At 40.7% G+C, this 255438-nt stretch overlaps 3 protein-coding genes across 6 annotated transcripts; 2 read left to right on the top strand and 1 right to left on the bottom strand.

The window, feature by feature from the left end:
• Positions 1-12802: 12802 nt before the first annotated feature.
• LOC118830310 (inositol 1,4,5-trisphosphate receptor interacting protein) lies at positions 12803-41241 on the bottom strand. Of its 2 annotated transcripts, XM_036737243.1 has the most exons (3): positions 40982-41192; positions 26396-26506; positions 12803-17080 (listed from the first exon to the last, which is right to left on the bottom strand). In XM_036737243.1, the coding sequence occupies exon 3, from the start codon at positions 17065-17067 to the stop codon at positions 15415-15417; it is 1653 nt and encodes a 550-aa protein (XP_036593138.1). In that variant the 5' UTR covers positions 17068-17080; positions 26396-26506; positions 40982-41192; the 3' UTR covers positions 12803-15414. The 2 variants fall into 2 exon arrangements, with proteins under 2 accessions (XP_036593138.1, XP_036593139.1); XM_036737244.1 differs by lacking the exon at positions 26396-26506 and having other exon boundaries at positions 40982-41241.
• An 8410-nt stretch (positions 41242-49651) lies between these two features.
• CFAP58 (cilia and flagella associated protein 58) lies at positions 49652-186623 on the top strand. Of its 3 annotated transcripts, none has more exons than XM_036736436.1 (18): positions 49652-49810; positions 78855-79136; positions 81160-81308; positions 85290-85446; positions 86106-86300; positions 88253-88390; positions 90791-90950; positions 92145-92227; positions 99704-99895; positions 109840-110001; positions 111326-111472; positions 116036-116176; positions 116455-116678; positions 122495-122606; positions 128872-128976; positions 178952-179071; positions 182231-182364; positions 185898-186623. In XM_036736436.1, the coding sequence occupies exons 1-18, from the start codon at positions 49808-49810 to the stop codon at positions 186007-186009; spliced, it is 2616 nt and encodes an 871-aa protein (XP_036592331.1). In that variant the 5' UTR covers positions 49652-49807; the 3' UTR covers positions 186010-186623. The 3 variants fall into 3 exon arrangements, with proteins under 3 accessions (XP_036592331.1, XP_036592329.1, XP_036592330.1); XM_036736434.1 differs by lacking the exon at positions 49652-49810 and adding an exon at positions 69104-69327 and having other exon boundaries at positions 185898-186462; XM_036736435.1 differs by lacking the exon at positions 49652-49810 and adding an exon at positions 71139-71291 and having other exon boundaries at positions 185898-186462.
• On the top strand, positions 157261-158293 carry MACROD1 (mono-ADP ribosylhydrolase 1). Its single transcript, XM_036736437.1, has one exon. It carries the CDS (start codon positions 157375-157377, stop codon positions 158107-158109), a length of 735 nt encoding a protein of 244 aa, XP_036592332.1. The 5' UTR covers positions 157261-157374; the 3' UTR covers positions 158110-158293.
• Positions 186624-255438: the final 68815 nt, after the last annotated feature.

Genomic DNA, 255438 nt, shown 5'->3' with positions numbered 1-255438 from the left:
ACTTCATTTTTGTCTCTTTTTAATCATTATTTATTTATTTAGCATTTTTAGTTTTCAGCATTAATTTTCACAAGACTTTGAATTACAAATTTTCTCCCCATTTCTACCCTCCCCCCCACTCCAAGATGGCATATATTCTGACTGCCCCATTCCCCAGTCAACCCTCCCTTCTGTCACCCCACTCCCTCCCATCCCCTTTTCCCTTCCTTTCTTGTAGGGCGAGTATATCTTATTTCCTAGTTGCATGCAAAAACTTTTTTTTGAACATCTGCTTTTAAAACTTTGAGTCCCAAATTCTCTCCCCTCTTCTTTCCCCACTCCCCCTCCCTAAAAAGGCAAGCAATTCAACATAGGCCATATGCGTATCATTATGCAAAACCCTTCCACAATGCTAATGTTGTGAAAGACTATATTTTGCTCCTTCCTATCCTATCCCCCTTTATCCAATTTTCTCCCTTGACCCTGTCCCTTTTTAAATGTGTTTGGTTTTGATTACCTCCTCCCCCATCTGCCCTCCCTTCTATCGTTCCCCCTTTTTTATCTCCTTCCTCCTTTCCTGTAGGGTAAGATACCCAATTGAGTGTGTATGTTATTCCCTCCTCAGGTCAATTCTGATGAGAGTGAGATTCACTCGTTCCCCCTCACCTGCTCCCTCTTCCCTTCCTACAGAACTGCTTATTCTTGCCACTTTTATGTGAGATAATTTACCCCATTCTCTCTCTCCCTTTCTCTCTCTCTCAATATATTCCTCTCATCTCTTAATTTGATTTTATTTTTTTTTAGATATAATCCCTTCATATTCAACTCACCCTGTGCCCTCTATATATATGTGTGTATGTGTGTGTGTGTGTGTGTGTGTGTGTGTGTGTGTGTGTATTCCCTTCAGCTACCCTAATACTGAGGTCTCATGAATTACACATATCTTGCCATGTAGGAATGTAAACAAAACAGTTCAACTTTAGTAAGTCCCTTATGATTTCTCTTTCTTGATTACCTTTTCATGCTTCTCCTGATTCTTGTGTTTGAAAGTCAAGTTTTCTATTCAGCTCTGGTCTTTTCACTGAGAAAACTTGAAAGTCCTCTATTTCATTGAAAATCCATATTTTGCCTTGGGACATTATACTCAGTTTTTCTGGGTAGGTGATTCTTGGTTTTAATCCTAGCTCCATTGACTTCTGGAATATCATATTCCAAGCCCTTCAATCCCTTAATGTAGAAGCTGCTAGATCTTGTGTTATCCTGGTTGTGTTTCCACAATACTCAAATTATTTCTTTCTGGCTGCTTGCAGTATTTCCTCCTTGATCTGGGAGCTCTGGAATTTGGCGACAATATTCCTAGGAGTTTTCTTTTGGGGATCTTTTTTAGGAGGCGATCGGTGCATTCTTTCAATTTCTATTTTACCCTCTGGCTCCAGAATATCAGGACAGTTCTCCTTGATAATTTCTTGAAAGATGATATCTAGGCTCTTTTTTTGATCGTGGCTTTCAGGTAGTCCAATAATTTTCAAATTATCTCTCCTGGATCTATTTTCCAGGTCAGTGGTTTTTCCAATGAGATATTTCACATTGTCTTCCATTTTTTCATTCCTTTGGTTCTGTTTTATAATATCTTGATTTCTCATCGAGTCACTAGCTTCCACTTGCTCCAGTCTAATTTTTAAGGTAGTATTTTCTTCAGTGGTCTTTTGGATCTCCTTTTCCATTTAGCTAATTCTGCCTTTCAAGGCATTCTTCTCCTCATTGGCTTTTTGGAGCCCTTTTGCCATTTGAGTTAGTCTGTTTTTAGGGTGTCATTTTCTTCAGTATTTTTTGGGTCTCCTTTAGCAAGTCATTGACTTGTTTTTCATGGTTTTCTCGCATCACTCTCATCTCTCTTCCCAATTTTTCCTCTACTTCTCTAACTTGCTTTTCCAAATCCTTTTTGAGCTCTTCCATGGCCTGAGACTAGTTCATGTTTTTCTTGGAGGCTTTTGATGTAGGCTCTTTGACTTTGTTGACTTCTTCTGGCTGTGTATTTATGTCTTCTTTGTCAACAAAGAATCTGAGTTTGTTTTTGCTGCCTGGCCATGTTCCCAGCCAACTTACTTGACCCTTGAGTTTTTTGTTGGGGTATGACTGCTTGTAGAGTATAGAGTACTTTGTCCCAAGCTTGAGGGGCTACGCTGTTGTTTTCAGAGCTATTTGTACACAGCAAGCTCTGCCACACCAGCACTCCTCCTCCCTCAAGAACCACCAATCTGGACCTTGGCTCAGATCTGAGCAGGCTCTGTACTCCTGCTCTGATCTGCCACTTAATTCCTCCCACCAGGTGGGCCTGGGGCCAGAAGCAACTGCAGCTGTAGTTCTGTAGCTGCACCACCTCCACTGCCCCGGGGGCAGTGGCCGAAAAGCAAACTCCTTTCACTCTGTTCCCGCAGTTTTTTCCCACTACCCCTCTCTGTTGTCTTTGGTGTTTGTGGGTTGAGAAGTCTGGTAACTGCCACAGCTCCCTGATTCAGGGTGCTATGGCCTGTTCTGCCTGGCTCCCGGTGTGGTTGGTCCAGGCACAGCCCACACTGGGCTCTGCTCCACTCCACTCCCAGATCTGTGCGATAGACCTTACCCAGCAACCATCCAGGCTGTCCTGGGCTGGAGCCTTGCTTCCCTCTGCTATTTTGTGGGTTCTACAACTCTAGAGTTCAGAGCCATTTTTATAGGTTTTCGGAGGGACCTGGTGGGGAGCTCATGCAAGTCCCTGCTTTCCAGCCGCCATCTTGGCTCCACCCCCAAGGGAAGAACATTTCAACCCCTCTTCCTCTCGTGAACTTCACCTCCAGGGAATCTATGTAGTCCTCTGGATTTATAGAAATACTTTGTGGTTGAGACCACCCCCCAGGAAAAAGGTGGAGGGGGATAGCAAGGAAGCAAGAGAATTTGGGTCAGTTGCAAGAGAATGAACTCCTCCTGCCCCTCCCCTAACCCAATAGCTCAGTGCCAATGCAGAACAAGTTTTGCATCTGGTCCTTTATGTCATGGTTCTGTCCCTCACTGTTTCTTGTCTCTGGCTCATGGTTTTTCTAGGACTACTACTCTGAGCCCAGGAGGCTTGGTCTAGAAATTTGTCTAAGAACTCTTTCATTGCCGTACAATGTAGAAGCCCTGGAGGAGCCTGGCCAAGGTTACAAACCTCCAGGAACAAGAATTAGGGAGTTATCTTGCTATTCACAGAGACTTAAACTCTTCCCAGGAGATGCCTGTACCTATGTAAAACCCATCCAGAGAGCCATGTGGCCCCAGAGATAGCAATAGATTGAAACAAATGAATGAATTGCTGAATGGTCATCATGCTAAGAGTTTAGACTACAAGTACAAAAGTAAATATTGTCCTGATTCTAGGAGGTTATATTCTAATAGGAAGAGACAGCACATATAAAGGAACTGTAGCCAGAAAGGTATTGGATTTGGGAAGTTACAGGAAAGTGAGGGGAATAGGTTGACACAGTCTTTCCTGTAGCATTGATGGTATTTGATGATGGGAGCATGGTGGAGTATATAGGAGAGTCAGCTGGCAAGGATATGGACTGGGTATGAAGTGAAGGATGGTTGGAGGCCACCTAGCTATAGCAGGCTGTGTGAGCTATTCCACTAATCAAGAAAATGGAGAGGTTTTGTTGTGAACTAGCAAAGGTTTGTGGACAATACAAAGATCCTGTTAAGCTTCCCAGAGAGTAAAGGACAAGTTACTGGAAAATGACAAGTTCCTGAAACAAACGGAGAAGATTCATCACCAAATAGGATCCAAGGCCAAGGAGCAGCAAGAGATAGAATCATTATATGGCGGAAGGAACCCAGTACTGTGAGTTATATGGACTGTGCAGGTATAGGAAAAGATCTAAATTATAACAGTACTTACCTCTTTTGAGGGGGCCTCAACCACAAGGCAAGACAGTAAGTTTAGAAGACTGTAGGTCTCTGGGAAAGAGCTATCACTAGAGGGAAAGAGGTCAACCTCTAGTGCTTTCTTCTTGAATGTAAATTCTGGAGTAGTTCTTGAAGAGAAGGGGAAGGAGGTTTATCTTGACTATGGGCTTAAGTTTGAGCCCTTTCTGCTTTTAGTGGTTCTTTGAGGCAGTGAGTAGAGCACCGGCCCTGGAGTCAGGAAGACCTGAGTTCAAATGCGGCCTCAGACACTTGACACACTTACCAGTTGGGTGACCTTGGGCAAGTCACTTAACCCCAATTGCCCTCCTTTCCCTCCTCCAAAAAAGTGATTCTTTGGAGGTTCTAAGTTATCCTTGACAAAGATCCTCACAACACATAGGACAAAGCGAATATAGTAGCTACACTGGCTTTAAAGCATCATACCAACATTCAAGTGATGAGAGGGAAGCTATGGCAGCAGGTCCCAAGGACTGTTGGCCTTGAATGATGTCCTTCTCAGGTGTAGTCACTTCCCAACACTGAACAGTTTTTGGCTTTTGATTGATTTGGGCAGTTTGACCCAGGAGTTAAATGCCAAGCTTGAGGTCATATGTTCAATGCAGACATGATATGCCTCCTTCCTAGAAGACAGGAACTAAGGCCATGTTCCAACCACATCTTATTCAAACCTCTGAACCTTTGTAAATGCTGTTTCCCCTTTCTAAATTGCCCCATTTTGCACCACTATGTGTCTATTCAGATCATCATGACAGAGACACACTCAGCTCCTCCAAGATGATTAATACCACCCCGAAGTGGTCACTGACTGCATTCTGTCATCACTGTCTGCAATTTGAACCATACTGACCCACATGTATTTTCAAATTGCTTCATGATTACACATGTGAACTCATTGCAGGTAATTAAGAATTGTTTCATTCTGTCATGTCCTACCATAGCACCTTTCAGAAAGTAGATGTTTAAATATTTGTTGGTTGATTGGTGGGCTGTTTTCTGATTGTTTCTATGTGCACTAGTTTTGTTTCTAAATTGTAAGCTGCTTGAGGGAAGGGTCTTTCATTTCTTTTGTAGCTTCTCTTCCACTACCCAGAATTCCCTCCATTGCCTAGTATAGTGATGTGCACACAGTAGGCTCTCAAATACTTGTTGGTGATGGTTATTATAATTGATGATGAAGTCTAAAGTCATAGGGGGACTCAGATTCCTTTCTTCTTTCTCTGACAAAGAGCACATCTTACCAGGGCAAGGCTTAAAGTATAAGTTTTGAAACATTTACAGCAGCAGCAGCAGGGGTTGCTTCTGTTACCAGGCAGCTTGAGTCTGTTGATAGAACACAAAATCCTTGGCCTCTTCTGGCTTCAGGAAAGAGCCATTACAAGTTTGCTACATAAACAAGAAATATGAAATACTCTGCCCTGTAATTTATTTTTGAATATCAACCATTACCACCAATCCCCACACCAACAGTGAATATCCCCAGTCTGTTTAGTTGTTAGTAGCAATATCTCCCAAGGCCAGGTATGGCTAAATGCCAGTAGACAGCTCACTGCCTTTGGGGCTGGTGAAGGCACAAGCAGGAGGGAGAAAAAAATCAGCTACTCCATTCCTATCCCTGTTCCTCCATTAGTCATGTGGCAATGCCTGTCAGAGCCACATTGGCCCAATGATTGTGGTAACTCTAAATGCTAAGCACCAAACTGTTCCAGACAGAAGCTTTTGAGTGGTGAGGAGAATAAGAGTAAAAAAAAAATTGGCAAATAATCAAGGAAAGAGGAGCACAAAAATCTCCCTGTTCTTTATCACCGTGACTGTTGAACACCTGAACTCATCAAAAGGTGCAAATACAGTACAGATGGTACCTCACAGTGGAATATGAAAGCCCAGAAATGTGTGCGTGTGTGTGTTTATCTCTGGTGAGGAATTTATCCTATTGGCTCTGTTCTAATAATGTTGGTCTGCTAGCTATTATCTCTGCTAATATTCTATCTCCCTCCTTTGCAGATTAGCTGATATGTGGGGCAGCTAGGTGGTGCAGTGGATAGAGATGGGGCTTGGAATCAGGAAGACTCCTCTTCATGAATTCAAATCTGGTCTCAGACCCTTGGTAACTGTGTGACCCTGGGAAAGAAACTTAACCTTGTTTGCCTCAGTTCCTCATCCCTAAAATGAACTGGAGAAGGAAATGGCAAACCACTCTGATATCTTTGCCAAGAAAACCCCAAAAGGGGTCACAAAGAATCGGACATGACTGAAACAACAAAACAGAAATAGCTGATATGCACTTCTCCCAATGTCTGCCTTTTGGAATAATTATCTTCCTTCAAGACACAGCCCAGGTTCCATCTCTTACCTGAAACCTTTCCTGATCTCTCTGGTTAATAGCTTTGTCTCTCTGTCTGTTTCCGTCTCCCTCCCTCTCTCCCCCTCCACCCTCTCTCTCTTTCTCTCTCTCATCCCGCCTCTCTGTTTCTTTCTTGTATACAAGCTGTATCACTCCTCACCTGTCCCCTCTACCCCTCTTTCCTTGAAGTAAGCTCTTAGTGGTCAGGGTTTGTTTCATTTTTGGCTTATATCCTCAGCAGCTAGCACAGTGCCTAACATCCATCCATCCATCCACCCAATAAATATTAAGTACCTACTATGTGTCAGGCACTGTGCTAAGTGCTGGGGATACAATAACAAAAAGACAGTTCCTGCCCTCAAAGAGTTTACAATCTAATGGGGGAAGACAGCACTAAAAAGAAGGCAGGAAAGTGAAGGGAGGAAAGGAAAGGTGAACATACCAGGAGGTACCTGTTTTCATGGAATTTAAATTAAGCAGAGCAGCAGATGCAAAGTAGAGCGAGCTGAGTCCATTTTCTGCCCTCTATAAAGGAAGGAGTTTAGTATTCGACCCTCCAGTGCTCCAGACAGAGGTGAGGGAAGCTGAGGAAGGTATAGTCAATTAAGCTTTGAGTTAGCAGCATGAGGATGAGAATTAGAAGTCATGAGCTTATCCTGGGGCATCTTCTTCCTTGGAGTTGAAATCAAACAGCAACAGATGCAAAATGGAGCCCAGAATAGACGCTTAATTGTTTGTTGAATTGACCATGCTGGCTAACCCCCAACCCCCTCAAAACAAACAAAACAAGTCAATGTTAGTTAGGGTAGGGTATCTTTTTATTGCATCGTGTATTAGGTGATTGGGAATAAGGAAGATGGACCAGTCTGGAAGGCGCTTGAGTTCACTTTAGGAGCCTATCAATCCCTATTTTTTTTCTTTTAAATTGAAAAAACATTGTCCCATCTCAGGAGAAATGTGGACAGCAATGGGTCTTAAAAAGGAAGCAGAATGCCACATCTGGACCTCTACATCTGGAACATGGAAGGCATAGGACTGAGTTGGCTTTGGGCAGGGCACATCTTCTGTCCTCTATGTACCATTAAAGATTTGGGTTGCGGGCATGTATGTTGCTGGGAGTTAGGTCTTGACTACAGCAGGGCTTGGGTAGATAGACTTTCCAAAAGGAATACAGAAAAAAAATATGAGGAAAAAGGCAGGAAACACATGTGGAACTGTGCCTGGAAAAGTTCCTAATGGAAAGTTTCTGGTGAAAAAGAGCCCAGGACTGGCAGTCCAGGGACCAGGCTTTGCCACTGGTTATGTGATCTTGGGAAAATTACTATCCCTCTGGTGTATTCTCATCTGCAAAACGGGAAGATTGGACTAGATCATCTCTAACTTATCTTCCAGCTCTAACGTCCTGATTCTACAATTTTGTGTACTAACTGACCTGGGAGTGAATGATACTGCAGTCCTTGAGATGCTTCTGGTCCCCACCTCCCTAGGTACTGTTTGTTGTTTGGGATGGGCCCTGATCACTAGGGTAGAGTGTGTGTTCTGACCTATTTAGCTCTGGTTTGAACCATTTACAAGGCTGACTTGAAGATCCTGGATTCTTCAGGGCCTTGTTTAGTCCCAGCCCTCTCATTTTACCTAAAGGAGACCCATGGTTTTGAGTCAGCCCTTGAGTCCACTCGGTTTCCCAGGAGACTTTCAGACTGAGCCTTGCCCAGCCCTAGCCAGTTCCTATAGGAAAGAATGAATGGCAGATCTCAAGCAGGGAGGCTACATGAGTCATCTTCCTGTCAGTACCTCAGGTCCTCCAGCCTAAGGCTGAATGGGAAGACAAGCCCAAACCATGAGGCTGAGAGTTTTATGAGATGAAAACCAAAGCCTCCTCAGAGGCAGGGACAAAATCCTGGTTTTGTTTTTAAAGGACAGGTGTTAGAAGGTGACATGAAGAAGAAGATGGAATTTAATTCCATAGTTGACTTATAAGAAATCACTGTGCCCGGGAACAAAAATCCCCAAACTCTGACACCTCCCTCCTCCCCAACCCCTTTCCTCTGAAAATCTTGCCTTCTCCATTTAAGAGTTGCCTTTTCATGCAGGCACATAATTGTAGGAACACCTTTGAGCATGGGTCTCTAAGGTTGATTATGTGTTTTGGTCTTGCTGTGAGATCTTTTGTTGTGCTTCTCTTTGACAATTTTATTTGTCTCTCTCCTTTGTGAAGCTGGAAATGAACATCAACAGGGTAGAAAATGCCAATTTTGGCTTATAAAACACCAGCATTTCAAGTGGGATCAGAATATTCTGCTTAGGGAAAAAAGCTGGTCCTGGGTGCTGGCACTGTGTGGGGGATAGAATATAGTGACAATTTAAGATATATACATTTGCTCCAAAAATTTCTAGGATCTAGGATTTAAGTCCTCACATGTTGGAGGGAGACAAACCTGGAACTGAAAAAGGTCTTCAAATATAAATCATGCATGTTCACAGGTTCATAGGATTTAGAGCGGGAAGGGACCTTAGAGTTCCACCCCCCTCATTTTAGAGATGAAAAAACTAAAGATGTGTTGGACACGGGCTTTGAGGAATCCTAGCACCAGGGACTCCTCTGGGAGCTTGAAAGAGGTAAGTGTAGGACAAATTCACTCAATCAACATGAAGCACATATTTATTGTGCATCCATTATGTGCAGTGCATTTATTGGAAGGTATGGGACAAATGAAGATGAAGAGGGAGTGCCTGCTCCTAAGGAGGCTATATTCTGATAGAGAGTGACAAGTTATTCTTCAGTGGTGAAGAACTCTCCATGACCCCGTTTGGAGTTTTCTTGGCAAAGATACTGGAGGGGTTTGCCATTTCCTTCTCCAGCTTATTTTACAGATAAGGAAATTGAGGCAAACAGGGTTAAGTGACTTGCCCAGGGTCACACAACTAGTAAGTATCTGAGGTCACATTTGATCTCAGGAAGAAGAGTCTTCCTGACTCCAGGCCCAGTATTGTATGCATTGTGGCGCCACCTAGCAGCCCTCGTGATAGACTGCAACACAAAGGAGAATGTAGCAAGTACTTAGGGCAAGTATGTCTTTACTTTTGTCTACAAGTCTTGTGGGTGATTGGGATTAGGCAGTTTTACTTTCCATAGTGGAAGGCACATCTATGGAACTCTTTATCCCAAGGGTTGGCTTGTTGTCCTTCATTCTCGAAGATGACCAAAATGACACCACTATGTTGGGGTCAAGTTACAGTGCGCTCCACTGTGGCTGATCAGACTGATAGGAGTTTGGGAAGCTTCACCGTTAAGTCAGGGACGAATACTCCCTATGAACATTTGGAGCGGAGATGTCTCTAAATTTGCACATCTCATGTTTCTTTTGAGCTACTGCAATTTTGCTTTGTTCACAGAGCACATCACCTTTGATGAAGGCTCGTCATGCTGGGTGGCCCTTTGCCAGTGTCTCCCAAGGCACACATTGCATTCCAAAGTGCTTCTGAAAGACCTTAAGAGTATCCTTGTAATTTGATGGAAATAGAACCAGAACCATAGTTCATGAGTGGCAAAATGAAAAGAGGCTTATTAAAGGTAGAAGCTGCTAGGTAGCATGGGGATAGAGTTCTGGACCTGGGTTAAAATCCGGCCTCAAGACACTTACTAATTGTGTGACCCTGTGACATTAACCTCTCTCAGCCTCAGGTTTCAGATCTATAAAACAGGTAATAATAGCACCTTCCTTCCGGGGCTGTTGCCAGGACAAAATGACATAATACTTTGTAAAACACTAAATGGTGGGGAGGCTGTTGAGGAGGAGGTGAAACTTGACCAGAGCTTCCCTAGACAAGTAGATAGCAAGCTAGCCTTGGAGCCTGGAAGACCTAGGTTCAAGTCTTGCCTTTGATATGTCCTCACTGTGTGACCCTTGCAAGTCATTTAACCTCTCAACAGTCTAGGCCAGTGGTGTCAAACTCAAATAGAAATGCCACTAAGCTGTACATGAGGATTTCTATGGGCCACATATTGACTTAGAAAATCACATGCTAGTATTATCTATGTTTTATTGTGTTTTTATTTATTTTGCTAAACATTTCCCAATTATATTTTAATCTGGTTCTGGCTGCACTCAAGAGTTTTGTGGGCCATGTTTGACACCTGCTCTAGGCAACTCTAAGACTCTAAGTTGCTTGGGAGTTCTACCAGTGAAGCAATAGGTCCAGTTCTAATCCTTAAATCAATATAAATCTCAATATTTGGGAGCTAATCAGGTTAGCATGCCACTAGGTGGCACATTGGCTAGACCACCTCGGCTGGGAGCCCGGAAGACTTGACTTCAAATCTGGCCTCAGATATTTACTAGCTTTGTGATCCTGGACAAGTCACTTAACCAGTTTGCCTCAGTTTCCTCATCTGTAAAATGAGTTGTAGAGGGAAATGGCAAACTACTCCAGTAGTTTGGCCAAGAAAACCCCAAATGTAGTCACAAAGAAATGACTGAACAACAAGAAGTTAGCATGCAGTACTAGCAGGTCTTCTAGTTGGATTTCATTATCTGACATGTCCCAGAATCAATACAAAAAGATATCCCAGCATCTGCCAAAGGGTGACACGTCTTCACTACATCTTTTATTTCAATATTAATAAATTAAATCCAGGTTAATTTCCTATGAATTGTGTGCTGAACCTTTCTTCCTTATATCTAGGATCCAATTAGTAAAGCTGGGTACATAGATTTCAACAGATAACATTGAACCCTCTCTGTGGATTATAATTATACATACAGACACTTAATTTTAACACACCCCATCCCCAACCTCCCTCAAAGATGGCAGGAGTGGGTTGGAAAAAGTACTGAATTTGGAAGGCTTGAACTCAAAGGATCTGACTTTGAATCCTGTCTCTGAAGCATACTACTTAAATAACTTTGGAGAAATCACTTCTATTCGAAAATGCATTCTAGGACCTCTCCTAGCTCTAAATCCTATGAGTTTGGGATTCCTTCTGAGGTCCTTGGTCATCCTAAGACTGGCCTTATTATCCCCTTCCCTTTCCAGCTGTATGGTAGGAACATAGCCTGTAACTTCCTGGAAAGATGCCCAGTGGGACCTCTCAAATTTGTTTGGCTTTTTCGATGTCATTGAGTCATATGATTTGATTAAGCTGCATGGAACGGTGAGTAAATTGCTTGACTCGGGTCCTGAAAACCAGGACTCAAAGCCAACTTCTGATACTAGCAGTGTGACCACAGGCAAGTTATCTCACCTTTCTGAGTTTAGTTCATCTGTAAAATGGGGACAGTGATTGCTGTAGTACTGGGTGACTTGAATGGGATAATGCGCATAAAGTGCTTTGCAAACTTTGAGGTGTTCATCCCATGCGGATCCTCTCAGGTACCAGTCTCTTGCTGCTGAATGCATCTCTGATTAATAGATGGTTATGACTGAGGTAAACGGAACCCAAATCTTGCTCTTCAAGTTCCTGTTTTAATTCCCAGGACTAGCCTTTAGATAGAGGTCAATTAGGATGCTTTCTACAAATGTTGTGATTTGAGGGATTCTGGGAAGGGCCTTTTGTTCCCACTCTCAGATCTAAGAGTAGAATTTCCAACATCCTAAAACTTAAACCGGTCCAAGGTTCTAGGATGCTGAAAATTTCATCATTAGAAGCTCATTCCACTGGACTTTGATTCTTGCCCAGTTGTTTTTAAAATGTAAATCACACTGCAAGAATTCCCTAGCCTATCACCTACCTGCTCGGTGAGTTCATCAGAGGCTTTTCTCCCTATCAAGAGATGCTAGAGTAGTGGTAGGAGGGAACCTGGTGTTGAGGCAATAAAGGGAAGTGAAACAGGAGGAAAGAATGCAGAAAAGGGAAACGAGAGAGCTTTGAAAACTAGACTCTTTGAGCCTTAGTTTCTCTGAGATTCTCCAATCAATCAGTCTGAGAAATTAGTAGACTGACTGCACTGGATGAGAGCCAAGAATCCTCTAGGGTCAAACATGTTATGTTCTATAGTTTTACCTGCCATGATTTTGACCAGGGCTGGCATTGTCATCCTTTGTGGGGGTCAGGCAGGGGGAGTGAATGATAGTCCCATGCAGGGCACAGAAAATGCTGGAAGAGGTAGTGATGCAGAGGACAGGACATTCCTGGGAAGCAGCAGATGACTCCCAAGGGGGAAACAGGAATGCTTGTGCCATTATTGGAGTCAAATGCCAGAGGGACAGAACACTTCCATTTTAAGAACTCCTCCAAATTTTCATTTGCTTCTAGGGCCAATGCTTACCACCATGGAGGAACAATTTGCAAGGCAGCCACATGCTGATACCCTCTTTCACAAGGCTCTTTTCTCCACCATAGCTGACAGCACACAAGCAGCCTGCCTGCTTCAAAGATCAGCCAGAAATATTTTTTTAATACTTCCTAAATGCGTAAAAAGGGAGTGAAAGCTTCCCTGTGTCAAGAGGAAATTCACAACCCTCCCCCATCCAACACTGCCCTCTGAGGCCCATGAGATTTCCTGAGGCTATAAATAACCACCACCGACAGCCACTTTTCACAAGACTTAACTCTTTAATATAATATAAATAAGGCGGCATAAAATACCAAGTGCAGACAAAAACTTCAACAACATTCTGCTTTAGAAGCAGCATTTGGATACAAAAAAGATCCATTTTGCCCCGTTAGGATTTGTCTTAGAAATAAAAAACAAGGCAGAATATATTCCTTAGCAAAATATCCTTTGGAATCAAAGAAGAAAGTCAAATGGGATTTGGGTTGGAACTTGGACTCCAGTTGGTCCCTGATCTCTGTAGTCTTTTCAAAGAGCATCAGAGAGAGTACAGAACAGGGGTTTGAAAAGGAAAAAGGCCGCAATAAATAAGGCGATTGACCACCCATGGTTCAGCAGCTGCCACCGCCAAGTGCTTTAGAGGGTTGGGCCATGGCACCCAAGATGGCACAGGGGGGTGGCTGCAGCTCCCTGTGGGAGACTAGAATCAATGCAGAGAGGAAACTTTTCTCCTGCCTCCTGCTTTCACTCAAGTCACTTTCACTCAATCGTACTGCCTTAATAGGCAGGGATAAGCTAGTACCCTGTGTTATCAGTAAGCTACATGAACTAGAAGTTAGGTTTGTTCTTTTTTTTAAGGTAATTTTTAACTACTCCTAGCCAGGGCCTTTACCTGTCAGGATTCCCTCTCTGATAATTACCGTTTATTCAGCAAACTGTCAAGAATCCCTGGGAGGAGAGTGGCTTTTATTAAGAGTCAGAGAGAGGTAGAAATTGTTTCTTTTTCTCAGGCATGACAGGGATCCAACCCCTGAAGATCAATAGATGAGTTATTCAATAACTCTATATTGCTAGGGCAGGGAGGGGTGTAGAGTTGGGAAAGAAACTGTACCAAGGTGATTGTTCAACTCTTTTCCTCCCTCCCCCACCCCTTTCTTTCTGGCTCCATTTGCACGGAGGAAGCCACTGCCAAAGTAGAGGAAACCTAGGGTGTGAGTGAAAGCTACCGTGGGCTGGTGCCACCCATGCCAGGCTCCAATGCTGGAGAACTTCTACCATCCACTCCTTTATGGACTGCCTGTTCCCATGCCCAAGTCCTCCATCACCTGTGGTTCAGATCAAATACAATCGGGGCAAAACTGGCTAAGTTACTGCCGGTGCCCCAACAATGTTTGGTAGGCTGCTGGCTGAGGACATGGGAAGGCTCTGCTTTCTTTTTCTGAGACATTCTGTGGTTTTGCTTCTGAGTCATTCATATAGTGAAATGCAGGCAGGGATGGATTCTGTCATGCACATTTCTGCGTCTTGCAGAAGCCCGGCCAGGAGGTTACATCTAGGCTGACAAGGAGCCCTCCTGGGCTCCTTCAGAGCCCTTCTAGGTGTTTGTCCTATGAAAACCCAGGAAGGTGAGCAGGTTCCTTCTGGTATTTCTGCTTCCCATGGTTCTCTCACTGATCATTTCATATGCCTTCCTCAGTTCTGGGCCTTCAAAGTCATGAGACACAAAGGATTAGGACAGGTAAACTCTGGGGCCAGACTTGTGAGGACAGATGGGTCTTAGCACCAAAAATGTTGTAGGAAGTGGATACTTTCTTCACAATCACCATCAGGTTCTGAAATCAGCCCTCAGTATTCTCTCCTCTCCCATCCCCCAACATAACTTTTTCTAATCTCAGCTTCTCCCCACCCCCTCCCCTTTTAATATTCAACTAGAATCTACACCCTAACCCCACCTTATATACACCCCATTATTCTACTGACAAGAATGCCAGTAGAGGCCAGCACAGAAAAGGGACAGGTGAGAGAAAGGGCAGAGTGTGGGGAAGCCAGAACCCACAGGTTAGCTTTTATGCTCTGGGGAGCTGATATGCCATGAAGCTGGGGCAAGGGAGTTGCTCAGTGGATGCTGGAGGAACCTGCTTCATTTCAAATCTTTACACACACCCCATGTAACTGAGGCATCGGCTTACCACTACCTTGTATCTCCATCATCCTTCTTTTCTGTTTTTATATAAATAGTAGCCAAGATGGCTTCCTAGGTTGTGAGGCTGAGTCTAGAAATTCTAACATTAGGACGCGGGTGGTACTTCTGGTTGCAGGAGCCCACAGCCAAGGACCTGGTGAGTTTTAAGAAAAGCTAGGTGCTTCTTTCAGTATCGGCTGGCCCTTTGTGCTCTCCTTGCCACTTCCTGAGACTCCCTGCTCTGCTTTCCTAAAAGCAAAGTTATTCAAGTAGAGATCGTGGGCCCGATATAAAAAACAGAAAAAAAGATTACACCCAAGTCAAAAAGCTTGGAATTGTTCCTCACTTTCCTGCTGTGGAACACCAGCTCCATAGTGGTTGAGGGGGAGGAAGGAAAAGGGAGAGAAAAATCAAACAAGAGCTTAAAAAGGAATGATTCCTAAAGTAAATGGAACCATCAATCACCAGCCAGCTAATATGGCATAAAAGCAGTCGAGTTGTTGCCTTTGGGGGTCCCCAAGTCCCACATTCCCTGCTCTTTGAGGCCACTGGCTTCCTCCAGAGGATGAGCACCAACTCCCAAGAAAGTCTGCCCTTCTTCTCAGGTCTGGGTTTCCAAATGATTCTGAAGGCATGGAACCTGGGAGAGGGATGTTCTATGCCCCCCTGACCTCTAGCCTTGCATGCCTGCTACCCTAAGAGAGGGTCCGTTTCTGGAGTGAGCTGGAGTGGTCAGCAGGAATGTGCAAAGAGTACTCACTGATGAGGGTAGAAGCATTCTTTAGCATCTCATAGAAGGAATCTACTGTTTTATGATAGAGGCTTCGCTGGAGGACAAAGGGACAGAAGAGGTTTAAGGGCTCTGCCCGTCTGAAGACCGCAGGGATGCCCATGGCATCAGGCACCTTCTGGTTGCCCACGAAGAAGTGGCAAAGCTTCTTTTCTAGAAGGCTCTTCTCCAGGAAGCGGAGCAGGTCATTCAGTCGGGGTTCCAGGTGCCCAGACCCCCAGTCAGAAGCTGGTCGGGCCAGCAGCAAGTGAAACAAAGCTGTCTTTAGGTGGTAGTTACTGAGACCACTGACGCCTGTCAAACGATTTTGCTTTGATAGCAGAAAGGAGGCGATCTGAAGGCAGCTAAGGTGACAGGCATTTTCTGGCAGTGCCTTAGTAATCATCTTAAGAAAGTGTCTCTCGTAGACAGCAAAAGAAAGGAACCAGTGTGTACTGGAGGCCGGGGCCCCCACAGGACGGCCTCTGGGGAAGTGAGACACAAAGTATAGATCTGAATCCTCACACTGGACCACCGGGATGAGGTTGAAGGGGATGAACTTCCCTGAACGAAACTTGATCCTCAGGGATCCTGGGGTGTCCAGGTGGCCAAAAGCCAGGTCAAACTCATATTTGCGGGAGATGCGTTGCCAAGCTCTGGTGAGGGCTGTCTGGAACCACTTCATGACCTGGTCCATATCCAAGAATGGAGAGTCCTTCAAACACAGCAGGTCTTCCATCTCACTGTTGGGGCTCATCTTGTTGCTCTTACTGTGCAGAAGGCAGAGTAAGTCCTCTCCCAGCTTGGTCTTGCCACAGATGCAGTTCACAGAGTCCTCATTGACCCAGCCTACCTTGATCTGGCCATAACCCTGGAGGTCCAAGGGGACTGACTTGCTGGTGCACCAGACTTCTGGGCGGAAGCAATAAGGCTCTGGGGGTGTGAAAGGCACAAAGAGGTCACACAGCAATGGCTTGTCCACTCTCCAGTTCTCATACATGCTACCCACACCAATGAAGTCTTCCACCTCCATGTCAGTGTCCCGGTTGCACACACTCCTCAGTGCCTCCAACAGATCATCCACAAAGCCTTCTACGAACTCCCGGGTCCGAACGGCATCTCCAGTAGTCCCTCGGATGCATCGTTCATAAAAGTGGGATAGCGTCACCTTATCAGGGAGGTTGATGCCTTGGAAGGTGATCCTTGGGCTGTGAAGGTCATCTTCCTCTCCAGGAGAGTCAGGTGGGATGCCGTCCAGGTAGTCCTGCCTCCACAACTCAATCATCAGGAAAATGATCATACAGAGGGTACTCCACAGGTCCCAGGCCAACCGGCCTTCATTCTGCTGCTGGCCATCCTCAGCAGCTTGCTTCAGGGCCTCCTTCTCCTCCTCCAGCCTGGCCACCTCCTCTTCCAGCCGCAGCTGCTCCAGCTGCATCTTCTCCTGGTGTGCCCTCATCTTGTGGATGATTTCCTCCTCATTTTCTGGGATTGTGGCATTCTCCCAAGGAAACAGGATCGGATGATTGATGATGGCAGTGACCACCACTAGGCAGACCCTGAAGATTCCTGCTGTCATGCTGAAAGCTTCCCTAATGGGAGAAAGAGAGATGAGGGGGAAAAGAGATGAATTTCCAATCAACTTCTGCCCCAATTATTGGATTGTCCCTGATCTTTTCTACTGCAAACTTATTTTCTTCTCTCCATAAAGTCCTCAGTAAAGGACTCTCCTTTCCCTGTCCTCCTCCTCCCTTCTCTCAATACAATCTTGGTTATTTGCCCACCACTTCCCAGGCAAGATAGCACAGGCAAGGTCAGCCTATGATAATTATGAAGATGTTCAAGTTTATCTTTGGGGTTCCATAGCCCTTCCCCGACTGTTTAGCTGGCTAAGCAACTTCAGCGACACCCAAGCTGAAATCAGCTGAAGCCATTCTTTAGAAGACAAGGAGAACAAACAGTCTCTTGCCACCCCTCCCTCCAGAGCATGATGGCACATGCTGGGAGAGGTTTCTTGCTCTAATTTCCATATTTCCTCTTTGATGTGTCCCAATTCACACCCAGGGAGGTTCATGGTCTTAAGACAAATCATTTTCTGTGATAGTGATGGGAGAGGCAGGAAAGGTTTTCTTCCTTCATGACCATCTCTAGAAGGTGTCTTCTTTGGGAGACAGGCCACAGATTACCCATAACTGGCCAAAAAAGCCAGTCTCAGTCAGGCCAGCTTCCCGTCCGGTATGGTTCAGCGGAGTGCCAATTGGAGGAGTCAGAGGGGGGAAAAAGAAAAAGCAATTGGCTAGGCCTCTGTAAAATTCGGGGCAGGAAAAAAGCAGCCTTCCATGAAGAATTCTCCAGGGTCCCATTCAGGAGAACACCTGGGGAAAGGGTGAGAAAGTAGAGGACCTGGAGGGAGTGGGCATGCAGTACTGTTCCAAGGGAACAGAGCCAAGCAGATGCTCTGTTCTCTCTATCAGAGAAACCACAGTGGAAAGAATTACTGGAGTCAAGGCTGGCAGAAGTGTGAAGCCAGCCAAACCTGTGTTTGGCCCCATGAAATCTCTCTGTCCTTCAACCTATCACCTCTTCCTGATGCTCCTTCTTAGGCCAACAGCACCCTGTTAGCCTCCCTTCTTTTAAAGCCTGCTTTCAGGCTTTCCTTGACTGCTGTTGGTATAAACAGCTGATGATAGATTAAAATGATCTAATAAAGGGATTCAAATCTCTCCCAGAAGAATAGGCATTTACCTAAGGATCAAAGTTGTTTTTTTTTTTAAGCTAAAGGAGCGTGCTAGACTTGGAGTTAGGGAGGCCCGGGTTCCCATCCTGCCTCAAACACTTTCTAGGTGTGTGATCCTGGGCAAATCACTGAACCTCTGCCTGCCTTAGTTTCCCCATCTGTAAAGTGGAGACAATAAGAGCTCCTACCTCCCAGGGTTGTTGTGAAGATAGGTGTTTGTACAACACTTTTCAAACCTTACAATGCTATATAAGTGCTATTATTGTCACTTATTATTGTTCCAGGCAGTAGCCAGTGGGAATCAGGGGTGGGTTTTTGGGAGGCACAAGGCTTTCATTGTCCCAGTGATATTAACCGCACTCTTCTAATGAGTGTAATAGGAAATCTAAGTCATCCCTTACGTCTGACTAGGACACCACCTTTCATAGGGAATCTACACAGAACAGATGGTGATTGCCTTATCATTTGGAGGAAAGGATTCTCCATTCTTATAAATAATAATCCTCTGGCTAATGTGACAGAACAGGAAAATATAAATGCTGGAGAGGATGTGGGAAAATTGGAATGCTGTTTCATTGTTAGTGGAGTTGTGAACTGATCCAGCCATTCTGGAGAGCAATTTGGAACTACGCCCAAAGGGATATAAAAATGTGCATACCCTTTGACCCAGCAATACCACTCCTAGGGTTGTATCCCAAAGAGATCAAACAAGTGGGAAAGGAACCCATATGTACAAAAATATTTATAGCAGCTCTTTTTGTGGTAGCAAAGAATTGGAAATCAGGGGGATTCCTATCAATTGGGGAATGGCTAAACAAGTTGTGGTATATGAATGTAATGGAATACTGTCATGCTATAAGAAATTAATGAGCAGACGGACTTCATTATAACCTGGAATTACCTATATGAACCGATGCTGAGTGAGGGGAGCAGAACCAGGAGATCATTATACATGATTACAGACACACAGTATCTGTAAGGACTAACTTTGATAGACCTGACTCCTCTCATCAATGCAAGGTTAAAGACAGCTCCAAAAGACTCATGATGGAAAAAGCTGTGCACATCCAGAGAAAGAATTATGGAGTCTGAATGCAGATGGAGGCAAATTTTTTTACTCTCTCTTTTTTTTCCTTTTTTTTTGTTTCGTTTCTCCTTTCTCATAATTCATTCCATTGGTTATAGTTCTTCATCACAACGGAACTACTATATAAATAAGTTCAATGTGGAGGTATATATAGAACCTACATCGGATTACATGCCATCTTGGGGGTTTGGGGGGAGGAGTGGGAGGGAGAGAAAATTTGGAACCCTGAAACTTGTGGAACTGAGTGTTGTAAACTAAAAATAAAAAATAAATTAAAAACATAAATAATAATCCTCACAATGAGAAAATCTTCCTTTCATCTAATATAATTGGCTTCCAATATATTCTTTTTGCCCATCACTGGAAATGAGTCACAGTGGTCTCCTGTGTACTCAGAAAAGTCAATGACCGGAGACCTAAAATGGAAAAACAGTGCATGGGTTTCCCCTCCTCTGAGCTTTGGTTTCCTTGTCTGTTAAATTAGGCTAATATCACCAGTCCTGATAGAGGAGCAGTGGACTATTATGACAGAATACCATTTACATGATCAGATATAGTCACCGCGTTAGATGTTTGAGATTAAATGCCTTTGTTGTTATTCTAAGGAAGGCTTCAATCTAGAGGTCACATCAAAAAGGATCAATAAAATATATATAAAAATAAGGGGCAGAATCCCCATCCTTCTGACCTCACAGGGATATTGGGAGGACCAAATGATAAATAATTATTTGAGAAATGGTTCTGAAGAGCACAAAGCTCACTCTTGTACACGCATACAGAGACAATTGTTGGGTAGTAGACAGAACGTTATGCTAGGAGTCCTGCAGGAGACCTGGGTTCAAATCCTTGTAACTTTTGATAATTCCCTTAACCTCTCTGATGCTTCAGTTCCCCCATAAGATGAGCTTAATACTGCTGATATCATCTACCTCCCAGCGGAGTTGTGGGAATAGCACGTGGCTGACCTTAAAGCATGATGTTGCTGTGAGTTGGTGCTGTGACGCACATGGTGATCTGGGTCCCTCTGAATGGAACACTGCCTACTTTAAACCCAAACAAAGGGAGGAAGGCAGACAAGTGGGATGGACGGGCCGTTGGCTCCCATGGGGAAAGAAGGCGTTGGGCCAGCAGGTTCCTGAGTCATCACCTTCATGAAATTAACAGGTCCCCAGCAGACAGGGCCCGGATTCCCATCTGAGAGCAGAGCTACTATTCCTTCCTCATTAAATTTTATGAGCCCCCTTTGTTTCCAACGCTGCAACAGTGATGAGGCTGAGGAACTGGTCCAAAGCAGGGACTGGGGCCTTGGTGGCCCACCACATCTCCCCCAAGGGACCAGAGTTTGAACTTTTTGCTACCTCCTCACTCCAATCTAGTCACATTCTAAATAAGCAGGATTTGAACTTTCAGGAAAGAATTGTTGGTAATCAAGATTACACATGTGTGTGCATGCATGTATGAAGAATTTCTACTGATTATGAGAACCCATGGGGACAACTCCTTCAGAACAACTAGATAAGACACTTGCCAAAAGACATCATTTTCCTATCTTATTTTAAAGAAAGAAATACCTAAAAAAAAATCAACTACCTACCCTTGTGGACTCCCAGTCTTGGGCATGACTACCCCCAAATCTAGTTAGTTTCAACTCAGTCAGCCACATACAGACCGAGGGATCTGGTTTGCGACAACCAGATTCAAAAATAAACCAGGGTCACTTTGAGGGGTAGCATTTTTATCAGGCTGCCAGGAAACAGGCAGGAAATACTACTAAATTCCTCTCCCTTCCTCTCCTCCCCACTCTGCTTTCTAGAAGGTCATAGCCTCACTTAGAGGCTTATAGAATTTAGAGATGGAAAAGATCTCCAGAAGATCATTCAGGCCAGCACTCTCATTTTTACAGATGAGGAAAACAGAGCCCTAGACAGGTTAAGTAACTTGGCCAGGGTCACATGAATAATATACAGCAAAGTCTGCATTTGAACTCAGGTCCCCTGACTTCAAATCTAGTCATCTTACTATGGTGAGCTCCCTCCTTCCACTGCTAAATTTTATTAGGCCTAGGGTCTTGGAGAGAGGCTGGAAAATTCTACATACACCATTGCTTTGTGTGTTCACACCTGCCTCTCTCCGTACATCCCAAACACCAATCTCCATTGGTAATCCAGCTTGGTCTTTCATGTTTGCCTCTCACCACTGTCTCTTGACCTGTTGGCCATCTAGGCTGACTCCTACATCTAGATCCTAGCAGTCCTCTCTCACTCCATTCTCTCCCTGACAGGTTCCCCATATTTGGTTGATAACATATGATATTTAAACATTAAATAAGGAAGACTGGGTCAAGATCATCCTCCTCCTCCCCAGACCCATAATTCATAGACCCACAGGATCAAAAATTTAGAGCTGGAAGGAATCGCAAAGTCCATCTAGTCTAACTCCCTCACTTTACAGATGAAGAAACTGAGGCTCACAGAGGTTACATGACTTGCCCAACTTTAATGTCAATGTTACAGGCAGGATTAAAACTCAGGTCCTTCAGAGTCAACACTCTCTCCACTGTATCATGCTGCCCGTGAGTTGGTTGACCCTAACAGTCAGTCACTAGGTTGTGCAGAGAGCCCAGCGTATATCTTTCTTCTGGAACAACTGGGCCTGTACTTCTGGTACTAACTCAAGCCAAGACCAAGGTCTTAAAGGTATATGGGGAGCAGGGGAGAGAGCGGGATAAATAATCCTGTTACAAGTTTTGGTTGTCTCTGGGGAGAGATGATCCAGAGGAGGGCAACCAGGATGGTGAAGAACCTTGATCCCATCGCCATACAGAGATGAGCTGAAGAAAACAGAGATGCTCAGCCAGAAGAAAAGACCGGAGAGAAGATGGGGGAACACAAAATAGGGATCCTCTGGTACTTACCGAGGGCTGTAACATGGAAGACTTGTCCTGGCAGAACCAGGAACAATATCTAGAAGCTGCAAAGGGGGAGATTTAGGCTCCACATCAGGAGGAAGTTCCTTAAAATGAGAGCTATTGAACGGGCCGCCTTGGGAAGTGGTGTTTCCCACTACTGGAGGTCTTCAAGCAGACGCTGCATGATCACTTCTCAGGCAGGTGGAGAGTGGATATTCTTTTTTGGGGGAGGGGCATAGATTGGATTTGATGGCTGCTGCAGTCCCTCCCAACTAAAAAAAACCTCCACCAAAACATGATTTTGTGGGAGGACATCCCTGAAAAAAATCTGGGTGGGACACCTAATCATCAGATGATTAACTGTATTTAATTAGAAGAGCAGCCTTAGCCCAGAAGGCACAGATCCATGATTTCCTTAAGGCAGGTATTCTATCTACCAGTACAGATTACAGTCCCCACCCACTCCCTCCAGCGGAATCTGTCCACATTCTTCTCCATGCCCTCCACAGAGGATCCATCAGATGCCCTGGAGACAATCTTCTGGCATGTATGGTATCTTGAGGTTTTATGTAAGGAACAAACTTTAACATCTCATGTAAATATTAGTTATTTTTAATAGAACTTGAGATGTGACCAGCTCACCTCTTTTGCTCATCCATGGCCACGATGACAGAATTTACATCAATTTGGGGACGCATAGTTCTCAGAATGTCTATAAACATTTAGTTTAATCGTTAGTGCTTGGGCAGCTGGGTGGCACAGTGGATAGAGCACTGGGCCTGGAGTCCGGAAGACCCAAGTTCAAATGTGACCTCAGACATTTACTAGCTGTATGACCCTGGGCAAGTCACTTAACCCTGTTTGCCTCGGTTCCCTCATGTAAAATGAGCTGGAGAAGAAAAAAGGCAAATCACTCCAGTATCTTTGTCAAGAAAACCCCAGATAGGGTTGTGGAGGGTCAGACATGACTGAAACAACCCAACAACAACAACAAAATCGTTAACACTTAACAGCGCCTGTCACCTAGTAGGTGCTTTATAAAGGGTTGTTCCCTTCCCTTTAACACTTAAAACACAGTGGCTGGCAGACAGTGAGCACTATATAAAAGTTATTATTGTTGTCATGATTATTTTGTCATGTAAACCTTATTTAATGACCAATGAGTTTAAAGACTTCATATATATACACCAAAAGGGGATTTTCCTTCCCTTTTCTAAAAATGGAGAACAGAACCTCACCTAAGAGGGGAGCCAACTAGGCATGACTGATAAAAAAAATCAGCAAGTGTGCAATGAGCATCTTTTGGGAGCCCAACCCCGCGCCCCAGGAGAGATAAGAGAGACACGGTTCCTGCCCTTGAAGAGTTCACAGTCTGGCTGGGGAGACAAGACGTATACAGATGGAAAGATAACGGAACTGTAGAAATGTCACAGCAGGGAAAGCGGCTGAAAGCTCACTGACTTCGAACTCCTTCATTTTTCAGAGAAAAACTAAACAAGACAAAACCAAGGCCCAGAGAAGGGCAGTTGTTGGCTCAGAATCACCTAGTTCGTTCCTACGGTGGTTCGACGTGGGGGATCCTAGGATCTGGAGATGGAAGGAACTTTGGAGTCCACTTAGTGTATTTAATTCCTTCCTTTACAGAGAGGAGGCCGAATCTCACAGAAAGGAAATTACTTGCCCCAAATCGAAGAGACAGACAGATGCCGCAAGGGTGACTAGGGAAGGAGAGATGCAGCTAGGCTGGTTCACCTCTGGACCTAGCTTCTTCTCACTTTCTCTCCACCTGGATACCTTAAACTCAGAGGTGACACTCCATGAACCACCACCCACCGCTGCTTTTGGAACTGACCGCTGTTTCCCCAAGATATTCTCAGAAAGAACACAAACCCAAGAGAAATCAGGTTATGCAAAAGGAAGTGTTTTAATAAAACAAACAATATTTAATAAAACAAACCCATGTGATCCTCAGGCTTGGTCTGGATTTCTATTCCCACAGAATAATCTCCCAATTCCTCTGCTTGGCATTCGAGGCCAGTTAGTTGAGTCAACAAGCATTTAATTAAGGACCTATTTATTATATGCCAGGCACTGGGCTAGGTTCTGAGGATATAAAGAAAAGTGAAAAAAAAAAACAGTCCTTGCTCTAGAGGAGCCCACTGTCTTAACAGGAGAGACAGTGTGCAAATGACCATGTACAAACAAGGTATAGACAGGATAAATTAGAAATACTCAACAGATGAAAGGCACTAGCATTCAGGTCCTATACGATCTATCCCTACCTTGGGTTTTCCATCTCATTTCTTCTTGTTCCCTTCACAATCCTCTCCTCTGGCCTCTTCCCTGTCTCATGACAATTCCACCTCAATCAAATAACATGCATTTATTAAGTGCCTACCATGTGCTGAACACAGGCACAAAAATGATGAAACAATCCATTCTTAAGGAGATGACATTCTGTCCTGAGAGACAACACATACAAATAGAAGTATATACCTTGGTCACAATATTTTTAGAATGCCCTCACCAATCTTCTCCCCCTAATTAAACCCTTCCCACCTCATTCAGTAAGCTTCTAACTATATTACTCTTTTCTGAATTTCTATAGCGCACAGTTTATCATGTACTTGCTTGCTAATTGGTTTCTAAGGTTATAATCCAGATTTTTTTTTTGAGGGAGAAGAGGGCAGGGACACTGTCTTTTCCTGTCTTCCCTACAAGGCTGGGCTCATAGCAGGTGATCAATAAATTCTTATTGGTTAATTGATCCCATGTGATAGAGGTATGGGTCAGGAATTAGTTTTCCAGGGTTACAGGAGTGACAAACTTTATGAAGGTCATCCAAAAACTCACGGAGGGAACACAGCTGCTTAGAAGGCAGTTCGTATTTGCTCAGGCCCTCTTGTCTGATTAGCCAGAGCCAGGGAATACTGAGTTTCCTAAAATACCTAATCTAAAGAATGGCCACCAAAATTGTCAGGCTCTCCAGACCTGAAGGTCCTAGGCTCCCTTCTTTCCCTCTGCTTCTTCCCTTTCTGGGAAGGAGAGAGGGAGATGCAGGGTCATAATGGTGGGAAAACACTTCTGAGCTGCATAGAGATGAGTTTTTCTGTAGAGGTAACAAGAGGAGCATCTTTAAGGCAGGCCTGGACACCCAGGTAGGCCTGGACACCTGGGCAGGGCCACTGCAAGCAGACAGATGTCAGGAATCTCTTTGGTCCAAGGGCCTCATACAGAACAGATACTTGCGAGCTAAGGATAGGCCTGGCAGAACAGAGAAGGGGAAGACATTGGCATATGATATGACACTGGCAAAGGAAGCTAATATATTGAATGAAAATGTAGCTAATATATGAATTTTCACTCTGCTTTTCCACTGTCCCTTTCCTCTTAGCTTTCAGACAGACTTGGGTCCTCTCACACACACTGCCCCCTCCCCGCATCTTCTATGGAGAAAAAAAAAATTAAAAACCCTCATTTGACTTCCCTTCCCCTTCTAGCTCACTCCTATTTTCACTAATATCAGACTAAGCCTATTTCCTTTACTTCCTTACTTCCCAGTTCCTCATTAATCTCCTGCAAACTGGGTTCCATCCTTACCACTGTACTGAAAGGCTTCTAAGGTTTTCACTAACCTCCTAATCATGAAATCCAATGACCTTTTCTTATTTCTCATAATTCTCAACCTCTTTGTGGCACTTCTTTTGATCACCTCTCCTCTCTTGGTTTCACTAATACTGCCCTCCTCTTCACCCATCCCCAAAGCACAGGCACACCCTCCTAGGTGGTATCTTTATCCTTTTCTCTCTCCCTTCAGGAACGTCGGTTACTAAGTCTTAACTACCAGCTTCCTGCAAACGATTCTCAGCCCTGACTTCTCTCTTGACCTCTGCTCTATAAGGACACTCCAGTCTAGACAGATGGAACAATATTCCCTGAAATCACACCTGGTGCCTTTTCTTGCGTCTTTAATTTTGTTCATGCTATTTCCTCACTGTCCTACCCTTCTAACAATCCTACTTTCAAGGCCCAGCTCAACTTCTGCTTCCACGAAGAGTTCCTGGACCGGGACAGCCCTCTCTGATATCTCCCTTTTCTGAAATTCTATAGCACTCATGAACTCTATAGGATGTAGGCATGTAATTATTAGATGCCAATTAATATTGATACTTAACTATTCCAGGAGTCTTGCTTCCTCAACGGCTCCTTGAGGTCAGGACCCTTCTTCCTGTCCCTTCACAGTGCCTAATTCAGTGCTTGGTACAAAGTAAGGGATAAGCAGACACCTGTCGGATGAAGGAATAAAGTTTCTCTCCAGATCAATGAATACTGTATAGTTACGAGTCAGCTTCAGCACTGACCTCTAGCCCCACCCCGTAGTGACAGTTAGTTGGCAGAGAATGTTCTGAGGCGAGCCACAGGAAGGGACAGCGGGTGCTTGGGTGGAAAGGCAGACATCCTTCCTGCCCTCAGACTGCACTCCTTCCCTTAGGTAGAAGGTTAGAAAGGGAAACGTGTGCCATCAATCTTCCTGGGAACAAACAGTCCTTCCCTCCCTGCAGCCTGATTCCAAACATCCACTATCTCCACACAAGAGCACACAAAATTTCCACACTCTCCCGGATCATTCTTCTGTTAGAGGGACAGCTGCTGAGCAGCTCTTCGGGTCAAATCTCTTCCACATCTCCCCATTACGTACCGAATAATAACCAAACTCTTCAGCCTGTTCTCCAAGGCCCTCCATAATCTCAACGCAGCCTACCTTTCTAGTTTTTCCTCCACTTCTACCTCCACCACAAACTACGATTCAGTCAAACTCATCTACTTCTTGTCCCCTGAATACACCCCATGCTTCCACCTCCGTGCCTTTGCTCATACTGTTCCCTATATTTGGAATGTTCTCAGCAGCCAACCATAGTTTCCTCCTTGAATGTCAGAGTTGGACGTGGGCTTTGAGATCTTCTTGTCCAGTGGGGTCAAACTCAAATAGAAACAGGCTGCATGTTGACTTGGAAAATCACAAGTTAACATTATTGCTAATAGGCTAAATTTTTATTTATTTTGTTAAACGTTTCCTAATCACATTTACTCATGAGTCTTGTGGGTCACTGGCCTGTAATAGGCAGCCTGTAGTCTGTTACCTCTGTATCTAGTGCAACCCTAAATTTTACTTATGGAGAAAATGAGCCCAGTGAAGGAAAGAGATTTGCTTAAAGTCATACAGCAATTTAGTCACAGATCAAGGGTCATAGACTTGGGGGGAAAGGGACCTTAAAGGCCACTGAGTCCCACCTTCTTGTTTTACAGATGAGGAAACCAAGACACAGAGAGATGAAGTGACTTGCCTAGAGTCACACAACAATCAGTTGATCGAGGCAGCATTTGAACAAAGTCTAGTGCCCAATCCACTCTACCAACATGCCTCTTAATCTTCTGTACTTTTGACACTTCACCATGCCAAGTCTTCATAGAATTGTAATTTACATTTTGGTGGGAAGGTGGGGTGAGGTTTCTCCACACAGTAATAGAGGGTCAAATGTTATAGTAAGACAAAGGCCCCTCTATTTTATAGCAAAAGTGCTTTGGGAAAAGTACATGGTACAGCATTTTTCCATATTACAGGACTCATCTGTTTTTGTTTCTCTTATATTCTTCTTCTGCCTATTCACTCATATCAGTTAAGTTGTTACGGGCTGACTCACTCCAAGTAACTCACTCCAAGCCTGCCTATATCTATGTTCCTGTCCTAGCTGACAGCTATGGTTTCTCTTCCTAGAGCTTGGCCAGACTGGGTCTAGGCTGGAAGACACAAAGCCACACTGGGGCACCCAGACAATACTCACTGGCAGACAATTTGGATTGCCACCTCTGTTCAGGAGGCTCGGGGTGGCTGGAACACCAAACCAGCCCCTTTTCGTTATCCCACCCCATCCAGAGAAGAAATAGAGAATCGTCTGGCCTGAAATCAGTCCTTCAGAGCTCTCTCTTTGTTCCCTCAATAACAAAGACAGATCAGATGTGAGATGCAGCCCTGCCTGCTTCTTGAAAGCTCTTCCAGCACCATCAGAAAAATGAAAATTCTCAAAGGCTTTTAAATGGCTGGAAAGAGGCAGCTTCTCACACTCACTTTGCTTTCATGTCACAGCCAGTCACAAGCCTTCCCTCCACATCCCTCTTTCACTCATACGCTGGTAGGGCAGGATCCTTCTCCCCCTGGAGCTATTAAACCTTTAGCTCCTGGCCTGGGAAGTCCCTTCCTGTCCCCTTCAAGACCCTTCACCCATTCTGCCCTTCTTCCCACACTGCACCTAGAATGATGTAGAGACCAAAATTCAGTGCCAGGGGAGGGACAGAAGAATATGGGGAAAGAGCTGGGAATGCACACACACACACACACACACACACACACACACACACACAGGGGCTGTCTCCGGACTTGAAAAGATCTAACAACCCTTTTCATCTTAACAAGAGGGAACAATAACATCAGACAAAAAAGAAAGAGGTCAGCCCAGTTATAAAAAATTAAGAGCTTGATTGTTGTGTTCTCTGCAGCCAGAGACTGGCTGAACAATAGAGCTGGGTGTCTGCCTGCCCTACCACCCTCCTACACCCTGGTTGCATTACTCAGAGCCAACCGGTTCTATTATTTTGAGAACCAAGCCCCTGGGACGGTAAAGTTATAGAATACAGTTAGCATTGCCAGCTGCTTCCTCCCATTTATCTCCCTATTAATTTGTATATTCACATACACACTCAATTCTCTCTCTCCCCTTTCCCTTGTTCACTCATCCTTCTATATCTAGAGCTCGTCAGGATGTCTCCCTCCCCCCACCCCCCTGCTGTTTTCTGGGAAGGAGAGAGATAGGGCCCACAAAGCTCGGAAACAGTTTTCAGATGAGTAGAGATGGCTTCTCCTCTCCCACTCTCCTTCTTTCAGATGACAGGATTAGTTTCCCTTCCAGCTGGGGAGGCAGCAAAAAGATCTGGGTTTGAATCCCGTGCCTGTCACCAGCTCGTAGGGCTTTGGGCAGGTCACTTAAACTCTCTGTAGTTCAGCTTTCTCATTTGTAAAAGGAGAGAGTAGGACTAGATGGTCTTTGAGATCTCCTTCATGTCAAAATCTTATGATACTATAACTTGAGTTTATCATTGGAAAATAAAAGTGGACATAATCAAACTTCTGTATTTACTCACAATGAAAATACTTTGTGGAGGGGGTGGAGGAGGGAGTATCCTGATCTGTGTTTTCTTTCACAGATATGAGGAAATCTCCAGGGGAGAAAACTCCATTTGCTACTATAGATCAGCTACCATTCTCTAACTCAAAGTCTTGAATTGTCTGGGGCACTTACAAGATGAAGTGACTTGCTTAGTGTCACATAGTTAGTTTATGTCAGAGGTGGAATTTGAACCCAAATTCAGCTCTCTATCCACATAGTCTCTTTCAAAAAGAAAGTAAGGGGGAAGCTAGGTAGCCCAGTGGATAGAGCACTGGCCCTGGAATCAGGAGGACTGGAGTTCAAATCTGACCTCAGACACTTACTAGTTGTGTATGACCCTGGGCAAGTCATTTAACCTTCTTTATCTCAGGTTCATCCTCTGTAAAATGAGCTGGAGAAGTAAATGGCAAACCGGTCCAGTACCTTTGCCAAGAAAACCCCAAAGGGATCATAAAGAGTCAGACACAACCAAGACAACTACTTTGTACAAAGCTTTGTGTTACAGACCCTGGGAGACAGAAAGAAGTGGTTCCCAATGAAGGAGCAGATTTGATTTCTGCCCTTAAATAAATTTACCACCTAGGGGCAATGAGAGTATTGGTGGGGCAAGAGGGGGGAAAGGATGATGAGTAAAAAAGGCTGATAATGACATGAGATCCCAAGGCTTACAAAGGGCTTTCCATACGCTATCTTATATGATACAACAGTGCTGGGAAGTACTATTATTTATCTACATTTTATAGAAGAGGAACCTAAGCTTCAGAAAAGTGAAGTGACTTGACCCAGGGTCACCCAGCGTTAAGTGTCTGAAGCCAGAATTCCAACGCCAGGCCTTCTTGCCTCTGAAATCTAATGCTCTTCCCACTATGCCCACTGCCTTGTGGGGAACTGCTTGTAGTGACAGATGAGTATGATATCAAAGCTGAAAAAGTAACTAAGAGCTGTGTGAATGAAATGGCTGTGAGATTGGGAGAGATTCTGGGAGGCAGGGAGGTGGACTAGGTTATACTGCTGGGGTCTTCTTCCAGCCAGAGGATTCTGGAATCTCTAAGAGATCTGTTCTCTGGACTTTGCGAATATGGCCCTGTTTGTCTACCAAAATCAATTAGGGAAAAAGGACATAGATTATTTTGGATGTTGTAGGGTGTGTGTGTGTGTGTGTGTGTGTGTGTGTGTGTGCGTGCGACGTGCACACACAAGCGCTTCTAAGGGCAAGATACGTTGAGATACAAGACACATTGGGCAGCTCCCAAATGGATAATGCTGGGTGACTCCCGCCACACGTTTTCCATTTAATTTGGGGCTGCTGAATCCTTGTATTCTCAGGGACTGTGGAACAAAGAAGTGGGAGAACAAAGGCCACTTTCATAAACCCGAGGCTGAGGGCTTCCAGCTCCTTTTCTACCCTCGCTGGATAGAAGGCTAATGAAACACATTCCCAAGAGGATAGCCAGTTATAAGCACATTTGCTCTCAGCCTCTGGATGGGTCCCAGATTTCAAGATCTCCTCCTCCTCTTTCTCTCTCTCCCTCCCCCCTTTCCCTTCCTGCCTCCCTCCCCATCTGAAGTTGGTTTAGAATGGAGAATTCAGAAGGGGCTGTCTAGCAGACAGCTACAGAGAAAGGCAACAGCAAAGTGAGGGAAATCGGCATAGCACAAGGCAGCTTCAAAGCCAATTTGTGAGAAACTCTAGATCCTTTTTCCAGGCCACACATTCCAGACACCCTCTATTATTCATCTGTGGCTTAGATGTTTCAATAATTATGTGCTTTGTATTTATCTAGTGACTTTCATTAGAGGATCTCAAAGTGCTCTCTGAATAGTATCTGGTGGTGACTGTTTATTAACCCCATTTAAAAGACAGGGAAATTGAGACCTATCTGCCTGACATTACACAATGAATCACCCAAAAGAGTGGGAACAGACTTAGGGCATGGAAATAGGGTTAATAATTAGCTTCTCTCTCATCTTTGTCTCAAAATTGCTTTATCTTTCCATACAAAGGATTAAGATATAATCTGTAAATACCCTTTTCATGCAAAGGGTCCTAATCAAAGCAGAAATGCCACTTCCTTAATTAGTTTTGAGAAGAGACTCGCAAATAGAAGCATCATTCATGAATTAACTCACTGTTCTTTGTAGCATATCAGCCTGACTTCCATCTTTACCCACAGCTATGTTTATATATAAGTCAGGCAACTGTATCCAGGGAAATTTTCATTATTATTGCTGTTGAGTCGCGTCTGACTTTTCATGACCCCATTTAGGGTTTTCTTAACAAAGATATTGGAGTGGCTTGCCATTTCCTTCTGAAGAAGGAGCTGAGGAGGAAACTAAGGCAAACAGGGTTAAGTGACTTGCCCAGGGCCACATCCTTAATAAACGTCTGAGGCCGGATTTGAACTCAGGAAGATGAATCTTCCTGACTCCAGGCCCAGAACTCTACGCAGCTGCTCGTTTTTTCCCCACAATGCTTCATAAAACCCGAAGTTAAACCAAAGTGGAAAGCACTCTCTGATCCTTTAGCTCAAACCTCTGCCTCAAAGCAGGCCTGCACTGCCCCTATTTCATAAAGGTGATAATCTTAATAGCTAACATCTATATCTCTTTAAGATCTGTCATTTACAAAGTACTTTAGATTATCTCATCTGACCCTCACGACAACTGCAAAGTAGGTGCTATTATTGTCTGCATTTTATACATGAAGAGGTTAGGGGACTTGCCCAGTAAATGTGGGTGGCAGGTTTTAAACCAGGCCCTCCTGACCCCAAGCCTAACACCCTAGACACCAGCATCATCAAGGAGGGAGACGATTGCCCACACCTTCCTTCTCTAATCTATTTTAGTTTCTCATCGCTTTTCTAGACAGGAAGTACATCTTTAGCTCCACTCTGCACGTAATCTTCTGGTTGATTCTTTGCCTCTGTCTTCTTTCTAGATTTCTATATAAGAAGCAATTAAGGGGACACAGCAGGTATCCCAATGCAGACAGAACTACTTCCCAACCAAGTTAAGAAAATCAGAATTCTTCTATATGCATAGCTCCAGGCTCCATCCAATTCCAGAGCTTCATAGTGGAAGGGAGGTCAGGGCTGTTGTGCCCAGTGCCAACCTCAAAAGATTATAGGATCACAGAAATACAGGGTGTTCCTAAATAAAGTCTGGACACATAGGCAAAAATGCATATTTTCAAGAAATGAAATGAATGAAATTTTCTACAACACTTTATTTAATTGGAATATTAACATCTTCAATATGATTTCCATCACTTGTAACGCAAAGGTTGATGTACCTTGCAATATTCATGTGAACTCGATGTAATAACTCCACACGGCTGTCAATTTTAGCACATTCACTCTATGCATTCAATCAAGTGTGTTGCATCTGTGATTTTCATTGAGTACACCTTCTCCTTCCAAATATTTCAAAATATGCATTTTTTCCTATGTGTCCAGACTTTAGGGACACCCTGTAGAATTGGATAGGACTTCAGAGGTCATCTAGTCCAGTACTATCATTTTACAGGTGAGGAAACTGAGGCACATAGTCACAGTTATTCAACGGCAGAAATGGGCTTTGAACCCATCTGTTTTCAAGTCTTACATTTTCCTTATGACCCCACACTGCCTCTCAAGGGCATCTCCCTAAACCTTCCTCTCTTAGGTACCCTTCCAGGTAAAGGAGAGCCATAGCTAAATATGTGAGTTTATTTAAATCCTTTGTGTCCCCTTGTACATTTTCAGTTTGTGCCACCCTTGGTGGCAGAGTCAGAATTAAGTCACAGACTATTAGAGGTAGAAGGAGCTTTAGAGTTCCTTTTGTCCAGCCCCACCCCCATCCCTTCCCCCATTTTACAGATGAAGAGGCCAAGACTGAGAAAGGGGAAGTATCTGGTTCAAGAAAACACAAGTAGTTGCAGAGCCATAATGAGTATCTGGGTCTCCTAATTTCTGGTCCAATATTCTTAGCATTGTACTGCAGAGCAAGGAGGAGTGGGAGGACAGAGGTAACATTAGTTAGATGTGTGACCAGGACTAACGGAAAACTCCCACCTTCACTCCACACCCACAAACCACTCTTGAAGAACAGGGTTCCTTTTTCCTCCCACCAAACCCAGAACCTAGCAGCGGTGGCAGCAGCAAAGACAGCTCCCAGCTGAGGCCAGGAAACCCTAGGGACTTCTAAAGCTTCACCTTGCTTCTGCCTTATCCTTAACCTTAAGAAGGCCTGAGAGACAAAGGAAGGTATAGGGCTTGATGACCTGTGGATGCTACCTCTGCTAAACCCTACTCCTTCATTCCCCTATCCCATCCAAGCAGCTCAGCCCTGGGCCACCAACCGAATACAGGCTGGTAAATCTGCACCAACCATATTCCCTGATGAAGTCCCCAGAGAACCCCTAGGAAGGTAAGGTCTTTGAATATCCTCACTTTGGGACGTGCTTTCATGCCAATCAACTCCTAGGTGGTGTCTCTTGAGCATCTTGCCCCGTTGTAGTGGTATTGCCCCTGGCAACAGTGATGACACACATAAGCTGTTACCATTCTGGTGATGTCATAGATCACGATGGAAGCAGATGGAGGAAGGACTATACGGCAAGTGGGAGGTTGTCGCTGCCCAAATCCGTTTGGAGATGTTTTATATAGTCCATCAGAAGGGGCTTAATGATCTGATTAACCTCTATCTACTTCCAAATACCATCCCCAATCCCCCACATGAGAAAATTATCCTCACATTCCTTTCCAATTTGCATGTCTGTTATAGGCCATTCCTAAAACTTAACTCTTCCTGTGGATCTTTCAAGCCTAAAAGAAACAGAAACTTCATGATTGGCAGCATTGTGCTCACTGCTGAACAAACCTATGTGAAATGGTACCCTCTCCACCATTCTGGGACTCTTAGAACTCCTGTCACCAGGGCCCTTTGCCCAAACTTCAGGGGATGATGGCAGTAAGGAGGTGGTCAGATCCTAGGATCCAGGGACACAGAGCTCCCTTAGCCATCCAGAGAAGGTTCGGGCAATGATCAGCATGAAGTCTTAGGCAGCTCTAATCCCTCTAAAAAAGGTTGTGGAAATCCTTTGGTAACTCATGGGGCAACTATACCTGTAGCTCTCTCCTAACTAGTGTGACTGCAGGCCTCAGAGAAAACACTAAACCAAGACCCTTAACTGGAGGTTTGTAAACTTTTTAAAAAAATATTTCAATAAACTGTTTCAATACAATAAATACTTACAAAATGCTTTATTTAATATTAACTGGTTTCTATTGTAATCTTAAGTATTTAATGCATTTAAAAACACTATTCTGAGAAGGGGCCCATAGATTTCACTAGACTGACTTGCCAAAAGGGGCCTAGGACACAAAAGAGGATAAGGACCCTAGCTCATGTGCACTAACTCTACCCCCCAGACCTGGATACTCCATTGAAACCTTCTGGTTACTACAACAGATCAAGAGCTATGAATCTCGTCACTCTGGTTTGCCATTCTCTGGTTCTCCAGGATTCTAGCTGGCCTGCCTGAACCTTGGCCATTAGTGTTTAAGCCTCTCATGACCTCGAGATTAACCATCTTGAGACTAGCTGCCACCTAGTCACCTGGTAGGCCTAGCTAGAGCTAAGAAAATTTAAAAGAACAACAAGAAGTGGGTGGAGATGGAGAGGGAGACAACTGAGAAGGGAGGGCCACTTTGTGAGAGGCACCATAGACCAGCATAATGGTATCCAGGCCTACAATGTACCTGCAAGTGCTGCTTATAGGCAGACATTCTCTTCATGTGTTGACACCGAGTCAACATTTATTGTCGTTTGGTTGTTTTTTAGTCTTGTCTGATTCTTCCTGACCCCATTTGGAGTTGTCTTGGCAAAGATACTGGAGTAGTTTGCCATTCCCTTCTCTAGCTCATTTTACAGATGAGGAAACCGAGGCAAGCAGGGTAAAGTGACTTGCCCAGGGTCACACAGCTACTAAGTGTCTGAGGCCAGATTTGGACTCAGGAAGATGAGTTTTTCTGACTCCAGGCCCAATATTCTATCCACTGCCCCAACTGGCACATTCATCAAGTACAAAAGCACTGTGTGCATGCATATACATGTTATATTCCATTCAAGTACCCCCTGGAACTTGGTTGGGTGATAAAAGCAGGAGACCTCTTTGGGCTAGAAAATTCATCACTGAGCAGACTGGCTCACCAAGGGCAGAAGCAAAGCTCCTAACCATATCATCATCTTGGGGTCAGAATTTATACTCTTGTCCCTGATTGTTGGCTGATGACTGTAAGACAGCAACGCATAGAACAGTTCTGGACCTGTATGTGTTAGCCTTCTATCCCAAGGTATAGCACACTGCACCTAGAACCAAGGCCAGCCCTGAACTATGTGGTGAAATCAACACTGTATCCCATGAACCTCCTTTCTCCACTCCTCCCAGTTTCAAGCTCTCAGTGCCCTCCTGATTTTTCCAGACTTGCTCTTCTTGAAGCATTCAGTGTAAGTCCTTTATGCCTAACTATAAATGAAATTAAAACACTATATTCTTTCTTTTCTAGGAGGATGTGCATTCATAGGACATAGAGTTGGGAGTGGGTGGTGGGTATCAGAGGTCATATAGCCCAACCTCCTTATTTTAAAGGTTAGAAAAATGAGACCCAGAGAAATTAAATGACTTTTTTTGAACTTTTATTTTTTTTATAATTTTCCACTTAATGGTACTTTATTTTTAGCATTTACATGTAAAGATAGTTTTCAATGTTCACTTTCATAAGATTCTGGAGATTAAATGACTTTTCCTAGGCCACACAGAAATAGAGTCTGCTGATTCCAAACCCTGTGTAGTGAAAAGCACATCATAGCTTCCACTCCTAAACTTTCTCTCTCACATTGGAATAACAAGCCATGGCCCCTGTCAGAATGATTTTAGATTTCTGCAAGCAGGTGAGGCATTCCTCTTTTCCTAAATAGGTGACCCCTTACTTTACCTAAAGACAGATAATAGTTTTGATAATAGTGAATATTTATTTAACACTTAAGGATTAGAAAATACTAGAAACACAATCTCATTTGATCCTCAGAATAACCCTGTGAAGTAGGTACATCCTCATTTTACTGAGAGATTAAGGGACTTAGGTCATACACCTTGTAAGTATAAGTAGGTAAGATCCTAAGGCAAGATCTGAAAGGTCTTTGAAAATTCTGGTCCAATGCCCTATCAACTACAAGGCTGCTTCTGTCACAGAGAGGAACTCATTATTAGATGTCCCATTTCTAGCCAGACCTGCTCACTTATTTGTCCCCTTTAAGGGCCATTCTGGACTTTGTGTGTTCAGCTTCTCACTATTTTTCCCCTTTCCACTTTGGGAGATAGGGTAGTTTAAAGGATTCCTTGCCAGCTCCCTCCTCCTCTCTGCCTTTTCCCCACTGGCAGCTGTGGGCCGGGCACCCTTCATAAAGCAACACATTTCTTCTAGACACACCCGGGCAGCACTTAGTCATTACCTTGATCCATTCCAGTCCCCAAACTGGATTTTCTACCTCTTGCCACCCAGTAATTAAGAAAGGGAGTCACCGGGTATTTGTCAAGGGCTCTCTGCTGTCACCAAGGGCTCTTTGCTTCTCCGCTACTTTTTGTCATTTCTGAAGTCAGACCAGCCCTGACGCCGCACCTTTCACTAACCGTGGGCTCTCTTCTTTTATTATTAAGAGGAAATTATCTTCCCCTTTGCCTTTCTTTCCTGTTTTCCTAAACCAGATCAGTTTTTCAGCAGCCCTGCCTATATCCTTGTGAGAAGTCAGTGAGCCATGATTTGGTATGCTGGCTAGACCACCTTTCCTCAGCAAACTCAATAGGCCTTCCATAAGGCAGTGTTGGATTTGGGAAGAAAAGGAGCCCAACTGAGGAAGAGCCAATGGTCAGGCATTTCCAACCTAACCCTCAACTCTCCCACCATCCTCCCTCAACTCTACAAACCCTCTTGTAGAATCCCAAGCAATACCACTATACTTTCCCACCATCCTCCCTCAACTCTACAAACCCTCTTGTAGAATCCCAAGCAATACCACTATACTTTCCTCGTGGAGGAGGGGAGGGGGGGAACCAGACAGGAACTCAGAATCATAGAATTTTACCTTTGGAAGGGATCTGGTTACCTTGTCTAACCTCCCTTCCAATGTAGAAATCCCTTCTGCAATATATCTATCTGCCAGATTACCCAGTCTCCCCTTGATTATTTCCTCTAGACAACCTGTTTCACTGTTGCACAAAGGAATAGAACTTTATCCTAGAAGGGTCTATTGAATATCCTGTAGAGGAGTTCTTAACCTTTTCTGTGTTATGGACCCCTTTGGCAGCCTGGGGAAGCCTATGGACTCCTCTAAATAATGTTTGTGTTGCCTATATTCTTAACTAAAGGAAATGCTTAATTTCAGTTAGAAGTTAGTGAAAATAAAGATGTGATTTTTTTTCCCAACCAAATTCAGACATCCTCTAAAATCTATCCATGGACTCCAAGTTAAGAACTGCTTATCTAGTACAATCCTTCCTTCATTGGTTTGACAGCCGGTGAAACTGAGGCACAGAGAAGTGATCAATCTAGGGTCCTGTAGCTAATTAAGACAGTTTAAGTTACTAGGAAAAAAATATTTCTTCCATTGACTCAAAATGTGTCTCCCTAAATTTCCACGCACTGGTCCTAATTCTCCAGCCCCAGAGCCATAAAGAACAAAACTAATCCTTCTTCTGTGATGAACCTGCAAATATACGAAGATAATGACCATGTCTCCCCTACCCAACAAACTTCCCAAGTCCTCTTTTCCAGAATAAACCTCTCCAGTTCTTTCAACTGTTTCTCATATGACATTGTTTCAAATCCCTTCACCATGGTGATTCTCCCTTTTAGACACGTTTGTCAATGACCCTCCTACAGTGTAGTGGCCAAAAGTAGGTACAATACTCCAGATGGATCTGACTAAGGTGGCCTCTCTATTAATTCAACCTTCCTCTTTTCAAACTCACCCTGTAGGAGAGATGTACTTGCCATAATCTCCAGCTAAAACACTGTCCCCTCAGAGCCTTCTCTCCCTAGTTCCTTTCCCATACCTGAATTTTTAAGCTAGAACCAAAAGACCATGTTCCTAAATGAAACCCCCAAACCATCAGGATCTTTGAAAGATATCTTAGCCCAGAGGTTCCTCACTTTGATGTGAGTACCAAAAGAAAAATAAGCACACACATACCCCGGATGTTCTTTACTTCAAAAAAACAGTGCTTTGAGAAGAGAAAAGCATCCAGGGTATGGGGAAGAAGTTAAAAGTTAAAGCTTTTTGCACATTAAAAACTAGAAGCTAGATATGACTGCCTCTCTGAAATTAATCTAACTGTGGGCTGACAAGAAAAGGAAATATCTCCTCTGTACCTACTCAGCAAGAGGCTCAAGAAACATGACAGTCATACTATGCACATGGAAAATATGAGCCTAGCATTGCCTAGAGCAGTCACACACACACACAGAATTAGTAAGCAATGAGATGTAAAAGAAGCACTCACGATTGTGCAGATGGAAGGAAGGAGATAGATAAACTAACCAGGTCATTATGTTATTACTGAGGGGGTGTGCATGATCCACGTTTTGCCTGGAGTCTGCAGAGCAGTCCCTCAGGGAGAACACCCCTCCCCTCCTCCAGCCTGCCTTCTCTCAGAAAAAAGGCAGCAAGAGAGCTTTCTGAGGCTCAGTGCTGACTTGCATTTGCTTGGGAGGTAGGCGAGAGGAAAAACTCCAAGCCAAATCACAAAGAGGAAGACCAACAGCAGAATGAGGTGTAGTTTTAGATCTAAAAGCGGAACTGAGTTTGAGGCAATCTCTAGCCTCAGGACCACCTCAGAGCATTTTGGCCCCCTGAAACCAAATCAGGAACGGGAAATAAAAAGCTTTCTCCTTAGGATCATAGCTCTAAAGCTGGAAGGCATTACAGAGGCCATCTAGTCCAACCCCTCCTGATTTTACAAATGAGGCAATTGCAGCTCAGGGAGGTCAAATTGCCCAAAATCATGTAAGTAGTGAGCATCAGAGGCCAAATTTGAACTCAGGTCCTCTAACTTTAAAGCCAAGGATTTTCCCATGTACCAACCACCACACTGCTTCCTGTGTCACTGTGGGATCCCCTCCTTTTTTCTTTTAGAGATTCCCTCTTTTCCCTGAATATTGAACTGAAATGCAGGAAAAGGGCATATAGCTCTATGTATTGGGGATGGAGAAAGGCAAAGGATGCTGGCCATACAGAAGAGGAAGGTTTGGTGAGTAGAAAAATTTTCACACAGCATGTGGGTCCTTATTACAACTTCAGAAAGGGGAAGCTGTGGGAACATCATCCGGTCATGGTGGGGACCTCATTGCTTCACCACCTCTACAGACATAAAGCACTGACTGCAACTTTCACCTGAAGAGGGAAAAATTGTCTTTCCTACTGAGATTTCAGGGGACCAGGAAACCCTTCTTTCTTCTTTTCAGAAAGAGGTGAAGGAGAAAGAACAAAAGCTGAGAACATGGAAGACCTAGGTTCTAGATTGGCTTTTCTACTAACTTGCTATATAATCTCTGGAGCAATCACTTAACCCTCTATACCTCAGACTCCTCCTTTGTATAACCCAGGCGGACATGGCCTAGATCATCAATTCTCAAACTTTTTGGTCTCTGGACCCCTTTGTGCTCAAAAGATTATTGAGAACTCCCCAAAGAGCTTTTGCTGATATGGGTTTTATCTATTTGTATTTGTCGTGCTAGAAATTAAAACATCTCAGTATAAAAATAGTTCTGACCTCTTGGATCCTTTGAGGAGTCCCTGGACCACACTTTGAAAACCGATAAGCCCACTTATCAGCTCAGCTTAGTGTTAGACCCTGTCATTGAGATCAAATGACAGAACTGAAGAAGGGGGCTGAAGATGGGGGTTGCACTTCAAGTTAGCTTTGCCTCAAATTATATCAGTAACAGGAGATACAGAATGATTCTATCCATGCCTAGTCAGAATGGCAAAAGGAAAGCAGATTTGATAGTTTAACTGCATCCTTTCTCGCCATGGCAGAAAGAGGGAGGAAGGAACAAAACAAATACATCCACTATATCTGTTGCCCAGATTACCCAGCCCTGTTCTCTGTTTAATCCTATCATAGAGTGCCCTAAAGTCAATAAAAAGTCAGTAAGAGATCTGGAGTGCAGCGTAGAGCCCTAGACTAGGAGCCAGGAGCTCTGGTTCTAGTACTGGCTCTGCCACCAACTTGGTACGTGATCACGAGCAAGTCAATTCTTCGCTCTGGGCCTCAGTTTCTTCCGCTGTAAAATGAGGGAATCCGACTCTATAGTCTCTAAGGTCCCTTCCAACACTAAAACAGAATAACTATAAAATAACCCAAATCTCCTTCCCCCCTCTTCCCACTTCTATTCCTCATGGCACCCACCGAGAGTATTTCTCCTTCGCCCCCGAAGAGAAGTGTGAACCGGTCCAGAGCAGCAAAAAGAAATACAAGGCAATGGTCCCAGGACTTACCTGCAAGCAGTCCACCGACGTCTGCCAGCTGGCTCGTGGTCCCGCCACTTTCCCCCCACCCAAAGGCGAGTGGGTGGGTGGGTCCGCGAAAAGTTTACAGCGGGTTGGAAACTTAGGTGTGACAGCTGCTTAACTGCTCCCCGGCGTTGCTCCGCCTAACGAGCTCCAAGGAGCCGGCGACAGCGCTGCGGTCTCCGATCTTCTGGCCTCCATCAGCAGGGCCCTAATGGGCTTCGGGGGTTGCTCATTTCCTGGATGTCAGAGAAACTTTTTTTCCCTCCTTATAAGAACAAAACCCCCGCCTCAACTTTCAGGCGCCTAGACGCTGCTTAAGGAGGCGCTGCCGGGGCTCGAGAATCAAGGGGGCCAAACGGGCCGAGAGACGGGCTCTGGGCATCTCTTCGGGGCTGGGGCGCGAGCCTGCCCTGGACGAGGTGGCGGTGGGCACCGGAACCTAGAAGGAACGTTTTGGGGGAGAGGCGGCCGGGGCGGACCGCCTTAAATAAAGACTAGCTCCTGCTTGCGAAATAGAGGGGGTTAATTAAGCACCACCCTCCCTCCCTCCCTCCCACAGCCTACGGGTTCCAGCAGCTTGAAGTTGCTGTAGCGACTACCGGAACAGACGCCGTGCCTCTTCCCCCATCCCCTCCAAATATTTCCAACATAAACCGCCGAAAACGTCTGCCCTCCTCCCAGCTGCGTGCTGAGCCCTCCAGCTGGGCTCCTGGCCCAAAGAATCTTTTGCGCTCTGTTTACTTCGATAAAACTATATTGTTGAGCAGCCTCTTCTGCTCCGAGTGGTCACTCACGATAGAGAAAGGGAGTGAGCAGAAGTAACGGTCAGTCACTCAGTAAGCAATTGTTAAACGCCTGCTACGGTCCAGGCACTGTGCTAAGTAAGCTCTGGGCGCACAAAGAAAGGCAAAAGTCCCTGCCTTCGGGAGCTCCTAATGGAATGTTAGAGACAGTCTGAAAACCACGATGCTACACACACAAAGACAGACATACAGACACATGTACATACACACACTACACACACACACACACACACACACACACACACACACACACACATATACACATACATACACACACGATAAATTGGAAGATAATCAAAAGAGCAGTAATCTCCGGCTTTTGCGTAGCTTTGACATACAGCATCCCCGGACCTCTAGAGGCAGTCAGAAGGCTTGGGCAATCTAGTAGCAGCTCTGCGGTTAATTTGTAGAATGTTCTTGGGCAAATCGTTTCGCCTTTCTTTCCAGACTCATTTTCCTAATCTGTAAAGTGAAAAGCCTGGGCTAGATTGTGGAAAGAGCATTGGATTTAGAATTAGAATACCTGGCTCGAATTCCTTTTTTCTAGTTACCGTGGGTAAGTCACTTAATAATCCATAATTCCTCTTTACAATATATTCCAGTCAAAACCTGGCCTTTTTGGTATTTCCATTGCACCTCTTTTCCAGTGAACAGCCTGACTCCCAGGCCTGAAAAATTCTAGCTCCTCCTGTCCAGTTTTTAATATTAATTTTTTTTTTAAATCTCTAGCTCCCTTCAAGGTTCTGCTGAAGTCCTACCTCCTGCTTGAAGCTTTTCCCAGTCCCTAGCCCAGTTGTTGGTATTCTCCGACCCTTCCCTCTTCCCCCTCCAAATTACTTTTTATTTACTTTGTATACGTCTATGTGCAATGCTTCTCTCTTTAGGAAAGTAAACTGCTGGAGCTATGGATTGTTTTTGTGCCCTTGGGGTCTAACGCTGGGGCTTATACACAGTATTTGATGATAATAATCGTAGTATTTAATAAATGCTTGCTAAATTCGGTGAAATCTCTCTGGGCTTCTGGCTCCTTATTTGCAAAAGGGGGTTGGAGGGTAATGATTTCTAATATTCCTCTGAGCTTAAACTCTTTTGATCTCTAAGGTTCCTTCTAAACTCCAATATTCTATCAATTTGTTGTTGGAGAAATATCTCCTGGGTTCCTGAGGTAGTAACTGCTGCCAAAATATATTTGCCACAATGTAGGTAAAAATCTAGGTTTTATTATCATGCTCAAGCATAGGTTCAGGCCTTAGAGAAAATCTGAACCATCATTAAGATTCTAACAAGGCTTCTTGAGGCAAAATTATGTCAAAGGGACAGAAATAATTCTTTTTCATATTGAAACCTTGTACGTTCGTCTTAGGCCATAAAAATTAAACTAGATCCATAATTCCAATACTTCCTTCAATGTCACAAAAGTTGAACAAATTTAGTTAAAAAAGAGTCATATTCTCATACATCCCTTAAGGAAACATACTTTGTAAAATAAACTCTATAAGGTAAACTAAGTCAGGTTATAGATTAAACTGCATTTAAAGGGTTAACACACAGACTGATTGAGGAGGGAGATTTACATGTCACAGAGATAACCAGGAAGGCTCAGCATCAGGAAAATCCTTCCTTCAGCAGTTAGCTAGGGGAGCTAACAAACAACTAAAATCACTTTGGCTTCCCTTTGGCTTCTGTCTGAGGAATGTAACGTCATCTCTTATCTCATGAGTCAGATTTTGGTCATCTAAGTTTAATATGAACAGATGACAGACTTTTAGATAATCAAAATTTGTAGGAGGAATGGCCCTGAGTCCCAAATAATAAAGAGAAAAAATTAAAAAAATTCCCATTACAGTTTTAATGCCTAGAACACCTCTACATTCAGAAAAAGGTAGATATTTAGAGCCCCCTACCCCCACCATGAAGTCAGGGGAAACTATATTCAAGTTCTGCCTTCAAAACATCACTGTCAGGTCACTTAAACTTTCAGAGTGCCAATCAGTTCTCTAAAACTATTAGTTATATGTGACTAATATGGAAAAATGTTTTGTATGACTTTGCATGCATAATAGGTATTATATTGCTTGCCTTCTCAGTGGGTGAGGAAGGGCCCAAAGGGAGGGAGAAAATTTGAAACTCAAAATTTAAAAAAAAAGAACGTAAAAAATAAAATTAAAAACTTTTAAAAACCTTTTAATTATAGATGAACTTGCTTTGGTGGAGAAAATGCCCATAATGGGAGTTCCCCCACAGCAAGGAAATCACTGGTCTGGATCAGGTCTCCCCCTCCTCTGCACTTCCAAAAAGAAGATGATCATGTGATACCAATTCACATTTACTTAGCACTTCATAGTTCACAAACCCTAGAAGAGTAGTTACTATATTAATTATCCAAAAAGAGAATACAAGGACTCCAAGGCTGTTTCTTAGCACTCAGATATGTAGTATATATATTCTTCTTCCTATTTTAAAGATGAGGCCACTGAGACCTGAATATTATCACACAGGGAGTAGACAGGCCATGATTTGCACATGGGGCTTCTGCTTAATCCCTTACAGCTATGTGTCCCAAAATGAATTTCCTAGAACCAGAGTGTTCTCTGCAATATAAATTGAGGTTCCACCAGGCAATTAAGATTCTAATTCTATTTTCCTGCAAAAATATTATTTGTGAAGTTATAGGTATGTAAAACCTGAATTTGAATTCTGCCCCATACACCTAGTGGCTGTATGATGCTGGATAAATTGTCCTTGTGGATAAATTACTTCTCTCAGACTCATTCTCATTTGAGAAATGGGGATAATACTAGTACTTATTCCCATAGTTGTTGTGATGGATAAATGAAATGATATATATAAATTGCCTTGAAAACCTTAAGGTGCCAGAAATTTTAGTTATTAGTAATAATACTTATCATATATGGCAGTTTTCCAATAGGAAAACAAGCTTAATTTCTGGTCCATCTACCTTTTCCCAAGAATAGGGAGTTTCCACACCTCCAGGCTCCTGGGATCAGGATTTAGGAATTCCTTCTGTAAATGTCATGTCCCGGAGTGTTCTGTGGCTAGCGTAGTTAGGAAAATGCTGTACTAGAGCAGCTGTTTTTAACAAAACAGCATTTTGGGGGCCATTGATAGGCTATTGGACAAAGTCCCAAATTCCTAGGTAGTAGTTAGTGAGTGACCAATGATGCCCCAAGCCAGCTGCAGTGTCTGTCTCACAGCTGGGGGCAGTGGGAATGAAGGGCTGGGGAGACAGATTTACTGCTCGGACACAATTATGGCCAACCCTGATCCAGGAATGGCATATATAATGCTGCAGGGGATGGAATGGGGGTGAAGAGGGATGACAGGAAACCTGCACTGATCATCAGAGGACGTGGTAACTGGAAAACAAGAGAAAGTCTATTGTTGTGCAGGTCAGTTAATTGACCATAACCAACATATTCACTTTAGATGGGCTTCTACAGGACTTCAAAAAGTCAAGGTGTAGGGAGGGTGGTTAGTGAAGGAGTTGGAAATGGAGAATCAAACCTTGGTAGCAGTTGATTTGAATGTTTCTTCACCCGTTCATTTCCTCAAGGTGAATGAATGTTGGCTACCTCATGGGCCTGTTTATTTCCTCAAGGTGAATGAATATTGGCTACCTGTTCTGTTTCCTTGCTCCATCAAACCTGTGCTTATGAAGAGATGCAGACACAGCAAAGAGCAGTGCCATGACATCACCAGAAGATGCCAGCAGCTCTGTGACTTCAGAGGTTTGAGTTGCTCTGCCATTCTAATGGCCTGGCCCCACATGTTTTCCTGAATGTGTACGCCCCATGAGAAGCCAATTAAGTATGAATTTTTTCTGCAGAGGGCATATGTATTTGTGAGAGAGTGAGCTCTGGGTTTACAGGGAAGTGCTCTGTTGTTATTTTATGACTATGCTATTTCATTAAATGCCATGCTTTGAATTAAGTGAGTCCTCTGGCTGACAGGTAGAAGGAAATCCTTCAGCCAAGCAAGAGAGGGGAGAACATGAAAGATGCTATAGATCACTGGTTCTCAGCGTGGTCTGAATATACTTGTGAGTACCCAAGGTTCTTTCAGGGAGTCTGTGAGGACAGAATGATTTTTATAATACTAAGATGTTTTAATTTCTAATACAGTACCTTTAATAGATATGACCTACATAAACAAAAGCTCTTTAGGGAAGTCTTCAATAATTTTTAAGAATGTAAAGTGGTCCTGAGGGCAAAAAGTTTAAGAACCAGTGAGAGAGACAAATTATTACTACAAAAATTGAAAGCTTTTGCACAAATAAAATCAATGAAGACAATTAGAAGACAAATGGTAGAATGGGAAAGATAGTTCTATCAAATAAAGCAGATAAAACTCTCCTATCCCAAATATACAGGAAACTGATACAAATGTTATAACATTAAGAGATGTTCTCCGATTATTGTTTAGTTGTTTTCAATCATGTCCGATTCTCCATGACCCCATTTGGGGTTTTCTTGGCAAAGGTACTGGAGTGGTTTGCCATTTCCTTCTCCAGCTTATTTTACAGACGAGGAAACTGAGGCCAACAGGATCAGATGACTTGCTCAGGGTCACAAAGCTAGTGGCTGAGGTTAGATTTAAATTCAGGAAGTTTAATCTTCCTGACTCTAGGCCAGATACCTTATCCACTGTGCCAACTAGCTGCCCCATGTTCTCCAATAGATCAGTGGTAAGAGGATATAAATACAATTTTCAGGAGACTTATAAACTATAAATTGCTACAAAAAAACAATACTCCGAATCACTAATTGCGAGAGAAATGCAAATTAAAACAACTCCTAAATTTCACTTTATGCCAGGGGCAGCTAGGTAGCACAGTAGATAAAGTGCCTGGCCTGGCATCAAGAAGATTCATCTTTCTGGGTTCAGATCTGGCCTCAGCCACTTTACTAGCTATGTGACCCTGGGAAAGTCACTTTTTTGCCTCAGTTTCTTCATCTGTTAAATGACCTCGAGAAGGAAATGGCAAACCTCTCTGGTATCTTTGCCAAGAAAACCCCAAATGGGGTGATGAAGAGTCAGTAGGACAGGACTGAAATAAGTGAACAACAGCAAAATGCAAATTGGTAAAGTTGGCAAAAGATAGGAACTATCAATTTTGGAGGGCTGTGGGGAGACAGGCACCTAAAGCATATTGGTATATAGAGCTATAAAGTGGTCTTGCTGTTCCGTATTTCAATTTGGAATGATGCAAGAAAAGTGACTAAATTGCACATTTCCGATGACTCACTTCTGGACATGTACCCCATATAAGTTAAGCATAGAAACAAAGGTCTAATATACATAAAAACATTCATAATAGCATTTTTTGGGCAGCAAAGAAGTAGAAACAAAGTGGATGTCCATCAATTAGAGAATGGCTAAAAGCTTTAGAGTGCAATAATTAATGGAGTGTTATTATGCAATGAGAAATTACAAATATGACAAATTCAGAAGAACACGTTAAGATTTGTATTAAGTGATGCAGAGCCAATAAGCAAAACCAAGAGAACAATATAAACGATGGCTGAAGCAATGTCAATGAAAAGCTCATTAAAATGAAGTTGAGACCTTCAAGCACTTTGAACAGTCTGTGATGTAAGCATTTGGGTCTGGAGAATTGAACTCATTTAAAGCAGCAGCTGAGTGCTCTCTTACTATCTCCACACCTATCTTGGACTTACAACAATTGTTTTATCCTTTCCAAGATAACTAGAGAAGAGAGAACCAAAAAAAAAAAATGAAGTTGAACTTTGAGCAATGGTAAAACCAATGCAAGTCCTCCAGAAAAGAGACCATACATATGATACCCCTGCCCTCAAAATGGAGAGGTGAGAGATGAATATGACAGGATATGATATAGCAGACCAGATGTGGTTTCTGTATCAGATAATCTGGAGAGGTTGGGCTGGGAAGGGACTGTGATATACAGAGAGAATCAATGAAATGTATAAAAAGCAAACAGAAACATTCCCCCAGAAGTCAACACATTGCAGGGGTAGGGAGGGTTTAAGAGCTGTGATTTGGAGAGGCTTCTCAGTTACAAAGTACGCAGAAGAGGGGGAAACTTACTGGGGGCCCACAGATGAGGAGGCCTTGATTGCTACGTTTAAGTGAATGCCTATTCCTCTTCTCCATGGAACCATCAGATGGAGGGACCAGAAGGGGCCCTTCGGTGCATTTTAGGTGAGGAAACTGAGAACCAGAGAGAAGTGATGCCTGAGAGTACAGGGTCAGTGCCTAGGACTGGGCTCAGGTCCCCTAACTCCCAGTTCAGGGCTCTACTTGTTCAAAGGAAATCCCTCTCAAACGTTGAAGTTGATTCAGTTTCCTGAGGACTGGGAATGTTTCTGTAAACTACAGGCCTAACTTATACTCTCCTTATAAAAATTTTAAGTGGTTTAGAAATGCCATGTTTACAGTTTTTATCCACATCTTTTTGCACACTGAAGTCCTATGTCATTATGTCATTATCTTGTCATACATACTCCATGTCCCTAGGTCACCCTGCGCCTCCTAGGAAATCTCTTCCCCAAACAAATGTATAAGACAAAATCATCTAGTCTTAAAACTTTTCATCACAGTATTCTCCCCTGGTGTACTGCCACGTAGACAATGAACCAGCACCCTAGTTACTTCTCTATTTTCTACATACAGTCTATATAATCCCAACTCCATACCTGCCGCCTATTAATGTACTCTCTCATTCTTCCATGTACACTCACTAAAATCACCCTCCTGCTGAATTTGCTCTCAAATCACAGGACTATTCCCTCACTCTCAGTCATATTCTAACACAGAGCAAGAAAAGATAATCACCCCTCCTAGGCCAGTATTTCGCTTATTTGTTTATAAACAGTATTTTATTTTTCTCCCCAGTTACATGTCAAGAAAATTTTTAACATTCATTTTTACAAGATTTTGAGTTCCAAATTTTTTCCCTCCCTTCCTCCCTCCCTCCCCTCCCCTCTTCTGAAAACAATAGACAGTTTGATATAATTTATACAGGTGCTATCATGTAAAAATATTTCCATACTAATCTAGTCACATTTGTGGAAGAAGAAATAGATCAAAAAGAAAAAAAAATGAGGAAGAGTAAAATAAATAAAAAAAATGCTTTGATCTGCATTCAGAATCCATCAGTTCTTTGTTTGTATATGGAGAGCATTTTTCTTCATGAATCCTTTGTACTTGTCTTGGATCGTTGTGTTACTGAGAAGACCTGAGTCATTCATCTTGATCATCACCCAATATTGCTGATACTGTGTACTGCTGATACTTCCTGGTTCTGCTCATTTCACTGCATCAGTTCATATAAGTCTTACCAGGTTTTTCTGAAATCTATTAGGCCAGTATTTTAATATTTTTACTTAACCAACCCCAGCCCTGAAGTTATATCATGACACTCTTATATAAAAGCCCATAGACTTGTATTTTTCACAGCTTTGAAGCACAGCTGCTTTTGCCCCATCCTGGCCCAAGCATCCCCATGTCCTGACTTCTTATTCTAAGGCCTGATTATAGTGTGAGGGTGGTCCTGTGTCTTCTGAGGTATGTCCACGGGACACAAACTCTAGTAGATACTACTAAACTGAAAAAAACAAACAAACCAAACTTCAAGTACTCTGTGTTGTCTATTGTATGAAGATAAATCTAGCTAAATTTTATTAACCTGAGTGATTTTTCTTCCCACCCCCCCACCCCCAGCAATTTATGAACTGTTATGATAATAAGGAGGTTGTGATTTGCATTGATGGAAGGAGAATCCATATTGATGACATCATAGTTCCTTGGAAGTCTTGAATTATCCTTGAGGAGGGCAATCAGAGATCCTTTTGACTTCCTTTGTTCTGTTAGTCAGACTGGGGGCAGCTGTTGATATCTCTAGCAGACAGTGAGACTGGAAAGAGGAAAATGTAGGTGGAAGGGGTTTGAAATAAAATCAACATTAGGAGAGAAGAAGAGAAAGGAAGAGGTGAAAAGTATCTAAAAAATGGTAAGCTCCTACAAATGACAGCTGAGGCCATCAGTAAGTATTGAATTATGAGAAAAGATGGGGAAACTCCGGAAAAAAAAATGCCGTGATACTTGTGGACTGTATATGTGAATTTATATGTATATCATATTCCACTGGGTAGCTAGCTGGCACGGTGGGTAGGGATAGAAAGCTCCAGAAAAGGGTGGGGTAGGAGTGCCTGGAAGGGGGAAGGGTCATGTCTAGAGCAAAGGCAGTCTTCCTCTCTCTCTCTCTCTCTCTCTCTCTCTCTCTCTCTCTCTCACACACACACACACACACACCCTAGTCCTAGGAAACCAAAGAGGTTTTGAACCAACACATCAAGGATATAAAAGAATTTGTAAATGTCTTTGCTGAACTTTTGATAGTGATTTTTGACAATCAAAGAAGACAATAGAGACACTATGAGACTGGAGAGTGGTGAAGGGGAGACGGTAAATTCTTCAGAATATGGACTGGACAGCTTGACTTTGATTCGGGGTGGGGGAGGGGGAGGTAGAGTGTGTTTTTAATCATTTAGAAGCGTTTGTTGTTTGTCCTTCATTCTCAAAGAAGAGCATGATATCAGGAAGGTGATGCCATGACATGCAAGTGAATTGGATTTAAGTGAAGGAGGGCTTGCAGAGTCACCAGCCTCCCTTTCTTCTACGGAGTCATGGAAGAACAAAGAACAAGTTCTACCAGATGAACTTCATTTCTTGTTTTGACAGGGATTACTAGACTGGTAAATTGGGGAATGCTATAGACCTGAATTTTAGGAAGGCAAATGGCAAAGTACCTCGGGATATTCTGGTGTACAAGACAGAGAGACATAGGATTTAAATGATGATGTATAGGTAGGTGGATTTGTAACTGTCATAGTGACTGGACCCAACAAGTAATCATTAATGAATCTGTTTAATCTGGAGGGAAGTCTCTGGGGAAATGTTCTAGAAATCTGTCCTTTTCTTTTTTCTATTCAATATTTTTTTTTATATTTATATTCTCTTTTTTTTTTAAATTTAATATATTTAGTTTTCAGCATTGATTTTCACAAGAGTTTGAATTACAAATTTTCTCCCCATTTCTACCCTCCCCCCCACTCCAAGATGATGTATATTCTGGTTGCCCTGTTTCCCAGTCAGCCTTCCCTTCTGTCACCCCACTCCCCTCCCATCGCCTTTTCCCTTCCTTTCTTGTAGGGCAAGATAAATTTCTACACCCCATTGCCTGTGTATCTTATTTTCTAGTTGCATGCAGAAACTTTATTTTTTGTTTTTGAACATCTGTTTTTAAAACTTTGAGTTCCAAATTCTCTCCCCTCTTCCCTTCCCACCCACCCTCCCTAAGAAGTCAAGCAATTCAACATAGGCCACATGCATATCATTATGTATAACCCTTCCACAATACTCATGTTGTGAAAGACTAACTATATTTTGCTCCTTCCCAACCCATCCCCCTTTATTGAATTTTCTCCCTTGACCCTGTCCCTTTTTGAACGTGTTTGTTTTTGATTACCTCCTCCCCCATCTGCCCTCCCTTCTATCATCCCCCCCCTTTTTTTTATCTTCTTCCTTCTTCTTTCCTGTGGGGTAAAATACCCAATTGAGTATGTATGGTATTCCCTCCTCAGGTCAAATCTGATGAGAGCAAGATTCACTCATTCCCCCCTCACCTGCCTTCTCTTCTCTTCCTACAGAACTGCTTTTTCTTGCCGCTTTTATGTGAGATAATTTACCCCATTCTATCTCTCCCTATCTCCCTCTCTCAATATATTCCTCTCCCATCCCTTAATTTGATTTTATTTCTTTTAGATATCTTCCCTTCATCTTCAACTCACCCTGTGTTCTCTCTCTCTCTCTCTCTCTCTCTCTCTCCATATATATATATATGTATATATATATACACACACACACATACACACATACATATATACATACATACACATTCACATATATATACATGCATATTCCCTTCAGCTACCCTAATACTGAGGTCTCATGAATCCTACACATCATCTTTCCATGTAGGAATGTAAACAAAACAGTTCAACTTTAGTAAGTCCCTTTCAATTTCTTTTTCTTGTTCTTTTTCTTGATTACCTTTTCATACTTCTCTTGATTCTTGTGTTTGAAAGTCAAATTTTCTATTCAGCTCTGGTCTTTTCACTGAGAAGGCTTGAAAGTCCTCTATTTTATTGAAAGTCCATATTTTGCCTTGGAGCATGATACTCAGTTTTGCTGGGTAGGTGATTCTTGGTTTTAATCCCAGCTCCATTGACCTCCAGAATATCATATTCCATCTATTCAATATTTTAACCAGAGTTTTGAATGGAGCTAGAGATGGAATACTTAATTTGCATTTAATCACCCAAGGGGTACTGTTGCCTTGTTGTCTGATCCTGTTCAATAATACAGACCAAATGCTGGCAGTCCCATGCCCACCCTTCAATTACACACCCCAGCAATTACACACCTCAACACCAGAGAGTGCATGGGGTGGGAGTGGGGGGGAAGAAAGCCAAGCTCTCTATGGCTTTTAGAGAACTGGTTACCTCTATTCCTTACCTCTGCTCCATTTCTAAGTGGCAATGATCCTTCATTAACTTAGAGGTATAGTGTGTATTTATCAAGTTAAATTCTTATGCTTGGGGAAGCTAGGTGGTGCAGTGGATAGAGGAACAGCCCTGGAGTCAGGAGGACCTGATTTCAAATTCAGCCTTAGATACTTACTAGTTGTATGACCCTGGGCAAGTCACTTCACCCTCATGCCTCAGTTTCTTAAATGAGAAGGAAATGGCAAACTACTCCTGCGTCTTTGCCAAGAAAACCCCAAATGGGGTCAGAAAGAGTTCGACTGGACTGAAATGAGTAAACAACTACATTCTTATGCCTCAAGCTTCCTCTTACTAGCAGACTCCACCCTCTTCTGTTTGCTGCTAAGTTTTAGTGGACTCCAGGCACTTGTGCAAGGCATACTGGAGTCAGTTACACAAGTAGCAACAGGAAGAAAAACCAAATATATTAAACAACCAGTGTGTGGGCTAAGAGCCTGTGGTTCCCCTTACATGCCAGCAGTCTCAAACTAATGTGCAGACACAACTCAAGCCCAACATTTCCAGGAACACAGTTGGCTTTCTTAGACTGATTTGTCCTTAGCTGATCTATAAGAGTTATTCCCTAAGGCTATCCTATTCATGGTTAAGTCCACCCAGAGGGTTAATGGCCAGTAACAGGGAACTCAAGACCTGAAGTGTTTCCTCATTGTTCCCCACCCCATTTATCACTGTGAGGCACCTCTAATCTTGCCCTCCAACTTCTTCCCAATCTAGCTAGCTCATCCGATTGGACTATACAGGACCAGATGATCTTTCCTTGTTACTCACTTACCTAACCTAGAGTCAGGTTCAAGGGCAGATCTAGACTTGGCAAGAGCCTCTTCCCGGTCCCACAATCCTTCCATCTACCCTTCTGCTCCCCTTTTTTTTTCCTCTTGAAAAGTTCTTTCCTGTCCCCTCTTCTTTAGTTCTTTTTGACATTGCCTCATCAGTCAGATCTTTCTGGGAGCATCTTCCCCTAGGCATGCCTGTTGCATGCAAATTACACAGAGCTTGGAGGAATAGTTAACACATTGGAGTTGATATCCAGAAAGCTCTCAACAGGCTAGAACATTGTGTCATATTGAATAAGATGAAATTTTATGAGGACAAATGTAAAGTTCTACACTTGGGTTCAAGAAATCAACTGCATAAGAATAGTATGAGGGATGCAGGACTATACAAAAATTCATGTGAAAAGGTCTTAAGGTTTTAGTGGATTGTAATCTCAATATGAGTCAATAATAACAATAGCTAGTTTTTATTTAGTATTTACTATGCACTAGGCACTGTGTGCCAGGCACTTTACAAATATCTCATTTAGTCTTCGCAACAACCCTGGAAGGTAGCTGCTATTATTATCCTTCTTTCACAATTGAGGAAACTAAATGACTTGCCCAGGGTCACATAGCTGGTCAGTGTCTAAAGCTGGAACTCAGCTAGGGTCTTCCAGACTCTAGGCTTGTGGTCTATCTACTGTATCACCTAACTGCCCCTAAAACTTAGCGTGGTACAGTAGCCAAAAAAGCCAAGGCTACGTGAATTAATAAAGGAATAGTTCCAAGAATGAGGAAGGTCATATTCAGTCCCATCCAGCTCTACCCTAGTCGCACCACATCTAAAGTGCTAGCCACCACACTTTGGGAAGGACTTTGCTAAACTGGAGAATGAAATCTGGCTACATAAAAGGGAGCAATTCTGAAAAATGGGAGCTGGCTAAAAAGTAACTGATGTGTATGTCCTGAGAACTCCCAAACCAACTTTGATTTTTAAAAAGATAGTTACAGAAGATGGAAGCAAGAGGTAGGTAACAATCAATTAGCCAATAGAGTTTTATTAAGTGCTTATTATGTGCCAGGTTGGGTGCTAAGGGTTGAGAATATAAACAAATAGAAACAAAAAGAAAGATAGTCCCTGCCCTCAATGAATGTACAAGAAAACAACACAAAAAGATAGCTGGGGGTGGGGAAGAGAATGAGTACCAATTATAGGGAACAAATACCAAAATGTCAGTGTCAGAATTGTTAAAACCTGGGAGGAAACTGAGGCTGATGAGGAAAATTAAGGACAATTAAAAAAATTTTTTTAAAAAAGCTACATTGGAGTAAAGAAGATTAAACAAGGGACAGAGGCATGGTGAATAGTTTGACAAGAGAAGTCAGTTCTATTCCAATCTTACTTCTGTGGTGTTTTTTTGTTTTTGTTTTTTTGCCAAGGAAAATGACCTTTAAATTGGAAAGGACAGAAGAAAATTACTAATAGGGAGCTAAGAGCCAAGATAAATAAGGAGATAGCAAGAGAGCCTTGATGAATTTAAATCATCTGGTTCAGATGAATTACTTCCTCTAGTACTGAAAGAATTAGAGGATGCGACTGCTGAGTCCTGGTCGATGATATTTGAAACAACCTTCCTCAGGTTAAGATCTTCTGGTTCTGTGAATATGAATCACTACATAGAGATAGAGCTACTAGGCTTTCCAACCCACCTTGTCCTGCCATCTTCATTGGGACTAGACTCTGGGCTCCTTAAGAGCAGGGCCAGGGATTCCAATACGTCCTTGTATTTCCAGCACCAGGCCGAGCAAAATGCACTGTATGGAGAAGGATCATAGATTTGTAGAGCCATGAAGGACCATAGAAGTCATTTAGTACAACCCTTCATATTTATGAAATTGAACTGAAGAGGTTTAAGAAAAATGATGATAGGTAGGGAACCATAGGTTTCTAGGGGTGCTCGAGACCCCAAAATACCGACACACCGGGTCCTGCCGAAAGAATTAGACTCAAGCCTTCTCAGCCAAGGGAAAAGACAAAGTTTATTAAGGATTCACCATAATGGGTTGTCTTAAGAAATCCCACCCTTTGTGATGTCTGTTTTCACAAGCAGGCCAGATTCAATCTACTGAGCTAGATTGAATCTGAGCACCTTCATGGAGGCAAGATGGAGATTATATACACAAAGATTGTGGGAGGGATGAAGGGGTGGTCTGGGGTGACTAGAGGAGGGGTTTAGACAGGGTCTTGAGGAGGAGTCCAATGGGACCAGGATGAGGTCAGACTCCGGGAAGCAAGAGAATGGGATTAAGGGTGGGAAGTAGCTTCGGGCTGGATAATGATAGTATCAAGGGTGGGAAGGAACTGGACAACAAAGGGCGAGGCTAGGTAGGTAGAGATTTGGGCCTAATGATATTGTAAGGCTTATGGCCTTAGGGGAAGGCCCCATCTAGTTGGAAGATTCAAGGAGAGTTCAAGGGGGCTCCCAGAGACTGTATTCCAGATTCAAGGGGGTTCCCAGAGACTGTGCCCTCATCAGAACTAGATCTAAAGCCTCCTGATTCCCGGTCCAATTTTTCTTCTACCAGTTTTCTAAGGAGAAAACTGTCCCAGGGTATTCAAAAATTGTTGATTTGCTGATGACAGCATGTGAGATTGAAAGGCAGAAATGGAAACATGGAACCAGGATACCAAGTGAAAGTCCAAAAAATAGTTTGTTTTGATGGATGACATTTTACAAGGGCAAAGTCGAGCCCTCTACAGGGGACTTCTTTCCCATCACCTGCTCAGTTCAATAAGTATTTCCTGAATGCATGTTGTATATACAATGTCTTAGATATTGTAGGATAGAAAGAAGACCAGATCTCTGTACCCAGGGCCTTCATGTCAAAGATATGGAAAGAAATCACTGACTACCCATCCATCCCACCCCCACTGCCATATGTAGCATTAGGACAATAATAAATACATATTAATAAATTCCTAATGCTCTTCCTTGAGGGATGCCTGCTAGGTTCCTGCTGCATGCCCTAGGTACAGTTTCTTTCAACTGCCTCAGAATCTGAAACAATTCTTCCCTGGTCCCAAAGGGCTTAGCCAATTCTCAAGCCATTGTTAGCCTGTTGTGTGTCTCTATATGTGAAATCAGTGTTCTACAAAATGAATCACATTTCTATAATAATAATGTTCTAGCCCTAATACATAGAGTGTCAGTTGATCCACTCTCAGTAGGATATGGGCTTTGAGACCATCCTTTCTATTTTCTGTAGCATGAATAAGTTCTTTTAAACCATCCAAAGTCATTCTTTTGATCAGCAGTTTGTGGGAGGCAGCTGGCTGGTTAGGATGGAAAGTTCAGCCTTTGAGCAAGAGATGTTCTTTTTAACAACATTGCAAATGCAATGAGAATTATGTAAATTCTTGCACTTAGGTAAAAAAAAATGCAGCTTCATAAGAACAATCTGGAAGAAATGTAAATTGACAGCATTCCATGTGAAAAAGGCCCGGGGGTTTTAGTGGACAGCAAACTCAACAAGAGAAAACAGTGTGACATAATAGCCAAACAAACTGATGTCCTCTCTGGCTGATCTAATAGAAGTCTTGTGTCTAGAAAGAGGCATGTGATGGTCCCACCATACTCTTTCCTGGACAAACCACATATGGGGTATTGTGTTAAGTTCTGGGCACCAATTTTAGCAAGGAAATTGAGAAACTGAATCACCTCCAGGAGAGTAAGGTGATCTGGATGTCGAGAGGTCTCAACACCATGCCATATGTAGCTGAATAGAAGAAACAAGGAATAATTAATTCAGAGAAGGGAAGAGGCAGAAAAATATGAGCATAGTCCTCAGATATTTGAGAAGCAGTCATTTAGAATAAGGATTAGAATTATTCTGTGTAGTTCCTTCCAGAGAATGGGAAGTAGGACAAGGAGATGACAGTTCTAGAATGGTAGATTTTAACTCAATATATAAGGAGCAATTTCTTAACTGTTAAAGAGACTTGTTAAAAAAAAAAACAGGATGAATTACCTTGGTTACAGGAAGTCTTCAAGTAGGGAATTGAATGACCCCTTTATGAAGAAAGTAAGAAAGGAAATTCATGCTTCAGGTAAGGAATTGGACGAAATGACTGACCTCTTAGGTCCTTTCTGGCTCTAAGATTGCTATGGTTTTATGAATTTAAACTTGGGTCTTAAGCTTAGGGCTGACTGAGCCATTTTCTTGGCCTCTTCAGTTCCCAGTCCTAATCACTGAGCTGATTTGCTGATCCAAATAAAAGATACCTCAGGGGCTAAAACAGGTAAATAAAAGTCAACATCATTTAAAAACTTGGCATTTAGAATAATGTATTCATCTTCTCAATAAAAGAGGACCTTCTGGAAGTTGCCTACAGCTATAGCTTTTACACTTTCCTTGATATTTTGATCAAGAGAGCTGGATTTTTTTTTGTTGTTTTTGCTGAGACCCTTTTATCTTTTTATACTGGTGACATTTGCCCAGGTCTTCTGCTCCAAGATGCCCATAGAGCTCATGGACTTACCCAATATCTCCCTTCTCTGTAGCAGAGAGGTCAGTCTTACCCTCTCTTTCTTCTTTCTCCAGTTGTCTGGGGCTGCTGGTTCTTTGCCTAGGACCCATGAACCAGTTCCTTTCTCCGGATAGTAATCAGTTCTGCTACAGAGCGCTTGTTTTAAAAACATGATTGATATATTGGGGGAGATTTTTAGCACAACATAGCAGCAATAAAAGTTGGGTTTTACACTATATTTCCCCCAAGAAACAGTGAGAATGTGGGAAAGCTTCACCTTTTCATAATAGCTCACAAGTTGCAACCCTTCCAATACCCTCTTCAACAAGCAAACTTCAGGTCTTTGTTAAAGTAAAAAGCCATATTTATGGTGTATTTTTTGGTACAGTAGAAGCCGGGGATGGAGGAGGCCTGATTTCCCTTCCATCACCTCCCCAAACTTACACCTTGGCCTCTGGACCTGAGGTGAGGAATTTTAGCAGATTCAACTTGCTCCTGAAGCCTAAGTCCCCAGAGGGGGCACTCTTTATTGCAATATTTATTTTTTAATCATTTAACACGCATAAAGCTGTGCTACCATTTTTAGTAGGCTCCTTTATTTTAATCTGTCACTGATGAAATTCTTAAGCATTATGCTCCTAAATCTATTTTCCTCACAAGCTTTGTGCTTTTTATTGTATGATTTTGAATATTGAGGTGCTTTTTGGGAAAGTACATCCTATTTTAGCAGAATTGACCGTATTTCCATACTCTTGGAATTTCTGTTTCCTTAGGGCAAGAACAAGTCTCTCAACAATGGCTTTGGTTGGTTCAAGAAGTTGTACAGGCCCCATTAACACTGATTGATTCATTCAAGAAGTATTTTTTTACCTAGCAAAGGTAATTACTTTTAATTGGGCATGATAGTCAATGGATCCTCTAACTTTTTTATCAGCTTAGTGAGCATGCCCTAGGTAGCCAGGTAAAAATTTATTTACCTGCTAATTATTAGCACCCCAATTCCATTTAACCAGCTAACATAAATTAGGTTTTGCAAAGGGATATTTATTGAAAAGACATAAAAATAAAAGAACATTTTCCTCAGACCCTTTGGGGAAAGCATGCTCACCTCTATACCAATTAGGTGTCTGGGGAGAATGGATTCAAACTGAAAGTTATTTTTATATATTATTTGCCCTCCCAAGTGCACTTTAAAAAGCAGCACAGCTTATGGATGGCATGAGTTTGTATCTCTGGGTATTGAATGCTGAACTGAGCTGGGCAGGGCACTCAGGATTTTATTCCTCATCATTTGGCCTCTGGGAAATTCTGTCATGGATTGCAGTTTCCAAATGGGATCACTCTCCTGAACTTCTTCAAGATTCAAAAAGTTATAACCATCTTCAATCTCCTTTCCCTAAAATCAGGAAAGATTAGATGCAGCAGAGACAGAAGCAACAGTAAAGCCATGTTTTCCTTCGTAGTGAGGAAAAAAGGGTCTCAGGTCTCTCTCTTTTTTGAAGGCTTAGTCCTTGCTTTCTCACTTGAACAGAAGTAGTCGATTTGTCTGGCTAAAGCCTTGTTAATGCACCCCAGTTCCAGTACTGCAGTCAATTGAAAAACCTTTTTACTACTAGAACCTGTTACAATCTTCACACCCACTAAAGTGGACATTGTATCAGTCAAACAGCTCCCTGTTATACAGAATTTATCTCAACCACCAAGATGTCAGGGACTGACAAGAAATTAAACTTAAATTTAGGCAGAGAGCCCAACTTCTGCCTCAGTGTTAGGAATTTTTCTAACTGGAGACTCACTATGATTGTGATTGAATTAATAACTTTTATCTAACATAAACTCCCTAAGCTGCAGAGAAGGGAACCACATGGACCTTGGGGGCCATTATATTGCCCTAATTATCGCCAAGGTTTTTTTAATTGATAAAGGAGATAGGAATTGTTAAGGAAAAGATAATTGGACTGGGAATCAAGAGACTAAGGTTATAGTCCTAGCTCTGCCACATTTTAGAGAAAAAATCTTGGGCAAATCAAGACTCTTTATGGATCTCAGCTTCTTCATCTGCAAAGTAAAGGGCAGAGGAGAGGGGGACAAAATGATAACTACCACACCTTTCTACAAAAACAAAAAACCCCAAACCTCTATGACTCGAGTTGGACCTTTGGGGGAAAGAAACAAATATATTGAAAACCTGGTTATTAAGTTTCTTCGATGAGGAAAGCATCATTCTTGAAGTCTACAAGTACTTCTTTTTTTCTGATGTCATCATTGGAGCTTCATGGAGATACAGATTTATGATCACAACAAAGAATCTCAGGGTGGGAAAGGACCTCAGAGGTTATCTAGTTCAAGGGCAAGAACACCATCTACAACATCTTCCATAAATGGTTTTGTAATCTCTTTGAAAATCTCTAATGATATGGAACCTACTATATCTCTAGGTGGTCCATCCCACTTTGAGATAGTTCTGACTCTTAGTAAGTTTTTCCTTATATAAAACTTAAATTGTTTCTCTATAGCTCTTACCTACTGTTCCTAGTTCTGCCTGCTGTGGGGGTCGAAGAGAGCAAGTCTAACTGTTCCACCACATGGCATCCCTTGAGAGACTTGAATGTTTCCTTTCCAAGTCTTCTCTTCTCCAGGTCAAACATTCCTAGTTTCTTCAGTCATGTTTCCTATGTCATATTTTTTAGGACTCTCACATCCTGGTGGTCCTCTTCTGGGCATGCTCTATTGGAGCTTTCTCAAAATGCACGGCCCAGAACTGAGTATAAGGGATCCAGATGTGACCTGACCATGGTAGAGTGAAGAAAAGTCACCTCCCTCGTTGTGGATACTTTCTTCTTTTGAAGCAGTACAGGATAGTGTTAATTTTTTGTAGCTACAATGTCATATTCTTGACTCATATTGGGCCCACAACCCTGTAAACCCTTGTGAGACCTGTTGCCTTGCCAAGCTTTTGCCATTCTTCCTTTTTAAAGTTGATTTCAGGAACCCACATGTAGAAGTTAATGTTTATCCATACTATATTTCATCTTAGTTGATTTAGTTCATCATTTTTGTTTGTCCTTTCGGATCCTGACTCTTCTACCCAGTGTTCTAACTCTCCCTTCAAGACTTATCATCTGAAAATTTGACAGCTTTGCTCTCTGTGCCTGTTAGAGGCAGCTAGGTGGCATGGCAGATAGAGTCTTGGACCCAGAGTCAAGAAGAGCTGAATTCAAATATGACCTCAAACAAGTATTTACTAGGTGTGGGACCCTGGACAAGTCACTTAACCTCTGTCTGCCTCAGTTTCTGCAATTGTAAAATGAGGATAATTATAGCACCTACTTTTCAGGGTTGTCGTGAGGGTCAAATGAGACAATGTTTATAAGGTACTTCATATTTAATTGTCAAAAAAAAACCACAAAAGCAAAACTTGCCCTCAAATCACCTCTTTATTATCTTTGTCTCTTTTCTAGAAGTTGGCATAGGGCTCTGAGCTCAGTAGGTACTCAGTAATATTTGTCAAATTGAACACTATTTTGAAAATTTTCCTTAACTGGGTAGACAGTATTTTCAGGGTTTTTGGTAGTATGCTGCCACCTTGTGGTTCACTTTATTATACCAGAGTGTTGCAGGTAGCTAATGCCAAAATTCTAGAGTAAGGGTTGCACAGCCTTCTGGAAATCTGTGTGGACTTGAAAACTAAGGTTTCTCTCCCCAGTGTCCACCTGGGTAGATAGCCATCTACATCTTTCACCCGCCTTCAGAACACGACTTGAAGTTTCTTTGTTTCCATATTCCTGAGTTTGAATCATAGCCTTTCAGAGACAGAAGAGCAGGACTTACAGAGTCATAGAACGTTCGAACTGGAAGAGACCAGAGTGGATCAACTCCTTCATTTTATGTAGGGGAAAATGAAGCCCAGAGATAGAAAGTGACATGCCCAACCCACACAGTCCTGGAGTCAGGACTCAAACCTAGGCCTAATATTTAAATATAACATTATTAGAGTATAAAATAGGCTTATTGTTCTAGTGATTTCTTTATGATCTTTAAAAGAAGTAATTTTATTTGAAATAATCTGAAATATGAAATACAGCATAAGAGAAAAAATGGATTCAGAAAAAAATTATTGACTACAGGTGGGGAAACTAAGGCAGAGGTTAAGTGACTTGCCCAAGGTCACATGTCAGGTTGGATTTGAATGTAGGTCTTCCTAAACTGTAGGCCCAGTGCTCTCTCTCAAGGAACTTATGCTATTTTGGGGAGAAAACAACATATACAGAGATTAATAAAAACAAAACATATTAAGTAAGTACAAAGTAATTTCAAGGACTGGAGAAGAGTACTAGTTACTTGGAACATCAGGATAGGCATGGCTAGGTAGGAGGAAACCCTTGAACTGAACCTGGAAAGAAGCTTGGGATTCAAGTCAGGAAGGAGTGAATTCTGGTCAAAGGGATAGCCAGTGCAAAGCATGGGGGTTGGGGGATGGAGTGGCATATACAGGGAAGAACTAATAGGCTAATTTCACTGAAATGTAATATGCAATAAATCTGCAAATGTAGGCTGAAGTCAGATTGCAAAGCCTTTTGAAGTTGTAGTGAAATGGAAGGAGGGCCCACAGATTCTCCCTGGCTGAGGGGATTTTACCCTGTGTCCAAAGACAACAGGAACCATCACTGCATGGGACATTTACTTATCCTTTGTTGAAGTGCTCATTCTAAGTGAAGGGCTCATTCACTGCAAAAAGACAACCATGCAATAATTGCAGCTTCTGTGCTATAGTGTCTGTTGCAAAAGATGAAGAGGTATAGAGTGATTTTACAAAGAACTCATTAAGACCTTCCAATTCAAATCAATGTATACTTTGAAACTTGGTGACTTCCACGAAAAGGAGAGGATGGTAAGAAAATATGATGAATACTACAGCTTAGGGATTGAGGAATGACAGCTTTCAAAGGCTTGGAGACTGCATAGCAGCTTCATGATTATTTTCCTCCAGAAAAGATTTGGGAAGTGATAGTTATGGCAAGTAGTAAGTAATGTCACAAAAATTAAGCTGGTTTTATTTTAATATTCAGAAAAAAACTTGTCATTGATGAGGGTGAAATTGAGATGAAATGGAAACAACCCCAATCTGACTTATTTAAACAAATTATTGGTGCTTAAAAATGGGAAGTAGGTGGCAAAATGTTTAGAGAATTGGACATCAAGTTGGAATAATTCTGTACAGAAGCTTAAAGAATGTAAATTAATTGCCAAAAATAACCTAAAATTTGCCTTAGTCAACAAATACTTGATCCCCTGTGCCAAGCAGAGGGACATGGCACTCAAGAGCCACAAGTTTTCAGAATATAAACTCATTTTAAAACATCTTGCAGAGAAGAATGGTGGAAAATTATGAATTATATTAATGCAATAAAACATCGAGGAGCAGTAAAAAAAAAGAAATGAAGAAAACTTGGTGATAGACTCAACTTAGCAAAGTCACCTTGAGAGATGAAAATGAAAGTACAATGAAGAGATGAAAAAGGGAAAAGATCTGCAAAGAATTTTATCATGAACTCTTCACCACCAAGAACAGTGGAACCATTACATTTGAACTCTACCATCACTGTCCTGGAGCTGCTTCTTGAGGAAGTGAAAATGGCATTGAACAAAACAAAGATGGACAAAGTAGTTGGACTAGACTAGGAGATCCAAACTAGAGGCAATACAATTTTGAGGGTGTTGAGTAAAAAATCTTAGTAATTTTTACTGTTAAAAATGGCCAGGATAATATCAATAGCTACCAACTCATTAAAGGTCAGCTAGGTAGGACAATGGACAGGGTGCTGAGCCTGGAGTCAAGAAGACTTATCTTCTTGAGTTCAAATCTGGCCTCAGACACTTACTAGCTGTGGGATCCTGGGCAAGTCACTTAACCCTGTTTGCCTCAGTTTTCTTATCTGTAAAATGATCTGGAGAAGAAAATGGCAAACCAGTTCAGTATCTTTGCCAAGAAAACTTCAAATGGGGTCATGAAAAGTTGGACACTACTGAAAAACCAAACAACAACAAAAACCAATTCACATATCTATTTTCCATTTATATAAAGTTTTAATGAGAACAATCTACATATATAGCAAGGGAATATTTGATGAGGGTTATAGAAAGGAATACACAAAATTTTATAATCAATGTTTCACAACAAACTATATCTTTACCAGTTCACAACTGACCTAAAGATGTACTTATGGAATATGAGATCTCACTGTGCACACCGTGCACATAGAAGACATATTATTCAATAGAGCAAAATATCATGTTAGTAGCTTTCTTCCAACAGGGTGTCCATCATTCATGTGACCAAATAACACTAGATTACTTCTAAGATAGAACTAAATACACAACTTTAATCCTTGATCATTAACATTAAGTAAGGCATAAAAATGCTCACCAGAGGTATTCATTATTTTCATGGAGAGAAGAGTCCAAGCTGAAGAAGGATTCCCTACAAATAGTGAGGAACGTCAGATGCTGTTATTTGTGCTAATTCTATCAAGACCTAGAACATTGTAGAGGCGCCTGAGTGAGATCCATGATCAAAAGTTTGGCTTAACTATCCATACAGAAAAAAAAACAAGTGGGTGATTAATATTCAGCTCTGATATATAGCTGGATGGACAATGTACAGATCTTGCGTATATACATACATACATATGTATATATACACACATGTGTATATGTATGTGTAGTGTGTATGTACACACACACACACACACACACACACACACACACCAGACCTGTGACTTCTTCTGTCTGGGGAGCTCCCAGTAAGGAATAAGCATAACATTTATATAGTGTTTACTATGTGCCCCAGGCACTGTCCTAAAAACTTCACAATTGTTATGTCATTTAATCCTTACCGGGAATTTGGGAGGTAGGTACTATGATTACCAACCCCATTTTATAGATGAGGAAACCAAAGTAGACAGAGGTTAAGCAACTTGGTCAGGGTCACACAGCTAGTACATATGTGGGGCTAAATTTGCACTGAGGTCTTCCAGACTCCAGACCCACCATTCTATCTACTGAGCTGCCTCAGTAGAGCACCCTGTATCCGTCTATGCAGACTGTTACCTGCTCTGCAACTTAAAATCTTATACAATTGTCTGGGGACACTGAGAAGGTAAGTCACTTGTCCAAGTCACATAGTAATATATGTCAAGAGAGGGGCTTTGAACTCAAGTCTTCCTGATTCCATGGACAGCTCTCTATGTATTTTTATATCCTACTGGTTTTCATATATACACACCCACCTGAGTCTCAGACAGACACTGAAAATGGACAACAATATACAACCAGAATTGAGGAGGCAAGCAGGCTCCTGTATTTAGGAAATCACATTCTTCCAAAAGATTGTTCATAGTTTATAGTTCTCCTTTTCAAAATCGTTCCTAACCTTTGACTAATTATTAGGGAATTACTTTTAGTCTTTTAAAAGGCTTTTATAAAGGAATATTTACTTCACAGATGTAGCAAGCACAAACTTAGAACATTTCCCTGACTGTTTCAGGGGCATTTCCTGCCCCATTTCCTTTACCTTGGTCTCAAAGAAGGAGAGAACAAGGAAGATCAGAACTTAGCTTAATTCCTACATAGCACTGGTCCCACCAAATTCATGTCTGAAGATGACTTTACTGCTAGATAATTCCTACCTCTCACCTTTTGAAGGTCACTCTGAAATGTGTTTCCTTTCTCTCTGGGGTGTCAATGTTACATTGGCTACCTGGATTCTGACTCCCAGATCCCTGTGTCTTGTGCTCCCAGCTCAAATTGGAGACTCTACTTCCTGTATCTAGAATGGAAGAGAAGAAACAAACCAAAGAGACCTCATTTAGAACTGTGGCTCCTTCCCTCTATATCCCATTCAACGGATGCCATGAATGACATGAATATAATAGTCATATATTTGAACAAGTTCCCTATACATCTTGACTATTGTGCTTCTGTAAGGGGTCTTAGGTCTAGAAGGCACCTCAGAGGCAACTGAGTTCAACTCCTTCATTTTAAAGATGAGTAAACTGAAACCCTAGAAAGGTAGATAAATGATTTATTTGCCAAGGTCACAAGAAGAATAAATATCTTAGGCAAGATTTTAACCCAGGTCCTCTGACTTCACAGCCAGTCATCTTTGTATTGTACCATCTCACCTCACTTGATGTAAAGATTAAGGAGGCTGGAGAATTGGCAAGGTTATGGTATCTGAAGGTGGTGAGTATTGGGGTACAGAAGACTGTGAGTCTGCGAGGAGGAGGAAGGGTGACTCAGAGGCCTGTAGATGAAAGCAACAAGGATATGGTCAGACTGGAGTAAATTTTAAAGGAAGACAGGTGAGTGGTGGTGTCAGAGAGAAGGTCTAAAAAGTAGCAACGGGAAGCAAGCAGCGTGCCAACTCCACCTCTCAGTACTGTATGTCAGGGAACATTTAAAAAGGAGCACTCAACCGTGAAGAGGGTACCAAGCAATATGGCATCTTCAGAAGAAATCAAGATTTCACTGAGCATTAGAAGATAGAAAAAAAAAATTAAGTGGAAGAGTTTAGGGAATAGAGCCTTACTTAGAACCCCATGCAATCTTGGAGATCAAGTCTAGCTTCTTTGTTTTTACAGAGCAGGAAACCAAGGCCTAGAGAGGTGGTGAGACTTAGGCAAGATTATACAGATAGTACACGGCAGAGCCAGGGTTTGAATTCACACCCTTTGACTGTAAATTCTAAGAGCTTTCCTCTATGCCCCTACTGAGAAAGGAACCTCCCAAGACCCAGTGGATAGGGAAGGAGGAAAGAGACCACAGTGACAATGATCATTATCCTCATTGTAATACTACTACTTCTACCACTACTAATCATCATTACTATTGTCCTTATTATGACGCTAGAAGGTAGCGCTTGGGGGAAGGCCTGGGCTCAATTTACTACAGAGGCCTGAAAGAAAGGATTTAGGGCGAGGAGGCCACTAATGTCTCTGCTGCAATCTGGCTTCCCTGCTGATCCATGGCTAACACCGTGCAGCCTGGTTGGGCAGATCAGATCCTAGGGCAAAGGGGCTAGTGAAGACACCACTGGGAGAGAGGTAACCGCCTGGGCCTGTCAAAGTCATAGGTCAGCCAGGGCGGCTAGTGGTGGGAAGCTCTGGGCTGAGGGCAGGGATGGGAGGCAAGAAGGGGAACCAAGGCATAGCAATTGTGCCAGGTCCTTCACTGGACCTAAGGGTTGAACTGTAAGTCTGTAAGTATTTATAAGGCCAATCTTGGGGGAGATTCAGCTCCAGAAAAATAGCTACCAGCAGCTTATAAAGACTACCCACTGAAGGATGGAGGAATTTTTATTTGCTTGGGTAAAAGGAAAACCTATGGGATAAATTAGTGGATTTTTTTGAAGTGATGAAGTATTGATATATGTGCCAGCATGGGTTCATCAATTCTAGCTTCTGCTTATTATATAATGCTTATTATCATTTTTTTTAAAAGTATAGCTAAGTCCCAATAAGTGCAAATGATGAATCCCCTGAAAAGGTCACATTACTCAAATTTACACTGCATAATTCTATTGGGCTGGAACCAATAAGAACATTTTATATAATTACAACTTTGAATAGTGTGAATTTGAATATATGTGACTACTTTAGACAAGGAGATCTCACACTCAGCAAAAGAGAAATCATTATCTTTCCCCCACCAAACCAAACCCTCCCCTCTTTTCCCCTTCTCTATATGGTTGAGGGCATACCCATCCTCCTGGTCACCCAAATTCAAAACTTTGGCGTCAGCCCTGATTTCTCACGTGCAAGCACTTTACATACATACCTAATCTGTTCCATTCTCTCGTTCACACAGCTGACACCTTGGTGCAGTCTTGTATTCCCTGGTCATCTCACTCCTGGGCTACTGCTATAACTGTCTGGTTGGTCTCTCTGCCTCAACTCTCCCCCCATTCAGTTCCATCCTCCATTTGGCTGCCAAAGTGATCTTACTAGAGCACGTTTGACTGTTACCACTAAATAAACTCTGGTGGCTCCCTATTACCTCCAGGATCAAATATGAAATCCCCTTCCTGGCTTTTAAAGCCCTTTGAAACCTGCCTTCTTCCTACCTTTTCAGTCTTGTTACACTTTGCTTCCCTCCAGGTACTGTAAGAGCCAGTGACATTGGCCATCTTGATGTTCCTGGCACACAAGAGGCTCCAACTCTTAGGGACCTTTTCACTGACTGTCCCCCATACCTGAAATGCTCTCCCTCCACCTCCTGGTTCCCATGATTTCCTTCTGGACTCAACTCAAATCCTACCTTCCTTAGGAGGTCTTTCCTGGTCCATCACCTTCCCCTCTGAGACTTATTACCTGTCTGACATTATCTTGAGTAAAGCACTTACTCTTCTTGGGCCTCAGTTTCCTCATTTGTAAAAGGAAGGTGGTGGTGGTGGACTAGTTAACTGCTGAGGTCCCTTAATTATCTCCATCTGCGATATCTGTAATATTCCATGCCAGCCAAAAAAGCTGATGTGATCTCAGGCATCATTATTAATGATAGTTCACACTTATATACAACTTTAAGGTTTAGAAAATACCTTCCTTACTGTCCTGGCCAACTGGCCTCTTGTGGCATCTTGGCTTATACCTGCCTCTCCTTTATTGCCCAGAAGGGGAGGGGTTCTTTTAGACTCCCTCTCTTTGGCCAAAAGGGGGAAAGGATCCCTATGCCAAGACTGATCCTCTCTTTTTACTATTAGGAAACATCCTGTTTTCCAGAGCTAAGGCCCAGCAAGCAAACCATGCCCTGAGCTTGGCATAACAACAATCCTTTGCACTTGCCCTCTAGGTGAACTCTGTTGCAACTAAATCAAAGAATTAGTGGTCCCTGAGCCCAGGAAAACACCAACAGGTCCAGACATGAGGTCCTGCTATGAATGGACTTTTTGTCGCTAGGCAACCTTGGCTCACTGTTGCTGTTAGGCCTCATCTCTATTGCTATACCACACGATTGGATTATTTGTCTAGCCACAAATATAAATATCAAGGTTTAACCCTACTGCCTTGGGTGTCCTCCTAGAAGAGATCCCAGCGCCTATCTAGTTTCCCTCCTCCAAAAGAATAAAGAAAGCTTTTTTGCTTATGACCACAGTTAAAAAAGAAAGAAAGAAAAGAAAAATACCTTCCTTGCAGCAAAATGACCCAAAGAGTGAAGAGAGGAAGAGGCAGTTAACAATGGAGTGGAGGTTCCGGAAGGCTATTGTTGAACATAATGAAGCTGAGATCTGTTCTATAGACCCCTAGTGTACTGTGACTAAGGCTTTGTGATGCCGTGATTCTAGAATGCAGGTCTCTTTTATTTTAGTCTGGTGTGTTTTCTAGAACACTAGTCATCCTTTCTCATGCCCAGGTCAAGAGAAAACACTCCATTAGATGGGGAAGAGACCCCGGGTGCTGACACATCTGGCGAGGGCACCCAGGGGGCATCTGCTGGGGCTGATATAGCAAGGGCAAATGATGGTTCTTCAACAGATGCAGGCCAGTCCACTGAAGGGGGAAAATATTCTGGTCACTCCCGCTCTTCAGCTTCTACTTGGTTCTCAAGTCCTGAGATCTTGGTAATGATCAACTTCTGAGTCAATTTGGGGAAGTTATTTTCAGAATTATGTGAATATAGACTTTATGGGAGGGATGTGTCTCGTGGCCCTTATGAGGCTCTCAACATGTCATTTGTGGAGGGGAGGAAGGCGCCATATATATCACATATTTCAAGTATTTTTGTTCCTATGATTGGAGCCCTGGCCTAGGGCTTCAAGAAGCTTTGTAGTCAGGAGACCTGCATTCCAGTATCAGCTTAGCTGCTCAATCTTGGTTGTCACAGTTTTAAGCGGTAAATCTTCCCCTCTTTGGCCTCTGTTTCTTTGAATTCAAAATGATGAGGTCTGAGGATCTTGAAAGTCCTTCCTACAGCTAACAGTCTGCTAGTCACACTGGGTTGTTGTGAGGATCAAATCAAATGAGAAAGTATTTGTAAAGCTTTAAGCTCAGTGCCTCCCACATAGTAGGTGCTTAATAAATTCTTGTTCCCTTCCCCTCCCTCTTCCCCCTAGTCTGTAACTTGTGTTAATGGATAATAATAGGAACACACATGGTCCAGTAGGCCACTTTCTTCTTTCTTTCCTTCCATTTTTCTTTTTTCCTTTCTCTTTCTTTTTCTCCCTAGTGGGGCTAACCAGTATTCTTGGAGATGGGGGACAGAGAGTAAGGTCTGATGTAACCGGATATTCAAGTCACAGGAGAGGAAAAGAAGAAAGGAGGAGAAAAGAATGTATGCATAGAAGAAGTGAAATAACACATTTCTTTAGCATCTTAAGGTTTACACTGTACCTTATTCATAACAAACATCTCAGTGAGATAGCCTATTTTCATTCTCTTTCTGTCTCTGTGTCTCTGTCTCCCTCTCTCTCTCTCTCTCTCTCTCTCTCCGCCCCCCCCACATATGTATATATGCATTTAGTAATCACTTAATGTTTGTGGAATTTAAATATTCCCTTGTTGTAATTGAAGACATGGAGACTTAGAAGGGTTAAGTGACTTGCCTAGGGTCACAAAGGTAGTAAGGCTCAGTGGAGAGTCAAATACAAACGGGTCTCTCTCGACTCCAGGTCAGATATTCTTTCTACTATACAGATCTGCAAGGGTGATAGAGAGTGGAGAATGCAGAGAAGGTAGAGATAGCACACAGCAACTGACAGACTAAAATGTGCCTCTAACTCCGGTAGGGAACGGCAGTCAAAGGTTGGAACAGTGACCTCAGAGAATCTCAGTGACCCCTGACCCAGCAGGGAAGCAGCCATCACCTAAGAGACGGGCGATTTAGTGCCAACACCGCGCCCGGTTTACTGTGAGGTCTCTGCACCTCCGTTTCTTCATGTGCAATTTGAGCAACCTGAGATCTGTCTTCTTCCACTCCCACCAACAGAAGGATACTGGGAGCAAAAGCATTCTAAGCATAATCCCAGAGCAAAGAGTTTTACACCCGTACCTGCTTTTCTATCAGTTATCTCAACTGATACTTATTATGATGCCCATTTTACAAATGAGGAAACTGAGGCCCAGAAGAGGGAAAGTGATGTGCCAAAGAAACCCAGAGTCCAAGGCTCTTTCCACCGCCTCCACAAGGGATGGGTGTTTTCACCTTAGAAACACCTCCCACAGACAGTCGGCATTGCCTGGTGCAGGACCCGCCCCTTCTCCAGCAGGGCAGCCGCCTCCCACCCCCCTCCCCGTGCTTATTTGCATATTTCTGGGGCTAGTCCTTCACGCCAAAACTCTGCCCTCGCGCATTCTCTTCGCGCTCTGCGTGCCTGTCACGTGCTCCCAGCAGGCGCCCAGGTTGCCTAGCAACTGAAGCGACGCGTAATGGTCCAGACTTATTCGCCCTTATCCCGAGAGGAACTTGTATCGTGTGACCCGAGCGCTCGCTGGGTGCCGCGACGTCTCCGCCCCGCCTCTCCCGCCTCCCTCCCCTGCACTACAGTAACCGCTGCGCCATCCCCCAGACAGCGGCAAGATGGAAGAGGTCAGCAGCCAGCGCCCCTTTGAGCCCCCACCTCATCGCATCATAGATCGCTGTCTACTTCCCATTTCCCCTTCGCTTTCCGCCGGGCTTTGGGTCTCTCCGCTCCTCCAACCCATCGCGTTTATCAGCCTGATATCCCCGCCCCTCTCACACCATCCCATCACCATTCATTTTTCTCATCCTCCTGCCATTCTATGCTCTATCTAGTCCCCCCCGCCCCCCGCTCCTCCTTAGTTCCGTCTCCCTTATTATCCCCACCCCATTTCTATACCTCTCACCGCTCGTGCCCCCTCTCTATCACTAGGACTCCCTCTTATTCTTTCTGTCTTGTTCTGCATTTCTACATATGTCCTTTCTTCACTACTCGTTCTTGTCTTCACTTCTTCCTTTTCCCTCTTGCTAACACGCACACGCACGGGAACGCGCGCGCGCGCACACACACTACACACTCTTTCTTTACGGAATATGTGTGTGTGTGGCGGGGGGGGGGGGGGGGGGGGGGGAGTCGGGATGTGTGCCAGCTTCCTGTGATTTCTTCCTGTGGGGAAACTCCTTCTACCTATTCATCAGATAGTCAACAACGCAAAATATAATTACTTAGAAGTTAAGTGACTTGCCCGTGGTCACGCTGACGATGGGTATCAGAAGTAAAACTTGAACCCAGGTCTTGGTGACTCCAAGGTTAGCCCTCTAACACCGATGTCAGGTTCAAAATCTTGCTTGGGACACTCCCCAACTGTGTGACCTAGGGCAAGTCTCTTTAGCTCCGTGGACTTCAGTTTCCTTCTCTGTAAAATGAGGAGGTTGCACGAGTTGGCCTGTGAGATACCTTCCAGATATAATTTTATGATTTTGTAATTCTATGTTTTATACACACACATTTTTGTCTCTTCTAGTCCTTGGCTCACTTATTTTTATGCCTTTATTCCAGCTTCTCAAGCTCTGAATAAATGATTTCTCTCATCTAGCCTCTTTCATCTTCTATGTCTGTATTCATAAAGGCATAAATTTGGAACTGGAAGGGACCTCAGAAGACTATCGAGTCCCATGTCTCATTTTTTGAGATGAGGAACTTAAGACCTAGAGAAAGCATAACTTGGTCAAGGTCATATATACATACATTCAAAGCAGTACCAAATTCGGTGCTCTTTCATCTACACCACACTGCCTTTCAATCTTCTTTTATTTTGTTTCTGCTTTCCCCCTTATTAATCTCGCAGTTCTTCATCCACAGTCCACCACTCCAAGCTCATCTTCTCAGATTTCCTGTTTCCTTTTCCTTTTCTTCCCTAATGGGTATCATAGCCTGCTTCTGGTATTGCTCTGTAGAAATTGATATGGCACTCATCTCCAGTGTTTATCTGAAACCAGCTGTTCATATTCATAGCCAGACATTTTGTTTTGTTTTTATTGAAGTTTACTTTCAGTGACATTATTAAATTTCGCTTTTCCATACATCTATTTATATGTACATATATACACACACACACATATATATATATATATATATAATACAGATAGATAGATAGATATGGAACATGTATTTTTGCAGTTCTCTCCCCCAACCCCTTTTCAAACTTTTCTTTCTTTGATATTTTTCCATTTCTATGATAAATTCCAGGTGTTCAGGGGAAGCCTGGTCTACAAACAAATCATTAAGCTGGTGATTAAGTGTTGACATTAATACCATTTATGGGATGGAATTGAGAACATTGCTGTGATAAATTTCTTTGTGTGCTCATGTTTAGCATCAACAAGAGAAAAGTGTTGAGCAGTAGCAATACCACCTTATCTTCTTAAAATGATTTTTCCCCCTTTTGTGGAAATGTTGTATTGTGATATTTTTAGTAACCTGCTTTTAATCAGCAAGAAAACCTCCAAGTTTAAAACTAGTCCTAATGTAGACATAGCAAGTACTTTCTTGTGTCCTTGAGACCATTTCTGATGAAAATTGAAAATGGTTGCACTGGAAAGAACATTGGATTGGGAGTCCAAAGACCTGAGTGTGAATCCTCAACCTTGGGAGACATTACTTAGACCAAACATACACAAACCCCAACCACTGCCTCTCCTTTCATGATCTAGCACAGGGCTGTCCAACCTTAGGTTATCTTAGGGCTGCGTTAAAATAAAATAATTATTCGAGGGCCACACCCAGAATAAAAATACAGTACAGTAATAGAAAATGGGAGAACGCCTGTCATCAATACAAGGTGAAGGCACGAAGAGGGAAAGCAAACACAAAACAACAAAGCGACAACACAACAGTATAAAGGTAGGTGCATACTGACTAGTCTGCTTTGTACAGATGGAACACATCCCACAGATCGATTGAAAATTCAGTGTGATATGTTCCATCAGTAATACTGCTTAAAAACACCAAAGAAAATTAATGTTGAGATTATCTATTAGTGATGGAATTAAAAAATCTAATACGTATTCCATGAAAATTATTATTTTATTTTTTTCACTTGTGAAAATTGAAACCCACAGGTAGGTCACATAAAATTGCACATTTGGCCCTTGGGCCATATTTTGGACAGCCCTGAACTAGCACACAATGTGATCTTGTCACACGTGGCCACATACTCTAGCCCCTTGCATACCACCCTCTGTAAATATTCCCCCAATTCCCTTTTCTGGCTACTCCAAATAGAGCAAGAGGTGGGGGAGGGAATCTTCCTGCATAAACAGTAACACCTACCTTCTCCTCAGTCCCCAAAGCATCCTAGTGTCTCATTTTTATCATGTGTCAGGGGCACAGGCTAATGGTCTTGGTGGACTCACAGAGATTTTATGTTGGAGTCCTTGTTAGTGTAGGGTCTCAAATCATCCTACAAACATTAATCAAGCTTCACAACCTCTCTGGGTTGTAAAGACATTTTATCAACAAGACTTAGTTGCATTATATGTAGGAAAGATGTAGAAAAAGATGAACCTAATCGCTAAGGTCTTATTAACAAGATTATAGAGCTTTTTAATGTGCCATAATAACCATCTTTATCATTCATTTGTTATACCTGACAGAATAATGAAATAAGTAAGAATTAATGTATAATGAATATTGAGATTTTCAATTTCATGATTTTTTTCCACTTAATATCATGTATACTTTAATTAAATTAGTATGTCTGTGTTTATATTGAGGAAATAATTTTATCAGTATTAGAAGTTAATCTACAGACTAGTTAAAGAAATTAAAGATAGAAAGGACTATTAACTTTGCACAGAGGTGTTTTTCACACAACACTCGGATAACCCTTGCTTTTAGGGATTCAAATAATATAAAATTTTCCTGGAATATCATTCATAGTTTAAATGGATTTTTCCTGGAAAGTCCTTCTGGATAGTCAGATAGAATTTTCCTGTGTTTGTTTTCAACATAACAATAATTTCCCTGCAGGTTGTTATAGGAGAGCTGTCTTCAGAAAAAATTGTCTTCAGAAGTCTAATTTGTTATCCCTTTGGGGATTTTGGGAAAATATTTCTGCTTTTCCTTTGTTTTCATGGAGATATGACATCATCTTAGCAATGATTTGCCTTGATAATTTTATAACATATTCTTGGAAATCAATGATCTTGAAGCAGTCTAAAAATTTTAAAAACTAAAAATCAACAAGATCTTGACCTATATCATGTCAAATTTTTCACCCTTCTAGGAAAATGTGAGTTGAAAGTTTTCTTAGCTTCCTATTGCTGAGTCCAAAGGACCTAAGTAGTTTCTTTCATAGAATAGGAGGCCAAGATGGCATAATGGAGATAAATCTTGTCAAGTCCATGACATGATGTATATCTTTGGTAAGATTAAGTTTTAAAATCTAAGTAGTCTAGTAAATGTTTCATAAAAATTCAATAAATATTTGCTGAGCACCTGGGCCTATGTAATGTTTCTTGAGAAAATGATTGACAGCTCAGGAATGAAGAGGGGAGCAAATCAACAGTGGAGGCAACCAAAGGGTGAGGATCAATAGTCCAGGAACAATGAGAGATCTCAGGAACAAAGGGTTTTATGGTGGTACTAAGGGCATGGTTGAAATGGCTGAATGAAGTCCAGATTAGATAAAGAAGAAAGTCAAGTTGGATAAAGAGTGATTGGTTGGTTCTTGTCCTTCATTGTAGAAGAGAACCAAAATGACATCACTGTGTTAGAGTCAAGTTTCGGTGTCCAACTTTGGCTGATCAGACCAATGTGAGCTTGGAATGCTCTACCACAAGTTGGGCACAAATAATCTGTGTGAACATTGGGGGTGGATTTTCCAAATTTGCGCATCCTGCGTTTCCTTTGAGCTGTTTCAATTCTGCTTTTCTCATAGAGCAGAGCACCTTCTCTGATGAGGGCATACCATGCTGAGTGGTCCTGTGCCAGTGCCGCCCCCCCCCATGCCACACAATCAATTCCAAAGTTCTTAAGAGAGACATTGAGAGTGTCCTTGTATGGCTTCTTCTGACCACCATGTGAACACTTGCCCTATGTGAGTTCTCCATAAAATGGTCTTTTTGGCAAGCATACGTTTTGCATGAGAGAAAAGGAAGAGGGTCAAGGGAATAGAAATCACAATTAAGAAGGAGATCAGGTTTGGCTGGAACAAGGGGAAAATAAACTTTCCCCTAAACATGGTCTTAATTTCCATTTATCTGTGTCTTTATATTAATATTAGTGACATGTCAAAGACTTTTCTTGTTATTAACTTGTTTCGTGAAATTATTTGATATAATAGTGAAGTATTTAAAATTAGTTAGATAAAATTATTTAGATAAAATCACTCCTTCCTGGAGTCAAGGATGAAGTTTTGCATTTTAGCTACTGTCAGTCCCCTGGCTCACCAAAGATTTAGTATGTCTCTGACTCATGGAACAGCTAACTAGGAACAGTCAGTGGCTGCACTGACTTCTGCTGGCCAAGGCACATTTGGGATTTCTTTTTTCTCTTCTTGTCTCAGGTACTGTTTGGGACCATCTCAACCCACTTCCCCTATCCCCTTCAGCTATTATTTGGGATCATCTCAACGTACTTCTCCTGTCCCCCTCAGCTACTGTTTGGGACCATCTCAACCCACTTCCCCTCTCCCCTTCAACTGCTGTTTGGGACCATCTCAACCCACTCCCCCTATCCCCAGGGCTTACTTTTTACTCAGAGTTTGGTCCAGAATGGGGGCCTTAGTGGTTGGAAAGGAATTGGGAGAGAGCAGAGCCAAACAGGAGCTGTGCTCATATTCCTGGTTCTGCAGCTTATGTGAGTCACCATGGGAGATCGATGCACTTTCCTCCTCTATAATGTTATCTTACATTGGGAGAGTAAACCATTTTGACTGTCTTTCCATTGCAATCCTCACCTCTGTCCCCACCCCTAAATGCCTGATTTTTCTCTCAAATAGAAATCTTAATCTTAATTCTGCACCACAGCCCCTGAAAAAGAATTTGTTGTTCACTTGTTTCATGTTGTTCACTTCATTTTGTGTCTGATTCTTTGTGATCCCATTTGGGGTTTTCTTGACAAAGATACTGGAGTGGTTTTCCATTTCCTTCTCCAGTTCAGTTTACAAATGAGGAAACTGAGGCCAACAGGGTTCAGTGACTTGCCCAGGATCACACAACTATTAAGTGTCTAAGGCCAGATTTGAATTCAGGAAGAAGAGTCTTCCTGACTCTAGGTCCTGCACTCTATCCACTGGCCACCTAGCTGCCTCCCCTGAGAGAACATAGGAACTTAATAATTATCTGGTTGATCGATCCACTCGTAATACCTATGTATGACTTTGTGTTTATCGACAAAGTCTAAGTGAAAAGAGAAAGTGGATGTATGGGGGAGGGTTGTTGGGTATTAGACTTAAATTGGAAAAAAAAAAAGTATGTACTCTGTATAGGGTGGCGCTAGGTGGCGCAGTGGATATAGTGCTGGGTCTGGAGTCAGTAAGACCTGAGTACAAATTTGACCTCAGATGCTTGCTGTCTGTGCAGTCCTAGGCAAGTCATTTGACTTCTCTTTGCCTCAGTTTCCTCATCTGTAAACTGGCAATAACATTAGCACCTAGCTCACAGCATTGCTATGAGGATAAAATGAGATAATGATTGTAAAGCTCCTGGTAGATATAATAAGTGCTATATAAATGTTAGCTGTTATTACGTGCTTGCCCACAGATGCAAAAAGAAAGACAAAAACTGTTCTTTCCTCAAGGGGCTTACTTTTAACTAGGGTGGGGAGGGGGGAGGAGCATACAAAGACACTTGCTATAAAACAGGATGGGCCAGAACATTGGACACCTGGGGTAACACCTATCCAAGTTGAATTTGAGAGGCCAGGATGAGGAGGGATGGCATTCTAATGCATGGTGATAGATACTGGGGGATTGAATTTAGGGAAAGCCAGTGGGCTAGTGCTACAGAAAGTTTATGAAGGGGAGTAGTAGGAAACGAGGTTGGGAAGGTATGTTGAAGTTAGATTTTGGAGGGCTTTAAATGTCAGACTGAGGAGTTTGTATTTTATTTTGTTTTTTTTTTAGAGGTAATAGGGAGCTATTGGAGGCTTCTAAAGCAGAGAAGTGATGTGGTCAGACTCGTGTCTTGGGAAGATAGATTATTTGGCGTTTCTGGTAGTTTGATGACGTTAGCTAGCAGTTATGTAGTGCTTTAAGGTTTACATATGTTAACTCATTTGGCCCAAAGTCACATAACTAATAAGGTATGAGCTCAGTTTTTTTCTGACTCTGAGTCCAGCACTAGGATACCTAGGTACCTGGATTGGAAAAGGGATAGAAACTTTGAATCCCTTTTATATTTGTTCCGTATTCACTAGCAGGAAAATTCTTGGAAAACGTTAAAAAGGTGTGTAATTAAGGAAGGAGAGAAACCTTTGCGGTCAGTAGTAGGTGGTATAGCAGTGGAATTGGAAGTAGTCAGACTAGTCCCCAGGGCCTTTAGGAGAAAAAGATGGTTGATGGGGAGCAGATCCCGACCAGTAAATATGTCTGGGATTAATAATAATTGGAGGCTCCATTTTCCCTCCCCTCCTTCCTCCTCTTTCTTTTCTCTTCACGTCAGAGTCCCTGTCACTTCTCTCTCCAATTCCCATACTGGGAATTGGACCATACTGGTTCTAGAAAGAGAATATTTTCAGTGTCTCTGGTTGGAAATTGAATACATATTTTCCACAATATTATACAAATAAGCCATATTGTAGTCTTCTGTAGATTTTGGTAGGAAGCTAAACAACGTATATTAACATTGTTTCAATTGGGGAAAATGTGCCTAGCATTTCAAATATACTTTAGAACCGGATTTTTAGAAAGAAACTTGTTGATGAGTTGTAGAACACCTATTTGTGAAAGTTCCTTCTTTTGATGATGCCTGAATGCATTCATGATGGAATATTTTTGAAATGTTATATCAATAGCAATAGCTTTATGTGATCCATTGGAAAGAGTGCTAGATTTTGGAGCATGAGGTCTTGTGTTTGAATTTTCTCTTCAACCTCCCCCTCTCTTGCCCCCTGCTGCTGATTTGGTGGTAGTTTATGGTGAGTTTTGAGCTCAGCTTTTAACTTCACATCCCTGTAATTTTGTATAGGAAAAATATGAAAAATCACACCTGGAAGAAAATGCTTTTGAAGAATTGGAAAGGGAGTTTCAAGATGTCATCAATGAACTTTCAGGAGATAAAAGTCTGGAGAGATTCAGGACGGAATATGAAAAGCTTCATGTTGTTATGAAGAAGTCCTATGAAAATGAAAAACGTCTGATGGCAAAATGTAGAGAGCTAAATGCAGAGATTGTTGTTAATTCTGCTAAGGTAGCCACTGCCCTGAAGCTGTCCCAGGATGACCAGACAACCATTGCATCACTCAAAAAGGTAATGATTTAGAAAGGAAGGAAAGAGAAAGTAATCAGTGAGCACTTCACACATTTAAAATACCATCCCTTTATCTTCTTAGCAGCTTTGAGCAAGAGAGTTCAACTTGGGACATTGGAGAAATATAGCTATAACAATTGATTTGTGATTAATTTTTTTCTATTATTTTGCCAATAGGGCTGGGAATTTTCCTGGTCTAGTCAGGGTGAGGGAAGTTTTAAACATTTTCATTTATCATACAAACCTCTGTTAAGAGGGAATTATTTCCACATTTTTTTAGGTGTAGGGTTAGGTAGATAAAGAACAATTAGCTTACATTTGGATGGTGATCCAGAGAGCATTGTGGGAATATCTAGCCCTAAGTCGGATAGTTATCTATAAAGCCCTTTGATATCTGCTTAGACAAGGAAGTTAAAAAGAAAAATCTATTTTCTTTAGTTCTTTATTTTGGTCAGCAAAAATAAAATCTCCATTGTTCCCATACACATAATTCCCTTAAATTCAGAATCATGTGGGCATATGCTTCTCAACCATGTGCTTTGGAGGATATATCTCTTTTTTCTCAGAAACTGTATTTTTCATGGTACTAAACTTCTTGACTTTCCCCATTGCTTTCCTTCCTGTCTTTAGGGGTAAGTGTTTTAAGATTTAAAAATGTCTTTTCTTTGTAAATTAAGGAAATAGAAAATGCTAAACCTGTCATTAACAAAATAAACTGGTTTTAGCTGAATTGGATGAAACCTGTCTACTGTTTGTGTTTAAATATTTTTCTGTAAGTTTTAAAATTTATCCATTTTTTAATATTTAAATAGTTTTCTTTAAGTTTTCTTCATAAATTTTAAGATAAATAGCATGTCAGGGTGCAATAGATATGGGTAATTACACAATAGACTAGAATTTGTTTTTTTACAAAACAACATAATTATGAACTATAATTATCTGATAGACCAGAACAGTCTCATTCTCCTTTCTGTAGTGTAAATAGGGAACTTGCACATGTATTTAAATTAAGTTCAAAGATTCTCTTCCCTTCATTTTATTACTTAAAACAAGAAGAATTGACTTCCCCTCCTAACACCTCCTTCTCCCCCCTCCCCCCACCTTAGTTCTCTGTGTGAATTACTGGAAATTTTCACCAGAAGCTTTCTGGGCCTCACCTCTGACAATAGGCGCACATATTCTATTGGCCAGGTGTGTTTGGGAGTACCAGCTCACCTTGGCATGCGTTTTGCCATAGGCTCTTCTTTCACTCAGGCTCTATGTTTATCCATACTATGATAGAGATACTCGTGCATGTGACGAAATTAACATATTAGCAAGAAAGTTAAACAGCAATATGAAAATCCGAAATATTTCATCACTTGGGATGCTCTATTAATTTATTTAGATAATATATTACATGCAAATATTTCATACTGTATTTTGTAGTATTAACAATCTCATGCTCTGGTTTTGTTATTCTCTTTTAGAAAATTGGTGGGGATGCTAGGATTCTGGAATTAAGGAAAGGGGAATAATCGAAGTAGTTGTTCTATGCAATCTGCCAATAGTTAGGACTGTGTTTTGTACTCTCCTTTCTCTGTACACAGTTTCCGTTACTGGAATAATGCAGTTCAGATCAGGATTGAGGACACAACATGGCCTTTGATTTGGAACCTGTAATGAATGTCGAAAATTTAGTCTGAACCAGGAAACCCGTTAGCTTTTGTTTTTTCAATTTTTGAAGCCTGTTTTCAGATCCTTGATTGTTTCTCTTATAAATCTTATTCATGTTAATGAGAAATAAACTTCTTCATGACTATGTTTTAAATTGAAGATTATTTATTTCTCCTTCAGAATGTTCCTCGACATCCATTGGCCTCACTTCAGTGTGTTTTCTAATCCTCTCTCTCCTAGACTTACAGCTTTATTATTATTTGCAATGTTATTTAGTGTTACTTTGTTAGTTATGACAAAAATGAAGACATTTTCCTTTAGGAACTACTTTGGCTTTTCTAACTAATATATTCCGTGGCATCTCTAGGAAATAGAAAAGGCTTGGAAAATGGTGGATTCTGCTTATGATAAAGAACAGAAGGCAAAGGAAACCATTCTGGCACTGAAAGAGGAAATAGTGAATCTGAGTAAACTAGTAGAACAAGGATCGGGATTATCACTGGGCCAGAGTAACAAGTAGGTTACTAGATGTGTTCTGAACTGATTTTGAAGAAGTTATCTCCTTAAAAATAAACCTTGGCTTTCTGTATTTGTAAAGCAATTTCCTTAACTTCTTCCATAGTATACTTCTTTTTTTTAGGTACTATAAATAATGCTTTACTTTTTATTTTGTTTTTCTTGTTCTTTGTACCCACAATCCTCTAGCTTGTGGTTATTGCCCTTCTAGGAAATTTGAATCACTTGGTGGATTTACATAATTAGTTACCAATTCCTTTGGAATGGTTGGTTTCTTTTCCCAGTATGGGTGAGTATTCAGCTTATTCAAAGTTACCAAACAAATTTAGTTTTCCTTTAAGTAAATCAGTCACTAGAAATGTAAACACATTGAGTACTTAGATGGTTGTTACATTTCAACAGTCAATCAACAAACATTTACCATGTGCCAGGCACTGTGTAAGCTCTGGGGATATAGAGAAAAATGAAAACACTGTTCCTTGCTCTCAAGAAACTTGAAATAAAAATATGGTAGATTTATTTTGTATTTGCTAAACGTTGGTCAGCAAACAGAGACCATAGTTTGTCTTGATTTATTACTGAGGCAATCCAAGCGTTTTCTTTAGAGTCCCTGGCACCATAGGTGGAAGACCTTCATGGAGTCATAGATGAACCACTGTAGTGCAGTTAAGGTACCAATCATGATGCTACAGGTAAAGAGTTCCTTCCATACACTTTCCGAGGCCCCTGATGGTTAGGGGAGGCTGGTAGTAGAGAAGCAGATGACTAGTCTGTAACATGATAGAGTTGGTGGTGTACTCTGAGCGGGAAAATAAGTAGAGGGCAAGAATTCAAGGATGAGGGAAAGTGTGTATGAGAGTGTAATAAGAAGTCTCATGGACCACAGAGTCTGGCTCATCCACTAGGAGTGGCATCAAAGGATGTTTGATGGAGGGCAGGGTTGTTCATTATCCTTGACTTACCTCTCAAAAGTCAAGAAGGTACCTGACTTAAATCTAAATACATCTATACGGAGGGTTCCAAAAGTCTTAGCCCAGTTTTAAGTTACTGTTCTCTGAGAGCAGAGTGTTTAATCAAGTGGGTTAGCCTAGTGTTGTCTCTTTAGAGGAGGCGAGAGGGAACCCTTGGAGTGATAGAGTCAGGATCAAAAACATCTTGAGAGTGAGAGAAATGATTATTTCTTTCTCATATTATTAACTACTTACTGAATTAGGACCAAGGTTTTCCCCCTTTTCTACTTCCTCATCCAGAAATCAGTCAGTGGGAAATCTCTCTCAAAGACTTATCCAGCCAGGATGAGATCTAATCAGAGAGTAAAAGAAATTCTAAGCTTAGGCTAATGGGTGCATCTGTGCTCGTTGTGTTTTCTCAGACAGGTTTGGGAAAATGTGGATCCTCCCTTTTGTCAGACAGGTGATATGGAAATTGATAAGTCTCTTTGACTGGACTTGGGTGATCCAAGCCATGTTCTCCCAAGTCCCTCATTGGAATATAGTCCAGCCTTTCATTGGAATATTCATTCTCTCATTAATTGTTAACCAATCATAGTTCATTGCCATCTTCAGGAATACCTACTCTTCCAAGGGTATATAAACTGTGAGCCCACCACCATGAAGGGTTTTTAGTCTAAGAGTGATGTCCATATTACCTCCTTTTATTAATAATCAAGCTAGCCTTATTAATAAAATGGTTAAATTACCTAGAAACTATGTCTCTTGAACTTTTTAAATGTCACAGGAGACTAGACAGAAGTGGGGAACTCATGGCTTCAAGGCCACATATGGCCCTCTAAGTCCTCAAGTGCAGCCTTTTGACTGAATTCAAACTTCACAAAACAAATTCTCTTAGTAAAAGAATTTGTTCTGTAAAACTTGGACTCAGTCAAAAGGCTGCACCTAAGGACCTAGACTAGAAAATTGGACTGAATTGAATGAATTGAAATTTAATAGAGATAAATGTAAAGTATGATATTTAAAATCATTTTATTTAAATCCAAGAAGGGTTTGAATGCTGGATGGGGGATTTGTAGTTAATAACTCAACCTATGAAAAACATCTGGGGGTTTTAGTGGACTGCAAGTTCAATATAAATAAATAACACGATATAGCAGACAAAAAACTAATACAGTCTTGCGCTGAAGAAAGAGAGGCCCAGCTTCTAGGAATAAGGAAATGAGAGTCCAACTGGGATCTGTCTACTCAGTCTACCTCTGTAACTTTGCCTTCAGTCATGGGCACCACAGTTTGGTAAAAATGGAGAATGTGCAGAGGAGGGCAGCCACAAGAGTGAAGCATGCCAAATGAAGATTAGTGGACGGAATGTTTTGGGGATCAGTTGTCTAGTCTGAAGTTAAGAGAGGCAACATGGCTTAGTGAATAGTGTTGGACTTGGAGCCAGGTAGACCTGGATTCAAATGACCCCTCCCTTCTTACCCCTCTAAATGCTTATTAGCTGTGTGGCACTGAATAGATCACTTAACCTCTCTTGGCCTCAGCAACTGTTCTGTAAAATGAGAGAGTTGTATTAGTTCGCCTCTACGGTCCCTCCCAACTGTAAATCCAGAATCCTTCAATTATAAGACTCGGGGTGGGCATGATAGCTATCTTAACATAACTGAAAGACTGTCGTGTGGGAAAAGTATTAGACCCAGAAGGCATCACCAGTAGCAGTGGGTAGAAGTTGGGGAAGAAATTCTTTCAATAAGTTTTATTATTAATCATTCAGTAAGTATTAAGTATTTACTATGTGCCAGGTACTATGCTAAGGACTGGAAATAAAAATAAAATAGTCTCTGCCCTCAAGAAGATTACATTCTAATGGGCAATATATGAACAATTAGGTACATACAACATACGTAGAGTAGATGAAAGGTAACCAACCTTAGAGGAAGAATCTCTAGCAGCTAGGGAGAACTGGGAAAAGCCTTCTGTAGAAGGTAGAGCTTGAGCTGAACCTTGAAGGAAGCCAGGGTGAGGTAGAGGTGAGAAAGGAGAGCTTGCCAGGTATGAGAGACGGATAACACAAAAACATGGGTGATGGGAGAGAGAGTGTATGAGGAACAGGGAGGAGGCCAGTTTGGCTGAATCGTACAGTATGCAGAAGAGAGTAAAGTATAGAAAGAGTAGTAAGAATGCTTTTATGTATATATTGTAGTGAGGATTCTATTTTGAGACTAGACTAGATGGCTGCTTTGGTCCTTTCCAACTCTAAAATTAACTGATTCTATGACTTTTTGGTATAGCTTCATGGAAAGTAAGGGAAGCACTGAGATGGGTGTGTGTGTGTGTGTGTGTGTGTGTGTGTGTGTGTGTGAATTTAAATTAGCATGTTTCTGTATTCAAAGGGGCTGCGAGTAATAGTAAGTAAATATACTCCTCAAATTGGTTTAGATAGCCATTTGGGGTCTATCATGAGAGACAGAAATGCAAGTTTTCCTCCTCAGTCCTAGCCTTGAAGTGTCTGCTTTCCTCTGGATCAGTTTTGGTTCAGAGGCTCTGTTAGGAGGCTTAGGTTCTCTGTTCTAAAGATTCTAAGTCTTACAGAGGAACTGAGCCAAGCAACTAGCTTATGGTATCTGGATTACAAACTATTTAAAAATGAACTGGTGTACTCTTCAGACAGAAGGATTTCAATATTGTATGTTCTTAACAGTTACATCACCAGTATTTGTCAAATTTTGTCTTTATGCATATTTTATCTGGGTTACAATCCTTTGCTCTTTTTTTGTTAAAGGATGAACAGGGTAAAAACTAATGGTGTGTACAGTATTTCCATACTATGTCTTAGGCTTATCAGTTGTGACTACAGCTCTCTAATGAATATTTAAAATGAAAAGAAAAATTGTATAATTTGACAGCTGCTATGGGTTAATCAGCAATGCTTGACATTCAGTCGCTTACATTAAAATGAGCTCAGTAGGGGATAGAATTGCAGAGAGAAGACTGCCATTTGGTTTGTGTTTTGTTTTATTTTTTTTTTCAGCATCAGAGATTTACTGAAATACAAGGAAGAAATAACAAAGGAGCGAGACCAGCTCTTGTCAGAAGTCGTGAAATTACGAGAGAGCCTAGCTTTAATCAGTGAGCAGCATCAACAAACTTCGAAATCAAAAGATGAGGCAGAGCAAGCCATTTCTCAGGTCTGGGGAGCAAGCATGAGCACTAAGAAGAAAAAGGGCTGTCCCAAACTTTCTTTTCTGTAGCTCCTTCTGAAACTAATTTCTCCTCCCTTTCTCGCTTCAAATTAATCATCTCATATCAAAAGGTATCTCAGTTCTTTTGTGTGTTTCTCTGACCTGTTCCTTCAGAGAGCTGTTGATTCTCTACTGACTCTTTCCTAAGCCACATCAGTAGAGAATGTTGCCTGGGAGAGATCTGAGAAGGCTGATAGATCAGATTAGGCCATAAACTGCTACCTCCCAAACTGGGGGAAGCAATTCCTTTTGGTCCTTCCAGTTTCAAGGACTTAAATGGGTGAATAAATCTGAACATTTTTTATGCTGTCAACCAAAAGGCCTTCCTCACAATTGGTGGTCTTTATAAAGTGTCTCTCCCTGGGTGGCAGGAAAGAAAGCGTGGTCATGATTGACATGGATTTGGGACATTGAAGAGCAAGCCAGAAGTCTTCCTGCCTTCTAAAGATTTAAAATCAGGGCTAGGGCATAGCTAATGAAAAACCCTTGTTCTGAGGTGATTCCCCTTAAAATGAGAGACCTAAGCAGGGTGATAAGCACTGAATTTTACCAACTGCACCAAAAAGTTTTAATTTCTTTCTGTTCTGCCCTTTCTGTAACTGTAGTTCCAACAAGAAATCCAACTTCGTCAGAATGAAGCTTCCCGGGAAACTCGAAAGAAGGAGAAGCTGGAGAAAGAGCTCAAACAGGTTCAGAATGACATAGATGGAAAACACAATGAAATAAAGACACTCCAGCAGCTTGTACAGAAGAGTAAAGAGGAGATCCAAAAATTGGAACAGCAGCTCAAAGAACAGAAGGTATGGCATGCACATAGGCAGGCAGCCATCCTCCTGCCTCTAAGAGTAGTGCCTTCCAGAGCATCCTGCTTTAGCATTTTCCATCTTTCCTCTAGAAGGTGGAGAGTGTGTGACCTCCCTCCTGCATTGCAGACATCATACAACCATTTGACTTTCATAACTTATTTAAAGAGCTGATAGTAGGAATTATGACACCTCTATTCATTTTTTATGTTTTTTTATGCCTCCCCACCTTTGACTCTGAAAAATTTATATTAATGCTGGGTGTGATATGTACACCTATAGTTGGTGTTGCTGGGGAGTCTGAGGCTGGTGGATCTCTTGAGCTCTGGAGTTCTTGGTCATAGTGGGCTAAGCTGATCTGGTGTCCACACTAAGGTTGACATGAATATGAAGAGTCCCAGGGAGTTAGGGGGTGGGAGGGGGGAGACTAGGTTGCCTAAGAAGGGAAATGGAGCAGTCAGAGTGAGATCTGTCCCTGAGTAGCCCTTGCTCACAGAGAGAGACAGAGAGACAGAGACAGACAGAGAGATGGGAATGAGGCACACACAGAAAAGGGGGATGACTGTTGATTGACCATTAAGGTTTGAGTCTAAAGAGTATACCGAGTATGTCTATCTTTTTAAACAATGGACTGCTTCTAACACTTTTTTGCTTAAATGCTATAATTAAGATAATATAAATGTTAGTAGTTGTAATCCATCTTCTCTGATGGCGAGACCTCAAGGAAGAAATTCCAGTAATCAAAAAGTGATTTCTTACTCTCTCAGGTATTGCTGGCCAGAGATATTGTTTCTAAAGAATTGCCTAGCTATACCACATTCATCTCATGACGTTAAAAAAAATTGTAACACATATTTCTATGACAATTTCTTTATTAATTCTTCATGAAGTTCAAAGTTATGTAACTGTTTTACATAGTATAATCTCTAGGGGGAAGACGAGCAAATTATTTGAATTAGAAAGTCACTCCTTAACTTTCTTAATGGGGCAATAAATTACCTATTACCATCATGACTGCAGAATGACATACTTTTCCCAGAATTCGGCAATCATGATAAAAACAGAGTAGCTTATTCAGCCAAGGTAGAGATGGCTTAGGTAAAATCCCAGTTCCATTTAGACTGGAAGGCTGCACTTTAGTTTATTCTACATTAATTGAAAATATGATTTAGCTTCTCCCCAAGTCTGATTCATGAGAGGATGGTGACAGCATTCTAGAATGGTGCTTGCATACAGTTTGCTTCTCTTTTTCTTCCTCCTTCCAGTCTTTCCATCTTCTGATCCCTCACTATTCTATTATATCAGAATGACCCAGGATATTTATAGGTTCATCTTTTAAAAACTTAGTCTGTTCAGGAGAGTTTTAGTAAGGGGGAAGAAAGCTGGCTGATACTGAAATCAAGAAGGTATAAATCATCACGCTGCTGTTCCAGATTTTTGACTGAAGATGGATTAAATGGGAAAATGGCTATGTGCTGGTCTCGGTGAACTGTTCCATTTATGGAAATGTTCTAGGCATATTAATGTCGGATTTGCCTGCAGAGATGTCCTGCTCTTCTGCCCCACGGCTGATAAAATCCATTCGAATCTCCTGCTCATTTGCAATGATTATAGCGATTGTTGTGTGTGTGATGCCTGCCAAACGACAAAAAGGCATTAAAATATTTATCCACCACCTGTGAGTGAGACTTCCCAGGGCTCCCAGGGAAAAAAAAAAGGATGCTTACTGTGTTTTTCATTAGAAATTGTCGTTCTCCCTAGTCATTTAACATTCATTGTATTGTGAGTACATTAGTAGTTTCACCAGGAATAAAGAGCAATTTCTACAAAGACGAAAATCTGTGGTTACTCTTCTCCTTCTGGGAGGCTTGTGGTACTGTCTATGTGCATATGTAGATATTGTAGTCATATTAAAAAGTATCAACTAGATTGTTTCTCATCTCTCATAGATCCTAAATGAACGAGCTGCCAAGGAACTGGAACAATTTCAGATGAGGAACACTAAGCTTCAGCAGGAGAATGAGCAGCACGTCCTGGCTTGTGAACAGATAAGCCAGGAGAACCAGCAGAAGACGCTGGAGCTGAAAGTAAATACAGCATGATATGTCGGTTACACAAGACTTCTCTCCCGCCCTGTCTGTTAATATGGAATTTGTCTTTTCAGTTTAAACCATCGATCCCTCTCTCTAGAAATACTGCTCTCTTGCTTTACCGAATGCCTAGATATATCAAAGGCGGGCAAACACCTGCTGTGATTACTTTATGCCCTGGGGCACACGGTGTGATAATTCCCAGGCTTGTATCTAAAACTGCAAACCTTATTATCAATCATATGGTTATCCCAGACCTTTCAAAATCTAGGTCAGATGTTGGCCTTCTTAATTCAGCATTGCAAGGTATCCCTTGCCTGGAGCAAGAAATGATTCATGTTGAGTAAGTAGTAAAGAATGTTGATTATTATTATCATCATCATTATAATTATCATTATTATTTTACTACTTCTGTTAGGAAGTCAAAGTGGGGAAGGCTGACAAACCGTTTGAATTTTGCACTTATTTGCAAGGCTGTATTAATCCACTTATGTGACTATCATCTGTGTCCTATCCATTTTTCAAAATGGGTTTCTGGTTCATACCCCTCCTTTAATTGAAGGACTATAGATGGTGGCCTTGTATTCAGGTGATACCTAGATATGGAATAGAACAGCTTTTTGTTTACCTTGTTGCCTCTGAGAGTAAACACCAAGTTTGTTAGAATTTGGAATAAGAAATACATGACTCATAGAACTGCCTGGGAAATTGAAGTAAAATAATGCAGCCCTCTGCCTATAGGCAAATAAACCTCAAAATCATCCAAGCGTGGTTTGAATTGAAACATGTTCTTTCTGGGTACATCGTTAGTTCAAACAGTGAAGAAACTGTTGAGGTTTGGGTGTGCTAGGATGCTGAAACAGTGACACAGGTCCTGCCTCGAATTCGACCCAAACCTTCTTTCAGCCGAAGACACCAGTCAGGGTGGGTGAAATTCTAAAAATCTGCCATGTTGGCCAGACTCTTAAGGAATCTGAACACAAGATGGATCTCTTATACAAGAACACTGTGACAACAGAGAAGGGGTCTAGAAGGAATTAAAGGTGGAATGTGGCCGGGGGTGATCCGGGGGTAAGGCTGGGCTAGGTTAGAGGTGGCAGAGAATTGGAGGTTTGGGCATGGGGCCACAGTGAAAGGGTTAACTGGAAAGGGTCGGGTGCCCCAGCAGAGTGCCAGGGACCTGGGTGATGTAGGAAAGTCCGGGAGCTTTTCCTTTTAGGGGTCCAGATCCCAAAGACATAGTCTTTTCCTTTTAGAGATTCAGATCCCATCCCCGTCAGAAACAACAACTTAGAAGCAAAGGAATACGAGCCTGTAATTGACATTAGAGTAAAAATGCCTATACGAGTATTCTCCTTTATTGACATTGTGGGACACATAGCAAAAAAGGGCACATTTCTATGTTCCCAAATCTATAGGGATTCTGCCTAGAAGACAAGGAGAGTCATGTTCTCTCCATTTGCTAGAAGTGTGACTCCTCAAACTGGCTTGATGACACTCTCCCAGGATGTTTCCAGTTATTTTTTTTAAAGTGGCTCAGCAAAATTCTAAAAATTCCCCCTCACCAAAATTATAATTGACTTTAATTTAAAAAAAAATCAATCTATACTATATGACATTTAAGGGATCGTTGTATACATTGAAGATATTGTGAGATAATGGCTCAGAAATCCCAGAGAAAATTAATCTTTAAATTAACATTTTAAGGGAGTTGGTGCAATAAATAGCTGCTCTTCCCTGCCTTTAATTGAAAGCATATGGGCAAATATGTGGTGCTGTCTATGGCAGGAATTCTTTTTTAGGTACATTTGTTACCATCCAGAATTAACTACTGATATTGCCGTATCGATTCATCTTCATGCATACCCATAAAATAACAGCACTCCTGTGGCATAAGACTTCAGTTCTAGGTGTACTTAGTACTGTTGTGACCTTGTGTGTCTGAACAAAAAGTTAGAGCCTTGTACTGTTTCATTAGGGCAGTGGAGAGAATAATGCTGTATACATATCAGAGCACTCTCCGTAGCTTAGTGAAAATTATAAAGTGATGTCAGTCAATGGTACACCAGTTATGGAATCGTAATATATATAAAACAACCTAATTATCGTAATGGCTTCAGTGGCCAAATCTTGCTTGACCCAACAGTCAGATTTCACTCTTAAGCAGAAGGTTTGATCATAGTCTTTTCATGTAGCTTGCCTACTATACTATTCAGAACATAGTTTTCCAATCTCTCTTCAGTCCAAACAATACTTTAAAAATTTAATCCCACAGACTATCTTTGCACTGTCAAAGGAGTACTTCCTTTTATTGGTTCAGAATTTATCATCATTTCATTTCACTGAGTCCTTTGTTTGCCAAATACCATTGTCCTTTCTCTCTCATTAATTATACAGGCTAAAGAAGAGGAGATCCATCAGATGCGACTTGACATTGGAAGACTTAACAAAATGAGAGAGTTAATACATAAAAAATTGCACCAAGCTGAAGATCAGAAGGCAGAGGTGGAACAGGCCAAGGAAATCCTCAAAAATCAGATTGGCGGATTAGAGAAAGGTAGACTGAAAGCAGCATTGTTGTTGATCTTCATAAACATTTGACTGGTGACTCTGATTGTGTCGGGTGAGATCTATGCAAAGCCCCTTAAAAAACATACTTTGACTCAGTCCGGTCAAACAACAGCTGAATTCAGTGAACAGCTTTTTTGGACATCATGCCAAATAGCTGGGTTGACTGATTTTGTTTACTTTTCATTCAACAGGTGATTTTTGGCATTGTGTAGGTGTAGTTAGATATTGGTGTTACAACTCATCGCACCCGCACCTAGTGTTACCTTGTCCTTCCACACACCTTCTGCTCTGGTTCAGTTTTTTTTGGTGGTGTGTGTGTGTGAATAAAAGCTTGTGCTGTGGCCCCTCCCTTGTTCACTTGGAAGTGGTGAGTGGATTGTCACTGTAGTAACTTAATGAACTTCTGACTTCATTTCCCTGTTGAGGAGTACTCAATGGCTGATTTGGCAGCTGAGAAAATAATATTTTATGGTATCAATTAATCTCAGCTTTACCTGGTTATGGGAGAGAGACCCCATTAGGGAAAAAGAAGATATTATGAGAAAAGCATAAAGTATCATTCTAGTCCTTTGGTCTAGACACGGTTTCTGAATAAGAATACATCTTAAAATTTGAACCTGCATGTTTTCAAGAGCCTTCTCCCACTTAGATTGGATTATTAGAAATATTGCCCATTCAGACTTTCTCTTGGTGGCTTTCAGATGTCTAAGTGATTTTTTATTAATGGACTTTCTAGTTTTAGGATACTTTAGGTAGCTGAATCTTCTTTTGAGATGTAGTTTGAGACTTTCTTGGTACTCTCATTAAAAGATATGAAGAGAACAGGAAACAGGTTAATTTATTCTATAAATAGTTAAATGCACAGAGCGCCTTTCAAATTTGAGGTGTTAGTGTTGGTCAGAATTCCAGTCTTGGTCATTTTTTTGTCATGCATTACAATGTTAGACTGAATTTTCTGTTCCTTACTGACATTAACAATAGCCACAGGACTGCTTTCTCCTTTAATGGTTATTGTTAAAGCTATCCTTAACATTTTTAGTTTCCTGTTAATGACCTTTCCCCTTTGATGTAATACTGATAAAGGTTTCAAATAATTTCGCCCCTTTGCTGTAGAGTTGTCTTTATTTTTTATTAGCTCCATAATTTGGCCTGGAACTTATAACTTTTTCTGGTGATTTAGAGCTGGAGATTGCAAAAAAGCAAGGAGAACTTGATAAAAAGGCTATGGATGAGCTTCTGCGAGAGAGAGACATATTAAATAAGGTGAGTTTGTGATAGTAATGCTGGAAAATGAATGTCTTGCTTTGGGAATATAATATCTGTCTATAACCAGTTGTGCAAAGAAATAAAACTCACAGCAAGCCAAAGTAGATTAGAATAAATAATAGCTCTCAATTTTCCTTTAAGCAGCTGCTTACACTCTGCCTTTTAGTGTCTGTGAATTGAAATTACATTATCACCTGTGAACACAAAGGGACTTCTGAGAATTAGCATATAAAACAGTAGGGGATTTAAGAGTATTTTGTGGATTCCATTTTATTGCTGATATATTATTTGGTACCCTAAGTAGTTGATCAAAATCTCGGAATTCATTATCTACATATCTACAACGTTGTGTTAATTGAGTAAATGTAAGTGGGTGCTTATAAAAATTGTACAGTGCATAATATCCTAGAATAGTGGGTTAGTGATTTTTAAAAGCCCTCACTTAACCTCCATCCTAATTTTCAACTTTGTACTGGGAGGGTTTTTTTTGTTTGTTTACAGAGTGCTCCATTTGTCTGAAATCAGATCCTGCCTCTGCTACTTGTGACCTTTACTGAGTCCTCTTACCCCTTTGGGCTTTATTTTCCCCATCCATAGAATGAAGTAGTTGGAGCTAGATGACCTCAAGGTTCCTTCAAGCTAGCTCCAAATCCCTGATCTTTTAGACCCTTGAGTTCATGTTTCCCTAATAGACCTAGTGAAACAGGTCCAGAGGTCTAGCTCTGGTGGCCCTATTTTTTTAAAAACAGATTTCAATTTATTTTGTTAAATATTTCCCAATTAATTCTCTCCTTCCCCCCTTCTTGAGAAGGCAAGCTATTTGATATTGATTATACATGTGATGTCATGCAAAACATATTTCCATATTTTCCATGTTGCCAAAGAAAACTGACTCCCTTCCCCCACCCCTCCCAAAAAAAAGAAAAAAGAGAAAGTTTAAAAAGTATGCTTCAATCTGCATTCAGAGTTCAGTTTTTCTCTCTCTGGAGGTGGATAGCATTTTTCATCATGGGTCCTTTGGAATTGTCTTAGACCATTGTCTTGATCAGAGTAGCTAAGTCTTTCACAGATGATCATCCTTACAATATTGCTGTTCTTCTGGTTCTGCTCACTTCACTTTGCATCAGTGCATATAAATCTACCCAGGTGTTTCTGAAACCATCCTGCTCATCATTTCTTATAGCACAATAGTATTTCATCACAATCACATACCACAATTTGCTCAGCCGTTCCTCAACTTGTGGGCATCACCTTGATTTCCAGTTCTTTGCCACCAGAGGAAGAGCCGCTATGAATATTTATTTTTGTACAAATAGGTCCTTTTCCCTTTTCTTTGCTCTCTTTTGGATACAGATTTTTTAAATTTAATTTAAATTTATTTATTTAACATATTTAGTTTTCAGCATTGATTTTCACAACAGTTTGAATTACAAATTTTCTCCCCATTTCTACCCTCCCCCCCACTCCAAGATGGTATATATTCTGGTTGCCCTGTTCCCCAGTCAGCCCTCCCCTCTATCACCCCCCTCCCCTCTCATCTCCTTTTCCCTTCCTTTCTTGTAGGGCAAGATAAATTTCTACGCCCCATTGCCTGTGTATCTTATTTTTTAGTTGCATGCAAAAACTTTTTTTTTTTGTTTTTGAACATCTGTTTTTAAAACTTTGAGTTCCAAATTCTCTCCCCTCTTCCCTTCCTACCCACCCTCCCTAAGAAGTCAAGCAATTCAACCTAGGCCACAGGTGTATCATTATGTATAACCCTTCCACAATACTCATGTTGTGAAAGACTAACTACATTTTGCTTGGATACAGATTTAATAGTGGTATTGCTGGGTCAAAGGATATGTACAGTTTTATAGCCCTTTTGGCATAGTTCCAAATTTCTCTCCAAAATGGTCGGGACTAGTTCACAACTCTACTAACAGTGCATTAGTGTCTCAGTTCTTCCACATCTCCCCCCACCCCAGCATTTGTCATTTTCTTTTTCTGTCATATTAGCCAATCTGATAGGTGTGAGGTGGTACCTCAGGGTAGTTTTAATTTTCATTTCTCTAATCAGTAGTGATTTAGAGCATTTTTCACATGACTATGGATAGCTTTGATTTCTTCTTCTGAAAACTGGCTGTATATATCCTTTGACTATTTATCCATTGGGGAATGGCTCTTATTTTTTTTCTTATAAATTTGGCTGAATTCCTTAGAGAAATGAGGCCTTTATCAGAGAAATTTGCTGTAATTCCTCTCTCCCCCATTTCCTGTTTTCCTTCTAATTTTGGCTAGTTTTGTTTGTGCAAAAGTGTTTTAATTTCATGTAATTGAAATTATCCATTTTGCTTTCCACGATCTTCTCTATCTCTTGTTTGGTTAGTGGTTCTTCTTTTAAGATTGGAGGGCTCCATTTACTGCTAGAGGAATTTCATGAGCTAAAAGTGTCAAATTTGTTAATCGCAAAGATTTAATGTCACTTTTCTTGCCCATTTAGAGACAGCAGGCTGTGGAGTGAAGGTATTATTGATTAATTCCCATGATCACTTTCCTTTATCTGTTTAGGAATGGAAGATGTTAGCTGTATCTTTAATTATTTCTTCAAGTTTCATAAATAGTTTCCTTGCATCCGCTCTCTCCCCACCCCCTAGTTTCACTCCACCATCCACACTTAGAGCAGATGACTGTAATAACAATTAGGCAGCACCTGCTCTGGCTGTGTAAAACCAACAACAACCAGCACACAGAGGGGCTGCCAGCACAGGTTCTCTTGATCTTCTTTACTAAAGAAAGTAACTGTAAGGGGTTAACAATCTCACTTTAATCAAACATGCAAATATCATTCAATTAGTTCAGGAGGAAATGCTAGCACCCTGAACTTCAGAGCAAACACAAATAGAAATTACAAACATCAACAGACGGACCTTGTCTGATTCAAATCACAATTCATAGTTACCAGGGAAGCATCAACATCTGGGTTTACAAGCTGGGGGGCTCTTAACAACGGCTGCCCAGAGTCTCTTCAAGTCACACGACACTCTTCCAGTGAGTGAGAACCCCTCAAAGGAAAAACACCAACCTCTGAGTTTATATGCCATGTTCAGGGTCAAATGGCATCACAACATATGACTCAAACCCACAAGACCTAAAAGTATCACAAACATGTGACTCAAACCCATGTAAACTAGGCTTTCCCTTGAGGCAAGCAGGCCATCAGAGACTCCTGATTTAATCAAAGAAACAAAGGCCGGACTCATCAATGGCACTTTATTAAATAAGTTCTAAAAGAGTAAAAGAAAGTCCTACCTTAATTACTGATACTTCCTACTTCACAGAGAGAATTGGGGCCAACCCATGTAGGCCTACTTCGAGTTTCCTCTTCATTCCCCAGCATGCCTCTGCATCACAATCCACTGACTGCTTTCTCTTTAGTCACAGAAAAAGTAAGATCCCTATTCTTCTTTAAGGCTGATTCTTCTGGATCTGTCCTTGGTTTGTTTCCTCCTACTCTTTGGAAGATTTGGCTCTTGCTGTCTTTCTCTCCAACATCTCTTTTTTTTTAACAAGTTAATTTTTTTTTTAGTTTTCAATATTTGCTTCCATAAGTTTTAAATTTTCTCCCCCTCCTTCCCCTTCCCTTCCCCAAGACGGCATGCAGTATGATAGAGATGCTACATATGCATTCCTATTAAACATATTTTCACATTAGACATGTTGTATAGAAGAATTAGAATGAATGAGAGTGACCATGTGAAAGAAAAACATAAAACAAAACAAAAAAAAGAAAATAGTCTGCTTTGATCTGCATTCAGACTCCATATTTCTTTTCCTGGATATAAATGGCATTTTCCATCTCTCCAACATTTCTTAAATTGCTCCTTTTCCAGTAGTCCCTTCCTAGTAGCTTACAAGCATGTTCAGGACTTCCCAATCCTAAAACAGTCTTCTGTTCTCTTCTTATGTAAAACAACTCCTCTCTCTGTCTTTGTCTCTCCCTCCCCTTCACTGCTTCTGGGTAAAGGTCTCTCAGCATTTACTAACATGACTTGGTATAAAGCTGCCCTTGCTGGTGAGGGAAGGTAAGTTAATAAACCTAGCATCAGCCCTCTATAACCTTGACACAAGGAAGCTCTGTCATCACCTGGGCTCAACCCAGGACCATAGCTTTGCTCCCTCCCATCCCACTGGCCTCCTACCTAGAGGGAGAAAAGCCAAATCATCTGAGTTGGAGCAGGGGACAGAACTACCTGTACTAATGAGGGACAATGAGTAAATCTAACGTGTTTTAGCCTTTAGTAATCTGCAATCTGTAATCCATAAGCACCTCAATCTCTTGCTACCTGGACTTGGCCCAGGATCACATCCTCAGTACACCCTATCCCACTCCACCCAGCCCACCCCACCCAACCATACACAACCCAGAGGGAGACATGCAGATCACATCCTTCCTGGGACCTGGAGCTACTGGGAAGTTGGGACAAACCATTGTCTTGTTGTTAGCAAGTTCTTTCTTCCTTCTCTCCAAATCATGGCAATCCAGAAATAGAAGGCTGCCTTGGCCAAAATCTCCACCCCCTGCTATCCATTGCCTTTTCCTTCATTCCCATCCACTTCAGCCCTACCCCTCCTGAGGTCTCTATCCTCCTCTGCCCTCCCATTCATTGTGCCCTTCTGTAATCCTGTTCTACTGTCATCAAACTGCCTTTTGTATTAGGTCTATTCCTTTCATAGTCTTTCATCTGGATGCCTTTGGCACACTGGGTCAGGAGGAGGAATATGCACGTTCCTTACCCCATACAGCTACTTCTGGATCTTTGTTTTCCAATATCATTCATCAGCTTCTCATCTTAAGTTCCCTTCATCAATCTGTTTTACCCTGTGCAGATCCAGAGTGCTGTGATCTCCAGGCCCCAGGTCTGACTCACAATCTTTCCTTCTGTTCTAACTCCTCTTTGGGGACTTCATTTTCTTTTCACCTAACCTCATCCTTGGGGACTTTGATATACACATGGATATCCCTTCAAACCCCCTGGCTTCTCTATTTATCAGCTTCCTCAAATTCTATAATCTGTGATTTCACTCCATCTCAGCTGTACATAGTGATGGAAATAACATTGATAGAAAGACCACTTGGAACTTCTTAACTTCCATAATCTGTGATTCAAAACTTTGAATTTTTTTCCCCAGACCATAACTTTGTGTCCTTCCATCCTTCCTTCTTCATCCTCATGTGATCTCTCTCCTTTCCTTCCCATTATGATATTCTAGTAGATTGCCCTGCTCTGGTCTCACTTTCTTCCTTTGGAACCCTGACCTTTGACCAGTTCAACTTTAGCCTACCCTTGTACTCTCAAATCCCTTGCCTCCTTGTCCTATTCCTGCTCAACCCTTTCCAGACCTAGACTGTTCCCACCATCTTTCTTCTCCATTCTTCCATTGCTTCTGAACTCCACTGGAAGAAGTAACACAACCATATCGACTGGGTCTCCTACAAATTTATACTCTCTAACATAAGTGGGGGCCCCGATTACTCACGAAAATCCTTTTTCTCTTCCCTAATTGCTCTTTTTCTCATTCTATAGTCTTTGTTTCAAACCTGCTCCTCATATGTGTATTTGTGTTTATATGTATGTCTGTATTTTATACTTATTTCTCTACATGTTTTTCCCTGACGTAGACCATAAGCTCCTCGAAGGCAGGGACTATTTTGATTCTTGTCTTTGTATCTCCAGCACCTAGCACAGTAGTGGCACATAGTAGGAGTGGAATAAATGCTTTCCAAATTGATTTTTTTATCTGTTTATATATCTAAAGAAAATCATCTAGTATTTTGGATAATTCTGGAAATAGTCCCCAAATTTTCAATTTTACATGTGCACCGTGATCAGATTTAGTTTAAGTAGCATTTAACCTACATCACAGGCTAGGTTTTGGACATGTGATTTCATTGCCATCTCACACTTCTAGATGAGATTCCTTCTTCCAATGCACACTGCCACCTTCTCTGCAACTTAAAATCTTAGAAAGTTCCCTAGGGCACTGAGAAGGTAAGGGATTTGCTCAGGTCACACAGCTAATGTGTATTTGAAGCAGGACCTGAACTGGCTCTGAGGCCAGCTCTTTATCCATCAAGTCATGATGCCTCTTACATAGGAGATGTAACAAATTAATGCAGCATGATATTTAGAAACAACTTGGATATTTTCTTCTTCACTAGAGAAGTATTCCAATAAGCAGCACAATCAGAAAATTTTCTTTCTTTCGTTTTGCTGCCATTCAAATGACTTTCTGTTATAGACTACAACTAGTATCCAATGTAGGTAAAGAAAATAAAAGTTTATCTTTTTTGTGCCATATATCATCATCAGGAAAAAGTGTAATTTGAATTTTGGACGCTTTATATTTTACTTTAAAATGCACAAGAATTTCACGACATTATTAATATGGAAATATATTTTACATGATTGCACATATATAACCTATATCAAATTGTTTATGGTTTTAGGGAGGGGGAGGGGAGGCAGGAGAGAGAAGAATTTGGAACTCAAAATTTTTAAAAAAATGAATGGTTAACCATTTTGTAGAGCAATGTGGAACTATGCTAAACCAAAGGGCTATAAAACCATGCATACCCTTTGACCTAGCAGTACCACTACTAGGTCTGTATCCCAAAAAAGATAAAAAAAAACCAGAAAGGAAAAGGACCCATATGTACAAAAATATTTACAACAGCTCTTTCTTGTGGCAAAGAATTGGACATTGAGGGATGCCGATGGAGTGCAGAATGACTGAACAAGTTGTGTCCTATGATTGTGATGGAATACTATTGTGCTCTAAGAAATGATGAGTGGGATGCTCTCGGAAAAGCCTGGAGAGACTTGCATGGGCAAGTGCAAAGTGAAATGTTCTGTCTACAAAGTAACACCAATATTGTGGGATCATCAGCAGTGAGTGACTTAGCTCTTCTCCGCAAACAGTGATCCAAGACAACTCTGAAGGACTTATGATGAAAAATCCCCAGAGGAAGAACTGATGGTGTCTGAGTACAGATTGAAGCATATTTTTTTAACTTTATTTTTATTGAGGTTGTTTGTTTTTTGGTCTATGATTTCTTTCACAATATGACTATTATGGAAATGTTTTGCATGACTACACATGTATGATCTATATCCAACTGCTTGCCTTCTCAATGCGGCGGGGTGGGGAGGAAGAAAGGGAGATAATTTAGAACTCAAAGTTTTGAAAACAAATGTTAAAAATTGTTTTTACATGTAACTGGGGAAAATGAAATACCAAATAAAAATTTAAAAAAATGAATGTTAAAAATTATCTTTACATGTAATTGAAAAAAGTTACTATTTCTTTAAAAAGTGTTCAAGAATGATGTTATTAGAGATATGCATTCCAGACTCCCGAGTTAAGATGAGGTCGTTTCTCATGTTAAGCATATTTGGTAACCTGAATGTTTTGGTGTCTTTTTTCCTGTAGAACCTGCTGAAAGCTGTCACTGCCACCCAGAAACAGGTGGACTTAGTAAAGCTTCATGAACAAAACAAGAGGAACCTGGAAGAAGAAATTCAGAACTACAAAGATGAGGCTCAGAAGCAAAGGAAGATCATCTTCCAACTGGAAAAGGAGAGAGATCGTTACATTAATGAAGCTAGTGACCTCACACAAAAGGTAAGACACTCTCGGTATTACATGTGAAGTGTGGTCACAGTCTTTTCTCTCCTCCCTCTCAATCTCACTTGAATTTTGGAAATGTGGCTTGCTAAAAACTTTGATATTTCACTTGTCCGGAGCTTTAGAAGGCTGCATTTTGATATAGTGAAAGGAAATCTTATTTTTCCCCCCTCAATTATTGTATACAAGTCTGGCCCGAGGCAAAACTATGAAGTTGACAACTGGCCTTCAGTCCTCTCCCAGCCTTCATAGATACTCAAAGCCACTGAACTGCCTTCTGGTTATCTAGGGCCTCTCACTGTGGTACCATGCCAAGGCCTCCAATCTGGGAGTTTTCCATACTCTTAAATTACATGTTCTCTTTTATAATTTATACTCCCCTTCCCTCCAAGTTCTAGTTGAGCTTATTAGGAGAAAAGCAGCTAACTAAGCTATTTTATATCTAATTGTGAATGGCTTAGCTTAGGACATTCTTCATTAGGACATTCCTCCTAGAAAAATTTATATTCAAAAAAGGCTTTCCTACACTCAAAGGAATAACTATCTCATGGTAGAATTTCAAGTATTGCTACAGATCGGTCTATTGATCGCAAAATATATAGTCTCTTGTTAGTTAAGCGTCTAAATAAAGGATCCCTTTAACCTTTCTAGTATCCTTCCCGTAAGTATCAGGGGACAAATTTTAGTTGCCTAAAAGATATGCTGATAACTAGTCAGTTATATTTTGAGTGGCACACTGGTTTTTGAGATTCTTTTTCACTTAACTTGTCTGGTTATGTTGAGCCGAAGAATAGTAGGGATGCTGTTAATAACTTGGTCTATATGACTCCTGAATTGTTGGTGAGGAGAGATGTCAGATAATATTGTCATCGTCTTCTCACAGTCTCCTGGGTCTGGCTACATAGAGATAGTACAGTGCCCCATGTAAGCCTGGCAGCTTCTGATGCCGCTTATCCGCTATTGCTACCTTGTCTTTCTCTAGACATAACGTAAACCACTAGTATAGCTTGCTTGGGTATATTCATTCCTTTTACCATCCTGTGCTGTTTCCAGGCCCACGTATGAAATAAATCCATCTTCTCACACGTACCTTTTTAAAATTTGAAAATAAAAATTCCATTGTCCAAGTGTTCTGTTTTAACCCATTCAGTTAATGATAGATGGAGGAAGAAGTTGGGGAATTTCCCAAATGACGCCACATTGGCAATTATCTATTCTACTGTAATGTAAGATTCTCCTAGTGGTTTTCTTTTCTGTTCTACGCCCAGAATTTCTCCTTAGGTTAAATTTTCATAGTTTTTGAGGTTTTTTTTCTCAAAGTCAATGTTTATTTTATGAATTTTTCCTTATATGGGAGGTCTAAGGTTTCCCTGAAGATAGGATGAGAGCCCTCTTGACATCCTCCCAGCCATGAAGGTTTGGCATCATTTCTGATTCCTTCCTCACCATTCTACATCCCACCAATTGCCAAATCCTATAGGTTCTACCTCCACGATATTTCTGCCCTCCATCTCTGTTATTGCATCCCATTGTTACAATATAATCTAGCAATATAATCTATTGCAATAGCCTGCTCATTAGTCTATAGTCTGTCCCCACTCCATCTATTTTATATATCCTGCCATATTAATCTTTGTAGCATACAAGTATGTTCATCTTATTCCCTTCTTGAGAACCTTCAATAATAGAGATAAAATAAATTTGAAATTCTTTAATGTAGATTTGACTCCTTCTACAATCAGACATACCTCTACCTTATCGACCTTATCTCCGTTCTTTTTCAAGGCATAGATGAGATGCCACTCCAACTAGACCACTCATTTTTTCCTGTATTTTTTCCCATGCCTTTGTTCAGGCTGTTGTGCTGGAAATGCTTCTCCCAGCCCCCTCCCATTGCCATCTACCATCTCTCTATAACCTTCAAGGCTCAGATCAAAGGCCTTCTTCCCCATAAAGCCTTTCTTGATTCCCTTCAGATAGAAATCTCATCTCCCTTTGAACTCTTATAGAATTTTGATTTTGTCTTTCTTTGGTAGATATCACATTATACCTAGTATTACCATTATTTATGTGTTCCCCTTTAAGGAAGAAATCATATTTTTAAAAAACCTTGTTTTTACACCACTTTCATTTTCCAATTACCTGGAACCTTCTTTTATAACAATGAACAAAAGGGAAAGGGAAAAATAAGTAGCCCAGAACTAACCAACAAATATATTAACTGAGTGAGTCTGATAGTCTATGCAGTGTCTCGTGCCCCTTCAAAGAAGAGAGGGAGGTACATTTGCTTATCTCTCCTTTAGGGTCAAGTTCCAAACATTACTTTTTAATGCTGAGTATCATGCTCACACATTGTAGGCATTCAGTAAATGTTTGAATGGATGAATGAATGAATGATAATGCCCAGGACTATCCCAAGGTCTGCCTGGAAGGAACTGTGCTGAATCTTAGTTTAGAAATATATTAACTTATAAGTTCATTTTCCCTTATTAATCTGCTTATTGCAAGGCATTGAGTTATCATCAGAATTTTGCTGGCATGCTGTGACTCCTCTTCCTTCTAGAGTTTTTTATATGCCATCAATATGACTCCCTCTGATTTGGAGAAATATGAAGAGAAACCCAAGATGCTTGAGGACCATCCATCTGTATTATCTTTACTTGAAGTCTAACTGGAGAAAAAAAGAGGTGTGTGTGTGTGTGTGTGTGTGTGTGTGTGTGTGTGTGAAAAGGAGTTAGATCAGCATCCCAGAATTTTTCTTATGGGTTCCAGCACTTTTCTTATTTCTTCCATACAAGCTGTCCTCTCCTGTCCCCTAACTTTGGCTACACAAGGCAGCCTCTCTGAATTTTCATAAATATCTGATAAAACCGTTCTTAGTTAATCAAGCTGTCTGCCAAGTATTTTGCACTCAGCAGGCAGTAGCTCATTTCAGGACCATTTCTTTTTCATTCCCAATGTTAAACTTATGACAGTTTTGCCCTAGTACTTTATGTGGCCAAAACCCATTTTTTTCCCACAATTAATTCCTACCTACAAATTACTGAAGTCTCATTTCGCTTGCCTATAATATGGCAAAAGCCAAGCTCTTGTAGGCAGGGGCCCAAGGAGATGAATAATAATGTGTTTCACAGTCTTGGAAGTAAGCAAGGAAAAAGTTGATCAAAGAAATATTGTTCTTACTGCACAGATGACTTAATGAAATGAAGTTCCTTAGAAAATAAAGCTTGCATTTGAATTAATCTTAGGCCATGGCTGCCTATGTCCTTGATACTAATTTGAAATTTAATGTGGAGCTAGTGTTAATGCCATAGAACTACATTCTAATACAAGTATGGGAAAATAAGGGTAACATCAGTGCTAGGCCTTCACAATCAGAAAGGGAAAAATGCATTTGACATCATTCTGCCTGGGCATATAGAGTGCAGTCTGCAGTCTAATCAAGCTACTAGAATGGAGGTAGTGGTTTATCATACACATTCTAATGTAATAGGGACATTATTATCACATGATAAAAGTTTAATCAGAAATGCTCTCTTATCTCCCTAAAATCTAAGCCTTGCTAGGTAGTTAAGGAATGCCTTCGTATTACTGTTATTTCTATTTTTGGTTCATCTCCTCTGCGACAATGGTAGGCCCTTTGGACACAGGGACTTTGACTTAATCATCCTTGTGTATTGACTTCAGTGCCTTGGTGCTCACGTGCCTAGTAGGCATTGAATAAATACAGGATATAATTTGGGCTAGTCCATGGTTGATTTAGATTTAGAAGAATCTGATAGTTTCAAATGTCTAGGCGTGTGAGTATTTTTTCTTTAGACAGGAAATTTTTCTATTTTATTCAGAATATGAAGGCACGGTCAGCACCCAAACCATTGACAACAAATTAGAAAACTGATTTGAGAAGTTTATCATACTTATATTTCATCGAATACAAGTTAAAGGGTTACAAATTCAATGACCTACTTTCCTGCCCAGCTTCAGTCCATACGTTTTGGCTATGCTGCAGCTGATTCTTGTTTCACCCTTATTGCTGTTGGCAGGTTGTTTTAACAGAAAAAGAAAAGGCAGGAGTAGATTATAAACTGGGACTGTGCCTTCATAATGCACCGTAAGCACTTTCTGGGCTTTTCAGCAGCAAGCTTACAAACGCTGAGAACCTCATCTCTTCTACTGCTGTAATAAAAATTTTCTATATTTAGGCATGGTTTTTCTCACGAGTTGGTTTGAGATATCTGAAAATGTAATCAATTAATTAAGCTTCTGCCCCACAGCTAGCATCCTGTGCTCTCTGATGTTTCATTTCCAACAGGGGACAGTTTGCTGACAGTATGCTTTCCTGTGATCGAGCGTCCGAGTCATTTTATGAATTTTCAGGATTTGGACTCATATGCATGTGTGACTTGGTTCTGAATGACTCCCATAAAAATGAATTGAGTCCAAACACTGAAATAGAAATTACTTTGTTAAATAGTTTCTCCCTTCCACCACAGGTTTCAGTACTTAGGTATTTTTTGGTTGCCATTAAAAATAGTAATTGTTCTTGTCAGTCACGATAAACTCTTATTTCTGGCATAGAGAATCCTGGAATGGGTAGTTTAAAATCTTTATAATGTGATGATCTGCCTGTGTCAGTTAATTGTGTACTTACAAAAGAAACAGCCGTTAGCTGCATCCTTTCAGCCTGATGCATCACTCTTCCTGGTCAAAAGGTTGTTTTTGTTATAATACCTCTCAAGGTAATTGAACGAGCATTTTCCCCTTCTCTGATGTGCTTCCTGTTGTTTTGACTAGTGATGAAGCTGTTCAAAGTACTTTCAGATCTTTCTTTTCCCTATCAGTTAACGAGAACAATGGCCTTTCTATTTCAGAGAGAAAGTTTCAGTATCCTTATTTTCTCCCCATACCCTCTTAAAGCTGGCATTTTCAGAACCTCAGAAGATGACCTAAAATGATAAATATGGATGCTTTGGAAAATCTTCTGAGAAATGGTTATCTTTTTTGACTAGTGTGGATTTGGGGGCTACTTTTTAAGAAGAATATTTTTGGTGTGTGCTTAAGTTTTTTTTTCTTAGTGTAAAGACAGTCTTTCTCTAGCATTTGACAACATTGGCCATACTTTTTTGCTCGCTTCAGCTCTCTCTCCTACCTTGGCTTCTTCACTAAATACTATATGAACTATTCTTGCTCTTGCTGACTGTTCCCTCTTTATCTGCTTTCCTGTATTTTCTTATTCTTTCTGATCTCATCAACTTCCATGACTTCAGTTGTCTTTCCTTTTCATATCTCTCTAAAATCTAAGTCTACAGCGCTGACCTCTCCTAAGTTCCAGGCTTGTATTCCTAACTGACTGTTGGGTATCTTCATCCAAATGTCCTACCATCATACCAGACTCAAGATGTATAAAAACTGAACTCTTCAGAGAATCTTAACATTGGATAGGGATCTTACTGGCCATTTTGTCTAGTCTCCTACCCTTTACAGGAATTGTTTTTGCTATAGTCCTAAAATATTGTCATCCGTCTCTATCCAAAAAAATTTCCATAATAGTGAGGTCTCTATTTCATAAGGAATCCCACTGGACAGTTTTAACTGTCAATCGTGTAGACACAAATCTGGCTTCCTATAACGAACCCATTCATCCTAGTTTTGCCCTTTGGAGCAATATAAAACAAAGCTGTTCCCTCTTCTCCCTGGCAGTGATTTAAATATTGGGAGAAAGCTATCATGTCTCCTAATTTTTTGAGAATTGGCATATACAGGGCAATATGCTAGTCCTTGAGGACACAAAGAAATACAAGAAAGCTGCTTTTCTCTCCAAGGAGATTAGCATTCAGTTGGGTATATTAATTACCCTATATAACTAAGCTAGTATTTTATAGATTGTCTTCCTTCCCCCCTCCCCCCAGCGAGTTTTCTCCCCCTCCTCCCCTCTTCCAGGTTTCTCCCCTTACTTCCCAGTCTTTTACTAATGATATTATTATTCCTTCAGTTGTTCAGGTTTAAAATTCTGACTCCTCTTTGATGACTTCCTTCCCTTGCCACATCCCATCAGGGACTGGAAACATTCATTATGCCTTGTCTTTATTTCCATTGCCACCACCCTTGTCACCTTAAACCTGGATTGTGGTGAGAATCTCCTTACTTATCTTTATTCTAGTGTTTTTCCCCTCTTAATCCATTCTAAATATATTACCTAAACTAAAACAGCCTCCAATTGTCTAGAGCCTTCAGTGGTTTCCCGTTGTCTACAGGATAAAGTCCAGATTTTAAAATTTGACATTCAAAGCCCCAACCTATTTTTCCAAATTATCTCCCATGACTCCCCACATAGAAACCATATGCTCTAGCCAAAGTGATATATTTACTTCTCTCCAAATGCTTGTACTTTCTTGACTGCATGCTTTTTGCTCATGCTGTTACTCTATCTCCTTCTCTCCCTAACCAAATTTCATCCATATTTTAAGATAAAGCATTAGTCTTTCTTCCTCCATGGTGCCTTCCCAGAACACATTATCCCACTGTAATCTATTTCTTTTTTAAAAGAATTCATAGAATTTCTTGTCTGATCTATTTATTTGATAATTAATTATTGCTTTTCAACAGCTCCTATGTTGCTTGGAAGTGTTATTTAAATCTATTAAATATTGTTGAACTTTTCATATGTTCACATCTATTTCCCTCCACTAAATTGTAAGTTCCATGAGGAACTAGGTCTTATGTTTCTTGGCAGCCTCTACAGTCCTTAACATAGAGCTGTGCATATATAATTGGTACTCAATAAATATTCATTAGTTTGATGACCTTTAAGTTATTGATGAAGAACATACATAGACTTCAGAACAGTGCAATGAGGTTCAGAATTCATTGCATTCATTTCATTTAAGGACCAGGTACTTTTGATTTTTCCTTGTGCGATTCACGTTACCTTATTCTTCTTTCCATGAATAGGAATAAAACCTTTGGTTGTTGAACTGTAGTGGCTCATTAAGCCATGATGACAGTGGTATCCATAGTCATTTCTCATGATCCATTGTGGAGAAACCCGTTATTTTCCCTCACACCCTGGGCTTACCCCTCTGAACTGGCTCACCTGGCAACTTGCAAGGCCACAGGGTCATAACAAAAAGGAGTACTGCTCATTAACAAGTCAAGTAGATGTTTTGCTGAATGTGAGAAGTCGAACAAAGGGGAAAAACACTCCATCAGCATCTCTGTAAAAGCCAAACGTGAATATTATGGCTAAAGACTGAACATTTGTTTAAGCAGGAGGTGCTGCTTTGCTCATAGCCACTAGTCCCTTTTAATAAATAAAAGCGTATCTGAATGTTATAAATGCATTGTGTTTTAGTAGTCCCTAATTTTGCACTAGGGAGCCAGCCTGAGCCAACACTTTCAAGTGCTAATGTCTGTAAATAAGGAATAAGGCCTTAGTCAAACAAATAATTAGTCTTGAGGAGCCACTGTTAGGTTGTGAATTTGTTAATTGTTTGCCACTGGTTGTACACTCTCTGGTGTTAGCATAAGAGATGCTCTTATAGAATTCTGTTGAACTAAAGGGCATCCTGAGTCAAGCAGAGAGTGGAAAGACCCACCACAATAGAAAGACTTGAAGTAGAAAAGGAGACTCAAGGGTCATAAAAGCAGAAAAAAAGATAGGCACAAAGTATGCATAACAAGGAAGATGAACTGGAAAAGGATACCCTGATTATTAAGAGCTGCCATAGCTTTATCAAGAACAGGTTGCACAGGACTAACCTCATTTCCCTTTTTGGTTTTGGACAGGATTACTAGACTAGGAGATCACAGGGATGCTGCAGACATAGTTAACTAGATTCAAACAGATGATTTGAGAAAGTTTATTCACATGAACAAGATGGAGAGAAGTAGGGTGGGCCATAATACCATTTAAATGTATTCAGAATTGGTAGTCATCAGTGGTTTGATGCCAATGTGCAAGGAACTCTGTAGTGGCATGTCCTGGGGATCTTTGCTGGGGCTTGTGCTGTTTGTATTTTTATAAGGGTTTACATGACGTGCTTATCAAATGTGAAAATGACACAAATCTAGAAGAGATGGTTAGCCTGTTGAATGGCATGATCCAAACAGGTGCTGACAGCTTGTACATTGGACAAAACCTAGTATGTTGAGATTTATTGGGGATAAATGTAAATTCTTAAAATTGGGTTTAAAGAATCAACTCCACAAGTATGTGGATGAAGGAGTTGTATCTATACAGCAGTTCTCAAGAAGAGCTGGGGATTTTTTTGGTCTGCAAGGTCAATGTGCGAACAGTGTGATATGATATCTCCCAAAGTGAATGCAAACTTAGGTTGCTTTGCAGAGAAGCTTAGCGTTTAGGACTAGGGAGATCCTCCTTGTACTTTGACTTGATCATACAGATCGGTAGATCTGTATTTCTGGGCACTGAATTTTAGAAATAACATTGATAAGTTGGACAAAATTCAGAGGAGGAAGACCGGGATAGAGAAGGGCTAAGAATCATGTCCCAAAGGAATAATTGAAGGAACTGGAGATGTTTAGCTTGGAGAAGGGAAGACTCAGGAGAACATAATGGTTATCTTCAAGTATATGAACAGCTGCCACTTGGGAGAGGGTAAACTTAGGAAAAGTGGAAGGAAGTCACAGAGAAATAGATTTATGCTTAATCTAAAGGGGGGAATTCCAGCCCTACCTCCAAGCTTCCTAGCAATGAGAACTGTTCAAAAAAGGAACGGATTGCCTTAGGAGGTAATGGATTCATCCTTTACATAAAGTCTTCAAACAAAGTTCTGGATGCCCTCTTCTCAGGTATACTGAGGAAGGGATTCTTTTCAAGACCAAGTTGAAGAAGATGGCTTCTGAGATCCTTTCACCTCTAATATTTTGTGATGCTCCATATCGAGATGCAATAGGTAAATGAGTGCTAGAAGTCTGCATCCATATGTGCTCCCTCTGCCAGATTAGAAGAAGTAATGAGGCTGTCAAATTCTGTGCTTGAAATGAGAAATAAGGATCCCTTAGAATATAAGAAATGATCATTTTTTGTTTTGAAGCTGAACATTTATTAAATGAAATACTAATGTAAAAGGAAATGTTAAAGTGAAATACTCTTAAGTTTCTGCTCGTTGTGTTTCTTCTATGATACTTAGACCTTGGATCTCACTGATGGCTTCCATTCTTCTCTGTTAGTGATTTTTTAGTAGTTTGTCACTTTAAAATAAATCAAAAATATTTAATGTGAACATTTTCAGCTGAGGCAACATAGTTTACAGTGGAAAGTTCATGTTGTGAAGTCTGAAGTTCTGGCTCTAATCCTGGTTCCTTGAATTGTGACATTAGGCAATTCCTCTAATTGCTACCCTTGTTTCCTGTACCTGCAAAATGGGGATAACTGTATTTGCATCTCTTGAAAAAAGAGATCATTATTTGGAGTACTATGAGTTCTCTAGAAGAAAAGAGCTCGATATAGTTGAGGCATTATTGTGATTATTATTGTCAGTGTTCAAAGGTTTCATGGGTTTTTTTTGGTTATGTATAAAGCTGCAAAGCAATGAGTGTGACAAAATATTGAAAGTCTGTCTTGATCTCTCATTTTTTTCCCGAAGAACGTTTTGTGTTGAGATCTATTTAATCCTGTTTTGTCAGCAGTTATTTTCAGAATTGAAAGAATTTTCTTCTTTTTATTTCCTCTTGTGATCCCCAAATAACCATGTTAAGCCTTTCTATGTGAGCGGAACTTGTAGGAGGGAAGCAGAATGGAAAGGTCTCCTTAATCAACAAGGGTGACATTCTGTGTTGGACTTCAATGATGTTGGCTGCATTTTCTGATGACTCTGATCCCCAGTTATCCCCTTTAGCTAAAAATCTCCCCATTTGCCACAAATTGGTCTTTGCAGTAGGACTATGTAATCATATCCGTTTGTCTCTTTGTGCCTTAGGTCCTCACGAACATGGAAGACATCAAGATCCGTGAGATGCAGATCTTTGACTACAGGAAAAAAATAGCAGAATCAGAGACTAAGTTAAAACAGCAGCAGAACCTCTATGAAGCCGTGAGATCAGATAGGAACCTATATAGCAAAAATCTGATTGAAGCTCAGGTAAATAATACTTCCCCCCTTTAAGATTTACTTGTCTTACTGTTTAAAAATATTTCCTAAATACCTTAATTGAAAAATGGTTTAGATTAGGAAAAAAGATCTCATAGTCTGAGATATTATGAATTTATTTTACATCTTTTTTAAAGAGAGAATTCATTTGTATGGACCCTTAGAGCCCCGAACCACTTGTGGATTGCTATTGGTTAGTTTTGTATTAGCAATTATAAGAATTATCAAAACTACTAGTGCCTTTCCCCTGAGACTACCTTCTGCTTCTGCTTATATCTTGTATGTACAATTTTTTTTTGCACATAGACTACCACCTTAGAATGTGAACTCCTTGAGGCCAGGGGCTGTGTTTTGGACTTTCTTTGTACTCCTAGTGCTTAGCGCATACAGTTAGTGACTAATAAATACTTATTGACTGATGGACATAATAGGATTGTTTGGAGCAGTTCTTCTTTTTTAACCATTAGATAGAATTACCATGCTTTTCTTTTTAAGCTTAAAATCACGCCCATAGTAACTAAGAATCAGGAAGATATCAAATGCTTGTGATCTAAGCACAAAACTTAGAGACAGAATCTCTGTTATAATCTTGGCTTGTTTTGCCAGTTCTCTTTTGTTGTTCATCATTTCAGTCTGACTTTTCATGACCCTTTTTGGGTCTTCCTTGGCAAAGATACTGGAGTGGTTTGCCATTTCCTTCTCTGACATTCATTTTACAGATGAGGAAACTGAGGCAAATGGAGTTAAGTGACTTGCCCAGGGTCACACAGCTAGGAAGTATCTGAGACCAGATTTGAACTCAGGAAGATTCATCTTCCTGATTCCAGCTGTGGTACGCTATCCACTGCACTACCTAGCTACCTTCTTGAGAGCTAGGGTGCTAATATTCTTCCCATTTTACAGTTGAGGAAACCGAGGAAGACAGGGATTAAGCGACCTGCCTAGGGTCACACAGCTGATAAGTGTCTAACACCGTATTTGAACTCAGGAAATGAATCTTCCTGCCTCCAGGCCTGGTGCTTTATCCACTGTGCTTCTAGAGGCCCTTGCTAGTTCTAAATTTTGTGTCAAATGAGGATAATAGTATAATAACCTCTAGGGTCTGAATATTAATGGTCTAAAATACTTGAAGACTGATGGAGAAAAAGGAGCAACGTAAAGTGGAAAAGAATAGTTCTAGGAGGTAATGGGGTCAAGAAACTATTATTAAGAGTTAGATTCTCCTAAAAGCTCTTAGTTTTTTGCTATTGATATATCTTTAATGGGCATAGTGAGGATATCTTTTTCAAACTTTTTTTCCCTTTCATCTTGTCAGGATGAGATTACAGAAATGAAGAGGAAGTTGAAGATTATGACCCACCAGGTAGATCAGCTGAAAGAAGAAATATCTTCCAAAGAAGTAGCCCTTGTGAAGTTACACCTGGAACACCAGCGCATAGAGAAGGAGAAGGAATCTCTGAAGGTAACACTCCATTCATGTGACTAGAACAGCGGGGTACCTGGGATAGAGTCTGAAACACCTTCCCTTGTGCGGAACGCTCCAGGACAACAGCCATCCACATGCATTAACACCTTAGGCGTCTTTGGACGTGCATCCAACAACTTTGACAGATGTAGCCCAGCTACTAAAGTCCTGACTAGGATCTAGGCCAGTTGAATAACAGATTTGTTTTTCCTTCTTCCACTCTTGACTTTGACACATGTATGCTTAGAGGGTATTGTACAAAACAGGTTAACCTTGAACCCTATCCAAGATAGCTTGTTATTTATTTATTTTTTAATTGGAAGTATCAGAGGGAATTTCCGTTAAATACTACTTCATCCCTAACTCAGTCCTGAAGTATGGGTTCTATGCAATATGGGTATCTTAGCAAGGCTCTTGTGTAATTACATTTAGAGACATTATTTGAAGATTGACTAGGAGCCCCAATTTCGCTTCTAGAGTAGGAGTTCTGAACCTGGAGTCCATAGACCCTCAAGGTATCAGTATATATAGACTCCAGGATTTCCATGAGCTTAGATGGGAAAAAATAATCTCTATTTTTGCTGACCTTTGGCTTACTTCATCAGCCTCAGGATTCATGACATAAAAGGGCTAAGAATCTCTGTGATTCTAGAGTATAACATACATGTATGGATAACTATTTTAAATGTCCAACACATTGGGGGCAGCTAGGTGGTGCAGTGAGTAGAGCACCGGCCCTGGAGTCAGGAGGACCTGAGTTCAAATCCGGCCTCAGACACTTGACACATGTACTAGCTGTGTGACCTTGGGCAAGTCACTTAACCCTGATTGCCCTGCCAAAAAAAAAGGCAAAAAAAATATCCAACACACAATTAACACTATTATTGACTCTCTACTTCAGATATATCCTATAATATAGTAAGGTATTAGTTAAGGTTTGTTAAGGTGGGTCCCCCTGTATTCTCAGATTTGTAAGAAATATACCTATGATGATCATCATCACATAACCATGGATGTGTTCCAAATGATGAATTACAATGAAACCAAATCAAAGACCACGTAGGACCCTCTCCTGTCACCAGAGGTGACAGAATCCTGGGATTATGGCTCAAGGTCAGATCTGGGGGGTATCAGACTAAGTAGCATAAGTGTCTTCTGTCCTATTGGGCTTTCCAGAAGATTGGGTTTTTTGGTTCAGATTTGGTTCAGGTTTGATTTTTGGTTCAGAGTGCATCCCTCACTGCAACTGGGTGACACTTCCTTCCTCCCCTAAGGATTTCTCCAGTGGGCTAGTGCTGAGGTACAAAGAGGACTTCTCAATCAGTTTTGATTATAGAATTCTACAAGATAGTTTTTGCTTAGGAATAAGTCTCTTTTATATATAGTCTCTTAAAAATGTGCCTCTTAGTACTTTAGTCAGGGCTCCCTTTGACATTTTAGTCTAGGGATACGAATCCCAATATACATGGGCCTTTGGGACATAAATCTTTGCAGTTGTCATATTAACTCTGCTCAAAGAGAAATTTAGCTTCTTCTTATGAGATTTTTATGAAGGAGTATAGGTGTAGGGTTCCCTCCAGGTGAGTGTGAACTCTGTCCAGTTTGTTATACCATGAGGCATCTTTTGACAGGGCAGCCCAATTTATTGCTTCTCTATAAGGCCGAGAGAAGAACGGACGTCATACCAGCTCATTCTTGTCTTCAATTAGTGCCATCAAAAGAGGGAATCATGCTGTTTTCCATACTGTGTTTCTTTTGTCAGTTTCCTGCTAGGTTTGACTGACTCCTTGTGATTCTGAGCATTGTCAGCACATTATGGTTATGACAGGATGTCAATAGATTTTAGTAAAGTTGATGAATTTGGGCTTCTGTATCCCAGACTTCTTTCATCAGCAGTGAAGGAGCCATCTGATTTGGAATGTATGCCTTTCAGTCCTAACAAGCCCCTGATTCTGTCTAGTCACCTCCAAATCATCCGGCATCACTTAGACAGTTCTTTGATTTCTGGTGAATAATTCAGCAGCAAATGCTATATGTCCAGTGCCAAATATCATATTAGTCTCAGTCTTTAGGGCACTGGATCCTTTCACCTAATCCACTCTGTCTCATTTCATGGATTGGGGAGCAATAGCAGAAAAGAGAACCTAATTATTTTGTGGCAAGAAGACTCAATTAGTCCTGTTTGCTCTGCTGAGACAGAGGCAGGCAGTTTTGGTAAAACACAGAATAATTGATAGGCTCCTATAGTATGAATAAGAAGAATCTTGAGGATGGTTTTCTTAAAGTTTCTGACTTATGACTAAATAAGATGTGCAAAATTCAAGTGCAGAGACACTGAAGAAGCTACTGTGTTTCATCAGCTCGTGATCTCTGTGCATGCTGGAGCTGTGTCATCCCAGCAGATGTGAGAACCACAAACATCTCTTAGAACATGACTCCGGTTGGATGGACCTTTTTTGGGACCTAACAGTTAACCGTGCATGACAACACAGATTTATAACTGCTAAATGCATAAGACCCAAGATTTTTGTTTGCTGCCAACATTTAATGCCAAAGCTTGTTTACAGCTCATATATCTATGACATAAGGAGGCCATTCAGAATTGTGATATATTATAAAAAGAATTATATAGCAATACCAAATGCATGAACAGCTTTACATTTTCGGACAGATACTTTTCCATGCTGTTGATTGCATTTTAATATAACAGGGCTTACATTTTGTTCTCCTGTTGGATTCAGATCAGCTCTTGGTACTTAGTAAAATGGAAGTGAATGTTTCACATCTGGGAAAATAAAAGTTTTATTAAAGAAAACATGAGCTGAGCAGGTATTTTATTGTTGTAGTCTCTGTCATTTTAAGTGATTGTGGAAACTGAAATGTTGATCCTCTACCCTTTTCCTTTTTCCCTTGCAGAAGTAAAACTTAGATTAGATTGCCTTTGAAACTTAATTTCTTTTTGTTCCCCAGACCAAAGTATATTTCATGAACGAACAAACAAAACATCCTGTTTTACCTTGTTTAGATGGTCTTTGGTCGCATCTAGTTTGTTGATACATTGGGATTATGAAGTAGCATATATCTTCTATTTGAATAAGTTTGAGGTATTAAATTAGTGATGTTTGGGACCCTTCTGTATTACAGGCAGACCCTAGGTAGAGGCTAGCCCATAGGACTGATGGGAGGGGCTTTTGCCACTCAAATACCTTTCAGTAGTGTGCCTGGGGGACTTTTCTAATATTGTCCTCGAAGAAATGGCCACCTCTGTTTCTTTCCGGATCACTGATCTCCTCTTGGGGTTGTGTAACACTTTTTTTGTTTTGACACCTTAACCTCTGTTTTCAGAATATCCTGTAATTCCAATTTGCATTGGAAGATGAGCTCAGTTTGTGCCTTCCTTCCCATGCCTTGTTACCAAACATTAAATGCTGACATTCTGATTTAGAATGCCTGCTGACCTTTTAGCCTTGCCTAAGAACCTCTCAATGCCATACTGTTCCTCTTTTGAATGATATTACATTGACATGGGGGACAGATAGATAAAAAATAGAAATATTATTCATGTAACTATTTTACTAAGCTAATTGTAGTCCCATTTTTGTGCCTTTACTCATGCTGGTTCCTCTGCCTAGAATACTCCTCTCACCTCCATTTAGCTAATTATTACCTGTCTAATCCCCATCTCATCTTCTTTGTGAAACCTTTGCTAAATTCCAAACCCTTGTGACCTTTCCTTACATTTGGATGGTGTTTATTGTATCATTCTATTTTTACTTATCAAATGCTGCATTTTATTATTAGTTACCTTTTCATACATGTACGTGTCTAATCATCCCTGCTTAGATCGTAAGTTTCCTGTGGACAGAGGATATGTCTTACTTATCTTTTTATTCCCTTCAGTGCTTAGCATGGCACCTCACACATAGTTAAGTACCAGAGTATATTTGTTACAAGCTTGTATGTGTGATAAAATGGGATATGTTTTATTTCCTCAACTAAATTGCATGCTCCTTGAGAGCAGGGACTATATCTTATCCTTATTCGCAATTCCCATGGTGCTGTACACATAGTTGGTCTCATTAAACATTGGATTGAATTTTTGCTTATAACCCAAGTGGCCCCCAAAGTCAACTTGCAAGGGTATATGACCAGCATGTTAACTTTATAATGTAATGTCCCTGTGTCCTCAGCACAGTTCTTTATACATTTTACATATGCTCCCTTGGCAGTTAGTTGGAATGCTGTAAAATGCTGCTGAATACAAATGAAAACTTCAGTGCACATATATGGTAAAATGTTAGAAATTCCTCTTGGGCATAATTCACAGAATAAACATGTTTGCTATAATGTGCATTATTACTACACTTCCTTATTTATTTCTTTGTGCTGGGTTTGTGTTTTTTCAGTTTCATATTTGTTCATGCAAATGATCAGAGCCATGTTGAATGAACCAACCTAGAAATGTTCATGAAGGTCAACGGCGCACCTAAATCCTGATCCCCAACTCATACTTTGTGTGGTTACTAAGCAAAATTTGTCTGGGTCTTTTGTTCCTGTCAGGCTGAACTGCAGAAGCTGAGACAACAAGCCCTTGAGACCAAACACTTTATTGAAAAACAGGAAGCTGAGGAAAGAAAACTCCTGAGAATTATTGCTGAGGCTGATGCTGAGAGGTTGAGGCAAAAGAAAGAACTGGACCAGGTGGGAAGACTATTCAAAAAACGAAGGTGTTTGAGTCAACTCTAGGTCACTTTTTCTTTCTCTCTGAGCTCTTCTATCTCTATGGAAAGAATAGTTCCATCTGTGTCTCTTTCATCTGTTGAATATGAAACATAATATGTATAATGCCTAGAACAGAGGAGGTGCTTAATCAAACAAATGCTTTCTTACTTGGTTGATAACTCTAATGCCTTATTAAAACCAGCATTACTTCCCAGTAACTAACATTGCTCATGGTACCATGTTTCTTCCTTGTCTAGGTCATAAGTGAGCGAGATATTTTGGGATCTCAGCTGGTTAGGCGGAATGATGAGCTTGCTTTGCTTTACGAGAAGATCAAGATCCAGCAATCTGTACTGAACAAAGGAGAAAGCCAGTACAACCAGAGAATAGAAGACATGCGCATCCTCAAACTGGAGATCAAGAAACTCCGCCGGGAAAAGGGAATTCTTGCCAAAAGTGTGGCAAATGTGGAAGAACTCAGGTTAAGATACTCCAAACATATTTCATTAGCAATTGTGGTCATGTTAACCATATCGGGAACAATTGAAATAATTGGATTTTGCTTTCATTTCTCAACACATATCTTTGCTAAGTTATCAAAAAGAAACTTAGGATATCATAGAATGTTATAGAATATCATAGAGCTGGAAAAGACCTTGGAAATAATCTAATTTAGCCACCCCCTGCTGCCCCATCCCATTTTATAGAGGAGGAAATAGTGGCCTAGAGAGGCTAAGTGTCTTGTTCTAGGTCACCCAGCTTGTAAATCATGGAGGCAGGGGAAGAACCCTGGTCTTTTGACTCTTAGCGTTCTTTCTACTACTCCATACGCTGGGTAGAATATTGTCATGTAAATAGTGCCCCATGATAACCTCTACGCATTTTCTTTCTGTGGGCTTATATTAGAATTGAAGGAAGAGAAGAAGGTAGTTCTAGCATCATTGAAAGCAACATTTCTTTATTTGCAGCATTCATTTTTAAAAATTGAGTTCCAAATTCTCTCCCTCTCACTGGCCCCTCCCCCACCCATTGAGAAGGCAAGCAATATAATATCAATTATACAAGTGAAGTCATGCAAAAACATTTTCTTATTTCCATGTTGCAAAAAAGCAAGAAAAATAAATTGAAAAAAGTAGAAAGCAATGTTTCCTTAGGTTTTCTTTTAGTTATTGTTGAGTCATTTCAGTAGTATCTGACTCTTTGTGACCCCTTTTGGGGGTTTTCTTGGCAAAGCTATTGGAGTGGTTTGCCATTTCCTTCTCCAGCTCATTTTACAAATGAAGAAACTAAGGCAAACAGGGTTAAGTGACTTGCCCAGGGTCACACAAATAGTAAGTGTCTCAGGTCAGAATTGAATGGAAGCCCTCCTGATTCCAGGGCCACCTCTCTATCCACTGCCCATATTTCTTTAGACCCTCTCTCAGTGTTCTATCCCACATCTGTTTTACCTTTGAGTACTTTTGTTATGGTGGAATGCATTAAAAAAAGATGTTGCCTTATATAAGATACATTCTCCCTTTGGGAAAACAGTTCACTGGTTTACATATATATATATATAATTTGGGACTTTAGAAACCACAATAAGTCCTGAACTTTTAAAGTAGCTCTTTTTATTATTTATTTATTTAACATTTTAGTTTTAAGCATTGATCTTCACAAGACTTTGAATTACAAATTTTCTCCCCATTTCTACCCTCCCCCCCCACTCCAAGATGGCATATATTCTGATTGCCCCATTCCCCAGTCAGCCCTCCCTTCTGTCACCCCACTCCCCCCCGTCCCCTTTTCCCTTACTTTCTTGTAGGGCAAGATAGATTCCTATGCCCCATTGCCTGTATATCTTATTTCCTAGTTGCATGCAAAAACGATTTTTTGAGCATCTGCTTTTAAAACTTTGAGTTCCAAATTCTCTCCCCTTTTCCCTCCCCACCCACCCTCCCTAAGAAGGCAAGCAATTCAACATAGGCCACATGTATTTCATTATGCAAAACCCTTCCACAATACTCATATTGTAAAAGACTAACTATATTTTGCTCCTTCCTGTCCTGTCCCCCTTTATTCAGTTTTCTCCCTTGACCCTGTCCCTTTTCGAAAGTGTTTGCTTTTAATTACCTCCTCCCCCTATCTTCCCTCCCTTCTATCATCTCCCCTTTTTTTATCTCCTTCTTCCTTCTTTTCTGTGGGGTAAGATACCCAACTGAGTGTGTATGTTATTCCCTCCTCAGGTCAAATCCAATGAGAGCAAGATTCACTCATTCCCCCTCACCTGCCCCCTCTTCCCTTCCAACAGAACTGCTTTTTCTTGCCACTTTTATGTGAGATAATTTACCCCATTCTATCTCTCCCTTTCTCCCTCTCTCAATATATTCCTCTCTCATTCCTTAATTTGATTTTTTTTTAGATATCATCCCTTCATATTCAACTCACCCTGTGCCCTCTCTCTCTCTCTCTCTCTCTCTGTATATATATATATATATATATATATATATATATATATATATATATATATATATATATGTACATACATATATATATGTGTGTATAATCCCTTCAGCTATCCTAATACTGAGGTCTCATGAATTATACATATCATCTTTCCAGGTAGGAATGTAAACAAAACAGTTCAACTTTAGTAAGTCCCTTATGATTTGTCTTTCTTGTTTACCTTTTCAGGCTTCTTTTGATTCTTGTGTTTGAAAGTCAAATTTTCTATTCAGCTTTGGTCTTTTCACTGAGAAAGCTTGAAAGTCCTCTATTTTATTGAAAATCCATATTTTGCCTTGGAGCATGATACTCAGTTCTGTTGGGTAGGTGATTCTTGGTTTAAATCCCAGCTCCATTGACCTCTGGAATATCATATTCCAAGCCTTTCAATCCCTTAATGTAGAAGCTGCTAGATCTTGTGTTATCCTGATTGTGTTTCCACAATACTCAAATTGTTTCTTTCTGGCTGTTTGCAGTATTTTCTCCTTGATCTGGGAGCTCAGGAATTTGGTGACAATATTCCTAGGAGTTTTCTTTTTGGGATCTTTTTCAGGAGGAGATCAGTGGATTCTTTCAATTTCTATTTTACCCTCTGGATCTAGAATATCAGGGCAGTTCTCCTTGATAATTTCTTGAAAGATGATATCTAGGCTCTTTTTTTGATCATGGCTTTCAGGTAGTCCAATAATTTTTAAATTATCTCTCCTGGATCTATTCTCCAGGTCAGTGGTTTTTCCAATGAGATATTTTACATTGTCTTCCATTTTTTTCATTCCTTTGGTTCTGTTTTATAATATCTTGATTTCTCATAAAGTCACTAGCTTCTACTTGCTTCAATCTCATTTTTAAGGTAGTATTTTCTTCAGTGGTCTTTTGGACCTCCTTTTCCATTTGGCTAATTCTGCCTTTCAAGGCATTCTTCTCCTCATTGGCTTTTTGGAGCTCTTTTGACATTTGGTTTAGTCTATTTTTTAAGTTGTTATTTTCTTCAGTATTTTTTTGCATCTCCTTTAGCAAGTCATTGACTTGTTTTTCATGGTTTTCTCACATCACTCTCATTTCTCTTCCCAATTTTTCCTCTCTTTTTCTAATTTGCTTTTCCAAATCCTTTTTGAGCTCTTCCATGGCCTGAGACCAGTTCATGTTTTTCTTGGAGGCTTTTGATGTAGGCTCTTTGACTTTGTTGACTTCTTCTGTCTGTATGTTTTGGTCTTCTTTGTTACCAAAGAAAGATTCCAACATTTGAGTCTGAATCTGAGTCAGTTTTTGCTACCTGGCCATGTTCCCAGCCAACTACTTGACCCTTGAGTTTTTGTGTGGGGGTATGACTGCCTGTAGAGAGTACTTTGTCCCAAGCTTGAGGGGCTGTGCTGTTTGTTTTCAGAGCTATTTGTACATAGCAAGCTCTGCCACACCAGTGCTCCTCCTCCCCCAAGAACCGCCAACCTGGACTGTGACTCAGATCTGAGCAGACTCTGCACTTGGATCCACCACTTAATTCCTCCCACCAGGTGGGCCTGGGGCCAGAAGCAACTGCAGCTGTAGTTCTGTACCTCAGAGCTGCACCACCTCCACTGCCCCAGGGGCAGTGGCCGAAAAGCAAACTCCTTTCACTCTGTCACCACAGTTTTTCCCACTAACCGTCTCTGTTGTCTTTGGTGTTTTGTGGGTTGAGAAGTCTGGTACCTGCCACAGCTCACTGATTCCAGGTGCTAAGGCGTGTTCTGCCTGGCTCCTGGTCTGATTGGTCTGGTTGCGGCCCACATTGGGCTCTGCTCCGTTCAGCTCCCAGATCCTTGCGATAGACCTTACCCAGTGACCATCCAGGCTGTTCTGGGCTGGAGCCCTGCTTCCCTCTGCTATTTCATGGGTTCTGCAGTTCTAAAATTTGTTCAGAGCCATTTTGATAGGTGTTTGGAGGGTCCTGGGGGAGAGCTTTAGGCAAGTCCCTGCTTTCCAGCTGCCATCTTGGCTCTGCCCCCCTAAAGTAGCTCTTTCTACTATTTGCAGAATCCTGGAAAAGCATCAGAAGCCACAGGTGGACATTTATTAGCTGCAAACAAGGGCACATTTTGTACCTACTGCCCAAATTCATTGGAGTAAAAAATGATTTTACATTTAAATTCAGGGAATGTTTTTAAGAATTGTACGTTATGGGGCATCTAGGTGGTGCAGTGAGTAGAGTACTGGCTCTGGAGTCAGGAGGACCTGAGTTCAAATCCAGCCTCAGACACTCGACACACTTACTAGCTATGTGACCTTGGGCAAGTCACTTAACCCCAATTGCCCTGCCTTCCCCCCTCCCAAAAAAAAAGAATTGTGTGTTGGTTATTATTGCAAATGGATCAATTCTCACTAACTATAATATAGAAATTCCACATTTAATGAAGCCTCAAGCCCATCACTAGGTCTGCCAGCTGTAGAGGTGATTTTGTCACCTGCATGGAGAATCTGATTTGACTGGTCCTTCAGGGATTATCTCTGTTCTGCCTCCGTGGACTTGAACATTCTTACTCTCCTACTCTTGCTAAATCTGTGGCAAATGGTGGGGGCATCTTCAACATATTCTTTTCATTCTAAGCAGTTGGTGGCTCTGAGCTGCCTTTTGAGTGAACATGGTACAGTTAATTCTAATGGCTTATCTTGCTAATGAGGGGAAGTTGTATTATTAGTTTGAATGAAGCAATTAAGTAAAAGAGACTGATTAATATTAGCTCTCTGCACGCACACAGTAGAAGGGCACAGATAATAATATCTTTGCTACCCTTTGTTATTAGTGTTTGCCTTTACCCTCCGTCATTCTTCAAGCTTCCTGGGAATGGTGCGGTAGTAGGCCCATAGTAAGGTGCAGTATATTTGAAAAAAAAATTAGGCTGAAAGCCAAGAGACCTGAGTTCTAGTCCCATTTTTGGCTGCCATTAATTAGTTTTAGTTCTCATGTTTTTTTTAAAGATTGTTTTCTCCTATATATAAACGAGGGGATTGTACAAAATGACTTCTAAGGCCTCTTGTAGCTTTAAAATTCCGTGACCTAAATTGAGGATGGTAATGCCCATTAATTAACAATTTCCTCATATCTTTTGGGGGAGTGTTAGAGCCAGACCTGAAATATCAGTATTGTAAGGAAGTAGTCTAGGACTTATTGTTGCAGTTTTTAAACATTTGTTTGGATTACCTAGGATTTGGTTTTGAAACATACAAAACAACCCAAAACCAAAAAACAAGTGCATTGCTTCCCTTGAAAAGATGTTGAGGAAGGTGGCAGAGTCCTAGAAGAAACTTAGAGTTGTGTAGGGTCTTTGGGCTGAAGTGCAAAGAACTTTGAAGTCATAGGTAGAGGTTCAAACCCTACATCTGATGCTCCCTGTGTGACCATGGGCAAGTCAGTCAATCTCCTTAGGCTACAGTTTCCGCATCTGGAAAGTAAGAGGGTTAGACTAGATGGCATCTGAAGTTCCTTTCACCTCAGTTTCTGATCCTTTGATTCCACATGGTTGGCACTTAACACCAGGAGGCCAGATGCCTTGAATTGAAAATGCAGATTTCTCCCACTGGCTGCGGGTGTTGTCCTGAACTCCTGAATTAGAGCTATAACAGCTCACTTGCCTCCGAGTTTTTCCCCATAAATCACAAAATTGTTAAACCAAGTGATGAAACTGGGTTACTTTGATAGCTAATAGGTGCATCTGTATCTTAAAAGTCTTCCCTAAATCCAAGTTTTCTTCTGAGATTTCTTCTGTGTTGAATATCGTGGTGATGTAATACTCAAATTGGTACCAAATTTCTTGACTGAAGAGACTTTGTCTTTTTCAGGCAGGAGCTTTTTCACATGCAAAGAGAATTCTTAAAGGAAAGGACCCGCTGCAGAGCCCTGGAGGAGGAACTAGAGAACCCCATGAATATACACAGATGGAGAAGATTGGAGGTAACATCTGGCAAAGCATTATTCCATTTCCAGCTCTGTTCCTCTACCCCACACACATTTTCTAACCTAGAGCACAACATGAAACATGGCTTTGTTTAATGCTATGCAAATTGTTGCTTATAGAAGGAGGCTGGGTGAAATGTAAATTGTGCTGTTCCAGAGCCAGATGGTTCAATTGGGTTTTGTTTAAGAAGTCTCTGGCAAAACTCTGCCTACTTGGAGGCTTAAAAAGATGTTCAAACTCAACACATGGACTGGTTTCACCTACCAGTCTATGGCCGTTGTTTAGGTTGTTTCCTGCCAGTTAGCTTTTGTTTCTGTCTACCACTTTATCTTTGATTGTACTGGCCAGTGGCATCCCCACTAGTTTTCATTCAGGCTTTGCATACTTTTCTCTCTTGTAGGAAGCAATCATCTCATGAATTAGGCCCTTCTGTGGAGGACTAACAGATAGATAAAGCATTTGTTAAATACTTAATATGTGCCCAGGCACTAGTACAAAGACCAATATTTTATTAACTAAACTGCTTCTCTTTGGGATTTTTCAACAGTACTATTGGTGGATAACGTAAACAATTTTACTTTAATTTTATGTCTTCCTGGTAGTCATTACCGCCAAAGCACCGCCACAGGTGGTGTATTAAATCAAGAAAAACAGACAGACGAAATTGAAAGGCGGGCTATGTGTGTTCAGGAAGATGATGGGTGCCTCCTTTAGTCATTCCCACAACATGCATATAAGAAAGGGGCCTGAGACTAACTGAACTCAAGTGTTAAGAGAATATGAATATTTTGATGTAAGGAAAATTGAAGTAATGGGGGAAATTAGCCAAATAGATTACAGGAAGTAATTTGTTTTCTAAAAAATATTTAATGAAGAAAATATTAAGGGTAATGCTTAATAAATTGTTATGTAAATAGGAGGCCTGAATTTTAACAACATTCAGGTCTGCCAAGAAATACTGTGCCAAATGTAGTCCAAATATGTGAATATCAGTTGGCTCTATTAGGTGTCTTTTAAATAAAGTTAGAGCCAACTGAAATTTCTTCCCGTCTTTCCTTTTTCTTTTTTCTTTCTTCCCCGCCCCCCAAACTCATTCATCCCTAGTCAAATCCCCAGAGTGGCTTAGCTGTCTTACCAAATGAGTGAGAATATGGATTCTCCTGAAGACATCTAGTCAGAGACTGTGAATTCATTTACTGACAAGATTGTTCATTCCTTGTGTTTCTGTGCATGCCTCTACAAAGCATAATTCCATGTCAGGGTCTCTCAAAAAAGAAAATAGAAGCTTTGGAAAGAATTTGAGAATATTTAGATGGATTTTTTGAGGGTACCTTGTTAAATTGTCATGTCAGATCAATTAATTGAAAGTGGGCTCAGAAAGTACAGAGAAAAATTACTGATTTTTATTTCTGTGCCATGAGTTTAGATTGGGAATAGGTTGTTATTAGAAGGCCACCTTTCTGCGTCATGACCCTCCATTAGAACTAAATGTTGTGGTCACAGGCTGCTGCTAATGATCAGAAATATACGTACCAGAAACCCATCCCATTCCTGATGTGAATGAAACTACTTGTTGATGTTCTTGAAGGTGGGGGACGATATCACAGGATGGTGGAACTCATCATCAAAAACATGACCATGTCCATTGGAGGGATAAATTTGATGAGCACTCAGTTTCCTTTTATTGGCTAAGTGGGCATTTGCAAAGTTGTTAGCACCTTCTTCTGGGGTAGTTTTCCATGATGCCTTTCTAATCCACCTAATTAAGGTGAAGTCCTACACACAGACACGTCAATGTCCAAAGGGAGGCATAGGATCACAGATGTAGAAGGGATCTCATGGCCTATCTAGTTAAAGCCCACTTTTGTATAGATAAGGATGTTTTTTTCAGCTATTCTTTGGGCAACTTGGAATTTCTTGAAGTTTTCTTTTCTTACCACAAATACCTGCTATAAGTGTACCATGAGAGTTATGACTTCTAGTCATATCTAACTCTTTGAGAGTAGGCATAGTTTCAGTATCCCCGGTGCCTATTACAGAGTATATCTCATATAAATACTTGTTAATTGATTGACATCTGGTATGACCAACCTACTTTTGCCTGTGAAGAGCCCTTTAAAGCTTCTTAAGTGCTTTGGGCAAGAACAAAATTGATGATGGTGGGTGTGAAACTGACTTTTTACCTTCCCTAGGAAAGAGGCATCTTGTTGTAAAAAAACAGGGTACAGGACTTGAGGTCAGGAAGATATGAATTACAATCTTGTCTCAGACACTCATTCACTCTTTGACCCTGACTTAACATCTCTCTAGCTAAGTTTCCTCATCTACTTCACAGAATTGTTATGAAGATCAAATGAGATAATATGTGCAAAGTACTTGAAAACCTTAGTGTCATAGAAATGTTAGTGAAGTCAACACCTACTATATGCTAAGTACAGTGATAAATACTGAGGATACAAATAAAGGCAAAGAATAGTACCTGCCCCCAAGGAGGCACATTCTAATGGAGGAGACAACATGAAAATAACTATGTACAATAGGCTATAAGTAGGATAAATTGGGGATGCCCTCAGAGAGAAAGCACTAAGATTAAGGAGGACTAGGAAGGTCTTCTTGCAGAAGGTGGGGTTTTAGCTGAGCCTTAAAGGAAGCTAGTGAAGCCAGGAGGTAGAGATGAGGAGGAAGAGCACTTGAGGCACGGGGGACAGCCAGTGAAAGTGCACTGAGTTTGGAGATGGAATATTGTGCGTCATGAACAGCAAAGAGAGCAGTGTCATTGGTTTGCAGATTGTATGGAGTGGAATAAGGTGTAAGAAGACAAGAAAGGCAGTGAAGGGCCAAGTTACGAAGGGCTTTGAATGCCAAACAGAGGATTTTATATTTAATATTGGAGACGTGATAGGCAGCCAGTGGAGTTTATTGAGTAGGAGGTGGCATGGTCAGACCTGCCTTTTAGGAAGATCAATTTGACAGCCGAGTGGAGGATGGTTGGGAGTGGGAGAGACTCGAGGTAGATCAATCAGCAGGTTTCTACAGTGGTCCAGGTGCGAGGTGATGAGGGCCTATACTACGGTGGTTCCAGTGTCAGAGGAGAGAAGTAGGTGTCTGAGAGATGTTACAAATTAGGTACTGATAGAACTTGGTGACTGATTTGATATGGAGAGAAGAGACAGAGAGAAAGGAGTTGAGAATGACACCTAGGTTGTGAGGCTGGGTGACTGGAAGGATGGTGGTGCCCTCAGTAGTAAAAGGAATGAGGAAAACGAGAATGTTGGGCCAGAGGGAAGATAAATGAATTCAGTTTTGGACATGTTGAGTATAGGATGTCTATGGAATATCCAGTTCAAAATGTCCAATAGTCAGTTGGATTTGTGAGACTGGAGGTTAGGAGAGAGGTTAGACCTGGAGATCTGGGGAGCATCAGCATAGAGATGATAACTGAATCTAAGGGAACTGATGAGATCACTAAATGGAAGAGTATAGAGGGAAAAGAGAAAAGATCCCAGGAGTGGCTTGGCCTGGATGAAGATATAACAAAAGAAACAGAAGGAGTGTTCAGATATGTAGGAAAAGAACGAAGAGAGAGTAGTGTCATGAAAATCTAGAGGGAAGACAGTATCAAGGAGAAGAAACTGATTGATAGTGTCAAGAGGATGAGGATTGAGATTTGGCAATTAAGAGATCATTGGTAAATTTGGAGAGAGCATTCTCAGCTAAACAATGAGTTCAGACACTGGACTGAAGAGAGTTAAGAAGAGAGGAGAAGAAGTGAAGGCATTAATTGTAGACATCTTTCTTAAGGAATTTAGCCACAAAAGGGAAGAGAAATATGGGATGATAGTCAAGGGGGATGGATGGAACAAGTGAGGGTTTTGGGGGGATGGGGAGATGTAGGTGGGTTTGTACACAAGTAGAAAAACAACCAAAAGGCAGAGAGAGACTGAAGAGCAGTGGGAACTAGGGATAATACAAGGGCCAATCGGCTATAGGAGAATGGATGCAATGAGATCATTTGTGCACGTAGAAGGCTGCCTTGGCGGAAGGGGCTACCCTTCTCATGAGACAGGTGAAAGAGGAGATGGTGGCTGAAGGCATATGAATGATGTGAGATGAGGAGGAGAGGATAAGAGGGAGCTCTTGGTGAATGGCCTCATTTTATTCAGTGAAATATGAGGTAAAGTACTCAACCAAGAGAGTTGGGGAAGATGGAACCATGGAAAGTTTGAGGAAGGATAAAAATATTTGGAAAACTGCTATGGTGAGTGGGATATTGAATCAATTAGGATGGTGTGTAAAAGGATTATCTTGCTGTAAGGAGGAAGCGGTTGAGGTTATGTAACATAAATTTATAGTGGACACCAGTCAGCATAGTTTTGTGATTTTTCTCCAGCAATATGCAAATATGAGTAAAGGCAATAGATATTGGTGGTAATCCAAGCCTAAGGCTTGATATGGCAAAATTATTGATAGAATAAAAGAACCAGGGAATCATGAGAAGGGGATAGTGTAGAGTCAGATTGGTTCACCAAAGAGCCAATATGGGAAAAAGGAGGACAGTGTCAGAGGTAATGACCTGGGAAAGAACTGAGGGGTGGAGGGATTGGAGGATACAGTGAAGATGAACAGGATTTGGCATTTTGAGGCAAAGGGAGAGGTAGAATGACAATAGATTGTGATCAGATAAAGGAGTTTCAGAGTTTATGAATATGGAAGTAGAGTATTTGTGGGTGATAGCAAAATCAATTATGACTACATTTATGTGTAACTGGGGCTGTACACAATGGAATGGAAGAGAAGTCTTGTAAAATGAATAAGTTAAGGAATGGTGAGGTTAAGTGTTTTGAGGGAGTATTAATATGTATGTTGAATGTATCAGGGCTGGAGTTGGGGAGGAGACTCTGAACCTGACAGTGAACTTATTGAGAAGGGAAGGTGAGTGTCCTGATTATCAACAGATAACAGCTACTAGAATATTGGTTAGGTGATAAATATAGATTGAATGAATCTCTAAGGAGGAAGGGTTCCTCTGTGAAGATAGTAGGAAAAGAGTCTGGAAATGGCTGGGGGAAGCAGAGAGTATTTTGATTCCCCTTCCACAGCCAGTGAATGGTAGTGGTGGTGGTGGTGGTGGTGGGGGAAGTGGTATGAATAAAAGTGCAATCAGGGCTGGAAATGTTGGCCAGGGAAACTGTTGTGTTATCAAGGAGGGAGCCAGGTCTCAGTGAGTACAAGAAGATGGAGAGTGAGAAAGGAAAAGGTTTAAGATAAAAGCAAGTTTGTTATCTATGGGAGCAGGCACTCCAGAGAGCACAGTAGAAGTAGTGTGAAGGTATGTAGGAAGGAGTGTGTAGGTGCGTAGGAAGGAATGTGAAGGTGTGTGGGAAGGAGTGTGAAGGTATGTAGGAAGGAGTGTGAAGCTTTAAAGTGGGAATTTGGGGGATTTGAGTTGAAGGGGATGGGAATAAGGGAGTGGTTAGTCATAGATAAAAGAATTTGAACAATGATAGCTGGGGGTAAAGAATAACTAGAATGAGGAGGTATGATGGGGTGTGAATATGTCAGTTATCGAGGAATTAATTCAGGTAGATTATCAGTATCAATAACTTCTGCCACAGGGTTTTGTCACCCTAAGGCTTTCGGCAGTGGTGTGTACCTGGAGAGAGGAGTATTGGGAAAGGCAACTGGTATGGAGTTGTAGGAGGCCAGAGAGGGTACTGGGAGCATGATCAATAATTGGCTATCAGTGAGGCTATTATTATTATTATCTAAGTTATTCATATTATAGCCATTACCCTAGAAACTTGAGGGCATGGCATAATGCATAGAGAAGAGATCTGACCTTGGCATCATGAAGATCTAAGTTCAGGTCCTGCTTCTGACATATACTGGCTTTGTGACCATGGACAATTGAGTCACTTGACATCTGAACCCCATCTCCTCTTCTGTCAAATGGAGGTATTAGACTAGGTGGTCTCTATGGTCCTATTCCAGCTCTGAATATATCATCTTACTATAAAAGAAACTCTGCTCACAACCCGACAGCTGAAAAATCCAACCAAGTAAAGGTTCATGACTATGTCTTGTGTGTGCTTTGATGTGAATGCTATGAAGGCAGAGATATCATCCTCTCTTTTAAAAATGTTCCAGACAGTGTCTGGGGACTCATAAGGCATCTGAAAAAAGCAGGAGTGCTTCTGTGATAGTGATTGATGACATCACACTGAGAATATTGACTGGTCTTTTGTCGTTCCTCTCGGACAGGCCAGTGACCCCAGTACTTTTGAACTGATACAGAAAATCCACACGCTGCAGAAACGTCTCATCAGCAAGACAGAAGAGGTAGTAGAAAAGGAATTGATCCTTCAGGTAGGATTCTTCTTCCTTGCCTTTTGCATTTACCGATATTCTCACTCTCAGCACGTTCCTGTCCCAGCTGGTCTCTGGGTGATGCTCAGTAATCCTGGCATCTGTTGTGTTCTTCAGTGATGTTGAGTGTGGCATGCCTGCTAGTGAGCAGCAGATGGCGACAGAGACTCATGGATGGAGGACAAGCCACGGCTGATTAATTGCTCTTTTATGCTTTCTTCATTGATATCTAGAGAATTCTGGAAAACACTTGTTTGATTGGGCTGTGGAAATGATTTTCTAAATCTATCCAGTTTTCTTTGGTAGGCTCTTGTGAATCTGCTGAGGAGTGTTAAGGCTATCTTCCCCACCACTTTTAATTTGGGTAATAAACTATCGTTGAGCTTAAGTGATTTGGCTTTAGACTTCAGAATCTGCCAAGTGAAATAGAACAAATGAAAAATTATTGGGGTAGGATGGAGGCAATTTTCTCTGGGTCTTTGGCCGGGAGCGTATGGGTCCTTTCTGGAGATCACGGCCCTTCCCAAGGCCTCTGTCAGGCAGTCATCTGTACATCAAGCAAGAATGTACCTGGACATTTTTGTTTTACGCAGTTGTTTTAAAAAATCCTCCCCAGAATGATGTAAGCAGCTTCAGGTTGTCCTACATGGTCTACGAGGCTGTTTTCCCTCTCTGTGGTGTTGGTCTTTGTGGAACAACAACTGTAGGGAATGAATCATATTGCTTATAGCCACTGGTAGAAATCAGAAAAGAGACATACCAAGATACTGATATAACCATCCAGGGCCATGTGTGTTAATTTATTGACCAGAAATATCAGAAGGAATTGATTTTAAGGAGCATGAAATATAACTCAGAGTTATCTCTGACCCCTGGCCTAGGCTCTCTACAGTCTCAAATAAATTATGCTGAGAGTAAATTTTAGGATGTTTTCTTCTAAGTGAAATGGAATGTGGTCTTGACCACTACTCTGAGTTTTATAGGTATTCCTGAAGCATCACATGGTCTTTTAGCAGTCACAGAGAAAAGGACAGAATTCAGGAAAGAGGAACCTTGGAAACCTTTATTCAAATCAGCTAATCCTCAAGAAATATATTCATCAAGTCAATCTACCCTCTGGACAGGTTGACCTGTTTTGTAGCTGACATGTGCAGTCTCCTGGGACTTGTATGTCCCAGAAAAACCACTTGTGTCAGTCTTAGAGAAAAAAAATCTGGGTGCTTCATTGGATTTGTATTTTTCCAATGTGATTTCATTAAAATGTTTGAAAAGTGCTTTGTACCTAACAGAAAATACTGCAATTAAAAATGATGTGTTTGGTTGAATTGTGGATTGTATAAAAATTCTTTTAAAAAAGAATGATTAATATTTTGCTTTCATGGGAAGGGATTATAAAGAAATAAACAGGTCCCTTCCCCTTCTAGCTGCACATACAGTAGAAGGACAAGCTGTGTTCACATTGAAATAGTAGCTTCCTTCATGGTGGTTTGTTAGATTCAGTTAGAAAGTAATGGGTGAGCCTCTAAGGGGCTTTGAGGAGAATTCAGGTCCTAGTGTCTTTATGTTTTGTTATTAATGTCAGGCTTTGCAGTGGTTTAGAATTTACAGGAGGCTGAGATGTACTTTCAGTTCTAATGCCTGTATCTTTTTGTTGTGTGTATGTGTGAGTTAAGGTCCTGTGAGTACATTAAGGTATATGGGCATTCTCTGAGTTCTTTGTTTAAGGATGGGTTTGAGAAAGGTGCTTCAGTACTGACTACAAGGTGCATTAGAGAGAATGGATAGAATCTCTTACCCGAGTCAGAATATACACAGTGAATCAGGACTTCCTTTTCTGTAGCCATCCCAATGATGTTTTGTTCCTTTTATGCTGAAAAGTAGAATCACAGCACCTTGCAGTTGAAAAGGATCTCATGTGCCAACTAGTTTAACCTGTACTGAAACAGCAATCCCCTCTATAACACACTGAAAAGTGATGATATAAAACGTTTGCTTAAAGACCTCCATGAAGTGGGGGCAGGAAGCAGGAGATGGCTTACAAACCTCCTGAGGCACCCCATTCCATTTTGGAGTAGCTATAATTTCTAGGAAGCTTAAATCTTCTCTGCAATTTCCTTCTATTGTTCCAAGTTCTATTTTCTGGGGCTAAACAGAAGGGAAAAAAACTGTAATCCTCTTCCAGGTGAGATCCATTCAAATAATTGAAGACAGCTATAATGTTCTGCCTAAGGTTTCTTTTCTCCAATTTCAACATCCCTAGTTCCTTCAGCCTATCCTAGATGTGATGTCCAAGCCCTTGGTGATTCCTGATGCCCCTCCCCCCGGACAATCTCTACACAGATGGGGACCCTAAACTGAATACAGGCTTGCAGTCCAGTAAAGAGTATGGCAAGATTTTCGTTCATTAGTCCTGGATGCTGTGCTTCTCTAAATATGGACTAAGATCGCAGTATCTCTTTTGGCTAGTGTTTAATGTTAAGGGGATCATGGTGCAGTGGAATCTCACACAGTTGACTCGTTCTTCCCTATCTTGTGAGGTTGTTTTTTTCTTAACCCAGAGTATGAGACTTTATATTTCTCCTGTACAATTTCATCATATTCTATTCAACCCAACATACTAACCAACTGATATGTTTTTGAATCCAGAGTTTGCCCTTCAATGGGTTAACTATTCTTCCTAGTTTTGTGTCCTCTGTAAAGTTGACAAGCATGCCATCTAGATCTTTATCCAAGCCCTTTATAAGAACTGTGAAACAGCACAGATCCTTGGGGGACTTCATTAGAGACCACTTTCCAGTAACTATCAGTGATTATTTTTTTGTGGTCTGGCCTTTCTAATTTCTAAATTCTAAATTCATCCAGCCCACTAGAAGAGCATGAGTGACTTTGTCAAATTCTTTCTTAAAATCTGGGTATATTAATGAGAGCTATAGCATTCTTTTCTATGTTATAACCCTGACAAAAAGGAAATGTATTGTTTATGGCATTAATTGTTCATAGTGAAGTCATTCTGACTGACTCGCGGTGATCGTGGTTTTGGTGGTCATTCCCTTTCCCAGAGAGCCCTCTATCTCTAAATTCCTTGCCATTTTGTGTCAAAATTCAGGTCCAGGTGACTCAATTTCTTTTTAAAATAGAAATTATCTTTTTTAAATTTTGATTTCGATAAACATCAATAAATGTGAGCATTTCCATATACAAAGAACAGGAAAAGAGGCTTGTATATGAAACAATGAAACTCTGTTATATACTGTTTATATATATATGTGTGTGTATATATGTATATACATATAGACATGTGTATATATACATATATGTATATAAAAATAACGTGGCAGTACAACATTGACCTGATTGTGTCCCCTTCTGAACTTCCTTCTGCTTTCTTCTGTGTATTTTAAATGCTTCATTGATACTTTTTTCCTTTTATTCTTCCTTTTTAAAAAAATATGATCACTGTCTTTCCAGTTCCCCTCACAGCTTTGTCTTCCCTTGTGACCCACATGTACAAAAAATATTTATAGCAGCTCTTTTTGTGGTGGCAAAGAATTGGAAATTGAGAGAATGCCAGTCAATTGAGGAATGACTGAACAAGTTGTGGTATATGAATGTAATGGAATATTATTGTTCCGTAAGAAATGATGAGCATGCAGATTTCGGAAAAGGTGGACTTACATGAACTGATGCTGAGTGAAGTGAGCAGAACCAGGATAACATTGTACATAGTAACAGCCACATTGTGCGATGACCAACTTTGATAGACTTAGCTCTTCTCAGCAACGCAGTGATCTAAGATGATTCCAAAAGACTCGTGATGGAAAATGCTATCCATATCTAGAGAAAGAACTGTGGAGTCTGAATGCAGATCAAAGCATACTGTTTTTTCTTTGTTTTTGTTATTTCTTTCCTGTGTCTTTTCCGTTTTGTTCTGATTCTTCTTTCACAACATGACTAATGTGAAAATATGCTTAATATGATTGTACATGTATAACCTACATCAGATTGCATGCTGTCTTGGGGGAGGGTCGAGGGAAGGGAGGAGGAAAAATTTAGAACTCAAAATTATATAAAAGTGAATGTTGAAAACTAAAAATAAACAAATAAAAACAAAACCTCCCTTGTAACAAATACATATATTGAAACAAAGGAGATTCACACATTGGTCATTTCTGAAAATATATGTTCCTATTCTATACCTGCAGCCTGCCACTTCTCTTCCATTTGATGGGGAAAAGCACATTCCATCATTAGTCTTCCCAAGTTGTGACTAGTCATTGAATTGATCAGAGTTCTTAAGTTTTTCATTTATTTTTCCTTTATTGTATTCATTATTTAAATTGTTCTTCTGGCTTCACACACTTCACATTGTATCAATTCATGCTAGGCTTTCTAATTTTATTTAAATCCATCTTTCATTATTTCTTTCAGAGCAGTAATATTTCATCATATTCATATGCCATAACTTGTTCAGCCATACCCCAATAGATGAGTGCCTACTTTGTTTTTAATTCCTCACTACATCAAAAGTGCTGCTATGAGTATTTTTCTATATATGTGCCCCTTCCCACTGTCTTTGATCTCTTTGGAGTATATACCTAGTCATGATATCACTGGGTCAAGTTCAGTGACTTTTGGAGTATATAAATTGCTCCTCACAGTAGATGGACCAGTCCACAACTTCAAGTATGCTAGTGTACCCGTCCTCCTATAAACCCTCTAGTAATTGTTACTTTTTCTTTTCTTTGCCAATCTGATAAATGTGAGATAGAACCTTAGAATTGTTTTAATTTGAATTTCTCTTATTATTAGTGACTTGGATAATTTTTTCATATAGTTAACATTTCTTTTGAGAAATCTATGTTCATACTCTTTGACCATTTTTCTACTGAGGGAATGTCTCTTGTATCAATTTCCTATATACTTTGGATAGTGGGGTGTAGGTTGTGTTCAGGAAAGACTAATACTTCTGGTGTGAGGGCTGCTGAGCCCTTTTCAGGGCTGCTTTCCACCTTTGGTGTCCACCTGATACCCCTAACTCTTACCTGTGGCTCCAAGAAGCTGTAGCATGCACAGTGGCCAGACCTTGGTAAACCATTTTGGCAAATGGGTTAAACCAGGTTGAACATAACTGAGGGGTCTCAAACCTGCCAGTGAGTTGGGGGTTGTCCATCCCATGTGTGGGAAGATTTCCCCTGGTGGAATGGGCAGACAAGAACAGTTCGTTCCAATGGCTACGAAGGCAGCTGAAGCAGGTGCTGTGGAGCCCTTAGAGCTTGGTTAGACATCGAAGATGCCAAGGTCATCCACTGAATCCTGAACCATCACCAGTCATCTTAACTCTGTCCTGCCACTGAACTGTGATGACTCTGGAAGAGAGAGTAAGGGTGACGACTTTGTGCAACTCTGCCTCACTTAAATCCAATTTACGTAAATCAAAGACGTCACCCATAACATTTTGCCTATCTCAATGTCCTGTGGCAACAGGCAAGTGATAAAGCAGCAGGTGTGGATACACTGAGAGCTGTAGTCACAAGGCCCAGGCCATAAGGCCATTTTCTCATTGGAAGCAGAAGTGTGATTTGGCAGCCCCCTGGGTGTCTGAGCTGCCTTTTAAGGATTGCACGGCCCACCTCCTGCTGTGGGGAAGGGACTAGAAAAGGTACCTTAAAAATTATTTGCTTACCCAACCCTGGCCTGATTACTGCAGTAGGTGGAGATCCTACCCTGTGATCAAAACACAAAAAAATGTACAAAAACTTATGCAAAGTGATTCCACTCACCACTGGTAAATGGAATATGTGCACACTTATAGACAACATAAAATCCAGTAGACCTGAAAGATGAGCAGCTCTTGTTGGCAAGAGAACTCAGCAGGTATCACATCCAAATAGCAGACCTGAGTGAAACAAGGCTGGCAAATGAAAGCTACCTTACTGAAGTCAGAGCTGGATATAGGTTTTTTTGGAGTGGCCACAGTGAAGGGGAGCAATAGGAATCTGGTGTAGGTTTTGCAATTAAAACTAATCTAGTCAACAAGCTTGTATGCCTACCAAAAGGAGTGATCAACAGGCTCACGACAGTGTGATTGGCACTTCCAGGAAAATACCATACCACCATCATCAGTATCTATGCTCCCACCACCCTGATGAGCTCAAAGAAAAAATTTATGAAGACTTAGAGACCCTTATCATCAGTGTGCCAAAGGAGGACAAGCTTATAATTCTGGATGACTTTAATGTTAGAGTAGGCTCAGACTACCCAACATGGCAGGGAGTCCTTGGGAGGAATGGAGTTAGAAACAGCAACCACAATGATCATTTATTACTGAAGATTTGTGTATCTCATCACCTTTCTGTCACCAACACTGTCTTCCATTTACCTAAACATAATGAAACTTCATGGATGCACCCTCACAGCAAACATTGGCATTTAATAGACTATGTGATTGTAAGGAGAACAGATAGATGGGATGTGAGAATAAGGAAGGCAATGTGTGGTGCAGAGTGCTAGACTGATCATAGACTTGTACTCTCCAAGCTAAATATTTGCATTCAACAAAAGAGGTGACCCCAAGGCAAAATGACTGCCAGAAGACTTAATATCAACAGATTAGAGCCTCTGAATGGAACAGTTTGTTGCTAACTTGGAGGGAAAGTTGAGCCAACACACAGTTGGCAACAGTGGAGCAGAAAAGGAGTGGGCAGCTTTCAGAGATTTGGTGTACAGTACTGCATTTGCTCCTCTGGGTTACAACACTGACAGACATCAAGACTGGTGTGACAAAAATGATGGGGAAATTCAGAAGCTTCTAAATGAAAAACAAGAACTTCACGGAATTTACCAGCAGGATAGTTCCTCCATCTCTAAGAAGGCAGCATTTAATTCCATCAAATGTAAAGTAGAAGTGAAACTTAGAAAGATGCAGGTTTTCAGCTCAGTAAGAAGGCAGGTGAAATTCAGTTTTATGCTGATAGTAATGGTCCAAAGAACTTTTATGATGCCCTAAAGGCTATTTATGGACTAAAGATCTATGGTGCATCTCAGCAGTGATGGAGCCACATTGATTAGGGTTAAGTACATGATCCTGGAGAGATAGGCTGAAAACTTCCATAGTGTTCTCAACAGACTGTCATCAATCAATGCTAAAGCTGTTGACCATTTGCCTCACATTGAAGTCAGTCCCTCCCTAGCTTAAGTTCCAACTGAAGAATAGGTTTTGAATGCCATTAGGCTCCTTTCATGTGGCAAAGCACCTGGGGCTGATTCTATTACAGTTGAGATTTACAAGGTGGTGGTGGGGGGGTGGTTCATTGCTCATACAAAAGCTGACTGAAATTTTCCAGGTTATCTGGTAAGAGGAGGTTATTCCCCAGGAGTTCAAGGATGCTTCCATTGTCCATCTCTATAGAGGTAAAGGAAATAGATTGCCCTGTGACAATCATAGGGGGTGGGGTGGGTGTCTCTGTCTTAGTAATTGTTGGCAAGATTCTTGCCAGAGTCCTCCTTAATAGGCTGATCCTTCACCTGGAAGATGGTCATCTACCTGAGAACCAGTGTAGCTTCAGAAAGGGCCAATGAATGGTCAGTGTGGTGTTTGCTGCATGATAACTCCAGGAGAAATGCTAGAAGCAGAACAAAAGTCTGCACACAACATTTGTAGATCTGACCAAGGCCTTTGATACCATCAGTCATGAGGGCTTTTGGAAAATTAGGTCAAAATTTGGTTTCTTGGAGAAGTTCATCAGTATTATATGTGAATTTCATGACAGCATGCTTGCCTGGGTTCTGTTTAATAGACAATGCTCTCGTGCTTTCCCAGTCACCAATGGAGTGAAACAAGGCTGTGTGTTTGCTCCCATGTTAATTTTTAGTATGTTATTTTCAGCCACATTGTCAAATGTCTTCAACAAGGATGAACATGGCATCAAGGTCAGCTATCACACTGATGGTAAATTCTTCAACTTGAAAAGGCTACAAGCCAAGATTAAAGTGGAAGGATTATTGGTGCATTATTTTTTATTTGCAGATGATTGTGTGCTCAATGTATCTTCTGAAGCTGAGATGCAACAAAGTATGGATCAATTCTCTGCTGTTTGTGCTAATTTTGGCCTGACAGTGAACACCAAGAAAACGCAGGTGCTCCATCAGCCACCACCCCACCATCCATACGTGGAACCATTGGTTACCGCAAATGGAGAAGTTATTATTAGTTGCTTTGGCAATATACTTTCCAGGGAGGTACACATATATGATGAGATTGACGCACACATCACCAGAGCTGATGAGTGTTTGGGAGGCTCTGAAGGAAAGTGTGAGAGAGAGGAGGTATTAGACTGACTACCAAACTGAAGGTCTGTAGAGCCATTGTGTCGGCCTCATTGTTGTGTACCTGTGAAACCTGGATAGTCTACCAGTGTCATGCCAGAAAACTGAATCGCTTCCATTTGAACTATCTTAGGAAGATTCTGAAGATCACCATGCAGGATAAGATACCAGACACTGAGGTCCTTTTTTGAACTAAACTACCAAGTATTCAAACTCTATTGCAGAGAGAGCAACTCCAACAGGATGGCCACATTTTTCAAATACAGAAGTACGCTTGCCAAAAAGACTGTTTTACGGAGAACTCACATAGGGCAAACATTCACATGGTGGTCAGAAAAGTGATATAAGGACACTCTCAAGGTCTCTCTTAAGAACTTTGGAATTGATTGTGTGACATCGGAGATACTGGCATAGGATTGCCCAGCATGGTGTGGCCTCATCAGAGAAGATGCTATATGCTCTTTGAGTAAAGTGGAATTGAAGTAACTTGAAAGAAACATGAGATGTGAAGATTTAGAGAATCCACCGCAAATGTTCACATGGATTGTTTGTGCCTTACCTGTAGAGCATTCTGAACTCATGTTGGTCTGATCAGCCACAGTCAGACATTCTGTAACGTGATTCTAACATAGTGATGTCATTTCAGTCCTCTTTGAGAATGAAGGAAAACAACCAACCAAACAAATCTGGAGACCAGATCTTTTCAGATTTTTAACAGAAAAATTCATTACAATTTTTCTCCCAGTTCACTATGTCCCTACTACACTGATTTTGTTTGTGCTAAAACTTTTCAATTTTATATAATCAAGATTATCCATGTAATCTTTTATAATCATCTTTATCCTTTGCCCCCTTTTTGTGAATTCTCCCCTTATCCATAGTTGTGAAAGGCATCTTATCCCTTTTTCCTTAATTTGTTTATGATATGACCTTTTATATATAGGTCATAAATGCATTTGGAGCTCATGTGATATGTAATGTGAGATATTGGTCTAAGTTGGTCTAAGTTTAATTTCTCCCAAAGGACTTTCCATTTTCCCAGAATTAAAAACAAAACAAAACAAAGTAAAGAAGCCATATAATTAGGCTTTATACCAGTAGTTGGTGTTCTTGGTTTTAGAACATAATAAGATGCTATGCTTAATTGCTTCAGGATCTTGCATATCTAATTTATTCCATTCATTAATTTTCTATTTTTAAACCAGTACCATTTTTTGTGATTACTTTTTTCTAGTATAGTCTGAATCATCATCATCATCATCATCTTTATCATCATCATCTTTATCATCATCATAATCATTAATATAGCATTTAAAGGTTTGTGAACCACTTTACAAATATTATATCATTTTAGCTTTACAAGAAATCTGGGAGGTAGGTGCTCTTATCCTCATTTTATATATTTGGAAACTGAGGCAGACAGAAGTTAAGTGACATGTCTAGGGTCACATAACGAGTAAGTGCCCAAGATGAGATTTGAACTCTGGTCTTCTTGACTCCAGGTATAGCACTTAGATTTGGTACTAGTCGGCCCCCTTCCTTTCTGATTTTTTTTCATGATCTCCCTTGGGATTCTTAGCCTTTTGTTCTTCTAGATGAATTTTGTTATTATTCTGTTTAGTTCTATAAGGTAATACTTTGGTTGTTTGGTATGGCACTGGAATATGTTAATTAAGGTAGTATTATAGTCATTTTTATTGTATTGGCATGAGCCAAACATGAGCTAATAATCTCTCTCCAGCTATTTAAGTCTTTGTTTTTTCAAGTCTTTTTTTCTGGTGAGGCATTTGAGGTTAAGTGACTTGCCCAGAGTCACACAGCTAAGTAAGTGCCTGAGGATGGATTTGAACTCAGGTCTTCCTAACCTCCAGGGCTGGTGCTCTATTCACTGCATCTCCACCTAGCTGCCCGTATAAAGTTTTTAAGTCTTTATTTCCATATGTTTTATAGTTGTAGTCATATAATTCCTGTGTTTGTCTTGGTAGGTTAACTTCTGAATATTTTATACATTTGGTAGATACTCTGAATAGGATTTAAAAAAAAATTCCTTTCTACTGGATTTTGTTGGCAAATACTGAAAAGCTGATCATTTTTATGCATCTGTTTTATACCCTGTTAATTTGCTGGAGTTATTGTTTTAATTAATTTTAGGGTGAATCTATAATATTATATTATAGTTGTATGTCATCTTTGAAATGCAATAATTTTGTTTTTTCTTTGACTGCACTTCATCAATTTCCTTTGTTCATTTCTATAATAGTATTTCTAAAATTATATCAAGTAATAGTTGTGACATTGACCTCTTTGCTTTACTTACCCATGATCTTACTGGAATGGTCTCATGTTTTTCTCTATTATATATAATGCTAAGTCTGGGTCTCATATAGACACTGTTTATCATATTAAGGAAAAGTCCATTTACTCATGCTTTAACAAATATTTTTTTAACATAAATGGATATTTTGTTTTGTTGAAGGCTTTTCCTCTCTATCTATTGATGTAATCATTTAAATTGTTTTATAATTATCAACATAGTCTATTATATTTATAGCTTTCCTAATTTGGACCAATCCAATCACTGAGGTGGCACTGTCCTGCTCTGGCTCCGAATGTACCTAAACGTGCACTGCCCCATCCTGTCTCTCTGCTTAGTGACTTATTGTGGACTGGCTCTGTCCCCAGCTGCTACTATGAGAGGCCAAGAAGAGCTCCCACAGATTTCAGGCTGGTCTAACTTCCAGTCCTTTGGCCCAGTCCTTCTCAGAGAACCCACAGCCTCAGGCCCCTTTTACATTAGGCTTGTATCAGGGTCCCTTGGTGTCTCTGTGCTCAGAGTGTCTCTTTACGGGCACTTACTGAGTTTCTGCCCCCTCCTCTCCTCAGTGCCACAAAAGAAAACTCACCTCTGAGCTTCTGGTGGTCCTGAACTGGATGCAGGAGTTTGCTGATGTTTTTCTGGTCTTCTTGATCCTTATTCCATCTGGTGCTCTTTTCGGTCTTTGCTGTGGTGTTTGTGAGGGAGCTGGGCATCTTTTGTAACTTTTACTTTGCCATCTTAAGCAGAAACCTAGGTGTCTGTTTCTGTTGCCTTTTTAAAATACTTCAGCTTCCAAGGCCATAGACTTCAGACGCAAAAGATTTTCTGGGTGTCAGGATCATTTCCAAAGCATCTCCACTCCTGCCTCTTTCTTATTTTTCCAATCATTTCCCTAAAAAACAATCCTTTAATTTTAATAATTGATAAAAGTTGAGAACATTCTCTAGGAAATAATGTGATATTTAATAAATACTATGCACAAATAGTGCTATTGCATGATAGGAAAGTTAATGCAAAATAAGAGCCTCATTTTATGGTAGAAATAATACTAGCTTGAGTTAGAAGACCTAGGTTCTAGTCCCAGTCTTGGGCAAGTCGCTCCCCCAGGTTTTAGTTTCTTCATCTGTAAATGGGGTTGTACTAGATAATTCCCATTCTTCTTTCCAGTCTCACTTTCTATATTTCCAAGAGATAAATTCCTAGTCCCTTTGTGAGGAAACTTACCAAATCAGGAGATTGGAAAGTTCTTTATTCAACTGCACGAAAGATTGGGAAAGAAATAACTAAAACTATTTAGTCCTGTTTAGCTAACTTTCATTAATTTCTTTCTTTAATTGTGATGGCCCAGTGAAGATCTGTACAAAAAGATTGCACTGAAAAGGGAAGAATAGATGTGTAGGAGGCAGGATGAAGATGGCAAAGTGGAGGTGAACAGGGTTAGATACTGAAAAGGTTCAGAGCCAAGATGGAAGGAACTTAGCTAATGGTCCTACAGATGTTATGGGTTCAGCAGATCAAACACATATGTGTATACATGTATATGTATATGCATATATAGATACATTTCTAATATCTTCTTTCCTTTAATTTTCCTTTCCAAAGTACTCCTAAAGTAGAAAATGTCTGTCCAGAAAAGGAAACCTGTGATGAGCAGAATTGAATATCCTGTATTTTTGATATCTAGGGCTGTAGAAATCACAATATTATAAAAAGAGGTATAAAGTAGAAACCACAATGACTTACAAACATTGGTCCCTCTACTTAGCCTTCTTTACTAAGTTCCATTTTGGTTGATGTGACCTGTTTTGTCAGTCCAACTCTAGAAAATGTCAATACCTTTGTACTGAGGAGTTGCTTTTCCTGATCCACTCACATACCATTTAAAGCTCCTTGGCTTCTAGCTTTACTTCCTGAACCTGGATTATTAATTATATCATGATGCCACAATCCATCTAAAAGATGACCACTAAAAGATAAAATTGTGGCAATAGATTAGGTGACTTGTCAGCCACATGGGTCATCTTTAGGTCTTTTGGGAAAGAAAAGGCCACAGTGAATAAATGTGAAAGATCACTTCCCTTGAGATGTTATTGACAGTGATAAATAAGCAGTGACAACAAAGAGTTTGCATTTTAGGGAGTTGTTTGTGTGGGAAACTTGACTGTATAATGAATAGTGACGTATTGAAAATTCATAAAGTAATAAAACTACCTTGCTGTGTTCTGATTAGTGCTGCTGTAGGAAATTGTCACATTACATACTCAGTTTTCCCTGTCACATGTGCCTAGAGGCCTGGGGAATGGGGACAGCCCATAGATAGATAGATGCATAAATCACTAAATGAACCAAAGGAGCTCCTTATTTGTTAGTATCCCAATCCTGAATTTCCAAGGTGAACTTTATCTCTAATTTAATTTTATGACTGAGTAGGTTAAAGTCTGCTTTATTTAGCTGTAAAATGTCTTGAATTAGGCAAGAGTTTGAATTGATCTGCAGTGGATATGAGCTTATACAAGGGGACATACAATGTCTAATGATTTTCAGATCATTAATAAAGTATCTTCATATCTTTCAGTATTCTAGAAATAGCCATATCACTTTGACTTAGGCTCAGTTTATAATAGTAAATGTAAATTTTTCCTTTCTATCTCAAAGGATTTCTCTAGTGCTTCCAGTATGGCTCCTGGTAGCTAGTAATTTGCCAGCGCAGTTGAGATTTGGGGGCTGATAGCATTTCAGGGAGTGGAAGAATGAGGCAAAGGTAGGTATAGACTCCCTAGAATGTTATAGGGAAGAAGGAGTGCATCAAGACTTAGGAGCTTTGGATCCAGCATGGAGATTGCATAGCAGGATGCAAAAATCTACATTGTGGATAGAAGCATGAAACGCCTCAGATCCAGCATAAAAGAATTCTTAATCTGTTGGCTATGAATGGAGATATAGACTTGATGCAGCAGACATATCAACATTTGTATGACTATATTAAAAATAATTATCCCATTATTAAGCAATGTTACTAATATTTGGAAGAAATATCTCCAAGATTTTGCCCCAGTTTCTTTTGGTGTGACTTCTGCAAATATCATAATTCTTGCTTCCTCTATTAGCAGTTAACTAACAAATATCAGGCCCCAAAGCTGTGCTGAAATCACTAATGATATATTATCAGAAAGATTTTGTGCCACAGGAAGACACAGTGGAAATTAAAATTGTTAAATAAAAAAACAGCAAAGTTAATTTAAGTCTTATTCCAAAATTTGAGGTGAAGAACACAGTTTTGCTGCTTAGAAAAAAGCACTGGATGAGAATGGGAAATTCCTTCTTGTGAAGCTCCACTATTTTTGTCACTAAAGATTTACAATGGTCAACCCAATTAAAAAGGGTTCTTTTTCAGCCTGCGTCTCGTGGACAAGCTTCTCTTCTACTTTGATTTCTTTCCCCCTTTCTGCTGGAACTGCACTATGAGTTTTCTTAATATTGTAGTTTTACTCAAACTGTCACCCAGGGTGAAGAGAGAAATCGAATCCAGTTGTGCAGAAAACGAAAGGTAGCCCTAAAAAGTGATGCATGTGTTTGCATGCTGATTTATGTACTACGTTCAATTAAATAATACTTGAGTGCTTACTGTATGCCCTGTCTAGCTCTGATGGAGGTTGCAAAGATGGAGGATAGGAGTATAGATTTAGAGCTGGATGGCATTGTAAAGGTCCTCTAGTTCAGCCTCCTCAAGTTACAGATGAGGAAGATGAGGCCCAGACCAATGAGGTGACTTTCCCAACATCACACAGGTACTAAGTAACAGAGGCAGGATTTGAACCCTCGTCCTTTGACAGCAAACCTAGTCCTATTTCTACTCTTCCATGCCACCTCCTGAGGATAAAAGAGTCATTGCCTTCAAGGAATTAAGTATGGCACAGATTATGAGTAGGAAAATAACTATAACATAGGGTGGAGCATGATAAGTGCCAGAAGAAATAATATATGCATGTGTGTATATATGTGCATATATATACATATATAATGTGTATACATATACATACACACACACACATAATGTCTACAGTCAGTTCCTCTATTTCCTTTCCTCTCACTCTGTCACTCTTTTCTTACCTCTCTGCAGTCTGGTTTCTGACATCCTCATTCCTCTGTCCAAAGTTACATCTCTTAATTGACAAATCTAATAGCTTTTTCTCAATCATCCTCCTTAGCTTCTCTGAAACCTTTTACACTGTCAACCATTCTCTTCTCCTCGACACTCTCTTCTCTTTAAATTTTTATGTAATATTCTCTCTTGGCTCTCCTACCTGTCTGACCTCCCCGTCTCCTTTGGAAACTGGATCTTTATTGTGGATGAAGATCCTGGATCATCTTAGTCTCCTGGTTTTTCAGCCAGGTCATACACATTAATCATAGGTGTCCTCCTAATGCATTGTTGGTGAAGTTGTGAACTGATCCAACCATTCTGGAGAGCAATTTGGAACTATGCCCAAAGAGCAATGAAACTGCACATATCCCTTGATCCAGCAATACCCCTACTAGGCCTGTGTCATGAAGAGATAAAAAAGGGGGAGGAAAGAACCTATTTGTACAAAAATATAGCAGCTCTTTTTATGGTGGATAAGAATTGGAAATTGAGGGGATGCCCATCAGTTGGGGAATGGCTGAACATGTGATATGTGATTGTAATGGAATATTATTATGCTATAAGAAACGATAAACAGGATGATTTCAGAAAAACCTAGAAAGACTTACATGAACTGATACAAAGTGATGTGAGCAGAACCAGGAGAACATTGTACACAGTAACAGCAATGTTTAGTATGATGAAGAACTGTGAATGACTTAGCTATTCTCAGTAATACAATCCAAGACAATCCTAAAGTACTCATGATAAAAATTCTATCTGCCTCCAGAGAAAGAACTGATATTGTCTGAATATGGTCTGAAGCATACTATTCCTTCCTTCCTTCCTTCTTTCTTTCCTTCCTTCTTTTCATTTCCTTCCACTTCCTTCCACAAAACTACTAATATGGAAATGTTTTACATGATTGCACATGTATAACCTATATTAGATTGCTTATTGTATCAGGGAAGGGGGATGGAATTTGGAACTCAAAACTTAAAAATACACCCACAAAAGTTAAAAATTGTTATTCCATGTAATTGGGGAAAAATAAAATATTATTTTAACAAAATCATAGATATCCTCCAGGACTCCATACTGGATCCTCTTCTTTTCTTTTTCTTTACTACTTTGCTTGGTGATCTAATCAGCTCCCATGCATTCAATTATCATTTCTATGATGATGGTTCTTGGATTTATTTGCCTGGCCCTAACTTTTCTTCTGACCTTCAGTCTCAAATCTCCAACCACCTATTGGGCATCTCAAACTGGATATCTTATAGACATCATAAACTTAACATGTCCAAAATTGAATTCATCTTTAACCCCAAATCATCCCTTCTTCTTAACTTCTCTATTGCTGTCAAGGGTACCACCATGCTCCCAGTCAGCCAGGCCCATATCCTAGGTGTCATCTTCATCTCCTCACCCTCTTTCACTCCTCATATACAAACAGTGTCAAGTCTTGTTAATTCTACCTTTGTAACATCTCTCATAGATATACTCTTCTTTGACACTGCTACCACCCTCATTCACTCCCTTATAGTCTTCTGGTTGGTCTCCCTGCCTCAAGTTTCTCCCCACCTAGATCATTGTCCACTCAGCTGTCAAATCTGTCTTCCTAAAGCACAAGTCTGATCCTGTCTCCTCCCTATTTCGGTAAATTCTGAAGGTTCCCTACTACCCCCAGGATCAAATATAAGACTCTCTGTTTGGCTTTTAAAGCCTTCATAAACTGGCCTCTTCCTACCTTTCCAGTCTTCTCACACTTGACTTCCCTTCAAGCAGTCAGTGAGCCAGAGACACTTGACTCCTTGCTGTTCTTTGAAGATAACACTCCAGTTCTTGACTTGGGGTATTTTCTTTGGCTGTCCCTCATGCCTGGAACTCTATCCCTTCTCTCCACCATTTGGCTTCACTGGCTTCCTTCAGGCCTTAGCTAAAGTCCATCCTTCTGCAAGAAGCCTTTCCCAGCCCCATTCCCTCTTAAATCTTAGTGCCTTCTCTCAGAGCAACCCACAATTTATTCCGCCCATATCTTGTTTGTACATAGTTACTTACATATTGTCTTTCTGACTGACTGACTGCAGGCTCCTTGAGGGCAGGGACTATATTTTGCTTTCCTTTGTATTCTCAGTGCTTTGCACAGTGCCTAACACATAGCAGGTACTTAATAAATGCTTGCTGACTTCGCCTTTTCTGTGTAGCACTGTATGGGTGCTCAGCAATTATTCTTACCTCCACCAATTACAAAGAGAAGAGCAGTGCTTTCTTAGACCTTTCAGCATAGTGGAAACATATTAAAAACTTCCTTTTTAGGTCAACTGAAAATATTAAGCAATAATTTTTTTTCCAGTCTAAAACTCTTACCACACTTTTCCCTTTAGGAAGATATATGAAAAGTCAAGAGCAAAGGCTAATGCTCTGGGGAATAGGGATTACCAAGCTGAGAACAAAAAGTACTTCTTATATAGCTGAGATCATTGTTTTCCCTACCAAATAGTAGATGATATGACCCATCTAAGGGCAGTGCCTTCTTTTTTATTACAAAAGAATTAAGATGTTAATTACAAGGAGAACTGTGTTTCAGTCTTTTGGAGGGAAGTGGTCGAGGAAAGAATACACCAGTTTTAGAAGGAGATTAAATGACTATTCTAGGATGTTGACCAAAAACTAAACCAAACCAAAACAAAAAAAACCCCAAACCCCAAACCAAAGACTATCTTTAGATATGACCTCTTCCTTGTTCCAGATTCCTATATTCAAATTGTCTAATGTTAGGGACTTCTCCAAAGGCATGAGAGGACTCTGTCTAGCCATCTCTCTCTTTGAGCAAGAAATTCTTAGATTTAGATTATTGTTAAATTAATAATAATTGTTTCTAGCAGACTTATGCCCAAAATACAAAGTACAGTATTAATATTTTTTCTTCGACAGCATCTTTCAGGGGAGAGTGCATTTATAGTTTTATTATGTGTCCATATTTAGGCTTTCTTAAAACTTTGTTCAGCTTCATTTAAGAGGAATAAGATTCTCAGCTGTCCTTCTTGCATGCTTGCTTAGGTATACTTAATACTCTCAATTATCATGTGCTTCCTTATTTTACTTAATAGTGGCCTTTCTGTAAATGAGTTGGGGATGACTTATCTTAAAATTAGAATTCTATGGATATTAGAGATTTCATTATGGAGATGGTACTTTACTTTGGTTGATTGAAGTTAAAAATAGTTTAAACTTTTCAGGGAATGATAGATAACTTCAAATCCTTACAGTAATGGTCAGCCTAAATGGACTCCTAAATGGATCAGTGTGGACCAGCCTTTGATTTCATCAGGAGAGTTTTTTACTATTATACATATTGGAGAAGGAACTAAAAAAATGTTTTGAAAGGACTAAAAAATACAGAAATTGGTTAGATCGCATGTTTTCTGTTTTAATTTCAATATTAAATAGATTTTAATTTATTTAACATGTTTATTGCTCTCTTTTAAAACATCACCTGCATTTCCCAATGTAGCCTTTCCTCTCTCCTCCTACCAAACAACCATCTCTTAAAATAAAGACTAAAAAAAGAAAAAAAAAACAATTTAGTAAAACTAACCAACACATCAATCAGATTCATCAGTATATGAAATATTCTCAAGTCATTTTAATTTATCAACTGGACATTTGTCTAGTTTATGGTTTCGTGTGCCTGGTAGACCAGAAATGTGGTAGACAAATATAAGTTTTCCTTTAGATTATAAGCATTTTTAGGGTGGGTGGTCTGTCATTCATTTTTGTCCCTCTGGAAACACTGAGCACATAGAAGATGCTCAGTAAATACATTATAAGAGAGGCGGTTAGAGGAGTCACTGGTAACTTTGAAGAGCTCCCTAGTCAATCTGAGGAAATGACTGGGTGGGCTAGTGCTGGGAAGGCACTTCCTCATAGAATCTGAGCAGACTCACTAGTCATATATTGGTTGGATTTCAGAGAGCTGGGTTGCCTCTTGATGACTGACTTGACTGAGAACACCCTCCCCCTTTCAGTGGTCTATGAAAGTGAGCTGGTAAGTCTCTCTCGCTCTCTTCAGTACATCTAGGCTTTCCCCCTGCTTTCTTCTGGAATGTAGCAGTGAGTGTGGGGAGGAGATTTTTCCTTTCCCTTCCTGCCCTAAAGCAGTTGATGAATATTGGCAGTAGGGGAGCCTTTATTAAGTGCCTTCTATGTGCTAGGCGCTGGGAATAGTAATGCAGAGAATGAACCAATCCCTGTTCTCAAGGAGATGACATTCTTTTAATCCCTAACCTCTTGTGTAGAGGAGGGGATATTTTGAACTCCCTAGAGTTGTGGCCCCAGATTCCAACCTTCTAACCAGAGAAGGGAAATTTTCCTGAGCAGCAGCAGCAGCCTTGGTGGTTGCGTCATGGGTAATCACAAATTGGTTGAGTCATTTCATTCGTGTCTGACTCTCTGGGACAGCATTTAGGGTTTTCTTGGCAGAGATACTGGAGCAGTTTGCAGTTTCCTTCTCCAGCGCATTTTACAGATGAAGAAAGTGAGGCACAAAGAGTTAAGTGACTTGCCCAGGGTCACACAGCTAGTAAGTGTCTGAGGCCAGATTTAAACTCGGGTCTTCCTGACTCCAGGCCTAGCACTCTTATGCACCGCACCACCTAGCTCTAAATTTGAGACTTCTAGAGAGAGGAGATTTCCTGATGTAGTGTGCATCTTAGAGAAATAATAAGAGTGTCTACTTAGTTCTTGAGCAGGTTATGACTTGGGGAACAAAGCCATGGTTTACCAACAGGATGGAAACTACTTGTTCAGCAGTCCTCAAGTATGTTCACCTCCTAGGGAGGAGTTGTTTACGACCCTGTGGGAGAAAGGGATTTCACTGGCAAAGTATTGTTCTGATAGAAACTCAAAGTTCAGTTCCCTTCTAGGGTGGAACTATTGGGCTGTGGTTGGAGTTCTTTCTGTTTCTGTCTTCATAGCTTTCTATGAGTCTTTTGCATTATAGAATTTATATGGTGTGGAATTAAGGCTGTTCTCTACCCTGTACACATTAGTACCTCAAGGACCTGCACAGGAGTTGGGTACCCTGTTAACCATATTTGAGGGCCTCTAGACATATATTGTACCATAAGCATATTTGGAAACATTCCTGGAAGACTCCAGGTGGGGCAATCTATTAAAGAGAGAAAACGACCTTTCTTAAGTTTAGACCCCGAGGATCCAATCTAGTCAGTGTGAGCCCAGAATCTTTGGAAGGCCCTGGACCATGGAGCAGAGTATGTTGGATGAGTGACATTTTCCTAAAGCTGCACTAATTAGAATCTCAACAAGGTTATCTAGTAGGTGCTAAGTATTTATTGGTCAGTTGATCGAAAATCAATCCAAATCGAGAAGAGCATATTCATTTCTGTACGCTTTAAATGTTTCTTGGAGAAGCGGTAATTCCTTCACTGACGTGCACCACAATCTCTTTAAGATTTAGTAGGGAGTAGTGGAGAGTTGTGGGTTGCCGACAGATTCATCACCCACTGGGCAGGCTGGTGAGGAGTTTCTGGCGAGGGGATGGTCCTTCACTGGGCTCACACTCACAGTCTTCTTAGCTTGACAGAAACTGCCAGAACTTGCAGTGATGCTGGACTAGTTTTTGAAAGCTTAGGATCATCTGGTATGTCAAAATGAGACATCAGAGCAAGATCTTAGTGGAGGGATGTTGATTCTGGATGAACCCGACTTCCTCCTTTGACATACTGACTTTGAAAGGGCTTTGGGCGAATAACAAGTGTATGATTATGAATTCTCAGATTTTGAGACACGCAAACCTTTGGCACGAGATTCACCCCACCTGCGGCTATAAAAGTAGAATGTAGACAACTCGAGGCCAGGGACTGTTTTATCTTTTTTCTGTGTATCCCCAGTCACTAGGACAGTGCCTTTCACGTTCTGTTGTTGTTGCTTTTTTTTTATTAGACCTATGATTTCATTGGTACAGGGAATGCACAATGAAGAAACTCCCTCCAGCACTGCAGATGGGCACTGTCTGTGTGTCTTGTAGACATAGAGAGGTGTCCTGGGACATTAAAGGATCAAATGACTAGCCCAGGGTGATAGCTAGCATATATCAGTTTTGAGGCTCACTCTAGCCACCATGCTACATTGCTTTGCATGTGGCAGGCACTTAACAAGTGGTTGTCGATTGATTTAAATGTTTGCAAGGAGGTTCTCTTCAAAAAGCAACTTCTAAAATGCCACTTTATACTCGATCATATTCAGAGATTTTATTTAGGCCCCACACATTCTTGGGTCACCTTCTTGATTTCTCAGTTCTGTGGTTGACCCATCTTGCTGAAATAACATTCTATAACAGTTCTTTCTTTTGTGAGTATGAATGAAAAGACCTTGCATCTGAGCTTCCTGAGTAATATGAGCATATAAGGACTGGGTCTGTGATTTAATTGGTATAAGAAACCCTAAAGTGAGGAAACTCCATCTACCAAGGTAGTTGGTCCCTCTCTGCAACTTATGTTTTAACAAGAGCTGCCTAGTAGTGTCAAACTCATATTGAAATGGAGGTCACTAAACTGTTGTATTTTTATTTATTTTGTTAAATATTTCCCAATTACATTTTAATATGATTGAGCAGCACCAAGTGGGCTCATGGGCATGTTTTTTTACATCTCTGGCCTTGAGAGATTGAGTGATTTACCCAGGGTACGTTTGTCAGAGGCTAGATTTGAACGCAGATCTTTCTAGCCTCAAGCCTGGCTCCCTATCTATTCTTCTAAGTTGCCTCTCAAGCAATATGAGAAGAGTTTTATTTTAATCTTTGCCTGATGTGATATTTTAATATGCCTGACATCTGGTTGGTACCCCAGGCTTTTATTACTGACATGTTTCTCTTAGCTTTAATCTTTTATTCCCTTTATTTGAGAAATTATAGTTTGCTGCACGATTTAGCTTCTTTTATAGAAGAAACAGCTGTGATGTCATAGCAGAGCACATTTCTTGGGGGCTATACATTTTCCTCCTGTGCATTTGGGAACATTTCCCATGATACATTTGTTCATTTTTATTTTGTAATCTGACTCCATCTTGAATACACGTGTGAACCAGAAATGTATTGGTTGATAAATGAATCTTTCAGAAAGTGTTGACATTTGCAATTTTCTTTGGTTTCTACTTACTGAAATCTAATAGGTGAGGGGTAAAATACTAAGTAGAAACTAGTGCTTTTTTTCCTAGAGGGATGGTTAATTTAAATTATTTTTTAAAAAGTAAGACGCATAACAATCAACACAACTACATAAATTTCTTAAAAGAGCAGCATTTAAATAGGAAAATTGCTTTTTAATAAAAATACATAGCAATAGTATATCTAGTACTAGAAATGGAAACATGTAGATTAGTTAGAACAGAAACAAAGTATTTTGAATAAAGAAATTCTCAGTGGAACATTTAGGCTCTTATTAAATCAGTATACAATTATATTTCATTTTCAAGTGAAACAGATTTTCAGTGATAAATGTTTGTGGACAGGAGCAAGATGCAGAGTTATTTAACAAATTAGAAGAAAATGATTCAAAACAAGAACTCTGGGGAGTCCTGTCTAGCTTTAGTCTTCTCATAGCTTTTCTCCAGAAATATCTCAGACATAAAGGTGCTACTTATAAGGATGAGAAAATTTGCAGCTGGAGCAGAAATTAATTTGTATTTATACTCCAAACACCTACATGAATCCTTAATCGGATTTTTTATGATTTTAAGGGAATTTATAGAATCGTTTAGATTGGAAAAAAATCTCTGGTGGGTCATCAAGTTCACCCCTCCTTATAATGGTAGGATTGATTTTATTATGCCTAAAGCAGCTCTGATAAATGGATGTCAGATCTGGCTCCTGTTTCATGAATTTAACAATGTAGAACCCTATCTTCTACAGACCTGATGTATAGGTGAGAGACTGATTGCTGCTGACTTTATACTCCAGAGACTTTTTCCAAGTTCCTGATGCATGGTCTGCCCTGAAACAGATACCAGATATGTAGCTTATTAAGGACTGTATTGAAGTTATCATACTCATTTTTGCTTTTGGCTTTTGATGGCTTGGTCCAGCTTCATTCTAGAGGCAGGCTGAGATACGATGGATTCCTCTATCGTGCCATCTTCTGAAAGCCTTCTAGAAATGTCCAGGACCATCTGGTCTGGTAACTAGTAACCTATGAATCTATTAGTGAGTTAATGCATGCATTTTGCTGTGTGTCATTAGTTCCTAGTTTGAGACAATGAGCTAAACCTCTATTGTTTCTCTATTCTCCTATAATCTATATTCTAGTAAGTATCCATTTTGATGGATAGTAATCATTTAATAAATGTTTTTTTTGAATTGAATCTAATCAGTAGGGAGTCCTCAGTGATACTGCCTCCATCATTAAAAGGTTGAGTATAATAAATTCAATTAAAAATATATTAAGCACCTACTTACTATGTATAGAACATTGTTCTAGTCACTAAGAGAGCTACAAAGATGAATAAAATATGGTCCCTAATGTCAAAGAACTTGCAATCTAGTTGGGGAGGAAGAAATAATGAGACTATTTTATGGGTATTTAAAGTATAACTATAAAATGAGACTTATTTTCACGTGCTACTGATGGGAATTAGTATATAAGACAGTATCATAAGCAATTATATACAATATGCTAATATTTTGTGTCACACAATTAGAGACTAATTCAGCATATAAGTTGTGTGTGTGTGTATGCTATAGAAAGCATATATAAAAAGAGTTAGAGCAAGGAACTGTTAGTGTGGTCTGACATTGTTGATGAAAGCTTCATAAGGAATTAGGATTGGAGCTAGGATCTAAAAGAAAGGGCATGCTCTTGTGTAAATGTGAGGATTATTTCAGGAAGGGAGGGAGTTTAGCTGAATAAAGGGATCGTTATGGGAGTGAGCATGGTGTGTGTGTGGAATACATGCCTGACTGGGGGGGTCAACAATCTTCTTTAATTACATTTACTAGTTCAGGGGAAAAAGTCATCTCCTTCAACGTCAGAGGGCACAGGGGGTAATGGAAAATAACACTGAATAAGTAGGGAGTAGTGAGATAATGGAGAGTGCTAAAAGTTTAGACTTGACACATAATAGGAAGCCATGAAGGTTCTCGAGAAGTGGAGTAACATGATGGTTATGATATTTAGGGAAGATTAATCTGACAGTATTGTGGAAAATAGAAGAGAAGGAGACTGGCACAAGACTAGTTAGGAGACATTTGTGGTAGTCTACGGCAGAAGCGTCAGGCTCTTGGCCTGTGGGTGCATTTGGCCAGCAAAACTGCCCAGTGCAGCCCAAACCCAGATTAAAATGTTATTGGGAAATGTTTAACAAAATAAAGTACAAATCAACATAGATAACATTAATTTGTAGTTTTCTAAGTCAATATCCATTTCTATTTGAGTTTACCACCCCTGATGTAAAGGATCAGGGTGGTAGCAGCGGACATATAAGCAGAAGTGACAAACCAAGGTGACATTTTTGAAGAAGGAACCAATAGAACTTAATATGAAGAGGAAGTGAAGAATACAAGAGACAGAAGAACCAAATATGACTCAGAAATTGACTTCAAGGTTTCAAGTCCAGGAAACTATGAGAAGAGTAGTACTGTGAAAAAGAAAGGAGGAAGTTGGGAAAGGGTAGCTCATTAATGGGAGAAGATTCCAAGTTTGGTTTAGATATATTAAGCTTAGGTGAAAATAAAATATTAAAACAAATGTGTCTTATAGGTAACTAGAAAGATTGGCCTAGCTGGTGTGTTGGCAGACTCTTGTAATCCCTACTGATGGATAGAGCTAATGCTGATAGGGCCATCAGGATGCTTGGGAGGGGTGAGCCAGCCTGGGTTAGAAACAGGTCGAAGTTGTCATCTTGTTCAGCAGTGAGATTGGAACTATGAGAGACCATTGAATTTCCAGCCATAACAACCAGCACCCTAGCATACCCAGGATAGCACAGGTTCTTTAATCTGCTTTTAAAGGAAAGCAACTTTAAGGGGTCAACAGTCTTCTTTAATTACATTTACTAGTTCAGGGGAAAAGTCAGCCCCCTGAATGTCAGAGAAAATACAAGCAGAGAAATTAGCATAAAGACCAACAGACAAGGCTCTTAACTGCCTGAATCAAAGCAATATTGCTATACACTTTACATACACCACTGGATCAAGAGAGCTTTTACATCTGAGCAGTCAGGGAGCTCTGAACATACTCAGAGTCTCAACCAGGGAATCAAAAGATCCCTCTCACAAGTGAACCCCCAAAGCAAAATACCAACTCAGAGTATGTATACACTTCTCAGAGCCAGAAGGCATTACAACCCTCGTGACTCAGTGCCCAATCAACTTAGTACCAAAAGGTGTGAAAGCCTTCCTACAAGCAAGCCTGTTCTAAGCGAGCTTCCCTTAATGGGCTCCATGTGAGGCCTATTAATGTGAGGGGAAGATCTTCATATCCCATTAACATTACAAGGAGACAGGAGAGCCCAGACTCAAAAAAGAAAAGAAAAAGATGAAATAAATAGAAGATTAGATCTTAATAATAAAATGATTCTACCTGGCATTTGTATAGATAGCACTTTAAAGACGGCAAAATATTACATCATCTCATTCTACCTTCACAACTATCTGAGTTAGGTACTGTTTTATGATTGAGGAAACTGAGGCTTAGAAGTTAAGTGACATGTCCATGTCCATGTCGATGCTGCTATTAAGTAGGATTAAGGTAGGATTTCCAGACTCTTAAGTTCATCTTGCTGTCCATTATACGATGATGCCTCTCCTTGGGTGAGCCACAGTGAAATATTTGTGGGGCAAGGTTGTGATGTGAATTTGTGAGTCTTTCATTCAAAATACACTTCTTGAATGTTTACTATTTATAAAACACTATGCTAGGCACTGATACAGATACAAAGGTTAAAAAAAGTCAATCAATACCCACAAAGTTGTGGGGAGAGGAAGGGGTGTCGAAGAGCATAATATACATAACTTTATTATCTCCTCTAGTAGGCATGATTTCCCAGGCACTTGAGCTCATAATACTTTATACAGCTTTTATGTAGCTACATGTTTTAATTTGTAGTTGCACATATTTATCTATATACAGGTCTTGTTTCTCCATATTAGATCGTAAGGTCTTTGAGGATAGGGATCATATCTTATTTATCTCTGTATCTTTCCCAGTATATAGTAACTGGTCCTTAATAAATACTGATAAATGAATTTAAGGTACACATCACACATAAATAACTTTTAATACAAAATAGAAATGATGACTACTGGTGTGTACAAAAACATTTTGGGAGTTTCAAGGGAGGAAAGATTTTCTTCTTGAGGTAGAAGGAAGGTTTCATGAAGGGGGGCGGTGCAGCATTTGTGCTGGGTCTGGAAGGACAGGTAGAATTTGGATAAGCAGGGACTGGCGGTTTAGAGAAGCTGTTTCATACCTAGGGCCTGAGTGAACAAAGAGAGTCTGGAAAGCCCAAGATATTTTTTCTGATTGTGAAGGACTTTGGTTGCAGTCTACAGTGTTCATAGCCATGGGAATGGATGATTTCTCTGTTGGAGTGAGAAAGGGCCATGCCTTGGAGAAGCCTCACATTTAAGATGTAGAGAAAGAAGACAAGCAAATGATGGGTTTAAGAGGAGAATTGGGATGGTACAGCATTATGGAAATCAAGTACCAAAAAGAGTTTCGAGGCAATTTTTAGTCATTAGATACCATAGAGAAATCAAGGAAAATGAGGGCTAAGAAAGGACCTTTAGATTTGGCTAGAAGGAGGTCATTGGTGACCTCTGAGAATGTAATTCTTGTAGAATGGAAAGGGGTAAAATTTAGATGGCTGGGGAGGGGGTCAAGAAAAGAAATGGGTGGAGAGGAACTGGAGGTGGTTAAAGAAATACCAATTGTTACTAGAAATGACAATGAGAGGAGAGAAGTAGTATGATAGGTAAAGGGGGCACCAGAATCAAAGGAAAGATTTAAAAAAAACAGAGGTCACTCGAGCATGCTTAAAAGCCATGGGAAAGGGGCCATTGAAGAGTAATGATAGTAAATAGCTCACATGTATTACAGCCCTTTAAGATGTACAAAGTTCTGTCCTTATAACAACCCTGTGAAGAAGGTATTGAAATATTATTAGTTTTATTTTATATTGGGGAAACTGAGGCAGAGAGAAGTTAAGTAACTTGACCATAGTTAAAAATGAGAACTTGTAATGAAATACAGGTTTTCTGATTCTTGAATCAAACACTTTCCATTATATGATATTGCCTTCATTCATTTCAAGCATTTGTTAAACATTGACTTAAGTGTAGTGCAATGTTCTAGGTGTCAGGGTGACAGAGACAACATAAAAAATAGCCCCTGCCCTCCAGGAGCTTCCATACAGTGTTTACACAGATAAGTAAATAACAAAGGTATTTGAGGAGGGAGAGAGGCTAACAACTACCAGGATTAGGAAAGGTTTCTTCCCATAGGAGATGATATCTAAGATGACACAACCATTCCAAGGCCTCAGCTTCCTTATCTGTTAAATGAGGGAGTGTTGCTCAATAGCCTCTGAGGATGATGGAAGTGAGGAGGGAATGTACACCAGGTATGAAGAATGGCCTGTGCAAAGGCTGGAAGTGGAAGGTGTAAAGCCAAGCTCAAGACCAGTATGGCTGCTGGTTTGTCAAGAAAGTAGAGTTCAGGAATGGGAGCAATGCTAAATTAGCCTGGAAACATAGTCTGGAGCCGGATTGTGAAGGACTTTATAAATGCTAAACCAAGGACTTTGTATTAGTGATGTTAGAAAGTCACGCAAGCTTCTTGAGCAAGGCAATGGCACCATCCAACTTTTGCTTTAGGAAGATTGTTTTTGGCAGCTGTGTGGGAGGAAGAGATTGGAAACCAATTAGGAGACAAGAAATGATGAGATCCTATTCAATTCAATCAACATTTATTAAGTGCCTCCCATGTGCCAGGCACTGTGCTAAGTACTGGGGATACAAAAAGAGGTACAAGACAGCCCCTGCTCTCCAGGAGCTCCTGAACTAGAGTGGTGGCCATGTGAATGGAGAGAAGGGAACAATGCAAGACAAGTTGTGAAGGCAGAACTGACAAGATTTGCCAACTGATTGGGAAGAGAGTGAAGGAGAGGAAAGAGAAGATGGTGTCTCTGATGATGGTGCCAGCATCCCCGAGTGACTGGAAGAATAATGATCCTCTCAGCAGAAATAAGGAAGTTTGGAGGGAGGGTATACATGTTTGGAATAGTGGAGAAAGATGAAGGCGGGGCAGCAGCACCTCTCTAATTCATTCCTGCTCCCCAGGACCCACGTCTCTCCACAATGAAACATCCTGGACTAGGAGGAGACATGGTTTTTATAGTCCTGTTTATGTCACTAACGAGCAGTGTGACCGTGGGTGAGTCACGTCAATCTTGGGCAGAGCCCCTTTAAAAGTAGGACGCCGGTGCAGGCTCAGTTGCAGTTCCCGTTCACAGCCCTACTTAGTTAGCATCACGCTGCCGCTGCCGGGCACAGGGACGGCTGCAGCCCAGTGTGGGGTCCAGCCTACGGCCTGGGTCAGCGTCTTGTCCTCTGGCCATGGCGGCGAAGGTGGATCTCAAGACCTCCATCGACTGGAAGGAGGCGAAAGCTTTTTTGAAAGGTCTGAGCGACAAGCAGAGGGAGGAACATTATTTCTGCCTAGACTTTATCAGCCTGAAGAAAATACCGACCTGGGAGGATGCGGGGGCAAAAGGGGCTCCAGGCAAGGCGGTGAAATCCCAGCACAAAGCGGACAGGGTCCTGAATGAGAAGATCTCGCTCTTCCGAGGGGACATCACCAAACTACAGGTGGACGCCATTGTGAACGCGGCCAACAGTTCCCTGATGGGAGGAGGCGGGGTGGACGGCTGCATCCACCGCGCTGCCGGGCACCTGCTCAAGGAGGAGTGCCGAACTCTGCGCCGCTGTGAGACCGGCAAAGCCGAGATCACCGGCGGCTACCGCCTGCCAGCCAAGTCCGTCATCCACACCGTGGGGCCCATGGTGCAGGGAGACCCCAGCCCCAGCCAGGTCCAGGAACTTCGCAACTGCTACCTTAACAGCCTGCAGCTGGTGCTCGACAACGGCATTAGATCGGTGGCGTTCCCGTGCATCTCCACTGGAGTTTTTGGTTACCCTAGCGAGGCCGCGGCCGAGGTCGTCCTGGGCGTCCTTCGAGGATGGCTGGAGGAGCACGCGGACAAGGTGGATCGGTTGGTGATCTGTGTGTTCCTGGAAAAGGATGAGAAGATATACCGCAAGCTGCTGCCTTATTTCTTCCCCGTGGCCTGATGCCGTTCCTCCCCACTCCCCAAGACATCCCCCGGGGGTTTGAACATAGGTCTGAGAAGACAGTACTGTTCATCCTATTGAAGTTGCCCTTACTCTCACCTTCTGAGACCACCAGCTAATTTTTTTCCATCTGACCCTCCTACAGGAATGGGGATCTCACAATACTATTCAATAAAGGGTTCTGCTCATTAAAACAATAAAAATAAGTACACAAAGGCAGTCATACTCCTTAGAACTGGAAGGCCCCTTTAGGTCACCTAGTCCAACCCCTTCATTTCTCTGATGAGGAAATGGAGGCTGAGAAAGAGTAAGTGACCTCACCTGGGTCACACAAGTAGTGAGTTGCTGAGTTAGGGTTTGAGCAGGCTTCTAAAAGACTTGCCAAACAAACCCAACCGCTCTGACTACAAATCCAGTTCTATTTCTCTCTACTATGTGAAATATGGAGAATAAATAGTTATGTGGGTGTCTCGTGGAGAGAAAAAGGTTTAGAATAGCAATTGTTAGGAGTGCGGTAGAAAGTCAATCAGGAAAGAAGAAAAGGATTACCTTGAAGCAATGAGGGCACAAATGAGGTTAGATAACACGACTTTGTAGTAAAACCTCCTTGGCAGGGTTGTATGACTTGCTCTAGTGGCCTTCAGCAGCTCTCGAGTGGGAGTGAAGAAGGCCAATGGTGGTGGTAACGGAGTTGGGTTTATCAGGGCATGTATGACAGGATGAGGGAAGGGGAGGGAATTGAAGCATAGAGGATAAGCTGGATAATCCATAGTGTCAAACACACAATGGGAAGAAAGACTAGGACTGGGACAAAATCAAAGTGATGATAAAGAGGTTTAGAAAGAGAGAAGCATTTCAGACTTCCAGGTCATAGAGGAGGAATCCTTATGAGTGATGGGGAGATTATGCCTGATGATTAATTATTCCTCTCTGTATACACACACATATACATGTTATATATGTGTATATATACACATACAAACATAAGCACATACGTACAATGAGCAGGATATTGGTATAGTGAATAGAGAGATGAGCTGGAAGTAATGAAGACCTGAGTTCAAATCCTGCCTCTGATACATACTGGTTGTGTAACCCTGGGTAAGTCGCTTAAATTCTCTTTGCTCTAGGCAATTCTCCAAGACAATAAGTTGCAGAAAATATACCATCCTCCATTGGTAAAGGGAGGTTATTTTTTTTACCTAGGAGTTCCCTATACCAAAATCGCAGGTCCAGTCACAATCCTTCTCCCTCTCCCAAACTAAATTACATACACATAGATGTACATATGCTAAGGGACATGTTGACTTTTATCCACAGAATTCCTGTTGAAGGCACTCCCTCAATTAGCAAGCACAGGTAAAAGCCAAATTGAAACTAATTAGAATGAATTTGTGATGGTTAAGAGTCTGGGCTCTGTGGTCTCTCCCACAGTGTTTGATGGCTCTTCCAGAAGAAGGACTGGAGAAAGCAGATAGTGAGGATGATCAAGGGTGGGGATATATATGATGAACTCATTGAAAAGTCTGTGAGGAGGGAGTTTAAAGTGCTAGAGCAGAGTAGGATTGAAATATCAACCCTGGGGACAAGGGAGGGAAAAGTGCTCTTTTTGTCAGTAATTTTAAGGTATATACCTAGCAGTGGAATCCTTGGTTCAAAAAGTATATGCACTTTAGCCTCTTAATTGCAAATTGTTTTCCAGGATGGTTGTATCAACTCATAGCTCCACCAACAATGCATCAGTATTCCTTGTCTTTTCTAGGGCCCTCCAGCATTGATTATTCACATCTTTTTATCATCCTTGCCAATTTATTTTTCAGTGTGAGGTGAAATATCAGAGTTATTTGGATCTGCATTTCTCTTATTATTAAGTGAATTGGAGCATTTTTGGATGGGTAGGGTTGTAAATAGATTCCAATCTTTCTTTTGAGAACTACTTATTCATGTTCTTTGACCACATATCTATTATACTTCTGTCAGTTTTCTCTATTCCTTTTGATTGGTAAAGCTCCTAGTGCTTGCCCATTGTACATGATGGTTGCATTTGGTTTTAGATAACTATTTTTAATCATATTACAAATATTCCTCTATTCCTATATTTTGTAGGTTTTTTTTAAAACTTAAATGAGTATCATACTTTGTCAAAGGTTTTTTTTTCCTCTAGAGATAATCATATGTGGTTTTGGATATTTTTGTTTTTGATATTTTAAAATTCTGGTTTTTTCCAAATGTTGAGCAACCACCCTAACATCCCTGGTATAAATCCAACTTGCTAATAATGAATGGTTTTTGGGACAACCTACTGTGTTTTTTGTCAGGATTTTATTTAAAATTTTAAAATCTATATTTATCAGTGATATTGGCTTATAGTTCTTTATTCTTTATTTATCCCTCCTTGATTTACATATTAGGACTCTATCTCTCTAATAAAAACAGTTTTGGAGAAGGATTTCTTTCTAAATTTTTGAAAATGATTTGTATAGTTGTGGTATCTATTGGTCCTTGGAAGTTGGGTTGAATTTTTTCATAAATCTATCTGGGTCAGGAATTTTTTCCTATAGTAGTTCCTTTACATACATATATATGTATATAATACATATATTTTATATCTGAAATTGGATTAATTGTAATCTGTCTTTGATGTTCTTTTGGTTTGAACATTTTTTAATTTTGAAGGTGACATCCTCTCTTCTGTGTTCTTAGTTTTCTTAGCATATAACTGTAGGTCGTAGAGTCTTATAATTCATTTTATTTCTTGTGTTTTTGTTGTGATTTTACCTTCATTTTATTATTTGGTTGATTTCATTTTTTCCTCCCCTCTTCTTTTTAATTAGGTTGTTAGTCTTTCCAAAGGACTAGCATTTAATTTTGTTCATAATTTCTATAGTTTTTATCTATTTCTCTTTTAATTTCTGCAAGTTCTTCTTTTGTGTTTATTCTGGGTTTGTTGGATTTCTGGTTTTAAAAAATGAATATTCATTGCATTAAACTCTTTTTTAGAAAAACTTACTAATTTTTGTTTTTATGTACAAGATGTCTCCTCTGAAGACTGCTTTAGCTTTATCCCAGAAATTTCAGTATATTGTTTCATTATCAGTTTTGATATAATTAATTGTTTCTGTGATTTGTTGTGACTTCAATCATTGTTTAGGATAAAATTGTTCAATCTCCATTGAGATTTTGATCTTTTGTTCATGCTCCCTGCATTAATTTTTATTTTATTTTGTAATGGTCTGTAAAGGATATGTTTAATATTTTTACCTTTTCCCCATTTATTTTTAACTTTTTTTGCTTTAATATATAGTTTTGTAAAACTGCCATATGGTGCTGAGAATATGCATATTCTTTAGTGGTCCCATTTCAAAGGTGTCATAAATCTTTCTATATTGTCACTTTTGTTTATCTTTCTGTTAGATTTCTCCAACTTTATTAAGGTCTCCTATTATTATTGTATTAATATGTCTGCCTTTTTTACAATTCAGTTCAATTTTCCTTTTTGGTTTAAGCATATAAATTTAATATTGATATTGGTCTATTATTTATGGGTCTTTTCAGTATAATGTAATTACCTTGTTTATTTCTTTTTATATTATGAAAATAGTTTTTTTGTCTGATGGGATGATTGCAATTCCTGCTTTTTTGGATTCATCTGATTCATAGAAAATTTTCTTCTAGCCCTCCTGCTGATTCTATGTAGATTTTTGATTTTTAAATATGTTTATTGTAAATAACATTATAGGTTTTATTTTCTTATTCAGTCTGTACTCTTTTTTGTTTTACTGGATGGTTTTGTTCATTCACATTTAAAGTCATGAGAGTTAGCTGTGTATTTCCCTCCTTTTTATCTCTAGTGTTTATTATTTTTATAAATTAGGATTTTTTTGTTCCTCTTCCCCTTTTAAATCAGGACTTTGTCCCTATTATTAATTTTGCTTAATCTACTTTAATGGAATGATATTTACATAAACGTTTTTTCTCCTTACCTCTTCTCTCCTTTTCTAGTCCTTTTCCTAGTTGGAAGGTTTATATTTAATTTGTTTTGTTTATTTTACTATCCATTCCTTTCACACTTTTTTCCTTTGTTTTTCCTTCTGCATAAGTGACTCAAAATCCCATTTCTTTTCACTTTCTTCTTAAACCACTTATATATTAAAATAAACATCTTAATGATTTCTCTGTTACATTTTTAACCCCGTAGTTCAGTCTTTCTTTTTCTATCTTAAAGAACAACTTTATTTCATTACTTTAGTGTGTCATTCTTTCTTTGGTAAATGTATTTATTTACAATCCTTGTAGTTCAGTTGTGTGAGGGTGCTTGCAAGCTGAATATTTTAACCACGTCTTTTTGTTGTTGTTGCAAGGATACCTCAAATGCCACCCCATCTCTTTTGTTTGCTGATTAGGTTCAGATTTGCAGAGTCTATCGTTTGAGTTGCATCTTGAGTTCCTTGCTTTTTGGGATATGTTATTCCATTCCATTCTGCAGTTTGTCATGGGCACACCATAGTTTTGTGCTACTCAAATTTCCTTGAATGTCTTTCTCCTGCCCACTTGCAGGATTCATTGTTTGTCTTTGGAATTGTTATATTTAATCTCTCTCTGTCTTGGATATTAAGCGTAAGGCTCTTTTGCTGGAGGTGAAATAATCTATGGATTCTTTTGAATAGTTTTTTATAGTCAGAGATTCTGGGCAGTTTTCTTGTATCATTTCCTACATTGCGGTGTTCAGTTTTTTTAGTTTGTCATGTTCTCCTGGGAGACCAATGATCCTAAATGTGTATCTGTGCACCCTGTCTTTAAGGTTAACAGCTTTTGCTTATATAGAGATCATGGGTTCTTTTAACATTATTGCCATTTACTGTTCTTCTTCTAGATTATTCTGTTAATTTGAATTACAAATTCATTGCTCTCTATTTCTCCTCTTTGGTGAGAGTCTCTGCTAAGGATCCAGGTTTTTCCTACTCTTCTAATTCTTTCTGCTATGCTGATATTTGTTCTCTTCTAACTTGTTCTTTTATGTTTTTCATTTTTCTTTTGAACCATTCTGGAACATTTTGTTGCTGTTCCCTATTCTCTTTGGATCCCACTGGGTTCTGTGTTTTATCAGGTGTTTGTTCAGTTTTCTTTGTTCTCTTTTATACACATGCTTATTTATGAATGGAATGGGCACACTCCTGGGGTGGTGGGGTGGTGGGGTGGTGGAAGATGACTGGCCCAATAATTATAGGTGCTTAACTCTTCCATTATAGCCAACTCATGCCAATCAATAATTTTGAGGATGAAGAAAATGTTCTTCAGAGTTAAAAAAATACTCGTAAAACCTAGGTTACTTGGAGTTATTGTGATTAGAATATATAATTGCATCTGCACATTTCTAGCATTGAGAATTTCATCCTGCTTCTCCTAGAACTGTGATACAACCTTATTAATTCAAACTTCACTGAAGCTTGCCTGCATTAATGAGTTTTATGAAACTGAACTTTTATTGGGTACAATGGATGTCTTTAGAAGCATGTTGCGTGAGGCTGTTATGACATGTAATCCACAGTGATATGGAGGTTAATACATACCTGTTGACTAATTGCTACTGGATTTAGCATTTAGGGATAATGAGGTAATAATCCTGCGATCCTCTGTCCTGGTCAGACTACACCTGTAGTACTCTCTTCAGCTCAGGATATCCCATTTTAAGGAGGACATTGATAAATTGGGAATATCTCTAGGCAACTCAGATGGTGAAAGGCCTTGGGTTTGTACCCTCTGAAGATCAATTGAGTGAATTTGGGGATGTTGAGCCCAGAGAAGAGAAGACTTGGGGTGTGTGGGTAGGCACAATAGCAGTTTTCCAAATGTTTTAAGGGCTGTCATATAGAGGAGGTCTTCAGCCTGTTTTGTTTAGTCCTGGAAAGTAGAATCAGGAATAAAGGATGGAAGTTTCAAAGAGGGTTTGGATTGGATGGTAGGAAAATCTTTCTAACAATTAGAGCTTCCAGAAAAAAGAGTGAGCTGGCTCCAGAGGTGGTAGATTTGCCCCCACTGGAGGTCTTATTTAAGCAAAGGCTGACAACTACCTTTTAGCTGGTTTTTCATATATTGGTTGGATGACCTAGCCTCTGAGGTCCTTTCTAATTCTGAACTTCAGCAACTCAGTGACCCTGTAGGTAGGAGGTTCTTAACCTTTTCTATGATGTAGAGCTTTTTGGCAGTTTGGTGAAGCCTATCGACCTTTTCTCAGAATAATGTTTTCAAATGCATAAAATAAAATATGTAGTAAACCAATTGCATTTGAATATGTTGTCAAAATATTTTTCCGAAATATTCTGAGTCCAGGTTAAGAACCCTTTCTTTCGGCTCTAATTCTACATTTTGTGACTCAGTGCTTGGCACATAGGAGTACTTAATAAATGTGTGCTGATTGAATTCTTAAGTTTGGATCTTAGAAATATGAGTATTTTTATATTCATTTTTTAAAAAAAAACTATTTTTTTGAAATGGGTCCTACATGAGGAATGTGTTGGGGGAAATCTGGATACAAGATTTTAATGGGAGACAGAGATAAGAAGAGAGATAGAGCAGGGAAAGCTACTTAGGGAAACAAACTTAATTTCTGAATCCTCTTCCAGGTGCTAGGATCCCCCTTGGTAAAGGGAGCTGGAAATTAAAACATTAGCTGAGCAAAACCCAGTCATCTAGGAAAGATCATCCCAGGGAAGTAGCTTAGAGGACTTTGTTCACAAGAACGAGAAAAACCATCTCTGGGAGATTTGTGTGGGTACTATTGCTTGGAATGTTGGGCTAGCGAAGGAATAATACAACCTAAATTTGAAAGTAAACCCCAGAGAAATTCCATGACCAGGAGAGCTGAGTTTGGAGTAGGAAGGGGAACAAGGACAGAGCTAGGATGAAGTACTCTACCAGTTACTGAGATAAAACAAATATAAACACTTATGTTAATGAAATTCAGTCTATGTGGGGGAGAATGGCAATAATCTACATAGAATTTCTGTCAGCAAATATACTTGCCTTTTAGAAATATACACTCCTGCAAAAATGTATCAAAAAAGAAGTTTGGGTTGTTTATATGAGAAAGTCCTGGAGGTGGCTTTCCATATTGTTATAAACATAGTGAAGGTTAGTGTATGTTAATTTCTGATATGCCTCATAAAGCACTTAATCATTATATCCCAAGCTAAGAACCACCATGCAACAAACTAGTACCCCGCTTAGAAGAAACTTAAGCGCCTATTCTCTCTCATACAGAATTCAAGCAACTCAAATACTCTCTCTAGGGGGCTTTGCTGCTTCATGACATCATAAACAAGGTGGTTCCAGAGTTCAGCTTAGCTGACATTTTGGTTATAATGCCAATAAACAAGAAAGCCCCAAGGTATTAGCCATGATTTTTTTTTCTTTTCTAATGCAAGCTAGAACTGCAGTAGGTTTACAGAGCTTCTAATTTATTTTCCTCCTAATTAAAATAAGCATTTTCAGACAGATTAGGTAGTATTTCTGGGCTTGTCTTTGTATGGTGAAGGAAGCAATTTTGTTCAAAATCTTAAATTGGCTTTGTTCTTTTGTTAAAGACAGTGGAAGGGGGTGATTGGAACCAAGCAGAAAGAGTAAAAAATATATTGCATTAAGGTTTTTCTAGCAAAAAGCTATGTATTTATGTATGCAGAAGCATCTGATTAGTTAGTTGGCACATTCATTTTAGCTAGAGGATGATTTTTGGAGAGATGCTGTTACATCTTAACACTCACCTAAATATATCAATATATACATGTAAATACATGTGGAGTTTCCAGGCACAATTAATTTGCATTCATTTACAAAGCAAATAAAGCAAAAAAAAGCCACCAACAACTAAAACCATAAAAGCTGCTACAAGCATTTATAACTAAGAGAGGAAGCTAGTACAATAAACAATTTTCTGACCTGTTTTTCAAGAGTATATAAATAAGCTAGGTTGTCACTGACTGGTAGGTACAGCAGGGAATTTAAAGGAGAAACCAGTTTGGCTGAGGGAGAGAGGTCGTTTTTGATGTGTTGATCAAACTAGTTAGTTGTCCTTGTTACAGGATGATTTTTCACTTTTCCTGGTGTTTAAGCAAGGGCAAAAGTTTATGGATAAAATATCCTGACATATCTTGCTTTCTTTCCCTCCTTCCTTTCTGCTTCTCAGAGGTCAGGTATAGGACTGTTTTCAAAGGATGGACAAAAGAGGGCCTGGGTTTTTGTTTGTTTTGCTTCTGTATAGCATATTTTCAACTATTTTTTTTCATAGATCATAGGACTTCGAACTGAGTTCGTGTTCTAAGACAAGAGTCAGCAAACTAAGGCCCAAGGGCCAAATACAGCCCGTTAACTGAGATTTTTGTTCACATTTTAAAATATAAAAGTATTTAAAAATGTAAAAAAAAACTTCTTAGGCTCACTGTAGAAAAAGATGTGTCAGGCCTGATCGATCTCTGGTCTAAGGAATTGTATGAACCCTACCAACCCTATGAAAATTAAATTAAAAGTTTGTGCTGTATTTCCACACCTTTGGAATCTCTCTGTTATGTTGACATAAAGTCTAAGGATATAGTCAGTATTTACAAATCACTGTTATATTTAGGTCCCATAGCTCCCCTTTTGTGCTTTTCCTTTGGTTTTTGGAGTTCATGCAGTTTTATGCAGTGCTGGGTCATGTGAGAAATTTTTTTGTCAAGCTACATTATGTTGGTGGGGAGAGTGTGAGAGGACTAGAAGCCATGCAACAGGAGGATTGAGTGAAGGAACATTGAAGGTGTTTATTGGAGTAAAGAGAAGACATGGGGGCTTGTGACCATTGTAAGCATTTGAAAGGGCTATCATGATGTGCTTAGACACAGAAAGCACAACTAAGAGCAATAAACAGTGAACACTGTAAGGAGACAGATTTTGGCTTGGATGCCAGGTGTGAAGAGGAACTTCTTAACAAACAGAGCTTTCCCCAAGTAGAATGGGCCACACTGAGAGAGAAGTCATAGGTTCCACTCATTGGAATCATTCCAGTGGACACTTTTTGGACATGTTTTAGAAGATATTATTTTTCAGGTCTGGATTGAATGAGATGTCCTTTGATGTTTTCAGTCCCTTTTAGGGGAGATCTCTTTCAGCTTTAAGATTCTATGATTTAGTTCTGAGATATAATTTCAGTAAGCCCTGGATTCTGCTGTCCATTTTACATTTTTGTTTACCAACTACTTGTTTAAATAGTCCATGATTGAGTTGTTTGCATTGTGTGCAATATCTTTTTCTTATTATTTTTTTCCTTGCTTTTTACTAATTCTGATTTTAGCTCTAATAACTCTATGGTCTCATTGTGGAATGGGCAGCTGATTCAGAAATAACTTCTCTATCAATAACAAATCTTTTCTTGTCTGTTAAAGAGACTGCTTAGAATAATGGATAGAGAGTTGGCCTCCAAACCAGGTTTACATGTACTTTCAAGTCCATACTAACTCTGTGAGGCTGGCCAAGTTATTTACCTTCTTAGGACTCTAGATAGTCCTCTAAGATTATAAATTGCAGAGAAGGTGCCAACTTGCATTGATAGAAGAAATTTCCTTTTTGGGAATTCCCTATAATAATGAAATCACAGGTTCAATCCCTGTCATTTGTGTCTTATCTGGTGCCCACCAAAACCAGTGCCTACCAATTCTTTTCTTTAAGAAAGTCTTCATGATATTCAGGCATGAGGTTTCTGTGTAATCAACAAGTCTTCCTCATCTCTTATTCCTTCTTCTGAATGATGCTTCCCCATATATTTTTCCTTATTCTTACTTATTGCTACCTTTGCACTGAAGTCACCAAGTATCAGAATGTGTTAATTTAATTTAGAGGGTCTTATCAAGTTCTTCATAGACTTTCTCTACTACTTCATCCCTACCAACCAATTCTAGTTAGAAACTGAAGTTATTTCCATCTTCAACTTGTGTATGTTGCCCTTGTGGTTTATATGTGTGTCCACTTGAGTCTGCCTAAATTTGGCTTTCAGGGAGGCATGAATAGAGAATTTCACTATCCCTTTCCAAGTGATTCTTTGACACTTGCCAGGAGGGGAGCAACAGAATGGGTCCACAGTGCTGGCCCACTCTGCCTTTCTTACAGAGGGAATACTGTACTAGAATTATATCCGTTTGCCCCCCAAATTATTGTTAGTCTAGGGGAAATAATTTTTAGCTTCAAGATTCTTTTCCTGGTCACTAACTCATAACAGCAAAGGAGTATTCCAAGCTAGATCCAAAGGCTTAACTCCCTTCCCACTATGTGGTAGTTACATAAAGACCATCCCACATATCGAATAGTGAATACGTCCATTTATTGAAGCAGATAGCGAACAGAAATCAGAGAAATTTAGAATATACCAGACAATAGACCATGACTGAGCTCCCTCCCTGGGACTGAGATAGCTCAACCAAAAGAATCCCTGATTATATCCAAGGGAAATTGCCATAAGTTTCTAGTGTGGCAAGCTGGAAATAAGGATATGTTAGAGGCACAGACTCCTCTACACGTTGGCTTCTTCCCAGAATCTTTCCCACCCTTTAAAGGCCTTTCCTTGGATAGAGTTTGGAACCACGTCTGTCCTCTCTCAAAACTGGAAGCCAGAAAAAGAATCTCTCCTCTTCTAATTTCTTGCCAACTCTACCCCTCACACAGGCACAAAGTTATGAATAATCATTCTCTTTACTAATAAGAAGAATCTTATGCTAATGCCTGGGCTTGAGCCCCAGGGTTACACCTCAGTATATGATGACTAAAAATTTCATAAAATAATGCTTCTTGTTGCCTTTGGGTGTATGATAAAATCTACTTTGCCAGCTCTTTTCTTTGCCTCCCCAAGGACCCATCCTTCCATTCAGCTGTAATTTCCCTATTCTGATTTCATTTATAGGAAGAATGTCAATTGATATGCTTCAGCTCCCTAAGCAATATGTCTACTTGTTGGTCATTGAACACAGATCTCACAGAGTAGCAAGCATCAAATTAAAGTTTATAGACAGTCTAACAACTGATTCTTAGATTCCTGTCCCCTTTACTATCACTTTGCCACCATCACTGCAGAAATGAAAGGGGATGGCATTGTATTGAGGACCACTTTTAATTTATTTCTTGGGTTACTATGGCAAAAACATCTATCACCATGTAAAATGCCGAACCTCTTTATACTTAGCTAGGGTGGTCCTCAGAAAATGACCTTGGTCTGTTGCCAGGATCATACTCAAATGGAAAATGGAAAATAGAAATGATAGCAACACCAATTATAATATTTTATACAGAAGTTTAATCATTGGAAATTTATTGTCATGACGTGGAGATCAAAAGAGTCCAGAAAACACCTTAGTCATCAAATATCTGACTTAATTTCTAGAAAGAGAAAGATGGTTGCCCAAGACAACACAGGATTAAGATATATACTTCTTTGGAAAATCTTACAAAGCAAGATGGACAGTTATGAACAGCATCATCTAATAGAGCAGAGAGAAGCAAGCAGTGGAGGATAAAACTATTTTGAAGAAAGCTTTTTAAGATATCCAGCTAAGTTACTCTAGGGGAAATTTAAGGATGAAGAGGCAAGGAAGAGAACAAGCAGGAAAAAGTGATAAGATTTATAAGAATTATTATGACAAACTTTTTTTCACATCAAGGATAGTGGACCCACTACACTCGGTCCTTAACATCAGACTCCTAGATATGCTTGTAGGAGAGGTAGGAATGGCACTAAGGAGTACAAAGATGGGGAAAGACAGATTGCACCAAGTATAGGAAGGTGAACCATGCAAGAGGCAATGAATCACTCTTTCACAATGGACCAAAAGATGTAGAGAAGTGAAGTTCCTATTGTGCTTACTGTTTATTGAATATGAAAAAGCATTTGATTCAGGAGAGTAGAATGTCACCTTGCAGGCTCCTTTCCAACACCGTTTCTCCAAATTTCAACAAAACCTCCAACAAGTATTTTCCAATCAAACTACATCAAACTTATTCAATATTCCTTGAACTCAATACCAATAGAAACCATCCTGTTCAATGATTTCCAATCATACACATCAGTCAATATGCCATAGAGGGAGATACATACTTGCCAAAGATATTCCCCACTAGGATGGAGTATCTTCATTTCGGAGCCCCAGTTGAAGGGGAATTGATTTCCTGTGGACAGTGAGGTCCTCCAGATATTCCTGTTTGTTCTTGATTTTGTGCTGATTGCATTAAACCTCAGAATGTTGCAGAGCCTCCTGGAACAGTTCTGTAACCAAAAGAGTTTGGTCTAACCAACCCACAGGAAAGAACAAATGTCCGATAATGTCTATTGCACAGATTATAACATGCATCTAGATGGATACCCTATAGAACTTGTACAACAGTATGTATATCTGGGAAAGACAGTACAGATGGACAACAAATTGGGCCCATAGTTGAACTCATGAGGAAGAGTGGACTGGATTATTTTTTAGGAAATTGCAGAGCTCATTTAGGGTGGCTAGGTGGCACGAGGGATAGAATGCTGGTCCTGGTCCTGAAGACTCATCTTCTTGAGTTCAAATATGGCTTCAGACATCTTGGTAGCTGTGTGACCCTGGGCAAGTCACTTAACTATGTTGCCTCAGTTTCATCATCTGTCGAATGAGCTGGAGAAAGAAATGGCAAACCACTCCAGTATCTTAGCCAAGAAAACCCCAAAAGGGGTCATAACAAATCAGACATGACTGAAATGGCTGAACAACCGAGCTTCTTTAATGATTCCAAACTTCTGATAGCAAAGGCCCATCTTTTAATATAGTGAATTCTACTTTTGTTGTTCTATGGCAAGGAGACTGGGAATACAACATTTTCCAAAGAATTAAAAGTGAACATCATTTAGAGTGTAATGGAGAAGAGTATGGTAGGTGTGATTAGGCTGCAACACATAACCAAGGAGGAATTTTGAAAGCCAGGAATGAAATATGTCATCAAAGAATTGTGTGGTAAGATGATATGGACTGGTCATGTGGTGAGGGAGAGGGATGACAAGTGGACAGCCCAAGTACTCCATTGGTGCCCTTACAATGTCAAGAGAAAGTAAAAAAGGACTCCAAAATGTTGGATCATTTATGTCAATAAACATTTGTTAAGCATCTACTGTGTGCCAGGCACTATGCTAAGTTCTGGGAATACAAGTATGAAAAAAGTCCCTGTCCTCAAGGAGCTTGAAAGACCTGAAATGGAAAGGTACCCAACATGGGAACATAGTAGATAAGTCAGAGAAGTGCCAGAGTAGTGCAGCAAGGTGAGGAATAAGAAGATGTCTGAGCTGAGAGGTTTTAAAGTTCAGGACTCCACCCCCTAATCAGAGGGGTGGAGGGTGATGGTGAGGTTGAGCATTAAGGCTTACAGGATCATGCAGGATCATGAGGAGGCTCTCCTGTGGCAGACAGGAACCACATGGGACAGGCAGGGATCTAGTTTATTAGAGAAAACTTCCAAATCAAAGAGATCACGGATTACTTTAAGCAAGCCCTGAACTAAGTTCTAAGCCCTATGATCTACGGCCTATGAACATTTTCAGCTCAAAGTTATATAATCATAGCAACTTGTACACTATTGAGAACTCTCCCAATTTTGTTAAGTGATGGAAATTTCTAAAGTTCTAATTGGAAGATGCTTTTTCAGTATTAATTGATTTATAATTATGTTATAATAGAAAGAGTCCTAGATTTGGGGTTAGGGACTGAATTCTAATACCAGCTCGCCACTTAATAGCTTTGTGACCTGGGAAAATCACTCAGTCTCTTTGGACCTCAGCTTTTCCTCGTCTTTAAGATAAAAGGGTTAGATGAGATGACAAAGTGCCTCCCAATGCTGAATCTATGATTCTATGATCTTAACATATGACTAATACAGATTCATGATAAAATGTTATAATCAGCTACAATTTATGCAACCCTCTATGTGCAGGCCACTGTTTTAGGCACAGGGCATATAAAGAAGTATAACACTTAGCCCCTTTTTAGGAGTTTATAATCTGTTTGGGAGACTGGAAAGATAAACAATATAAATGTCTCCAATTGGAATTTTCCAATTGGAAAGACATTGTCTTGGAATTTAAACAGTGCAGGGTCATAACCATGCTGGAACATTTGAGATTGTTGTCCCGTTTGTAGCTGCCTGGATCCCAGCTTGATGGTCCTCTTCCTATATAGGTGCCTCGGTGTTCCTCCACTATTGCACTACCTTCTCTAGTTACTTACATTATTCTATGCCCTCTTCTTATTTCTTGATTCCATTAGCTCAGAATTTTTCATGTCTCAGATTCTGTGTAGTGTTCTTTCAGGAAATGCAGTTCTTACCTGTATCCTGCCTTCTTCATATCACGTTGATTTCGTCAGGTAAAGAGAAAAGGCAGTTCGTCCCTCATTCCCTAAGGCGGGGATGGCATCTAACATTTTACAAGGGGATCATTGACCCAGGGACTGTAAGTAGATGGATAAGCTTTGAGCAGGAAAGAAATTACTCATTTCACCTGACTTGGCTGTGGTGATTACACTAACTTTTAGCTTGAACAAATGGCTGACTGTGGGCCGGAGCAGAATCAATGCATTGGCATTTGTCAAACACAGATTCAGACTAAAATAGAATAAATTAGTTCCTCTTAGTCAGTTATTGCACAGAGCGAGTGAGCTGGGGAAACAGAGGGGTAAGGTGTACATTGAATGTGAACTAGCTTCTGCTTACAGATTAAGAAGCAAATGAAAAGCCAACAGACAGAGAGTTTAATATGTTACTATGCTTTGGCTTGAAAGGAGACCTATGAGCAACCCAAGTTCTTACTCTGGATTGTTCCCAGAATGGTTATAACTTTTATTTGCACAGACTGTTCTGAAGAAAGGTTTTGAAATTTTAGGTAGATAAAACCTGAATAGCTGAAAATCTATGCAATACTTAACTCTGCATTTTCCCCTGTGGTTCCTGAATGGCACCATGTAATGACAGCATTATTTGAAGCTAATAATGTAATTAATTTTTTCACCACTGCATTTGGCCAATATTGACAGTGTGCTAAACTGTCATCTGACATCATTCCATGGAGAGTCTCCCAGAAAAGGAATCCTATAATCACGTCTGATAAATTCTCTGACAAAGAGAATGGGGATCCCTGGGAAGAGAACTTAATTACTGAGGATGAAGATAACATACTTAATGTTTGCAAAAACACTTCCATACAATGAACTAAACTAGGATCATAGAATCATAAAAATTCTAAGCTGGACCCAGAGACCTCCAGTATTGATGTTAGTGTCTAACTTTATTTTTTTCCTAGTAGTAGCTATTCATAAAACCATTTGAAGAATGAGACGTGAACCAAAGTAATATTAATATTCCTTGTGAATCAACAGCAAAAACAATAAATTAATAGATTCTAGCTCAAAGAAAATAGTCTTTTGTTAGTGAGGAAAAAATATAGTATTTATGATTTTTCTGGGATTTTCTTCATTGACATATGGTGCTTCTAACCCAGTGACAAATTAATTGACTAGGTTTAAAAAAAGATGGACTCTGCTTGATGAAGAAGGACAGGATATGCATTGCAAGGCAGCTGGTTCTGCCAGTGCTGGCTTATGGAGACAATATACATTGGACAGCTAATGAGTCTCTGTTGCATAAGATAGATTCTCTTTATAATAGAATTGCATGCTTTGTCTCTAAATGGGGTTATTATACACACCATTGCACAATGTTTGAAGAGCTTGGTTGGCCCTTGTAGAGGGTTAGGAGAGAAATAAATTGGAAAACAATTGTACATAAGACCTTCAATCCATCAACTACTCCATATTTATCCAAATTACTAGCCTGCTCTCCTCAAATACAAATCTGTGTCACACTCAGGGCCAGCATGTTAATGCTGACCGGCCTTCACTCTAGGGCTTTTTATTAGGAAGATGTTCTTCTTTAAGAATATACTTGAACTGACACAAGTAGAAATTTGATAAAGGACTCTCCACTTCTAGAATTCTCTTTTCCACTTTTCTTCATGCATTTCATTGTCTCAGACCATAAACTATTATTTGGTTTCCCATGCATCATCTTTCTTGGAACATCTAACTCCCTGAGGGATTTGTGGGCTTGAAATTATACAGATTGTACCATTGGAGTCAGATCTTGTGGATGGTTGGATCAAAAGAGGAATCATTAATAGTTTGATATCAACTTGGAAAGATGTCTTTGGTGGAATACCCCAAGGGATATGTGCTTTGTCCTGTGCTGTTAATAGAAGCATTGATGGCAGACATCAAATTTGCAGATAACACAATACTTGGATGTATAGCCAATACATTGTATGATAGAACAAAGGATCAAATAGATCTCAAAAGGCTAGAACATTGGGATGAACCTAACCAGATGAAATATATGGGAGACAAATATAAAATTTTGCACTTGGATTCCAAGAATCAAATTCACAAGGACAAGAACGGGGAAGCATGGCTAGGCAACAATTCCTCTGAAAAAGATCTGGGGCCTTTAGGGAACTATAGGATTAGTATGGCAGTCAAGAAAGCTAGTGTAAATCTTAGACTAAATTAAAAAAGGTAGAGAGTGCAGGACTTGAGGTATTTGTGTGTGTGTGTGTGTGTGTGTGTGTGCGCGCGCGTGCATGTATATGTGATAGATGACTATATTTGCATTGTCCTCTTCCTGGTTAGACCGCAGCTGGTACATTCTGTATGTTTCTGGGCACCACAGCTTAGGGAGGTCATTGATAAGCTGCAGTGAAAGACCTTGTGTTCACATGGAATTTGAGTAAAGAGACTAGGGGTCTTTAACCTAGAGAAGAAAAGACATATGGGTTGGGAATAAGCATAGAGCAGTTAGGTGGTACAGTAGATAGAGTGCTGGGTCTGGAGTCAGGAAGACTTATCTTGAGTATAAACCTAGCCCTCAGATACTTACTAGTTGTATGACCCTGGGCAAGTCACTTAACCTTGTTTGCCTTAGTTTCTGCATCTGTAAAATGAGCTGGGAAAGATATGGGCAAACCAGTCCAGTATCTTTGCCAAAGAAACCCCAAATGGGGTCATAAAGAATTAGACACAACTGAAAACAACAGAATAACAACATGTACTGTGTACTAAGCACTGGGCCAAGTCTTTTACAAATACTATCTCGTTTGGTCCCCACAACAAACCCTGTGAATAGGTGCTATTATTCTCATCGCCATTTTAGACTTGAGGAAACTGAGGCAAAGAGAGGTTAAGCGATGTGAGGAACTTAGTATCTGAGGCTGGACTTGAACATGGATCTTCCTGACTCTAAGCCCAGCGTTCTTTTCACTTTGCCACCTAGCTGGAGGGAGTATGAGAGCTCTCTTCAAATATTTGAAGGCCTGTTGTGTTCAGGAAAGATTGGGATTGTTCTGCTTAGCTCTAGAGGACAGAAGTAAGCAAAGAGTAGATGTTTCAGAGAGGTTGATTTGAATGGGATGTAAGGAAATATTTTCTAACAATAAGAGCTATCTCAAAGTGGCAGGGGTTACTTTAGAAGAAGTGGATTCTCTCTCGTTGGAGGTCTTTAATCAAAAGTTTGAAGACCGCCTCTCACGTCCAATGTAGAAAAGGTTCTGGTTCAAGCAGAGATCAGACCAGGTAGTCTCCAAGGACCCTTCTAGCTCTGAGATCTCATCTAGGATTAAGTTTTTCTGTTTGAAGTACCCAGGTAGTTGTACTATTTATTCTTTCATATTCCTTTCCTGTTCCTTTTCCTTACTTGTTCTCTCTTATCAGTTTTAATATACTTTATGATTTTTAGAAGAAGGAAGTCCTAGAATAAGACTTGGGAAAAATTGGGAAAAACTTCCCACTTCTGTATGTGAAAATTGTTCTTCCTTTTAGGAAACATTTGGAGGGTCCACTCCATTGTGAGATTGAGGTGTTATTTACGTTTGGGGTGGGGTAATTTGGAAGTTGAATATAGCTCATTTGCCTTGAGCAGTCATAGTGGTCCGTTCTTTTTCTTTCTAGTCTGTGGACATGAATTCAAGGAGGGCAGCTGGGAACTCTCCTATCACCTTCCTACTTGGCCTACATCTTAATATCTATCCTTGCAAATCCAAAGATCCTTCTCTTTGGCAGAGAAATAGAAGGCAAAACTGAGTTCAGTAGTTCTGCCTCCTCTGAATTGTCCCTTATCATTGTTCCATCTGCTGCGGAAGCAGTTTTATTCTTTTCTTTGATCATCCCAATAGGGTTTAAAAGTCAAGCCAAGTCAACAAGTCTTTCTTAAGTACTGACTATGTGCCAGGCACTATGGTTGCAAATAGAAGCAGAAAGACAGTCTCTTTCTTCAAGGAATTTACATTCTAATGGGGAAGACAATACATAAAAGGAACCTGGATGGAGGGGAGAGGTGAAGGTGCCTGACAGAGGGCATATAGAGAAATTGCTGGAGGAGGGTTAGGATTTCAGCTTGGAGAAGAATGAAAAAGACATAGTTGGCCTGGTGTCCTCACTAAAATGGCATCTTTTAGCCTCCTCTGTTTATATCAGCATTCCTTGTGAGCTTCCAATCATTTGGGGCCTTAGGGTTCCTCACCCTCTTCTCACAGAATCACATCTCTCTTTTGCATTTATCTTCTGTTACCTGCCTTTGCTTCCATCTTCTGTAGATGCCTTTTAAAAAAATCTTAATTGGTCTGATACCTGGAGTGTATTATAATAATCTGTTTTTGTCATCTCCTCCCTCCAGTTTTGGTGATGGTAACAATAGCAGGCATTTATGTACCACTTTGAAATTTGTAAAATGCTTTACATTCATTTTCTCATTTGGGCCTCACAACAATCCTGAAAAGTAGATTATTTTTCAGTCATTTTGTATTGTGTCTGTCTCTTTGTAACCCCATTTGGATTTTTTTTTTGGCAAAGATACTGGAGTGGCTTGCTATTTCCTTCTCCAGCTCATTTTACAGATGTGGAAACTGAGGCAAACAAGGTTAAGTGACTTGCCCAGGGTCACACAACTAGTAAGTGTCTGAGGTCAGATTTGAACTCATGTCTTCCTGGCTCCAGGCCTGGCACTTTATCCACTGTGCCACCTAGCTGCCCTCTGGGAGGTAGGTAAAACAAGTCTTATTTTCCCAGTTTTACAGATGAGAAAACTGAGGCTCAGAGTTATTTATCCAAGATGACACAGCTAATAATGTATCTAAGATCGGATTCAGACCCAGGTTTTCCCTCAGTGAGTCCACCACTGTATCTACTAAGCTACCAAAGCTAAGCTTTGTGAGGACAGGAGCTACGTTTTATCTAAACATTGTCTCTTCCTTACCCCTTTGCACCATTTTCTGCACACACAGTAAGCACAGAGTAAATGTTTATTGAGTGCTAATGAATGTTCACTTGGCTTCCCTTTCACAGGGCCATGGAAGCATTAGCCTCTGTGATATATTCTGAGCTGGTGGGAAGAAGTTAGTATGATCAGTTCAAGATTATATTTGAACAAAGGCAAGATTAGTCTCTTCTCTCCACTGTGGGGTCCTTTAATTTCAGTCCCAACTACTTCATCTGCCAGAGGAAGTGAGACAGATGACAGGTACAAATCAGTTAACTGGGTTTCTCCCCCTATTCCTCACCTATTTAGGTGGAATCTTCAAGCCATGTTGGGAAGATTTTTTTTTCTCTGCAAGGTAAGCTTTAAGTGGTTACATAAAATAACCTCACCTCTTGATTTTATCCTCATTGTGTGCTACTAACACTTACTGTGAAGATCCTTTTGGAAGGTGAAACAGAGGGTGTTATAGAACAGGAAAACGCCTAGATCATAATTCTGTTGTTGATATCCTCCCCTTTGGTGCAGCCTGTTTTCTTTCCATGCCGTGGCTGGGACTATTTCCGAAATGTGACTACCTTTTTAATGTAAATTCATCCAGAGGGTTCTGGGTGGCATGTATCTGGAATGCATTTATTCTGTGAAACTGATTTTAAGTAATGTACACACTTCCTGGTAAATGGAGCTGTAGTGCTTATAATAAAGTTTCCATAATGCGTCAGGGGAAGATAGAAACCACAACAAATGATAACAATTGCCAGTTAATGAATTTCCCTTTAGCTACATTTTTATTGACTGTTTTATGTTCTCTGGCAAACCGGGTTAGCTGATGACAGTACTTGGAATACTTGCTTCTTGGTAAAAATTAGTTTCTCATGTGACTGGATGTCTCCTTTAATGAGAGTCTTTTTTACCCATCATATTTTTTCATCGTAGTTACCTCAAGGAAATAAATACAGACGCTGATGGGTGGAAACGCTTGTCTTTATCAGTATTTGTCCAAATTCTTCGATGGTACCTAATGTTTGGAAAGCTGTGGAAGTGAATTTTTGTCTTTTACCTAATGCCTTCAATTTAAAGATCTGAAAGTTAAATTTCAGGCAATTAGGTCTCAGAGCACCCATGGTCATTGCATTTTGGAAATTGAAATGACCCAGGAAGTTAGTAGGGGTTAATGAAGGAGGTCTGGACTTCTCCAAATTGAGTATTCTCGAATCATGGTGTCAAGATGAATCGATTGCTTGGCCATCACCAGCACAACTTCGACCTTAGATGTGAGTGTGGAGGAGACTTAGAACTTGGGGCAAACATCACTGAAAAAGGCCTGGTCTTGGAATCAAGAGAGCTGAGTTTAAAGCCTAGGGCAGGTGCTCATTAGCTAATAAATGACCATGGGCAAGTCGTCAGATTCCCTAGGGTCTGGTTTAAGTATTCAGAAAAAGAGGGGAGGTGACCTAGATAATCCCTAATGTCTCTTCTAGCATGAAGTTCTATGGTTCTCTATTACCTCCTGCAGGAAAAGGAGAAGCTGTATGTGGAACTGAAGCACATCTTGGCTCGACAGCCTGGGCCCGAAGCAGCTGAGCAACTGCAGCTATACAGGCACACGCTAAGAGAGAAAACCAAACAGCTGAAAGTGAGTTGAAGGCTCTGACTGCTTACTATCAAAAGGGAGGTCTTTCAGGAGCCCGGAGGACATGTCATTGCTTGCTGATAAGAGGCTGTCATTCTCAACATCATTTTGTGCTTAGGGGAATGCTTTTCTTGCATGGAAGTCAGGGGAGAGGCAGACCTTACTGCTCCCCTGCGCAGTTCTTGGATGCTCAGACTGAATTCAAGGGTCCCCACTCCTAGAAAGAGTTAGGTGGGCAAAAAGGAGACAACTAGGATTGGAGCTTGGAATTCTAAGATATTTTACATGGATGATTTAGAAATAGAGGCCTTCGTGGTGGGGAGGGGAAGATGTTTTGGTTTACTTGACAGATAAAATCAGACAACCTTCCCAAATCAGGATGGGAAGATGTCCAGATTGCCATTCTAGTAGGGACAGTTTTCAAGGGTTTTGATAGTTCCCTTCTGTCGCCTGAAAATATGCAAAAAACACAAATTCCCCACAATCCTCCAGGGTTATACCCTTCCATTAATATGAAGAATAGGTAAGGAAAGAAAGGTAAGCTTAAATCAAGCAAGAATTGGGTCTCACCCAAAGTCTCCTTACCCCAGACCTCTTTCCTTAATACAAGAATTGTATATTTTTTTTGCAATGTCAGTCTACATTTACAATTGATTTTTCTGTTTGCAGTCTTGCCCCATACCCTACTACAGTATGGATTGCCCTATTATATTTTGAACATTATCTTCCTAAGTACTTAAATATTGTTGCTCCGATAGTTAAGACTCATAAGAAACATCTGTAATATGCCATGAATACCATCAAAATAATGGCATATATTAAATATAAGTCCATGACAAATATTTGTCGATTTCCTGCCATATTCAAGGCCCCATGTTAGATGCTACAGGGGACACAAAGAGAAGTTAGATGTAGTGGCCCTTGCCATCAGACAGCTTACAGTCTAGTATCATAGTCCTTATCTCTGAGTTCAACAGCCTTCTCCGTTTGGGGAAAACAGATGTCATTTTATAAGTATTCTTTGAAGAATATGATTTTATAACTTTTTTTCTTAAAAAAACTGGCAGACGAAACATATGTCTGATTACAACATTAATTTACAACACACTGTTGTAAATACTTATCGCTATCATTTATTTCTAGAGGGAGCACATTCCCTTTCACTAGAGGTATTCCAAGGATGTGAGGGAAGGCCTGGCTATGTTATAGAGGGCATTACTGGGCCATTATAGGTTGGACTAAATGGCATTTGAAATTCTGTGATTCTCACAGTATACTGAGTCACAATTAGAATTATGAATGTGTTAATTTCTTGGTCATTTTTTTCAAACGCTTGAGTCAAACTGTTTAACGAATATTATTATTTTCTTTTTAAATTAAAGTTGCACCGGGTTAGGTGAACATTGCTGTAGACTGCAGATTGCTTTTAGATATTCATACATTAGCCCTGCATTATGCAAAGTGGCTCATAGAATCTTCAGGACTGTTTTTAACCCTTCAGCTCAGAAAGTCCAGATCCTTGATATAAAAAAGTATAGTTGATGGCACATGGAAGAAGTTCAGAGGTCAATGTTGGCATTTCAGTTGATTTGGCCTCATTGCCTGCATTCTCTTCCTGAGTCCTTTATTTATGGGTTGAAAACAGGATCTATGTTTCTTAGAGTTCATCTGTTTGTGGCAGATTTTCCCCTAACTGGAAATCATATTCTTCTGTTGGCATCACCATAGTCATAATCATTTCCATCGCAATTAAGGGGAAAGGGTTCAGAAGCAGATGAACGCTTAAGAGGCGAAGATCCTCTTTTCATGCAAATCTTGGAAATAAAGAATAAGGAAATGGAAATACAGAATAAATCACAGCCCCCGTAAATAGAACGGAAGGCAATCTCGGCTTCTCTTGGAGACTGGGGGCAGATTTTTAACACTGAAATCTTATATGAAATGCATGGCCCACTGTCTCACCCTGTTTGGCCTGTTGGTGACCATAGAAACATCTATTTTCCACATTTAGCGGAAGCAGATAATCACATTTCATATTGCTGTTTCTTACAGTGTGAGTGGGTCTCTTAAGTACATGCTATACCTTTTGTATCTTCGGAGGTAAGTTTCCCTGTGCCTGGTAAAATGAGAATTTGTGAACAGCTCCGGAGAACTCAAAAAAGGGACACACAACAGCAAGAACCGTATCCATTGCGGACTTGCAAAATGAATACCTGTGGTGTTAGCAGTGTGATGATCAAAGGGATTAGGAGGATGATTTTGGAATCATTTTTCACCTGAAAGCTTTGCACTCAAACTCCTTAGTGATTTTCTCATGATTGTCTTAAAAAAAGCTTTTAAAGCAAATTTAAATTTTAAAAATTCATCCTCTTTTTTTGGGTGTATTTGGCATACGTTCTTAGAATATGCTTTAGAATAGTGGTGTGAAACTCAAATAGAAATGGAGGCTATGCAACCATACATAAAGATCCTTGCAGGTACATATTCGTTTAGAAAAATCGTATATTGATATTAAGTCTATTTTATTGTATTTTGATTTATTTTGTTAAATATTTCCCAATTACATTTTAATCTGGTTTAGGCCTGCTCAGGAGTGTTGCATGGGCCTTGTTGGCTTCCCCATAGTCTTATTTCTGAGGCATGGGCCTTGTGTTTGGTGTGCCTAGAATGTAAGATTCTGGGGCAGCTAGGTGGTACAGGAATAGAGCACCAGCCTTGGAGTCAAGAGGACCTGAGTTCAAATGTAGCCTCCAACACTTGACACTTACTAGCTGTGTGACCTTGGGCAAGTCACTTAACCCCAATTACTTTGCCTTCCCCGCTCCAAAAAACAAAACACAAAAAGAACGTAAGATATTTTATTTTAAGAAACCATATTTTTTTTAGCCTAATGAATGTCATTTCATATTAGTCATGATAAGTTAGAGAATGACACTTCATTTTCAGGTATGTTATTCTCTTTTTATCCCTTCAACCCTTAGTAAGGTCTTGGGTCCATTTATTGACTTGTAACTGTGTATTTGTTTGTCAGGTGCTTGGGCTGTGGTCCATTTAGACTTCCTTCCTGGGCTACTGAATGTTGCTGTAAGCCTCTAGCTTTACCAGGGAAAGAACACCATCTAACTATATCTTATGTTACTGCCACTTTCTTTGGGATGTTAGGTTTTGTCTTCAGAACTGAATATGTATGAGTCACAGAGCCAGGAGTACAAGTATGAGATTGAGAGACTTGCCAATGAGCTCCTTAACGTGAAGAAGAAATATCTCACTCAGAAACGCAAGGAACAAAATCAAAAGTAAGAGTTGTGATTTTTTTTTCTATTTTCATGTTCTGTACTGTTCGCATATATGAAAACATGGTACAAACATCCAGAAAACTGCACAATGTCACAGTGGGGCGGAGAACCTCTGTGGGTAAATGAGACACAGAGAGCAGATGACAGTTCCAAGGTTGCACGTCAAACTTGATTTTAAAGCTAGGTCAAGTGTGCAGATTTTATTCTGGGGCTCTGATGTCTACCACTAGTTGGTAAACATCTAGATAGACTGAAGAATACACGATGAGATATTTTAATCTGCTTTGGGAGTTTCTGGATAACTTCTTGCCTGTGTGATTCAACATCAGATTGCTCTGCTCAGGCTCATTCACATTTAAGACTCCAAGTATTTCTAGTGACCAGATCAGCAAAACAGGGATTAATTAAGGACCTTAACTCATCTGTACACTATGATAATGCAGCTTTTATGTTTAGAATCAACAACAATTGTTGGCCCTTAATGACCCTTCTTAAGTTTTAGGATCAGTGTGTTCAGCTAATGCCATGTCTCTGGACATCGGTCACTGACAGATAAACATTCCTTTAGAAAATAACTTTTTTTTGTTATGGAGAGTCCCTCTTAAATTTCCAGGTTCTTGTTTCCTTTCAGAAATACAGTTTTGAGTTTTCTTATATTTAAATAACTTGTCATTATTTTGTTATTATCATTAGCCCGGTCTCAGGGCTAGTGAGGTTAAGGTTAGCTGATTTTAATCTTGGTTGGTGAACCCTGAATGCTGTTCAGACTCTATAGCACTGTCAAAGCAAGATATTTCCATAGGCAAAGTGCTTTGCAAACCTTAAAGCACCATATAAAGTGCTAGCTATTATAAATTATTTTGCTTATCCTGATTGCTTGGCATTTTTTGAGTTTCGAGATTACAGTTGCAGGAAGATTTGAATGGACTGGCAAATGATCCAGGTGTTTTTGAGACATTTGTCTGTGATCTCACTACTTCAGTGGCAAAGTTCAGCCTACTCGATCTACCCAACCCTCCTCAAAAAATCTCTCTTAAAAAATTTGGATGTCTTCCTCTCAGTAGCACAGAACATTACTATAATGTAGGTGGTACCAATTAAATGCTTTTTTCAACTAAATGTAATTGCACAAAGATCACCTTTTGGATGGTAATGCTGTGTCTGGCATAAGAAGCAACTTTGTGCCATGGAAGGACTATAGGATCCAGAGTCAAAGGAGTTTCCCCTGTCATGCCTTTGCCACGTCCTGCCTCTCTGATAATGGCCAACTCTCTTCATTCTTCTGGGCCTTAGTTTTCTCATGTCTAAAACGAGGGAATGGGTCTAGATGGCTTCTGAAGTCTTTTCTGATTCTAAATCAACAAACCCTATAAACTTTTTTCAAAGTGAAGAATTTGGTCAGTAGTGTTATCTACTTAATGCCCAACAGCTAGCTCGCCTGGATTTTTTTTTTTTTTGCAGACCCAACTCTATTACTTTTAAAGATGAATTAATTTACTTCCCTCAGATGAGCCATTCCATCTAAGGGATGACCACCTTCTGTCTGTCTCATCCCTGCCAGGGTGTGGAATCTAGCCCATTCTTACTTGAGTTTCTCAGTCCTCACCAGAGAGCTCTAGGCTCAGAGTGTGGTATCATTCTGATTGTCTTAGCCTTCCTTGATGGTCTTACTGTAATCATCAACTATCTACAATTTTGCCAGTCTTTAGTTGAGTGATTCCCCTTGCTTTGAGATCTATACTTCAGAAGAAAAACAAGACATATGAGAATGGTGAGTTTACAGGAGAGAAATAAAAGATTTGAATAAAACTATGATGAGGCAAGATTTAAAAGGAGAAAAAAATGACTAAAGAGAATCAAAATTGCTCATTAAAATATGTTATAAAGGGGTTTCTTCTTTGTTAATATTAGTCAGCATGATGAAGCCCAAGAGTATTATGCTAAAATTTCTTTTTTTGGGGGAATTTAAGTTAGCTGAGGGCGGGGGAGAGGTGGAAAGGAGGGTGACATATATTTAGCAGTTAATCAATTAAATGAGTTGCCAGGTCATGTGAGAGACTCATCCTTGGTGGGGACAGATTTTTGCCCATGTATTGAGGATGGTTTCATAATGATGAAATCAGTTCTGCCAGAAGACAGCTGGATTGATTAGGTAATGATCTACAGGTTCTTCCCCCCACCCACCTCCAAGGAATGGTTTTGAATATTATCTCCTAGTCTTTTGACTTTCTAGGCTATTATTTCTAGGCCCCTGTTCATCTTATCAATTTTATCTCTTCTCATTCTTCTTAACTCTAGTTTTCTTAGTCATTTTTCCTATCTTCCTTAATTCCCAATACAAGTCTCCTTTAGGATGTACTTGTGTTATCAATCTGACTTTTTCCCAATTCAGCATTCCCTTAAAGAAATACATTTGTGTTTCTCAAAGTGGAATTACTTTAAAAAATTCCTAAGAGGATTTGCTGATGTTATGAATTGGGTTTTCTGGAAATGTTTTCCTTTTGAGCTATAATTTAAGGGAACTTGGTGACAAAAAAGGAACAATAATATGTTAGAGACTATGCATACATAAATTCTTCTCCTTACTATCCCCACTCCCCCTCACCAACCAGGAGATCTCTGTAGGCCCTTAGAGCAACTCAAGATTCTTCTTCTTCTTCCTCTTCCTCTTCCTCTTCCTCTTCCTCTTCCTCTTCCTCTTCTTCTTCTTCTTCTTCTTCTTCTTCTTCTTCTTCTTCTTCTTCTTCTTCTTCTTCTTCTTCTTCTTCTTCTTCTTCTTCTTCTTCTTTCCTCCTCCTTCTCTTCCTTGTCCTCCTCCTCTTCTCCTTCTTCTCCTTCTTCTTCCTCTTCCTTCCTCTTCTTCTTCTTCTCTCTCTTTCTCTTCCTTTCCCCTGTCCCCACCTTTCCCTGCCTCCCCTCCTCTCCTCTCCTTTCCTTCCTTCCTTTCTTTTAGGATAAAACTGTTTTTAGGTTTTGTCTAGTGAACTTATTTGTCTTTTTCTCTTTGCATTTTTAACAAAGTTCTACTACTAATTGCTTTATCTTGAGGCTTCTAGAAAATTAATCTTTTACAAATGCATAAATCTGATGTAAATACCTACTGACTTCTGTACATGTGAAATAAAAGTTTTTCGGGGATTTTTATAAAATTAAAAAGTTGACACATGATGAATTTGGTTATAATTCAGTGAAGAGAAAAAACCAATCTGATTGATCCTTTGAAAATAAACAAGTATTTCAAAAGACTGAAGGATCACTAGCAGTTGGCGGCTCAGCCAGCAAAGTTCACAGCATTCTGGTTATAATGAGGTTCTCCATATTTAGGCTCCCATTAGGAGGGCTCACTTAATTGTAGCTTTTTGTATTCCAAATGTTATCAGTAGTCACCTAATTAGGTTTAAGTCACCTGGTCTAAAACTGGAAGCTTTAGTCAGCCCATTTTAAATGGATAAATAATTAGACCAAAGAAATCTTGTAGCACCAAACTTTCAAGGGAAGAAAGATCAACTAACTTTTTTTTTTCCTTTTTAAAGGAATAAGGAATGCCTCTCCATGATAGAAAATACCTATCCAACGACCAGAACTGGCCCTCGATACACTGGTGGAGGATTCCCCATCAGTAAGACAACCAAGGCAGTGGCTTAAAATCTGGAGCAACTAGCAGTGCCCAATTGGCTAGTCAATTACTTTTGCTCAGAATTGTTTGGGAGGCATATTTTTTTTTGTCACGTGAATGAGGAATTTCCACTCAGTTCGGTACTTGGATTCCAGGAAGCAAAACGGAATAATATGCAATGTCAGAATCAGCAGAGTTGCAGACATTTAACAGAGATGAAGTTTGGGTTGGTCCATGTGGATACAAACAGATTGTACTTAGATCTATTCAATTAAGCTGACCCACTGTTTGAGCCAGATCTTTGGCTGTTACCATCTGACTGACTTGAAATGTACCAAATCTAGACACTCCATGTGGAAAAGCTTTGGAGCTTAATTTTTGTTTTTAGATAATATGATACTTTTGATGTTTTGTATTTTTAGAAATTTAGTGCGTATCCTTCAGCCTTCTAAATAAAAAGCTACCTTTTTTTATCCTCGGTTAACAAGTCATAAGACAAAATAATTGCACAAGATGCCGAAGATGGTGGAACTCTTAATCTTTTAAAAACTAGTGTTTTGAAAATGATTTCTATGTGGAAGCTATCTCCAGGTCTCAGGGAAGAAAACTATTCCAAAGAGACATGCTAACAATACATATTATTAAAAAAACCCAAATACAAAACTTTTGCAGAGATTTTGATCTTTGCTTTGTTAGAATACATAATAAAATATTAAAACCAATGAATGTAACATTCAAAATAAGGATTTAATTTAGGAACCCAGTGAAAACATGCTAGGGATCTGTTTTACCCTTTATTCTAGAAGTCTGAGTTATAGCTTACAATGCATGTTTTTCTCTTTGATTTGATGGTTATTTGGGCTTCTGCTCAGAGTTCTCTCATGGAGAGAATGATCTGCTCATTCAGTAATTTTGTTTGAAGGCACTTGGTTTATTTCTTTGGGTCTCCTCTTTTTCTGCTTTTCTTTGATAACTATAGCCAACTCACTTTCTAAACTTTACAGTGAGCAAAGAACAGCCTTTGGATGACTGATGACAATAATAAGTGAATTATAAAAAGTTCATTGTTGTTAAAGAATCATGGTTCAGATGGTGGGAAAGAGGGAAAACATTGCTGAAGATAGTTCTACAAGGCAAGCTGTTGGGACAAGTTGACTGGATGTTTTGTTTATGCCTTAATTTTATCAAGGACACATTATGTCAACAAGTAGGAGATGGTAGGGGAACTCTTTATAACTCAAGTTTGTCTCTCATCAATGCATGAAATGTAATGGGGTGTCAGTTGTTAGCCAGCTGTATGGGATTAATTGTATGACAGAGAAAGGAAGGGAAAGAATTTGCCTCTGATTTTTCCAACTTTCCTCAATCAATAGTCTTCAGGGGTTCCTTCCTTCCTTCTTTCCTTCCTCCCTTCCTCCCTTCCTCCCTTTCTCTCTCCCTTTCTCTCTTTCCCTCCTCTCTTTCTCTTTCTTCCTTCCTTCCTCCCTTCCTTCCTTCCTTCTCTCTCTCCCCCCTCCTTCCTTCCTTCCTTCTTCTCTCTCTTCCTCTTTCCCTTCCTTCCTTCCTTCCTTCCTTCCTTCCTTCCTTCCTTCCTTCCTTCCTTCCTTCCTCTCTCCCTTTCTCTCTTTCCCTCCTCTCTTTCTCTCTCTTTCTTCCTTCCTTCCTCCTTCCCTCCCTTCCTTCCTTCTTCTCCCTCTCCCTCCCTCCTTCCTTCCTTCTTCTCTCTCTCCCTCCCTCCTTCCTTCTTCTCCCTCTCCCTCCCTCCTTCCTTCCTTCTTCTCTCTCTCCCTCCCTCCTTCCCTTCCTTTCTTCCTTCCTTCCTCCCTCCCTCCCTTCTTTCCTTCCTTCCTTCCTTCCTTCCTTCCTTCTTTCCTTCCTTCTCTCTCTCCCTCCCTCCTTCCCTTCCTTTCTTCCTCCCTCCCTCCTTTTCTCCCTTTCTCTCCTTCTCTCTCTTTCTTCCTTCCTTCTTTCCTTCCTTCCTTCCTTCTTCTCTCTCTCCCTCCCTCCCTTCCTTCCTTCCCTCTCTCCCTCCCTCCTTCCCTTCCCTCCTTCCTTCCTCCCTCCCTCCCCCCTTCCTTCCCTCTTCTCTCTCTCCCTCCCTTCCTTCCCTTCCCTCCTTCCTTCCTCCCTCCCTTCCTTCCTTCCTTTCTTCCTTCTTTTCTCTCTCCCTCCCTCCTTCCCTTCCTTCCTCTCTTCCTCCCTTTCTCTCTCCCTTTCTCTCTTTCTTTCCTCTCTTTCTCTCTCTTTCTTCCTTCCTTCCTCCCTTCCTTCTTTCCTTCCTTCCTTCTTCTCTCTCTCCCTCCCTCCTTCCCTTCTTTCCTTCCACCTTCCTTCCTCCCTCCCTTCCTCCCTTCCCCCTCCCTTCTCTCTCTTTTTTTCTTTCTTGATAATATTTTTGTTCAAAGCCATCCACATTCTCTTCAGGTAAATGAATCTGCTTCTCAGGTATTTGAAGTTCATTTAAATTATCTGGGAAAAATACTAGCTATGTCAGGGAATTTCCGGAGTGTAGATTTGTATTGACTCTTTCTTTGTCCTTGAGCGACTATGTCAGTTGATACACCAGACATGCGGACATGTGATTGTTTATCAAATTCAAGGAGCTTACTTAAGGCTTTGAAGTCCCAGCCTAGAAATCACTATGCAACATGTTATTGTTGTAATACCAGATATAATGTTATTCCTAATGGGGATGATAAATTGAATGGGTAAATGGCTGTAAAATGACTAGATAAAAGCTGAATTTGGTAATGTAATTCTATGATTGAATACCTCATAGAAATGTCATAAAGGAGATGTGACAATAGCTGCTTGTATAATTTTGATGTAATTGCAACCTTGGAGACTGGTATAAACAGCTGCTTTTACTTCTGGTAGTCAGAGTTTAGAATCTTTATTAGGTCACCAATAGAAATGAACTTGTATGTCTCTAGCAGGAAAACTATTTCTACACATCTCTACAGAATGGAGCATAGCTCTCAACCTCGAACAATAATAAAGGTCCTCTAAGTAAAGACTGAGGGAGTCTTGGGAAACTGAAACAGCAGATTGTGCTGCTGCGGGTTGAACACAACCCTTTTTCCCCCCACTCAGTGGCATTAAATCCATGTCCAGATGGAAAGACTGGATCCCAGTTTTAGCTTCACAGTTACCACCAGCAACATTGCTCATCAGATACATGGAACATTCCAGTAGCTTGATAGACTGTCCCTGTGAGATAATCTCATATCCCCAAACACAACTATGAGCTCTTCAAAACACTGAACTTTGCAAATAAGCAAACATCATTGTAAAATCACAGTGGTGCCTTCATGGTATTTGTAAAGGTGACCTTCTTCAAAAAGAAACACTGGAAATTATATAGGAGTTGATCTTCTGAAAGAAGTGGGGCTGTAGTGTTATTGGTTATTATTATCCCAACCGGACTGATGGTAAGTTAGGGGAAACTTCCATTCTTGTTGGAAAGGACAATGATGAGACCAGATCTTTGGACATTATTTATTCATCCTGGCTTCTCAGGGGTAGTTGTTGTAGTGGGGTTTTATTTCTCTTAATTCCCAAGAATTTTTCAGAGCAAAGTTTTGTTGCAATATGAGCAAGGCTATCCAATAGTAGACATGCCAAAAGGACATATCAGTAACTATTTGTCATAGGGTTGTAATTTAGCTGTAAAAATATGTCTAGGGCTTGTCGATCAATATAATTCCATTTCTTGATTTTCTGGAGTTTGATCTAAGCCAAAACCTGCATTAGAAAATACTCTTTGCATGTATTTAGCATTGGTGGCATCAAAGATTTTGGGACCATTTGGCAAATGTCACCTCTCCCAGTGGCTTTAAACAGATTGATTTTATGGAGATAATTTTGGAATTAGGGAGCAAGGAACTTGGTTTCCTGCAAACGTTTATGGATATTTTGTAAATGAGGCTTAAGAAAATCCTTATTTTGCTCCATTTCTTTTCTAGTTGAAGGTGAGTGAGCATTTCCCGTTTTAATGCCCTTCATTTCTCTGATTCAGATACAAAATTCAGTTCTGTTTTGAGAGACAGCATAGTATAGTGGGAAGAAGGCTGGGTTTAGAGTCAAATCCTGGGTTCATATCCTGACTCTCATACTTACTACCTGTGCACTTTGAGCAAAGCACTACCCCGTATGGGCCTCAGTTTCCTTATCTGTAAAATGAAGGAGTTGGAATTTATGATTTCTAAGTCCCTTTCAGCTCTAAATCCTATAAGCCTAACAGCACTTTCTCATTTCAATAACATTCAGATGCTTCGATACGTTTTTGAAGGTTTTCATGTTTTTATGGCAATACAAAAATATGGTATTTATATGGCACTGACTTCAAAATTATGTTGCTGATATCCTCTTAATCCTCATATGTTTTGGAAGTAAATTACTTAGATTTTTAAAAGTCTCCAGGTTGACAAGTGTGGAAATTGAAACCTAAAGTGAAGGCTTGATTAAGACAGGTGGCCTAAATCTCTAACCACCCTCCCCCAAATTGTTATTAGATTGTTCAGAGGAGAATGGGATGTGGGATCTTAACTATTCCCCACATTGATCATTTCTACTAAGTGAAATGGTGGAACTGAATATAGGATTCTCTGATAAGGGAGATCTGGGAAATTTTTTAGGATAACTGGAGTGGAGGGTTACTTATTGAGGGAACACACACACACATATGTAAATATATATATATATATATATTTTATATATATATATGTATATATACATATTTAAAAGGGAGCAGAGGTGTGATGAGTGGTTGGATCAGTTTACAACTTCACCAACAATGCATTATTGTCCCAATTTTTTTTGAGGGGGGAAGGCAGGGCAATTGAGGTTAAGTGACTTGCCCAAGGTCACACAGCTAGTAAGTATGTCAAGTGTCTGAGGCTGAATTTGAACTCAGGTCCTTCTGACTCCAGAGCCCATGGGCTACTCACTGCACCACCTAGCTGCCCCTAGTGTCCCAATTTTCCCACATCCTCTCCAACATTTGTCATTTTCCTTTTCTGTCATATTAGTCAATCTGATAGGTGTGAGGTGGTAGTATTTTAATTTGCATTTCTCTAATCAATAGTGATTTAGATTTATGGGTGGGCGGGAGGATTTATGTGTTCAGGAATAACCTGTGGGCTATTCTTACATGAATCCCTCCTACAGTGTCATGACCCACACTTCCTTTTCATAGTGGGAGGAATCATGGTATAGAAGATAGAGGGCCAACTTGGAGTCAGGTGACAAGTTCAGTTCCTACCTTAGACATTTACTAGCTGTGTGATTATGAGCAATTTACTTAACCTCTCAGGGTCCCAGTTTCCTCATCTGGAAAATATGGATAATACTATTATACTTACCTATTTCAAAGGTTTTGGGGAAGGCACCTTGTAACCTTTAAAGAGTTATATAATTGTGAGTTAATGATATTGTTAAGAAAGATATTTTAGAGGGAGAAATGATATCTTCTTCATTTATTAATTCAACAAATATTTACTGAATGCCTGCTGTATGTCAGGCACTAGAAAAATTTTGTTAAGATGTTTTAAAGTTAGAAATATGTGCATATTTTGGTTCCTCCATTAGCTAGTTCCTTGGTTCCTCATCTTAATCCAATCTAATACCTTCTTCTTCCTCCTTAATATGGATTTTCAACATTATGCAGTACACCCTCCTAACTTCTGTAATTGCTTGATCAAGTCTTTTGTGGCATTTTATATACAAGGGCCTTTAAGAGCTGAGTCTTTCTAAGGATACTTTTGTCCTCTTTTAGCATATAGGGAACTCTTCCATTCTTGGGTTGTTTTGCATTTAAAATGCCCAAATTAAAATTACTTTCTAATATTCCGTTCTTTTTAGAACACATTGTTCCAAATGGTCAGATTAGTGGATAATATACATTCTGAACATTCAAAACTACTGAGTGAATTGACCTGACCAAGTATTCTTATTGTACTGTGAAGACATATTTAGGCACCTTTAATAATGGATATCTTTAGCTTGGTAGTTTTAACAGCTATTAAAGTATAATATGTCAATTCTGGGTCTCTTGCTCCAGTGATTGTTTTCCTTTGTACTTGGGACAGAATGCCAAGTTCTTTCAAGTTCTAAAACCAACGATAAGTTATTTTCCTTAGTGGTTTAAAGGGAAGCTTCTTTCTACTTTTCCTTATGATAATGTAAGGGAATGAAATGGAGGTAATTATGTTTGCCAATTACATTAATGACTTGAAGCCTTCTAACTTGTAATCATGCAGATAGCCTTCTAGGGGTGGGGTTAGGATGGTTAAGAGCTTTTAGCACTTCTGAATGAATGCAAAAGCGAGCCTGCATATTCACACTCAACTGCCTGATGGATGTGTAGGAAAGGAAAGACAATTTAAACTTCAATTCAACTCAGCGAGCATTTATTAGTACCTAATACTCTATTCTTGACACAATAGATAGAGGGCAGACCTAAGTAATTCTGGGCATTGTCATTGAGTTAATAGACACCCCTGCTCTTGGAAAAAAAGATGACTTGAGAAGATATAGATTATGGTCTTCCAATATTTTAAGGGATATCATGATGAAAAGGGAGTTGAATTGTTCTGTATGACTCCAGGGAGTAAAACTGGGACTAATTGGGTAGAAGTTAAGAGGGAGACAGATCTTAATAATACAGAAAAAAACTTTCTAATAATTTGAACTTTCCAACAACAGGTTGCCTCACATCATTGTGAAGTCACCATCATTGGAAGTGCTCAAGTGTAGAATGAAAGGTCCTCTGCCAGTATTATCATAGAAGAGATTTTTATATTGGAGGGCGAGAGGGAGAATGGACTAGATGACCTCCAAGGCCCTTCTAACTCTTAAGAAGCATCAAGGAATATGGTTAGACAGGTAGATGGTAATGCTGTCCGTGAAGGAAAATAATACTTCAGAATGGGTGGCATTCTTCAAGAGTTGGGAGTAGTCACAAATTTTGAAAACTGGAACTGTGGATCCGGTTCACCTCCATGCTGCAGAGAGCAGGTAGTTGTGGTGTGGTTAAAATATATATTCTCAAGGCGAAAGTAAAGAATGTACAAAAAATACAATACATAGTTTTACAGAAAGGGAAATAAAGGGAGCAGTTGAATGAGGTAGGAAACAGAAGCAGTTTATAGTCTGTTTTCAGTGGGAAGGAGAATAATGGGAGGTGACAGAATAAATCCCTTAATGCTAGTATATGTGTGTATATGTGTGTGTATATATATATATATGTGCACATATATGTATATATACATATATATCATATGAGTGAATTGTATTTTCTGGGTCTGCAGTCAACTCTTTTCTCTCCACACTCTTTCTCTTCATGGTCTTGTCAGTTCCCATGGATTGGACTGTGATCTTCATGTAGATGATTCCCAATATATATCATCTCAAACATGTCTAAAGCAGAGATAATTATCTTTTTCCTAAGCCCATTCCCCTTTCCATCCTGTTTCCACTAAAGATATCATCCTTCTTCCATTCATCCAGGTTTGCCACTTAGAGGTCAACCTTGACCTTTCACTCTCATTCCCCATCTCCACTGGGTTATCAAGTCTTATAGATATTTCCTCGTCAGCATCTCTCACATCTACCCAACTCTCTTTATTCATATGACAACCACCCCAAGTTAGGCCCTAATCATCTCTCACTGTGAACTATTGCAAGTAGCCTCCTCATTGGTCCCTTTACCTCTAGCTATGAAAGTGATATTCCTAAAGTGCGGGTCTGACCATTCCCAGTCTCCTGTTCAAGATGCTTTGGGGCTCCCTCTTCTAGGATAAAGTAAAAACTACTTTGTTTGGTGTTTAAAGTTCTTCAAAATCTAGCTCAAGCTTATTTTTCCAGTCTGATGACATATTATTCCCCTTCACACATACTGTATTCCAGCAAAAGTGATCTGCTTGATCCCCATGTATGACATTCCATCCTCCACAGAGGTTGTACCCCTGTGCTTAGAATATCCTCTCTTCTTATCTCCATCTTTCTCTTCAAGACAGCTCAGTCACCATTTCCTACAAGAGGCCTTTCCTGATGTCCCAATTTGGTATTCTGCTACCCTTCTCTCCCATTAATTTGTACAAACTTTATATTTACTTATCTCCTACATACTGTTTTTTCTTCAGTAGAGTATGAGTTCCTTGAAGGTGTGGGCTCGTTTGATTTCATCTTTATATTTAAGTACCTGGCATATTTTTTTGGGGGGGCTCTGTACTCAATATTTCATTAGCATAGGGAGTGCCCTGGTGAACAGAAGCATATTGGTAGAAAATCTGAAATCCGTAGCCATAGAGAGTTGCTTGGGGGTCTTGAGGGGCTAAATGCCTTTCTTGAGAGGACGTTACAAGCATGTGTCACAGGTAACACTTGATTGCAGATTATCCTAACTCTGAGGCCTGTCCTGTATCGCCACTTCTGTATGTCTCAAAATTGAGTTGTCTTTATTGTAGCAGAGAAAAAAATACAGTAGAACCTGTCTGCATAATCCAGACTCAACAGGGTATTAAAGATGGTATGTTAGAGACTCAACAAGGTATTAAAGATGGTATGTTAGATGTTAGTTTTGGGGATTGCACTGAGACTAATGACTTTATGGCTTTTTAGTTTGGGGGACTTACATGCTACAAAATGAGTAGCGTTGGCTGTTGTTTGCTGTGCCCCATAGCCTGGGGTGGGGAGGTAAGTTTTTATTAGTTGTGTTGTGGTTAAAAATACTTGTATAGTGATATACTTTAATTCTTTGAAAGGTCCAGTCTCTCCTCACTAGTCTGCAAAAGGTTTCTTCTCTCAGACTTCCCATTGAATTTTGTTGCGTCCCTCAAATGCACTTGACATTGTCTATTATGGTTTTTATTTGTATGTGTTTATATGTGTCTTATTACCAGACTATAAGCTCCTTGAGGGCAGGGACTTAAATCTTTTTAAAATTGTATCTTCTCTAGCAGTTAGCACAGTGCTCTGCACAGAGATGTTTTATGTCAGCTATTATTATTATTAATAAATGTTTGCTGAACAAAATGTTTGTTGAGTGAATCTGTCTGGGTATTCCCTCCACCCATGCAGATTGCAATCCTATCCCCTTCAAGCCCCACCCCTCATCCAAGCCTTATTAGACAGTCTTTATGAGCTCCTATGGACAAAAACCATCCATGACTGGCCAGCCTTCTCCATACTTATGTGGCCTAGTCCTCAGATTATTGGTTCAGTCCATACATGGATTTTCCAGTTTTGTAGAGCTTTCCAGCACTCATGCCCCAGTGGCATAACTTTCAAGAGCTTAAGGGAATACCTTTGTGCTATGATTCATCAGAGTAGGAATTTAGTGGACAATATATGGTGACAAGAAGTCAAATAGTTCTTTATGTCTGTGTTAAAGTTACAAAGTTTTGCCTACTTCTAAAGGGTAATATAGCAGAAAGAACACTAATCTTCTAGTTATAGGACTGGAATTAAGATTCTGGCTCTGCCACTTTCTGCTAGTATGACCTTGGGCAAGTCACTTAATCTCTTTGGGCCTTGGTTTCTTCAACTCAAAAATGAAGTGAACTAGATAACCTCAAAGGTCTTTTCCAGCTCTAGAGCTATGGACTAGAGCTAAGGTAGATTTGTTCTTAGCATAAAAAATTGCAAAAAAAATAGTTCAGAAACCAATCTGGGGCCTGATCACTGCATTAAGATAGCATGGAATACTGGAAAGCATCCTAGATTTGGGGTTAGAAGACCTAGATTCAAATCCTGGTTCTGTCATTTACTAGCTGTGTGACCTTGGACAAGTCAGCCTTCTGGGTCTCCATTTTTTTTTTATTTATGCAATGAAGGGATTGGAATTAAAAGATGTCAGGGGTCTTTTCCACCTCCAAATCTATGACCTTCATTGGAGCACCCATCCAAAGGTGAACTCAAAATAAGACCTTCAAAATCTATAGATGTTAAGACCTTGAGCTTGGTATGCGTGCTGTGTGAGAAAAGAATAAAGAAGGTGTAGCTTTAAAAGCCATTAATTAGCAGTCATTTTGCATCAATCTGCTTGTTAAGTGGTGGCAGCAACACTTCATTTTTTGTTGTTGTTTTTGGAGAAAAAGGCAAAAGAGCAATGTGTTGCTTACTGTGACGAATTTGGGTGATGGGGTTTCTAGCAGATTTCAGGTCAAAATAAGAAAAAGGAAAGAATTTTCTCACTTGTGCTTGGTAGCTTAATGGAAAAAAAATTAATGACTTTCATCATATTTCAGCTCAGACGCCTACCTACGCCATGACTGGAAATGACTTTCTTAATTCTCTGCTCTGCTTGGTATGGAGAAAAGATTTGTCAGTATCACAAAACACCCAAGACTATTGCTTGGTGTAATTCTGCAGAGGCCCCACTTTCTTCTCTGAAGAACCATAGAATGCCTCCTTCACGCCTATAGATTTAAACAGGATTTATATTAACCTAAGTGTGTATCCAAATCCTCTTGTTATTGTTGTTAAAAACATACTCTTAGTAATCCAGTCTTTTTATATATATATAAACCTCTAAAGGGAGATTTGTGCTTTCTCCAGATGGAACATCAGAGGAGATAAATCCTGTTCAGCTTTGTGACAGCTTTCCCTCTCGGCAAAAAACCAAACCCCAAACCAAATTAACAACAAACCCCGTTTTGTCTAATAGCAGTACTAAGGCCCTATAACTTTCTGAGTGTTAACATGAAGTCCTGAGCAAAATGTGCAAAGTAAATGTATCTTTGCCTCCTCTTCCACAAAATCGGCAGCAACTCATCTTCTTGTCAGTAGGTCTTTCCCAAGAGAACATCAGTGGGCTGTCCAGTTATCTAATCTGAGACATTTTTACCATTTCCTACTGGGATTTATTATCAGAGGATTTGTTTCCCCCTGGATATTCAGCATTACTTTTTAGAATTACTCTCACCTGACAGTTTAGGAAAAGTGTTTAAACTAGAGTGTTTTGAATGTTTAAACCAGAAATGGCAAGCTCTTTGAGCACTCGTGACTCTCTGCCCCTGCTGCCTGCGTACTAGAAGGACGAAAGAATCTTGAACTTGGGTTGATTTTGCTTCCTCTCACCTCTCTGACCCTCGGTTTCCTCATGTGCAAAAAGGGAATAATAACATGTATACTACTTAGTACATGGAGTTGTGGAGTATAAAATATTACACAAATGTGAGCTGTCTTTTCATTTCTCTCTTCTTCACCTTGAAGTTCTTTGACTTAATACCTTTATTTCTACTTGTATATTAATGTCATATATTAGTATATACCACATTTTTGTGTTATATCAGTTTGAATATGGATTGTCTTGTTAAAATGAGCTGTCTTTGAAAAGGGGAAATATCTACATCTATATCACCTGTCTATCTATCTATCTATCATCTTTTTCTTTCTATCTACATATAAACCTATAATATATAGAAATCTACATATATCCCCATATCTACATATATACATACATATATCTACATATGAATATAAATATAGTATCTATATACATATAAATAAGTATATCAAATTGTTATGGTAATTAGGGTGGGCCTTTTATTTTACTGTTTTCTCCTTTGGAATGCTGAAGGTAATCAAGTACCTTTGATGAGTTTGTTTTTCAAATGTAATGGCAAGCAAAGTGGACTTTTTGTTGTCTTTGTTTTGGAGTGCTTCTCAGCACTAAGGAATCTTTGAATCGTATGTCTTTGATGACCTGCTTATGTCAAGGAAAGGCCTAATTCTGTCCTCTGAGCAAGCGTTTAAGTCACAAGAAGGCCTAAGTCATGTGCGTTTGAGTTGCATGGTTGTGATGCCCTTTGACCATGAAGAAGTATATATAAACTCAGAAGTTAGCATTTTCCCTTTGGGGGCTCTCACTCACTGGAAGGGTGTATCGTGTGATTTGACCAGATTAGACTCTGGGTAGCCTTTGTTAAGAGCTCCCCCAGCTTTGAAAACCCAGATGTTGGTGCCTCTCTCTCTGGTAACTATGTAATTCTTTGGTCAGACAGCTAGAGGCCTGTCTGTTGATAACTATGTGTGTTTACTCTGTTTATATTGTCTCTGTTTGTAATTTCTGTTTGTATTTGCTCTGCAGTTCAGGGTGCTGACTTCTTCCCCTGAACTAAGTGAATGGTATATATATGTTTAATTACAGTAAGATGGTTAACCCCTTAAAGTGGCTTTCCTCAGCTAGCAGCCCTCCTGTGTGCTCTTGTTGTTGGTCTTGTTGGTCTTTCACCTCTACAGCAGCTGCTAGCAACGCTGTTGTTACACAAATACACATATCTACACTTATGTAAATATACACACATATGGAAAAGAAGATCCTAATATTTTATATAAGCCACCTTTGGAGGTAAAAATATAGCCTACATTTAGACCAGTGCTAGCTGTCAATTGATGGATATGCATGGTATTTGCTGGTATAATAATAATAACTTATATTTTCCTAGTCCTTTGGAGTTGTAAAATACTTTCCTATACATGACTTTATTCATGACATCCTCATAAAATAGAGAGGACAGGTGTTGTCATTCCCATTTTGCAGATGAAACTGAGACCTAGAGAGGTTACAATTTGCTCAAGATCCCTCAGTAAGATAGAGGTCACTAGTGTTGCAACTGACCTTCATCTTTTCAGAAAGAACAAAACATTGGGGGCATAGAAATTTATCTTGCCCTACAAGAGAAGAAGGGAAAGGGAGATGGCAGGGGAGTGGGGTGACAGATGGGAGGGCTGACTGGGGAATGAGGCAACCAGAATATACGCCATCTTGGAGTGGGGGGAGGGTAGAAATGGGGAAAAAATTTGTAATTCAAACTTTTGTGAAAATCAATGCTGAAAACTAAATATAATAAATAAATTAAAAAAAAAGAACAAAACATTGTCTAGGTTGTGTTAGACCTTTCTGAAGTGTACATTTAAAGAAAAATCAACTAGTGGTGATGGAGTGTGATCAATAGGAGATTGGGGACGGGGATCATTCATCTTAATCACTTAAGATATACCAATGGCTAAACTAGAAAATCAATTTATTAATTTACACTAAAAAGTGTGAATTCATCAATACTTATGTCAACTAGTTATTGCTTTCTCAATCCAGTTGGAAAGTCTACTCTGAGAACCAAATGAAAATCAGAAAGTTTCTTGGGGAGTATATAGTCAAAGCCAAAGAAATTAAGTGGCCTTAAGAGTCTGTTACTTATAGCTATTTCTTCTCTGAATAGGATAACAAATGCAAGGTCTAGGGGACCCCTTTACTAGATTGTAAGCTTCATGAAGGAGGGGTTGCCTTCTTATCTTTTTATCTCCTCCAGCACCAAACGGCCTTGTAAATAAAGTAGGCACTTTGGTAGCTGTTTGATGAATTGTCAAATTTTGTATTGTATTTAGATCCTAGACCTGTGGGTCTTCCATGCTTTTGAAAATAAGCTTCATGCCCTGTTGACCAGCAAAAATTGCCTCTTCCAAGATGAATTTGGGTATAAAAGATTAAAGTGCTCATATATCTATCATGATTTTCTTGTAATCAGGCAACAAGCATTAGCCAGGCATTGTGCTTAGTAAGTACGGGGATACAGAAAGAGGCAAGGAGCTTGCAATCTAATACATGAGACAACATGCAAATAGACACATGCGTAACAGGACATATGCTGTGTATGTTGGAGATATTTTCAGAAGGAAGACACCAAGATTAAGGAGGACAAAGGAAAGGCCTCTAGTGGAAGGCAGGATTTTATTTGAGTTGAAAGAAGCCAGAGAAGCTTGGAGGCAAACATGGGGAGAGATTTCTAAGAGTGGGGGACAGTCCGTGAAAATCCATAGACAGGAAATGGAGTGTTGGTATTTCAAGAACAGCAAGGAAGCCAGTGTCATTGGGTTGCAGAATTGTGTATGTGTGTGTGTACTGGGGAGAGGTGTAAGTTGTAAGAAGCAGGGTAGGAAGGGGCCAGGTTATGAAGAGTTTTAAAAGCCAAGCAGAGGATTCTGTATTTGATCCTGGAGGAAATCAGAATCAATTACAGCTGATTAAATTGAGAGGGGAAGACATGGTCAGATTTGTGTTTTAGGAAGATCAATCTGACAGCTAAGTGGAGGATGGACTGGACTGGAGAGAAGCTCAAGGTAGGGAGATCATCAGCAGACTATTTCAATAGTCTAGTTGTAAGATGGTGAGGGCTTGGAATAGAGTGGTGGCAGTATCAGAAGAGATAAGGGGACATTCACAGACATGATCTGTGAAAAATATACCAAAATTAAAGCATTGTAATTCTGTTTGGAATAATAGGAATGAAGTCTAGCCTATTTACAGGGTCTGGTCATTTCCAATGACTCTCAGTGAAGAAAAACACACTTTGTGGAATTCTAGGTCCTCAGTAGCCCTAAGGAGACTTAATAAGTAGCAGTGCCTTTCCTTGGCCTAGAGAGGCCTACCTTAACTGACACTAGTGACAATTTTTGGTTGTGTTAGAGAATTTTCTTTTGCTTATTAGATAATACAGCATCTTCTACCTTACTCTTGCTAATGCTTCTGGACAGTCCTTCAGACTTCCTGTCTCACTAAGTCAGCAGCAAAGGTAGGCTAGCTAGGTGGGTGCTGCTGTGAGCATGCATATGCTTTTACTGCTTCTTGAATTTAGTTATTATAATTAAGATGGGAAGGGAAGAGATTAGCTGTTTGTTTTTTTTCCCAGGCACTGACTCATCATGGTTCTGGGTCTGGTCCCTTGCTTTGCACTTTCAGGAAGCCCTTTTTTAATCAGTTCATCTGGGATGATCAGTTTCTTGAGGGACAGATTCATACTAACTGACTCTTAAGAGTCCGATGACTAAGCCAGAAAGCTGATTTATTAATTTACACTAAGAAGTATAAATTTGTGAATGGATGAGAACTGTGTCAACTGGTCAGTGCCTTCTCTTTCCAGTAGTAATATCTACTTACTGGATTGCTTGAGGAGTATGGTGTCAGAGTGAAGGAAATTAAATGGCTTTAACAGGTTATGTCATTAAGTGATGAAAGCACCCAACCCACCCCTCCTCCCAACTCCTCGGGGATATATACCTGCTAAGTGGCGTGGATACTTATGCTGAATAGTCAGGACATCCTCTTCCTTAGACAAGACTTAAGCATGGCCATTTGTTCCTAGCCAACTCTCCCTTTTCCAGTAGCCTTTCTTAGTCATCAAAAGCTGTTTTCATTACATTACTTCTTGTTATCATGTCCAAGATTCATTTATCTTACATTAATTACATTTTTAGATTATAGGGGTTTTGGAAGGTCTCTATAATTTCAGTCATACATCTACCCTATATCTCTTAGGGTGAGTTACTTCTGGGCAAGATTCCCAGAAGTAGCTAATCCTATCAATTTACATGTATTCTTGCCCCAGTAAGAGCAATCTTCCTAACCCTGCTGCTTCTCCACATTCTGGGGGTGTGCCCTCTTTGAGGGCTTTATCCCATTCCATCCTGGTCACTGTAGCTTTCCAGGAAGCAAAAGAAAATAGTATTTCCTTTCATTCTTGAGGCTTAGACTTCTTGACTTTCTAACAGGAGCAATATTATTCCTTAGCTGTCTGCTATCTGCCGTTGCATCTTAACCAAGGCTCAGTCTTTAGAGTCAAGTCCTCATCCAGGAGCCACAGCAATACTTTTGCCAAGACTCATGCACCTCTTTGGATACACACAGATTTTTCAGCTTTCTTGCCAAGAAGGGCCCCAAGCAAAGCCACTTGTCTGCTAGCTGGCTGAGCCTTTAATTCAGAGTCAGAGGAACGAAGTGGATCATTACCTTGTTCCGGTGAGACTTCCTTTTATGCATAGATTTGAGTCAGGACTATGGATTAGGACAACATGATGGGATGCTGCTGAAGTTGGTATTCTTTGGTCTGCTGGGATGGTGGGAGGGAAATCATCACAATGCTTTTTTTCACTGGTTATTTCTCACTCTTTCATCTTTCAACTAAAGTTTGTGACTCAGTCTTTAGTTGGGAAAAGGGGAATCCAAACCAGACTCTTTTGGACCAACCCAATGGTGGAAACATTGCTCTTCCTGACAGCTGATGAGGTCAGATGGATGGGGCAGCCCTGGTTTTGATTAACACACCTATAAAATGGAATGCTGGGACTGACCTCCACTCAACTCAAGCAACACAAAGATAATTGACCTTTGGAAACTGCCTTTGGCAGTCTTTTTATTATTTTTATAGGAAAGTCCTGCAAACCAATTACATCTCACAATGGACCTTTTATAGTGCTATTAGTTTAATGCAGCTTTCAGAGAAATTAGCCCTTAGGGAGCCTGAAATCTCTGAAAAAAAAGTCTTCCATGGGCTCTCTGACTTTTGGGTTAGCAGCAAGAATGGATTAGTCACATGACATTCCTCTGTAGTAGCCCTTAGTGTTTAGAGCCATTCATCCAAATCCATGTTTTAGCCTTCCTATATCTGGCCCAGTTAAAAAAAAGATGAACATTCCATCTCTTTAAAGAATTCAGACTACAAATCAAATGAAAGTAGGCGTATCCTGCTTTGGTCTGAGGTTAAAGGAGAATGGAAGTGAGAAAATTGGAATAACACTTTTGTTTAAGGGCCTAGGCACCTCGTGGAGAAGAAATTGCAGGTGTCTGTTTCCTATCTTCTCACTGGCTTCAGTGCCTCTCACCCCAGTCACAATTATCTGCAAAGTGATGGCTCTGAGGTTCATGGTGACAAAGTCTGTCTGCCTGCTGCAAATAGGGGCCTGCTTTTCCTTTAGGTTGCAAAAAACAAGTTATAGAGGCATGTTTCTGCAAAATCCTTCAACCTCCTCCCGGTAATCAAGGTAGCAGGTACGGTACTGCCAGGAAAGTTGTGTAAGATAGGAACAAGGATGAGGAATATGGAGAGCGTGACAAGAAACTAGACCAAAGATATATGAAACTGATATCATTTCACTAGGGCCTGCCTTTTTGACTGCCTAGGGTATGGCTTGTTGGGATTTTCAGAGTGGGAGGATCAGGGTACAGGGTCTTCCTCCATTATTTTATCTTTTTTAAAAAAAAGATCTCTCTCCCTGACCAGGAAAGAGTTTTGCATAGAGAAAAATGTGAAGGGATTAAGAATGGGTGGGATTAAGACTCATGCACAGAGCTCACCACTCAAACACCTGGGTAAAGAAGGTACCCTAGGGTCAATGTCGTTTATCCCCATAGAGGTCATATGTAACAGTGGAAAGGAAATTAGACTGGGAGTTAGGAGATCTGGGATCACATCTGGGCACCAACACTTGGTCTGTGACTTTGATCAAACCTCTCTGAACCTCAGTTTTCTCATCTGTAAAAATGGGAACAATAATACTTGTATTATCTACCTCATGAGACTGTTGGGAGGAATATTTAGTAAACCTTAAAGTTCTGTATAAATATCAGATTTTGTTATTCTGGCCTAGGTCCCATCCAGCCCTTTGGGGAAGCAAAGAGCAGTGAAGGGAATGACTAAGAGAAAGCGGTTTTCCCCTTCTTCTTAGGGGCTTGAGTCCCCTGAAAATTGGCCTCCCATATTTGTAAATATGACAGATGCAGAGGTGGAATGTTAGCTGTGAATTAGAATTTTTTTCTATTACATGAAAATGGACAGGGAAACCACAGGGCTATCTATGTGTTTGGGTGCATATGTAGGGGTCCCTCATGGAGAGAAAGAAGGAAAGGATGATAGTGGGGAAATTCTGGAGGGTTAGGAAGAGATGTGTCCCAGAGATGTGCCAAAGAAGGGCTGTATTATCCAACTGCTCGTCTTGTTTCCTCCGAATTTGGCACTGGAGATAGCCAACAGGACTTCCCTCTCAAAGAGTGGGGATCAATTTCTGTTCCTTTCCATGAAGAATGACTCATGTCAGAAGCAGGAATATCTTGTCTGTGGAACAGAGGAAGGTAGCTTCTCTGGGCAGCCTTTCCTCTGTCTTTCCCAGTGCTGTAAGAATACGTCTCATTAGGAATGCATTCCCCCCATTCATGGGATAAAATCCAATATCTCTATCCTGGCATTAAAGGTACTCTATAATCTGATCCTAACCTACCTCCCTAACTTTATTTCCCACTAATTTCTATAAATGAATTGTCTGGAGGCAGCTAGGTGGAGGAGTGGATAGAGTACCACCCCTGAAGGGAGGGGGACCTGAGTTCAAATTCATCCTTAGGGCAAACCTTAACCCCAATTGCTTCCCCCCCAAAAAAGAAGGGAAAAAATGAATTGTCTGTTTTATCTAAACTGGTCTACTCATTATCTCCCAAAGTATCAGGCTTACCCCGCAGCATATATCCCCACCTGGAATGTCTATTTTATTCTTCAAGGCTAAACTTAAGTCTTGCCTGCTTTGTGAAACCTTCCGTGACTACCCCACCTCATGGAGGGTGGTCTCATCTTTTCCTCTACACTCCTATAGTAGTTAGTTCCTATGCTACTCATTTGGTCTGTAGCAGACAGTACCTAACAACTTTCTTTTTAATGTGTATGTGTCTTATTTTATGGGTTCCAATGAGGAATTGTACAGGAGAATTGGCCTAAGGGATGTTATCTGAGAGTTCAATGATAAAGGAAGGAGATGGACCACTTGTGTAGCAAACATGAGGGATAACTGATGGACAACTCGTGTACTCCACTGATACCCACTGAAGTGTCTTGTATTAGATTGTAAGCTCCTTGTGGGTAAGTCCATGACTCATTGACTTTGTTCCTCCCATAGTAACTTGCACCAAGTAGATATGCAGTAAAGATGTATTTATTGATTAATTATCAGGTTAGAGGGGGTATAAAAAAGTTTGATATCTAAGCCTTTTGATTCCTGCTTCCCTAATGGCCTCTCTTTTATCGTTTTAAACCAAATACACTCACCTCAAACTTAGGACTATTGCCTTTTATACAATTTAATTTATTTATTTTTAGTTTTCAACATTCATTTCCATAAGTTTTAAATTTTCTCCTCCTCCATCCCCTCCCCCCTCCCCAAGACAGCCTGCAGTCTGATATAAGCTTTACATATGCGTTCCTATTAAACATATTTTCACGTTAGTCATATTGTATAGAAGAATTAGAACAAATGGGAGGAACCATGAGAAAGAAAACAAAACAAAACAAAAGAGAAAAGACTCTGCTTCACTCTGCATTCAGACTCCACAGTTCTTTCTCTGGATGTGGATGGCATTTTCCATCATGAGTCTTTTGGAATTATTTTAGGTCCTTGCATTGCTGAGAAGGGCTATGCCTATCAAAGTCAGTCATCGCACACTGTGGCTCTTACGGTGTACAATGTTCTCCCGGTTCTGCTCAGCATCAGTTCATATAAGTCTTTCCAGTTCTTTCTGAGGTCTGCCTGTTTATCATTTCTTATAGCACAATAGTATTCCATTACATTCATATACCACAACTTGTTCAGCCATTTCCCAATTGATGGACATATCCTCGATTTCCAATTCTTGGCCACCACAAAAAGAGCTGCTATGAATATTTTTGTACATGCAGAGGGCTATTGCTTTTGCTCCAGAGGCCAAGGTAGGAAGGTTTTCCTGTCTTTGGAAGTTGTTGATAGACACCCCCCCCAGCCACACACATTCCATGGGGCTCAAACAGAATCTCATTAGTTGCTGTGAACATGTGGTTTCAAATTTGACATTAGATTTCATCCAATACCTAGGATCCACCTCCCTACCTATGAAATTCAGTGCTCTAGGAGATAGGATTTTTGGGTGGAGTCTGGCTTTGAATCACCTTGAGCCCTGTTATAATTAAAACCTCTTCCTGGCAGCTCCTCTTCGTCATGCTTAAAGTCTAAAGATGGCATGGGGGCTAGCCCCCCAGGGAATGACCAACACCCCAGTGGGGTATTTCATGCTCTCAAGGTGCAAATGTGTTTTAGCTGAACAAGTCACTTAAATATCAGCCTTATCTGCTGCTTCCCCTTCAGTGTTCCAGACAGATAAAGATAAAATAGCCGAGGTAATTGTGGAGATGGAGTGTCGCTGGCAAAGGATCTGAGCACAAAGACCATTTCCAGAGACAGATGGAGTGGAGGCCCCTGTAATTTTTCTTGAATCATGTTTAAAGTGGCACCGTCAGAAAACCAATTCAGAGGGAGAGTGGCTTGGAGGGACCAGAGCCATGGGAATTTGGAAATGTTAAAGTCCAATGAAGTTCACAGGTGATAAAGAAATGAATCCATTTTACCAAATAGACTAGGTTGTTGTGGGAGGCTTAACATACCCCTACAGGTGAAAGCCCACCCCACCATGGCACCATGTGCTTATCGCTGGTGAGTTTGATAAAGTTTCCATCTGTACTTGGCTGCATTCCACAGCACAGGGGGAAGTTTTGAATGGTGGTGGGAGGGTTTGGCGGATTCCCAGAAGGACTCCCTCCTTTTTCACTTTGAATTGTTCCTGATGATGCAGCAGTGTCCGGGCACTTTATGGCCTGGAAATATTCCTAGGCCCAGTGCCAGTTTCCTGGGGGGTCAGGGCAGAAGTCAGAGAATTCTGCTCTGTTCCCTCTTTCTTGGCCAGTGATGGGAGAAAGGGGCTGCAGAAAATGGGTGGCAGACAGTATCTTAGAAAGGGAAGGGCTAAGCCATGACTCTAACAGTGCTTTGGAGGAAAGGAGGCTATGGCAAATTCCCAGAGACTGATGTCTATATCCATCATTTTTTACTTTGGGGATACCCAGTGATTGGGGAAAGATTAGGGACAGGACTGATTCTTCCAGCTGCCTTCCATTTGGCCTCAGGCTAATGTTTCCCTTCAATCAGTCAGGGTCTCGTTGAAGCCTATTTTGTACCAAATGCTGTGCTGTGGGTACTACAAGGCTCGTGCCTTCAGTAAGCTTACAGTCTAGTTGGAGAGGCAAACTTAACCCTCACAAAATAATTAAAAAATAATAAGAGGCCACATATAATTGTAACCTGATCTCCAAAGACCATTAGTATAGGACTTTATCCTCATTGGTGGACATCTATGCAGGCCTATGAGGAGGATAGAGTTGATGATAGGAGAGAAGAAAGATCCAGTCTCTTTAATCTCTTTGGGTTCCCCAGTCTCTTTGGGCTCTTTTGGCTTCCAACTTCAAGAGAGAAGATAGACAATGTCAACCATATTTTAGGTTGCTTAAGGGAGAATAAGACATGGGAAGAAGCCATCATGAGATGACCTGGCAGTCTCCATGATGTCCCTATTCACAGCTTTCTACATTAGAATAGAGATTTTGGGGAATTCCCCTTTGGGTGAGCTCTGGTAATCTCAATCTCACTCTCCCATTGGAGAGCTCCTTCACTTTCTATTGTCTGATTGATATGCGTATAAATATACATTTATATTTATTCTGATTTCTGTTTTCCTATTGACCTGGATAAATGGGTTTCTTTGCTATTTGCTATGTATGTTCATTTTGGAACTGGTATTTGGTGGGAAGGAAGTCAAGCTTCGAATATAGCTCTTGGGGTTCTCCTTTTCTGTTGAAAATAGATTATCAGGAGTTTGGCTTGAATTTTAAAGTTACCTCCCCTAGGTTAATAATATTTTGTGGATCAGATAATATAATTCTAGCCTGGTACCTCTTCTGTCTGAGGAGAACAGAGGAGCCAATCTCTGGCCCCCAACTTTCTGCTTCCTTTTCTGGAATGAATTACAGCCTCCCTTGGAAAACGATGAGGGGAGAAGATACTAGAGACATCTGTTGTGGCCTCCTCGTGAATTAAATGGAGACAGGTTGCCTATAAAATCAAATTGCCTCAGATTCTGTTGACAGTCTCACCACCATCCAGTCACCCGGGTTCAAGATCTTGGGATCATTCTTTTCTCTTTCCTCTTCCTTACTCTGCTTATCTAGTTAGTTGCCAATTCATGTCACTTACACCTTTACCCCATCTCTTGTAGCTATCCCCTCCTCTCCATTCCCGTGGCTACTGCTTTAATTCAGGCCCTCATTATCTCCTTCCTGGATTATTACAATAGCCTCCTAATTGACTTGCCTCATCTTCTTGTCTCCCGTCCATCCTCTCCACAGTTGCCAGCTTGATGCTCCTAAAGTTCAGATTTGACTATGTCATTTTTCTGGTCAGGAACCTCCAAGATAAAATACATTTGACATTTAAAGCCCTTCACAATCTGTTTCCTGCCTACTTTTCCAGGCTTCTTGCACATTATTGCCTTCCACACCCCTCATCTACCAGTCAGACTGAACTACCTGCTGTTCCTTATCGGCATAATTCTCTATGCCTTTGCAAGGGCTGCTCTCTATACCCACAATACACTGCTTCTCCACTTGCAAATTTAAAAATATCTAGCTTCCTTCAAGACTCCGGTCAAAGGTTTCCTTTTACAAAAAGGCCCATCTCGATCCCTTCAGTTGCTAGTATCTTCTCCACCCCAAATTCCTTATCTATATACTTAGTAATTACTTACATATGTCTATTTAGTCTACCACCAATAGATCCAAAGAGATTGAAGAAAGAGGAAAAGGACCCATAGGTATAAAATTTTATATCTTTTTCATAATAGAAAAACCCCAACAATTGGAAACTAAGGGGAAAACTGCCTATTGAAAAATAACTAAAGAAATCTCAGTATATGACAGTAACTGAACATTACTATATCATAAGAAATTATAAAACTGACAGCTTTACAGGAAACTGGAGAGACCTTCATGAACTGATGCAGAGTGAAATGAGTAGAATCAGAAGAACAATTTATACAATGAACAACAATATAAAGAAAAACCCGATTGCTTCAGGGAGTCTTTCCAGATACCTTCAGTTGGTAATGACTCCCCCTCCCCCCGCAACATACAATACTGCTATAACTTTATATATAAAAAAATGTCCAGTTGTCTGTTAGTATTTTATCTCTGTTTCTGGACTGCAAGTTCCATGAGGCCAGAATAAGTGCTTTATCTAAATTTAATCTCTCCCCCAGAACCTCACATAAAGGTCTGTACACAGCACGAACTTAATCCATGCTGTTTTTATATTTTCAAGGTAGGGCGAAATGTGAGCTAGAGTGATCCTGGCAGGATTCATAGAAGAGGTAGGATTTGAGTTATAACTGGAACAGAGTAGGTGCTTAAGAAATGCTTCTCGATCAATCGGTTCATTTCTGAATAGGAAATAGGAAGCAGAGCCAATACCAAACACCAACCAAGACCTTTCTGGTCCCCTTTCTGTCTATTCTACAATCCAGCTACTCCATGCTTCTCACTTTTCCTTCCAGATGACACTCTATCTGTAAAAATCTTACACATATCTAGTTATTTACATGTTGTCATCCCCATTAGAATGTGACCTTTTTGAGGACAAAGATTTTTTTTTTATCCTCAGTGCTTAAAACAGTACCTGGCACTTGGTAGGCCCTTAATAAATGCAAGTGACCAAGACCGCAAGGGCCTTAGTGTTTTCCCCCAACAGATCTAGAAACCTTTCTCGCACTTTCAGGCAAGAATTCCAACCCCCCCCCCAATACTATGAAAGGATTCAAAGTATCTTAAGTGTGAATGCTGTTAGATGTTGAATGAGTAGCATTTACTTATTTGGAGAAAAAGATGAACACATGCTTCCCAAGTGGTCTCAGAGAAGATCCCACTTTGAAAGGTAAAGTATCACCAGGGTGCTAGGGATAAGACAAGTTTCTCAGGGTGTCCTGAAGAGAGAGGTACGTGTAGTGAGAAGGGCACCCTTCTTGGCATGTTAGGATAACAATAATAATAATAAAAATAATTTACATAGCGCTTGAAGGTTTGTAAAACATTTCACATGTATGTTAACTCTTTTATCTTCACAATAACCCCACGAGGTAGGTGTCCCATTTTACAGATGAAGAAACTTAGGCTGAGAGAGGTTAATCACTTTGTTGAGGGTGACACAGCTAGTAAGCGTCTGAGGCAGGATTTGAACTCCATTCTTCCTGATTGCAAGTTCCATGCTCTCTCCGTTATACCACCCAGCTGCTTGAATCACATTCCTGGACTGCCCTGGAGATTAAATGAAAAGTATTGGATCCTCGTTCCCCGGTGGATGATGCCATATGTGAGACTGCCTCCTGAAATCTCTCTGGGAGAGCCCGCTGCAGTTACCAGGGGCAACATCCAGGTGAGTATGACCCTCTTGGAGTCTGCCGTGTTTGGAGCTTCCCCAAGCACATCATCGTATCTTCTCTGCTTCCTGGTTGTCTCTGGATTGCTAGCTGCCCTGGTGGGAATATCCTGAAAGGGCAAGATCTTCATACTATCTCTGGAAAATGACTTTCCAGGCCCAGGTGATCTCCCTCAGTGTCACCGGTAGGTCAGATGCTCTGAACTCACTTGTTCTGTTTCATTCAGGCATCAGGCATCAGGAGGGCCTAATCTCATCCCACTGCTGGTTGTTTGCCACTGATTTTTGTTTGGTTTCTAACCAAATATGTTGCATGGGGAGTCACACTGAACAAGTGGCACATTTGGCCTTTCTTAGGCCAGGGCAAGAGGTTAAGGCATTTTCAGAAGGGGTGCCTCTTAGCTTTTGAATTCTTACATCTTCTCTCTATTTTATAATTTTACTTTGTTTAAACCATGCTTATTAACCCCTAGCTGCAAGCTTTTGAGAACTGTGTTTTGGTGCCTTTTCTGCACTGATTTTCCAAAGTAATTCAGCACCCTCAAGAGGCAGCGTGGGGCAGTGAAGAAAAAATCCTCTGGAACCAGAGGACCCAGGTTCAGGTTCTTCTCTGACACTTACCTGTGTGACTTTGAGCAAGTAATCTAACCTCCCTGGACCTAATTTTCATCTGTAAATAGGAGAATTGTGTACATTTACAAAATCGTTTACATTTTCCTGTACAATGTCATCTAAAAAGAGAGCATAAAGAATGGGTGGGCATTTGGGTGGGATTTGAAAAGGACCAGAACTTTGTGAAGAAAATGGGCAAGCACGTACACATGCTTTGGGGTAGGTAAGCTGGTGCCAAACCTGTAAATTCCTTCAGTGGTTTTAGGTGGCACCGTAATACATCACAAAAGGGATCGATGACATTTTTACTGTTCTCCCTGCCTCCCCACCTGTTGCAAAAATTCTGCTAGCAGCTGCTGTGTGGGTGAAAGACCAACACAAGCCCAACAACAAGAATGCTGCCAGCACAGATTGTTTTCATCTGTTTTATTAAGGAAATCAACATTAAGGGGTTAACAATCTTATTTCAATCCAATATACAAATATCATTCACTTAGTTCAGGGGAAAAAGCCAGCACCCTGAACTTCAGAGCAAATACAAACAAACTACAAAGATACATTATAAACAGACCAAATACAATTCACAGTTACCAAGAAGGCATCAACATCTGGGTGAGCTGGGAGGCTCTTACAGCGGCTGCCCAGAGTCTCGTGCCAACACTCCTCCAGGAATGAGAGCCTCAGCAAATAGCTCTGTTCTCTCCTTTTATACAGTCTTTAGCCGTCATCAAACCTCATCTGAGTGACCAGAACTTAGGCTCCTACTATTGCCTCTGGTCTTAGCAACTCCCCTTAGGACACCAAGGGCTTCATGCCCACATAGGCTTAGCACCTAGTAGATAGGGATTTGGGCCTGGGGCTTTGCACCTAGTAAGGCTCAATCAAAGACACTTAATTAATTTATCATTCTAAAACAGTAAAAAAGTCCCAACTTAATTGATATTGCACCCCCACCCAACCATGTTTTAATTTTTTTAAATCTCTAGAATTATGCTGCTCTTTTACAAGTCTCTTTTTTAATCCCACTGTTGGTCTTTCTTTCATCCCTCTTATTCTAAGATTTTTTTTCTTTCCTTTGATTTTTGAATTTACTGCTTCTCTGGCCCCAGTGACTCTACTCCCTTTGACATCAGCCATCCATTTTCCAGTTTTAAATGAACGTTCACAGCCATGAACAACAGCCTTTAACCAGTTCCATAGTAGTACTTCCTTCGCTGGCCTCTTGTGAGTTTTATATACTTGACTTTAACTTGTACCCTAGCATCTCCCAGATCAAATATAATGTCTTTTGTTTCACATTCAAAGCCCTTCAAAAGATGGCTCATATTCTTCTTGCACTTTACCCCAACCCCGCCTCAAGTACTCTGTGATCCAATGACATGGGCCTCCTTGACATTCCATGCATGAGATGCTCCATTTCCATATTCCAGGCTTTTTCTCTGGCTATACTCCGTGTTTGGAATGCTGTCTCTCCTCATCTCCACCTGATTTCTCTGACTTCCTTCAAGTCTCATAAAATCCCACCTTCTATGAGAAGCCTTTCTGCTTCCCCTTAATGCAAGTGCCTTCCCTCTGTTGAATTGTCTCTAATTTATTCTGTTAGGCTTTTTCGTACATAGTTGTTTTCATGTTTTCTTCCCCATTAGATTATGAGCTCCTTGAGAGCAGGTACTGTGTCTTACCTTTCCTTATATTCCTAGGTCTTTAAACAGTATCTGGCATATAGTCCCATACTTAGTAAATGCTTATTGACTGACCAGATCATTTCTTAGTAAGAAATGAGGAGCATGGCCAACACTAAACACCAACCAAGCCTCCAGTTTCCAGTATCCCTTCCATGTACTCTATGAATCAGCTACTCTGTCCTTCTGGCTTTTCCTCACAGATAATATTCTCTCTTTCTACACACACACACACACACACACACACACACGCACACACACACGTGTGTGTGTGTGTGTGTATACACATATACACACACATATATTTACACGTTCTCTCTCTTGTTAGAATGTGAGCTTCCTGAGGACAAAGACTATTTTTGCCTTTCTTGGTATCCCTGGTGGGATGTACGAGGTGTTCCAGGATCACTAGCACCTCTGGTGTTAGGGTTTGACTGTTATCTTTTGGCTTTAATCCTCCCCAATAGACTAATGTCTGGAGTTTTTCCAATAAATAGCAATTTCTCTAGCTAATTGTTGTATGTAATTGGAGCTACGTTAGAAAGCTTCCATTAAAGGCAAAACACCCTTATTATATACTGAAATTTAGAACGTTAGAGCAGGAAGGGGTCTTAGAGATGATTTAGTACAACATGGTATGGTGGAAAGATTTTTGAGTCTGGAGTTAGAAGACTTGGGTTTTATTTGTCTTGCAAACCTATTAGCAATTGCTTGAATCCTAGCTCAGGTAATTATTACCCCTGTGACCTTAGGGGAGTTGCTTAATCTTTTGGGGCCTCAGATTCCTCATCTGTAAAATGAGAGGATTGGACTAGATCAAGGGTTTATAACCTGTTTTTGTGTCATGGACCTCTTTGGCCATTTGGGGAAACCTATGGACTTCTCAGAATAATGTTTTAAAGTAATTGAAGGAAACACTAAATTTCAATTATAGGTTAGTAAAAAATAAAATGTTTTTTTTTTCCATTTGAGTTCACGGACCTCCCCTCGACCCCCTTGGAGATCGACTGACACCTGCTTAAGAACCCCTAGACTAGATTATGTGTAAACTCTTATCAGGGGTAGGGAACCTGCAGCCTCAAGGCCACACGTGACCTTCTAGATCCTTGGGTGTGGCCTTTAGATCGAGTCCAAGTCTTACAGAACAAATCCTTTTATTAAGAGGATTTGTTCTGTGAAGTTTGGATTCAGTCAAAAGGCTGCACTTGAGGACCTAGAGGGCCACATGTGGCCTTGAGGCCATAGGCTCCCCACCCCTGTATCTAGTTCAAAATGTTATAACTGCTGTTGGTTTACCAAAGGAGGGGCTCAGATGGGTGAAGTGACTTGTCTCAAGGTCACAGAAGCTTGTTAGTGCCTGATCCATCAGTTAGTCATCTCCAAAGAATGATCTCTTAGACATCTATTGCATAGTCAGTCATAAGGATGTCTCTGATATTAAGAAAAGTTGGTAGGGCAAGGCTAGTTTGCATATATTGGGACAGAGAGGAGGCTCAAACAAACTATGATGGACAAAAAATGAAGGAATAGAATACAATAAAGTGATGGGATGGGACAGATGGGTCTCAGTTTACTCTATACCTCTGTGACATTTGCAACAACCTCTGTCTCAGTCTTTTGTGCTCTGAACAAGGTAGAGATTTCCACATGACACACTACGCGTCCCTCCATCCTCATCAGTAGCAATTTTATAACATGTTTTTGTGCAATGGTTTCCTTTAAAAGAAAGTTGTTTTTAGAGAGACAGGGCATACTGGCACTAGGGAACAATTTTAGGGATGAGAAGGTACGAACTTTTCTCCAAAGATCAACTTGGCAATGATGCGGCTTGGCTCAAGTTTGACTTTCTTCCAGCTTTCCAATCTTTTTCACTCATTCATTCATTAAACATTTATTAAATACCTACTATGTGCCAGACACTGTGTTTCTCCACATCTGGTCATCCCCTCAAGTTCAGAGTGCTTATGACTAGTCAAGCACAGTATAGTAACAGATCTGCCTACATTCTTGCATCTTTAGCCAAATCATCCCCATCCAATGATTTCCATCGAATATAGGATGGTTGCCTGCCTAAATCATATATTCCATTCAAGACAATTAAGCAAGCATCTATTGATTGCTTGCTATTTATTAAGTGCCTACTGTTCTAGACATTGGGCCAGGTGTTAGGCATACAAAACCAAAATAAACAATAATCATTTGCAACAGAAATTAAATTCTGCAGGGAGGACATAACATGTCCATAAACAGTCCATGATTTCCTGTCCCAGCCTCTGGGTTTACACAGATTGCCTCCAAACTCAGGGGTGGCACCTCCAAATCATCTCTCTTTGGTTTCTTTTGCCCCTACCCAGAATTTTCTTTAAAAAATCTCAGAATATAACTCAGATATAGCTTATATATACATCTTTATATCCTTTTATACACCATAAGGATGCCCAAAGTCTATTCCAACCCTCAAAGTAGCCATAAATATTGGGGACAGGACAGTCTTGATGCCATACTGCCCCCCCCATACTACCAGAATACAGTATATTTACTGGTTGTATTTTCACTAGCTAATGTCCATGTGTGGAAGTCTACCTTCTCATCTCTATCTCCTAGCTTCTCTGGATTCCCTCAAGTCCCTACTAAAATCCCACTTTCTAAAGGAAGTCTTTCCTGGCCTCTTTTAATACAAGTACCCTTCCTATGTTGAATATATATATATCTAACTTGTTCTGTATATGTCCTGTTTGTAAAATTGTTTTCATATTGTCTCTCCAATTAGACTTAACTCCTTCAGAGCAAGGATTGTTTTTTGCTTTTCTTTGCATCTCTAGCACTAGGCATAGTGTTTGGCACACAGCAAATGCTATTAATGCTTTATTCATCCAGTCATTCATTCATTGTAGTCAAAAGAGGAAAGAATTTTAAGGAGGGTGTGGCTCAAATATTGTTAAGAGTTTGAGGAGAATGAGGATTTAGAAAAAAGCCATTTGTTGTATTTTCAATTAAATTTAATTCACATTTATTAAGAGCCTCCTATAGGCCAGACATTGGTATACAAACAAGAAAAATTGAGTCCCTGCCCTCAAACAGCTTACAGACTAATGGGGGAGACAACACACAAAAGGAAGCTGAAAAGCAGAGGAGGGAGGCCACCAGGGCATACCCAGCCCAGAGGAGCGTGATGTTCAGTGGAGCTGAATCCAGGCTGAGCTGCTGATGGAAAATGAAGAATAACCTGAAGGTTCTGAAAGTTCAGAGCCTCCAATAAAGGAAGACTTTGGGAAGAATTTACTGCTTCCCCATTCTGCCTTCTAATCTTACAGGATAGACCACTGAGGGAATTGTGACAGTATTGAGTATCAAAACAACTGGGATGAGAATTCAGGGCTCAGCTGGTTGTTTTTTTTTTTTTTGCAGAGAAATGATATACCCTAAAGCCCAAACCAAGCAAAGCTGGAAAGTTCGGAGACCTCTAAAAGGAAGGAAGAAAGGAAGATATTCCCCAGTGAAGCGGACCTTTAAGAGAAGAGTTGCATTTAAGTTGTTGGAGTTAAAATCAGCTTGAGAGGGACTGAGGAGGAAGTGAGTTTGTGGAGATACAAGTTTAGGCAGTGAATAGGGGTTCTCTTCAAATTTGCTGGGTTGAGAGTAGAAGAGCTGAGGGATTTGCTACAGGCTATGTAGCTAGAAGTTGGCAGGGCAAGGACCTGAATCCAGGTTCATCTAGGTTAAAGTACAAATACAGTGTTCTTTCCACTACCCTTAGGAAGAAAAAAAAATTCCAGCGAATGGAAAAGAACTGGGAGGACATCTTGAAAGGTTGACAGGGTAGAGGAAATTTTTTTAAAGCATAGAGAGCATTTTTGTAGGTAGGAGTCAGTAGAACTGGAGGCGAGGCATTGAATGTAGGAAAGAAAGAGAATAATAAAGCAAGGTCCTAGAGAAGGTAGAAAAGATTGGGAATGAGATTACCAATGAAGGGTTTAGCTTTGACAAAAAGGAAGGGAGATAAGAGGGGGAAGTGAAAGTGAAAATGCAGAGGGATTTGGAGGTAGAGCAGAAGTGAATCAGAGCAAATGCAGTCTCCGTGTTCATAAAGTAGAAGGAGGTGTTCATTGGAGGAGGGTAAAGGGGTGAGGATGACGTTGAAGTCTTTGGGAGATTGAATGGTTTAGAAACCATTAGAAACAGTTTATTTTTCACTATTGTGAGAAATAACAGTCAAGATTAAAAATGAGATGAATAAAAAGATTGTATTCAGTAGGCAGGAGGGAGTGGGAGAAAAGGAGTATAGGAGCCTATGGCTGAGAGGGTCATAAGAAGGGAAATTTAAAGTTCAAGATCTTGGAGGTAAAGTAGTGGCTGCCCTAGTGGGTGGCTGGAGTGAGTAAATATGGGGGTCATTGGAGATAGGAGATGAAGTATTATGTGTGAGGTACAGAAAGAAGGACAGTTTAGCTGAATTGAAGGGTGAGGGAAGGGGGAAAGTATATAATAATGTTGGAAAGAGACATTGGAACCTGATTGTGAAGGACTTTAAATTTCAAACCCAGGAGTTTATATTTGATCCTAGAAGTAATAGGGAGCCACTGAGGTTTATAGAGTAGGTAGTGATGAAGTCAGATATGTGCTTTAGGAAAATCACTTTGATTTTTATTTTTTAAATTCAATTTATTTTATTTTCAGTTCTGGTCTCAGCCTATTCCTCACTCCTCCCCTCCCTCACCATTGAGAAGGCCAGAAAAACAAAACCAATTACAAATATATTCAAAGACTCAAAACAAGTTCCCATATTAGCCATGTCCAAAAAAGGAAAAAAAAAGAAAAGAAAAGATGCTTCAAACTGGACTCAGCTATCAGTTCTCTCTCTAGAGGTAGATAGCATTTTTTCATCATGAGTCCCTTGGAACTTGGTGGGTCATTGTTTTGATCAGAATTACTAAGAGAACACAGTTGATTATCTTTACAACATTGCTGTTACAGTGTACGTTGTTCTTCTGGTTCTGCTTACTTCACTTTGCGTCAGTTCATATAAGTTTTCCTAGGTTTTCCTGAAACCATCCCCTTCATTATTTCTTATAGTCTAATTGTATTCTCTCATATTATATAACATAATTTGTTCAGCTGTTCCTCAGTTGATGGGAATCTCCTCAGTTTCCAATTCTTTTCTACAACAAAAAGAATTTCTATAAATATTTTTTGTACATATATGTCCTTTTCCTCTTTTTTGATCCCTTTGGGGTATAGATCTAGTATTGGTATTGCTGTGTCAAAGAGTATACACAGTTTAATAACTTTTTGGGCATAGTTCCAAATTGCTTTCCAGAATTTACTAATTCACAGTTCTCACCAACAGGATATTAGTGTATCTGATTTCCCACAATCCCTCCAACATTTGTTATTTTCCTTTTTTGGTCATCTTAGCCAATTTTTTTTCAGGATAGAGTGGTACCTTACAGTCTTTCAATTTGTATTTCACTATTAGTATTTTAAAGCATTTTTTTCATATGGCTATTGATAGCTGGATTTTCTTCCTCTGAAAACTATCCCTTCATATCCCTTGACTATTTGTCAATTGGAGAATGGTGTGGGAAGATCACACTGACAGCTGAATGGAGGATGAACCTGCTATGGGAAGAGACTTGAGACAGACACCAATCAGTAGGCTATTACAATAGTTCAGATGTGAGGTGGTGAGGGCCTGCACCAGGGTATCAGCTCTGTGAGTCGACAAGGAGACACATATGAGAATTATAAAGGAAGAAAGAGCACGTAGTAGCAAGAGTTGGACTATGTTGGATAAGTGAAAATGATGAATTGAGGATGATGCTGAGATTTTGAGCCTGGGTGATTGGGGAGTTTATAAGAGTAATGCGGAAGGTCATGAGAGGAAAAGATTTTTGGGAAAAGATAATGAGTTCTATTTTGGACATATTGAGTTTGAGATGCCTATGGATCATCCAGTTCAAGGTGTCTAGTAGGCAGGCAGTTGGTGATGTGAGCTTGGAGGTCTGGAGAACTGTTAGGGCTGGATAAATAAATCTGGGAATCACTTGCATAGAGATGATGATTGGATCCATGGAAGCCAATGAAATTACCAAGCAGTACAGTACAGGAAGAGAAAAGAAGAGGGATTTAGACAGATCTTTGTGAGGTACCCACAGTTAGTGGTCATGACCTGGATAAAGATCTAGCAAAAGAAACTGAGGAGTGGTGAGATAGGTAAGAGGAGAATCAGGAGAGGGCAGTGTGGCAGCTGGATTGGAGAATGGTTTGGAAAGGGAAGATACTTGAAGCAGGGAGACCAATATTCCAAGTTATAGGGACTTGAATGAAGGGGATTTGACCATATGATTTGAAAGAAAGAGAGGGATATGAAAGATGCTGGGGAAGTAGAAGTAACTAGAAAGATGCTTGTGCCTTTAATAAAAAGGCACCATTTGGAATAAGGGCAAATGGGTGTTAAATAGGTTGAGTTTGAGATATCTTTGAGACATCCAATTTAAAATGTCTACTAGGCAGCTGTTATATGAGACTGGAGGTCCAGAGAAAAACTAGGACTGGGCATAATCTTCACAGAGATGATAATTGAACTCAAATAAGTAAGATCACCAATAGAATATAGGGAGAAGAAAAAAGAAGAACCAAGATGGAGCCTTGGGATACACCCAGTTAGGGGTAAGGATGTAGATGACGACTGAGCAAAGACGACTGAGAAAGAGTGATTAGGCAGGCAAGAAGAGAACCAAGACATATTCGTGTCATGAAAACCTAGAAAGGAGATAGTACCCCCAGAGGATGGGTCAATAGTGTTAAGTACTCAAGAAGGATGAGGACTGAGAAGAGGCCATCACTTGAGTGATTAAGAAATGATCATTGGTAGTTTTGGAGACAGAAGTTTCAGCTGACGGATGAGGCTGGAACCCTCATGGAAGAGTAAGAAATGGGTAGAAGGTAAGTAGAGGCAGTGAGTGAAGACATCTTTTTCTAGGAGTTTTGCTGTGAAATGGAGAAGAGCTATGAGATGACAGATTGAGGGAATAGTAGGGTCAAGTGTGGGCTTTTCAAGGATATGGGAGTTGAACATCTTGTAAACATCAGGGAATGTGCCTGTGGATAGGGGTAGATTGTAGACTAGAGAAAGAGGGAGATGACTATGGGGGCAATTTGAGGAGATAGGAGGAGGTGGGATTAAGAGTAGGAGTAGAGGATTGGCTTTGTCTAGGATAGGGATCATGTCTTTATTAGAAACTGGAGTTAGGGAGGAGAGAATGGAGGACAATATCAGAAGGTTTTGAAATGTTTAAGAAGAGAGGGGAGAGCTCATGGGGAATGGCCTCTATTTTCTTAGTAAAGGCTTCTGATGAGAAGGTATATTTGTAAACATCAAGGAATATGACAGTACATAGGGGGAGAATGTAGATTAGAAAGAGTCAGGGAAGGTGATTATGGGGGCAATTCATTGGAGGAGATGGGAGAGGATGAGATTAAGAACAGGAATAGAGGATTGGCCTTGTCAAGAACAGGGACCATGGTTTCAATAGAAGCTGGAGTTAAAGGAGGGCAGAACATCATGATATCAGAAGGCTGAGGTGTATGGGAAGAAGGAAGAAGGATGTTTTGGGGAATGGCCTCTATTTTGTCAGTAAAGAGGCGGGGAGGGCAAGTGTTTCGTAATGGAATTGAGTAGAGTGGCTTGGGAACTAACCTCAGAGGCAGGAATGTCTCAGTTCCAGTTTAGCGTCTAACACATATTGACTTTGTCACCCTGGACAAGTCACCTCTCCAGATCTCAGGCACCTTCCTAAGACATGAAAATGCAGAGAAGGCATTCGTACAAGGAATTTCCTTACCAGTATATATCTTTTCTCCTCCCCACCCCCATTAGACAATAAATTGCATGATAGAAGGCTTTTGCCTAACTCTTCCCCCAGAGCCTAGGTCAGTGCATTACACATAGTGGGTACTTAATAACTGGTTGTTGAATGAGTGAAGGGTCCTGATTAAACCATGAACCTCTCTGGCTTCTAGCCTTAGAGGCCTGTGATTTCTCTGACACTCACCTTTCCTCCCCAGCTCCTCTGCTCCCAGGTTGGAAATGGAGTTTCCCACTTTTCTAATTGGACTGCCCTAACAGTCAGTGATCAGAAACAGCCTTTTGACTTGTTCTTTCTGAGTGAGGAGAAGCAGGCAGACTAATGAGGAGGAGAAAGGAAGAAAGAATGTGGATGCAAAATAGAAGACAGTGGTGAGAGATATTGGGTTCATTTGAATAATCTTAATATATTTCAGGCTCTGGGCCTCAGAGGAGCCCACTCAAAGCCTGATATGGCCTTTTTGTGCAGCTGCTGAAATAATAAAGAAGGTATCTATTTTATAGGCCTGGCCACTCTGAAGGCAGATTGACAGCCTGGAATTATCTCTTTGCTGGGTTTTTTCTCTGGAGATGTGGGAGGATGAGTGGGACAGGTTCCCCAAAGAAGGGCAGGCAAAAGATTTCTGGGCCTGGAGTCAGAATATTTAGGTTTGAATTCCAGCATGGCTACTTAATACTGGTCTGACCTTGGACAAATCACTTAACTCTTCCGGGGCTTGGTTTCTTCATCTGTAAATTGAGGGATTTGGATTTGATGACCTCTCTGGTCCCTTGCAGCTTTATATCCTATGACCTTGTGATTTCTGGGGACTTAGGTTGCTGGTGTTCTCCTTTCTTCTGGAAAAATCCTATAGGTTTTGCTGAGAATTCCCTAGGGCATGATAGTTTTTTTTTTCAGGATGGGACTGAAGGAAGGGTGGAATTCTGGCCTGGATGGCTCTCTGACTTGAAGCTATTGATTCCCTGAGGTGAGAGCCAAAATCATCATTGGCTGCTTCTGTGTTCTGTCTGACCACTGTTTCTAGGGGACCTTGGCAAGGATGTAGCTGGCCCTGTGCTCGATGGAGCTAAAGCCCTGTCTCCTGGCATTTGTTCTTTGAGGAGGACTCAGGCACATTAATCAGGGAGCCCTGGCCTTTCCCAGTGTGAAAGAGAAAACCTGGTGGGCTGCCATCTGTTCAATTTAGTTCTCTTGGCCATAGTGTGACCAGAGAAGAGCTAGTAAGAAAAATGGCTTGCTCATTTCCAGCTCACTGTCTCCCCCTGCCATAGGGGCAGCTTAGTGCAGGGGAAAGAACCCTGGACTGCATATTCGGAGACCTGGCCTCTAGTCTCTAGTTCCAGCTCTTCTACTTACAAGCTACAACTTTGGTTATTTCACAGTGTTATTTCATCTTTCCCCAAGCCTTAATTTTCTCATCTGTAAAGTGAGGATGGTGATATTTGCCCTGCCTACCTCACAGAGCTCTTGTGAGAATCCCCTTCAGAGAATAGATATTAAAGGGAAGTACAGTCTGGGCTGTATGATTTCTGTGTCTCTCTGTCCCTTTCTATTTGTCCCTCTCTCTCCCTTTCTCCTCTCTCCCTTCCATCTGCTTCTCTTCCTCTCTTCCTCCCCTTCCTACCTCCTCTCCACTTTTCTCTTTTCACCTCTCTCCCCCTCCCCCCTTTCCTTTCCTTACCTCTCTGTGCCTTGTCTGTATGTGCTTCTTGGGGAAGAGAAGGGAAGGTCCAGTGCATACAAGAAAAGTGAACATTGCCTGATTCAGGAAGTACATTGCTTATGAAAGCCTGCATTTCTTCCTATAGGGAAAGGCAATAAGAGGTGGGAACCTGGGAGAAGTAGATACCTTGGTTTGAATAACGGTACCCCAAAGCAGCCTTGTGAAAAGGACCTCACCCATGGCCTATGCTGAGTCACTGCCAGTATTTCTGGTCATACTTATCAGAAATTCCTAATCAGTGTCATAACTAGGGTCATGAAACTGGGACTTTTCAAGGCACTGAAATTCAAAGAGTACCAACTAGGAGGGGTTTCCTCTCAGTCCAGAGCTTGGTGACATTGGTCTCATTCCAGGGCAATATATTTCCTCTCTCCAGAAGCTACAGTCCCACCTTCACCCTCAGTAGTGACCAATACTACAGCAGCTGTTTCTAAGTGTGAGCTTCCTCATCTCAGTGGTCACACCTTTACTGAGCTTCCCCTGACCCTTCACCCTTTGCTTTATCCCCCTCTTTTCGTTGTCCCATGTTTAAAGATTCCTGGTTACAGCTCCGCTTCTGCTTAACTATATTCTGTCTTGGGTTGTTTTCTGACTGTTCCTTACATATGAGGGTCATCTACCCAACTAGGACTTTGTGCAGAGATCAAGCCTCTTCTTTTTCGTATACTTCCCACAATGTTTAGCACCTACTAAAAGTACATACTTGATCAAGGCATGGTTGACTAATTGGTGACCACCTTCTTGCCTCCTGCCCCAAACACTGCTTTAACTTCCCGTGTATGTGATGTTAATACTTTATTAGTGTTAGTTTCCTGCTTAGGGGTCATAGATGTTTGTCCTCTTTGGGGTATCATGTCTTCTCTGAATTTCTGTTAGCATTTGGCATCAATACCACGCATTGGATGCTCTCAACTATGGCTGGGGATTTCTACTTACTTTGCATGTGTATATCTTGTAGTTTTCTACCTAAATTCTAAGCTCCTTGAGGGCAGTGACTATCTCTCATACAATGATTTTTTTCCCACTTATCCACATCACACACTCCCCCTGTTGTCCTTGGGGCTCCCAATACTGCTAAAAATAAAGCAAAGACCTATGGTAACCTCAGCTATCCAGGACATGACCACAAACCTGAAATTTAGCCCAATTAAACTATCATTAAATGCCTACTGTGTGTAAGACTGAGTGTCAAATAGCTCTTACAATATCCATGTGCTTAGTAGGGAAGGCAGAACTGCCTTGTAGACAATTGTGCATAAAATAAGGCAGCAAATTTGAGACTATTAACAAAATGACAGATGCTTTTGGCCTCGTAAGAAAATGTGTTTTGGCATCAAGGAGAAATCTGAAAAATGACAAGTAATATTTGTGGGAGGAGATAGAAAAATAAGAGAAGTTCAGTAGACTGGAGCTATTTAATCTCAGGGCAAACGGCCCTCCATCTCTCTGGAGCACCTGCGGGTATCTCTGTGGATAGCACAATTGAATCATTGATGTTCATAATGAAGAGCCCCAAATCATCGAGAAAAAAAATAAATGATGTTCTTTGTCCTCTCAGAAGGAAGTGAAGCATGTAATCTACTTAGGAGGATTTCTATCCCAAATGTTTAAAATGAAAAAAAGTTATGGGTAACTTTGCTGTTGCTATTCAGTGATTTTAGTCATGTCTGACTCTTTGGGGTTTTCTTGGCAGAGATACTGGAGTGGTTTGCTATATCCTTCTCTGGCTCATTTTATAGATGAGGAACTAAAGTTAACAGGGTTAAATGACTTGCCCAGGGTCACACAGCTAGCTAGTAAGTGCCTGTGGCCAGATTTGAACTCAAGAAGATGAGTCTTCCTGACTTCAGGTCCACTCTATCCACTGATCCACCTGGCTTTCCCTTGGGTGACTAGGTCAGGACCAATGCATCTTTGCTCCTGACACTGATTGGGGTAGAGGAGACACCAGCTGTGAATTTGGCATGTCTCCATGGCTCCACTTTCTAGGCATATGTACTTGGTATGGTGGACCTGTGTACACACATTCCTCCCCACTTCTACCCCCGCACCTTGGACTATTACTGGAGGTACCTGACTTATGATATTAAAGGGAAGTACAGTCTGGGCTCATCTGAATTTGCCCCAGGCACAGTTGCATCTAGTTGAAAGATCAAAGGAATTCACATATGTAAAGCACTTTGCAAACCATGAAGCACTACATACATGTTAGCTATCATTATAGCTATTATTTATAAGGGATGAGCTCCAGTTATCTGAAAAATTTACTTTTGTGGACTAACTCCTTTCCAGAGGATGCTGTATAAATGAAATGTCACTGTATTGTTTCTCATCCTTACCAATATGTGTTTGACAGAGTGCCTCCTTCAGTGTAGGATCAGAGATTTAGAGCCGAATGGGATCTTTGAGAGGCTCTACTTCCACCCTCTCGTTTTGTAGATGAGGAAAGTGACTTGCCGAAGTCCAAATATCCAGTAAGTGGCAGGTCTAGGAATATAACCCTTGACTCCAAAAATGACTGCTCTTGATTTTTGATGATTATATGTTTCTGGAGGGTCTTTGTTTACAGACAAAGATGGCAGGTCAAATGTCGGGCTTTGCCTTTGAAACAAGGTTTGACTTCAGATCCTGCCACTTCAGTCTTGGTGATTCGGATCCCTGGGAGACGGCGTGGTCTTCTATCCTTGGAGCTATGCTGCTTTCAGACCTCTTGGGATTCATCAACTGAGGGCACATGATGGGGAGAAGCCTTTCACTCTTGAGATGGAGCAGAGTGTTGCTCGATGGTCAGGAATCCTACCCTGGTGTGAGGAGCACAGTTGGTCCATTAAGCCAAAAGTAGCATTAAGGAGACTGGGAAAAGGGGAAAAAAGACATCTGTTGCCCCCACATGGCTCCTTAGCATTGCTTTTTCTATAGAACTTGAGCTGCAGATGTAAGCTCGGAGCCGTAGGCAGCCTGCATAGGACAGGCATTTTTTCCCCCTCCTCCCACTGTGGCAGTGCCCTCTGGGGCTGGGCAATTTTGTCTAATATCTAATTCATTTTGTAGAGTCAAACTCATTACTGTTTGGGAATAGCGTGCAGATTTTATTTTCTTTTAATCCAGCCGACACAAGCAATTTTCAAGTCCTTCTTTACCGTGGAGAGCGATCCTCCCCGATGGCGGTTGATGCTGAGGCTGCAGTTTGATTTATTTGGGAAGGTGGCAGCAAATAGCTTAGGAGATAATCAGGCTGGTGATGGACAGACAGGAGAGTGGATGCACTGCACATACTTAAGAGTCAGCAGTGGGGCACGGCTAGGCCCTCTGGGGAGCGAGAGGCATCTTCCAGGGTGGCATGTCAGAGACGGTGAAGACCTTGGCTATCATCTATATTCCCAGCCTCTCCCCTCCCTTCCCCCCTTCCAGTTTTATAGATGGAAAACTGAGTTCCCAGGGAGAGATCCACCAAAAGGCCATGACACGAGCAAAGAGGAAGCAGAAGAACTGACCCTGAACACAGAAACAGAATTTCACAGACTTCCCATAGGGAGAGCTGAGGCCAGTGTCTGAGCTAGACATTATTTAGGGGAAAACCTGCTTTGGTTTGAAATGGGTAAGTCAGACCCAAGGTAATTTAAGGGCTGCCTCTACCTGCCCCACTCATTTCTCTTCCTAATACAAGGAAGAAGGCTGGTTAATGCAAAAGCAATGGGTAGGAATGTACTGGAAACCATTTTGCTCTGCTTTGGAATTCAGGTCCCTCCTTACCATTATCCTCTCACAAGGCTCCACTCAGAAGACTTGGGTCAAAACAGATAATTCACATGGTGAACAATTAGCTTATAGATAATAGAGAGCTGGCTATATCTCAATGATTTGGTGTTTAAAAAATCCCAAAACACTGCCAGTGACCCTATTCTGACTTGACTCCTGGTAATTTGGGGCCAATTTATTGAGTCAACCTGAATTTGGAGACAGAAAGAGCCGGATTCAAATCCTACCTCTGCTATTTAGTAGCTGTAGGGCCATGGGCAAGCCAGTTAAATTCTTTGAGCCTTGGTTTCCTCATCTGTAAAAAGAGTGTGCTAGTACCTGAAGTACCTGCCTTAGTCTTGTGAGGCTCAGAAAAGACAGTGTATGTGGAGCAGGGGTGCTTCAGAGGAATCTGTGATTTGATGAATTGAGGCAGCTTGTATGGAGCTGGCCCTTTGTTGAGGGACAGGCTCCCTGCTGGAGTGACACAGGGAACTCCTTGTTGGTCCCTGGTAACTGTGGGCTTTCAGGATGTTCCCTCCTACAGCAGGGTATATGTGTCTCTTCAAGGGGACAGAGCACGGCCCAGTTTCATGTGTGTTCCTCCTTCCAGCAAATCTGAGGTGCCCCTGAATACCCCTGTAACAAAAATAAAGTGCTTTGCAAACTTGAAAGGACTGTATATATATATATATATTCAGGTATTATTATAATGGTCTGAATTCCATTTATGTTCCTAATTATTCCCATGACCTTACTGGGATCTCCCAATCCCAGTATCTGTCCAGTCTTGGTGCTACACCTGTTGGCCCCATGGGGCTGACTTGGAAATGACAAGCTGGAGACCCTGCCTGAGCGTGAGCTGTGACTCAAGGGCTGGCAAGAGTAGAAATGATGGTCACTGAAGAAGTGCTTTGGAGTAGGGTGGGGATTCTTTCTCTTTGGGAGCTTAACCATCAATCAGGAATCCCTAGGAAGGAGGAATCTCCAGATGTTGGAAGGCCCCTAGATTTGTCTGAACTGACCTGCCCTGTGCCAATGAGAGCCACCCTAACCCCTCAAGCAGCTGGAGGGGAAAGTCTGATGTGGAGAATGCCAGCCCACCCCCTCCCTGGCCTTCTGACCTGCTACATCTCTGCCTTTATGAGCGCCTGCCCGCTCCCCAGGGGGCCCAGACGCTGGCTGCCTATTAAATTTGTCAGCACTTCCCCCCATGGAGCTCAGCCTGACTAATTAGCCTTTCCTGCCTGATTGCAGGAAGCTGTAAGACCCTGCCGTGCTAGCAGTTTTCTTCAGGGGCATCTGCTGGAACAAAGTAAAGCCAGGTTTTTAATTCTATTCATCAGGTATGTGGAGTGGGTATGTATGTATGTATGTGTGTATATGAATAAAGTTCTCTGTGTGTACATCTTGGCATGTGCCTTTGTGTTGTGTGGATACACACATACATAGACAATATGTACACATTAATGGATTGTTTGTGCATATTCATGTGTTTGATATCTCCATATGCGGGTATGTTTGGGATGAGGATGGGGATGCTAGAGTATCATCACCCTCCAGGTAGTGGGCACTGACAATGTTTCTTAGCATTTTAGAGACCCTGTTTTTCTATCGGACATGTAAGGCCAAGGCCAGAATGGGACCACTAGGGGCTTTCTAGGTGCATTGTGGGAGAATTGAAACCATTATCTTAATTCTTTTAAAAGTTTTATTAGTAGGAGGAGTAGTAGTAGGGGTGGTGGTAGTGGTGGTGGTGGTAGTGGTGGTAGTGGTAGTGGTGGTAGTGGTGGTAGTGGTGGGGGTGGTAGTGGTGGTAGTGGTGGTAGTGGTGGTGGTGGTAGTGGTAGCAGTAGTAGTAGTACTAGTAGTAGTAAATCCAAAATCCAAAATAAATAAACCCCTTGATTCTCAATCTAAAATAAATCCATATCAGTTAACATAGGCTTTGGGCTGAAAGAAGTCAGGCAGGACCAAACAGAAGCTGGACTAACAATAATTAATCATAATAAGTAACATTTATGCAGTGTGTACCATGTGCCAGGCATTGTACTGAGTGCTTTTCAAATGTGATTTCATTTGATCCTCACGACAGTCCTTGGAGGCAGATGTGGTTATTATCCCCTTTTTACAGAGGAGGAAACTGAGGCAAATAGAAGTTTAAGTGACTCACCCAAGGTCACACAGCTAGTAAGCATCTGAGGTCAGATTTGAACTCAAGTCTTCCTGACTCCAGGTCCAGCACATTTATATGAAATGGAAAATATCACTTCCTGGTTAGTTAACATCATATATTCAGTTTCTTCTGTGTATAGAGTAATGCCCTAGGTACAATGGGAAGGTGGACAGTGAAGTCAGGGTGGTACTCAGGGACCTCACAATCTGAGGAGGGAGATATGGCTCCCTTCTCTTTTCCCTTGGGGACCCCCAGTCTGTTGGGAGAGAGATATTCCTTCTCCTCCCTTGAACCTTGTCCCCCCACGCCCCCCATACCCCTTGTCCAATTCAAGAGACCTGCTCCCTGCCCCCTGGGCTCTTTGTTCTGATGTGGAAATAAAGCCCCTGAAATCTGTTGGACAGAGAATTTCCAAGGCAGATTCCTGCCTTAGTCATGCATGGGTGGATTACTTTTCTCTGCAGCCTGGAAAAGCTGATTGCTCTGTTTGGGTTTCACCTTCCCTAGTAGTAAGGGCTTACTTGGACTCTCTCCATTCCCTTATGCTAAAGTTAATTGAATTATGCCAGCCTGGACTTCTTGATGTGCTGATAACTCCAGACTCAAGGGAAGTTTCCTCATGAACCCAGATAAGAGATGGGCCTCCTTCAGCAGCAGGATGCTGGCTCCATCCTACTGGTGGTATTGAGTACGTAAAGGACTCAGGGATCTTTGCCACAGTTGGCAAAGGTCACTGAGGTGCCTGTCCCCTTTACAGGTGGTGAGATTTCACTTGTATTCCTGCTGCTTTGGCAAACGTTCCTGCTGTCCTTACATGGAGGCAGAACTTCCTCTGTCTTAAACCTGGTGCTCCCTCTGACCTGCTTCTCGGCCTCTATCCTCCCAGCAGAGGCTGACACTCACATCAGTGCATGTGAGTCTGATGAGCAGTGTGTGTGTGCGTGTGCGTGTGTGCTTTCATGCGTGAGTGCGTGCGTGCATGTGTGTGTGTGTGTGTGTGTGTGTGTGTGTGTGTGTGTGTGATGAAGGAGGGAGGGAGACTGTGTCCCCTGTTGACAAATATCCTGGAGCACTGTCATTCTTAAGTACTTAGTATGTGTAATATATTCTGTCTTAATTGAGTTTACAGTTTTTAGTACCAGGAGATACAGTTATACAGCTAAATATAATACAAATTAGAATATGTTAAGTTAAGCATAAAGTTCCATGAGATTAAATGAAGGAAAAAATTTCTTGTAATTGGGGATAAGGAGGAATCAGGGAAGGCTTCACGGAGTAGAGGGCATCTGAGCTACATTTTTAAGGATGAGTATAGCATCAACAGGAAGAGATTGGAGAGTGTGGGTTGGCATTCCAGGAAAACAGTGTAGGGAACAGTGTGGGTAGAGGCATGGAAGTAGGAAAGTATTGGAAATATTAGGGAGGTGGTCAGTAATCCAGTTTGGCACATTTCTGTACCTCTGTTCATGTCATCCTTCATTTCTGGAGCGAACATACTCCTTATCTTTACCTATAGAAATCTCTCTTTTCCTTCAAGGCCCAACTCAAGGGCCACTGCTTACATGAAGTCTTCTTTGACTGACTGTTCTTCTCTTTACACTGTAAAGACCAAGTTTGTTCTCTCTCTCTTTCTCTCTCTCTCTCTCTCTTCTCTCTTCTTCTCTCTCTCTCTCCCCTCATATTTCTCATAGCACTTTATACTTATCACATGCTGTCTTGTCTTATAGTTATTTGTGTACATATAGACATGTATATATTAGATTATAATGTTTCTGAGAACTGGTTCTATGTCTTTTTCAGCTTTGTATCCTTAGCACCTAACACAGTGCCATGAATACAGCAAGTATTTAACAAATGTTTGTTAAGTTGAATTGCACTGGTAGGAGAAATATTAAAGATATTGAAACAATACTATACGTACTTAAAGCAGCTTTAACTTGACTTATTTAAGCAAATTGTGTACTTTGAAAAATGAGAAATGAATGAAAGTAAAGATATTACCTCTAATCATTTCCTTAAGAAATTTTGGTGAGTATTTCGTATCAATTAAGTAAGGAGGCACAGCCTCTTGCTATCGTCAGCAGACTCAATCTCACAGTAAATAGACACATAACAGCCAATGGCAATGTGGGTTTAGAGTACAAGTTCATTTGTCAAACTTTATGGAAGAGATATCCAAAGATTACAAATAATATTGCATCACAAAGCAGCAAAAAGTAATTGAGAAGAAAATGAGCATTCAGGGAGCATGGACACTTGGGTAGGCCATATCATTCAGGGAGCATTTGTACCTATGACTTTTTTACATCAGATGAAGCATAATAGATTCTGCTCCAGCCCCTTATTTTTACTCTGTGTGTGTCTCTCTGTTTTAAGTGAGTTTCTTGTAAACAACATATTGTTGGATTCTGGTTTCTAATCCATTCTGCTAGCTACTTCTGTTTTATGGATGAGTTCTTTCTATTTATATTCATAGTTATGAATGCTAACTGTGCATTTCCCTCCATGCTATTTTATTCTATTTATTTTCTCTCTCTTTTTGTCCTGTCCTCTAAAATTTGTTTTACTTTTGATCACTGCCTTCCCTTATCCAACCTCCCTTTTATCACCTTCCCTTCCATTATCCCCTTCCTCTCCTGCTTCCCTGTTGGGTAAGATCCCTTGTGATTGCAATTGACACTATTCTTCAAGGTCCCTGTTCCTTTGGGACCAGAAGTGATGCCGCTCCTCAGGGTTCCCACTTCCTCTTGACCGAAAGTGCTCCTTTCTACCTTTGCACTGTGACCCAGAAGTGGGTTTAGGCAATGGTGTGTCCAGTGCCAGCACAGGGGTTCCCTGTAATCTCTTTTGGATCAGTTTCCAGGTCCCCTTCCCATCTCTGACTTGAGAGCAGCTGCTTCTGTAACCATCACTTAGTCTCACCACTAGTGTTGCATACACCTGAGCTCAGGGCCAGCCTCCACCCCCATGTCACACATCTCTCCTTCTGACCTCCTAAGTTGTCTTGGGTGGGAAGAATGTCTCACCTTGAGCTTTTATTGGCTCTGCCATTCCATAATTCGAATTTAGGCATTATTTTGAAGTTGTTTGGAGGTGAATGTTGGGAGCTTGGCTGAGTGCCTTCCTCAACTCTGTCATTTTAGCTCCAGCCCCAGCCCCTGAAGCATTTATAGACAAAACTGCAAGTTGGACATGAAATAGTTGTGAAAAGAACTGTTTCTGCTGGTATTTCTATAGTGACCTATTATCATCCACAATGATAGTAGAACCACTGTATTTGTACTCTGCCTCCTCAGAAATGATATACTACGTAAAATGTGGGAGAGATTTAAGAAGGGGAAGTCAGAAAGAGCAGCTGAGTCTGACCAAGTCCATATACGTGAATTCTGTGACAGAATCGGCACAATCTTAAAGATACCCAGGGGTTGATTTTAAAGATAATTCAAAGAAAGGAAGATTTTGAAAGAATCAACAAGATTACGGATGGTATTTTTATTAATAAAAAGGAGTCTGAGGAGATATGAACTGCTAACTCACACACACACACAGTTACCTCTCTAAATCTTTATGAAAATAGTCTGTGTGTTCATGAAGGGTATCCTTGATGAAAACACGAAGAGAGAACAGTTAGACTTTAACAGATTTTTTTGGGTAGCAGATCACATCTTCACTGAACCACAGATAGATGGATAAAGCATTTATTAAACACATGCCAAGCACTCTGCTAAGTGCTAGGAATACAAATATAAGCAAAAAGAAAGACAATCCCTGTAACTCATCCATGTAAGGGACTTTTGTTATGGAAATTCCTTCTACCCACATAGATCAGAAAATTACCTGTAACTCAGTCTAAGAGAGTGACTTGAGTTGTTTCTGTTGTTCAATTGTTTTCACTCACGTCTAACTCTTTGTGACCCTGTTTGGGTTTTCTTGTCAAAGATACTGGAGTGGTTTGTCATTTCCTTTTCCAGCTCATTTTATAGATGAGGAAACTGAGGCAAACAGGGTTAAGTGACTTGCCCAGGGTCATACAGCTAGGAAGTGTGTGAGGCTGGATTTGAATTCACAGAGATGAGTCTTCCTGGCTCCAGGCCCAGAGCTCTAGCTACTGTACTATCTGTGAGGTTAAGTGTCTTGCCCACAGTCATAAGCTAATATGTGACAAAAATAGAACTTGAACTCAGGTCTTCCTGACTCCATGGCTTGACCCTCTGTGTCCTATACCGCTTTCTATTACAGATTGCTATGCATATGTACCATGTGTACCCATGCATGTAATAACAAAAATAGCTCTTTAGGGTTTGACAAAGTGCTTTACGTATATTCACTGATTTGATCCTCACAACAACCCTGGGAGGGGGGTGCTATTATTATTATTTCCATTTTAAAGACGCAGAAACCGGGGTACAGAGAGGTTAAGTGACTTGTCTAGGGTCACATGACTAGGGAGCATCCAAGGAAGGATTTGAACTTGGATTTTCCTGACTCCAAGTCCTGCACTCTACTATGCTACCTAGCACTGTATATAAATATATATGTATACATATGTATGTATGTATTTGTATCTATCTCTTTATATCTTTATGTATCTCTATCTCTTTGTCTCTGTCTTTCTCCCTTTCTCCTCCTTCTCTCTCCTCTCCTCTCTTTCTCTTTCCTTCTCTTACTTCCCTCTCTTTCATTCTCTCTCTTCTCTTCCTTTCCTTCTCTCTCTTCCTTTCTCTCCTCTAGCTCTCTTTTTCTCTCTCCCCTTGTCTCTCTCTCCCTCTTTCCCCTTTTCATTTTCTCTCCTCTTCTTCTCCTTCTCTCTCTTTTTATCTCTCTCCCCACCTCTTCCCTTCTCCCTCTCTTTTCTCCCTTTCTCTTTCCTTCTGTCACTTCCCTCGCATTCTCTCTCTCCTCTCTTCCTTTCCTTCTTTCTCTTCCTTTCTCTCTCCCATCTCCCTGTCCTTCTCTCTCTCCTTTTCTCTCATTCTCTCCCACTCTCTTTATCTATCTTTCTTCCTCTTTATCTCTCACTCTCTCCTTCTCTCTCTCTCCCCTTCTCCCTCCTTCACTTCTGTCATTCTCTCATTCTGTCTTTCTCTCCTTCTCCTCCTTTCTCTCTCTCCTTGTCTCTCTTTCCCTGCCTCTTCCTCTTCCTCCCCCCTCTCCCTCCTTGTCTCTCTCTCTCCCCTTTTTCTCCTTTTCTGTCCTTCTCCTTCTCTCTCCCTTTCTCCTTGTCTCTCCCCCTCGCCCTCCCCCCTTCTCTTCCTCTCTCCTCTCTCTCTCTCTCTCACTATCTCCCCCCTCTCTCCCCCCTCCCTCCTTCTCTCCCTCTCCCCCTCCTTCTCTCTCACTCTCTTCTTGTTTCTTTCTCCCCCCTTCTCTCCCTCTCCCCCTTCTCTCCATGACAGACATTGAAATCCTAAGCTGGACCCAGAATTAGCCTAGAAGTGCTTTGCATCTGAGGAGCGGTGCATTTTTAAAATGATCCCAGACCACATGCTGCTCCAAAGCCTCATTCTTTTTTAACATTCTCACCATGATGCTACATGACTGCAAGCCACAGAGCAGCACAATCTTGGGAGAATCAAAATTGCGGCTGACCCAGAGGAGAATGAAAAGCTACATGGTGAACAAGCCGGCTGCAGCACAATAGCCATGATGACTTTTGAACAATGGTGAGGGAGCCAGTAGAGTGTTGTAGAGAGAGTGCTGGAATGGAGCTAGAAAGACCTGGGTTTGAATCCTGCCTCTGTGTCATCCTCAGCAAGTTACGTGACCTCTCTGAGCCTCAGTCATATGTTCCTTGTGTTAAATGAGGAAACTCCAACTCTAAAAGCTGCTAGGTGGCATCGTGGATAGAGTGCTGGACCTAGAGTCAGAAAGAACTGAGTTCACATGTGACCTCAAGATCTTTACTAGTTGTGTGTCCCTGGGCACTTAAGTCACTTACCTTCAGTTTCCTCATCTGTAAATCGGGATGATAATAGTCAGGACTGTTGAGAGGATCAAATGAAACAAAGCTTGTAAGGTGCTTAGCATTGTACTGAGCACACAGTGGGTGCTCAATCCATTCTTGTTCCTTCCTTCCTACAATCCTCAGGATTAAGGACAGCATGTAGGAGTGGGAGAGAAAAGGTGAGACAGTCATGTAGCAAGAATGAGAGGCAGCAGGGGGGAATGCTGTGCTGGTCAGCACAACATTGTCATAGAATCAGAGAAAGGCCACAGCTGTGCTTTGGGCAGCCCCTCGCTGCAGGCTTCAGAAGAGAAGGTGATGAGGGCTTGCCACCTGCAATGGTGGAGGCACCCAGTACCTACCATAGGTTCCCAAAGTGGGCGATACTGCCCCTGGGGGGAGCTGGAATGATCCAGGGGGTGGTATTTTTTCTTGGAAATAACACAGATTTTAAAAAAAACTGTTAAAGGGTTAAAGAAAGTAGTTTTCCAGGGAATTGCTGAGTAATTTTTTTTGAAAAGGTGGAGGTAGACCAAATAAGCTTGGGAACGTCTGAATACCAGTGTGGTCATGTGCCATGCATTAATGTCTGGATCCATCAGAGTGAATGAAAGGCCCTCAATAGCCGTATCGCCAACAGGATCCTGAAGCACAGATCTCTGTGGCACAAAGTATGGCCAGATTGTCCCCCCTTACGCCCTCGTAGCATCTGGGATTCCCTGGACTGCTTCAGACCACTATGACCTCTTCCTCCCCTGAAATCCATTGGAGCCACCCACAAGATACTTACATCTTGTGTTGTTTAACTTTTCATATATATACATATGGTGAAATGACCCTGCCTAATTATATTGGGGTGAGAATGTTGATATTATTAAATCATGTGTTTTTAAAATTTTTAATAAGGGTGAAATATATAGTCTTTTAAAATGTTTTATTTATGCCTTTTGTTTTTGTATCAATCATACTGCACCCCATACTGAAAACCCTCTCTTTTAACAAAGAAAAAGTTAAGCAAAACTGACTAATGGACCAACTCCATTTGATAGACTATGCAACGTGTGACACCTATAGTCTCCCAGAACATCTCTTCTGAGAGGAGGAAGGTGTTAAACTGTATAGTCTCAAGGATCCATTCAGCCTAAATAGGGAAGTGGATCTCTTGCTAAGAACAAGAAAAGGTCTCCCATATTTATCAGCTCCAGGTGGTGTTGGTTAATTCAACTTGGCTGATTAGTGAGGGGCAGGACTACCAAGATACATGGGATTGAAAAGGGAAGGAGTTAATCTGTGAGAAAGTTAATCAATGCCTTGAAGTGGGAAGTATGGGGTCCCAGTCTCAAAACAGACTATCATAGACTGTGTGTGAGACAGAGAGAGAGCCAGACAGAGAGACAGTTAGACAGAGACAGGCAGACATTACCAAGACAGACAGAGACAGACAAAGATGAGGAGGGGGATTGAAAGTGAGAGACAGAGAGGCAGAAAGGCAGGCAGAGAGAGAGGCTTCCAGAAGCTGGAGCATGGTAGAATGGTGTAAGACTGAAGTCTAAAGGGAGAGAGATAGCATTAAGGTCTGGAAAAGGGAAGACTTTCTCAATGAGAGGTACAGTTGGGGATTACAAAAGGGTTTTATGAGGTTTTATCCAATAGGTTAGCATGAAGTATGCTAAAAAGTTATGGCATTTGAAGGAGGGTGAGATATCTGAAAGATGTCCACCTTGTACACCTTTAACTGAGGGTTATAGAAGTAGATTTGGGGGGTGGTGAGACCATGCTGTGAGGAGAGGGGCCTTGAGGGTCTTCTGCTTTCTGAGGCCACATGGCCCTGAGAGAACAAGCCCTGGTCCTTGGCCTTTATTTTTGTTCTTTTCCATTCTAGGTGAAGGGCGTTGAATCTCATGACCTCGGGAATTGAAAGATCATCGCAAGGGTGCTCTGGCATCCCAGAGCCTGGGCTCCAGGCTAGGTATTACAGCAAAGAGTGACCTTCTAGACCCAGGCCAGCAGAGGCTGAGACAAGGATTCATCTGGCAGGCCTGCCGCATCTACACGTGAATGTGATGGGACCAGCGCTAAGTAGGAACTGAACCAAATGTAGAGCCTTCTCCAAAGACCGAGGTGGTTTAGGGGAAAGCATGCCCCTCTCCACGAGGCACTGGGTGGGACCAGGAACATTTATACATTTGTTCTTACTATATCTTTAGAGTAAACGTTGTTGTCGTTCAGTTTTTTCAGTTGTGTCCAGCTCTTCGTGACCCCTTTTTGGGGTTTTCTTGGCAAAGATCCTGGAGCGATTTGCCGTTTCCTTCTCCAGTGGATTAAGGTAAATGGAGGTTAAGTGACTTGCCCAGTGAGTGTCTGAGGCCGGATTTGAACTCAAGACTTTCTTACTTCAGAGCCAGCTCTTTATCTACTGTCCTACCTAGCTGCCCCATTAGAGTAAATATCTCTCTGTAAAAGCTAATTGATGTGCTGTGGTTTAATGGAACTGAGATGCTAGTTACTGGCCCCCCAAAATAGGGGGAACATAGCCAGCTGGGGCTTGAGCTGATGCCTATCAGAGGAGAGACACTCATACTCATTGGACTCAAACGCTGGAACCACGAAGGACAGATGGAGCAGCCTAGCTTTGGGCCAAAGGCACAGAACACACTTGTTACAAGAACTTTACCCTTGTCCTTATGGGAGAGCCGGACCCTTATTGTTCTTGGACTGGTCAGGAAGGACAAATCTGAGAGCTCTGTAAGGACTGGGTGCTCACTGGCCAGTCTTTCTATTACACTCCAATTAAATTCAAGCAATTAATTAATTACATGCCTACTCTGTGTAAGGCACCGTCGTATGTGCAAGGGGTACAAGGACAAAAATGTAACAATTCCTGCCTTCTAGGAGCTTACCTCGTGTTGTGGTAGTTGATATGGCATGTACACAGACAAATATCGTATAAGATTGTTGTCGTTCAGTTGTGTCCCACTCTTTGTGACCCCATTTGAGGTTTTCTTGGCAAAGATACTGGAGCAGTTTGCCATTTCCTTCTCTAGTTCATATTACAGATGAGAAAAAGTAGATGACTTGCCCAGGGTCACACGGCTAGTAAATGTGGGAAGCCGTATTTGAATTTGTGTCTTCCTGACTCCAGGCCCAGTGCTTTATCCACTGCACCCTCTACCTGCCCCGGGGAGCAGTTTGCCATTTCCATCTCCATATTATAAGATATGGAGTGAAAGAGGGCTCATGCAGTATGTTCTAAGGTTATCTGAGGAAAGAGAGGAAGCTAACAGCTAGGGGGATTAGGGAAGAGCACACAGAGGAGGTGCACTGATGCTAAACCCTAAAGGAAGATAAAGAATCTGAAAAAATGGAGATAAAGAAGGAGCCATGCCAGACCCTGGGGATGAACTGCATGACTGCAGAGGGGCGGGAGATGTCGTGCCAAGTTCATTGTCACTGTGTTCCTATCCTTTCTCCTCCTCTGCTAGGTTTATGCTTTGTGGTGAGTCTCTATTATCTGGAAGCAGGAGAAAAGAAGGGGGAAGTAAGAAAACCCTGTGCTCTCTTTCTGCTCAGGGACCCTAGAAGGTAAAGGAAAAAAAATCATGGTTGAGGAGATAAATCAGCTTGATTACCAGCTGTCTGGCACAAAACGAGAGTGTATCATGTACTAGAGGTACTCGTGTTACCATCCCTGGGCCCATATCATGTGATACCATGATAAGTTTTGTCTCTCTATCAAGATTGTGAATTTCTGTAAGACAAAGAATTTGTCTTATTTGAATGTGCATATTTCCCATAGTGTTTACTAGCACAAAGCAGATAGAAAGGAAGGAAGGAAAGAAGCATTTATTAAGTGCCTACTGTGTGCCAGGCACTGTGCCAAATGCTTTACAAATAATGTCTTATTTGATCCTCACAAGAACCCTTGGAGGGAGGTGCTATTATCCCCAGTTTACATCTAAGGAAACTGAGGACTTTGTGAATTGCTTGTGAGAGATCACACACACACACGCACACTCACACACACTGTATGGTACACAGGTGTTCAGTGTTCAGGGAAGACTAGCAGACTAGTACCTCTGGTGTGAGGATTGCTGAGCCCTTTTCCAGGCTGATTTCCACCTTTGGTGTCCACCTGTCACCCAGCTCTTACCTGTGGCTCCAAGAAGCTGTAGCATGTGCAGAGGGCACATCCTGGTAAAGACATCTCAGCAGATGGGCTAAAACAGGTTGAGGGTAACTGACAGTCTCAAACCCATCAGTGAGTTAGGGAGCTGTATACTGCAAGCCTATGAAGACTTCCCTGGTGCAATAGGCAGATGTGAACAATTTGTTCTGGTGGACCGCGAAGGTGGCTGAAGCAGGTGCTATAGGGTGCTTAGAGCTTGGTTCAACATTGAACGCACCAAGGTCATTCACCGCATCCCAAGTCATTGCCAATTGTCCTGACATTTGTCTTGTCACTACATGCTGATGACTCTGGAAGAGAGAGTGAGGGTCACAACTTCACACAACTCTGCCTCGTTTAAATCCAATTTATGTGCGAGTGAAAAGACATCACTTATACATTTTTACCTCTACCTCAAAGTCTTATGGTGATGGGCAAGTGTTGAAGCAACAGGTGTGAATACACTGGGGACTGTAGTCAGAACCCTGACACAGGTGGCCTAGGCCATAGGATCATCTTCTCATTGGACTGAAGCAGCGGTAGGATTCAGAGCCCCCAGGGTGTAAGGAAGGGGCTCACTTCCTGGTGTAAGGAAGGGGCTAGAAAAGGTGCCCTAAAAATTGTCTGCTTCACCTAACCTAACCCTGGCCTGCTTACCACAGCAGGTGGGGATCCTACCCTGTGGTCAAAACACAAAATAATGTACAACAGCTTTTGCAAAGATGATTCCACTCACTATTCCTGAATGGAATGGGTGCACACTTATGGACAACAAGAAAGCCAGTAGACCTGAAAGACAAACAGCTCTTGTTGCAAGAGAACTCAGCAGGTATCACATCTAAATAGCAGCCCTGAGTGAAACAAGCCTGGCAAATGAAGGCCAGCTTCCTGAAGTCAGAGCAGGAAACGTGTTTTTCTGGAATGGCTGCAGTGATGGGGAGTGCCATGAAGCTGGGGTAGGTTTTGTAATCAAAACTAATCTAGTCAGTAAGATTGTGTGCCTCCCAAAAGCAGTGAATGTTAGGCTCATGACAATGCTATTGCCACATGCAGGAAAGCTCCACACCACCAACATCAGAAGGTATGCTTGCACCACGATGAACCCTGATGAGGTCGAAGAAAAATTTTAACAAGACCTGGAGTCCCTCATCATCAATATACTGAAAGAGGACAAGCTTGTAATTCTAGGTGACTTAAATGCTAGTCTTGGCATAGACTATCAGACATGTTGGGGGTCCTTGGGAGGAATGGAGTCAGAAACGGCAACAGCACTTACTACTAAAGACTTGTGCATCTCATGACCTTCTCATCACCAACACTGTCTTCTGTTTATCTAAACATAATGAAACTTCACGGCAAACATTGGCATTTAATAGACTATGTCATTATAAGGAGAAGAGACAGACAGAATGTGAGGGTGATGGAGGTGATGTGTGGTGCACAGTGCTGAACTGATCATAGGGAGATTTACCCCCTCTAAGGTAAACATTTGCATTCAGCAAAAACAGTGGCCCCAAAAGCAAGATGACGACCAGAAGACTTAAAGCCAACAGATTAGCACTCCCCCCAGCAGGAACAATGTGTGGCTAACTTGGACAGAAAGCTGAGCCAGCACATAGTTGGCAACAGTGAAGCCAACGTGGCCAACCACGATTTCTGATGAAACCGCTGGCAGAAATTCAGAAACTGCTAAGTGAAAAATGAGAACTCCATAGGGTTTACCAGCAGGATAGTTTGTCTGTAACAAGGCAGCATTTAACTTAATCAAAAATAAAGTGAAGCTTAGAGAGCTTGCCTCAGGAAGAAGGTAGATGGAATTAGTTTTATGTTGATAGTAACAATACAAAGCACTATTATGATGCCCTGAAGACTATTTATGGGCCAAAGACCTATAGTATATCTCAACTACTCATCACTGATGGAGCCACATTGAATAGGGATAAGGACATGATCCTGGAGGGATGGGCTGAAAACTTCCATAGCATTCTCAACAGATCATTACTGACCTCAATTTGAAGTCAATCCCTCTCTAGCTGAACTTCCAACTGAAGAAGAGGCTTTTGAATGCCATTTAGCTTCTCTTGTGTGGCACTGCTCATACAAAAACTAACTGAAATCTTCTGGGTTATATGGCAAGGGGAGGTTATGCCCCAGGAGTTCAAGGATGTCTCCATTGTCCACCTTCATAAAGGAAAAGGAAATAGATTGTCCTGTGACAATCACAGGGAAGTCTCTCTCTTAGTCATTGCCAGCAGGATTCTTGCCAGAGTCCTCCTTAATAGGTTTGCCTGGAAGATGGTCATCTACCTGAGAGCCAATGTGGCTTCAGAAAGGGCTGAGGAATGGTCAACATGGTGCTTGTTGCCAGACAAGTCTAAGAGAAATTCCAGGAGCGGAACAGAGGTCTGTATACAACATTCATTGATGTGACCAAGGCCTTTGATACTGTCAGTTTTGAGGGCTTGTGGAAGATCATGGCAAAATTTGGTTGCTGGGAGAAGTTCATCAGCATTGTATGCCAGTGCCACGACAGCATGCTTACATAGGTTCTGGATAATGAATGCTGCTCTTGTGCCTTTCCGGTCACCAGTGGAGTGAGGCCAGCCTGGGTGCTCGATGCCATGCTTTTTAGCTTGATGTTTTCAGCAGTGTTGTGAGATGCCTTCAACACGGACGAACATGGCATCAAGGTCAGCTACCACACTGACGGTGAATTATTTAACTTGAAAAAGCTACAAGTCAAGAATAAAGTGGAAGGAGAGTTGGTGAGTGACTTTTTGTTCTCAGATGATTATGCACTCAATGCAGCCTCTGAGGCTGAGATACAGCAGAGTATGGATTGATTGTCTAACACTTGTGATAACTTTGGCCTGCCAAATAACGCCAAGAAAAGAGAGGTTTCTCCGCCAGCCAGCACTGCACCATCCACATGTGGAACCATCGATTACAGCAAATGGAGAAATTGTGAATGCTGTGGATAAGTCCACTTACCTTGACAGTATATTTTCCAGGGATATACACATACATGGTGAGATTGATGCACACGTTGCCAGAGCTAGATCAGAGTTTGGGAGGCTCTGAAAGAAAGTGTGGGAGAGAAGACGTATTAGGCTGCTTGCCAAACTTGAGGTCTGCAGAGCTGCTGTGCTGACCTCATTGTATGCCTATGAAACGTGGACAGTCCAGCAGCACCATGACAGGAAACACCTCATTGTTGTATGCCTGTGAAACCTGGATAGTCTATTAGCACCATGCCAGGAAACTGAATCGCTTCCATTTGAATTGTCTTAGGAAGATTCTGAAGATCACCTGGTAAGATAAGACACAGGACACTGAGGTCCTTTCCCAAACTAAATTGCTAAGCATTCAAACCCTGCTGTAGGGAGCACAAATCTGATGGGCTGGCCGTGTTGTTTGAATGCTAAACATATGTTTGCCCAAAAGACTATTTTATGGAGAACTCACACGAGACAAGTTCTCACATGGAAGTCAGAAGCGATTCAAAGACATTCTCAAGGTCTCTCTGAAGAACTTTGGAATTGATTATGTGACATGGGAGACACTGGCAAAGGACTGCCAAGCATGGCATGCCCTCATCAGAGAAGGTGCTATGCTCTATGAACAAAGCAGAATTGCAGTAACTCAAAAGAAATGTGGGATGCACAAATTTAGAGACATTTCTATTCCAAATGTTCATTTGTTCTATTTGTGCCTGACTTGTGGTAGAGCATTCTGAACTCCTGTTGGTCTGATCAGTCAGTCAGACACACCATACCTTGATCCTGACATAGTGATGTCATTTTGGTCCTCTTCGTGCATGAAGGACAGCTACACACACACACACACACACACACACACACATATACACACATACTATGTAGTTATGCATATATGTATGTATGTGTATGTATATGTGTGTGTATATATATGTAAAATTTGTGGGTTCTGGACAAAATACCCATGGGGCTGGAAAAAATACCTACCATGAGTTCAAGGGGAAGAATTTTCTGCTGGTTCAGGCATAGGGGAAGAGGGGATCTGGAGTAAGGACTGGGTTAGATCCTGACACTTAAAGAACATTGGTAAGGCCAGCCCATAGGGTACCTTTAGATTATGGTTTCTTAACCTTTTTTTAGATCATGGATTCCTTTGGCAGGGTGGCATGTATCCCTTCTCAGATAGTTTTTACATATTTAAAGAAAATGCTAAATTTCAGTTAGAAATTACTGAAAATAAAGATGTATTTTTTCCCATCCACATTCATGAACCCCCTGAAATCTATTCATGTATCCCTTGTGGGTCTGTGGACCCCAGATTAAGAAACCCTGAATTAGTCTCATAAGACTCACATTAGAGATGGAAGAAAATCCAAAGAGATCATTTAGTCTTTTTATAAATAAGGAAACTGAGAATTAGATGAAAGAGCTTTCTCAAGATCATTCAGTTAGTTCGTGGCAGATACAAGGACTAGGATCTGTTTTATTGGCATGGGGTTTGGATGGCGGGAGGGATGCTGAGGAGATGCTCAGCTTCAAGGGAAGTGTCACTAAAACTTCTTGAGGGTAGTCTGAGGACGTTGGAGTCCATGGGGATGACAATGCCGGGCATACACATGCAATCATAAAAATTACTCTTCACTGAGAACCCTCCCTCCTAAGCAATCTTCTTTGGCAGCTAAGCAGCTCCACCTTCTGCCCTCCTTTTATTTTCTTCTACTGTTAATGATTTTTGTAGTTAATGAGATTTCTCCCCCCCACCCCTTCTCTAATTACATGACTCCAGGGTCAGATTTGATAACCACCAAGCTGTCTATTTATACACAACCCCCTCTGCAACTTTTCTGTTTTGACCCCTTTATTTTCTACCGTTAAAGAAAACAAAGTATGTCTCTAGGAAGATAGTTATTTCTCAATTATGGAGTCCAAATACTGTTACCAGTGTTGGAAAGGCAGGGTGATTGATTTGTGAGCTGGGAAGACAGAACTTGCTTCCAAAAACCCTAATGAGGGCACTGGCCTTTTGCACCCCTTGAAGATGCCTGGAGTCAGCATGAGGAGCCAACGATTTTGAGTCAGTGGCTCTAAACCATGCCTTATACTATAGATCTAATTGTGTTGATAGGAAAGGGGGCCAAGGCAACCAGGACCAGAGCTAGTTCTTCTGGATTCGGGGATGCTAAGACTGGTGGTTCTACTTTTCCCTTTTTCCCTTTGTGGTAAAGATCTCTTAAGCCTGGGTACTGGGCTGGTTTTTCTATGATGTCTACTTGGGGGCTATTATGTTGTAAGTGTTCTAGGGGGAGTGTGTGTTGGGGACCAGGGAGGGGGGAATCTCATGAAATGAGTTACACTGCAAGCTTCTGCAGGTCTTAGGGCATGACATATACCAAAGAACTGGGCAGGGACGTTGCTGCACATGAGGTCAGTGATATACAGCCAGCTGCATTTTTCTGGGCAATACTTTCTGATTTATTCAGACTTATCTTTGATAGAGGTCAGGGTATTCTGATAGTCAGAGGCTGGGGACCCTGACAAAACTGAGGAAGGACATTGATGGTCAATGTAAAAAAAATGAGTGCAGGGAATGCTGGGCACAAGACCAGACAGTTATGAATTTAATGTTCCATTGTCCACACTGCCCCCCACCCCCATGATCTTTATTAACTAATCATTTATGGATCTGAACCCAGAGTCATGTCAAATTAAGGTAAACATGCTAGTTTGGGATATTTAGAGACCTATTTTTTTGGGGGGGGCTGGTAAATATTTAACAATAGACTTATGACACACTTTTAAGATTAATCTTCGTTATTTACTTTTTCTCCATCGCTTTCTTAAGTCTGGAAAATCAACAGAACAATAAACCAAGCCCTGTTTCTTAGTTTTTTTTGCTGGCTTCCTAGGTGCAAATTCTCATGATGAAAAAATGTAAGTTGAGTCTTGAAAGCCAGTTAGAGTTGTCTCCAACACACCTTGGTCCATTACCCTGAATGCTGATACCCTTTAAAATACCTCCTTTTCAGTTGCTTTTGTGTTCTGTATCAGTGGACGTGAGGTTCTTATACCCTCAAGTACATGGTTTTCTACCTTGACCTTGAATTGGGCTATTTGGCATATCCTTATTTTGTTCTTGTGTGTTGTTCTAGCTCTTGGAGAAAGAGGGCAGAGCAGCCCCCAGGAGCGAGATGCAGTCCAATGTTAATGCTTTTTTGGACTTATCTAATATCCAATGCTCTTTTAGCTGCCAAAATTGAACTTATTAATGCTATTGCTTATAATGAAGGGCTACATCAGATGATCTTTTGATGTCTTTTTCAGCTCTAAGATGTATAATTTTATGATTCTAATATCCCTGCATTGACATTTCATTAATAATAATATATCTAACAACCAAGCACGTCTTTATTGAAAAATCTAGTGTGTCCATTCCTGTGCTCTCCACCCTTGGAAGTAGGGATTGGAGTTTAGTAGGTAAGGAGAAGCTATGGCCCCTGATCTCCAATAGCTTATGCTTTAGCTGAGGAGACAGGGTTGATTTACTCTGATGATCCTTGGTTTCCTTGGGAACAGTTTGGGAAGCTCCAATCACTGACACCCAACACAAGCCCACTATGCCTTGGAAAGTCTCTGAGTTCATCACCTGCAGTCAATCCGGTGATTATCCTCTCCTAGGACCCAGCCAAGGATAGGTCCTAGGTCCTATCTAAGGACCTAGCTAAGCTGGTCCTTAGATACAGGGTTCTTGGACAGACAGGTCTCTGAGTCTGTGCTTGAAGCCTTTCCGGCTTGGTAGGACCTTGAAGAATTTGTTCATTGGCAATATTGCTTTTGAGAATTCAAGGTCATTTACACATAGCCAGGAGGCATGGAAGATAGGACTTCAGTGGAAAGCAGGGGTCACACACCTGGCAAAGCTAGGTTCCACAGAAGGCAGGATTCTGAGCATGGCCCTGGAGCATGTGGAATCCTTGTGCTCTAGTCTACACCTGGTTCCAGTAACTGCATGGTACAAATTGTAAGAGTTATAGGAATCCAGAGGTAAGGGAGATTGGTGCAATTTGGAATGGTCTAAATGAATTCTAGGGAAACATCTGCTTTTCCCAGGGAATTCAGTTCATTTCATAGTTCAGTCATTTCGGAATCTTCATGACCCCATTTGGAGTTTTCTTGGCAGAAATACTGGAGTAGTTTGCCATTTCCTTCTCCAGCTCATTTTACAGATGAGGAAACTGAGGCAAACAAGGTTAAGTGACTTGTCTGAGGCTGGATTTGAACTCAGGTGTTCCTGACTCCAGGCTGATGCTTCGTCTCTGAGCCATCTAGTTGCCTCTCTGAAACCCTTTAGGAAAGTATTAATTTTGGCTCCTACCACTACCCAGTAAGCACTTTTCTCTTCCTCCAGACATTTAGCCATAATCCTTGACAACTCACAAGAGCACATTTAGCAATCAGGTCATGGTATATATCTAGTACCTGTGATTACCCATCATCACCATGGTCGTCATCTTCATCGTCATCACCATCATCAGCATCATTGCTAGCATTTCTTTTAGTTTTAAGGTATACAAACAAGTTTACATATATTGTCTCGCTCTATCCTCACAACAACCCTGATACTATTATCCCAATTTTACAGGTGATAAAATTGAAGCTGAGAGTTTGAGGCAGCTAGGATGGTGCAGTGGATAGAGCTCCACACCTGGAGTTAGGAAGACCTGAATTGAAATCCAGACACTTACTAGTTGTGTGATCCCAGGTGAATCACTTAACCTCCGATTGCTTGTTTCCTCAGCTTTAAAAAAAATTAATATAATAATAGCACCTACCTCCTAGAGTTGCTGTGAGGATCAAAAGAGAAAATATTTTTAAGGACCTTAGCACAGTGCCTGAAACATAGTAGGTACTTAATAAATGCTTGTTCCCCCTTCCTTCTAAGTGACTTGTCCAAGGTCATACAGCTAAGATACAGTTATCTCAAGCAGGATTTGAACTCAGCCCTTCCTGATTCCAGGAGCAATGCTCTATCCACTGTACCACCTGGCTGCCACAAACACCTGTCCTAGCCTCTGGTAGTTTGGGGTGGATCCAACGCTTTGCTGTGACTTTCGTACTCTTCTGTTATTTCAAATCCCAAGTTGGTCCCTCAGATCTTGTGTGGTCTTCTTGCTCTCGTCTGGTCTCCACTCCCAGGTTGACTGGAGTTCCTAAGTCTTGGTTCAGCCATCACTGACTCTACAGCCATCATCTTTATATTTCTGTTTCTCGACTGTCTGGTCTTCTAACCTGGACAGTCCTGCATCTTTGCCACAGTTAGCTTTTTTCTCCTAGTAGCTCTTGCACAGAGACCCTCTTCTGGCCAGTGAAGCAGGGAAGGAGAAAAGAGCTGCCTGATGACGCTCAGGACTCCTTGGGCATTTCTAAGATGATTCTTCTATGCATGTTCTCTGCAGAAGTAAGGTATTTTATGCATTTAATTCACTGAATCTGCCGAATGCGTGAGTGAGCCTCTTTACCTCTGTGGGTGTCAGAGTCTCCATCAGTAAAATGAGAAGTTTGGAATAAATTATTTCTGAGCTCTCTTTCATCCCTACAATGCTATTCTGTGCACCATTTCTATAGGTCTTGATGCCTTTCTGGTCTTTGTTACTTCTCTTAGTTGGAGCTTCAAGAGCAGGATAGGGTTGTTTAATATGACCTGATTAGCATCCAACATAGGATTATTTGAGGGGGATCTTCCTTGTAGGGACTGAGGGAGCAGGGACCCAAGAAAGATGTGAACCTGAGACATAAGCCATGCTTTCTGAGCAGTCAAGTTGTGAGCCACAACCACCGAAGAGGGGTCTTTCTGGTTCTTAACCAGGACAGATGGAGACAAGAGGAAACGTAGGGGGCCAAAGGCGCTCTGGGGAGGGATTAGTTGCTGGTACATATTGCAGAGGGGCTACTCATAAACTGTAGCTCAGAAAATATATTTCTGTGCTATTTTCTTCTCTTTCAAATAGAACCAGGTCACTGTTGGAAGGGGGCAGCTGGTTTAGTTTGGAGAGATCAGCTCTATGTGTTCAATTGGGACTGGCAGTGGAGGCTGCGTGGGGAGATTCATTAGGAGGGGCTGGGCTGAATGCTTGGAGAGCCATGGGTAAAGGGGAGCTGCAGCACTGCCAGATGTTGCTTATTAAATGGTGTCCTAATAGGCACTGGGGCCATTTGGTCTCGCCTGCTGCCTCCCACGACCTCAGGGAACCACGACCATTGATGCTTGTAGCCCAGCTGTTTATAGACAGGAGAACGAGCATAAATACCTTCGGCTACTTTTTTTTTTTAAGTTAGCTTTTCTGTAGGAGAGTGAAGTTTCCTAATGGGCATTGACGCATCTCTGTTATGCTGACAGTGACAGGAACTCTGAGTAGGGCCAGGTCCTTGTCTTTCATTTTGTTCCCCCTCTAGTCCCAATGATCTAGGGACAAGGCCGTAGTGGACGGAGTGCAGGATCCTGCCCCATTAGCTGTGTGACCATGGGTAATTTGCTTAATCTCTGTCAGCCTTGGTTTTCTCATCTGTAAAATAGGCATTGTTCCATTACTTCACATGATTGTTGCAAGGATCAAATGAGTTAATGAATATAATGTGCACTTAAAACTGTAAGGCATTGTGAAAATATTATTAACCTCTTGCCCACCCGGGTTGGAGACAGATTAACCTTCCAATCTTTCAATGGGCAATCACAGAAGAAAATCAACTGTGGACAGCCAGAGACAAGCTTTTCCTTTAGCTAGCTAGATCAGTTCAGGAGACATGGAGAATACCTGCATGTGTGCCTAATGGAGGCAGCTTGGTCTGAAAGGCAGCAGTACTGGGGGACATTCTTTTATATTATTTCACGAGGTATGACATCATGGTGGAGTGGCGAGGACTGGCCTGGGAATGAATCAGTAGACCCAGGTTCTAGTCCTGTCTCTGTTTCTACTAGTGAGGCCAGCACTGTTGCCTGGTTGGTGAAACACTACATTCAAAGTCAGGAAGACCCGGGTTCAAATTTTGCTTCATTAGCTGTTTGTCTGTAGGAGAGCCATAGCTTAACTTCTCTGAGCCTCAACTTCCCCATCTGTAAAATGGGAATAATTTTGTTGTTGAGTCATTTCAGTTGGGTCTGGCTTTCCGTGACCCCCATTTTGGTGTTTTCTTGACAAAGATACTGGAGCGGTTTGCCATTTCCTTCTCCAGCTCATTTTACAGATGAGGAAACTGAGGCAAACAAGGGTAAGTGACTTGCCCTGTATCATACAACTAGTAATGCCTGAGGCTGGATTTGAGCTTAGGTCCTGCTGATTCCAGGGTGGGGCTCTATCTACTTTGACACCTAGCTGCCCATAAAATCGGAATGATAGCACCTATTTCAGAGTGGTTGTAAGGATTGGTTAAGATAGTGTACGCAAAAAAGGAAAAGGAAAAAAAAAAGATAATGTATATAAAGTGCTTTGTAAATCTTAAAGTTACAGACATGTCAGGTATTATCATCAGTGCCTGGCACACAGTAGGTGCTTAACAAATGCTTATTGAATTAAACTGTGTGATTTTGGACAAGCCACTCCCCCTTTCTTGCCATCTCTGTTCTTCCCTCCTAATTAAATGAGGGGTGTGGATACCAGATGAACTGAGTTGAATGCTGATGTTCTCTTCATTTATGGCTCCATCATTTGCAGTTCTGCCCCTCAGAACAAATGGGCTCTGATACACACTGGCTCCTTTCAGGTAATGAAGTATAGAATATGCTATTTAGGCTCTAACTGAAGTGTATTCTTTCTTCTTGGTGATCCTATTTCTGTGGCAACGGCTGTTGTGAATTACTTCTTAGGGAAGAGGATCTATGGGTAAAAATACAGGTGCTGATTTTTTTTAAAATTAAGGTTGTTGTAAACCATCCTACACTGGAGCAACACAGAAACTTAGAATTCTTAAATGCCTCTTTGGGAGGCAGGGATGTTGTCATAAGGTAAAAACAAAAAAATTCCTGGAACTCTTCTTGCCTTACTTCTATCTTCACCCCAGTTATTTGGGGAGCAGAGGGTGAGGGCATTCCTTACCCTCTGCCTGTGAGTGAAGGGAAGTTATGTCTGCTTGGTATTTTTGAGAAAGAGAAGCAGTGTAATGAAGAGAACAGACTGCTGGATTTGGTGTCAGGACTAGATAGATTTGAATCTTGCCTCCGATGATAGCTGTGCCAGTCAGTCGGTCAATAAATATGCTTCAGGCACTGTGCTAAGTGCTGGGGTTACCAAGAAAGCTCCCTCACAAGGAGCTCACAAACTAACAGGGAGACGAGCAAACAACTATATGCAAACAAGCTATATACAGGATAGATAGGAGATAATCAAGGGAAGTTAAGAAGGATTCAGAAAGGCTTTCTGTATAAAGTGCAATTTTGTGTGACCATGGACACGTTGTTTAACCTATTGGAGTTCCAATTTCCTATCTGTAAAATGAAGAAAAGGATCCTGAGAATAACTCCCTCGTGGGATTGTTGTGGGTTTCAAATAAAGTAATGTAGGCAGAGTTCTTTGCCAACTTTAAAGCTCTGGGTCTGTTATCGTTATCAATCAATATAATAGTAATCTTTGGCCATCTGCATAACGTAAGCCTTTCCACCTCTGCCTGGGCAGTCCACAGGCCCCCTTGGCAGGAAGAAAGTCCTGTCGAGTCCCTTATAAACAGCAACATTCTCTTTTCTAGACCGATCTTGATCACTGTCCACCATAGCCTCTTCTGAACCGGTATGAATTACAGCTTCCTAGGGTTTCACATCTCACTGTCTCTAGCAAAGGACTAGGGAGGGATTTGCATATTGCTAATTACAGATGATTTCAACTTTGGAGAAAATCATTGATCCGTTTATAACTTTCAGTAATTTGCAAAGCAATTACCTTCTGGCATCATCTTTCCCTGCTAAAAATCTTGTCATTATTTATGTTTCTATTTTTATTTGGGGGCAAAAATAACCTCAAGACATCCATCAAGGATTACCTTTTTTCTGTTGGGAGATGGAAGGTGAAACCGTGAGCTTCCTGCAAGCTAGGACCATGCCTTATTGATCTCGTTTCTCCATCTGTTTCCCTGACTTAAGCCTGCAGTAACTATCCCACGTAGTACCCAGAACAGGGGCCTACACATATTCCACCCCCATTAAATGTTGTTTGAATGAATAAACTGGAAAATTTCCTGCCCAAGGTTGGAGGATTGGATAAGAGTTAGGGGCTGCCACTATCTGCATAATATTTTTGCTCACTTGCTGCAGTTCATGTTTTCTTTCTTGGGACAGATGATGGATTGAGACTCTGGACCATTTGTTGTGATTTAAGAGGTTATATTGTTTATCTGACCACAAGGCATTGCAACTGAAGCCAAAGACTGAAAAGGATTGTGAGAAACTCTGCTTCAAGAGGAAGAGGCCAGGAATGAAATGGGCAGCAGAAGCTTATTGTATGTACAAGGCAGAATAACTAGTGAAAGCTGGTGAGCTCCTGCTGACTCCCCCCCCCCCCCCCCAGAGAACTGAGCTCCCAGGACCTTGTGCATCATTAGACTGAAGGGTTCCTTCTTGGCATCAGTGCCACAACCAAAAGGGAATCAGGAAAAGGCTGATCCTACAATAGGACAGAGTGAACTGAATTCAAATTCCTAGGACCTGAGTTCAAATTTTCTTACTACCTATGTGACTTAGGGCAAGTCACTTAACATTCTGTTTCTTCATCCATCAAATGAAGGGTTGAATTAAATAACGTTTTTATTCCCCAAGTATTTTGTTTTATTTCTACATTAAATCTAGCTCATTCAAATATTCTCTGCAATGACATTATAGAGGTTCAACTTCATGATCTCTCAAAGGCTGAGTAAATTATCATATCTCACAGCATTTCTTTGTTTCTAGACATTGCTGTAAATAGAAAATGGTACATTTCTATAATTTCTGCACTTTGGTTTATCCTTTTTATTAATGAGTGACACAGATTCTTTTTGTGTTTTTGAATTTTGTTCTTTTTTATTTCCCTTTCATTGACATGGTATCTCACCACCACCAAAACCACTTTTCTTTCCAAAAAATTATTTTTCGCCAGTTACATGTAAAAACAATTTTAACATTCATTTTTAAAAATTTTGAGTTTCAGATTCTCTTCCTCCCTCCCCTGCCCTTCTCATTGAGAAGGAAAGCGATTTGATACAAGTCATACATTTGCAGTCATGCAAAACATATTTTCTTATTATTCCTGTTGTGAAAGAAAACGCTGACCAAAAAACAAATAAGAAAAATAAAGTTTTTTTAAGAAAAGTTATGTTTTGATCTGCATTCAGACTCCATAGTTCCTTCTCTGGATGTGGATAGCATTTTTCATCATAAGTCCTTTGGAATTGTCTTGGATTTTTGTATTGCTGAGAGTAGCTAGGTCATTCACAGCTGATCACCATATAATTTTGCTGTTACTATGTACCATGTTCTCCTGGTTCTGCTCATTTTTCTTTGCATCAGTTTATGCAAGTCTTTCAAGGGTTTTCTTTTTTTTTATTTTTTTTAATTTAAAAGGGAAAAGGGGATGAGAGGAGAGAGGGGTGATAGAGGGGAGGGCTGACTGGGGAACAGGGCAACCAGAATATAAGCTTTCAAGGGTTTTCTGAGAGCATCCTGTTCATCATTTCCTATGGCACAAAGTATTCCATCGCAGTCATGTACCACAACTTCTTTAACCATTCTTCAATTGATCGGCATCCCCTCAATTTCCAATTCTTTGCTACCACAAAACTGCTCTTTTAGATATTTTTGTGCACATAGGTCCTTTTCCTCTTTTTTTAAAAAAATCTCTTTGGGATACAGACCTAGTGATATTTCTGGGTCAAAGTGTATGCATATTTTATAGTCCTTTGGTCACAGTTCCAAATTGCTCTCTAGAATAGTTGAATCAGTTCACAGCTCTACTAGCAATGCCTTGCATTAGTGTTTCATCCCAAAGCCTCACTAACATTTGTCATTTCCTTTTTCTGTCATATTTGCCAATCTGAAAGGTATAGGGTGATACCTCAGGATTGTTTTAATTTGCATTTCTCTAATCAATGGTGATTTAGAGCATTTTTCAGATGTCTATAGATGGCTGTGATTTCTCCACCTGAAAACTGTCTTTTCATATCCTCTGATCATTTATCACTTTTAATTTGCATTCTTATAAATTTGACTCAGTTCTCTCTATATTTGAGAAATGAGACCTTTATCAGAGAAACTTGTGGCAGTTTTTCACAGTTATGATTACTGTATATTTCTCTCCATTTTATTCCCCCCCAGTTTATCCTACTCTCCCTTTCCTTTCACCCTATGCATCCTCAAAAGTATTTTGCTTCTGACTACCACTTCCCTCAAGCTGTTCTCTTTTTATCAGCTCTACCTCCTCTTATCCCCTTCTCCTCCTTTTCTGTAGCGTAAGACAGATTTCTATACCCAAGTGAGTGAGTATGTTATTTCCTCTTTGACCCAATTCCAATGAGAGTAAGGTTCTACTGCTCCCCACCACATCCTCTGTCTTCTCCTCTAGAATGGAGATAATTTACCCCATTCTACCTCTCTCTTCTTCCTTCTCCCAATGCATTCCTCTTTCTCATCCTTAATTCTATTTTTTAAAATATATTATTCCATCACATTCAACTCACACCCATGCCCTCTGTCTATGTATACTCCTTTTAACTACCCTAATAATGACAAAGTTCTTAGGATTTACAAGTATCATCTTCTTATATAAGCAGTTTAGTAAGTTTAGCAGTTTAGCACTGTTGAATCCCTTATGATTTCTCTTTCCTATTTACCTTTTTATAGTTCTCTTGAGTCTTGTATTTGGAAGTCTGATTTTCTATTCAGCTTTGGTCTTTTTTTTAATCAGGAATGCCTGAATATCTTCTAGTCCATTAAATGTCCATTTCCCCCCTGAAGGATTTTGCTGGGTAGGTGATTCTTAGTTGTAATCCTAGCTCCTTTGCCTTCCAGAATATCACATTTCAAGCCCTCCAATTCTTTGATGTAGAAGCTGCTAAATCTTGTGTTGCCATGACTTTTGTTCCACAATATTTGAATTATTTCTCTCTGGCTGCTTGCAATATTTTCTCTTTGATTGGGAGCTCTGAGATTTGGTTATAATATTCCTGAGAGTTTTCATTTAGGGGGTGATCAATGGATTCTTTCAATTTCTATTTTACCTTCTGGTTCTAGACTATGAGGGAAATTTTTCTTGATAATTTCTTGAAAGTTGATGTCAAAGCTTTGTTTATTGATCATGGATTTCTGGTCATACAAGAATTCTTAAATTATCTCTCCTTGAGCTGTTTTCCAGTTCAGTTATTTTTCCAATGAGATATTTCACATTTTCTTCTACCTTTTCATTCTTTTGATTTTGTACTATTTTTTCTTGATAATTCATGGAGTCATTAGCTTTCATTTGTCCAATTTAAAGGAATTATTTTCTTCAGTGAGCCATTGTATCCCCTTTTCCATTTGGTAGTTCTACTTTTTGAGTTCTTCAGTGAATTTTTGGACATCTTTTTCCATGTGACCAATTCGCTTTTTAAGGACTTTTTCTCTTGAGTGGATTTTTGTGCCTCTTTTACTATTTGGCCTATTCTGTTTTTTAAGGTATTATTTTCTTCAGTATTTTTTATACCTTCTTTACCAAGCTGTTGAATTTCCCTCCATAATTTTCTTGTATCACTCTCAATCCTTTCCCCAAGTTTCCCTCTAGCTCTCTTATTTAATTTTGGAAATCCTTTTTGAGCTCTTCCAGGATTTGGGGTGGGGGTGGTGGAGACCAATTTACATTTTTCTTTGAGGCTTTAGTTTTGATTTTCTTGTCTCCTTCTCAGTTTGTGTTTTGATCTTCCCTGTCACCGCTTTCTATGATCAGATTCTTTTTGTTGTTTGCTCATTTTTCTGCCTATTTCTTAGCTTTTAACTTTCAGCCGACTGCTAAAGCTGGGCTCTACTTCTGGGTGGAGGGGACACCTTCTGTCCCAAGCTTCAGGCTTTTTGTGTAATTGTTTTCAGAGCTAGTTCCGGGGGTCTGTAAGTTTTCAGTTCTTCCAAGGTGGTATGATCTAAGGAGAGATGTGATCACTGTTTTCCTGGTCTGTGTTCTGGTATGTAAGCAACCACAAGCAGTCTTTTCCATCTGGAATTATGACAAAGGTTCCTATTCCCCTGCTGCTGCAAGCTCTGGTGTGCTAATGCTCTTCCTCCCCTGGGACTAAGACCCAGGTCTTTGACCTGGATCTGCACATGGGCAAAGGAACAGAGTCTTGCACCTAGTGTCAGCAAAGATACCCCTGTAATCTTCTGACCAGTTGTCTAACCCCTTTACCTTCTGTGGGCTGAGAGCTCTGGAAGCAGCTATTGCCAATTCAGTTGCCCTGAAGGTCTGCAGTTAGCTTGCCAGGGCATTGTCTGCACTGGACTGTGCTCTTCTCTCACCCTGATGTGACAGACCTTTCCTGCTGACCTTCCAGGTTGTCTTGAATTGGAAAATTGTTTCACTCTGTCCTTTTCTTGGTTTTCCCACTCCAGAATTTGTTTTAAGGCATTATCTTAAAGTTGTTTGGAGGGGAATTTGGGAGAGCTCAGGTGAGTCCCTTAAATGACTTCTAAGATCACTTTAAGCTCTAGGGTCTAACATTCCACTCTGGTCTCCATGCCTTTAGACATAGCTGTTTCTGATGCCTGAAATGTACTCCCTTTTTAGAATTCCTTACATTCCTTAGAAACTCAGTTCAAGTACTTCCCTTCTATATAAGGCCTTTCCTGATTCCCTTCAGCTGATAGCGCCTCCTCCCTCACACAAATACCTTTTATTTACTTCATATATATTTTGTGCTTACTTGTATATGTGTTATTTTCTTGGATAGAATGTAAGCATGAGGACAGTTTCATGTTTGTCTTTGTAGTCCTAGTGTCTACCATAGTATCTAGTATATAATAGACATTTAATAAATGCTAATTGATTGCTATCAAAAGGCTGTGACCCATATATGAGGTTGAGGGGTTATTGTAGGCCAGATGTACTATGATGTGGACCCTGTGCAACTTGATTTAAATCTCTTCCCCCACCCACCTATAAGGAATTGACCTAGAAGCCAAATCTGGGTCCTTATAAAGGCAAGCAGTCTATAAGGATGGCCCAGTGGCTTCTCATACCCATTGAAGATTCTGTGTAGGTTATCTGGTGAGGGAGTGTGTGTGTGTGAGTAAGTAAAATAATTACTTACCTGAACTCTTAGGCTCCTAATTGTCCTGTACTCCAAAGCAAGAACGCATAGCTTCCTTGCATCAAGGTGTAATTCCACCATTACTGATTCATTTCATGGTTTAAGCATTTCTGTCTGTGAGTTTCTCTTTTAAAATGTGTTATCTTCGAGAAGGACAACA

Source organism: Trichosurus vulpecula, chromosome 8 (assembly GCF_011100635.1).
Source record: "Trichosurus vulpecula isolate mTriVul1 chromosome 8, mTriVul1.pri, whole genome shotgun sequence".
NCBI classification, from domain to species: domain Eukaryota; kingdom Metazoa; phylum Chordata; class Mammalia; order Diprotodontia; family Phalangeridae; genus Trichosurus; species Trichosurus vulpecula.
The sequence above is the reverse complement of the archived record's forward strand: the minus strand, read 5'-3'. Positions and strand labels throughout refer to the sequence as shown.

Excerpts from the sequence above, each read along its gene's own strand:
- MACROD1 (XM_036736437.1), top strand. The coding sequence starts at position 157,375 with ATGGCGGCGAAGGTGGATCTCAAGACCTCCATCGACTGGAAGGAGGCG.
- LOC118830310 (XM_036737244.1), bottom strand. The coding sequence starts at position 17,067 with ATGACAGCAGGAATCTTCAGGGTCTGCCTAGTGGTGGTCACTGCCATC.
- CFAP58 (XM_036736434.1), top strand. The coding sequence starts at position 69,112 with ATGCCCAGGTCAAGAGAAAACACTCCATTAGATGGGGAAGAGACCCCG. Across the intron at positions 79,137-81,159 it reads CCATTGCATCACTCAAAAAG|GAAATAGAAAAGGCTTGGAA; the intron begins GTAATGATTTAG and ends TGGCATCTCTAG. Across the intron at positions 85,447-86,105 it reads CAGAGCAAGCCATTTCTCAG|TTCCAACAAGAAATCCAACT; the intron begins GTCTGGGGAGCA and ends CTGTAACTGTAG.